Here is a 288,358-nt window from a genome sequence, read left to right as displayed (position 1 = left end):
GCGTAGGGCTCCCCCACAGGTGCAATCTCCAGGAAATAAATCCCGGAAGAGAATGGTGGCACTGGCATGGGGTGGGTATTTCCAGGGCATTTCCAGGGGCAGAGCAGAGATTCGAACCTGGGCCTCCCAGACTCTAGTCCAACACTCTAACCGCTACACCACAGTGGGTCACAATGTTATTATACATATCTGTGTGTAAAATATTCATATTAATATTCTCTAATCTGGAAGAAATTTTGTTACTGTGGTAACTGAATGAATGATATTTAAAACAAAAGGAAAACTTATCAATTTGTGTTTTAACTTGTAAAGCAATATTTATGCTTTTAGAAACAGCAGATACTCAGCATTAGGGTTGTACCCATATACATCAAGGCTTGTGTAGGTAACAAAAGGTGGATAACATGGAATAAGAAAAATAAAATATTGAAGCAAGGAGGCTGCAGCAGTACACCCTTAATATCCAAGTTTTTAAATAGGAACTACCTCAAAAGAAAAATAAAAAACTTCATTTTATAAAATGTTACACTTACACCACAATAATATTTCACATCAGCACATCAGCTGGAACTGCTGTTATCGGAGGATTATAAGTGTTTGGCAGCCCCTGGTGCCAGCCATCTTGGCTTTCTTTTTTTTTTTTTTTTTTTTTGCCAAACATGCTTTGTAATGTACAAAAGGATCTGGCCCTGTAAACAAGACACCAGTGGCCTTAAACAGTGGGCTAAAAATAAGCACTGGAGATATTTTGGTCTTCCCCAAATATCTAATTTAGTTGAAAGCAACACTCCGCAGGCTGCATTTCCCTCAGTAAATAATAACTGTTGGGGAATGAGGCAGGACATTCATTTTTGGCATCATTTTGTCTGCAATTGGAAAGTTCTTCAACATTTCATTTGTACTAACCTGGACTTTAAATGCTTAAAAAAGGAATTTTTGCCATTAAGGCAAAATATCTTTAAAAAAAAAAAGTCATTTTCCCCGTCCTCTCTCAGTCCAATGTAAACATCCATTGACTTCTTTCTTTCTTTCTTTCTTTCTTTCTTTCTTTCTTTCTTTCTTTCTTTCTTTCTTTCTTTCTTTCTTTCTTTCTCCCTTCCTTCCTTCCTTCCTTCCTTCCTTTCTTTCTTTCCTTTCTTTCTTTCTTTCTTTCTTTCTTTCTTTCTTTCTTTCTTTCTTTCTTTCTTTCTTTCTTTCTTTCTTTCTTTCTTTCTTTCTTCTTTTGCTGATGTCTTTTTAAAATCTAGTGCTTCATGAGAATATGCAAACAGCCCAACTGATATGCATCTTACAGTATATTATGATATCCTGTGCCCTGTTACACTGCAAAAGCCTGCAGCTGTTGAAAGCTTAATTATATATGAATGCAAAGCCCAGATGCTTGGTCAGGAGTGCCTCAGCTGAGTTCAGCTACTCACTTCTTTTTGTTTGAATTATAATGGAGCATATTTATAATTCCCAACCTGTGTTGTCTCTTACATGTTTCCATCCCTTTTTCTGTTGCCTTTGTTTGAGTGGGATTCAGAAGGAATGATTTAAACAAAAACAACTACATCGTGAACGGCTGTGAACTGATTTAGGAAGGGTCATTAATGTTTTTGACAAATCCCTTTGCCTTTAAGACAATATTTTTAAATGTACAAAGATGAGCGCCCTCCCCTATCAGTTGTTCTCCAGATGGTTTGTTTCTTTAAAAAATGAATAGTGCAATGGAAACTGGCATCTGGGTTGAAACAAAGAAAGCTTGCAGCCAGAATACTAAAGGAGAGAGTGGTTATTATCAGGCAATAAAGCATTACACCTGCTGAAATCAGGTAATGGAGGCAGTAAAAGAGTGCTTGTAACAAAAACTGCCCTTTATAGAAAGTCCTTTGTCAAGTATTCATGGGTGGTTACTCTAGAGAGTCTACAAAGAATGTTGCAACGAAGTTCTGAAGCATTTGCCATGATAATTTGACAAAATAATACAAATAATTTCCTTCCTAACATAGATGGGTTTCACCTCAGCAATTTTCTCATGTTTCTTTATTTTATTTATTTACAAACTTCATGTGTGTTTTATTGACTTACCGTATATACCCATGTATAAGCCGACCCGCGTATAAGCCGAGGTGCCTAATTTCTCCCCAAAAATGGCGGCGGGGGCCGGGGGGGCCGGGGCAGCCATCCTGCGGCTGCAGAAGGCTGCCCAAGGCCCCTCCCGCCCAAAAAAAATGGCGGCGGGGGCCGGGGAGGCCGGGGCAGCCATCCTGCGGCTGCAGGAGGCTGCCCAAGGCCGCTCCCGGCGGCAGGAAGCGGCACGGGCCCGGCGGCGATGGCGGTAAGTTTTCCCCCTCCCTCCTCCCTCCCCCCGTATTGTCCCGCGTATAAGCCGAGGCCGGCTTTTTCAGCCCATTTTTGGGGCTGAAAAACTCGGCTTATACGCGAGTATATACGGTACTTTGCGTACCCCCATCATCTGAGACAAGACTGGTGGTGACCCAAGAAAGGGTTTTCTTAATAGTTGCCAAAATTGCGCAATTCCCTCCCTAGGGAGATGTGTCTGCCCCCTCTATCATTGTCATTTACCAGCAGGTAAACACTTTTTCTGTTTTATTAGGCGTTCCCTTATTGAACCTCCTTCTTGCTTGTTTCAACTGCTTTACATATACATAAATTGTCTTTAAGTTTATTTCAATATATTTTAACAGTTGACTGCCTTTATGCCCCTGTTTGGGCCAAAAAACACAATATAAATGTTTTAAATAACTAAATAAATACTTATTTTAGATATTCATACCCCACTGTTCTTCCCTGTGACAACCCAAAGCAGCCTACAACATTGTTCTTCCTCCTCTATTTTATCCTCACAACAACCCAGTGAGAGGGAAAGAGGGGGAGGGGGAGAGGGGGAGAGAGGGAGAGATTGACCCAAGGTTCCCTAGAGATCTCCCATGGAAGAGCAGGGCTTTGAACTTGAGGATCCCAGATCCTAGTTCAACACTCTAACCACTATACCATGCTGGCTCTCATATAGCATTCGTAAAATGTTACCAGTGTTTGAATTACAGGGGGAGCAGAGGTTCCACCCTCCTACCCCTTATTATAGCCCTCTTAGCTACTGTTTTAGAAGACTCCATGGAGACCACAATTTGTCCCCTACTTATATTCAAGAGCTCCCATGGTCCCCAGCCTAGATATCTCCACCAAGTCTTTCTGGCACTATGTACCTGGCTGAAAAGGAAATCTAGTCTCCAGCTCTGTTTTGCTTTGTTTATTCAAATGATCAGCTTTGATTAAACAATTGACCACATCCACTCATGTTCTGACCCCAGGGTCCTTAGTTAGCTGTTTGCCTCTCCCTCACACAGATTTTGGGAGAGCCAGGTACTCCCTCAAGTCCACTAGTACTGGAAATCAAGAGTCTACTACAGGAGCAGTTCTGGCTGCCCCAAGATTACTACAGATACTAGCTGAAGTGTCCTCCTATTCTCCCTAACTGCTTTAAAACTTCCATTTGTGGCAGGATCAGGATGCAAAAGAAGCCTGGTCCCCAAGGTAAGCAGTACACACTCATGAATCTAGTAGGAGAATGAACAGCGGAGGCATGGGGGAGAGTTCACCTCAAATGCCACTAGTAGCAGCACAGAAGAAGACTGTGTGGGCTGGAGACCTGCCAGAGGAGAGAGGGGCAAAAGAAACACTTAGTCCTAGCTAGTCTCTGCTACGCAAAAATCCAAAAAAGCAAAATGAAACAGATGAATGAACACTTGAAGATTCCTTTCTGGAATTAAGGTGATACCAGAAGGATAGGTTCTAGCCCAGAACAAGATGTTATTCTTTCACACTCCAGAGAGAAACTAATTTGTGAAAAATTTCACTGGCCACAAGAAGTCTGATCAGTGAAAAGAATATTTACTGCTATCCTGTGCCATCCATCTATATCTCGGTTGATACACTATCTCAGGGAGTCTCCATTGTGAGCCCAGCACAAGGCTGGGTGAGCCAAGCCTACCTCTTACAAGTATACTGAGAACAAGGGAAGACGTTTTTGTTGCAGGTAAAAGCATCTCTTCTTTTTCCATAGTGGAAGGTATTCTATGTCAATAATTTGCACAGTACTCTGTAGGTATAGCTGATGAATTACAGCAGAAGGGATGGAAATTAAGGGGAGCTGGGGGTAGAGGGATCCTCTCCCAGCATGGTGTAGAACCAGAGTGGTGTAGTGGTTAAGAGTGGTTGTTTAGAGAGGTGGACTCTAATCTGGAGAACCTGGTTTGATTCCCCATTCCTCCACATGAGCAGCGGAGACTAATCTGGTGAACTGGATTTGTTTCCCCACTTCTGCACACGAAGCCAGCTGGGTGACCTTGGGCTAGTCACAGCTCTCTCAGCCCCACCTACATGATAGGGTATCTGTTGTGCGGAAGGGGAGGGAAGGTGATTGTAAGTTGGTTTGATTCTTCCTTACGTGGTAGAGAAAGTTGCATATAAAAAACAACTCTTCTTCTATCCCCCACCCCAATAATCTGAGCTCTACATATTACCGGTATTATCAATTCTGCTTGGAATCATACACAAGCAAGGGATGTTGAGTCTTTCTTCACACACAGCTATGATGATAACGGAATCATTTATTTCATTTAAAGCCCCACACGATTTGGGACAGGATATCTGAAGAACTGTCTTCTCCCATATGTTCTTGCCTGGGGTACTAAGATTGTCCCATTGAGCACTGAAGCTTGTCTGGTGGATACACAAGAGGAGGCCTTTTCAGTGGCAATCCCATGATTATGAAACAACCTCCCCAGTGAGGTGTCCCTGGATCCCTCACTATCGAACTTCAGAAGGCAGTTGAAGCTGATTTTATTCAGGATGGCATTTAAGTAATTTTAGTTCTCCTGCTTACTGGCAGTCTTAAGCTATTGATTTTTAAATTAGTGGTTTTATGTATTGTATGTATTCTATTGTGCTTTGTTGTTGTTTATTATAAGCTGTCTTGAGTTCCTGTAAGATAGAAAGGCTGCTAATAAATGTTGTAAATAAATAAATAAATATGGCTGAAGACAAAATCTAACTACCACACTGTCATGGGAATAGAGCTCATCATTTGAGGATTTCTCAATGTGTTCATTGTTTCTCAGCAGTATTGCGATTGGGAAGGAAAGATCCATATCAAGCATTTGACTGCAGTACTTTTATATAGGATTACTAACTTCAAAGTAGGGCCTGGAGTTCTCCCAAAATTGCAACTCATCTCCAGACTACAGTGATGAGCTCCCTTGAAATAAATGGCAACTTCAAAGGGTAGATTCTATGGTATAATAGAGAGTCTAAAAGGGAAGGGAAGTCCTAGAGTAACTACAGATGGTAGATGCTATAGCACTTTCACTGCTTCTATGGTATACCATAGAGACTAGGAGAGAAGGCCAAAGGTCAGTTGGGAACTGAGAGAGGAATGGGACTGCTGTTTGATGGCATCCTCCTATAGGTCTTCAGACTGGATTTCCCCCCTTCTAAATACAGCAAAACACCTAAAGAGGATTCAGAAAGGTTGAGTGGTAAATAACTAGATGGCTTCCAGTTATATCAGCACAAATATTTAGAACCAAAGGGTTAGTAGGATATCCAGAACACATGCATAAAGAATCAAACAAGTGTTGTAAGATGAGAGAGAAAAAGTGTGAGGAAGTGATACGAGATGGGAAATTTTCCTTCTAAATTAGAATTTTCTGGAAGTGACCTCAGTGGAAGGGGAAGAGTTAGAAGAGCTGACATTTGACCTGGTGTGATGTCATAGGATGTGTCATCACAGGACATGATATCACATCCCCTCTGAGCTGCCTCTTATCTCCAAACCCCACCATCCGCAAGTACTGTCCCCAAATTTCCAGGAATTTTCTAAGCTAGACATGTGAAGTCATGTGAGATAGCCATATGGAGATGTGGCTCCCCTCCCACATAGACACATACATAGAAGTGACAAGATATATACCTGAAGTTGTGTTGTTTCAAAAGCAGCACATATATGTGATATAGTGATCATTTTAAAATTGAGAATATGACAATTTGTGAGCATGGGCAATCAACAGAAGAAAAAAATTGGCATTGTCAGTTTGTTTTCATAGTTAATTAATTGCAAGTATTCAAGTATCTGTATTCCTCAAAGGGCACAATGGTCATCTCAAGTAAAAAAAAAAGTGTGAAGTAAAGCGTTAATAGTCCAGTCAGGCAGTTGCTGTGCAGTACATTCCTAGCATGTTTCTTCTAAGAAAATTTTTAAAAATGGGCTGTATTCTTGATGTATGATGGTAAACATTTTTGCAACACATTTTTGCCTATTTAGAAATGAACTCTATGTAGGAACATTTCATATATGATGCAAACCTGCATGTAGCCAGCCTGGCCTTCAGGCAAAAGGCACTTAACAATAATGCTATATATTAAATCATAAAAGTTGATAAGTGAACATAGCTGTGATTCAATCCTCTTTTTCTTAGGTTTTTTTTTTTTTTTTTGCGGGGGGAGGAAAATTATAGCACAACAGAATAACTTGACTTCTGGTAAGTGCTTCTTTATACCTGTAGGTATTTCTAAATATGTATTTTAATGGAGCATAAAGAAACCCATTTTGTATGTCTAATGTTTCCCTGCTGGCCTTGACACATACCATTCAGCATTTTATCATACAGGAGACTTAGGGGGCAACAAAAAAGACCAATATTTTAGGTACAATAGATGTGCTATTTTTTCCACCGGTTGGTGGACAAATATCTGAGCAAATAGAGAGTAACTTTTTGTCCTCTTAATATTTGTGGCCTGATCTAGTGAAATTAAGCTTTTGTATTTTCTGCTTAAAATGCTTGCAGTATGTTTACACACGCTGTCAGCTACCACTAAAGATAGCCAACATGGGTAATGTTATGCTTGTCAAACACAAACGAATTTGTTTTCAAGAGAGGACAAGTATAAAGCTCCTTGTCTGCTGAAATGAACACATTAAGTATGACCCCTTCTGGGTGAGCCTGTATGCTTGTACAAGAAAGCACTGAAGATATATAATTAATATTAGCTAACACACAGTAAGGTTAATTGTTGCTTCTCTGAACGCTTAATCTGCACACAGTCGATAAATCCCATAATGAATAAAAAGTGGCTCATATTTAGGTCACACAAAGTCATTGCCTTTTTTTAACATTTAAAAATGCCTAGGCTGAAAGCTGAAAACACAAGAGGAATTCTGGAGAGGAATTCAGAGGAACAGCGGAAAAAGTTTTCACAGCATGCCCCAAGGGGCATGTTAATGAAAGCTTTTTTAATGTATTCAGTCTGATCTCTGTCAATCTTTATTCCATAGATGGCATGTGTAGGATAAGGTGATAAGGCTGCAAGTTATCAATAAGACACAGTAGTTGCTGGAAGTGATTGTGCTTCATACCTTAAGAATCATACCATTGAGTTCTTTTGATTATAATGCAAGGCCGGAGATGTCTTGCAATAGACAGTCAAATGATAGGTTGCATTGTTAATCCCAAAACATACAATAAAGGACCATTCCTTTTACAAAATAGTACCACGTGCATTAATTAAATATATATATTTTATATATATATATATATATATATATATATATATATATATATATATATATATATATATATATAATGTGTGTGTGTGTGTTTGTGTGTGTATATATACACACACACTATATTAGATTTTATTGGAACTTCATAACTCTTCAACTGTCTCTCTCTGTGTGTAGATAGACAGAAGACTATAGACAGATACAGATATAGATATATAGATATGTTATAATATATGTATATATGTTATAATATAGCTGAGGTACTAGAAATGCCCAGTACATTGTCTGGTCCCTTGATGGATCATTTTGATCTGGGTACTGCAGTGAGTGCTGACAAGATGCTGGGATATGAAGCCCACCAATTGAACTATGGAACTTTGTCCATGCTGGTTACTGAAATCATGTAAGGATAATATCAATGAGTCCCTGATGTCCATTGTAAATCAGTCAGTGACTCAGGGCACCTTTCATTGGTCTCTAAAGCAGGCAGTCATACATCCACTACTTCAAAATCCATTGCTGGAGAAGAATGATGCAGCCAATTATTGCCTGGTCTGTAATTTGCTCTTCCTAGGCAGGTGATAGAGAGAGCAGTAGCACAACAGCTCCAGGCCTGGATAACACATCTGCTCCAGACCCCTTTCCAGCTAGTTTCAGGCTGGGCTATGGGACAGAGATCGCACTGGTGACCTTAGCTGCTTATTTCCATCTGAATGTAAACAAGAACTGTACTTTCCCTTCCTCTCTTACTGCCTTGTCACAGTACAAGGCAATAGCCCTCAACAGGTGCCTTAAACCAATATTGGTTCAAGACAGCAAAACTGTATCTTCAGCATAAAGTAAAACTGAAATGGTCTGGAGGCCAATTCGGGAGTGGGGGTGAATCCTGGGGTCAGATAAACAATTGACCATTGAATTGATCCAAAAATTAAATAAAGTGGGGCCGGAGCACAGCCCTGTTCAACTCCATTAAAATTAGGGGCAGGGGATGACAATAGGATTGCCAGGTCCCTCTTTACCACCAGCGGGAGGTTTTTGGGGTGGAGCCTGAGGAGGGCGGGGTTTGGGGAGGGGAGGGACTTCAATCCCATAGAGTCCACTGGCCAAAGCGGCCATTTTCTCCAGGTGAACTGATCTCTATTGGCTGGAGATCAGTTGAATTAGCAGGAGATCTCCAGGTAGTACCTGGAGGTTGGCAACCCTATCCATTGCACAGTGGGGATTCGAACACCTCAGTCTCCCAGATCTTAGTTCTATGATCTAACCACTACACCGCACCAACTCTCAAGGCTGCATGAAGAGGTGCAAGATCTCGTGAAGGAAATCTCTGTGTAAACTGAGCTGTGTTCAGATACAGCCCATAGTCGGCATCTTCATGATTACAACAGCATTTTCTCCAGCTATCAGAATCATAGGAAAGATGTTTTTAAACACTTGCTGTGTCCACCCCTTGCATATTCAGCTTATGCTGATACACCAGATTTGTAGCCCAAGAAGCTACTATACAGAATTTTTCAGTGTCTGATTTCTTGAGCTAGTAAAATACAGAAACACATTCTTATTCACAGAGGTGTTATAAATTGTTTTTTTCCCTTGATGGGGAGCATGACAGAAATACAAACATGGTATTGTAGTTAGTGTCACGAGGGTTGATGGCAGGCCTCAAAAGATGAATGAAATGGTTTGTAGTAAATACTACAGGTTGACATGAATTATACCTACATGTTTTTTTAAAGGTCATGTGGGAATTCTTTCACAAAGGCAGCTGGCATTTGGTCACAAACCATTTTTCTAACCTTGGCATTAGGGGAAAAATTAAGCAGGAGCAGCAGTTGCCGAAGGTGAAGGGCAGGTCGTGTATGGTGTTGCAGGATATCATCGCTGTCTACTGGGCACATAAATGTGAAAAACTAAATGGGAAAAAATGCATGATGCACGCAGAGTTGACTAATAAATTAGCATGTCCGTGCTAACACCATGTCTTATGACTTGTTTTCATAAGATATTTAAGTTTGTTCTGGGTGGTGGAAAAGGAGGGCAGGGAATCTGGGCGCTCAGAATATTTCTCATCAGTTCTGTGACTCTTCTTCAGCTCAGCAGAAGGGCTTATTTCTTAGGGGAACCCCTTAACATCACACTGGGGGTAAAGGGAACATCAGGAGGTCTCTTGCTTCCTCTACCCCACTACTGCCCTGTGCAGAAGTGGAAGAAATTGAGCCCAAAAAGTGACATTGAGGTGTTGCTGCAAATATTCCAGTCAGATAACCAGAAATGACATCACATTTCAGTGGGACACTCTAGGGGGGATTATTAAAGCATCCCTGGTGACATGTGATGTAACTTATAGTGACATGACCTGAATATCACACAACACTCTGCCCTGCCCTAAGAAGCTTTCAGAGGTTGCTCACCCTTGACTGACAACCTTCTACTGGGGTCCCTTTCTAAGAAAGATGCTGGCAGGCGCAGAGTGCCCATTAAGGTCACTGGGGAAAGTCCTAGGAGGCCACCTCCTCCCCCACCAGGGCCACCCTGGGCTGAAGCAAGGGGGGCCTTGCCCCCTGTGGGCAGAAGTGGTCACTGCATCTACTAATGCCCAGTCAGCCTGTTCCATGCTGGAGCAGCAACAGCCATAGTGGCAAACTCCTAGCTACCCCTAGTTGTGCTGGAGCAGCAGCAGCCACTGAAGTGAGATCCCAGCTCTCCCCAGCCATAATGGAGCTGAAGCAGGTCATGCTGTTCAAGTGACCAGGCTCTTAGAATGGACCACTTCCTAAGAAGTGATATGTTATCTATTCAGCCAGTCACCGAGTAAGCAGGACTCAACGATTTTACCTACTTTTAAAAAGCAAGTCTTTTTATTGATATACTTCCAGTAAAATATGTGTAAATGTAAGTTACAGTATCTTCACACTTAGTTACAATGTATGCATTTACAACGTATGCAGTAAAAGCAAGCAAGTCTTACATACTATTCAGTTTTAAAATCCAACTCTTAAAATATAACAGTCAAATAAGTCTGATTCAGTTCAAAGTATCTAATTCACAATATCTAGAATATTATATTTAAAACCATACATACCAGATTCTTTCTTCTGAGAGCCTCAAAGAGGTTCTGAAAAGCTAGTCTTACTGTGCCTGTATTTATACTGTTTCAAACCTTTCAAAAGTGCTAATCTTGAGAAAGTTAGGTAGTGGAGCCACATTCTATTAGTAGTGTAGCCACTCTCTTAAGGTAGTGGGTTCTCCTACTCACTACCAAATAAGGACATCCTGTTCCTCCTGCCTATTTTGCTTATTTATAAACAATCAATTCTTGAGCCTTGTCATCACTCAATATGCTCAATTTTGATACCATTCTCCTCTCCAGCACAATTCACATTGACTAAATCTACTTATGAAACAATAGCTTCACATATACATGTTTAAATAATAAAACACAAATATTGCTTAGATTGCATTATGTCAGGTTTCAGTCAGTTGCAACTCTTAGCTATGAGCTCATATAAGGTAGTTGAGCCCTCTTTATCATTAGTCATCATCGTGTAACCTTGAAATAGAGGATAGAAATTCCCTATTCTTGATAACAATGCATACTCTGAATGGGCAGGTAAGATTGTAAAACCTTTCTGCTCTTTGAAGGTCAGGAAGGACAGCTAAGCAACACCTTGCTAATAGCTGATAGAATGAGAAAGTAAGAGCTCCTCTTTCTTGACGTAGCTGGGGAAGTGAGTCAACTCTGCCCTAGGAGTTGCTACCAGCACTAATTCTTGAATGAAAGTACGGGCTTTTATTCCATTCATTTTAAAAAGGCATTTAACTTCTGCTGTTTGCTGTTTAGTGTGTGTAGTTGGTTGCTTACACTGAATGTCTCTGCACATGTACAACATAATATCACAGTTCTCACACTATGATATGTCAAAGACTGCGACAGAGCGACACTATCAGCAGACACTGCAGGCACCCAGAGAGTCCCAGCAACTTTGGAGCAGCAGCAGCTGTGGTGAGCCTTCCTCCCCCACCCTTTGATTGGGGAGACCGAGCTGGGCATAAGCTGGGGGATGCGACACTTTCCAGAGCCATTTTTGCCTTCCAATCCCCTCTTGGAGGGTGTCACTCACTCTTCACAGAATCCGTCTACTGCTTGGAAGCCTCAGGTGATTCCTGGAGCCCTGTGCTAGCTGCTGCTGATGGCTGCTGGGTTAGCTCTAGTCAGTCGTTATCTGGGGCATCTTAAGGTTGCCTCTTTCCTCCATCTAAACTTGCACCTTGGTGGCCTTTAACGCTTTTAGATCTTCTTGGTTGTGAGTTGGGACATCTGAGTGTTGGGACTTTTGTGCAATGCTTCTGGTAGCTCATGTCACGCTTCACCATTTAAACATCTGGTTGGGATGCAAATTCAGAGGGCAGGCCACCACATAATGGCTTTTAAAAGAAGTATATCAGCTCACACATCTAACGGTTAGTGATTTAAAGTTGCTGCAACATGAATGCATGAGGCACTGAATGACTAGAACATCTCACAGCTCTACATGCTTCAGGGATTCTTACATAAGGGGTGGGTTCAAGAAGCAGGATAAGTTGGGTAATGAAGGGGGTGATACAAAACATCAGTCAATAAAGAAGGCACATGCTATAACTGGTAGGAAGATGAACCAACCATCCCTTCATCCCTGATTGAACTCCCATATAAGAGCCTCTTCTTCTTGCTAGGTTTCATTCCAGGTCAGTGACAACAGTTTAGATCTTGGAAACCACAGGGATTGTAGTTGCCATGTCAGAGTTCAGGTGAACACTTGTTCCTCTGTGAAGAATCTCTAGGTGTGCTGGGATGATGGACTGCAGATGTATCTCTGAGGCTGTCTTACAAATACAAGCTTAACTGTGAGGGCACTTCACAATATGTGCCTGCCCTTGAGCTAACTTCACATTTATGTGTAATGGTGCCCTGCAGTTGTTCGTCTTCTTTTTCAAATTATGTTTGAGAAGAGGAAATTTTGAGTGGGAAAGCAGCAGGAGCAGAAAGTGTTACGGTCCGATCACTATTGCCTCAGTACTCAAAATCACTTCCTTGTAGGGTTGCCAACTCCAAGCAGGGAAATTCCTGGAGATTTCTGGGCAGAGCCTGGGGAGAGCAGGAGAGACCTCAGCAGAGTATAATGTCATAGAGTCTGTAATGTTTCTGGGTTCTAAAATAAGAGACCAAAAGAATAAGGAGTAGTTCAAACAGCTTGACTCTAAGGAGCAACTCCAGCAGGTTCATGCAAGCACTCTCATCTAACTGAACTGCCTATGTGAAAATGTGACCTTTGGGAAGGTCATCAAATTAACACACTAGACCAGTGGTCGGCAAACTCATTACTCAACAGAGCCAAATATCAACAGTACAACAGCCCGCCTCTCTCCCCCTCCTCACCCGCCCGCCGGCGGAGAGCTACTGCAGTGGGCGAAGCCCAGCACCTGCCCCATTGCCTCAGCCGGCCGCCGCCAGGTCCATGCGGGTGCGAGACGGCCCGGTTGCTGCACTTTGGCCACTTGCCTCCCCCCCCCCCCCGCCGCCTCTGGCTCATGGCCCTGGCCGCGTCATGCCCAGGCGGCGGCAGCGGCGGCTGGCGGGCAGACAAAGCCGGCAGCGGGGATGCTGCAGACAAAGGTGGGGTGGGGTGGGGGAGGGAGGGAGGGGGTGGTGCCAGAGCCAGGGCAGGGGCGCAGGAGAGGCCGGGGTACTGCTGGCCTGCACAGGGGGAGAAAGGCCCGCCCAAGCTGGAGAGGAGAGCGCAAATTGGGGCAGCCTGGCCGGCATACTCGCCACCGCCTGCGCCCACATGGGCCTTTCCCCACAAAGCCCCACCCTGCCCGCACGGCCCGCCACCTGCACTGAGCCGGGGCGGCGGGGGGCCCTGGCCCCCAGCCCCCCTGAGGGAACGTGGCTGAGAACCCCCCCACGGGGCTCGGAGGCCAGCCCCACTCCAGGGATTCTGCGTGGGGAGCCCGGGGCCAGCCACCCGTGCCAGTTGGGGTAGAGCTCCGCAAGCGACAACCAGCGAGCGGGAAGCAGAGGCGCGCAGATTTGTCGCAGAACCGCACTCAAGGGGGCCAAAGAGCCGCATGCGGCTCACGAGCCACGGTTTGCCGACCACTGCACTGGACTAAAGTAAGGGAATATCTTGAAAGTATAAGTTCTATCACAACAGAGTCCACTCTCCAAAACAGCCATTCCTCAAGGGAAACTGATCTCTGTAGTCTGGAGATCAATTGTAATTCTGGGAGATCTCCAGGCCTTACCTGGAGGTTGGCAACTCTACCTCATTTCAAAACTGACTTTTAAAAAGTAAAGGGGGAGGGAAGAATGATGCCAGGGATCTGAGAATAACATGTAGTTAAACATCAAGAAAATATTTGAAGTCCTATTGTGTTAGATATTTCAACACACACAGACAAATACTGAATCAGATGATCAGTCCATCAACATCAATATTGTCTACTCAGACTAGCAGTGGCTGTACAGCAGCTCAGGCAGAGGTATTTCACATCACCTACCACCTGATCCTTTTAGCTGGAGAGGCTGGGGATTGAACTCAGGACCCTCTGCATGCCGAGCAGATGTGCTACCACTGCGCCACAGCCCCTCCCCAGCCATCCCCATTTCAAGGGCAAACAAGTGTATCACTGCTATAAGAAATGTGGGACAAATGATCTGGTGATGATCACAATCTGCATTCTGGAAATGTCCTAAAATTCAAACAAGTTGAGAATTGCAATCATGGAGTTTATATTGTTACTCTGCACACAACTTTATGTGGACATTCACAGTGAGAACAAGATGTTAAGTGAATCTGACACTCATTTTACCAGAAAGTTTCACAGTACATGGGCAAAATGTTGCCCTGAATATGTAAAATATTATGATCACTGCCATACCTAACTAATTGCATTTGAAGCATGCTGGCCATAAAATTAATTAGCAGTACAATAAGCATTATGATAACCAGCTATAAATACTAAACACAACTAATTATTTCAGTCGTTAAAGGGTCCTGCCAAGAAATTTATAATGAAGCCATACATTGTAAAAAAAACAAAATAAAAAAGATGAAAGAAAGAAAGAAAAGATCCTTTGTTTCTTTCTGTGTTTACAGATGCAACCTGTGATATCCGAGCTATTCCATTTTGTCATACTGTCGGCACTAGTGGATTACAATTGGAACCTAAGCTAAAAATGAAACTAATTTTCAATGTTCTTTACAATGTTTTGCAATTGTTGTGGAAAATGCAGGTAACATTCTTTTGATTGCTGACATCCAAAATGGTAGGTCACTCTGGATCTTTGGAGTACATTCTGAACTTCAACAACAATTGATTTTCTTTACAAAAAAAATAATAAAGCAGCTGGCATTACAATGAATGGCTTCTTTTGATTTTTCTCAGCCGCTGAAGCATTCCGTGAATGCAGCAGACATAATGGGCTGAAGTAAACAGTGTCAGGTTCTGTTATATCAGGAGCTCTTTTAAACCAGGCAGACAAGCTATCATCAGCGCCTGAAACCCTGTAAATTGCAGTTGAAAGTGAAAATGAGTTTGTTTCCTAACAAGGGTTTTGATGACATTTGAAAGAATGGAAGGAGATACATTGCTGACTGTTGGGATTGCCACACATTCAGTCATCATACAGTTTTATTAATGAATAAATATAAACAGTCCATGGGAGAAACTAATAGAATTAGAACGTCACTGAACTAAATGCCATTGAGCAGAATGCTCATAAAGATGTCCAGAGAGTATGAATAAAAGATATTCAGGTGATGTATTTCTTGCCATGTCTCAAGGTTAATGTTAAGTTATTTCAGTTGGGAATGTCAGGAGGATGGTTTATACAACAGAGCTAATCTATTTCTGAACAGCAGCAGCAGCTACTTTATTACTGCAGCACCATCTTGGTAAGATTAACTAAGCCAACAAAGTCAGTCTCGAATTTTTCTATTTGTGTTCTGAAGTGGTGAGGTGGTGGTTAGAGAAAGGACTATTTAAGAAGTAGCCATCTGTCCAACTAGGAGGGAGACACTGGAAAGGCCTGTGGGGGTGGAAACTGGAAGCACAGGCTGAAGAATTTTCAGGCAGAGGCTCTACTCAACTCGAGAGCTAAAAGCCGCTCAGACTGGAATTCCTCTCAAGACCCATGGATCTCACCACTGAGCTGTGATCCCCAGAGTCAACCAGATTATGCTGGGGCACAAGGCTTTAGGCAAAAGGATTGCTCCATTAAGAATCTCTGCTCCTCAGAAAAGTGGTCAGAGAAGTGTAACCAGAGCAATGTGATACAGAAGAGTTCTGTTTGGCTTGGGAATTGTCAGAAGTTACCTTACCCTTTAACCAAGTGAAGAAGTTAGACCCAATGAAATGGATAGCATTACTCAGAAAAGCAGCTCAAGTTATAAAGCAAATACAAATGGTGCAATCCAGGTCCCCAACTTTAATGGGGTGTGGATTGTTACTCAAAAAGCAGCAGACCTTCTTAGTAATTTATTTATTACTTAGATCTTTAAATAAATCATCCACCCTTTCCCACGAAAATTACTGTTTTGGGTCGTTAATAGAATTCTGTGGAATGGTAACACAAAGCCAGATTTCTTAGGCATTACACCTCCCCCCAGTTTGTTTTTCTTATTCAGATGCTTACCATCAGCAGCAGTGGCATTTCTGCCTTCCAATTGGATCCTTGCAAGAGATCAGGAGGTATAGCTACCAGCAATCACCTTTGGAGACAAGCACCAGAGAAGGAATTTCCCTGGAGGAGTCTGTCGAGCTGTAAGTGCTTAGAATGCTCCACATGCAGCTCCAAATTTATGCAAATAACTATCCTGGGGAGGTTAAGATCAGGAAAAGGCTGGAGGGGGGAAGCATTCCTCTTTCTCCTCCAGGAACTTCTTAAATAGTAGTAGTACTAATTACTAACTGAGGTACCCCTACAGAGGATGCCTGGAGTGAAGACACATGTCTCATTAAAAATGGATGATTGATTTATCACATGCAATCACATTCACACCCACATGATCTACATTTGTGTGTGTGTGAAAAATTTGTACTATTTGAATGGAGCAGGAGGGTGAGGGTTCTGCAAAGGAAGCCTTCTTTACTTTGTGAAAGGAAACAGTGGACCACTAAACATGGAATTAAAATACTCAACCTTTCTAAAGAGATGCACATTAGTGCCTTAGTTTTTCTGGGAGTTGATTAGGATTTTACGTGTCATTAAGTAATTCATTTTATGCTTGATATGTTCGTTCTGTCCTCACTAGGGTAGTGCAAAAAAAAATTCAGTAAATTTTGGGTTCGGGTTTATTGGGCCTGCTTTTTTTCAGTAAACCCAGAATAAGCTGAATACCAATATTGGTAAATTTGTATTTCGACTTTATTTCCGGGTTTACCAAAAAATTCGGCCCCATTATGGGGATTTTTTTCGAGGATCCTGTGAGGGCATTTTTTGAGGTAAAGTCTCCATATTTACAGTGCAGCTGCAAGGGCATCTCCTTAGACGGACATCAAAATTTGGTGAATGTTGGGACTGGGGGGTCCAATTTTATGGGCCCGCAAAGGGGTCACCCCCATTCTCCAGGCATTTGCGAGCCAAGCTGTCCATCGGTTTTCAGGTTCAGAAGTTCAGCATTGCCGAGGACTTGCAGAAAGAGCTGATTGGCAGGCTGGCACCTCCGTTTGTTTGGGGGCTCTGTTCGTATTTAGGGCGCATAGCGTGATGTCCATGCAAATTAACTTCCAAAATGAGGGGAAAGGCTTAAATGCAAGAAAAATAAGACACGGAAAACATTTCTTTTGGTGGCAAGTGACATCTTGTGAACAGTCCTTTATGGTAGTCATCAAAAATCTGATTTGATGGTCACAGTGCATCTTGATGTCACATGAAGATCTATCTCTTCCTTAATCTAAATGGTAATGTTTCTTAAAATATGCCACTTTAGGCCAAGCCTGTAAAGACAAAACTGCTCATAAATTCCTATCTCATTTCAAAATATAGCTAAAGCTTTGATACTTGGCATGGAGCTCTCAATGACACATTTTTAAAATGACAGCAGAATGAAAGAGGAAATGCTAGACATCCTTGAGATTGCAAGGATTTAGAGGACTTCATTTGTCCCATTTCTTGGTCTTTTAAGCACTCACATTCCAAACAGAATGTAATTATTGAGGAAATTAACTTTATAGCTACAGATCATTGCGTCATGATAATTTAGAGGAATAGGAACGATGTTTTCTTAGCAATCTTTTAAATCTTTTTCTTTTCTTTTTTGGTTATCACTTAATGGCATTCATTAAAACTGATAACAGAAAATTGCTTTTCTTTTAAATTTCCTATGAAATCTGTAGTTTAGCTGAGTTAACTTTCCTTGGAACAATATATTAGTGTCATGCTCAATTGACTTCCCTTATAGAGGAAATAAAAGGCTATTCTCTGCACCAATGGTAACAATATAAATATACGCATTCCTATCCTTTTGTTAAAATAATTGTTAAGCCTAACAATATCTTTCACCAAAAACCTCTGTTCTGCGATGCACTGCAGCTTGCTGAACTTCAGCTTGCTGAACTTCTTCAGTTCTCTTTGTCTTGAGAAAATAATATTTACCGTTGGAATCCAGGGCAGGTTAGCTCATAGCTCTGGCTTGAGCGTTCATTGTCAGCTGATCAGCTGGTTCTCATTTCCTCATATTTTCTAGAACAGCTTGCAGCAAGAAAATATATCGACTTTCCAGAGACCTAGGGTTCAGACTGATGGCCAAATCTTTTAATCATTCTGAGAGAAAACAAAAGTAGGAACCGGCCCATCACCCTATTCACCTCCCTGCCCCCCACCCATGGTTTTCCTGTATTTCTTCTGAAAAAAATCAAAACAGTAAATGTTTAGTTATAAAAAACCTGAGAAAGCTGATTAGCATCAGTTTGATCCTTCTGCAGTGAAGGTTCTGATCAGATGGGTTTCTTTCAAACTTCAGATGTTAATAGGACTTTACTGCTGTCTGTACAGTCATTTTACCATTGCTCTCCTTCTTTATGACAGACCTGGTGAGCAATCCATGTTCCTGATTTTACAGGCAATTCACACTGCTACAGTTTTCTCCTCAGGCAACCATTACAGAATAAAATCCTTGGAAGGACTCTGTTGTTTTTTCAATGCTTTACAAGTGTAAAGCAGTGTCTGATGAGGCAAGATATATGGGGTTGATCTTCTGTAAGAGGGCTAGGAAAAATTGTTGAGCAGGGATCTTTCTGATTCATTATTTTCAAAAATATTGATTTAGCTAAATTCATTATTAAAGCTTTTTTTGTTTTCTTTCGATTCAGTGAGAAACACATTTCCAGCAGTAGTTGTTTTAACCATTAAATTGGGATTTCAATTCAGGGTTTCTATCCCTTACCTTAGAGATCCTTTCTGCCATATCTTAGACAGGAGAAAAAACAACCCTGTTCAATAGGTAATTAATAGGATTGCCAACCTCCAGGTGGTGGCTGGAGATCTCCCGCTATTACAACTGATCTCCAGGCGACAGAAATCAGTTCCCCCAGATAAAATGGCTGCTTTGGCCATTGTACTTTATGGCATTGAAGCCCCTCCCCTTTCCAAACCCCACCCTCCTCAGACTTCACCCCCAAAATCTCCCAGTGTTTCCCAACCCAGTGCTGGCAACCCTAGTAATTAAATATCTTGCATGAATAGAGGAACAACAAAATAGCACTTAGCAACCCAAGAAAGCAGATGGCATGATAGAGCGGGCACAGATATTATATTATATTATTAATAATAAAATGCCATCAGACAACATGTTTAGCAAGAACTTGTGTCGTTCTCTGTAGCAAGTATGTAGGGATTAAATGTATGTGCACCTTGCAGATCTATCTCCCAAGCCTTCTGCCTGCTCTGGGACATTAATGTATAAGTTTCCTTCCTTTCCCTGTTCCTAAGGGCAGAACTGCTCTTTGGTTGTAACTTCATGATCCTTCTAATCAATATTTCTACTGGATGCAGGAAATGAGGTTGCAACATTTAAGGGGGAAACTGAGGTATGGAGAGGGAAAGGATCCCCCCTTTCTTCTGTTGCTGTTTTCCTCTCAAAAGCCTAGAATCATAGACTCGCAGAGTTGGAAGGGGCCACCAGGGTCATCTAGTCCAATCCCCTGCACAATGCAGGAAATTCACAACTACCTCCCCCACACGTCTAGTTGCATTTTCTTCTGTTCAAAAAAGCATTGTGTGCATTACTGATTGCTGTGGCCTTGCCTGATATTGGGGGGCATAGTTCTGTTCCCCCGTTCAGTTGGCTGCACTACCTTCTTCAGGGTTGCCATCCTCCTGGTAATAGTTTGAGATCTCCTGCTATTACAACTGATCAGTTCCCCTGGAGAAAATGGCCATTTTGGCGATGGACTCTATGACTTTGAAGTCCCTGCCCTCCCCAAACCCCGCCCTCAGGCTCCGCACCAAAAACCTCCCGCTGGTGGTGAAGAGGGACCTGGCAACCTTAGCCTACTATATCTGCACTTATTATAGAACACGTGCAAAAATGCCTGAATAAAGCTAATTTACTTTTATATTAATGCGATTTAATGTGCTAAAAGTGCTGAGAACACTTTCCTGGGAGTAAGCCCCATTGAACAGAGCTGAGTAAGATTCTGAGTAGCCTGCTTAGGAGGCAGTGTACTATAGTGTTTAGACAAGGATCTGGGAGACCCAGGTTCAAAACCCAGTTCTGCCATGGAGGATTTCTGGGTGACCTTGGGCAAATCACACACCCACTCTGCCTAATCTACCTCAAAGGGTTGTTGTGAAGATAAAATTGAGGTGAGGAGAATGATGTAAGGGGCCTTGTGTTCCCATGCGGGAGATAGGTGGGACATAAATGAAGTAAATCAATCAATAAACAAACAAGGATTACTCTCTATGTTATTTGGACAACAGCTTGTAAATTCAAGCCACAAAGAAGGGTGTATATGTGTGTGTAACAAAAATAAAACAAAATATACAGGCATATCGAATTGAGATATGGTGAAATTATGTTCAAGCATTTAGCATTTATTTTCTTTCATGGAAAATTCTTCCCCCCAAAACTGTTTGAAGACAATACCCTTAGAACAGACTACCAAAATGTCAGTATTTCTTTAACATAAATGTGATATTATTTGTATAATTCATTTTATACACACACACACACACACACACACATAATAGACATTTCAATGGGCTGTTCAAAATTTAAGGAGTTTGGTTGTAGGAATTTTTGTTAGCAGTTTGTAAAATAAAATAATTCATTGAGCAGCCTCTGGCTATATCATGAGGTCACTGTGTCCTCCAGAAATCTAAATACAATTGTAGAATGGAACAAATCAGCAATCAACTTGTGGTTAACCTTGCCGAATGTTTTTTTTTTTTTACTTTTTGCAGCTGGAGCTGCTTCACAAATTCAAAGCAACTGGAGATGGCAACAAAGAATGCAAATGTTCTAGCTTTGCAAAAGGAAAAAAGAAAAAGCTGCTGTCTTGAAATGCATAAAAGGAAACCATCTTTGCAGTTTTAAGCTGTGTCACATTAACACACAAGAATAAGAGGGGAAGACTGTTTTTTATATGTATGTTCTCTTTTATGGAATCAAGACTCACATAATGTTCCATCTCGCCCTGAAGATATGACTAGATTTTTGTTTGATGGCCACTCCGAAAAATATACTGAATTTCCAACCAAATGAGAATGCTTATGCTGATCTATGCCTTGAGCAAATGTGGTACAAATTCAGACAAGATGGTAACTGTTTCAGTCTAACTACAAAATACAGAAATTCATTTCACCTTTCATTCACATGGGGCTAGATCACTGGCATGTGAGTAGTAAATATCTGCCTCTCCTATCTGCCACTGAACACAGGACTGCTTATAGAGACATCTGCCTTTGCCCTCCTCTACACATAACTGTGTTAAGAATCACATAAAGAAAGCACCTTTGACCTCATCTTCTAATTGTTATGTACACATGTTATGCACACATGGTTTCAATGCTACTTTGAATGTGCAATAATGGAGTCTTGATTGAAGGCTAAATAGATTTACTATCATATTTACAACTTGAATGTATTTCTTATCACCTATGAATAGATATATGTGAAACTATTTTTTTATTATACAGCTGTGTACAGCAGGTAGGAAATATCTTAAGAGTATCCTGTAAGTAGACCCTAAGAAGACAGCCTCCACTTTAGTTTGGAGTACTAAAGTGTCAAACTGAAATACATGGCTAGGGTCTCATTGTCTCAAAATGGTATTTTTAAAAGAATGGTTGTTAAAATGGGCAATTTGAATGGTTATAAGATTTATAAGGTAAAAGAACATTCTTAGCATTAGAAGGCTGAGAACAAACCACAGATTGGAATATGTGCCAAACATAATCTGTTATTTAGTTGTGGTCACAAACATTGCTGAATATGAGTCAACATGGCCAACGGTGGAATTCCTGACATAATATGGCATAAAAGTCATTTTGTATCAGCACTTTTCCATTGTTTTAGCCCATCTTTGAATTAGCATGTGTCTCCAATGAGATTGCCAAAAATCTGTTAATGTGACTATGTGTTTTGTATTTGGCTAAATACTTGCTACTTTGCTACATTGTTCCATAGTAAAATTTACAGTATATTCTTTTGAAAAAATACTTTTCAATCTATGATCTTTCAGAAAACTGAAGAAATTAAATGCATTGATTTTTTTGTTGTTGCCATAGACAACGGCAACTAAGTTTAGAGTTTTTACAACCAAGTCTGGAAAAGAAAACCTTAGATCTCAACCCCAGATTGAGAGCTCTTATAGAGCTTAGGTTTTATATATTGAAAGTGTCAAAACTTTAATGTCATCAAATTTAAAGTGCATCCCAGTGAAAGAAAAGATAGAGGACAAAAGATGCGATAGAATCAGATTTATTGCGACCCATGGCTGCAATCGAGGCTGGCTCTGAGTTTTGAAATGGCATATTCTTGTCACCACAACTTCATCCTCCTTCGCTCCATTTTACTTCAGACATTAGCCCCATTCAGAAGTCTCACAAATCATGGTTTAATTAAACAGCTAGCATGGTCATCTGAACATGGGCCATTCAACTAACTATGATGAATTGGTGGTAGTGGAAAGTGCCATTAGGGTCGCTCAAACCAAGATAAGTAACCCTGTATTGTAGTTGGTTTTTAACTGCAATTAGCCTTAACTGTTTTAACATGACATATGAATGTGGATATCCAGTGTCACCTTCATCCCATTGCATGGGATAGTACCTGGGGCCTTGTGAGAGAGGTGCAAGAGTCAATTCAATGAAACCAGTGTTGGTTGAGGCAAGCCAGGATTTGAAAGAGTGTCACAAAATTGCTCCTGGTTGGTTTCACAAACTAACTAATTAAAATGAACCAGAAGTTTCCTTAATCTCTGAATTAAGGCAAATGACAGAAGGCAAGCATAAGGGCCTATTGTTACTTGCTGTTGCCATTGCCCATAACATGCTGTCACAAGTTGCTCATTCTGATGAACCTGGAGGGAGTCCCGTTTCCTCAGGAGACCCAGGTGACAGTGGCTTCTGCTATTGCAGTGCAGCAGGACAGGGATTGGTGGAAGGCCCTACCAAGGTTTTCATGTTTTGGCAGCTTCCCAGCAATGCCCAACTCCTGGTGCTAGTCTTGGCCACAGTCATATACAGGTGATCCCCCATTTTATCAATATATCTAATTCTCAACCTTGCCAAATATGTGGATACTTAATTTCAGGGATTGGAGCCATGAATAGATAGAGTTGCCAGGTCCCTCTTCTCCACCGGCGGGAGGTTTTTGAGGTGGAGCCTGAGGAAAGTGGGGTTTGGGGAAGGGAGGGACTTCAATGCCACAGAGTCCAATTGCCAAAGCAGCCATTTTCTCCAGTTGAACTGGAGAACTATCGGCTGGAGATCAGTTGTAATAGCAAGAGATCTCCAGCTAGTACCTGGAGGTTGGCAACACTATGAACAGATAAGTCAGACAAGAAAAAATCTCAGATGTGCAGAAAAATTGAAAATAAAAAAACATACATGGGTGGGTTATAACCACTCAAAATAATAGAAGCAGCACTTCTAGCTTTAAGAAACAAAGTGGCCATTGTGGAAGCTGCTAGTAGAAGGGAAGGAGGAAATAATGTGGGGGGGGTATGGGGGAAAGTGAGGTGCCCCCATAAGTCCTTGCAGGATCCCACCATGCAACTGGGCCCAGCAGCTGGCCCTGTGCAAATGGGCCAGAGTTTCCCCAGGGAGAGGTTGCCAGGGGAAGGTAGGTTGGTTTGGTGAGTTGGAAGGAGAGAGGAAAGCAGGAAACGGGGAAATGCTATGGAGGCTTTCAGGGAAGGGAAAGAGGAAATAGTGGGGGCGGTAGAAATGATATTCTCCTACATAAGCCCTTGCAGATTCTCTGCTTGTCCATATGGTTTATAATCAGTGATAACTTACGCTGAAGATGTACTCAGTCTTAAGCTGACTTTCTTCATTCTGGTGAAGTTGTTCAGTCATTCAGAAGAGCTGGAGAAAAATAATATATGCCATTGAGTTGATAAAATGGATAACAGTGTAGCCCTACGCTGAGACGTATCCTTTAAATACGTTTAAAGGATAAGGTCAATTGGCTTAGAAGGGCATAACTCTGCTTAGAGTAGCATTGTATATACTCTTTGGTCCTTATGGGAAAACAACTCCAGATAAGTACTATAATGTGATTTGGAATTGTTAACCGCAGCAAAAAATGTAATTGTTAGATACTGGTGATGAACAGATGTACCCTCTCTCCGAATAGCTAATTAAGGCTTGGAATATAGCTGAGATGGCCAAACTGAGTGAATTGGTCCATCTGAGCTATAATAAGAAACAACAGCAAACTTTTTAGATGTATGGTCTTAAGCATATTTAAGATAACCTGGGAAAGAGCACTTGTTGAGATTACTTTTTATACCTCAGCCTAAGCTAAGAACAAGTTATTTGTTTGTTTATTTATTTGCTTCATTTATATCCCGCCTTTCTCCCCAATAGAATAACTATATATGACTGGTACTAGGGGGAATACTTGATCCCAACCCTTCCCTAAGTGATGCCCCTTTTGGGCACACTGTCTTTGACTTTATTGATATTCTTAAGGTCACTTCATACATTGTGTTCTTAAGGCGTACCTGTAAAACATAATGTCAGTACCCCTAAAAATAAAGTGTGCTTGCATGTGAAATTTGTGTTTTCATGTCTCCTGTGTGCATGTCTCATTAAATATACCATTGCTTTTATTTAATGTGTGAAGTGGATATGAACAAACAACAACAGTTAGCTGAAGATGGAGAGTGTAGAGTTGGATTCCTTATTTTTGTTCCCTTTAGGTCCAAAGTTGTTTGTTTGTTCCTAGTCAATAGGCCAGATTCAGGGACTCCCTTCCGTAAAGTGGAAGTGTTTTTCTGACGAAGGAAGCCTTTTACTTAAGTAGAAAGGAGTCTTTGGGTCCCATCCAGAGTTTTTTTCCCTAGACAGAACAATATATTTGTGTAATGTGGGAAACAACAACAACTGTACCCAAGTATCTTCAGCTTTCTGAGAAAGTATGGTTATTCCTCTGTGCATGCCAAAACCATAAATGTGAATAACAACTAGTGACTCCATCAGAGTCATTGATGTGGCTGATTGTAAATGAAAGCTGATAACTTATCAGACTAGTTTGTATCTTATGGTGCCACTTCACTGCTCCAGTTCCATCTAGATGTTCATGATTTAAATAACTATCTTCCTTGTAATCACTTTCCAGGGGGCTTCCTTAAAATTCAGTGCCTCCAGTTACTTTTATTTTTGGATATAATCTCTGTCTAAAGGGAGTCATAATGTATACCAGCACTTACAACATTTGCCAACCACACAGGCGTTGGAAAGAAAAACTCTTTAAGTAGTTTTTCTTTTCAGCTTTTAGCTCTGTTAATACTGCAGCCACTGCCAGAACAGGAAATCTGCACGTTTCCCAGGGGATATTGTGCACTCCATGTGCCTGTTCAGATAATGTCAATATTATTGCTCCGAATTAGTACAAGATGATGAAATGTGACTTGAGCAAATGCCATTTATATATATATATATATATATATATATATATATATATATATATATATATATATATAGTCTCTCTCAAAAGTTTATGTAGTGTGTTGATTAGCCAGTCACTTCAGGTAAGCATTTGTGAAAATTCCTCTGAGGTAGGAAGGTATGAAATGAGGCTTTTTATAAGAAACAAAAATCTTATAGGGTTTTAGTTACACTAGTAGAACAATGTGTGCCTGTGGACAGGGTAATCCAAACCTCAGAGTTTATTTAAAGTCATGGCCTTGAATGTGTATACCTGTTTTTCCAGCTATATTTACCAGCTATCTAGAATGACGGAAATGCACACCTTCATTCTGGTAGAAACATATACAGAGTAGATAATTTCAAGTATTGCAAGCAGCAATGAAAGAAGCATGAGAAATCATTTGGTTTCTGTGTTTGTTCTTTAACCTCTACTGCATTTTCTGCATGAGGAGAATGCACAAGCTCCCTTTCCCAGAAATGACACTAACAAGAACTATGAATCACATAGAGTCAGATATCAGTAACAAGTTTCTAAGACACAAGAGAAGTCCACAAGTTTCATGGACAAATCCAAGGCTAGTCAAAGGCATGGTCAGCAAAATCAGACGTTAAGTTCAAAACCAGCCAGGCAGTCTAGGGCAGAGGCATGGCATAAGTCTAAATACTACAAAGATCAAGAACAAGAATCCATAGCAAATATTTATGCCGTGGAAGAGTTGTTCAAATTGAAGGGCTTGCTCTGGAGGAAGGACCCTTTACTCATTTGTTCCAAGCAGTTGTTATTAAACTTTTTCAGACTGATGTGCTTTCTGTGCTGGCTTTCTTGTGAATATGTTGTAGTGTGGTGGAGAGTGGCCCAGCAGCTCTCTACAATGGCTGTTACCTCAGATGGCACACAGAACAGGGCCCTGAAGTGGCTGGCACCAGGTTCTGAGTTCTCATTATGCCTATCAGGATTATATTGCAATAGATAGTCCTGAAATATACAAAAGCAGTAGTGGGGCTGTTCCTATGTGTGGCTTCCATTGAAGATCTCTTCAAAGCTTGATCTGATTCTGTAGTTAAGGTGTTGATAAGCTTACCCCATGATACACGTGTTCTGTCTATATTGAAATTCTCCAGTTGGCTTCCAGTTTGTTCTCAGGCTCAGTTCAGATTGTGTGTTGTGTGTGTTAAGTGCCGTCAAGTCGCTTCCGACTCATGGCGACCCTATGAATGAAAGTCCTCCAAAATGTCCTCTTTGACAGCCTTGCTCAGATCTTGCAAATTGAAGGCTGTGGCTTCCTTTATTGAGTCAATCCATCTCTTGTTGGGTCTTCCTCTTTTCCTGCTGCCCTCAACTTTTCCTAGCATGACTGTCTTTTCCAGTGACTCTTGTCGTCTCATGACGTGACCAAAATACGATACAGATTACAGGTTGTAAATCCCTTAATGGTTTTATACAGGGTATCTGAAGGACCACTTATTGGTCCCTTGTTGTGTTGCCTTTCTTTAGGTGATGCAACCATCAATGGATGTGGATGATGGTACAATTTCAGTGGTTGTACCCTGACTATGGAACCACCAGGGGAAAATATTGTTTTTTCCCACATTTGGTTACGTTTTGATGACTGTTACTCATGTATTCCTTATTTGATTATTTCAGTTGGAACTAATTTTATTGCTCAATGGGCTTGGGAGGGTAATTTTAAAATTCTGATTCTATGTTATGTTACACTATTTGGGCTGATATTAATATTATTTTATGTTGATCATTGCTAGGTGCAACTTTGAGAATTAATTTTAATGTGATGATGAAACTAATTGCTGATATGTATTTCTTTAATAATGATGTGTTTTGTATCTTCTGCTGCTAGTAATCATTTTTATCTATTGCAGATTTATTTGTATTGTCTTTTATATGTATTAAGTTTATTATTCTTGTTTGCTGCCTTGAGCATCTTTTAGAAAGGCAGAATATATATATATATATATATATATATATATATATATATATATATATATATATATATATATATATATATATATATATATATAGTTTCATTTCCTGCCAGCTGGTTCTCAGGTAGTCTTATATAAAAATACTATTATCGTCAATGCAGAGCATTGCAGAGCATTTCACCATCACAAAAAGAAAATGCTCGTAGATTACCTTCCGTCTCCCAGTATTAGGCTGAAACCCCAGAGTGAGGCAGATTCTCTTACTTTTGACTAGTTTTAAAAATTTACATAAATCTAGCCAAAGTAATCTATCTTTGGTAGTCCTTTTCTATAAAATAAAGGAGATCCAAGGTGAGCTAAGAAACAATGTCTCAATTTTAGAAAACATGCAAAGATCTCAGCATAATGTGCTTTACCCTAAAAGACATTCATATTCAAAGTCCTCATTTCCCTCTTTCCCAGAACACAAACACTACTCAAGCCCTGATCACAGTCACACAGTCACTTTTCACTGAAACATGTGTTGCCATCTAAATCCAAAGATGCATCCTGCTAGTTCAATAGGACGAAAATGAAATTTGAAATGCAGAGGGATATTATATGTACATCTCAAATCCTATCAGTGAGTCACACAGAAGCCTTTTTGTGCTATAAATCTCCCTTAGACTGGCATGGAAAATCCTTAAAATGTATGAATATTTCTTTAAAAATAGCTAGCTGTATTTTCAAATTGCTTGAAGTACTGCAAATCAATTATCTAGAATGGTGAGAAATGTCTTGTTGAGAAGACATTTGTACTAAAATTCACCTCCTATGATGGAAGAATGACTTCAGATTGTTTTGTTGTTTAATTATAACAAATTGGCTTTTACTTAGAGACAATCTACATCTGTGTGTTCCCTGCACACATTTTATATCGTGAACAGTGTAATGTATTGTAAGTACATATAAAAGCTCCATTTGTCAAATTCAGATACACCTACATTCAACATTAGTTCCATTTTTGCTTGTCTCTAATACAGCTATTTTTTCCCCTCCTGCCACTGGTATAAGTTAATAGGGAAGGAAATTCAAATTTTACTTTGTTGGTATATGTGCCATTTCATACAACTTGCTGTTTTTCTTTGTTGTAACTTCTTTCTCTCTGTTTTAGCCTGAGGCTTCACTTTTTATTTGATCAGTGTAGTTTATATCATATTTCAGGCACCATTTTTCCCCAAGAGAAAAACAGGATTTGAAATTTGCTATTCATGATTCCTAAGGCGAACGGAAAGGGCATCAGCTGAATTAATGTTTCCTTTACTGTTTTCAGGGCTTAATGGTTTTATTTCTATTAGCTTAGAAGTATTCGTTCCAACTTTAATACATTTCTTGCCATGTGATTGGCATTTTTTTCACAATATAACTTGTGCTAATCAGAAAATTACTCAGTGTGATTATTAAATAACCTACAAATAATTAATTTAAAGGGCTCACAAAGGAAAATGGTAACACACATTTACTTCTGTTTGCTAAGAGTTTAACAGCTTAGCATTAGAGTATCAGGGCAAATGATCTCCAGTAATTCTACAACAGGAACTGGATGTTATTTCATTGCTACTTTAACATAATATATACAAAATGGATGTTTGGAGAGACTAGTGTTTGTGTTCTGGGAAAGAGGGAAATGAGGACTTTGAATATGAATGTCTTTTAGGGTAAAGCACATTATGCTTAGATCTTTGCATGTTTTCTAAAATTGGAGAGACTTGCATGGTTGAATCACCATCATATTTGCACCACATATATTCTAGTCCAATGGAGGGTGGTTTAAAGATCATCACTCATTATGTTCATCCCTGTTGTCATAATGCAGGATGGAGTTGCAGAAGGGGAAGGAGCTCAGCAAGCATGTGATGCCACAGATTCCTCTTTCCAAAGCTGCAATGTTCTCTGTAGTCTGGAGATCAGTTGTAATTCCAGAACTCTAAGCCCACCTGGAAACTGATAACTCATAGGGTTGCCAACTCTGGGCTGGAAAATACTTGGAGATTTTGGGGGTGGAGCCTGAAGAGGGTGTAGGGTTGCCAACTTCCAGGTACAGAGGTTCACGCCGGGAGAGCTGTCTGTGTGAATTTGTTCAAGTACACAGCTATATTGGAATTTCAAAGCCTGGAGAAAATGGCCACTTTGGAAAGTAGACTCTATGGCATTATACCCCATTGAAGTCCATCCCCTCCCCAAACCTCACCCTCTTAGGGTTGCCAGCTCTGGGTTGGGAAATACCTGGAGATTTTTGGGGTGGAGTCTGAGAAGGGCAGGGATTGGAGAGAGGAGGGACTTCAATGGGGTATAATGCCATAGAGTCTACTTTCCAAAGTGACCATTTTCTCCAGGTGAACTGTTCTCTGTCACCTGGAGAGCAGTTGTAATGGCAGTAGATGTCCGTCCACCACCTGGATGCTGGTAACCCTAGTAACTCAGGCAAATGGGTCACCCTCAAGTTAACTGCCTGAACTGGACTTAAGTTTCAGGATGAAAGCCTCAAGCCTCAAGGCAGCTAGTACAGCAGAGTGGTGATTACTACTTCACTGGATCAGAGGCCTTAAGCAGAAAAATTAGACTTGGGATATGTTGGGTTGCAAATAATTTTATATAGAAAACATGATAATTGGAGCCATTAGAACTACTCTGGAAAATTGTACAGCGGAATATGGGACATAATTACAACAACTGAGCTGCAATTACCCACCCCCCATACACACACACACACACACACACTCACAAACACACACATGCCAACATCACCATATGCATAAACTGAGATTACATCTAAAACATGTCAGGACTAAAACAGTGTTTTGATGCAAATAAGATTATCTAAGCAATGTAGTACTAAAACTTTATACCATATAGTACAGACAATCAATGTAGCACTCTTACAATATGAATTGAATACAGGGTTGGGCATACAATAAACAATTCCTGTTATTATAAGGTGCTTGCTTTGTTAAAGTACAAAAAAATCTCTTAGCACCACAAGAATCCAATTATGGAGCAATATTTTGGCTACACCAGCATTTTTTCCTTAAGTTTGCTGTGCATCCCAAAGTAAGGCTTTACACTTTGTAATGTCAGAGAAAAAACAGTCTGCATTTTTGTAGCTTTGTCAATTGATATTCAATAGGATTTCAAGGACTGACGCTACAGGAAGGGATGCTGACATTATCCCACTGAGGATCCTAAATGGGATGGGGGAGATGATGATAATCACTTTAATATGATATGTAGTTATGTGCTTCTGAGAAGACCAAATTCATAAAAGCACCCCCCCATCCAAAAAGGGGGGTATAGAGAAATGGATAGAAAGTACTGTTCAGGGGCTTGTGTCCACCCATAAATTTCTCAGAAGGGATTTCCATCTGTGGAACATAACTTCCTCATCTGCCCCTCTGCTGCAGCCTAAAATGTCCCCCAGTGCGGTTCCTGGGTAGGGTTGCCTAGAGAATTTGGAGTTGGAGCCAGGAGAAGGCAGGGTTTGGGTAGGCAAGGGACTTCAGTGGAGTATAACTGGGGTTTCCAGCTCCGGGTTGGGAAATACCTGGAGATTTTGGGGGTGGAACTGGAGGAGGGGGGGTTTGGAGAGGGGGGACTTCAATGCCATAGAGTCCAATGGCCAAAGTGACCATTTTCTCCAGGTTAACTGATCTCTATCAGCTGGAAATCAGTTGTAATAGCAGATCTTCAGCTAGTACCTGGAGGTTAAGTAACCCAAATAAACACCTCTGCACTACTACCAATGGTAAGAAAGTTAGTGCAGGAATGGCTGATAACAAGATTTAACAATTAAGCCACATAAGCAGCATTCATGATATCACAAGATGTATTCAGTGCAAGAAGAAACAAGGTGAAACATACAAACTATATACAATAGGAGCTGAACAAATCCCTGCCCTTATTCTAGATTTATGTTCTAGAATTCCGGTTTTTATAGGGAGAATACTAGAACTAAGGGCAGGGATTTGTTCAGCTCCTGTTGTTGAACATTTCCTGAAATTCTGCCATAATGGAAATGAACTCCGTTTTTTTGTTGTGTGGCGGCTAAAGGGGAAATTATTTAACAAACGAAACAATGAACGTCTTCTTAGGCAAAAAGAAGCCTTTTTTATTCATTTATTTCAGTCAATGGAACCCAATGGATTAAATGCAGAGAATGATTTGTCTAGCTTTATTTGAACCTGTCTCTTTAAGAAGTCGGAGAAAGGTTACGCCACCTGCAAACTATTTAATTCTATGCATGCTGCAGCCTTACACTCATTTGTTGTATCCCATTGGGAACGGTTAATTGCTTGAAACGTCTGTACAACTATGTTGGATTTAAAAAATATCCTGGTATTGGAATCCAAAAATTGAAGTCTACATAGTTGTTCTGTATCCCGAACGGGAAATTGATACTGTTTTTGGAAGTACGGGTGCATATTTGAAATACCTGATTGTAAGTAAAATTTACTATTTTTATACTTGGATCCTTTTTATAGATTGTTAAATTTGCTACAATAAGTATTTTTGTATATATAGGAACGGAACTGAAGAAGAAAATAGAAACGATCGTCTTCCTTTTCACTTTGATATTATAAAGCCTTGAACGTCTTGTTGATGTAGTGACTGTGGATCTTTGTACCCAAGAGGACCATTGAAATTGCATTTGTACATTATTGTATATAGTTTGTATGTTTCACCTTGTTTCTTCTTGCACTGAATACATCTTGTGATATCATGAATGCTGCTTATGTGGCTTAATTGTTAAATCTTGTTAGCAGTGCCTGGAGGTTGGCAGCCCTAATAAGGCACTGGGGTGGGACTTGAACTAGCTTATGCCCAGCACATTGCAACCTTTGCCATTGAGACAACCGTTGCTGCCTGCATAAAACAGCAACACCTGAAAAGAAGTGAGTTAGGCAGACTGTGTTCATAGGCAGACACGGCTGCACTGACCGGAGTGGATAAATGCAGTAGACCAGACTTCAAACACCACCCTGACAATAAAGATAAAACACACCAAGACCAATGAGACACAAGAGATCAGTAATGAGGAAGAATTATAGCTCTCTATGTGTGAGAGAACTACCAGCTCTGGACCTGAGATTTCTCAATGTAAGAAGTCATTCCTCATCAGCTGGGTAAAATGTATTTCCCATTGAAACCAATAGAAACCGTGGTGTATTTGTTGTATATGTTACAATGGAACATTAAGTTTCCCCAATCTGATATTTGTGTGAATTGGTTTAAGCTCATTGGGTAGAGTCGGTGCTCCTTAGTTTGCTTTATTAGTTAGAATGGTAGACTGCATGAGCTCCCTTGTCCTGAAACCCTGTATCCCTGTATCTTCTTGCTAATAAGTGGATGCTGTTTTGAACACACATGTCTCTGCCATGTGACCTCAAAGAGCAGGAATATGAGTGAGTACCCGATTCCTGATTTGCAAGCATAAGGGAATGTCACAGAAACAATTAATAAAATTAAGCGTGCAAAAATGTGTAATAAGCGTAAAAAAGAAAATGAATAAAAATATTAAACAAATTATACAGAAAATTTAAATTAGGTGGGCATCCCTAATTACAGAATGCCTGCCTCACGTGCTACTTTAGGTACATGTGGGGTGGCATGTACCTTCCTCCACCATGCAAATGAGCCATAGTGTTGACTGAGGTTTTTTAGTTAGGGTTACCAGGTCTCTCTTCGCCATCAGCGGGAGGTTTTTGGGACAGAGTCTAAGGAGGATGGGGTTTGAGGAGGAGAGGGACTTCAATGTTATATAGTCCAGTTGCCAAAGTGGCCATTTTCTCCAGGTGAACTGATCTTTATCGGCTGGAGATCAGTTGTAATAGCAGGAGGTCTCCAGCTAGTTCCTGGAGGTTGGCAACCTTACTCTTTGTGCATGCCTAGAGTATGGTGTAATGTGAATAGACTGCACAGTTCTCTAGAGTTTGAGTCAAATTGATGACTCAAACTCTAGTTTGAGTCCATCTACTATCCATCTACTTCTCACAGGTAAAGAAATTCTCCTTGATTTCCCCCCCTAAGGTCCCATTTCTAAAATATTGATATCTACTTCCATAGATTTCCAAGTTTAAGATAAGGTAATGTCAGTCTTTACTTCTAACAGTGCTGACTCCTGACTCCTGAGGATGAAAGTCCTCTGGAGGCCAAAAAGGGGCTGCGCTGGCGATGGGGGCCCCACGCCGGCGCCTGGACTACTTACACCACCGTAAATGGCCCTAACACTAGTGGGGAGGCCCGGACGCTGGTCTCCTGGCGCTGCCGCAGCAACATCACCCTGGGACACCGGCTTGGCCTTTTGCTAGTTTCCCACTGGTGTAAAGGTCTGCGCCAGCAATCCAGGTGGAGTTACTGGGGTGTGCCGGGGGCGGAGCTGCCTTTAGGCAACTCCCTGTCCCCTTTTGGCCCTGGATGCCAACACTGAGAATGGCAGTGCTGTGCCTGCTATTTTGCAGGCGTAGCCTCGCTATTCTCTATGGGGCAAAAAGCCCTATTTTTACAAGAAACAAAACAAAAGGCTTTTAAAAATATTTTGGCGGCAGTGAAATGGCTTTGGAGGCACCGCAGCAGTGCCTCAGTCACACCATCCCCGGCTGCCAAAAGGTGAGGAATGCACTGTAAGTCATGCCCAAGGCCACTTCAGAACTATACAATTTTTTTTATTATTTATTTATTATTTTGACTTTCTACCCCACCCTCCCCAGCCAAGGTCAGGCACAGAGCACCTTAGAAAGGGGTATAACATCCCAATAAAATAGCTAAAAACCTTAAAACAATATTTAAAATAGCCCTATAAAACAGTCATACAAAACAGAAATGTCCTAAATTATCTAAGGCGCCTCTGAGGTGTAACATAAAGCTACATCCAGGCGAGCAGATGGATAAGATCCCAAGTTGGATAGAGGGGGGAAAGTAATAGCAGTGGAAGTTAACATAAGAATAGTAATTTTTATCGAAGTCTGGTTTATTTCCCATAAAACAGCCATCTGGGGTTACACTGATGTGTCTGTCTCCTTTCTATGGCCAAGTGCAGATGCTTTGGATAGCTGTAGCAGTGTAGATTATGAGTACAGTACTCTGCTTCCTGCTATTCACTAACACTCCTTGATAGTTTTACACTGCAATCCTAGCACTGCTCTAGACTAAGCCCATTGATATGAATAGATTTAGACTGGAATAACTGCATAGATTTGTACTGCCAGTGTATTACAATTTTAAAAACATGTTGGCTATCTAAATGTTTTTTTTTTTATACCAGCAACAACCAATGGCTTTATATGTTGTGCAGCCTCACAAATTTCCACAGTTGCTCATTGTCCTGTCCCCAATAAGGGCTCTGGCTCACTGATAGAACATGGACACAGACCTTCTGGTGGAAAACAGGTAACAGGGGTTCCTTTCACCAGCTTAGGCTGGTGATCCAGCTGCAGCCTTCCTGGGCAGGAAAGCTCTTGCTACTGTGATGCATTCCCTGATAAAACATTGATTAGATTACTACAATCTAATCTATGAGGGGCTGCCCTTGAAGACTCTCCAGAAGCTACAGTATGCTGCGGCCAAAGCGTTTACTTCAGTTGGTTGCAAGGACCACATCATTCTGTCTTGTTCCATCTACACTGGCTCCCAATTTGCTTCTGAGTTCAATTCAGCATGCTAGTATTGACCTTGGTTCCTTAATGATGTTCATGCCATCTGAAGCTAAAAGGCTGGCAACCTTAGAAAGGGCCTTCTCTGTCAGGTGGCCAAAACTTTGGAACTCCCTCCCCAGGGAAATTCTTCTGTCTCCCTCTATTGTTTTCTTCTGCTAGCACGTGAAGACTTCTTTTGTTTGTTTCATTTGGCATACCCCTAATAACTGTTATCAGCCCTCTTCTTGATTTTGGTGGTCCGTGTTTATATTTTTGGTTTTGAATTATTTTACATATTATTTTAAACACTAATTTTAAACACTAAAGTTCAAATGTTTGAATAATTTTACGTTCACTGACTTGGGAATCCTGTTTAGGTAGAAAGGTGGCTAATTTTAAAAATAAATAAATAGCGTACATACACTTTGCTTAACATGCACAAAGCTCCAGTTTTAATCCCCGGCATCTCCAGGTAAAAGGATAGGTGATGTGAAAGACCTGAGGCCCCAGGGAGGTGATGCCGGCCAGAATAGATAATGCTTACCTTGATAGACCAATGGTCTGAATCAGTATAAGGCAGCTTTATGTGCTCAAGAGGAATCAGAACCCTAGATATATAAAAAAAAAGTAAAGGTCCCCTGTGCAAGCATCGGGTCATTCCTGACCCATGGCGTGACGTCACATCCCGACGTTTCCAAGGCAGACTTTGTTTGCGGGGTGGTTTGCCAGTGCCTTCCCCAGTCATCTACCCTTTACCCCCAGCAAGCTGGGTACTCATTTCACCAACCTTGGAAGGATGGAAGGCTGAGCCAACCTTGAGCTGGCTACCTGAAACCGACTTCCGTCGGGATCGAACTCAGGTCGTGAGCGGAGCTTTTGACTGCAGTACTGCAGCTTAACACTCTGCGCCATGGGGCTCCTATATATGCAAAAAGCAAAAGCATAAATATGCAGTTGGTCTGTTTTTAAGGTGGTATGCACATTTCCATGATCTCCCAAGCCATCTTAAAATAAAAACACAGTTCTACCACCCTATTGATTGCAGTGAAAAAAAATTAATAAAAATGTCATATGCCATGACAGTGTGTATTTATTGCCATAGCAACATACAGGTACTGAATAGGTTAAGCTGCAGATCACACATTCACTTATTTAAAGACCTCAGTGAAATAAGGCACTTAATCAAGCTTATCATGGTTTGTTCTATATAAGCAGGACAATCCAATGAAAAGCAAGGTCAGATGCTGGATACTTCCCCGTTGGTCTTCTGTTCACTGAGCCCTTGCAACATTTCAATAAACATTATTCTTGGCATCTAGTCTTAAATATTCTGCAAGAGAACATATTGTCCTTCAGCAAGGGATCTTCATTGTGATGTTTGAAATATCACATATAAATTTTTAATCCATCCACATAAAACCTTTTGCAGCTGCTTTCCACATATATATGTTATAAGCAAATCAATAAAACATATGCACTGAAAAGTATACTCCTTAGAGTTTTTAGTTCTAGACCAAAATTATATGCACAGAATATCATTCTGTGCTAGAGTTGTCACTCAGACATTGTGTGGTAGCACAATAAATTAGTGCAACCAAAGACTGGTATCTTAAATCAGAAGTTATTTCAGAATAGTATTAAATATTATTGGTGAATAACATACTGTTAACTCATAGAATTTTTGATTTCCTAGAAAGAAACGAGTTATTTATCATAGCAGGTACCAATAAATTCATTTTTATTAGCTAAAAGCTTGTCAGGTTTGATGGGTGGAGAGAGGAGAATTTCAATCTTTTCCCATTCCAATTACATCATGTAGAACAAGGGTTTAGGTGAGGCAAAGCTAAGCAAATAATTCTCCTGTAAAGTTTGTCTGGATCATGTCTAAAGAATCGGTTACCTCTTCTGTTAATAAAAATTGTCACCAATGATTTAAAACAAGGTTCATTGATCCAGTTTTCTGTTGAAAAGAGGGCCGTCCTGTCTTGCAGCAGGAGGTGGCTCTGAGTGACCTTCTCATCCCTTGTAACTCTGATTGTATGATTTCCACTCCTGGAAATATAGTAATTCATGTTTTTCATTAATGAAACATGCTATACATTTTCAAAAAATTCTTATCTTTAATTAATTTGCCAATTACACCCTATTAATTTATCTTGTGTCTTCCTCTCCCCCCCACCCCCTGTCAGCCACTTTAGTGAATTAAACCAGTGTAATCCTGGCTAATGAATGCAGAAATATGATTGACTGTAATAGCAGGCCACCTTAGTTTCATCCTATTACCTAAAATTATATATACAATTAAATACTTCCATGAGCAATGTAAGATTTACCTGCCTAGCCTTAAACCAAGAAGAAACCAGTCTTTAAACATTATAGCAAGAATGTCCTTGTATATGACCTTAACCTTTTCATTTTAACAGTTTAATCGAAATCTGAAGTCTCCTGATAAACACTGTATTCTTGTTCTACAACACTGGCCAGTGTATATTTACAAGTGAGCCATTGCACGAAGCAAGGTCTTATCTACAACAATTGCATTTTCACTGAATGATAAGCATAGCGTTCCCTTTCATACCAAGTTAGATCTTCTCCAATTACACAGTGATTCATGCCTTCCTTTTAAACGGTGATATAATCCAGCTATCTGAACAAAAGGCAATTAATCCACAACCACCACCCCAAAGTTTGCAGCTCACAAATTGTGTTCTGGGAACCCTGGGATTCTTTAGATACTTATGAGGCGTTCCTCAATGGGTAGATCAATAATGGCACAAAAGCTTCAGTGGAAGTCAGCTACTCTTTTCTCCTGTAACACACAGCTTCAAGGAAATATTGACACACATACACATTCAGAATTTCAGATAGAGGTACAAAGATTTTAAATGTTCAGTTATAAATCTTCTGCCAGCAAATGGTCAGGTGATATTAAGTAAGGAATGGCCAAATTTGGGGAAAAGATAATATAGAATCATTCTATGATGTGGTTGTTCTTTGGTGAAGATATCCTTGGGAGGCTGGGCTTTTTGTTGGTAAAAGCTTTGCCCATCCAATCTATTTCAAACTAGTTTGATATGTTCAAAGGCACCCAGCTTTAAAATAGGATGATATATTAAGTTTTGACTCAGAAAAATACTCTTTTTACTAACCGCCAAATAGTTTGGCTGCTATTGATAGAGGCTGTTCTGAAATCAGATTGAAGTGTTGTAGTGTTGCAAAGGTGACAGCTGAAAGAAACCAGCAGCATATGTCGGACTGCTAATGCTGTCCTGATTCACTCTATGGCGGGTTTGATCTCCCTCCTTCTCCTTTCTGCACATATGGTAAACGGAATGAATGTGATGAGTTTAACAGTCTGAAATAGGACAGGAAGTAATCTTTCTATTCCTTTCACTCTAGCAGCTGAACAGCTTGGTATTCCCTAAGGGGGCCATCATGGCTTCACTTGGGCTTTATCCTTGTAGCTAATCGATGATCTCATTACAGTAGCAGCAGAAACAGAACATATAAGGTTGGTAACTCGCAGGGACTTTCAGGGAGGCCTCTCATTTTCTCCTCTCCCACTATTTTCTCTTTCTCTTCCTTGAAAGACCCCATATCCTCTCCCCTTTTCCTGCTTCTCTCCTTCCCACTCACCAACCAGCCTATCTTTATCAGCCCTTCATCTTCATATTTATGTATTTATTTATTTATTTATACCTTGCCCACCTCCACAATCAGGACCCCAAAATTAGCTTACATCATTCTCCTCTCCTCCAGTTTATCTTCACAACAATCCTGTGAAGTAAGTTAGACTTAGAACGTGTGACTAGCCCAAGGTCACCTAGTGACCTTTCACAGCATAGTGGGGATTCTAACCCTGGTCTCCCAGATTCTAGTCTGAAACTCTGACCACTGTACCACACTGGCTCTTGTGGGGTAGCTGCTGTTGAGCAATAGCATGCAGCTAGTCCTGAGTGAGTCATGTTAGTTGTGTGGTTTCAAGTCATTTGATGGTAGCTGCCAGGCCTGTCCCTTTTGAGTTCTCACAGGTAAAAACATCCCTGGAAAAGACCCTGCCCCTCCAACTGCCCTTTATTGACAGACACCAAGGTTGGCAATGCTCTTGTGGCCACTGTGGGGGCATTATTTTTTAAAAAAAACTTGTATAAGGCAATGCTTCTATCATTGAGGGGGTTAATCCTCCATTTTTTTTCTTTTTTTAGATTTCAGATGTTTCTACAAATTTGGGACCTTTTCAGGTTTGTAGAAAGAACTGCCTCATCTGTTCATGGCTCCAGTCTCTGGATTTAAGTATCCACAGATTTGTCCCTGTTGATAATTCGAGATATTGACTGAACAGTTTAAAATGTTCTCAGCTAATGGAAATCCATAGACTCCTTAGTTAGTCTACAGCACTGATGATGATGAAAGGCAAAACTGGGAAGACGTTCTGTAAGGAATGGCTGATTCAGGGAGTGGGAAAGGCTTTAATAGTTACAGTCAGATTAGAATCTGAGAGAAGCAATCATGACAGAATTGGTGGGCAGCATCATGACAGGATAAGTGAGACATTTGGGACCATTCCTTTTATTTATGTTACCAAGCATGTTTATCTGTAGCTGTATTGTGCTTATTTACTACCTCTCTGATAATCTTCATCAGAAACTTCTTAGTGAAAGCCATTAGTCATAACACACACACACCCTTTTAACCCAACTCTTCTCCTTTTATATAATATTGTCTCTCAGGATTATACAGTTCACCATCCGCCTCCTCTGCATTTGTACCAGGATGTTCAGGTGTGAAGCGAAGTTACATTCTTTGACTAGAAAAACCTTCATAGGACAGATTTATTATTGAACAGGACAGCTTATTCTTTGTTTATGTATCACCCATGCAGTTTATATTACTGCTTATATTATTCACTGGAGACATGGAGAATGAAATGAAATGACAAGTTTATTTAACTGGTCAGCATAACAGAATACCCAAGTGCAAAATCTTATGGTCATGAATACCGCAGTAGATGCACTTTTTACTTTTTACTGTTTTTTGACTGGAGCAGCACGCAACCACTGCCTATTTACTAATCCCTGCCTAATCAGGATACCTCCTAACCCCTCTACCTCAAAAATCCACTCTTTCCTCCAACTCCCCACTTGCTCAGCGCTTCAATTGTTTTTCTTCTAACATTCCAATCTTTCTGAAACTGGAGTTTCAGTCTTTTCCTTGTCCATCACACCATTATTATGTAAGGTACATTCCTCTGCATATCTTGGATGGTAACAACAGTGGGTACCCTTTGAAAATCTAAAAGTCTTTACCTTTGGCTGGATTGTACTCTCTTATTGGTCCATGCTGCACATAGGGCCATGCTGCCAATGCAGACATGTGTGAGTGGTAATTTTCTATTATATAGGGTGATTGCTCACACTCATGAGGTTATTGGGATCTGCATCACCATCTTAAACCATGCATATGAATGGCATAAGACAGTGGCTGAGACCTATGCCAGTGTATTCACTCCTCTAGATCATCGACACCATATGATATACATGCAGGCAGCATCACAGTGAATGGGGGATTGCTGCTGTGTGGGGCAGTCCGTCTGCATAAAAAGCCTGTCTCAGGTGATTATGTTAAAGGAGGCAAAATCTCAGCAATGCCTGGGACTTGTTCCTGGGCTTTTAAACATTTATATCCCCCTGCATCCATGGGGACCAAAGCAGTTTACAATATCAGTTTTTCCTCCATGTTGTCCTCACAATAATAAATCTGAGATAATAGGCTGAAGGAGAATTACTGGCCCAAGGTCAGTCAGCAAGTTTCCATGGCAGGGATTTGATACACCAACAACCAGGGGGGGGGGAACGTAACCCTAAAAACAACAGAATTAAGTACCCAAAGGTCAAGAAAAAATCAACATCCAAGGCCAAAAGTTATACAATGTAAAGGTTATGTCAATACAAAATATGTATATATTTATTACAGGCTAAAATCATTAACATTTATAAGGCCCTGCAATTGCCTACCAAACCAGGATGCTCATGAACACATACAACACAAATAGACATAAAATCACAAAATTAGAATTTGACCAAATGTGTTTCAGCCAATTGGTCTTCTTCAGTGGTCAAAACAATCACAAATCCAGACTACCAATGTACATAACTTTGTAAAAATCTGTATGACTTTAGGTGCGTTATAAGTCTGTATGACTTTAGGTGCAGGATAACAATTAATATATATAACTGCAAGACTTTCTCATCTGATTTAGGCTTCCATACAAATGGGAAACTAATCTTCGTGTGTAATTCCCTCTTAAATGTGATGTTATATTTCAGCCATAAATAAAATTGGCAAAATCTCATAGTCATAAAGATGTCTCAAAGTTTGGAGCAGTTATAAAGTATTGGGAGGGATTTGAACCAGGGTCTCCCAGGTCCTAGACAGCAAAGAGTGTTTCCTTTCAGCTACACTTAATTAAGCAATTGTCCTACCTTCTAGAATGCCAGCTCATGCCACCATAATCTTGAGTTTATCTTACAGTATCACACTGGGTTCAACAGCAATGAAAGTGTGGCTATCATTTATGTAAGTTTAGAAACCTGGCTAAAATAACATAAAGAAATGACATAAAGAAGCAAAAAAAGTGTGGCCTGTGTTGAACGGGCCAAACGGTAGCACCAGCTAAGGGCCAAAATAGACATGATGAAGATTACAGATCTCAGTCCATCTCTAAAAGGTTAATTTTATAAACATATAAATCCAGTTCACATGGGTAAGGGAGAGGCAATTTACAGTCCAATCTGATGCAGAGTTGCTCCACCCTAAACACTGCCCCCAAGTGGTAGCATTTCAGGGGGCATTCTGAAACAGAGAGGTGACAGAGAGGAACAGAGAGTTGAGAAAGTTGCACACTGCTGATGGAAATCTCTTCCATCTATGGAAATTTCCTTCCACTAGAGTAACCCAGTTTAGAATTGTCCACCCAACTCCCCTTCTCAGTTTTGTAAACAAAAACTGGTCTCCCTTCAATGTTTATAAGGGGGGGATATGTTTTTTTTAATGTATTTTTTCTTATAAATGCTAATAAAGGCCCCTGGAGTCTAGTTTTGATCAGTAAAATGGAGTGGGGTTGAGAAACTAAAATCTACCATCCTTTTCCTTCATGGCAAGATATAAATTATGGCTGTGTGTGCAAGCCATTTACCATTTATGGACCGACAGAGATCCATGATCTTCATCACCCTAAGTTTGTTGGCGATGATGACACCAGCATACAAATATTTATCAGGCATGGTTCTCATGGGAAATCCATTATTGAGAACAATAATATTTATTAGGTGTTGTACAATAGCTATTCATTTATTCTGATCTATAACTTGCCCTCCAGGTGGGTAAAAACTGTCACATAACCAATATTTCATCCTGATTATAAGGAAGAACAAAGGGGAGAAGGACAAGGCAAAAGCAAACTAGAGCATAGACCTCCCTGTGGGGATGCAAATAGGGATGTTTCTTGTCTGTGTGTTTGTGTGTGTGTTTATGTGTTTATAAAATATCTCAGGCAATAAGAGCAATTTTCCAAGGGGAAGAATATTTATTTTTTAAATGTAAGGCATACACTCCTATTCCTAATGAATGTTTTCAGAACACTTTTTTTAGTTAGATTGTTATTATCAGGATAATAAAAGTCACAAAAATATCAATAGCATAAATCCCATTGAAAGCACATATTTCCTTAAAAACACACAAAATGTCAGGCAGTGAATTCATGCATAACTATAATAGTAACTTCAATATTTTGGGAAGAAGCTGTTTAATGGGATGTCTTTTAAAATGAACATACTGTTTCAAAATATTTTCTTGCATATACACAGCTTACCTTCAGTTGTGCAGAGAAGATGTAGCGATGTAGTGATGTAGCGGCAGAGGCTGCTGAAGATTTTTTGGGTGGAAATCTGCACAGTTGATCAGAAACCCTGCTTTACAAAAGCCCTGCCTGGCCTCACCTCCTTTCTAAAAACACTTAGTGGGCACCCGTAAAGGTGTCAGCAGGTGCCATGGTGCTAGGGCCATCTTGGGGAGGGGCTGTGGCTCAGTGGCAGAGCCTCTGCTTGGCATGCAGAAGGTCCAAGGTTCAATCCCCGGCATCTCTAGTTAAAGGGACTAGGCAAGTAAGTGATGTGAATAAACCTCTACGTGTGACCCTGGAGAGCTGCTGCTGGTCTGAGTAGACAATACTGACTTTGATGGACCAAGGGTCTAATACAGAATAAGGTAGCTTCATGTGTTCATGTATGTTAACAGTATTATAGGCCCCTGGGCAAAGCAGTGCAATGGGGCCCCTATCTACAGAACCACTCACAGGAATAAAAATGTAAATGATCGATAAAATTAAAGATATATTTATTGATGCTTCCATAATGAACAGGTCCTTTCTTACATTATACTTCAATATTTATTCTTAATCCAAACCCAAATTAACATTAATTGTTCATAATCTATTTGACAGCAAGTCACAACATACAGCGCCTATGCTGGTGCCCCCCCCCCCAGGCATCTGCCCAGCGTGGCCATGCATTAAGGCAGCCCTGCATGGTGCCCAAGGACATCACTTTGGGGACTCATGATCTATCCTACCTTCCTTAACCTGGTGAAAGGCTAAATTGGATCGTGGCTGTGTTGTGGATGGAGGGTTAAATGTTTTATCACAATTCTGGTTGCCAACTCCAGGTTAGGAAATCCATGGATTTGGGGGTGGAGCCTGGGGAGGGCAGCCCCTCGGTCTGGGCTGTTTGTGGCCTTCCAGGTAGCTTTTAATTTTACACTCAAAACCACAAACAGTCATAAAGATTCATGATTGTTTCAGATCTTTTAGTTTGGATACAACAGTGTGAGGAGGCATGGTACTGTGATAAAAAACAAGCAGACTTCATTCATATGTGGTGGAAGTGTGAGAAAGCTATAACGTTCTGGACTGAAATAGTGAAATATCTGTCTGTTGGAATGGAGATTTATATCCCATGTAAACCTGAGATACTTTTGTCAAATTTATCCCCTAACCTAACTAAAGATAAACGATGTATGGGGTTACACATGATCGCTGCTGCTAGAATGACTTTTGCCAGACATTGGAAACAAAAAATAACTCCAAAGATAGAGGAATGGTTGGTTAAAGTAAAAGAAATATATGTATTAATTAAGTTAACAACACATCAGAAAAATGGTGATACAATGAACCTAGACGAGCTATGGTTACGAACTGTAAATAAAATGGAAAATCTTATAATCAAGGGTGGGAAAGGACAACGTTCCGCGATGACAGTCTAGCTATTTTATAGAGGACTAAACAGTGAAGCTGTAATATAGTAATTCAGGGTGTGTGTTTTTTAAGTTTACACATATATATATTGTATTTTAAATTATGAAGACTGCTATATGTTTTTTGGGGTTTTGTTGTTGTTGTTTTGCTGTCGTTAATTTTATTGAATAAATATTTTTTTAAAAAACAGTGTGAGGAGGCAGACCAGCCCTGAGCACAAGAAACCCAAAGATAAGCACCAAACTTTTCAAAATATTCTTCATTTTGTTTTACAGACAATAAGAAGGGAACTAATAATGTGTGGATTCAGCTTCTTTCAAGACTCTTTTGCAAGTTTCATTAGAAGCCAGAAGTTTGCTTCAGTTTTGTCTTTCTCACATTAATAGAGAAGGAATATATAAATCTTATTTTGTCCTTCTAACCATGAGGATTACAAAGTGATTTACCTCTGATGTTTATGATTATCTCTTTAGTACATAGAGCACATGGCAAATCATGTAGGGCAATAAACCAAAAATGTATTTAAAGAGACATGCTGGTGCTTGCAAAATAGTAATGTCATAATTTTCCCCACATTTATTTACTTTATTAGAATATAAGTGATGAAGATTTACGTCAAAAGTCTCACCTTAAACTTTTTGAATATGACAGTGGTTTATACATTATTACCAAAGAGTGGGACATGAAGTATATATTGCTGAGTTATAATGGTATAGCGGTTCTTGCTCTGTTTAGTTTTATGGAAACTATTACATGGTTTGGCATAGTTTAAAAGGCATAATAGAAAAGGTTGCTTTTAATGTTGTATATTCCTCAACTAGTTGGCCTGATCCTTTCTTCTGGCTGGTTTTACTGACCTTCTGCTCAGTCCTTATGTGCCTTGATCAAATGGGATCAATCCCCAATGCTTGCATTCAGGAGATGTCAGCCCAAGATGTTCTCTGACCTGTTCAGATGGGAAGACCTTGTGGTCATGGGAACATTATACATACTGACATGGACATAGAGTTTGGATGCCACTAATCCAAAACCTTCCCATTTCCCATATTTATTTCACACCTAATCCCATGGCCAATATTGCTTTATATCAGACACTAAATATAAAAATGTCACAAATGGATGCTTGTAATTACTTTGTTCACTCCCCCTCAAGGACTCAATAGTAATAGAGAGCTTTTTAATCTAAAACAGCTTTACAAGCTAACAGGGCTAAAAGTTAATTAGAAATTAAGTCTGCATCCTGGGGAAATTATTTATGTTAAATCATGTGTCACTATATAAATAATATACATTCAAACAGACAATTGTAATTATTTTATGCTTAACGATAAACGAAACACATTATTCTATAATAGCACCTTTTTGCCAAGTCCAGCTTCATTTTCTTGCTCATAAAATTAAATGATGATGTTGCTTTATGTGCAAGTCAGAACTGTTTTATTTCATGGCTATGCTTGCACAACCTGTCCTAGGCTGAAGTCCTTTCCTATTGTCTGGGTCTTCCCAGGATTAAAAAAGTGTGTGTGTGTGTGTGTATCCTAAAGTGTCACACATAGAGAATTAAGAGACGTTTTGAAACCATCTGTACATGAGATCTCAAAATCCTCCCCATTGCTTAACAGATATCACACTGCATTAGCCACCCAGCCCCCTTTTTGCAGCACACTTACTGATACTAATACGATGCTTTAGGAGCAGCCAGAGCAGTTTTAAAAATCTGCCATTCCTAGATACATTTGCGGAAGAATTTCACTCGGGAAACAATAAGAGATTATTTTTTTTCTCACATTCGTGTCTTGCAGCAACAAATACCAAGGAAAAGCTTTTTTTTTTTTTTTAATGATGATGTTAACTGGGATCCTTTTCTCCCCTTTGTTAGCAGAGGTGTTGTTAAAGCACTTCCCACATCCATTTAAATGCAAATCCTCATGCAAATAATCCCTTGGAGTGGAGAAGAAAAGAATGTTCAGCTGAAGACAAAGCGGGGGGGGGGGGGGGAATCAGGGAAAGCATGAATAGGGTGTCAGCAGAGGGCTGTATAATTTTTTTAAAAGCCTTTTCAGAGCCTGAGTGAAAACATATTAACTATTGTGTAAATATCTTCTCAATAGATTCTTCCAACACTGGATTGATCCTGCTATGGACAAACAAAATGAATGGACGGAAGAGATATGTACATATTCTGGGCTTTTACAATATAATATATTCACACCTAAATGCATATCATATTTGTGTTTATCTTTCTATACTGTTTTTTCTCCACATGAGGACAATATCCTAAAATTTATTTAAGACACTGTTCAGATGTTTATGTCATGCAACAATATTTTTCTTCCAGAAGAACAGTAGGGGGAAATTTAGACAGCTAAATGAAGTCTGACCATACTTAAGAACGACAGTTCTGCTGAGGGATTATGTATATACTTGGACAAACTTCTAATTCATGCTATTTTACAAGCTAACAGAATCCCACAATGTTAAAATTATATTGCAAAGAGATTTCTGTTTTTGTTATAGTGTTAATGGTAATGTCTTGCCAGTAATTTAATTCATGTGAATCCAAGCTCCTACGAATGGAGACAGCTTGCAGAAACAGATCATCCCCATCTTCCCACAGCTGGCCCCACACCTCCCAGGAAGCCAACTGAGAGCTGATAATTGCAAAGAGTATGGCAGATGTTGGGAGCAACAGGCTGGGACAAGAAAAGAGACCTGACAAAATTGCCCTGACAATCTTGAGTCATTGGACCAAACCATGAACAACTTTCCTTGAGGAGCTGTTCGGAAACTACAATAGGTACAGCATTCTGTAGTCAGAATGCTGACTCGAGTGGGTTGTTGTTTTGTTTTGCCGTCTAGTTACATCTGACTTATGGCGTCCTCTGGTGGGGTTTTCAAGGCAAGAGACGTTCACAGGTGGTTTGCCGTTACCTGCCTCTGCGTCACAACCCTGGCATTCCCTGGAGGTCTCTTATCCAAATACTTCCCAGGGTCAACCCTGCTTAGTTTCTGAGATCTGATGAGATCAAGCTAGCGTGGGCTATCCAGGTCAGGGCGGAGTGGGTCATACAGAAACCATATCACTCCAGTCTTCTTCCACCTGCACTGGCTACCAACCTGCTTCCAGGTTTAATTCAAGGGGCTTATACTAACCTTTATAGCCCAGTATGGCTTGGGGCCAACATACCTTAAGGACCTCCTACTCCCATATGAACATGGGCAACCACTATGCTAATCTTCGGAGGCCCTGTTTCAGGTGCCTCTACCCTCTGAGGTTAGATAGGTAGTAGGCAACCTGAGAACAAGCCTTCTTAGTAGCAGCACAGAAATTATGGTATTTCTCCCCAGGTACAGTTAGATTCAAATCCAGTGGCACCTTAAAGACCAACAAGTTTTTGACAATCAAAGCTTCATCAGATTCCAAAGATACAATTGTATCTAATGAGGGGAAGTTTAATTATCGAAAGCTCATACCCTGAAAATATTGTTGGTCTCTAAGGCGCTACTGGACTCAAATCTGGTTGTTCTACTGCAGAGCAATATGGCTTCATTTGTCCCTCTGTATCATTGTCTTCTGCCAGTGTTTTGCTTGGCATTCTCTTTGTGACGCTGATTGACCCTCATGTGTTTGTGTTCTGTTGAACTGGATACATGGAGGTGTATGTATTTTAAAATGTTTTAAATATAGAAATAATGATTTAAGGGTGTAGATGGATTTGGCATGATGGAGGGAGTAGGCTGAAACAGACCTTTCCCACCTACCTTTTTGCTGCAACCCTTTGTGTTGTATTGTATATTCTTCTTGATAGACCCCCTTGTCTCCTAAGTGGGTTTACAGGAGTAAAGTGCTGCTGTTGGAAGAGGTAAACGGGAAAGGTCTGTTTCATCTATCTCCTTCCATTCTCAGAGCTTAGATTGAGCTCCAAGAGTTGTTTGAACTAGACACAAAGGTGCTGTACATATACTCTCTTTAAACTGTTGTTTTAACACTGGTGCCAGTCATGGGGTAAGACCACCATGTGTGTCCAGGTTCTGATTCTATCCCTGCTCATTACCTTGACCAGGAAAGAGTGGCCTATAAACGTTGTTGTTGTTGTTAGTAGCAGTAGTAGTAGTGTGCCCCTTCTTGGGCCTTATCGATTTATCATCTTCCTTGAATGCAACATGTACACACAGTACATTTTAAAAGGCAGTAGTGTGTACTAATGATGATGGCAGTGATCCAACAATGCTCAAGGGGCTTGAAGAAGCACTAAGGACTGTCTTCTGCCAATTTCTCAGAATCCCTTAGGAGTATCAGGTTGCTGTCAACAATGCATCATCTTATGAAAATCAGATTGCTCTGAATATAGCTACATGGCATAAATGACCATGACCTGAAAGATGCACAATCCAGAAACAGTTAAAAATGTGTCCCATTGTTTTCACTTATACATCCGTTTAGCTTTCACACTGAAACCAAGACTTTTTTACAATGGAATACTTCTAAACTGAGTGGGAAAGAATAAGCAAAAGGATTTGTGCTCTGGCTTGAACACCTAATCCCAGGCCTCCTTTAATTGTTTCTAATAAGAACCACTCAACCCTAGTCAGCCAGGAGTTCTGCCGAAACATGTGGCTGAGAGTAGCCCAATGTTCTCCTCTCCACATGAGCTTTCTGATGGCAGACGTTTATACTTAAAGAAGGCATTGCATGAATTATGGACTGATTACTACTAACCTTTGTGCTATCTGTATGAAGAAAATCCTGACAAATGGAAAAGAAACAGTCCACCCTTATATGCTGGAAGAATTCCAACACGTCACTTTACAGCTCTGTTATAGCTCACACACTACTAACTTTATCTCACAGTCTTGGGATTTAAAGTTTACAGCTGTATGGTAGCCTTACAGGGACATCCCTCACAGCTGTAACGTGTTAAAGGTCAAGGCATATGTGGCAAAGAAAGCACACCAGGAGGAAAAACAGGAAGGCTTCATTGGGAACTGAATTTTCCCACACTGTTGGAAGATATGTTTTGAGATGGGTAGGAAGTATGGTTTTCCCTTCAAACATGAGATTTTTAAATCACTAACATTAATGAAATTAAATCTTCAGGTATAGGTGTTTGGATCATACCCAGAGCAACCGAAGCAGAACATTTAATTAAATCTTTTTGATTATGTACTGCTTCTCATCCCTAAGCAATCTTTTGAAAAAGTAAAGGCTAACAATGTGAGGGAAATTAGAAGCCACTGTAAAAAGAATGCTGAGTTTAAATGCTGCCCAAATCCAAAGGGCTCAGTCTGGCTATGCATGTTTGAATGCATGCAATTTGTCTGTTACACTGATTGCTGGTAAAAGATCATCGAGTAAACACTGTGGAGGTGCCTGGTTAACCTCAGAGGTCACTTTCCCAAATTGTGCTAGGAATTTCATTTTGTCTCTGAGCTAAGGGTTGAAAATTGTTGATTTTGAGCATTTTCAATTATTTATGCTTGTTCATTGCCTGAACAACAGTTTCAAATTGAAGAAAAGATGGTAGAAATTCATAGTCTGTAGAATCCCCTTATTAAAGTCCAGATAAAGGATATATCCCAAAGATACATATAACTAGTCTGTGATTACCAATAGGGCTGTCGATTTGGTTTGTCCGAACCGAAAAACAGCTGAATTTTCCCTGATTCGGAAGTATTCAGTTCGAATGGAACCAAATTTTAAAAAGGCTGGAAATGACGAGCCGAATTCGGCGAGTTCGAGGCACTCACCGAATAAATTAGGCAAATTCGGGGGCTCCAAATCAGCAGCATAACCGTCAGATAGTAAGCAACTAGCAGCATTCTCCCGTGGCCAATCGGTGGCCAAGCCGGGTCTTCTTCTGGCCAATCAGTTGCAGTTGAGTGCGTCAGCCCAGCTGCTGCGCAGACCGAGGAGAGAAAGAGAGAGCATCTGTTTGTGTGTGAGAGAGATCCCCGTGGGGAAGGTGTGTGTGAACATTCACGGCTTTCCGTGGCTCTGGGGGGGGGCATTTTTGGAGGTAGACGTCCCAAACTTTCAGGGTAGCTTGAGGGGACCCTTCTTGCAAGAACCCCCACGTTTTGTGAAGATTGGATCAGAGGATCCCGAGATATGGGCCCGGAAGGGGTCGCTCCCCAAAATCGCCCACAGCAATAAAGCCACTTAAAGCATATTGGTGGCATTCCGCAGCTCCGGAGGGGGGGCATTTTTGGAGGTAGATGTCCCAAACTTTCAGGGTAGCTTGCGGGAACCCTTTTTGCAAGAACCCCCAGGTTTTGTGAAGATTGGATCAGAGGGTCCCGAGATATGGGGCCTGGAAGGGGTGGGGGCCCCCAAAAAAATCTCCAATTGGAATAAAGCCACTTAAAGCACATTGGCGGCATTTCGCGGCTCCGGGGGGGGCATTTTTGGAGGTAGATGTCCCACACTTTCAGGGTAGCTTGAGGGGACCCTTCTTGCAAGAACCCCCATGTTTTGTGAAGATTGGATCAGAGGGTCCTGAGATATGGGGTCCCCCCAACTGCCCATTGGGATGAATGGGATCAGGCGATCCTGAATGTGGATCTCTACAGAGCGGCAAATTCAAGGCCAGAGAGTTGTGAGAGATCCTGAGCAGCTGCTGCTGCCCTGCTTCTGCTGGAACAGAAGACATCCACAGTTTGACCCATTTTGGGGCTTTTATCTATAACTTTTTTCCTGTGTGTGTGTGGGGGGGGGGGAAGCAGATTCTGTGTGTGCGTGTGAGGGGGGAAGCCAAAGTGGGGTGGGTTTGATTGCCTCTGTGTGGGACTGTGCTTTCTCCTGTTTTCATTGGTTGCCAACTTCGTCTGGAGTTAACTGTGGGTCAGTGAGTCTCTTTCTGGCTCGCTGCTATTGTTTCCAATGGGCTGTGCAGCCGCTCCTATTGTTTCTAATGGGCTAGCTAGCCTGTCATTCGTTTTAGTGCATCCCATGCTAGTTATGCTGTTTACGTATGCTATGAGCGTTGTTGGATGCACTTTTGGCGTAGGTACATCGGCTCTTAGAAGCCACGGACTGGCTTCTACTGTGTGTGTGGGGGGGGGGAGCCAAAGTGGGGTGGGTTTGATTGCCTCTGGGTGGGACTGTGCTTTCTCCTGTTTTCATCGGTTGCCGACTTCGTCTGGAGTTAACTGTGGGTCAGTGAGTCTCTTTCTGGCTGGCTGCTATTGTTTCCAATGGGCTGTGCAGCCGCTCCTGTTGTTTCTAATGGGCTAGTCTGTCATTCGTTTTAGTGCATCCCCTGGAGTCAATGTAAGTCAACTGACATTCCCCTCTCCCATTATCTTCAATGGGCTGGGCAGCCTCTCCCATTGTTTCCAATGGTCTGACTTGTCATTCCTTTTAGTACATTCCTTTTAATGGCTTTATTCCCCTGGGCCGGGGTAATGGTACGGCCCAACTGCCAAGGCAGCCAGACCACCGGCCGGGCAGATGGGGGGGCGACCCCTTCCGGGCCCTATATCTCGGGACCCTCTGATCCAATCTTCACAAAACTTGGGGGTTCTTGCAAGAAGGGTTCCCTCAAGCTACCATGAAAGTTTGGGACCTCTACCCCCGAAAATGCCCCCCGGGAGCTGCGGAAAGGTGCAAGTGTGTTTTTAATGGTTTTATTCCTGTGGGTGATTTTGGGGGCGACCCGTTCCGGGCCCCATATCTCGGTACCCTCTGATCCAATCTTCACAAAACTTGGGGGTTCTTGCAAGAAGGGTCCCCTAAAGCTACCCTGAAAGTTTGGGATGTTTACCTCCAAAAATGCCCCCCCGGAGCCGTGGAATGTCGCCAATGTGCTTTAAGCGGCTTTATTCCTGTGGGCGATTTTGGGGGGGAGACCCCTTCCAGGCCCCATATCTCGGGACCCTCTGATCCTATCTTCACAAAACATGGGGGTTCTTGGAAGAAGGGTCCCCTCAAGCTACCCTGAATTTTGGGACCTCTACCCAAAAAAAATGCCCCCCCCGGGAGCCGTGGAAAGGTGTGAATGTGTTTTTAATGGCTTTATTCGGCCGAATTGTTTCCCGACCTTGGAACTTGGCACCGAATTCCACCGATCCGAATCAGGGGAGTTTGGACTTCGGCATTTCCCGAATTAAAACGGGCCAAATTTTGCCGAATCGGAATTTTACCGAATTTGTTTTTTCAACAGCCCTAATTACCAGCTACCTTGTGGGTTCTCCTTCTGAAAGCATGGCTTCTTTTGCAATATACAATGAAATCCATGATAATCCACAGTGTGAAAATATAATTTTAAATTGGTATTTGAAAAAGTAGCATTTGTTTTAAATATAGCCTATATCCAATGTATATATTGAAGGGTATAAAGGCCAACATGATACTTCTATCATCCTTTGTGGGGTAGGGAAACATTCAGGCATATCTATAACTATGTGGAACAAGTATCAAGGTATACCCACTGACCAGTAAAATTGATGGCAGTGACAGTCATCAGTGGCATTGTTTGGAGAGCCAGTGTGGTGTAGTGGTTAAGAGAGCTGGACTAGTATCTGAAAGACTTGGGTTCAAATCCTTGTTCATGCCATGAATGCTCACTGGGTGACCTTGGGCCAGTCCTACCCTCTCAGTCTAACCTACCTCACAGGGTTGTTATGAGGATAAAATGGACGAGAGGAGAATGCTGTAAGGTGCTTTGGGTCCCCACTGGGGAGAAAGGTGGGGTACAAGTTAATTAAATTTTTTTAAGTGTCCCTTTGAAGTCATATATACTATTTGTACTTCTGGTTTACTTATACTTTGCACAACTGTAAGTATAGAAGCATGCAGATGTGGCCCCTTTGCATGTAGTAAATTCAGCAGCAAACCTGAATCAGCCTTTAATCAATGGGATTTAACTGCTGGGGGACATTGTTCTTATTGACAAAGGTCTCACAACATGGTGATGAACAACTGCCGAATTTTTTTAAAAGGTTTTGCACACTAAAGAATATAGCGCAACAACAACAAATCCCATATCAAAACAAATTTTGTAAAAACCTAGCTTAAAGCGTCTTTAACTGTGGGAGGAAAGCGTTTTATCCTTAGGCTGTATGAAACCTTTAAAAATCTGTTTGCCTTCAGAAGCAAAAGCGAGTTAAAGAACCCATATGAAAGGAGAGTCACGTGCTGGGGGGGAGATTTATATGGTAAACAAAACTGGCTTGTAAAAAGAGAGTTAGATTAGAACGTCTGTTTGCTATGATCAGGCAAAATTTCATTGTCAGGAAGAGCATTTCATCATGTGAGCCCCCACATCTACAGTCTAAAGTAACACCGTTCATGTGACTGCCTCATTTTCCTTTTTTCAAAACTAGTTTCCCTGGAAATCATATTTCCCCTCTAATATTTCCATTAGTCTCACTAGATCACATCCTTCTTAATGTTAAAACTTCAAATTGTTCTATTTATAGATTATTCAACTGCAGAGCCCAATATGGAGTTTTAAAAATGGAAGTAGTTTTGAATTATTGGACTCCATGATCCTTTCTTCCAGCATGAGGAATGCCAATTCAGCCTCTTCAATTGGAGGAAGAGGCTGAGGGGAGAGGTTGCTGTTCTCCCCTCCTCACTGTTAACAGCCACATTGCAAGCCTCCCCACTCTTTGGTCCCCTAGTTCCAAATACTGTATTGTCAGCATTCGCAGGGGCTGCTGAAGGGAAGGGGAAGGGCAGAAAGAACCACTTCCACCATCACCTTCCACGGATGGTGTGTATGATCCTATGCAAAAAAAAGAAGAATGTAGTTAATTTGTTTTTCAACAGGAAATATACATTTCCTCAGGTTTTACCTAGTTCCCTTTCAAACGGTTCTTTAACTCGCTTTTGCTTCTGAAGGCAAACAGATTTTTAAAGGTTTCATACAGCCTAAGGATAAAACACTTTCCTCCCACAGTTAAAGACGCTTTAAGCTAGGTTTTACAAAATTTGTTTTGATATGGGATTTGTTGTTGTTGAGCTATATTCTTTAGTGTGCAAAACCTTTTTAAAAAAATCTGTTTGCCCTCAGAATCCAAAGAAGGTCCATAGCACCCATATGGAAAGAACACCAGTATGAACCCTTCATCATACTTCAACCATACATCTTTCAATGGTTTCCCTTGAATGTGTTTTATATCCATCTTATCTTCCATTTGTCCACTGATGTAGGGATCACATCATAAGGCATGTATTTAGCAGATGTTATGTGTCCCATTCTGTATTTAACAGATTGCAAGCTAAGTGATTAAAACCAGGATATTGTTGTGAGGTGTATGTGATGATTTATATTAGCTATTCGGAGACTTCTGTAGACCAGTTACTCATCTACTGGATGCTCTTTCATGAATTTCCTGTAGCTTCCTGGCTTTAAGTGTCTGAAACCAATTTGTCCTTTTCAAATGGTTGCTGAAATGCAAAAGCTAAGTAGATCTCTTACCTCAGTACAATTTTGCCACCATCGTTGTCGCACTTGTTCTCACCTGCTCAATTTACACAGTAAGATGTAAGGATAAAATAATCCAAAGAAAAATCTTCCTGAAGCATTGATTGGGCCTTTTTTCTTTTCCAGCCTCTAACTGCACTTCTTTGGGGCTCTCTCTGTACTCATATGGCTTGCAATTCTCACAGACGCTGAAGGATTATAAAATCTGCTTGGAGGCAATTCCTGAAATCCTGCAGAATTTTCTGGCTGGCACTCAAGCTTTATGAAATAAGTGTCTCTGTGGATGGTGAAAGTCATAAAGAACAAACACAAAAAAGCATATGAAAGATAAAAGAACTCTAGGGGAACAAGGTGGGGCTGTGCCCCCACGTTAATTTCTCCCCTCAAAAACTAAGCATTTTGGAATTTTCTCCCAATATATTAGTTCAGGGTTTTCACAGGTCCACGATTGTATTGGACTGTCCATATTTTGGGAACTTATCGAAAATAAATGGAAAGCTTATTATAGACGAATTTTGTCCACATTTTCTGTGAAGGTGGCATTGTTATTCTGAATAAATCCCCCAAATAAATGAGTTTATGGGGAAATTGCCTTTGCAGTCACCAGAGAGACATTTTCTAAAAAGGGATTTTAAAAAATAGTACTCCAACTGTTATCAGTTTTGGACAAACTACATTGCAGAGATAATACATGAACTTACCCAGTCTAATACCTAAGGACCAAAGGGAAAGAATCAACTAAAGGTTGTTGACCAATTGTGTATCTCATCTCCAGGCATAATACAGATTGACTGTACTAAAGTATACTAGATCAAACAGAAATAATTCATCTCTAAAGCACCCCTTTACCATCATTTGATAGTAGTGTGGCTTTAGATATGCACTTACTATGTTAAAAGTAGTGCTTTTTAACTTGTATACCATACATTTAAAGTTATGATGAAATGCATGCTTCTTGCCACACATCAACAGGTAATGTACGTTATAAGCAGTAGGAAGTTTAGAACATCTTTGTTGACTTAGGAAAGCCTTCATACACAAACATATAGAAGTACAACAGCTAAGGCATTGGAATCAAACACTCAAGTAGCACCAGATTCAGTCCAGTTATTCAAAATCCAAACTGTTGCTATTCTACTTCCTTGGTGCATACTCTTTCAGACACCCACCCCTCCAGAAAGTGGATGTGCTGCATGTTACTCACAAATGTCATTCAAGAGAATTGTCAGAGCAAGTAGTAAGAAGACTGGGAGAAGAGGGAAGAGACCATGGTTCCGTGCATCTGGTTGGCATGCAGAGGTCTCAGGTTCAATCCCTGGCATCTCCAATTAACAAGATTAGGGGATGGGGAAGAACTCCACCCAAGACCCTGGACAGCTGCTCTGCGGCCAGTCTGAGAAGACAACATTTACTTTGATGGACCAATAGTGTCATTCATTAAAAGGCAGCTTCATGTGTTCATGTGTTAAAGAGGAAGGCAGGGAAAGTTCTTTCCATGCATTTTTCTGCAGGACCTAACTTAATATGTGAGGGAAAGCATACAAGTTAAACTAGAACTATACATTTATTATTATTTTGTTATTTATTTACAAAATTTATATCCCACCTGTCTGCTCTTACAAGGTGGCTAACAATTTAAAACATACAATATACATTATAAAATAATTAAAATAAACCCTTCTCCCATTAAAACAACTTTAAAAAGAGTTTAAAAAACAGAGTTAAAATACATATAAAAGTTAAAATACATACAAAATTGAAAACATGGATTAGGAAGGAGGGATCATTGAGGAAATGCCAAACAAAACAAAAATGTTTTCCCCTGGTGGTGGAATACAGAAACAGAAGAGGACAGAGATATATTCTTGGGGAGGGAGTTGCAGAGCTTTGGTGCCATAACTGAAAAAACACTCTCCTGGGTTGCCATCCGCCTAATCTCAGAAGGTGGGGGCACCTGAAGCATGACCCCCGAAGATTACTGTAATGGTCAGGCAGGTTCATAAGGGACTAGGTGGTCTTTCAGGTGCGATGCCTATGAAGGTCAATACTAGCACCTTGAATTGTGCCTGGAAATAAATTGGAAGCCAGTGTAGGTGGGCTAAGACTGGAGTCATATGGCCCCTGTGACCCACTTTAGTCAACATCCTGGCTGCAGTGTTCTGAATCAGTCGAAGTTTCCAAACACTTTTCAAAGGCAGCCCCATGTAGAGCACATTGCAGTAATCTAATCTAGATGAAACCAGAGCATGCACTGCAGTGGCCAGAATTTTTCTGTCCAGGAAACGCCACATCTAGCTAAGCAGTCAAAACTGGTAAAAGACACTCATGGCCACAGCTGTCACCTGCTTATCCAGAAGCAGGCCTGGGTCCAAAATCACCCCCAGACTACAGACCTGTTCCTCCAACCCTATCCAGAATGGGTGATACCTTAAATCCTGGGTCAGACCTTCCCCTAACTAGTAGCACTTCAGTCTTGTCAGGATTAAGCTTTAGTAGCCTGCATCCTCTCCAAAATTGCCTCCAAGCACTGCTTCAGGGTTTCTACATCCTCCCTGGGGTCAACTGGAAGTGTGAAATATAGCGGAGTGTCATCCACATATTGGTAACAGCCTAGCCCAAATATCCAGGTGACCTTACCCAGCAGTTTCATGTAGATGTTAAAGAGCATAGGGGACAGCATGGAATTTTGTGGAAACTCCTGAGTCAAGGGTAGGCTTCTTTAGAAGTGGATGCACCAAAGCCTGTTGCAAGGCTGGGGCAACCACCACCACCACTCTTAAGGAAAAATTAACCACTTCTCAAACCCAGTCAGTTGGTGCCCCCCCTGGAAGACTTAAGTAACCATGAAGGACAAGGGTCATACAAGCAGGTGATAGGCCTCAAACTTCAAGGATCCTGCCCACACCCTCAGACTGAATAATCTGAAAAGTAGCTCACACAATTGGACAAGTTAGTACCCTGGGGCCATCAAATCCTGTCACTGTTAACATGGAGTCGAAGCAGGAATGGATGCAAGAAATTTTATCTGCAAAGTGCAGAGCAAAGCAGTCGCAGTGGGCCACCTTCTCCTGTGGATAGGGTTGCCAGGTCCCTCTTTGCCACCGGTGGGAGGTTTTTGGGGCGGAGCCTGAGGAGGGCAGAGTTTGGGGAGGGGTGGGGCTTCAATGCCATGGAGTCCAATTGGCAAAGTGGCCATTTTCTCCAGGTGAACTGATCTCTATCAGCTTGAGATCAGTTGTAATAGCAGGAGATCTCCACAGCTAGTACCTGGAGGTTGGCAACCCTTCCTGTGGACCAGATCCCAACAGGGCTCTAACCACTCGGAACAGCTCTGCTGGCCTACACTCTGCAAGCACAATGGCAGCGGAAAAGTATTGTTTCTTTGGAAATAATGGGCCATGTGTTTCTCTCAGATGTAATCAAAAGAACTCTAGATAGATAAGAAATGCCTGAAATTATTAGAAATTTGCTAGGTTCTACATACCTGCTAATTCAGACTGCATCTCAGAGTGTTCTTGTGCTGGGCTATTATTATTAGTTACGATGAAGGAGGTATTTCAAATTTGGGTATGGCTAAACATGGTAGTTGCAGACCTTATCTACAAGATCAGTTTTGCTCTGTATAAAGTATCAGGGGAGATAAAATTTAAAGCATGGCATGGGCAAGTGGGGGAGGGGAAAGCTGAGCCCTCCCAGCCAATGATTTTCTACCTGTAACTCCCCTTTTAAAAAATACTTTTTATTATACAAATCTATTTACGAAAAAATGCAAAGTAGGTATATCATGCTAATAAAAGTTAACTACAAAATATAAAAAACATAAATACTAAAACAGTCATAAATCTCATCAAATAGTATCTGACCCAGAAATGCATAAGGCACAACACTGTGTGTGTGTAAAGTGTCATCAAGTTGCAGCCAACTTACAATGACTCCCTCGGATTTTCAAGGCAAGTGATTAAGCAGAGATGGTTTTCCATTGTGTTCCTCTGCAAAGTCTCCCTTGGTAGTCTCCTATCCAAGTACCGACCCTGCTTAGCTTCTGAGATCTGACAAGATTGAGCTATACTCTACCATTCCACCTCCCATAGACACAACTTTGCCTGAACATTATTATTTCAATACATGATAACCACTTAATACACTTAATTCTCAGCATGACCTTATCTGTGGATACTTAAATCCATGGATCAGGGCCATGGAGAGAAAGAGAGAGAGAGGACATCTCTCCACCAACATGGGGGAAACCCAGGTTTGCAGAAAAATCCAAAAACTTAAAAAAAATATGGATATGTGTGTTTGTGCCAATGTTGCAGCTGCCTTATGGCAACCCCGTAGATTTTTCAAGACAAGAGACATTCAGAGGTGGTTTGCCATTGCCTGCCTCTGCATGGGTTGAGAGAGTTCTGAGAGAGCTGTGACTGGCCCAAGGTCACCAGCAGGCTTCATGTGAAGGAGTGGGGAATCGAACCTGTTTCTCCAGATTAGGGTTCACTGCTCTTAACCACTACACTACATTGGCTCTAAAAAAGTGGATAGGGGTTTTTAATCCCCCCCAAAACCTCTAGAATCCCAGCATCAACAACTGGTACATGCAACCACCTCTGGGCAGGTGGCTGAAGGAAGGCAGTGGAGGAGGAGTGGAAACTGCTGCTGCCATGTAAGATGCAGAGTGGTGCTGTGCAGGCAGATGCTGTGCAGGCAGATGGATGGGTGGGAGCAACAAACACTGCTTCTCTGCCACTGCCATGTGAGTTGTGGAGAAGTGGCAAGGTGGGTGGCTGAGGAAAAAGCCACCCACTACTGCCACTGCTGACATGGGAGCCACAGAGGTGGCATTGATGCCGACTGGATGGAACAGAATCTGGGGAGTAGAAGACCCAGTGAGACAGTGGGAAGGGTGGGCTGACCAGCATGCAGGCAATGATGTGAGGCAGGTGACAGAGCCCAGGAGGAGGCAGCAGCGGGGAAGGGGAAGCAATTGAAATTGGTTAGGGGGGGGGGGAATGGGAGGGGAAGTATCAATGGGGGCAGGATGAGGATAGAAGGCAGTGGGGGCAAAATGGATGGTATTCCCCCAGGAGTCTTATGGCCCCATGTTTATTAGCCATGTTTTTAGACCTCCCATAAAATGTCAGTTTTATCATTAAAACAACTTTCCTTAACATTTGACACCAGTCTTCAGTCAATGGTGGATTTGATTTTTTTTTCACATTGCCGCAATACAAAACTCTTGTCTTAAGTTCCCCCCAGGGGAACTTAAAAATTGTGTGAGTAGGGGATAGTCAAAAGGAAGGAATTTTGCAGAGGTGTTTGCCTTCCCATGCAATTTCATGTGTTGGGTCATGCTACTGACCCAACAGAGTTAAAATCATAAAATGTAAACTTCAGAAACAAAAGACTTGAAGATAATGCAGAATAGATGAATTATCAGTATTTAGTACTCAACATATCTGAAGGCATGTGGTAAGACAGGACACTTACATGGGATGCTTTATGCGCAAATTAGATCCTTTAACATCATTCAGTGGTACACCCACATAGCTACAACTGGCTAGTTTTTACTACATATAAAACAACAAATCATGTGGTTGACATTAATGAGGTTTTATCAGAATCATTTTTACAAGGCAGACCAATTAATAATTTTATGGTTGAAAAAGCCCATTTCTAATCTTTCCATTTGTTAAAAAAATCAATTGCTGAACTTGCTCTGTAACCACTTTGCTGAGGTCTATTTTTCTTCCTTGAATTAACGTAGCTATCCATGTTATTAAAAGTGTAAAAGCCTGCCTCAGTTTATGGAGCAGCAGTTCCAGATACTGTAAGAAAGTGTGTAACTGTCAACTCCCTCCTCTAACAGTCAATGTTGACCAAGTATTATTTTTAGAATACATTAACTTCTCATTGAGTTTTTAATCCAGTTTTTTGTATCTATATTTATACATTGGTTCATAAAGCTCACATTTGCAATTGTAATGAAATAGCCCAACAGCATCAGTTATGAGCCACCTCATAGAAATAAAGCGAGCAAAATTTTAATTCATCAGTTTAAGATAAAGAAGTACATATTTGTGATGGGGCAGCTCGTTCCTGAGCCCAGCGGAGCATGGAAACGGCATGGCCAGGGCGCTGCCACGACACTTCCAAAGAGGTTTGGAGACTGCCGCGAGCAGGAAAAAGGGCCATTTAACTCTCAAAAATAAAAATTGGGGGTAAGCCCCAAAGAATAAAGCGGCACTGCACCAGCACCAGTGGGGGCATTCTCAGGCTGGAAGAGGTTAGGAAGATGCCTATCGGCAGCTCCGCCCCTATGTAATGCCCTGGGGATGCCCTCGAGGATGACAGTGTGAGCACTTGTGCCATTGGGATGCCAGCGGGAGGCTGAGTCAGCATCCCCGGACCGTGCTGCCGCGGCAGTCCACAGAGGCCGGCGTGAGCACCCCAACGCCAGCGTCCGTGCCAGTCTTGGCAGCGCAAGTGACATGGATGCCAGCACAAATGGCACGGACACTAGTGCAGCCACTTGTGCACCTCTTATGGACTTTTGGCCCCAGGTCTCAAGACTGGGCTGTAAACTGTCTAGACTTTCAGATCAGAAAAACATGAAACTACTTGTATTCCTCTTCTCGTGTTTCTAATGAATTTCTGTACTTCCATTACTAGCAAAAAGAATTGGAAAGGTTTTGTAGCACTTTATCCCCCTCCCACTATGGATTTGCCATAGAGTTTTTGTAAAACCTAGAGCATCCCATGATGTCACATCAGGTTTTTGGTATAAGTGACATTAGTGTGCTGTCATGACATCAGAGTGCCAGTCTCTACCTCCAAAATGTTCCCAGAGATTGCCACATGCATCCTGGCAACCCTACACGGTTAAAATCATGAACTGACCCCGCCTCAGCTTATATGATACTATCTTGAACTCTTTCTTTTTCAACATTAATGTTGTAGGAGACTGATGGGAAGAGTATGCCACAAATCCAAAACTCATCTGAAATGTGATTTTCACATTACATCTGAGGGTTGGATGCTATGTTTCCCTATTCTTTTTAAAAAGTGGGTTTTAAGGAGAGGCTTGAAGGAGAATGGATGGTAATAATGAGATAATGTTCCAGGCCTCAGAGTCACTCAGACAAATGGCTGTTGGTTTTGGGGTGTTCTTTTTAAAAAGGAGTTTTTTCTTTTTAAAAAAATTATTTGCATTCATACGTTTCCAGTATTTTTAAAAGACCAGTAAGAAATATGGGCTGTGGCTCAGTGACAGAACATTTCTTTTGTATGCAGGGAAAGTCTTGATTTGATTCCTGACAGCTCCAGTTGAAAGCCTCTGGTAGTAAGTGATGTGAAAGGCCATTACCTGAGATTCTGAAGAGCTGCTGCCAGTCAGAGTAGCAAATATTGAGCTTGCCAGACTGATTGTCTGACTTGTGATAAGGAAGCCTCATATGTTTCTGTGTTTGTATCAGGACTGCAGTGGAGGAGAAAAGGGACTTACTAATCAAAAGAATGTGTACACACACACACACAGAGAGAGAGAGAGAGCATACTATTTTTTAGCCCTAGGAGAGAAGAAAGACAAAGAGAGGATTGTTTCAATGAATTAAACTATATGAAAAAAGGATTTAATCACTGTCTCCATTCAGCACAGTCTGAACAACAGATAAACACTACAAAAATTCACTTACATGGTGTAGCAGTTAAGAATGGTGGACTCTAATCTAGAGAACAGGGTTTGATTCCTCACTTCTCCATGAGTGGCAGACGCTAATCAGATGAACCAGGTTGGTTTCCCTACTCCTACACATGAAGCCAGCTAGGTTACCATGCGCTAGTCACAGCTCTCTTAGAGCTCTCTCAGCCCCACTTATCTCACAGGGTGTCTGTTGTGGGGAGAAGAAGGGAAGTTGATTGTAAGCTGGTTTGTTTCTTCCTTCGGTGGTAGAGAAAGTTAGCATATAAAAACCAACTCCTCCTCCTCCTCCTTCTTCCAGATCTCCCAGCATCATATCTGTTTTGGACCTGAAGGAGTTAGAGGAGCTAATGTCACAGGTTGGGCTGGCTGTATAAAAGGCTAGGCAGCCGGTGAAGAAAGCTATCACATACTTTAAGGCACTTGTATTTTATACAGTGGGCTTTGTAATTACTGTATATGTTTAGGGTTGCCAGGACCTTCTATGCCACCGGCTGGAGGTTTTTGGGGTGGAGCCTGAGGTGGGCAGGTTTGGGGAGGGGAGGGACTTCAATGCCATAGAGTCCAATTGCCAAAGCGGCCATTTTCTCCAGGTGATCTGATCTCTATCAGCTGGAGATCAGTTGTAATAGCAGGAGATCTGCTATTACCTGGAGGTTGGCAACCCTATATATGTTATATATTTTTGTTATATTTTTACAGTTTTAATTTTTGGCGTAAGTCTTGACCTTCATCAAGGATGTTTATTTTTTTCAAATGTATATTTCAATAACATTTCTGAGAAGCCTACCAGTTTGGGCAATCTGTTCTATGCCAACAAATGGTTTTGCTCCACACAAGTGACTTGCCCAGTGGGGTGCTTCCGCAAGGCTACATTTGAAACGGCAACTATTCTGTTGCTTGCATGTATGAAATGGGCCTACAAACAGCCTGTGAAGTGAGGTTCTTAGGGTTTTACTTTTATCAAGTTTTCCAGAATTTGTAGATGAGGTTTAGGCCACAAAACAGACAGTTCCACCACTGTTCATTCAATATGAATCAGGCAAAAATCTTTCTCTCCACTGGGTAACATTTTGTGTTTATTCTTTTGTATGTCATACAGGCCCATTAATCATTATAGCAGCCTCTCTACCTCACAGGAGATGTGAGGAAATGATAATGTTTTATGTAAGTAATTAATTCTGTGGCAGATGTGGAGTTTCCAAGACTACTGCCATTAAGAGTATTGACAATCTTCAGAACAAATATTCAGGCTTTGGCTCAGTAATGATTTTAATATGATAATATCCAGTTTCTCATAAAAAGGGAAACATTCAGGCCTAAAGTTTTATTTAAGTGTTCTAATTGCTGTGTCTCAGAACCCATGATGGGTTTTCATATTGTGCACAATAAGCACCACATAATTAGCATTCCTGTTGTAAGTCCATAATCTCTCATCCTGCTCACTTTGGTTGAGTAAAAGCTGTCCTTTGTGAAGCGAGGGAGGGATTCATAATAAAAGTGATCCAAGGGAATAAATTCTAGCGAGCATAACGGCATCATATATTATAGGTGGGGGAATAAGATGCATGGCACACTTCTTTCCTTTCATAACATGTGAACCAGCTCACCACCCATCACTCTAAAGCAGTGGTTCCCAACCTTTTTTTGACCAGGGACCACTAGGACTTTTTTGTTCGGTGCAGGGACCCCAAGGTTCAAAATAAAAATTCCGAGAATTTGAAAATAAACTTTAATCATAACTGTTAGTTAAACATTAAACTTAGAATAATATTTGAATATATATATATATATTATAATAGAGAACTTTTAATTGAAAATATTAATTTATTATGGGTTTATAACTTTGTTTCGCGGACCTTAATTTAGTTTTCGCGGACCCCTGGGGGTCCACTGACCCCCAGTTAGGAACCAGTTCTCTAAAGGCTCAGCCGCAAAAAATACCCTCCTCCAATCTCCATGTGTTCCTAGCGTTGACCCAAGCCTTCCATGGTTACAGCAGCAGCTTTAAGGAAGGGTTTCTTATGATTCCTGGGAATGAAAGATGTGCTGCCACACTTGAAGGGTCTAACTACTGAAGAAAACACCAGTGAGGAAAACTTTTTTTTTTAGCTAAGAGACTAGTATGTGCATGTAAAACTTGCAGCTCTCCCAAAGAATTAAGATATGAATGAAATTGATTTAGCGAGGCAGGAAGTTGTAACTTGTATGGAACAAACAATGTGAATGTGGTAGTTTAGGTTTGTGTTATTTTGTTGATAAATAACATGGAATTGCAGCTAGCAGTATATGACACATGACTTCTGAAAAAATGTAATGAAAGCCATATTTTTGAGATAGATTTTTATTTGGGGGCTTATTGTATACACAGTCTGATCTGATGTACTCTTTATTTTCACTTCAGTTACAGTGATTGTAATATATTTATTATAATAATATAATAAGTAAAAGATATTAATTAAAAAAATTGCACACCCCTAGTCTAGGCTCCACAGGATCTGTAAAATGAAATTATTCCTCCAGGGATTCCATTGAGGCAATCGTACTAGGCCTACTATTAGCTTCTCTGATTGTCATCCAGAGTACCAGTATGTTAGATTGTTTTATGAATTATTTGTATTTTTATTTATGTTTTGTATTTGTTAACTACCCCAAGCCCTGATTGGTGGTGAAGGGTGGGATAAAAATAGAATGAAATAATAATTTTTTTATATACACACACATATGGTGTTCTAAACTCAAAGACTGAAAAAAATACTTGTCTTCCAGCTATCTATTATGGACAGAAAATATAAAAGACTGGCATGCCTAGTTAAAAGCAACGGCATTCACTAGACGGCAAAAACAATGGCACATCATCTTCTTCAGCATAGAAAATTTCTCCCAGAATTCCATGTCAATATTGGAGTGATCCAGTGAATTTTTCTTTTTTGTGTCTGTCAATTTGACTATCCATTTATCTCATTACCTTTCACTTGTGCTACTGTGTATAAAGATTGGGTTACATTAATATTGAATATTCTATATCCAACACAAATTTACAAAGGAAGACACTAAGTAGCAGCTGCAATGAAGGTATCCATTTAGCCTTGATCCAAAGATACTTGTCAAAACCTGGCTTCCCTGTCATTGAGTCAGGACTCATACCTTTTAACAAGACCCTTAATTGTTTTACAGTAGAATTCTTGTATATTGATTTTGATGGTCAATGGGTAGATAAAAGGTTGGATAGTAAAGTGATGGACAGTCACAGGATTGGAATGTGAGTGAATACACTAAAGAACAAGTCCAACACACCACCAGAACATACAGAACACACAGCATTCACCACTGATATGTATGGGGATTAACGCATGGGCAGAATGTTCTTGATTCGCTCCTCCCTTATCTCACAATATTTTATTCCGAGACAGGATAGTCAAACGCATGACGCTAGGGGCTGAGAGTGTGTGACTAGCCCAAGGTCATCCAGCTGGCTTCATGTGTAGGAGTGGGGAAACAAATCCAGTTCACCAGATTAGCCTCCGCCTCTCTGTGGAGGAGTGGGGAATCAAACCCAATTCTCCAGATCACAGTCCACCACTCTAAACCACCGCTCTTAGCCATTACACCAGCCATTTCCTGCTTTACAAGCATTTTAAACTACAGTTCCTTCATTTAGTTTGAATCGCTGTGCAGAGGATTCTTGTGATTTTGTTTTCCTGGTCTGAAAATACACTTCTGAAAAATCAGCCAGTGGCATAAACAATGGAGACATCGCACCATGCTTGTTTGGGTTTCTGACAATATTATGAAAGTCCTAGACAGACACTTCTCTTTTCCTCATCAATTGATACTGTACCTCACAACAAGCTGTGCTGCTCTCTGAAACTGATCTCTGCCATAAAAATCCATGCATGATATATATAGTCATTTATATTCTAGGCACAGAAGATGAAATAATTCCTGCGCCATGTCCATTTTTGTGGTGTTAAGGCATTCTCTTGCTTTGCAAGCAAAACAGTAGATCTTTCATTTGGCAGTGACATTCCACAAAGTGCTTATAATTCAGTGCTCGCTTATCAGCTGTCCAATCTCCTTCTCTAGGGAATGTGTCAACCATCAAAAGCAGTGGAGGATTTGTGCAGAATTTTAATGGCCTCTATTTAATCAGATTCACTTTCTTAAGGGCATTTAATCAATGAGGACAAGATGTAGGCTGATTTTTAAATAAATGTGTCACTTTAGCATAATCCACAGCACAGCTGAATATATTTGTTTATGAGATTCTCCAAATGCACTCCTTGTTGCTCAGCTGAATTGATAATCTGTAAATCAAAACATGTTACATGTAGTTTTCAATCAGCCCCCCAAGCAATATCTTTATTCTGAATATCCAAAGCATCCAGAAGTTTTTTTAGATCAGAGTGTATTTAATATCCATATTCGCTTGCTGCTATAATTTTTTGGGGAAAGAAATGTTCAGTTCTGTTAATTGTAAAGACTGATCTGAAAATTCTAGCATGAAATTGCCTTTAAAAAATTCAAGTGCATATTTCAGTAATTCATTTTTTCCCCAGCGTTCCCAATTGGGTCAGTATTTTTGGATTTTGCTGCATGATTACTACTGCTGTAGTATTTAGGGATTGAGGAAAAGGCTTCATCATGGGAGCTGTAGCTCAGTTATTCAGCATCTTTATTTCCATGCAGAAGGTTCCAGATAGGGGGGTGCAGTTGGATATTGCTAACCCTAAAAGTTAACAATAGGACATTTTGGAGGACATTGATTCATAGGGTCACCATGAGATGGAAGTGACTTAACTCACACACAAAAGTCATCTGACTTACCTGTAATTAGATCAGGTAGGCTATATCCAAAGCAGTCAAAGGCTTCCTAGAACAACTCCTGCATCTATTAGTATCATGAATTATTGGTTAGAAGTTTAATGGAGCTTGCCTGTCCATTTTTTCTAATGTTTCTCCCCATTCTTCAGGAAACAGCATTTCTCCAAGCCAATCTTAGCCCTGGGACCAATCAGGCAAGTTGCCTTGGCCGATCACACAATCTGTCTTGGAGGGGAGGGAAATTCTAAACTGCAGACATCCATTATGTTGGCTGTTTTGCACCATATATGTGATGCATGTGTGCTGGGCTCACTGTTCCTTGTGTGTTAGAAGAGATTCCTTGCTTGGATTATACTAGACCCGGGCTCAATGGATCTTGCCTGGATAGTGCTTCTCGACAGACTGGCCTGATGATTTTTTTATTACTATTATCTCACCTTTCTTCCATCCTTTTCCCTCAGGGGGAATTAATAAAAGGGGGTTATATTTGGTCACTGGGCAGGGGGGATTCAGGAAAGGTATTACTTTTGTTGTTGTTGGTTCTGTGCAGTGGTTTCTTTTGATCTTCTGCCTTTCCTTTAATTTGTGCTTCTGAGACATTTGTTCCTTGTTTTTCATTGTAATATTTTTCCTTGGTTTGTTCCCTTTTCTGGTCACCTTCAGTTAGTGGGTTATGGTTTATAGCTTTTTGCAGAATAACTAATGATTGCTTAGGTTTGGATAGGTAGGCTGCCTTTCCTCTTTAACACAATTGGTGGGGTGGGTAGGAGACTCACCAGACAGACATTCTGGAAGGGTGGCTTTTAGACTGGAGTAACTCTCCTTAGGATTGCATGCTAAGGGCATTAACAACAACAACAACAACAAAACGGTGCTCCAGAAAACCAGAGGCCATTTTTATACCTCTTTCCACTAAGCAGAGAGGATGGCTGAGGGCCTTGTCTTGATCTTACTGCATTGTATTTCTACTTATGTAATACCATTTCTTGCATTGTTAACATGTTATGTTGAATACTTATGCCTTGTTTCATATTTCTGCAATCCTAGTGAATTTGACAATGGGTCCAATTCTATGAACAATTTCACAAGACTGAGGCCTTCCCCTGATGTTGCCTACTGGCACTGCCTCTGAATGTGAAGGTTCCCTTTAGTCACCATGGCTTGAAGCCAGCCACTGATAGACCTGTCCACCATGAATCTATCTAATCTCCTTTTAAATAGGTCTCTGCCTGTGGCCATCACTACATCCTCTGGCAGCAAATTCCACATTTTAATCACTCTCTGTGTAAAGAAGTATTTCATTTTGTCTATCCTTAATCTACTGCCCATCAGCTTCATTGGATGCCTTGGAGTTCTAGTATTTTGGGAGAAAGATAAAAAGTCCTCTTTGTCAACTCTCTCCACCTCATGCATAATTTTATAAACCTCTATCATGTCCCACCTTACTCGTCTCTTTTCTAAATTGAAAAGTCCCATACTCTTCAGCTTTTTCTTATACGGAAGGTGCTTCAACCGTCCAATCATCTTGGTTGCCTTCTACTGTACTTTTTCCAACTCTGGAATGTCCTTTTTAACATATGGTTGGGCAGTCCATAAGGAAGAAGGCAGTCCTTCAGGTATGATTGCCCCAAGCCGTGTAGGATTTTAAAGGTCAACACCAGCCCCTTGAATTGTTCCTGGAAACAGATAGGGCACCAGTGCAAACCATCTGACACTGCAGTGATGTGGTCCCTATGACCCACTCCAGTCAACATCCTTGCTGCAGCATTCTGCACCAATGGAAGTTTCTGAACACTTCTCAAGGGCAGCTCCATGAAGAGTAGATTGCAATAAACTAATCTAGATGCACCCAGGGCATGCACTGGTCAGATCTTTTCTGCCCAGGAAAGGCTGAAGCTGGCAAACTGATCAAAGCTGATAAAAGGCACTCTTGGCCATAGCCTCTTTATGCAACTCCTGAATTGCACAAAAAACTACTCATGTGGGACAAGAGACCAACTGCAAAACTGGGTTCACACTGTGAGAGAAGAGCCCACTATGAATGTTCAGAAAATCCAACTTGGCCTCAGAAACCAGAGACAGATTTACCTACAATCTGATTCTAAAATTGTTCCTTACAGTTGCAGTGACTGTGCAATGCTATCTATAAGAGTTTATCCCATAGCTTTTTTTGTTAGGGTTTTGAATGGACTTGGTAGCAGAAACTATATATGATATTACAAAGGATGCCCCAGCTTGTCTTATGTAATATAAAACCACTTTGGTGCCAGAAACTAATTAGAATATAGCCTGCTAGATATTAGGCAGAATGCATATAGAACAGCAATATGTACATTGTATGTAAGATGCTACATCCACTTTATATATGCATGTGCTATGTATGTATTTTAAAGAATGATACTTACCAAACAAGAGATCAGAGGAGTGGAACATGCTTATAAACACACCTGAGAATACATACAAGATTTTATATTTCTTGTTGCTATTTCCTTGGTGCCAAAAGGCTTTGTTTAACAGCTATTTAGAGAACAATACTGAAATGGGAATCACATTGCTACAGTAGATACAAAAGGACTCTCTCAAATGTATATTCATGTGACAATTTGTGCAGCAAGTCAGCTCTTTGAATTCAAGGACAAATTAAATTCATTCTTGTGCATCCCACTGGTAATGTAATGTCCCATTAGCTTCTGCACACCATACTGGGCCTCCCCCCACCCCAATCTTCCAGTGTCTAAGTAGCATCTGACAATACCAAAGAAAATCTCTACAATTGGGGGGGGGGATCCTCTTTAATATGGATCCCCAAAGTCACTTAAATCAAACCATTTTGTAAACTGTGTCACAACCTTTTAAAATATATCTTTGTGTTAGCCTTAACATCATTATGTCCCTTTGTGATGAAAATGGACGTTCTGTATCCTGTGATAATGAAAATAGCCACTTTATGTAGTTTCTGCCTGCAATTATCCAGGCTTTTCTCAGGCTCTAGAGAAATCTAAGCTAATTGCTTTGGGACTTTCACCACATTTCCATAAATTCTTTGTTAATTTTTCATGAGAAACTGTTATTGCAGTTGGCCTTAAAACTTCCCATTGTATTCAATAATGTAAAGAAGTCATTTGTGAAAACATAACCAATTCAACAGCCCTTGAATCAAAGCTTCCGTCTTTTTATCTTACTAATATTCTCAGGTGAAGCTAAGTGTGACTCATCCAAACGCTCCTTTTTTCCTTTATTTTGATATGAGCTTTTTTCATCCTCTCAAAGCAAATCTCAAAGTGGCGCTATGTGGAGCACGACCTTGTCATTATAGGACATGAATTGAGTTTGCTTTATCGGACAGTTTGGCTTGATGGGAAGGTATAAAAGCAATTCCACTGCAAAGACAAAGAACTCCCTGACATGCTAGGAACAAAAATGAAGCCCATATCCAAGGGGAATGCTCTGCAACTTGTGATCTCATATTTGATTTATTGATTGTTTCAAGCTGAAAGCCACAGTTTCAGTGGGCTCTAAACAACAAGAAGAGCAAACGTGAGTCTCTTTTATTGCATTCACTAGTCTAAACCAAAGACAAATTCTCCATGGGGGTCAGGGCTGAGCTCCAGCAAAACCTACAAAAATCCACCCAAAGATTTCACCTTTCCAACCAGCCTACAGTTTCCTCCATACACATTTATTTACTTTGACACGGCCATTGTTCATTTTGGGTCCTTTCCAGAGGTAGGTTTTCCCAGGGTGGTTATGCCACTGAGACCAAGTCAGGCAGATGGAATCTACTCTGCAGGAGCTTTTGATGCAGGTCAGTCATTATATACCACTGCTGCTAGTTCATGTTGCTTATAAACTAATCCTTTCCCTCAGCAAGTGAGAATGTTACATGTCTTCTCCATAACAATGACAGCCATGTCTAGGGTTGCCAACCTCCAGGTACTAGCTGGGGATCTCCTGGTATTACAACTGATCTCCAGCTGACAGAGATCAGTTCCCCTGGAGAAAATGGCCGCTTTGGCAATTGGACTCTATGGCATCGAAGTCCCTCCCTTCCCCAAAACCCGCCCTCCTCAGACTCCACCCCAAAAACCTCCCACCGGTGACCTGGATGGCCCAGGCTAGCCTGATCTTGTCAGATCTCAGAAGCTAAGCAGGGTCAGCCCTGGTTAGTATTTGGATGGGAGACCACAAAGGAAGTCCAGGGTTGCTGTGCAGAGGAAGGCACTGGCAAACCACCTCTGTTAGTCTCTTGCCATGAAAACCCCAAAAAGGGGTCGCCATAAGTCTGCTGCGACTTGACAGCACTTTAAACACACACACACACAGTGGCGAAGAGGGACCTGGCAACCCTAGCCATGTTGTTGCCCTTGATATTTACTAGCTAATGCCTGTGACCTCCCTTTGAGGGAAGGCCCAAGTCCTTGCCTCCTTGATCCATTTTAAATACTCTCACATAAATATTTCTTTAGTCCTTTTCTGCTTCCCTTCAGATGCTGTGCATTCATCCTCTCCAGCCCTCAAAATACATTCCCACTTTTAAAATCAGTGAAGAATTTCATCCTACTTCAGGATGGGTGGGGGTTATACCCAGATACATGTTTCTGTTGAAGCCGGTGGCAAGAGATATCAGATTGATTTTCTAACGTGACTTCCTGTATTAAACAACTGCACACAACGTTTTAAAATGTGTGACCTGAATCTAAATATTTGGTTGGTTGTTGGTTGGTTGTGTACCCCTAGCTAATGGAGCAGTCTGCTGTATAGGTAAGTATCCCAGTGAATGTCATCCTGAATCATTAAGTGACCCTGAATCCTGCTACCAAAAGAAATGCAAAAAAACCCAGCTTTTTATCCCCTCAGCAGCTATTTTTCTTATAGACTAAAGGGCATACAAATTCCCCTGCTACCCTGAGAGACCTGTCTTTGGTATGTATGAGTAAGTGAAGTCTAGTGTTAGCACATTTTGAACTCCATTCGCTGATGTGGGAAAACAATTGGCTTGTTGAAATCCTCTGGGAAGGCAGCGTTCATGTGCTTTTGTAAATGAGGGTTCTCTTAGAAAAAGCTAAATTGCAATAACTGTGAATAACACGTCGCTTTACAGGATGCTGAGCTGCACGTCTAGTGGATTTTTTTTGCAGGCTCTATTGAAATGGTGTCTCATGACTGCAGGGTATCAGCGGGCTCTTCGGTGGCCCTGACTGAGATAGGTGTGAGGAGCAGAAGACTGTTTTAGAGTGGCCAGGCAGGTAGGAAGGGGCTTTTACTTAATGGTACTGTGTTAAGTTATGCAGACAGCACTGTCATTACTTAACTGCCACGGAAGACTGTGAATGTATCCCTGTTGGTTTTATTGGGGAGGGGGGCTGTCAGGCTCTATAATTCACACATCATTAACTGCTTCATTAAGACTCCAGCAGGCCCACTGGGCCTTAAAACTGTTGCACTTTCAAGACAATGCAGCTAAATATTCACTGTCTGAGCTTTTCAGGAATCTCCAGTGATAGGTTCACCAGGTACTTGAAAGTAACAGCTTTTAAAAGCATTATTTTTTTAAAAAAAAATCAATTTTCAAGGTCATAGACTTTAAGCTACTATTTATTTTTCAGCAAGTTGCTTCTTTTCCTGCCAGCAGCTATAATGAAACTTCCTACCTTCACATGTGCAGTAATTTAAGGATATTTGTTTCTTGATTTTTATGGGGGGTTTTCCCCAGAAGCACATTTTGCTCTGTTAATATATGCCCAAAGTGTAATTACACAAAAATAAAGATGTGTACATTTACTTTTCAGGTGAAGTCCATATATGTATTTGTAGCGCATTTTACTGGCACCTATTTTGAACCTTGTCATAAATAGTGTACAATAAGAAATGTGACAGATTTCCCCCTCTGTGATTGTTTAAATGGGTGGAGTAGTGGCAAACTCTGTAGAATTGCCAGGGATAGGTATTGGTATAGTTTAGGGAATGTCTGAACAGTGTTAATTGTCTAACATCCTGACATTAGTATGATTTACACTGTTAATAGGCTTGTAATACAAGACTTCAGTTAAAAAGAAGTTGAATCATTCTTCACTTCACATCACACTTAAGGTTTGTTCCAGGACATCATCTGGAATGAGATGTTGCTAATATCATCTAGTTCCAGGTCTTCATGCCTCTCCCACCCAGTTACTAGTATAGTGTATACACTAGGTTTCAAGATGGAGGTTTCATGTATCTCATAACTAATAGTCACTGGAAGATCTATACTCCATTAATTTATTTAGCTTCTTTTTAAAGCCATCTAATGCTAGTCGCCATGAGTCGCCATGAGTCGGAGGCGACTTGATGGCACTTAACACACACAAACACACACACACACACACACTGCTAGTGGTCACCACCACATCCTGTGGCAATGCATTCCTAATTACATTATACATCATTGGAATAAAATACTTTGCTGATCCAGAACTGACTCCCCATCAACTTCACTGGGTGAACCCAAGATCTGATATTGTGGGAGAGGTGGAAAAAGCTTTTTCTATCCACTTGTGAGCACTTGTCCCGTGGTAGTCCCACAAACAGCATCCAGAGACAAAGAGTCCAAAAGAGAGCTGATTTAATGGAAAACACACAGGTATGCAGAGCTTACAGGTACATTGGCACGAATGGCAATTGGGAGTACGGGGTAGGTCTATAAGGGAATGTAGGGAATGTATTAGTCACAACTGAGGAGTCGTTCCCACGGGAGATAGTACTGGAACAGTAATTCAGCAGTTAGCAGTTTGGCCTTGAGAGGCACCTGGCAGAACCGAAACTAACAGTCTGAGTCTGACAGGCTGCTTAGAGCTGTGGAAAGCAGGCCTGACACCACTTCCTCTATATCATGCATAATTGTACAGACCTCTATCATATCTCTTATTAGCTGTTTTTTGGTTGTTGTTTTTAGCTGACCTGGAATGGTGTTCTGACATCTTGATAATTTTGGCTACACTTTTCTGCACCTTTTCCAGCTCTACAATAGCCTTTCTGATATCGAACTGAAACACAATATTACAAATATGACCACACCATAGATTTTTATGAGTACTAATTGGCTGCAGGAGGACTGCAGCCAAATTATCATGGATTGGTGTGACAATTATATATGTGTTGATCACTATATTATTGTATTTGACTTTTTGACTTTTCAGGTACAGAATTCAACCCCTAAAATATGGCACACAGAAGGGAATTGTGGGCTCATAATATCTCTTTTATTTATCTTTTTTTTTAAAAAAAAAACTGTTTGAAATACATTTGTTTGGGGCCTGGGGATGAAGGCTTCTTCACTGAAACTCTTTTTTCTTCAAATCTTGTGTCTTTGATTCTTTAGATCTTGCCTTGAAGTTACTCTCACTGAAGAGTTTTATGATATTCTCTTTGAAGTCTGTTAAATGAAATAAGTGATATAGTACTGTATTCTTTTATAATAACCTATGTGCATAATGAAAAGAATAACTGATTGATGGCATGCCAGATGTCCATTTGAGTTGTCCTCTGCGTTAATTCATTGTTGTTCTGATGACAATTTGAACAGAATATTTGTTCTCACAAGGCAATTTCTGGGTAAACATCCCATCATCAAAGAGATTTTTCATTGCTTTGAGGTGTGATGTGAAAATCTCTACTGACAGCTTTTTGGTGGGACACAGAAGGTCTTTTCTGAGTGTTTAAAAAAGGTTTTCTTTCATATTCTCCATTGAGTAATGCACTGATAGCTATCTGCTCAGTCATGGGTTTAAAATCAAGGATAAATCCCAAATCTCACAGGGAAGGTATTATTCTTGGCATTAGAAAATGTCACTATTTAAATGTGAGCCCTAATCTCACATGGGGGAGGGGTTGCTCTCAGCAAAATGCTGATAACTATTTTCCTTTTATCTTGTATATAAATTAGCAATTCCAATATATCATTCATATAATTCACAAGAATGCATGTGAGGAATCTTTATTGTTACAAACACATTAACCTCATGTTACCAATAGTGATTAGGAACAGAAAATCAACTGCAGTTTCCATTTCTTCTACACCAGCATGGTGTAGTGGTTAAGAGTGGTGGTTTGGAGCCATGGACTCTGATCTGGAGAACCAGGTTTGATTCCTCACTCCTCCACATGAGCAGCAGAGGTTAATTTGGTGAACCGGGTAGGTTTCCCCATTCCTACACATGAAGCCAGCTGGGTGACCTTGGGCTAGTCACAGTTCTTAGAGCTCTCTCAGCCCACCCTACATCACAGGTGTCTGTGTGAAGAAGGGAAGGGAAAGGTGATTGTAAGCCGGTTTGATTCTGCCTTAAGTGGTAGAGAAAGTTGGCATATAAAAACCAACTCTTCTTCTAAGTCTTCTTCTTCTTCTTCTTCTTCTAAGTGTTCTGGTTGGTTCTACAACCCAATTCCTATCTCACTGTTTATTGATTGTCCCATCTTGTTGATTGTATTGACTCATTCTGTGTAATCTGCCTTGAGTCCCAGTGAAAAAGGTGGACTATAAATAATGTAAATTTTAAAAAGTAAAAAAATAAACACTGGCCTTTGTAAAGAAGGCATGAGGGAGGATTTTTTCCCATCTGTAATTACTTTTAATAAACATTTGGGCATTAAAAAACACTGGATGCTGTCCCTGGAAAGACGGGGTGTTTTTTAATAAGTAACACATATCTATACTTAGTAACTCTTTCAAATTAACCTGAGGTTCATTGCTCGCTGGACCCATACCTTCCTGTTGGGAATCTATGCACCAGTAGTCTCCAAACTCAAATCAAGTCCCGTCCCTTTAAATGCTGCTTTTTAATTGGCTTACTTTGTAGTTCTTACAGTGAGAGAAAATCTCCCCAAAACCCAATTGCCAAATAAAAAAGCATTTTAAGAAGAAAAAACAAAAAACGGAGCAATCTGAAAGGGGAGGAATCCAAACCTCATTTTTAAAAAGCCTTTCTTCTGATCAGAAAGAATTCCCAGGAAGCAGGAAGCATCTGAATCCCAGCCTCTTTACATGCTGCTTTGTAACTGGCTGCATGCTTTCTTTGACAGAAACCAAGCTTGAGTGTCCTGCACTTTGCCTTATGCACGGGGATTTCACCCGGGCTAAGCTCAGGGGAGAGGGAAGAATCGAGTTAACAGAGGAACAGGAAGTCCAGGGATTTGCAAGGGCTGGCAGCAAGGTCATCGCTAATGGATGGAAAACTCATGCATGCATGCATAATTCCCTGGAACAACTGAGGCAGACCGGGGGCAAACGTGAGTGAAAATACCCATGCATAAAAGACCTTTGACTGTTATTTCAGACAGTAGTTTTGCTGCAACAGCAACAAAAAGATGTGGCAACCAAACATTCAATACTCGGTTTGTATGCAATAAGCTCAAACATGTCTGATCATGGAAGAAAGACAACTGTACATGCAAGACTATATATTGCTTTGCTGCAGCTGCCTCGAACATTTTTTTTCTTTTAACAAAGTTCAACATTTATGGGTTGAGTTGGTACCTGGCATTTTTGTATTACCTTGGTGTCCATCAATGCCTGCCAAACTGTCTGGATCTATTTGTATGTGCACATTCTGGCATGACAAGTTCAGAAGCGAATTGCCACTGGAAGGACATTTCTATATACCAGTGCCTACTTGACACCCTTTAGGTGTCACTGTCTGGAGTTAAAGGGTTAAATTTGTCTTTGGAATTGCATCTGCTTCTGTAAAATAGAGAGATATTACTACTCCCTGTTGAAGGCAGCAGGAAAAGAGGGAGACCCAACATAAGATGGATTGACTGTATAAGGAAGCCACGGCCCTCAGTATGCAACATCAGAGCTAGGCTGTTAACAATAGGGCGTTTTGGAGGACATTGATTCATAGGGTTGCCATAGGTTGTAAGTGACTTGATGGCACTTAGCACACACACACACACACACACACACACAGAGAGAGAGAGAGAGAGAGAGAGAGAGAGAGAGAGAGAGAGAGAGAGAGAGAGAGAGAGAGAGAGAGAGAGAGAGAGAACCTGTATTCTTTTTGGAGAATCACTGCAAGACTAACAGGTTGGTAACATACATTTAGGCACAAAAAAGATTATTTAAATTTGAGCCAAAACTAGTGTCATGCAAAAACAAATTTGGTACATTTCGGGTTCAGGTTTATTAGACCCATTTTTTTGGTAAACCCAGAATAAGCTGAATACCCATACCAATAAAGATGTATTTCGGCTTTATTTCTGGGTTTACTGAAAAAAATGGGTCCATTATAGTCTATGGGGATTTTTCAAAGCTTCTGTGGGTGCATTTTTGGAGGTAGAGTCACCAAATTTGCAGCATAGCTTGCAAGAGACTCTCCTTAGACAAACACTGACGTTTGGTGAACATTGGGACAAGGGGTCCAATTTTATGGGCCTGAAAAAGGGTCACCCCATCCTCCAGGCATTTGTGAGCTGAACTGTCCATCAGTTTTCAGGTTTAGAAGTTCAGCATTGCCAAGGACTGGCAGAAAGAGTCAATTAGCAGGCTGGTGCCTCAAAATTTGGGGGCTCCTTTCATATCTGGGGCACATAGCATGATGTCCATGCAAATTAGAATCCAAACTGAGGGAAACAGCTTAAATGCAAGAAAAATAAGGCATGGAAAACATTTCTTTTGGTGGCAAATGACATCCTGTGAACAGTCCTTTGTTATAGTAATCAAAAATCTGATTTCAAGAGATGGTCATGGTGCAGGGTAAAGAAACCTCTACTTGGAGCAACCTTCCATTTCAAAGAAGTTTTTTTTTGGGGGGGGGTTATATCAGAGCCCGCCAAAATCATGACCAAGGCAGCTCTTGTGAAGGAGATTGCTAATCTCTGAGGGTGAGCAGTCTTCTTTAAAAACCCAATAAGTAGCTGTAGAAGCGGCCATTTTTTAGTTGGAGGGTATATCCCTCCAGACGGGACTGGGTGAGCCCCGTATTTTAAATGATCCTTATGCAGTCTATCCTGATCCAGATTAACCCACTAACAAAACCAGTCAAAGATAGAGAAATGGGAGAAAGCACAGAGCTGTGCATCTGAGCAAAGGTGAATAACCAGAACCCAAAAAAGCCGAATATCTATTCCCCCCCTCCCTTGAGAATCATCTGTTTGGCTTTGGGCAGATTAACAGGTTTTGGTATTTGGTCAACCCGAAACCCGAATATTGCCGAAACTGCTAATTTCAGGTTTATTTTCAGTTCGAGTATATCGCTATGCAGAACCCTAGCCAAAACCTGTTGAATGCTGGACAGTTTTATCTTCTTTTTCTTACCTACAGGGACCCCCCCCCCTTCCATTTTCCATTATGAGCTCTCAAGGACAGAATAAGCTCTAGCAGTTTTGTATGTGATTGATAATGTATTGTAAAAATTGTAATTTGACTTTTAATATAGTATTTTATTTAATTATATAATTTTAACTAAATAACCATTATTTATGTAAACTCAGTAATGCAATTGCATGTTATATATTACAGATTCCCCTCTTGGCGTAATGTTTAGGGAATCGTGGGAATTTTAACTGAGTAATAAAACATGTGTTTATTTTGCACCATCAGCATTGGCCTTATTTTTTTAATCTCTTGGTGACTGGTGCAGCCCTTTTATTTCTCCTTGTAAATTAGCGGAGACAATACTGGCCACGAGAGACAAATGGTCTGATTCAGTATAGGCTGCTTCATATGTTCATGCAGATCATACTGCAGCTTTTCTTATATCAGCATCTCCAGAATAGGAGTGGCAACTGGTATGGTGATGAACCGGAGAAAGGCCTCCTCATACATAGTCCAAGATGTCTCTTGCTATATGGCTCCATACAAAGGAACCAAGTTTTAGCAAATCCCATGCTTCCAAAATAACAGCCCAGCCTTTCTCAGCCTCACTAACTCCCTTAATAAGCCTCTGATCAGTTCTGCTAAGACGTATAAATGAGAGAACAAACACTTTTTTGGCAAGGTCTTTAAACCCTTTTGAGAAATTCCTCTGGTGTTCCACTGGTTTAATTAGGACACTGTTAAACAGACTCTGAAAAGTTCAGACCTGTGAGCCTTTGCCCACAGAGACATGTAAGACCTGGCAGTAGATCTTAATCACATTCCTCAGCCGGATGTCAAGCAGAGCTGAGACACAAACACACTATCAGGTTTCCTTCAGAGTACCTTAAAAAAAAAAACCCAGCCAAGTGGCAGAGCTGGACATCTGTGCTGGGCAGCAGCTATCATAGTTTCTTTTCAAAGTTTAATATGTCAAGATAACCATTTACCCATTCTTTATTGAAACAAACACAGGCTTCCTTGTTTAAACACAATAACAGTTCTAACACAAGTAATGGTTTTTAATCGCTTTATTTTAGGTCTACAGGGTGGGATGGGGGCATCTCAAAACCTTTTTTTTTTTTTTTAGTTTTCTTGGATTCAACCTCTACAGCCATTGTGAAAGCACTTCACAGAAAGGGCTTGTCATAGAGCTGGGTTCCCAGTTTCCTGGGAATAAGGATGGCAATCCTACTACTCCAGATGGAGGTGAGGTGCCATTGGGAAGGAAAGGAATTTTCTTTAGAAATCTCTTTCTAGTATCTATGGAATTAATAAACAAATTGAAATAAATGACTATAATTCTTAAAGAACGATTAGCAGGTCATGGGAAAGGGAGATTATAACAAGCAATAAGCTCTGTTCCATTGTCCGGACTATCATTACACACAGTCCATCAAGAATAGGGCTATAGGGTGGAGGGAGCTAGAATCTACTTGTAACTAGGGTTGTACATTCGGCAAAGCCAAATCGAGAAAATGGCAGAAATTCAAAGGGAGCTGAAAAGCAGATCCTGAATCATGCTGAATTTTTTTGGCATGATTCGGGCCTCTTTGGCCTCACTGTCATTTAAAAAAAGAGTCCCCTCTCTCCTTCCCACTCCCTCTCACTTACTTTCTAGTCAGCAGAGCCCCATCGCTGCAGCCTCTGGGTTCGATGTGGGACTCAGAGGTGGTGGCAGGCACAGAGCTCCTCCGCCATGGCCTCTGGGTTCTACATGGGACTCAGAAGCTGCAGCAGGCGCAGAGATGCAAGCCTGGGTCAGGAATGCTGGATATTCTGGATATGGGGTTTGGAAATATTCGAAATTCCCCAAAAAAATTCAGGCTCATTAAATCTAAGTCCAAATTTTACCAGTTTTTTTTTTATACCCCTACTTGAAACTTGCACTGTAAGTCTGACAAATACAGGCCCAATTTCTTACATACAGTTAGGGTTGCCAGGGTTGCCTGGCAACTGTTGGGAGCATGGGGAGTGGGTACAGAAGTGATGGCATACATGATGCCAGCAGTGGACAATGAAGGTTTATGGTGGGTTTACAATACAATTTTGATGCATCATTGCTATTTGGACCTCACTCAGGGTTGCAACTCTATGGCAAACCATTTCTGTGAAGGGCTTTCACAATGGCTAGGGTTGCCAGGTCCCTCTTCACCAGCGGTGGGAGGTTTTTGGGGCAGAGCATGAGGAGGGTGGGGTTTGGGGAGGGGAGGGACTTCAGTGCCATAGAGGGACTTCACAAGCCTGTTTTCCAGAATTTTATGAATAGCTGTTATCAAATGGACTGATGTAGTATGTAGCTGGTGTCTATCAACATTAGTTATGACTTACCAAGATCACTAGGGTTATCTACTCAGCCTTTAGTATATTATGGTTTTCCCTTCTTAACGAGAGAGAGAGAGAGAGAGAGAAAGAGAGAGAGAGAGAGAGAGAGAGAAAGAGAGAGAGAGAGAGAGAGAGAGAGAGTATAAAGTGGTTTTTACAAAAAACATTTTCATTGGTGTGGAAGAAGGCTGAAATTAATCTTCTCAAGCAATTCAGGTTGTTCATCAGAAAATGATTTTACTGGCTGGGAGTGATTCAAAGGCATCTCCACACCCCCACACTATGGCAGGGTCTCTGCTTTCTATGGATCCACCTCCCCATATACAACCCTCTACCCTACAGCCAATGTTGTTCCTGAGAGTCCCCCAGTTGTCATGAACAGCTTTGAAGGAGGCACAAGTGGCTATAGTGGAAAAGAGACGGCAAAGTCCTTTTCCATGAGTAAAATTCTGCTTGAAGTTGTCAGGATTCAATGTGTCATACTGGCAAAGTAACTATGGCTTTATGAATGCTTCGTTTCTGAGGTCATAAAGAATTAATTCAAAACAGATCAGCTCTTCTAAAATGCTATTTTCTTAATCATCAGCTAAAATTGTAGCAAAATACCTTAACTGAGTGAGAGACATACTAAAATGAACATTGCTTATTAGCAGGGAAATTATATATGTGTGTGTTGGAGGTGTGTAGAGTCACACATACAAATGTTTCTTCTTTCACCATACCTTTGCCATTATTCATGTTTAGTGAATATTTTTTAAAAGATAAGGACATAAATATAAGGGTGCACGTGTGAGAATCCACATATACCTACCTACCCAACTGATACCACTGTCGTCATTCCAGCACCAAACAAATAGTTATGCAATCAAACTGTTGGACAGTATGAGCATGTGTTCTGATCCAATGTCAGGAACTACAATTCAGTCCTGATGTGGAGATTCAGTACTGAGAATCACACCCGCTCGACTTACTACTTCCTGACTTCCCACCCACTCGACTTACTCCTGATTTTCTTGTGAGTTGATTCACAAGGGTTGGAATAGGTTTGGGCATGGCTGTTCCACACATCTGTCCTCCCTGTGCATTTTCACAGCTGTGGAGTCAGTTTGTTTTCTTCTGCACATGCCTTAAATAATGAGGATTTTCAAAGGAGGGGACTGTCGTCACTGGTGACATCACAGCACCCCCTTTAAAAAAATGAAAGCTGTTTTTTTAAAGTAATTATCTAGCCCCTTCCTTCATGAAGATATGCCATTTTCCTTTATCTCCACAAATGAATGGATTAGAGACTTACTTGGGGGGGGGCACAAAAAATGTTGTGGGAATCAGGGGATAAACTGAAGCAGTATAAGGCCAGAACAAGACATGCAGAAAAGCCCATGTACAATTCTGACCAATTAGCCTATTTCTATAAGAAAATGGCATGTACTTGATTGGGGTTTTTGGGTTTTCTAACAAGAGAGTTGCTTAAAAAAGTATATACCAGGAATGCATCGCATTAATTTCTCATGCAAGTAAAGTGATGCTCAAAATCTTACAGCAAAGGCTGTTACCATATATGGAACGAAAAATGCCTGATGTTCAAGCTGGTTTCAGAAAAGGAAGAGGCACTAGAGATCATATTGCAAATATACGCTGGTTACTGGAGCATACGAGGGAATTTCAGAAGAAAATCAGCTTGTTTCATAGATTACAGCAAAGCTTTTGACTGTGTGGATCATGAAAAGCTGTGGCTGATTTGAAAGAAAATGGGAATGCCACTACGTCTGATCGTTTTGATGCTCAACCTGTACTCTGGACAAGAGGCCACAGTTAGAACAGAATATGGAGAAACGGAATGGTTTCCAATTGGCAAAGGTGTCAGACAAGGATGTATTTTATCTCCCTATCTCTTCAATCTATATGCAGAACATATAATTAGGAAAGCTGGATTAGATTTAGATGAAGGTGGAGTGAAAATTGGAGGGAGGAACATTAATAATTTGAGATATGCTGATGACACTACATTATTGGCAGAAAATAATGAAGATTTGAAATGACTACTGCTGAAAGTTAAAAGAGAAAGTGCCAAAGCAGGACTACAGCTGAACATCAAGAAAACAAAAGTAATGACTACAGAAGAGTTACACAACTTTAAGGTTGACAATGAGGAAATTGAAATTGTTCAAGACTTTCTATTCCTTGGCTCCACCATCAACCAAAAGGGAGACTGCAGCCAAGAAATCAGAAGGAGATTGCGACTGGGAAGGGCAGCCATGAAGGATGTAGAAAATATTTTGAAGTGTAAGGATGTGTCACTGGCCACCAAGACTAAATTAATTCATGCCATCGTATTCCCTATTACTATGTATGGGTGTGAAAGCTGGACAGTGAAGAAAGCTGATAGGAAGAAAATATATTCCTTTGAAATGTGGTGTTGGAGGAGAGTGTTACGGCCAAAAAAAAACAAATCATTGGGTTATAGATCAAATCAAGCCTGACCCTAGAAGCTAAAATGACTAAACTGAGGCTATCATATTTTGGTCACGTCATGAGACAACAAGAGTCACTGGAAAAGACAGTCATGCTAGGAAAAGTTGAGGGCAGCAGGAAAAGAGGAAGACCCAACAAGAGGTGGATTGACTCAATAAAGGAAGCCACAGCCTTCAATTTGCAAGATCTGAGCAAGGCTGTCAAAGACAGGACATTTTGGAGGACTTTCATTCATAGGGTCACCATGAGTCGGAAGCGACTTGACGGCACTTAACACACACTCAGGAATGCATAATGTCATCACAGTATAATACACAGATACCAGATTTCAGAGGCTTATGCATGACCATTTGGATTGTGGGCCTTATGTTGATGTGGTGAAAACAGCTGTATCAGTAAATTAGAAGCAAATCAAAAGCAACAGTATCACACTACTACCAGAGTTCATGTAAAACGACAGAGTAGTTTTTTAAAAAGATTTTAAATTCACCAGAGCTGTTAATCAATTTGGCTGTTAATGTGGGGGCAGTTGATGAGAAGGAGTGAAGGAAGTGTTACGTGGACACATAAGTCAGCTAAATAAAAAGATTTCAGGCTATTTCAAAAGTCTGGAACACACACCCCTCCCCAGACTGATCTCCTTTACAAAAGTTAGTAAATATTCAGATCTGTCCCTTGCATGGACTGAATAAATGCAGCCTTTTATATTCCACAGTATCCAAAAACATCCTTTTCTCCCCCACAATTTCGGTTTTCTGTTTTGTTTCAGCCCAATGAAGCATTCTGGAGAATACAAACATTTATTTACTACTTTGTACCATTTGAGCCAGCCATAACACAAGTATACAAGACTGTTACGTGACTGTTGCAGTTGTATATTTGTACGGTTACTAAATCAAATGAAATAGATTAATTTCAACTTCACAGGTAGAAATTAGATTTTATCGCCTTTTAAAAAAGGGTCTGTGCATGTTGCATGACAATTCTACTCAGCTTTATCTTCTTTGAATGAATCAAGAGGCTTTTGTTTAAAACTCTGCAACTCTTTTGTTGTAAGAAAAGATACAAAGAAAAGAATCCTAAGTCTTAGCATTGTCTTAAACTTTGATCCAAGGTTAAGAGTGGGAAAAAAAATTAGGCAGACAACCCTGTGTGGGTGAGAGCAGGACATGCTGCTTTGTGAAGTCCAACTCCCTTTACAGCCATGGAAGAAGACCCTCGAAATGAGATCATTTTGACTTCCTTTGCTCACATGCTAATGTGCCCATTCTTCCTTTTAGCTAAAGCAGGTCAGCCGTGCATCAGGGCTTCAGTGCTGCATTGTACAATATTTCCGAACCCCTGGAGACTCCGCTGTGACTCAGGTCTGAAGTATGTGACTCAAGCCTGCGATTCCTTGTTGTCCCGACGGCTGTCCCAGGGCTTGGCATTCACAGAGACTCCTTTTGTACCTCCACTGAAATCTTAACAGCAAAGCAACTTGGCAACCAAAGTGTTAGACAGCAAACACTGTACAAGTGGGCTTGATTTAAAAGCAGGCTACCACTTGAATGCTTAGCAAAACGAATTGTGTGTGTTCTGGCCTACTTGATAGCTCACTAAATTTTAATGGGGATTTTCTCATGCTTTGAGGAGTGCCAGGCACGCTATCGTACTTCAGTGAGAAGAGATTTGCCAGCAACATTTATTTCTCTTTTCCTTCTGAGTCTTTTTTTTAAAACTTAATCCACAGATTTCTCAGTTCTCAGTTTCTTGTTATTTCTTCTCCACTGAATAATTCAGCCAGAAGAATGTAGGCAACCTGTTTTCAGCGCGACTTTGAATTTGAACTAGAGTGAATACGCTGAATTTGAGCTAGACTGAACTAAGGGCCTTGTGCAAGCAAGAAGTCATAACACTGAAGGAACCCTATGAACACTATAGCTTCTGTTCACTGTATCTACACCTATGCATTTCCAATGCACTGGAATCAGTAGAAAGATGCCCAGAGGGGATCATTCATGGTCAATTCCACAATTGCGTAGCTCAGAAGTGCCCTGGCGAAACAGGCTCACAGCAGCTTTAGTTTGTTGATCCTTCCTTTTCCCAAAAAAACAGACGAGAAGGCTTCTCTAGGTTAGGGTTCCCAACCTCCAGGTGGTGGCTGGCTATCTCCTACTATTACAACTGATCTCCAGCCGATAGAGACCAATTCACCTGGAGAAAATGGCCGCTTTGGCAATGGGACTCTATGGCATTGACGTCCCTCCCCTCCCCAAACCCCGCCCTCCTCAGGCTCCGCCCCCAAAACCTCCCGCCCGTGGCAAAGAGGGACCTGGCAAACCTGTTCTCTAGGTGGGGGGTGAACAGGAAGCAGGTTGTCCACTCCCTTCCTATGTTAAATGCTGAGTGCCGCTGACTTCTGGCAAGTGAAGTGCCTATGCAAAGAGATGGTGTACTAATTAATTAAAGGTAAACTCAGGCTAAAGCAAAGCAAAGGTCAGATGAGTTAATTCTGTAATAAAATGAAACCTCTCAGCTCTGCTGAAGTAGCTAAAGCCTAAACTATACATTTTACATGTGATCACTACAGGGACTTGCAGTCCTATGGCAGTGCTGAGTTCCCCAAAGCAGCTCAGTTTAGAAGGACAACAGAGTCTTGATTCAGATCAGGACTTCAGTGCAGGAGGAGAAGGAGGAGCCTTGGCCTCTTCCCTGCAGTTTTCCCATTTCCACTTGTGCAACTCCTGGGGTTTCCCCAATTTCTCTTTAAAAGAACTAACAAAATTAGACTTGAATACCTTCTGTCAGATAAGAACTACCAAACAACATGATTGAATAACAGAATCATAGAATCATAGAGTTGGAAGGGACCACCAGGGCCATCAAGTCCAACCCCCTGCACAATGCAGGAAATTCACAACTACCTCCCCCCTCCACACCCCTAGTGACCAGAAGATGGCCAAGATGCCCTCCCTCTCATCATCTGCCTAAGGTCACAGAATCAGCATTGCTGAAAGATGGCCATCTAACCTCTTTTTAAAAACCTCCAGGGAAGGAGAGCTTACCACCTCCCGAGGAAGCCTGTTCCACTGAGGAACCGCTCTAAGTGTTAGAAAATTCTTCCTAATGTCTAGATGGAAAGTCTTTTGATTTAATTTCAACCTGTTGGTTCTGGTCCGACCTTCTTGAGCAACAGAAAACAATTCGGCACCCTCCTCTATATGACAGCCCTTCAAGTACTTGAACATGGTTATCATATCCCCTCTCAGTCTTCTCCTCTTCAGGCTAAACATACCCAGCTCCTTCAACCTTTCCTCATAGGACTTGATCTCCAGACCCCTCACCATCTTTGTTGCCCTTCTCTGGACACGTTCCAGCTTGTCTACATCTTTCTTAAATTGTGGTGCCCAAAACTGAACACAGTACTCTAGTTGAAGTCTAACCAGAGCAGAGTAAAGCGATACCATCACTTCACGTGATCTGGACACTATACTTCTGTTAATGCAGCCCAAGACTGCATTTGCCTTTTTAGTTACAGCATCACACTGTATCATTACGTGGTTGCCCGGTTTTGCACCCAGGTTTGTAATCACAGAAAAATTGAGAAGGGCCTTTAATCCTGAAGAGTAACAGAGATTTTAGTTCCTGAAATGACTTAGGGTCTATTCAAACTGCCTTTATAATCCATTTGAGCAGCAGGTTGCTAATGGATTTTTGGTGTCTGTTCAGACGCAACCGGTTTGGTTCCTGGCTGCTAACGGATTTCTTTTACCTGTTCAGACAAAGCCATTTGTGTCCCTTTTGCAAAGTGAGGCTAAGGCGTTTTTCATGAAAACTACTTTCAACCATTTTCAGTTCTTTCTTTCGCCTCTGAATTGCTCCAGTGTGCTGTCTAAACTGCCTGGAGCACTTTGGGAAGGGCCGCAATTGTTTTCCCGTCTTTTTTGTGGGTGCGTTCTTTTCCGGTTTTGGTTTTTTTTTTAACGTTCTGAGATTTGTGTTATTGTGCTATAGCGATATAACGCAAATCTTGGAACGTTAAATAAAGCCGGAAAAGAACGCACCCGCAAAAAAGGCAGAAAAACAATCACGGTACTGTTTAAACTGGTCAAAGTGCTTTAGAGATGGCTCATAGATAGGTTCAAATGACCTGTATAAACACCCATCTTTGTACCACTTTATTTCAAAATGGACCAACAATGGATGACATCTGGTTTAGAACGGTAATCTGAATGGGGCCTTAATTGCTAGTATTTGTCCAGGAGAATGTCAAAGTGTTAAATTGCTGACAGATATGTGTAGTTTTAGCTGGTATCTATTAGGACTATCCTGTGTTTATCAAGATCATTTGTATATAAATTTTATTCTTTCTGTAATTAATGTTTCCTTTATATACCTACTGGTCGTGGGCTATAATAATAAAGAACTGAACTCAACTGAATTTCTCTTCAATCTTTCCCAAACCAGTTTTGTTCCAAAGGTTAGGGACAGATCACTGCAAACCCTGAATGGCTGCTGTGTGGCTGCGAATGTTTGGAGTTCGCTGGTCCAGTCCACCATAGAACCTGCCATGTAGGAACCTAGTTCCCGCTGTGCTATATTGGCAGCTGCTGCAGCAATGGGAAAACTTCACAAACTTCTCCCAGTATGGAAAACATCAGAGGTGTAAAAGGGTTGGTGAAGGAGAATATGGAGAGTGTGTAGATAGGCTGAGCAAGGTATTTGCATTGATCTTCACTAGGGAAAAAGTTGAACAGATGCTTATGCCTGAATCATATTTGTTAGGGAAGTTTTATGAAGAATTAAGTCAAACCGAAGTGACAAGAAACGATGTTTTAAAGTTAGTTGACAAATTACACATGAAGACGACATAAGGTCTGGCTGGCATAAGCTCAAAAGTTGCTAAAGAACTCAAAAGTAACATTTTAATCTTCTAAAAAAATCCATGCAGAATGTCACAAAATTGCCCATGTTGTGAAGACATAGTTTTTAAAAAAGGGATCTGGAGGTAGGTAAAAAATTACAGCCCTGACCTGGATGGACCAGGCTAGCCTGATCTCATCAGATCTCAGAAGCTAAGCAGGGTCAGCCCTGGTTAGTATTTGGATGGGAGACCACCAATGGATGTCCAGGGTTGCTATACAGAGGAAGGCACTGGCAAACCACCTCTGTTAAGTCTCTTGCCATGAAAACCCCAAAAGGGGTTGCCATAAGTCGGCTGCGACTTGACAGCACTTTACACACCCAAAAAAATTACAAGCCTGTTAGCACAACATTCACCCCACATAAATTGGTGGAAAGAGTTACAAAAGCAAGAACGATCAAACATATAAAACAGAAATAAACCAGCATTGCTTCTAAAGAGGGAAATAGTCTTTCCCCAAACTTTGGGAGTTTCCCCTTTTGCTTTGATTCACCTGTAAATCTATGGTGCCAATTTCTGGATTCTAAAATGGCGGGACTCTTTGGCTTTCTGAGCTAGGCTTTGTACTCTGATTAAAAACAGCTTGAAGTTTTAAACTGGTGTCATCTTCTGTCACAGCCACGTGGTCAAAGGATTTGTTCTTGTGGTCTTGAGGTGCCTGCAAACCTGACACACCTTTTCTTCACATGCAAATTCTAGGCAGTTTAAGAGCTTCTCTGGTGACTCCCTACTTCTTGTAACTTTTCCCAGCCATTTGGAAGTCTATCACTCACTTAATCTTCTGTCCAGAAATGAAAATCACATCTTTCTGGCAGTTGCCAAATATATCCTGCTGTACTAAAAATTCAAGCTACTGCCATTAAATTCAGTGCTGAGTTAAATATCCAGTGATTCTGTGGCTATTTTAATAGTAATTTTAATTTGCTATTTTAAAATATGTATTCACTATTTACTTTTTCCTAAAGTGCTGAATGTTCCCTTTTCTCATGTATTTCAATTACTGTTATATTAATGTGTCTAATAGCCAATGTGCTATGTAGACTTGCTTGAATAAATGAAATGAAATGAAGGCTGGAAAAAAGGGAGAGAGACGTATAATCTAGTAAACATTGTGAGTTCAGACTTCCAAAAAACTTGTTACTAAGTCCCTCAACAGTGGACTCTACATTAGCAGCAACAGGATTGGATGGTCCCTGAGTACCGATTTGTCCAGTTGTGTAGGATACCTTTCAGCTTGTGCAGTCAGAGGACATGGACAGGATTCTAGGAACTTTAAGACCTACCACCTGTTTGTATGACCCTTGCCTCTCCTGGCTGCTTAAATCTGCCGGAGGGTGGTAGTCCGGGAGACAGTAAATACCTCCCCAAGAGATGGGGTGGGTGCTCCTGCCTTAAATCAGGCAGTGGTCATTCACTCCTAAAGAAATCTACTCTGGACCCAAGAGAGTTGAATAAGTACCGTCCAGTCTCAAATATACCATTCTTGAGCAAGATGATTGAACGAGTGGTGGCTATCCAGCATCAGATATTTATGAAGCAGATTGTTTAAATCCATTCCGATCCGATTTCCGGCTTGGTTATGAGTCTGGAACAGCCTTGGTCACCCTGGTAGATGACATGTGCCAGGAAATGGGTGGTGGTGGGGTATGGCACTGTTAATTCTCCTGGAACCTTTCAGTGGCTTTTGATACCATCCATCATGGTTTCCTTCTGGATCGCTTTTTGGGACTGGGACTCTGAGGCACTGTTCTGTGGTGGTTCCAGTCCTACATGGAGGGTAGGTTTCATAGTATGGTGCTGAGGGACTGCTGCTTTGCCCCTTGGCCTTTGGCCTACAGCATTCCCCAAGGTTCCATTTTTTCTCCATCATGTCCCCCCAAAATTTCATCTTGTCTTCCATCATGCTTTTCAACATCTATGTAAAGCTGCTGGGAGAGGTCATCCAGAGATTTGGTCTGAGCTGCCACCAACATGCAGATGACACTCATATGGAAACTGTAAACAGCGACCTGGAGGCCACTTTGAAATGTATAAGGGCCAGCAAGTTGAAACTTAATCCCAACAAAATAGAGGTGTTACTGGTGGGGGAGGGATCCAGGAAAATCAACAGAGACACATTGTACAGGCTCAGAGATTATAAGGGACTCATTGCCAGCTATAAAGGAAAACCACAGAAGGGTAAACCACTTCTCAAGCACAGAGTACTTTAGTGGCATTGAAATGCAGATGGTTTGGCCTGAGGAGAATAAAGAGCTACCACCTCACACCTCAGCCAGAGTTGCACTTAGGATACAGAGGCCTAATGGTAGATAGTATATCTTCCTTCAAGATAGGAAGAGATAAAGGGTCTACTGGGGTGGGCGGAGGGCCAGAGGTGATAAAAACTGCTGGACATGAGGACAAAGCATACATTTTTGGCAAGATCTCCTGACTGGCCCTTCGAAGCAGCCAACATCTATCTTGGCACAGGACAGCAGCCATGGTGACCACATGTTGCTGAAGTGACAGGGGAACCCCCAAACAAAAGAATGAAGGTAATGGATCAATTCTGAATGCTTATAATTCCAAGAATCAATAGCCTATCCTATTATATCATCATTTAGAGTATGTAAGTGGCAAGAGGATTTTCATCTTTATTCCCAATTTCTTTTACCCTTACTGTTGGATGCTCTTGCAAAGGATGTCTGCACCTTTTGTTTTCATATTAAACTTCTTTTCATTTTGAACTCCCTCTGACTGGTCTCTTTGACCAACAATGCCCTATTGACCATGTTTACCAAGAAAGAGAAGGGGAGGGGTAACTGCAATCCCTGTCCCAATTGAATGCACAAGGGAGAGCACTTAGTCCCCACAGGCAAAAGCAGAGCTGAGCCTTTAATGGCAGTGGAAGAGGGGGCCTAAGTTCAGGACACTCCGGTGGAAATCTCCCATCGTTCATGGTATGTGGTGGTGGTGAAAATTTACCCGGAGAAAGTGTAAAACCCTGGAGCAGAGAAGGGGGGGACTGGCTGGGCCAGAGACCCAGGAAGGCTGAATAGATTTGTCACTCCCACATGGGATGAAACAGGGTTTACAAGATTGTTTCCCCACAGTTGTCACAATAAAGGGAAGTAAGTACTGGTGGTACACCAAGAATTAGGACCAGTTCTTAGCATAGAAATACTGGATTATATGCAATGGCTTGGAAGAGGGTGTGAGATAACCCATAGGTTAGAGGTAACAACATGAGGATGAATGCAATGAGCACAGACCCTTAATGGGAATGAATACATAGCACACAACATTTCAGAGATGGAAATTGTGATAGACTCGCACTCACCCCTATCTCATATACTAAGTTTCCTAGTCCACACATACACACTGCATATTAGGGAAAAAGCTAAAGCCAGGAGGGGTTTTGTTCTCTAGGCCAGACCCAATGCAATTGTTGAACAATATATCATCAACAGTTCAAAATGAGCCTAATCCTCATGTGACATGTTAGGTTCACAATGGAAATTTACATGTGTGCACTAGAGACAAGGTGCTTCCACCAACCATCCCCTCATAAATTTGACTTCTAAAGATGAAAGGATTTGCACCCTGAAGAATGGTAACTCTAGCAAGTCACAGCTACAAAGCTTTTAGAAGGCATCTCCAAGAGCTATAAGGTACAAAATAATAAGATACAAAGTGGAGGCTGCAATTTATTAGGGACAGATTCTGGAAAACAGGGATTATTCTTGGTTAAAAAGGACTGTTGGAAAGTTTGCATCCATGCCCGTCCATAATGAGCCCCTCCCTAAATCCTTCTGTTTATATTAGAGATTATATCAGCACAAGCAACATGACTGTATGTCTTACAGGTTTCAGGCACCAGACACCAAAAGAAGTCTCCATTTGGAAGAAGTCTAATTTTGTTTCCAGACATCGATCTACCCTGTGGCTGTGGTGAAGTACTTGGTCTGATAAATTTGCCATTTCCTCCTTTGTAGCTGTTCAAGTCTTCCTCAACCTGTTAATAGTGTCATAGTTTATTGCCAAGACATTTTGCTTAGAGGACTGAGATAACAAACTTGTGGTCTAATGTTGTGCAGATATAAAATGTTGTGCAGACATAAAATCCACCAGTGGATATTGATGATCTTCCTACAGAATCCTGCTGGTTGTTGCTGGGAACAGAATGCCAAATTTTGGTCTTATCTAGCAAAGTAGTTCTTATATTCTGATCAGGAATGGAAAGAAATGAGACTGTGTCAGCTAAGGCTTTCTGGCTTTCTGCCTCTGCCCCCCCCCCCCAGCATCTACACCTCAATGGAGACCTGCCCGGCTAATAGTTAGTGTGTTACCAGGTCCCGCGGAACAATGCCTGGGAGCCCTGGAAATCACCTAGCTATTTCACGCTTTAGTTTCATGTATGGGTTTTTCAATGAGTAGTTACCAGCAGTTACCTTCCGTATTGTTTCCTTGTATCTGAGCCATCAAGACAACTCTGCCGCATCTTGTCCTTTTGTATTATGCCCTGAACCTAATCAATCCTATTGTATGTACCCTATAAATGTACCGGTGTTTCCCCATGTCTGTATTCTAGCCTTATGTTTCTATGGACTTACTGAACTCGCTGGCTTTCTTAATAAAACTTTTAAACTCGCGACTACGTCTGGAGTGAAGTTCCTTATGAAAGAAATGCAACAAAGTACTGCAGTCTGACAGTAGGCTAGAATCTCCTCTTCTTTTTTATTTTTGTAATAGTTAAGGAATAGGATGTCAGCACGATCCACAAACCCGTCCCTCGTGGATGAAGTCCTCCACCAGAGTTACTGGCAGGGGGCAACCCCCCTCGCTAGAGGGAGCCGGGGAGAAGCAACTCCAGGATGGCACCTGGCCGAGTTTGCCGGTTTCCCCGGGAAGCCGATGTGGACCTCCTTGCCTACGTACGCTGAGCTACGATACAGGACTGGGGCTGACGGCGCCCTCAAGGGGGTCGACTGACGGCCGGCAAAGGAACCAGACCTTGGCAGTTTTTACCGGGGACCGCTTACCGCCTTATACGGAGAGAGAGAGGAGCGGAGCAGGGAGGGAGTTACGACTGGATGGTTTAACAAACCCTCGACCATCCGCACCCTGGTCACCCCAGCCCCCGGTGCTGGGGAAGAGGTGGTTCTGCTGCGAGAACAGAATCGGGTGCTGTCTCTACAGAACCGGGACCTCCAGGCGCAGCTGAGAGCTCTCCCTGAGAGGGACATGACGGCAGTATTGGGGGCAGTGAGAGATATCTTGCGGACCGCCACGGAACCACCCGGCAGCGCAGGGACACCCCCACCCATCCCACCCAGGCGACCTGCAACCCGGGACCTGAAGGTCTCTTTCGACAGATCCAGTGCCCAGCTGCCCCACTTTGTGCTCCAGCTGTCCAGCTTCATGACAGATCAAGGAGAAACTTTCCCCTTCAGAGGAAGCCCAGGTCTGGTATGTGATCAGCTTGCTAGAGAAGGAGGCGGTGGAATGGGCAGTGATGGCGACGGAGACTGAGCCAGGGATCCTGAGGTCCTTGGATGCATTTATGTCTGCCTTGCAATGCCATTTTGAGGACCCTCATATGGGGGAGAGGGCCAAGATTGCCATGTGCAGATTGAAGCAATGGGCCCGCTCTGTCATGGAGTATGCCCAGGAATTTCCGTCCCTATCCTGCAAGATCCGGAAGTGGAGCGAAGCCACCAAGGTCCAACACTTCCATGAAGGACTGCGTTGGGAAGTGCTGGACAGCTGCTTAACCCTAGGAGACCCGGAGACGGTTGACTAATGGATGAGACTGGCGGCCCAGGTAGAGAACCGGAAGCAGATGCTCCAGTTCTCAAAAGATCGCCCAGCTAAAGAGCCCTCCCGAGGTCCCTTCAAGGGGGTCGCTGTGGCTGAACCTCAGTGGGATGGGAGGAACCACGGTGGATTCTCTGAGGAGTGGGCGCGTCGCTTTAAGGAGGGAGCCTGTTTAAACTGCAGCAAGATGGGCTATTTCACAGCAAACTGCCCCAGTGGATCGACGGCCTCGTCCGGTTCCCGAGCAACCCAGGGACGTGGGACTACCCATACTCAAACCCCGGGCCAGAGGAAAGTGGAGGGGACGACCAGCCGACATGGGGCGGCCGCTCTACACGCAGACCCAGCACCTACTTCGTACGACCACCACCATCGCTGTTTGTCCAGGGACTCGTTGCTGGCAAAAAACAGGGAGGGTCTTCTGTGAAAGTACCAGCACGGAAGACTATCTCAAATGACTCCAATCCGGTCCCAAACAGGGTGAGTGACCAGGGAGACACCCTTTTGCTGCCTGTTGTGTTACGGAACCCCCGGGGAGGGGGTTCTGGTTGCTGTTGTCGCAATCCTGGACTCTGGTTGCTCCTGGACTTTGATAGCTCAGGAGGTGATAAACTGCCTGAAGGTTGGGACGAGCTGGACCAACCCTTACATTTCCATCAAATGGATGGGAGTGACCTGCAGGGCCCCCCCATTCATTTGCGCTCTGGCAAGGTGTTGTTGGGGGTGGGGGACCACTGGGAGCAGATCCACTTCACGGTGGTACCTAAGGTCTCTTACCCAGTAGTTCTGGGTAGCAACTGGTTGGCGGGACACAACCCTAGCATCGACTGGGAACTGAGATGGGTGGTGTTTGGGGCTCCCAATGTGAACGACACTGTAGGGAGAGCATGCCCGGAGGTGAGGGGGGGACGCCGCGACGATTGAGGCGACAACACTGCCCCCCGAGTATAGAGACTTTGCGGATGTGTTCGAGGAAAAGGACTGTGATTTGCTGCCCCCTCACTGCACAACGGACTGTGCTATCGAGCTGACTAAAGACATTAAGCCTTCCAAAACATGGGCCCCCAAGAGAAAACTGTACTGCGGGAGATCCTCGATAAGAACTTGGGCCGGGGGTTCATACGGTCATCCAAGGCTGCGTTTTCATCGCCCTGCTTCTTTGTAAAGAAGAAGGGGACCTCGGACCTCAGATTGTGTGTGGACTATAGGGGGCTTAATGCTATTACCGAAACTAATGCTTACCCTATTCCTCTCATCCCAGAACTCCTAAGTCAACTCCAGGAGGGCAGGGTGTTCTCTAAACTTGACCTGGCGGAAGCTTACTACCGGGTTCGGGAGGGGGATGAGGCAAAGATGGCTTTTTCTTGTTGCTATGGGTTGTTCGAATTCATGGTCATGCAACTAATCAATGAGATCTTGCATGACCTACTTTTTAAGGGGGTGATCGTTTATCTTGACAACATCCTGATCTACTCCAGGGACCCGGAAGTACACCGGGAGTTGGTGAGGGAGGTCTTGCGCCGCTTGCGAGAGCACCCTTTATATGCCAAACTTTCAAAATGTGCTTTCAATCAGGACCAACTGTCTTTTCTCGGGTATGTCGTGTCCCCCAAAGGTTTGATCATGGACCCCGAGAAGGTTCAGGCGGTCCGTGAATGGGAACCCCCCAGGACTCGCAAGCAAGTCCAGCAGTTCTTGGGGTTCGCTAATTTTTACCGCAATTTCGTCCTGGACTTTGCCAAAGTAGCCTTGCCAATCACGGACCTGCTTAAAACTAAGGGGAAGGGGCAAGCGGCTACTGCTGCTCATTATCAAGTGCCTTGGGATGACCACTGTCAGGCGGCTTTCGAGACTCTGAAAAGGCGTTTTACCGCCGAACCCATTCTAGCCCACCCTGACTGTTCGCGTCCGTTCACCCTTCAGGTGGATGCCTTGGAGAAGGCCATGGGGGGCGCGCTCCTTCAGAGGGATGCTCAGGGAGTGTTCAGACCCTGCGCCTATTTTTCTAAGAAATTCTCCGGTCCAGAACTTAACTGGCCGATTGGGGAAAAGGAGGCCATGGCGATTAAGCATGTCCTCACGATCTGGCACCAGTTCATAGAGGGTGCAGCTGATCCTTTTGAGGTCTGGACGGATCACCGAAATCTGGAGGCTATCTTGGGGCAGAGGAAGCTGTCGGCCAAACAGCTCCGCTGGGCAGACTTCTTCTCCAAGTTCCATTTCACAATTAGGCACGTCCCGGGGAGGGAGAATAGCCTGGCTGACGAGCTGTCCCAGATGCCGCAATACGACTGCAAGGTCGAGTGGCTGGTGGGGTCCCTCTTTACACCTGGGCTTGGACTCGGAAGGGGCAAGCGCAGGGGTCCTGACCAGAGCCCAAGCTCATGCGGCGGCTCTGGAGCCAGTCCTGGACTCTTCACAGGAGGGGGCTGACTCTGCCCCCTGGTCCCTGGAAGTCCCAGGGGATCTTCCTGAGACCGTCCAAGATAAGTGAGGGGAAGCCCTCCAGGAGGAGCGAAGGGATAAGTCCCTCCCTCCCCAGGTGGAGGACGACGACGGCACCCTGAAGGATAAGACTTATGTCCCCGAGACTCTGGTGAGAAGTGTTAGAATGGAGCCACAGCTCAAAGACGGGGGGGGGGTATTTCGGGTTTGTAAAGACTCTACACCTGGTGAGACATCGTTTCTGTTGGCCGGGGATGCAGCAGGACATTGATGGTTTTATAAAATCTTCCCCAACGTGTGCTACGAGTAAACGCCTGATGGGGAAGTCTCCCGGTTTGTTAAAGCGCCTGGAGACTCCGGAGGCGCCCTGGCGGGTGATCGGGATGGATTTCATTACTGGCCTCCTTCCTAATCAGGGGAAGTCAGTTCTTTGGGTGGTCACAGACCTTTTTTTCTAAGCAAGTTCACTTCATACTGTGCAAGGGAATGCCCTCAGCCCACAAATTGGCTCGTCTGTTTGTACACCAGATCTTCTGACTACAGTTTTCCTCGGAAGATCATGAGCGACAGGGGTTCCGTGTTCGTATCTAAATTTTGGAAAGCGTTCTTAGGACTGGTAGGTGTGCAACAGGGTGTCAGCCCTTGGCCCACAGAACCAGAAATCACCACAAAGTCATATAGAGTCCAAACAGATGGCTTTTACTGATCAAATAGGCATACAGAGCAAACGAATAAAATGACAGCTATGAAAGGCTCACTAGCTGGGAGATATTATAAGGCAGGAAAGGCGGGAGATTACACGCAGGAATACAGTTTCCCAGGAGCTGAGTTCCCAGGCTGAGGCATGCGACCTTGGGGGGCAGACAATACAGTACAGAGACAGAGGCAATAACGAAACCGAGATAGCAGCCTGACATTCTGCTCCCCTCAAGGCCCCCTCCCAGTTCGCAAGGGGGCTGGCCTGTCCGGGTAAGCAATGTGAAAGGCGTCGACGAGGTCGGGGGCGGAGACATCCCGTGCGCGCACCCATTCGTCATAGGCAGGGGGGAAATGTTTCCAACGAATTAGATATTGGAGAGTGCCATGGTGAATACGGGAGTCAAGGATCTTGGAGACTTCGAAGTGTTCTTCTCCCCCCACCATGATGGGTTGCGCAGGCGGTGGGTCCGGATGCCACCGTGGAGAAGCAACATGGGGCTTGAGGAGGCTTATGTGGAAAACAGGATGCACACGCCTCAAGGATTTGGGGAGAGCCAGTTCCACTGTGACAGGGTTTATGACCCGAGTAATGGGGAAAGGGCCAATGAATTTGGCGCTGAGTTTATGGCACGGTTGGGTGGAACGGAGGTTTTTGGTGGAAAGGTAAACCAAAGCACCCACTTGCAGATCACCCCCGGGGGAGCGATGTTTGTCAGCTTGCGCTTTGTATTTACGTTTGGCCCGGTCGAGGTTGCTAACGAGCCAGGGCCAAGTGGTACGGAGGGCGTGTGCCCAGGAGGCAATGTCGGGGTTCCCCTCCCCCTCTACATCATCTGTAGGAACGATGGGACTGAAATCTTGTCCATACACAGCAAAAAACGGGCTAAAACCTGTGGATTGATGCATGGCATTATTGTAGGCATATTCTGCTAAAGGTAACAGTTCCACCCAGTTATCCTGGTGGTAGTTAACATAACAACGGGGAGTCCAATCGAGGACGGCTTGGACTTTGGCGGGGTCCATGCGAAGACCTTGGTGGGAAATGATGTATCCCAAAAACGTGAGTTTGCTTTGGTGAAATTCACACTTAGCTAGTTTAGCGAACAGTTGATGGTTACGCAGGCGTTGTAGAACTTCCCTGACCAGAGTCACATGCTCGTCCATAGTTTTCGAATAAATGAGAATGTCATCTAAGTAGACCACCACCCCACGATATAGAAGGTCATGTAGGATTTCATTGATGAGTTGCATGAAGACCCCCGGGGCCCCTTTTAATCCGAACGGCATTACAAGGAATTCATACATTCCGAAACAGCTAGAGAAGGCAGTGAGGTGCTCATCTCCTTCGCGGATACGGACTCGGTAGTAAGCTTCCACCAAGTCTAATTTAGAGAACACACGGCCTTCCTGTAATTGTCCCAAAATATCCGATATTAATGGGATAGGATAGGCGTTGGTCTGGGTAACCGCATTGAGCTTTCTGAAGTCAATGCATAGGCGAAGGTCGCCCTCTTTTTTCCGGACGAAAAACGCGGGGGCCGAGTTTGGGGCATTCGGTTTGATAGGAAGATCCTGAGAGGTCTGTGGAGATGCTCCATTCACCACAGACCGGAGCCGTTTTTTGACAAGTCGAGGGGAGATTCCAGGTTTAAGGCTGGAGAAATCCAAGGGTTTTCCTCATCCGAAGAGGGAAAGCTGTCCCCCAATGGGGCACTTGTAATCCGAGACCCGGCGGGGTCGTTGGAAGCAGGCAGGGAGGCTGGGTCCCCGGCATGGAGTGCAGAGGGTGTGGACCTTCCCGGAGCTGCGCTGCGGGTGGCCGCGGTGCCTCTGCGTGGTGGACGACCTCGGGCGCGGGTTGTCGTGCTGGGACGAAATAATTCCTGGCGGCGTGGGCAAACGGCTGCAAAGTGGCCCATTTCTCCGCATGTAAGACAGGCACCCCTCTGAAATCGGGCTTCACGTTCCTGGAGCGGACGTGGGGAATTTCGTGGGACGAGCAGTGGTGCCTTGGGTTGAGGCTTTGGGGTGCCCTTCTCCTTGTGCTTTTGACGGACGAGAGAAATAAAGCGGCGGCGGCTTTCCACTTCCTCGGCTAATAGGATCCAGCCTTCGAGGGTATCGGGATCGCCCCGCATGTAAGACCAGTTCAGAATGTCAGGATGCAAGGCTTCCCTGAAATGATGGATTAGGGTGGTCTCGGGCCAACCTACAATTTTACTTGCCAGTCGCTGAAATTCATCGGCAAATTCTCGAACTGTAGCAGAGCCTTGTTTTAATTGTAAGAGTTCCGTTTTGGCTCTTTCTCCCAGGAAGGGGTCCTCAAACCTCCTTCTCAGGGCAGTCATGAAGTTGTTGAGGGAACGAATCGCACGAGAGCGGGTGTCAAACTGGAGGACCATCCAGTCAGCCGCTTTGCCTGTCAGGAGGGAAGCTACGTACCGCACCCGGCTATCTTCCGTGGGGAAAAGTTGACCTTGTTCTCGCATATAACTGTCCACTTGATGCAAGAAACAAGGCAAAGTCTCAAGAGATCCGTCATACGTAGTCCTCAATTTGAGTTGCTTCCAAGGGCCGGGCGCGGGCTGACCCGGTTGCACGGGTGGTCCGGGCGGAGGAGCAACAGGAGCTCCAGGAGGCAAGGGTGGAGCAGGCACATTAGCAGGTGGTTGCACGGGTGGTCCGGGCGGAGGAGCAACAGGAGCTCCAGGAGGTAAGGGTGGAGCAGGCACATTAGCGGGTGGTTGTACGGGTACCCCCTGACCCGGTATCGGAACGGGCTGTCTCTGAGCTATCAGGGTTTGTTGTAATTGCCTGTTCTCGTGAAGCATAAGTTCCATTACTTCTTGGAGTTGATCAACACGGTCGGAGAGCTCCCGATTCTGGGCTCGTAAAAGATGAACCTCCTCACTTGGGCCACCAGTAAGATGAGGCTTACTGGTTCGGAAGCTCGTGGCCCATTGAGAGCTATCCCCATATAAATCCTCGTCTTCAGACTCATCTGAGTCTCGACGTCGGTCAGCCAAACGGCGTGCGCGTTGGGTCGCACGCGACGGGACAAACGCCGGGGAAAAAGTTAGACCTGATAGTCCCAGTACATAGTCCTTGGGGCGCGTGTCCACGTTCGCCTGATTCCTTGCTGCAGCCGCCCTGGCTGCTTCCGCCGCCTCTCTCTCTCTTGCGACCCTAGCCGCTTCGGCGGCTTGCTGATCCGCAAGAACTTTGGCGTTCTCAAGTCTTAAGGCAGCCTCTGCCGTAATGCGCGGCAAAAGTTCTGTCTCGAGGAGCAAGAGTATGGGGTCAGGTTCCCCGCCCAGCAGAGGTTGTACTCGAACCGCCAGTGCGGAAGCCTCGGCTCCAAACGTCGGGGTCAAAACTTGAGCCAAGGTGGCTACCGGGGTGTCCTTTGTACATTCCACAAGGAGAAGAGCGGTGCTAATAGCGACTCGCTTGGCCTCAGCCTGGCAGCTGGCCGCATCCGGGATCAGGGAAAAACCCTCCGGCGGGGCTCCCGCCATGGCAGAAAGAGTTTGTCGAGAAATAAGATTATCCAAAAGTCCAGTTAATATTTGTAAATCCTCAGTCGCCAATCGGGCATCGTCCAGTAATTGATCCAAGTCCTGAAGATCTAAACGAGCATCAGTATCCTCCGATGTTAACATCCAGAGACGTCCTGTAAGAGATTGCCACTGCGCGTGTACCAGTCCCCTCAAGCGGCAAACCTCTCGGTTCGTCCGGAAAAGTTCAGCGATTAAGTCCTGTAACAGAGTAGGGTCCTCTGAGAAGGGCTCCAGGGTAGTAGATCACCTGGAGAGCTGCACAGCTCCCATCCAAGTGGCAGGCGAACCCCCCTGGGCTCCAGCCTGGCTAGGAGAACGGTGAAGATGTGAGATAGCTGTCATAATGTCAGCCCTTGGCCCACAGAACCAGAAATCACCACAAAGTCATATAGAGTCCAAACAGATGGCTTTTACTGATCAAATAGGCATACAGAGCAAACGAATAAAATGACAGCTATGAAAGGCTCACTAGCTGGGAGATATTATAAGGCAGGAAAGGCGGGAGATTACACGCAGGAATACAGTTTCCCAGGAGCTGAGTTCCCAGGCTGAGGCATGCGACCTTGGGGGGCAGACAATACAGTACAGAGACAGAGGCAATAACGAAACCGAGATAGCAGCCTGACACAGGGTTTATCATCGGCCTATCACCCGCAGACTGATGGTCAGATGGAAAGAGTAAACACAGTGGTGGAATGTTACTTGCGTTGTTTCGTAAATTACCACCAGGACAATTGGGTCGACCTGCTACCACTGGCTGAGTATGCTTACAACAATTCAGTACACTCAGCAACAGGCTTGAGCCCCTTCAAGGCAGTTTACGGTATGGAATTCGATCCCTTGGGAGCTGTCCCTCCCCCGCTGGGAGGGGATCCCCCGGAAGTATCAGTGTGGGCTAACACAGTAAGGAATACTTGGCCCTGGTTAGTGAAGCATTTGGAGCAGGCGAAGGAAAGGTACAAGGCGCAAGCGGATAAACAGAGTGCCCCAATGGGACCTTAGGGTCGGGGAAAAGGTGTATCTCTCCACAAAAAATCTCAGGTCCTTACGCCCTTGTAAGAAACTGTGTCAAAAGTATGTGGGCCCGTTCCCAATCTCCCAGGTTATAAATGAGATATTGGGTGGAGGCTGGACTCTGTATTACAAACCTAGAACAAACGTATGCCAATAACCACCTTGCAAGAGACAGTGTGAGGGGCTATGGCTCAGTGGTAGGGCAACTGCTTGGCATGCAGAAGGTTCAATTCCCGGCATCTCCAGTTAAAGGGACTAGGCAAGTAGGTGATGTGAAAGACCTCTACCTGAGACCCTGGAGAGCCACTGCCAGTCTGAGCAGACAATACTGACTTTGATGGACCAAGGGTCTGTTTCAGTATAAGGCAGCTTCATGTGTGATACACCCTTATTTAGTCTAACCCAGCACCACTATAAGCAAGCTGCTCATTTAGATACTGCAAAATGGCAGCAGGGAGAATCACTGTAAATGGCTGGGGAATACCTTTAGAGGAGCAGAATGGCTTGAGGTGATTGGCATTGAAAAGTCCATGGAAATTGGCTGCCTAATTCCCATTTATGCCTCTGACAATCTCCTCTGTAATGCTGCCTTCAGTTTCTGGACTTAGCCACTGTTTGCTGTCATTCAGTTCTCAATGTGTTGTTACAGCAGGAGCTTTGAAAGCTTTAAAATGCAGGTTGGATGTAAAGTTCACAAGCAGATCCTGAACTAGAGCTTTGTAAAACACAGCTAAGAGAAGTATAATCATCCAGCTGATGGTTTTCCATTCAAAGAGCGGACTTGTGTTCTAGGATAAAAGAAAGATCCTGGCAGCCTCCCCTTAGCTCACTGGAACATTAGATTATTCACTTTCTCCAACTAATCAATAATTGTTATAATTAAAATTGATAGCTGCAAATAACATGACCAAGGGCCTCTGCCAGAATCCTGATTGTACATTTGGCTTGGGAAGATAGGTGGGAGCGTGGAACACTTATTTTCCAATTTGCTTTTCGCTTGGTGCAAATTGCTTTCGCTGTAGCCAGCTGATTTAGACCTTGCCTAGAGGTACACGAGATTAATTGGGAGCCACACTCTCATTGCTTATAGAATAGTCTCTGTAATTGGCGAGATTTGTTAGTGCCAGTTATAAAATAACTAGAGTGTCCCACTTTTCAGGGTGTGTGGCTATTATTCGTTCAGCATGGTGTAAGAGGGAAACAATTAGAACCTTTCAAACAATTGAAATTGCTTTTAATTCTTCATGTAAAACCGCCAGCCTGACTGCAGTCAATATTTCATACAAGCAAACATTAGTGTGAGTACGGTATTGATTTCTCCTTTCCTTCCCTCCCCCCCCCCACAGCCCCAAACTGAAAACCACTTCACAAGAGAGAGGGGGATGCCCTTGTTGCAGCTTAACTTCAGATAATGAAACCATTATGTTGTAACTACAGACTTCCGTTGTCTCTTGTTTCTTACACAGCTGATTACTAAACAAAGGGCAAATTCATGCTGCCTTCCTGACTACCCAAAAGCTGAACAAACAAACCAACAATCCTAGCAAACCAGGTTCTAATAGTATTCTGCCAGCACCTTGGATGAACAAAAGCATAGCTAGATGATTAATCAGTGTACGCTCACTGTGTTTTATCTCAGGCACAACACTGGCATCTTCCAGACTGCCTCAATGTTCCATTTTCATTTCCCTGTTACCGTTCCCCCCCCCCATTTCCACACAGCTTTGTTAACAATCCCATGCTGTCCCTATTTTCTCCCCCTCCCCACACTCGTTCTCAAACCAGTTTCTCGTGTACCTTTTTTCAGAAGCGTCATAATTACGTACGATGCCTGTTTTTTAGAAGTCCGTGAAAAGTCCGTGCTGCTTTTTATTTGCACACCAGCATTTCAGCGATCCAGCATTAGACCATGCGCTGAAGATTGCGATTCTCGAGTTTTTCAAAATCATTTCAGTCAACCCGAGGCATAAATGCAGAGCTACCTCGGGTAAAGAACAACTGCTGGGATCCCCCGTTCCCCACAACAATTTTTTTTGTGAAACGTTAAATAACCCGCCCACTCACTTTGGAGTTTAATGGTGCCTCAGTCTCCCTAAATCACATTTGGAAAGAAAGGCAAGCTGGACAGCAGGAGCAGGCCCTCAAGGAGAAGATCACATGAACGGGTGGCTGGTCTCCCTCCCCTTCACCCTCTGCAGGACAAACAGTGGAGAATGAGAGTGGAAGAATAGCACTGGATAAAAGATTGAAAAAGACCCTCCCTATGCTACACCCTAATCCAAATTACCCCTACCTCAGTACTTTTTAGCGTTTAAAAGAAAAATAGGAGTGAGTTTCAAATGCGGATCTCTTGTAATAATGTCTGTTTTGGCTCTTAGTCATGATCAGTTACATAGAGGTGTTTTCTATCCTTATAGTAGCCACAAGTCAAAAGAATCCATTTTACTCAACTATCCATCTTATTCTCTTTCACATAGCATTATCCTTTTCTGTATGTTGACTTTCTCAATAGCTCCCTCCCGTAAATCGTATGAGATAATTCCAGCCAGTATTTTAGCAGGGGTGTCATTATTTATTTATTTAAACATTTGTAACCTGCCTGGAGTACCCCAATGAGCACCCCAAAATTTCATTCTCCCCTCTGAATTGTATTTCTGTGACTATCTATTTACACATAGAGGGAGGGGGATTGATTCCTGGTGATTTTATCTATAAACGTGTTATTCCAGGAATACCACATGGTGCACACTACATATACTGAAATAACATATAATGAATTTCTGTGGTCACATTTAAAATCTGTCTTTATACCCCACCTTCAGGGGTGAGGTGGATGGCAACCTCAGAGTGCTGGACTAGGAACCTGGATAACCCAGGTTCAAATCTCTACTCTCTCATGGAAAATTGCTGGTTGATCTTGGGCCAGTCACACACACCTGGCCTAAACTAACTCTCACATAATTGTTGTGAGTTTATTATGGAGGAGAGGAGTACAGTGGGTGTTGGATACAAATGTTCCTTTTTTTTTGCAGTAGTAGTAGAAAGCAATATGTTAAAATATAGAGTTGCCAGCTTTGGGTTGGGAAATACCTGGATATTTTTGGGGCGGAGCCTGAGGAGGGAGGGGTTTTCAGAGGGGAGTGACTTCAGTGCCATAGAGTCCAATGGACAATGCAGCCATTTTCTCCAGGTGAACTGATCTCTATCGGCTGGAAAACAGTTGCAATAGCGGGAGAACTCCAGCTACTACCTGGAGGTTGGCAACCCCATTAAAATATGATTCTTTTGCAATACTGATGCATTAAAAATGTTGTCAGGCACAATCATAACATTTTTACTGACAATTTCTTAGTGCCTAATCCTTTTATTTCTTTCCCTCTCTTTCCCTTGTGTGGCTTGTCTTTTTGTTTGTAAGCCTGAGGGCAGGGCCTGTGTCTTATTATATAAATTTGCATATAACACCCATCAGTAGCAGTGTGCACTGAATTTTAATTGCCCTGGATGGCTTCAAGAAGCATTGTTGTCTAAAAAGCAGGATACAAATAAAATAAGTATATATTCGCCACAACACTTGTTATTGAAAAATAGTAGAAACCAAAGCTTCACTGCACATTTCAGACTGCAGAGGAAGGCTTTGTCAGTTAGCAAAAATGATCATCCAAGATGGAAATAGGAACTGTGATGAGTTCTTGCTCTGATGCTACCATTTGTTACTTACTTCAAAACTGTTGTGGGTATTATCACAACATGGCATGGCATGTTTCATTTGGGTTGTATGTGTTCTGTAATTTATGTGTTTATTTTCATAATTCTTTAAAAAATGGAAAATATTATTTAGGAAAGCTTTTGGAAACATTTTATTTGCCTTTAATTATTTAATTTGGTTAATCCACCTATCTGTTTGATGTGATGCTATTGTTGTAGACTTTTTTGGAAGGAGGGGTGTTTTCTGATCCCCCCCCCCGCATGCCAGTTTTGCCATCTGTGCCATGCTAAGTGAAGTCATCATCTTCTCCCATTCATAGAAACATTCCTTCAGCAAAAGCATTAGGATTGAACATCATAAATGAACCAGGGCATTCTGTCATAAACCTGCCTTGGGTCTATATGTGCTTACATGTCCATAGCTCGTTCATGTGAATGTGTGTTCCTCTTTTTCGTGCCACCACTCCAGGTTAAAATTCCACCTTCCACATTACCAGTGACCTGATGAATTGGATTTGTTTCTCCACTCTTACACAAGAAACCTGCTGGGTGACCTTGGGCTAGTCTCACTCTCTCAGCCCCACCTACCTCACAGGATGTCTATTGTGGGGAGGGGAGGGGAAGGTGATTGTAAGCCAGTTTGATTCTTCCTTAAGTGGCAGAGAAAGTCGGCATATAAAAACCAACTCTTCTTCTTTGTCTTCGTCTTCGTTTACTTCTTTGCCGCACCTCATTTGGGGTATTCCCATTGAGGCTCGCTTGGTGCCTGCGTTGCTTTCTTTTAGCACTAGGCCAAAATGTTTCTGTTCACCAAGGCTTTTCATTAAGGGATTGATCTTTCAACACTCTTAGTCTGGAAACTTATTTTTACTCTGTCTGTGATCTGTTTTTTCTAATGCTGGATTTTAATGAATATCTTTTTATTTTTTTTAATTATTTTTATTTTGTAAGCTGCCTTGAACAGGTGACATAAACATCTGCTGAACAAATAATAAATATTTAGCGGATACAGTTTGGGGGATCAGAGGCTTGGTATAGGAACTGCTGTGCTATATTTTACCTTCCCAGGAATTAATTACAATAACAAAGCAGAATGAAATTTTAAGGTTATGTATTCCTATTTTTGCTACAAGACCTAAGCAAGGCTGTTAATGATAGGACATTTTGGAAAACATTGATTCATAGGGTCACCATGAGTCAGAAGCGACTTGACGGCACTTAACACACACAAGTTGCGAAACTAGTAATAATTATTTTTCAAGCATGTATTTCTAAAGAACCCCACAGTACGTCCTTCACAAATCTATACATTTGAAATAAACGGGCTTAGCGTTCTCCTCTAGGCTCCTTTAGAGGGTGATGGTGTCACCCAAAGATGCCCTCAGTCCATGCTGTACCCTCCATTGTGAGAGTTGCAATCAGTACTGTGTACATTTCAGCCTCTCTCTCTCTCACCGAGAGCAAATCAGATATGCTGAGGGATGGGGGCGGGGGGGAGAACTCTGCATCTCCACGGGCACTTCTGGCTACCAGCATGAACAAATGATGTAATGGGCCTCATACAGCTGCTGTAAAATGTTCAGCACAAGGGTCATCATGGGACAACTTGCGCTTTGTTGACTGAACCCTCCTCAATAGCAGAAGAAGAAGAGTTGGTTTTTACATGCCGACTTTCTCTACCACTTAAGGAAGAATCAAACCGGCTTACAATCACCTTCCCTTCTCCTCCCCACAACAGACACCCTATGAGGTAGGTGGGGGTGAGAGAGCTCCAGGAGAGCTGTGACTAGCCCAAGGTCACCCAGCAGTCTTCATGAGTAGAAGTGGGGAAACAGATCCAGTTCACCAGATTAGCCTCCAAGCGCTCATGTGGAGAAGTTGGGAATCAAACCCAGTTCTCCAGATCAGAGTCCACTGCTCCAAACCACTGCTCTTAACCACTACACCACGCTGGCTAGTAGGCCAATGTCTGCTTAGAAGCAGCTGAGCAGTGGTGGAATTTATCATCTGCAGGTATGCAGAGACCTGTAAATCCAAGTGCAATCCAATTATGTCAATTGCATGTGCTAGTTGCTGAGGATCCCATTTTCTTTTCTGTCCTTGAGAAGCAGATTTTTGCCTTAATGGGTCGGTTTTTCATGTGCCTTGGAAAAGGAACAGGACCATGGAATTCCTCTGGAGCATATCCCTGCTACCCACTTGTAAAGTTTCAGGAAACAGTGTAAGGCAGAATTGATTAAGAAGGTGTTTGGTTAGTATATGTATTATGTATTTTCTGGAACTGGCTGGTGTTCTCTTTTTAAGTAGATTTGAAATTATATTGTTTTACCCATTATTGCTAGCTGACTTAAATGCTCCATGGGGGGAAAAGTGAATGGAAAATGTCACAAATACATACATTTCCATTAATTCCTAGGAGAAATATAGGGAAATCCTTCGCAGGAAAGAGTGACGTTGGTGTACAAAACCATATATTCCAGTCTGTTTTTGTATGACTGCTTGCTGCATTGCTGCATTTCTGGCTGTGCGCTAAAGCAAAAACAAAACAATACAAAACAAGGAGACCAGGCAGACATTTTTGGACATACAATTCTTGTCTTGCATCTCCAATTTCTGTTCTTTAGGGATATTGTTTTCTGAATAAGAACCACGGATTTACTTCACTTTCTTTAGGTTCCTTGGTACGATTCAAGACACACCATTTTATCAGGTGTGGTGTGAAATTGGTGCACAGTCAACCTCTTAATTACCACTACTGTGCAACGAGTGAAAGGGAAGTAGGGTTGCCAGCTCCGGGTTGAGAAATACCTGGCGATTTTTGGGGCGGAGCCTGAGGAGGGCGGGGTTTGGGGAAGGGAGGGACTTCAATGCCATAGAGTCCAATTGCCAAAGTGGCCATTTTCTCCAGGTGAACTGATCTCTGTCGGCTGGAGATCAGTTGTAATAGCAGGAGATCTCCAGCCACCACCTGGAGGTTGGCAACCCTAAAGAGAAGTGTGGGCCATGGTTGATGCCATGCATGATTGCTAAAATGCACATCAAATGAACACTAACACAGTCTGTCAAGTGTCTTGTCTTGCCTTCTTTCTTATGTGGGGGTTCCTGAGTTCCAACAACTCTGTTATAGAATAATTTCTTGTGAGAAGAGGCAGCTCAGTTTAGAAGTTAAGATCTTTTAAAGAATGCCTCGGCTAAGACATTCGTCTTGATTTGTCTCTATGATGATGTAACAGTAGGGAGGAAAAAAAGTCCCTTTTGTTCTACTGATGTTGGTGTCTGCAAATATTCTAGTCGCACAGAACACTTCAAGAAGTTATCAGCATGCCTGCACCACTTGAAAACCTACCGACTGTTTCACCAGCATAAATTGAGTCAATAAAAGACATTAGCTTATCCATTTGGTACCATTTTTCAGGATCAGTCTGGCAATGATTCGGTATACTAAATATTAAACTGAGCAGGCCTAGTATCTGGGAAGTAGTAAAATAGAGCCAATTTACACAGCAGGATGTTACACAAGCCAATATTTCAATACCAACACAATGCAAAAGTGCAACATGTGCAGTATCTTCTCTTGACAAAACAAAAATAGCCAGACTTGAGCCTTCAACAAGATCTGTAACAGATGTCACTGTTAAAGCTCGGCAATCAGGCAGCTGCATGTTGCTAATGAAAAAAATGCTAATGTATCCAAACAACGTAAAACGTCTGAACAGAAAATTTATCTATATGCCCACGAGCATAGCAAATCTAGTGCAATGAATTACGCTTTTGGCCCCATCTATCATCTCCTGCATGTTCAAGGATCACAAGTAGCCTGAATGCCGAAGGTCTGAAGAACAGCAAGCTGCTGAATAAAAATAATTCCAGATGGGGAGCCCTGTTAGTCTTGAGCAGCAAAATAAAACAAGAGTCCACTGGCACCTTGGGGACGAACAATTCAGGTTTCATGAATCAGGGTTCACTTCATCAGATGCAACTCACGAAAGCTTATGCTGGAATAGACTGTTAGTTTCTAATGTGACACTGGATCCCTGTTTTATTTTGCAGATAAAGAACTTCCCACCCACATCTGCATGTGAGTTATGGAAGGGCCTCCCTTTATCGGCAATGGCTGGGCTCACTGGCATGCAGCCATCGCTCTGGTAAATCCCCAACAGAGATGGGAAAGCTAGGGTTTCCAACTTCCAGGTGGTGGCTGGAGATCTCCTGCCATTACAGCTGATCTCTAGGCAACAGAGATCAGTTCACTTGGAGAAACTGGCTGCTTTGGGAGGTGGATTCTATGGCATTGTCCCCCACTGTAGTCCTTGCCTTCCCCAAACCCCACTCTCCTCAGGCTCCACCCCCAAAATCTCCAGGTATTTCCCAACCTGGAGCTGGCAACCCTAGAAAGCACTTCAAGTATGCACGTAAAGGATCTCCACCCACATGTGGGGTGGAGAGGAGGAATGGCTAGCCTGGCTGGTTTTCAGTCGGAGATAAAGTCATTCAAATTTGTTCCAACTGACACGACTGCTTCTAAAATGCTTTTCTAGAATCCCCTGAGTGGGCGAGGGAAGAAAGCAACTCTTTAAATCCAGAGAATATGGGAGGTTCATACTAAGCTTTTCACACATTCTCCTAATAAGAACCTTTTTTTGAAATGGGTATGGATGTGATATCCATTTAAATGTTAGTGCACTTAAGCCTAGTAGTGTGAGGTAATCAGTAAGGTAATCATTTATTTCTACTCTTGTTCTGTAATCAGGGCTTAAAGCATATAACTTTGACATAACCGTACTGTATATTTTTATTTATTAAAATGTATCTAAGGTAAAGGGGAAATCACTTATTTCCCAAAGGCCAGTAACCCTGATAACTGTAATGTCTTCATAGAAGTTTTGGCTGAAATTGCTCTTTCGTTTTCTTCTTATGAACAAAATTCTGTAGCATTACACTCAAAGTAACAAATAAATACTATTCTAGTAACAGTAAACTCAAATAACATAAATTGCATAATTGGGAAAATGTTATAGCAATTCAAAATGCAGTTGGAATGATGTTGAAAGAACTACAGTATATTAGAATCCGTTGAAACAGAACTGCCTGCATCAGTGTGGTGCTCAGTGGTTCATTTGCCAGTAATAAAAGCTGCTCCTTGAAATTGTATAATACATTTTTTATGACTCAGTGTAAAATAAGGAGCATTCCAAGTGATTAACAAATGTACAGTGACCATTATTGCCAAAATTTAAGGTTTGCTTATTTATCAAAATAGATGAAAAAAATCAGACTTGCTTTTTGGGTTGAAGGCAATACTTAGCACATTCACCATAGAAATTACTTGCAAGGACCTGGATCCAAAGGGCTACTTCAGGCATGCCTAGGGTTGCCAGCTCTGGTTTGGGAAATACCTGGAGATATTTGGGGTGGAGCCTGAGGAGGGCAGGGTTTGAGGAGGGGAGGGATTTTAATGCCATAGAGTCCAATTGCCAAAGCAGCCATTTTCTCCAGGTGAACTGATCTCTATTGGCTGGAGATCAGTTGTAACAGCAGGAGATCTCCAGCTAGTTGGGAGCTGAGTAGCTGTTGCTACTCCCACCCATTCTGAGCCGGTTGAAGCTCACAAAGGTTCAGCTTTGCCAGGGTGGGGGTGGGGCCTGTGATGGGACATGCCTGGGGGTGTGCCTCACACACATACATATCTATGAATGGTGTGAGATTAAGCCAGCTGGGTAATAGTGGCTGTTTTATGGTCGTAAACCTATAGTTGCTCTTCCTACAAACTTGTAACATGGGTTGTTCACACACACCCATGATCATATCCCATAATCACATGAGACATGAGATTACTGCATAGTTCTGAAGTCTTGGAGCCTGTGCTAGGGCCCCCTGGACCTCAATAAAGTGTTCCTACTTGTTTTCACGACAACCAAGTTTCAGACTTATAGCCTTGCCTTGACATTGGGGGAGGCCTGCTTCTTTCAACCGCCATTATGAACTATTTTGGTTCCTTGATTTCCACTTTGAAATGACCGCTTACATTGCGGTTCACTGGTGTTCTAATCAGCTCCTAATGCTGCTAGTTGGTGAATGAGAAAGGAAAATCCAATGGCCCTACCGGGTAGCATCAAGAGGAACACAAAGGCTGCTAACCTCAGTGCTGGGCAGACAGTATGGCTGCCGGATAGAAGGGCCTGGTGCAGGTGACGACACCAGTGACTTGCACTGGGTGCTGCTGCATCACCGCCATGGTGTTGAAAAAGTAGACTGAATTGTCACCCTTGAGCCTGCTCTGAGAGGTCTTGACTCCCGCTGCCACAAATCACTGGATCGACCTCCTTAATTCTTAGGGCCTCAGTAATGGAATCTGCATAAACCACCAGTGCATGAGCTCTATAGTACCATCTGTCTTAGTATTGAAAATATTCTGAGCAAATGAGGCAAATAAACTGCTAATCTTTTAGAGCAGCCTAACTAGTTAAATCATATAATTGATATTTGAAAGCAGAAAACTGTACAGGAGTGTTAAAAACCTCTCCTTGTCAGATATAGGAAAGCCACTAATAATCTTCAGGAAAACAATAAATTAGGGTTGTCAGCTCCATTTGGGAAACTCATGGAGATTTGGGGATGGAGCCTGGGGAGGACAGGGACCTCAGTGGGGTACAATGCCCTAGAGTCCACCCTCCAAAGCAGCCATTCTCTCCAGGGGAACTGATCACTGTAATCTGGAGATGAGCTGTAATTCTAGGGGATCCCCAGATCCCACCTGGAGGCTAGCATCCCTACAATAAACAGGAATTAAGCTTTTTCTTTCAGGCTCAAAGATGTAATAAAACTTTTAAAACATCAATTATCATTTAGGCTGCTGCTTACATCTTCATTTTGCTTGCTGTCAAGTGGTCTTAAAACCACACTAAATCAGAATCACCAATTGTGTGAATTTATAAGATCGGTCTTCCTGTAGAAGCGTTAATGGCTTGGGCTGAAAATCAATGACACGTTTCAATATAAAACCCTTCTGAGATTTTAACAGTTGTCAGAGAATTCTGCCCATGAAGGCCTCCACAATGAATACACCCCTTTTTCCCCGCCTTCTTGATTAAATCAAATTGTGGGGCATTAGCACATGAATATTTACACATATATTTAAGCTGAGATATGAGCAGGTCAGAGCTAAATGATGGATAGTAATCAATACTTCTGACTGCTAGTCAGTAAAGAAACTTAGAAGAAGAGCTGGTTTTTATATGCTGATTTTCTCTACCTTTCAAGGAGAATCAAGCTGGCTTACAGATACCAGAAGCACTTTGAGTTCAATATGCCTGACAGTTGATACAGGGTACAAACAAGAGACCTTAAAATCAGAGCCTGAATCATCTTCACCCTTCCCTCTTTTTTGTTTAAACAGTTCTGGAGAACTCAGAAGCTTGCTCATTCATTGTTTGTATTACTTTGGTTGGTTTTACAAAATGGTATTACATGGCTTTTTGTTAGATTTTGTTTTGGATCAACTGGCTACCTGTAACCTGTTTAAAATTTTACTTATTCCATGTTGATATTGATCTCAACGTTTGAAGTCTTTGTAAGCAGTTGTGTCTGAAAGCACTGATTTAATAGCAGTGCATTGGAAGCAAAAAAAAAAATTTTTTTTTTAAAAAGCCCACAAAGTGGAAGTCTTGCCCTAATTGGAAAATTAGACTGTGAACTCTGGCAAAACAAATTAACGTTGACAGTAAGGCTGACAAGGAATTTGGACAAATTTCTAATGCATAAAAGCAGCCAAAAACATTTCTTTGAATACATCAGGAATAAGAAAACAAACTGGTAGTAAGAATTGTTGCCCTTATATTCTGTTTGTTGACTTCCTGCAAACATCTGGCTGGGCTTTGTTGAAAACAGGATGTTGGACTAAATGGACCATAAAAGTGATTTTGAAGGATTCTTCTGTTCTTAGGTAGAGTAAAAACTGTGCAAATAATTAAAAGAACTACCATTCTGTACAACATGCAATTAGGCTGAAGCATGAGTCCATTAGCACCTTAAAGACTAACAAAATTTCGTATCTGTGAGCTGTGACTCACGAAAGCTCATACCTGGCCAGAAAGTTTGTTAGTCTTTAGGGTGCTACTGGACTCTTGCTCTTTTCTACTGCTGTAGACAGACGAACACGGCTACCCATTGTGAGCTATGCAATTAGTCTGTTAATTCCTCAGTAGAGAATGTTAATGACCAACTTAATTTAGTAGTATCATTGCAACCTGACGATATCACTGCCTGTTTCAACACTTGCTGTAGACAATGGACATGCCTAATGGTTTGGGTGTGAGGAGTGTTTTTTGGATGTCCAAATCAATGCTCAGCCATGAAGTACAAAGTGGATCTGGGCAGTTCTCTCTTAGCATGATTAATACCCCAGGTTTTTTTTTACAATACAGTGTTCTCTTTATTCTTAGAGAAACCATTTAGCCTCTTAATTTACTGAGGACAGTGAAATGATCTGTAGCACAAGTGGAGGGCAACTTGAGATTTGAAATCAATCCAACCAAATCAGGTTAGAGCTAATATTCAGGCATACTGGTGACAATCATGGTAACAAGTGTTCTTACTGCCACTGGTGCTGCACAAAACCACCCAGCCAACTTGTTCTGAGTATTGAAGTAGCTTTTGATGATATAGGCTTGGAACATTCAGTGGTTCACTGTGGTATTTTTGCTAAACATTTCGTAGACAAAATTGCTTGAGTCTGACGTGACGCAGAATCCATTGGTTCATCTGTTCTATCTGTGACTATCTGGTCACAGTTGTTTGGGTGGAAGAGCCTAGACCACTGTACTTGACCCTGATCTATCTTAGTTTAAATCTAGCCAGAGGTAGAGTGATCCTCATGGATCTCTCAGCAGCTACCACTACAGTTGAACAATGTATCCTTTGGGAGTGGATGATAGGGGTATGCATTCGGCTAAAGCTGAACTGGAAAAAACCCTGAAAAATGCTTGCCACTTTCTCTCTTGGATTCTATTAGTAGCTAGGCACAATGCAGAACAGGTACAAAATGATCTCCATTCTACTGGCCTGGCAGATGAAACTACTACATTTCCTCATTCAACCGATTCTATCAGTGCCTGGCCGCTTTGCCAGAGGGAGTGAAAACAATACTCTTTTCATGGATCTGACTGGCTCTGTTCTCATACTCAATTAGGGACCAGCCATGCTGCAAGATGGGAGAGAGAATAAAGTTTTGACCCATTTGTATTTCATATTTATTTTGTTAACTGCCTTTAATGTTTTCATTGAAAAGGAAAGGAGGGTTAAAATATAATAAATACAAATTATTTGAGTATTACCATCACTACATATTTGACACATTTTTAGAGCTCAACTGATTCGGACTGTATCTATTTGTTAATCATGGGAGTATGTTGTCTCCCACCAAATACCAATAGATGGTTAAACATTTTTAGGGAATTTCTGGATCAGACCCATGGACTCATTAATTAAACTAGTTATCATGCTTCCCCCAAGGAACTCTGGAACGACAGATATGACTGCTTTCTGAAAAGTCTGATGACCTAGTACTTGTTTCAAAGAATTACCATTCCCAGGCTTCCTGGGAAGGGTGAGAACACATGCCAATTGTCAGTTTAATACTGTATGGCAGGCAGGAAAGGGAATAGCACAGCCCGTATTTTTCCTTTATTGTGTAGTGAATTGTTCTTCAAGGAAGCCTTTTTTCAAATGGATGTCATGTGGTCACTACAACATGCCTAGTACTTATTGATTTCTAAATCAATCATGTGACACCAAAAAGTACAAAAACAGCATTTTTTTTAATTCTGATTGCCAAATTATTTAAGGCAGGTATAAAAATGAAAGCATTCAATATACACTTTACATAAAATAAACTAGATTACAGCATAAAACAAGTAACCAGGCAATGGCATTAAAGTCTCTCTTCTAAAACGGGATAATTGTAAACATTAAAAAAAAGACTGCAGGACTATTCAAGTAATAGAACAATCACAGACGTCTTCTGGTATGCAGGCTATTGGGTTATTTGCCATTCAAGATTATAAAAAGGACATTTCATTATTCACAGATGCTCATTATTTCCCCATTTAAAATCTATACATTATGTACAACACAGTTTTTGTGGTACTGGCAACCCCATGCCTTCCAAATGTATATTCTTCACAATACACAATTACAATGAAACAGTTAATACAGTAACATTTTACACTGATGCATCTTAATAAGAGCCACCAAATAGACATCTAAATTGTACCAAAGTGTCATCGTCGTCATCACAGTTAGCCTCTATTGAGGGTTGTGGGCAATATTAGAAGGGTATACAAGGTTCAGGCACACAGATACATAACATTAGTTATTTACAATTTTAAAAAAGCAACAGGAAAAGAAATGACCTTTTGTGGTTAACACTTTCTAAACAGGACAAGTACACTTTTTTTTTTATTTACTTTGTGGTTTACAACTTAGCAGCAGACCCTGTGTGCGAGCCTGATTACTGATACAAAAAAAGTAAAGAATATATATATATTTATATTTATATATATATAAGCATATATATATATATATATAAAACAAAAGTCTAAATACAGCAACATTTGTAACTCTGTGATAAAAATCTGCAATTTACAAAAATGAAATGACTTGTTTTTGCCTGCCATTAAGGCATTTCAAATTAACACCATGGAACTGATGTCTGTAATAAAGCGCTTTTTTTTCATGTGATCCGGTCACATGACAATATACATTTCCAAAATCATCATTCTCTGCAAAACAAAAGGGGGAAAAATCAGATTTTAGAACAATGTCCCTTTCAAGCTTTAAAATCAGCAATCAATCAGCAAAATAAATCAAGAGTTACGCTGCAGCAACACTACAAGGACTTCATTATTATAAACTGCAACAAGCTAATTTGCATATAATTATATGTACGTTTCCATTTCCTTTGAAAGGATGGAAAGTAATCTTATTTAAAAGCAGATAAATTATTTACTAAGAAATGCATATCACAGATTATGTGAATTGAAGTGCTCCCCCAATTTTCTACGAACAATTTGTTTCTTACAAGCGAATCAAGTCATAAGAAAGAGGTGAACATCTGGATTACAAAAGGGCGTATACTTATATATAAGACAAAATAAATCGACTTTAGAAACGGCAGACCTCCCCCACCCTTAAACCCCTAATCCATGGAGTTCTAAATGACTTGCTTTGACATGATGGGTAAGATATGTACAAATATTTCAGGAGACAATAGTCTGCTTCAGTGATTAATTATCTGTGCTATGGTAACAGCTCCACGGGGGGAAAAAAAGCACACTTTTATCCTGGAGAGAATAATGTCGCTATTAACTGAACAAAGCAGCTGCCCTATAAAGAATGAAGTCTATGCAGCCCTCTACTCTTGAAACCTGCAATTTGCTTCTTCTCCTCCCTATTAAGATGTCTGCATAAGTATAATTCAAGGTTTACAGGATATTTACCTTCTTTGTGCAGGAAACATACCAGATGCAGATGCCTGAGCAGCCACCTGCTGAGTGGCAACAAGGGCAGCAGAGGTCAGCCCTGGAGGAAAGGTGAAACAGTATATCTCAATGGAGGCATTTTCTCAGTTTGCTGGCCCTCCAGAAAGTCGACAATAGCTGCGGCCCTCAGTTTTAACAAGACATGAATCACAACAGCCCTGCTGCACTTTGTGTGAAAAGCATACATAATTATTGCAGGCAGCCAAAAGGAGAAAAACTGGCCTGCCTGCTCTAACCAGCACGCCTTCTTCAGATTTCCCCTAATAGGCATTTTATACGGGGAAGAAGGCATTCTGCCTTATTGTATTCTTTTCCAAGTACTGCACTGCATGGTGCTAAATGGCTTGTATGAATTCTTGAATAGGAAGCTCTAAAGAAAATAATAGGCACCAGGAAACAACAAGAATCAAAAGTCACAGTGAGTTACAGCAGCGACTTGGTAGCTACTTGCAATGTAATACTTTCATAATAGCTATCATTTTAACATTTTGCCTTTTGAATGCACATAATGTATCCCATAAGGCATATGGAGTCGCTGAATTGCATTTGAAACAATCAAGATTTCTACACAAGAAAGGAACTGTTAAGGTTCTGAATGAACATAATGAATTAATGCCATTTAAGCCAAACTGTATAGCATTTCTTTGCTACGGATGGGAAAAATCTGTTTTTTAGATTGCTGGAATACAGCATCAGAGAAAGCTTTGACCGCATCTTACTGAGTAGCCATTTGCACCAATAATATGTGCTGTGTGTGTGTGTGTGTGTGTGTGTGTGTGTGTGTATATATATATATATATATATATATATATATATATATATATATATATATGAGTATAATTTATATATATATATATGAGTATAATTTAGAACACACTGAAAGGTGTTTTTTAAAACATGTATCTTGATTCCAAGTTTTTAAAAAATCACTTCATCCCATGACATTAGGACTGTATCTACACGGTCAGTTATACATAGTGCTTTTCTTTCTTAAAAAAGCACATCAGTTTACTACGAATTCGCATAGCATATCATTCCCTTCCATATTACAATGTGAATGTGTCCAACAATCTAATACATCAAACTTAATTGACAATAACCTATTCTTTTTAAAAATATTACTACGCAAGCATTAGAGAAGATAATTGGCAAGAATTTATTTTATTTATTTGCACTTCTAGCCCGCCCTCCCTTGGCCAGGCCAGGCTCAGGGCGGGTAACAACATTAAAATTTACAACTATAACAGTAAAACAATAAAGCAGATAAAACCATAAAACCATTCCTCAATTATTAAAAAGATAGGAGACATATGTATATAGTGCCTACTGCAGCAAAGATGCCAGAACCAAGGTCCAGAATAGAAAAGCTTCAAACAGGGTCAGCTATCCACCCCCCAGCAAGTTGATTGTAAAATATAAGGGGGGGGGGGTAGAGAGGCCAGTATTGATCTCACCTGTGGCTGTCCTCAGTTATAGGCTTGGTGGAACAGCTCTGCCTTGCAGGCCCTGCGGAACTCTTTAAGATCCCGCAGGGCCCTGATGTTACTAGGCAGAGCATTCCACTAGGCCGGAGCCAGGGCCGAAAAGGCCCTAGCCCTAGTCTAGGACAGCCACACACTCCTAGGGCTGGGGACCACCAATCAGTTATTATCAGCAGATAATATTGTATTGTTGTATCCTTGAGCCTAGATGTGAATGATTCTTAATATCATGTTTATAAAATAAGTTCCATAGCAGACTCACCTTGAAACGGGTCATATTGACCTGGAATTAGTGGGTAGCCCATTCCAACATGAGTGTGGTGATGTGTATGAAGATGCCGCTGGCTAAAAGGGGAATGACGATCACGCTCCCTTTCTGCTTCCCTCTCACGCTCAGCTGTAGATTTTTCCACAGGCTGGTAATAAAAAAGTATTAAAATAGTCAACATATCTTCAGGTTATGCAGACGATCACAATCAAAAACACATTAGACTGGGGTTGTTTCCAATCATCACCCAGATTACTTTCTATCTTGAAAAAGACACAATTTCTCACTAAGTGCAGAGGTGCTGCCCTTCCTAGCAAGACATCAGAGGATTCCTCGGTGTGACGTAACTGCTTCCCACCCTTTCCCTTCCCCATCAATTCTGTGGACCTGCTTGGCAATCCAAGTTGGATCTCCAGCAGTGTGAGTCAACTTGCTCTCAGAGCTATTCTAATTTACGATGGGAACAAAACCAGCACTGAGTTGGCCCAAGAAACAGAAAATCCATTTTAATAGAAGGTTAGTGGCTTTTGTTCCAGCAATTAAAATGTGTTCTGACTTATTCAAAACCACATAACTACATTCTGACAGAGAAACAGCAAAAACTCTGTCTTACCCATTTCTCTCTCTGCTCAATACGTGTGTGTGTGCATGCCACACTTTGTTTAATACAATAAAACAGAGTATTCATTTCGCCCACAGAAATAATTCAGAAATTAATATTTAGAACCTAGAAGAAGAAAGGATTGTTTTTATATGCCGACTTTCTCTACCACTTAAGGCAGAATCAAACCGGCTTACAATCACCTTCCCATCCCCTCCCCACAACAGACACCCTGTGAGGTAGGTGCGACGGAGAGAGTTGTGACTAGCCCAAGGTCACCCAGCTGGCTTTGTGTGTAGGAGTGGGGAAACAAATCCAGTTCACCAGATTAGTATCCACCACTCATGTGCAGGAGTGGGGAATCAAACCCGGTTCTCCAGATCAGAGACCACCACTCTTAACCACTACACCACGCTGGTTCTCCTATGCCTCCTTGTCAGCTGAATGGCAGCTTATATCTGTGATGCACTCCAGCTTCTCCACTCATTATCAGTCTCAAAATAAGAACATTTTACTACAGTGCAGCAAGGTCTGGACTCTCTGTACCTATAGATTCCCATCCAAATCTACAGAAAGCCATGTTCAACATATTAATCAATTCAGATGTATTACCTATTCCCCTCTGTCGACATCTAATCAAGCTGGCCTAGGATCCTTCTACACAGTCTCAGGGTGGCTGCTGATATCCAAGCTTCTTTACTCCCCCCTCCCCTGTGATAGATTCCTTTATGATACTTTGCTTGCATTATCACAAACTGGTAACTACAGCAAACCACAAAAGTTAAGGTGGTCAAAAGGCAGCCACGGGGGGGTGGGTATCTGGGGAAGCTTGGCAGAGTGAGGAGGAACAGGACCTTTTCCATTACATTCAAGGAGGATGCTGAAAACCAGGTCTCTGAAGAGAGTGGATTCATTATCATATGATGTTGGAATGCCCCCAATACAATTCTTAGCACAATGGGTGGATTACTCCTATCTTAATCAAATTACCTGCCACCATAACAAAAGATAAAACAGTTCCCTTTTTGCTGGCAGATAGAGACCCAAGAACAACATTGGCGGTAGCCAAGTATCTATCTACCATATTTTCCTTAAAGAAATAAAGCCTCCCCTTTTACTGCTCAAGACCTTTTAGTCAAGAGAGCTTGAAAGAAGGAAAGAAATCCCAGGTCACTTCCTGCAGCTTGCCTCCAGTATTCCTGTCCCCAATACTTATCTTTCCAAATATATGCAATTTGGTAGCAATAAGAGAAGATGTCTTACAGCAGGAGACTTGCTGCGGTACTGGTTGGCATGTTGCTGCAACAAATCCAGTGCTTTCGATTCAGTGGTTGATTTTACATTGATGCTAGGGCTGGTGTTGACTTTCTCCACCTCTTCTCTCCCAGACATCTTCCCATAAACAGGATAATGAAACCCTGGCGAGAGATAGGCCCCTGCAGATGAACAATAAATGCCATAACACGTTACTGTTTACATGGGAGGCAGCGTGTCCAAACACATCAAATTTAAGTCATGTGATTAGAAAGTTTTTTACATGTGATTTGTCACCCCTCCCTAAAGTAATTCAATCCAATGGATGTGGTTATAAAGAGGGTTAAGCTTATAGCCATTTCAAACGTTTATAGGTCCTCTTAAGTGAAAGGAATAGTAACTATAATGGTTCTGACAGTAAGTGCTTAGAATATTTTTATAGGCAATAAACTATCTGTCAGTGTAATGGCCATAGCAGAATGTCACTGGTTGTGGAAACTATATCTGGGAATGCTGACAGTTCATAAAAAGAAACAGCTTGTGTTAAATCTACTTCTTTCCTAGAACTCTGCAAAACAAATGTGAAATGTGAAGCTTCTAATTTTCCTCTGCTGCTAACAGGCTGTGTCAAAATATATGGGCTAGTGCCCTATTTGTGTTATGTCTAGCCCTACTCAGTACCCACCTGGATAACTGTGCATGAGGACAGGAGACACAGCACGGTATGCAGGATGATTGGGGTCATACATTTGTGGGTAAGGATAAGCATGCAAGTATTGTATATATGATTGATGCTGAGTCATTGGAGAGGAGACAGCCACTCGAGCACCCCGTGACTCCTTCCAATTTACAGGAGTCTTTCGATCATCATTTTTTATCTTGTTCTCCTCTGCTGACTGGGAATCAGAACGCTTGACCTCCTTAGGCTCCTCTTTAATGCTGTTTAATGAGACAGGAAGATTAGAGAAGGAGGCTTCCTTAGTAGGTGTTTTTCTGGGGCTCTCTTCTTTTAACTTCTTTTCACGTTCAACTTCCTCTGTTTTCTGTTGATCAAGGTATTTTGGCTGATATACATAATGGTGCCATGTTCTTGTGTCTGGGTCCTGATATGTGAAGGAGGAAACAAACACACCATCAATTCACTTCACATGTACATTTTGAAAGAAGAATTTACAAAGCCACATTGATCCATGGACAAAATTTCCCCTGTGGTCAAAACGAAGACAGCTAGTTTATTCACTGACACAGCAGCCCTCGTGCAATGTCACACTTTTTGCTTTTGACACTTTCCTGATTTGCAAAAGCAGTTTGCAGCAAAAAATACAAATAAATAAGCAAGCAAGCAGTATAAAAGGGCACTGAGAAACAAAAGTCTGGGCTAAGGTAGAGATGTATAATTTCCCACAAATATTGTTGCTAAAAAGATAAGGGGGAGGTGGGTTTTTTTTTCCATCCCTTGATCCGGGGGGGGGGAATTGAAATTTGGGCAGAAATATATGTAATAACAGCAAAAAAACAGCATGTCTGCCAGCCCAGATCAGAAGGGGGTGGCTGACTCAGCTAGTCCCTTCTGCCTGTAGGCGTGGACCTCCACGTGACGGTCCAAGCTGGACCAAATACCACAATATGTCCTGCATTCAACAACCTTTTCAACACCATCCTAAATATGTTGCTTATTGAGTAATCCCGTCAAATACAACAGCAGTGCCATCATAATTACAATTGCCAAGATCACAATTGCTACATCATGGATCTCTGCTTTAAAATGTATATAACGACTTTTCATCCTGAGTGAATTTCTAGAGCATCATGACATCACTTCCAGATAAAACCAGAAGTGATATCATAACGTCACACAATGCGTTGATCCCTGCTTACCAGAGGCTCTGTTTGGTTGTCAGCATTTTGTTGCCAGCATTTAGCTGGCAACCCTAAGCCAATGGGCTGGATCCAGATTAAATTTTCGGCTCATGTAACACACTTTCATCAGTGGAACAGAATGTTCCTGCTGCCCCCCCTCCCTACTGAAGCCCAATGATCCCCCCTAAGTGCTGTTCCTGGGGGTCAGAAGACTCTCAGGAACAGCATGAGAAGCAAATTGGGAAGCTGCATGAAAAAGAGGGAACTGGTGAAAATTACTCCAGCTCTTCCATTCATGGAAAATGTAGTCTGGATCCAATCCAATCGCTAAATTTTTGGATTATACAGCAAAGCACCCACAATTTAGAACAAAACCATGTTGCTTGGAATGTATCATTCAGAGAGCAAAAAGACTGCTTTCTTATATAACCAAATGGGTGGCCACCTTATTTATAAGGGATAAAAATATTCTTTAAAATTTCCATATGTTTCCCTACCTTTTCTGCAATACAGGAGACTCAGGTAGAACCCTTTGTTTTAAAGGCACAGGTTTGAAGTTTTGCATCTGTAAATGGTTATGCTAAAAGCAGTCCTAAGTCCTATTTAATGGATGCTTACAAGGATGATGATCTATGTAACTTATGCCATCTCGGAATCTTATGTGCAAAGATGCAAATATGAATGATCATTCATACCCATAACTCTAAACAAAAAAGATAGGTAGTGAGAACCACCTAAACCTTTATACAGCCTCTGCCATGGAGGCTGAGCTTGAGATTCTCTTACAGCCTCAGGAGTCATCCTGAAATCAGCAGGTTTACATAAATTGCAACTATACAAGGACAACAAGGTAATAAAATTCTGGCTTTGAAAGAGCCAGAAATATACACTAAAATTGTACCAATATGCTTTTACTGGGTGTTATATTATGGCTTCAATCTTTCATTGGTTGTAAATAATAGAAGCCATTTGAGCCCCAAATAATCTCACCTGTTTAAACCTTGTAGTAGGATCAACACCAGTCTGTTTCATAGAATCCATAACGGATTTCATTTCCACAGCCTCCTTTATAAGCTGGTGGTTTTCCATTTGCTTTGCTTTGAAGCTATCAGTCTGAAGCTGTTGCTGATGATTGGAAAGAATTTGTGATTTGCTTGTCTCCTCAGTTTTATTAGGGACCGATGACCCTATTTTAGGGTTGTTTTTACTGGCCTCCGGAGTAGCAGGAGCTTTTGAGATAGTGGCAGAAGGGATATTTTTCAGCTTGTCCTCTTTTCCAAGGTCCTTCAGAGGGAGCTCATTTTTCCTTTCACAGTCTCTTCCAGTTTGTGCCATTTTCTGTTCAGCCAATCTCTGGTCCTCGTAATATTTTTCATACTGTTGCCTGTAAGTTGGGTTAGAGGCCATTAAGGACTTCTGGTCCATGTAAAGCCCATAAGCATACTGGCCATAGTAAAGTGACTGCGCAAGTGCAGGATGCCGTTGAGTTATTACTGACTGGTGCTGAGGCTGTAAGTTAGTGGCATTGGCTTCAGGTTTTTTGGACTCTACAGGCTCTGCCTTGTCTTTCTTCTCGGCCTCTTCCTCTGCCTCCTTTTTGATCTTCATCCCCTGTGTATTATTGCTGTTCCCAGCCGCAGGGGTGCTGACCTGTCCAGAGTGCATGTAACTTGGAGAATAATAAGGATCGTAGCCATGGTAATAGGGTGAATGAGACTCTTTCACTTGGGGTGGTTGTACTGGGGTTGAGGAATGCCCTTTTACAACACTGTCCTTATTAGAAATAATATCTGAAGGGGAGCTGGCCTTTGACCTCATGCCCTCTGACCTGCTGTCAGAACCACCATCGTCTGCAGCGTCAGAGATATCGGAGTAAGCGGGGCTGTTTGTTTTAGCAGCTGCACCCTCTGCTCCGTTCTGTGTCAACACATGCAGTGGCGCCATAGAAGACTGTCCATTCACCAAAGTGCTGCATTCCATTCGGGAGGCACTCCCTATTGAAGGGCTGGGTGCATTGTCTGTGAAAGTGTAAACCTTATCAGCTTCGGCTTTAATGCTTGCCATCCTGCTCTCTTGAGACTCTGACAGTCCATTAGCTAGCACTTCATTCTTGCTGAGGTGTTCCTTTAAAAAATGCCCCGCAATCTCCTTCCCAGACCCCTTTGTGTCCTCTAACTTTCCCAGCTTCAAATCCATTTTAGGACTTCCACTCTCTTTGCTTTCTTTGTCCTTCAGCTTTCTCTTCTCCTTTTTCTTCTTGTCTTTGAGTAACGTAAGAGCTGGGTTTACAGTGCTCGGCTCTCCCATAATTGTAGGCTTTGGTTGAATAGGTTTTAATGGAGGACTCTTTGGTGTCGCCTGCACAACAGTCGTAGTTAGTGAGGGCAATCCTGGTATTGTCCCAGCAGTGGTGGTTGTAAAGGCTGTCGTGGGTATAGCTATTAATTGAGGCGGTGTTGGAGCTGGAGCTGGGGCAATGGGCCTGGCAGTTTTAAGCTTGGAAAGGTTTTTATCCACTTTGCAGTTGCTATTTTTTTTGCCTTTGTCTTTTTCGACCAGATTTTTCTTGTCTATCAGTCCTTCAGCCTCTAATTTGGGCATTTCGGCAGCTAAACTGCCATCTGCTACTGAGCAGTTCTCCAAAGTCACAGTCATATTGGAAATTACCGGTAGGCTGTTCAATTCACTGTTCAAGCCCCTCTTTTTGCCAGAGTTCTTGCCATGGTTAGCCTGTTCTCTCCTCCCCTTGGGCGTTCCAGGGGTACTGAGAGAGCAAGGCGATGTAGGGGACTTCAGCTGATCAAAATGGGACAAGCTTGTGCTTGGCTCGCTGCATTCAAGTGCCACGTTGCTTAATGCTTCCTCACAATCTGAAATTTTGTCTTCACTGTCAGGCTCAAAGTCCAGCTTATTTTCCGGGTCTAAATGTGCATGAGCTTGATGATACCTCAACCCATTAATGTGCTTGTACTTTTTGTTGCAGTTAGGATGGGGACAATCAATCAAAACAGGAGAAGAACAGCCCTGGTCCAAGAAAATAGTCTCTGGCTTTCCCTGGGGGGTGGTTGGGGTGCTTCTAGAATTGGTACGAACACGCTTTCCAGATTTATTGTCTTCGGAACTGGAGTTCAAGTCTAGCTCCATTGGTGGCTTGTTTTTCCTCTTATTGGTGGACAAGGGACTGACTTTGACATCTTCCAGGGCACAGTTTGGTGGTGTCCTCCGGCCACTTGAATTAAGGCTGCCCCGCCTCCCTTTTCCATTGGCACCACCTCTGTTCTTGTTCTGAAGTCCCCTGGACTCTGCAAAGCTAACATCGTTCCCAGGTGCAGCTACAGCTGCTGCAGACCTTGCTCGTTTTCCTCTGCCCCGACCCCCTCGTATCTCCAGATCACTTGTTGGTGATTCACAAAACCTGTTGAAATAAAGCAAGCTGTGAGATGTGCGGGGGGAAACCATAATCGAAATACATACCAAAACAACAAGCAGGGCATAAAGAAATACCACCGGCCCCAACAAACATAGAAAAAGAAATGTTTTTACCATATCCTACGAAGAAGAAAAAAAGGAAAGGCATTATACATGTATGTATATATATGTGTGGGTGTGTGGGTGTATACACACACACACACACATACATACACACAAACACATATGGGAAAAAATCTTATTTTCATTTATACTGTGTTTTCTGGCCAAAAAATGGCCTTCAGTCGATTACAAACAAGATAAAACAACAGCACAAAACATAAAATAATAAGCCTCAATAAAACAAGTCACAAAATTCTTCTTTAAAAGAAAGGTCCTGATCAGCTTCCAAAATACTGGTAGGAAGGCAGGCAACTGAACCTCTCTCAGTAAGACATTTTTTTTAAAAAAGCCACCAAAGAGGACACCCTTTGGATGGATGGATGGATGGATGGATGGATGGATACCAGCTGTTCCATCTCTGAAGTTGAGGCACCCATTACAGGCCTCTCATCACATGAAAGGGAACATTTTAATACTGAATTCATTTGAACATCAGAGAAAAGGTTCCCCTTGTGTATGGTTTTTAGTTACATGGATTTTTTTTTAATAGCCTCTGTCCAGTTTTCGTGCCAGAATTTGAAGGGTAAAAGCAAAGAAAATTCAGACTCAAGTGACTGTTTACCTGGGAGGAGCCCAATCATGCTTCGTGCAATCGAGCAACGTTCCAACGTAAGTTTTATTCCGCCATGTAACATTTACAACTAGAACACCTAAAGGAGAGAAGAAACCAAAAATCACCACAGAACAATTAAAAAAAACCTTAAACCCCCCCCCAGCAAAACAAAGCTCCATTTGCTTTCAGAGGCTGTGGTTTACAAGCTTCCTCTTTTTTGGTTTCAGTGACCTCCAATTAAAAGCCGCAGAAAAATATGTTTCTGTGTGAGTGGCTATCTGCACGAGAGACACAGAAACAGAGTAATCAAGATACAGCTGTAAGGAGATAGTTTTTTTTTGCTCTGTCCTGCACTAAAAAGGCAACATTCACCTCTTAATTTTGCTATTATTGCGCATAATTGCTTTTCTTTGGCAGTCAGCTGGCATATATGGAGCACCAGTAACCAGTGCTTTAAGCAGTGGGCGATTTATGAAGAATCTGCTTTGTTTTCAATAACACCGTAATAGTGATAATAGTGATTTCGTTTATTTCAAATTATTACACAACATACCATCAACTACAGATGACTTTTACATGTTATTTACATTTTAATGATTTTTGTACATTGAAATTCTGAATAACCATCAAATGAGATGAATTTGGTAAAGAAAAATGCGTTGTATTCTTTTAAAATATCTGGAGTGTCGAGTGCTTTGTCTATTTTTATATACCCCAAAGATCCTGGGATTTGTTCACCCTGAAAATCAGTATGCCAGTCAATATTCTTTCATAGTCCTTTTTTAAACAAAGACCTATCTATCTTTTTCTTCAGCACAATTAGCCTTGTGGGCTAGAGCAATACAATGATATCTTTAATTTAACAGATACAGTATATATACACAACAACAATTTTTTCCCTTCAGAATGTTCAAATTGGCAGCCACAAAGACCCAAAGCAACAATCCTGCTTAGAAGCCAATAAGTTCTTCCTAAATATTTAACACAAGGTCTGAATGAGTCACACCACACCTTTGCATCTTACAGTGCCAATTCTGGCTTTTTAAACACGCAAAATAACATGTAAATAAATAAATAATGACATTGTGCTTCGTGTTACCAGCTTGTTGGTTTGCTCTACGTCACTGGTGCGATTTCTAATTTTGCATTAAACCTTTCCCTAGACTGCTGCAACCAATGTAAAGAAAACATGTAACCTGCAACTTATTTCCTCAGGGTCCTTTTAGCAGCAGGAAAGTATGTTGAAATGCTATTAGCTGAAGTACTAGGGAAGAAGGGATTTCCTTTAAGCATTTTCAACAGCATATCTGGGGGAAAATGGTTCCCTGCATGGTTTCAGCTTGTTATTATACAATGATACTCAGCTCCCATACCCAGCATAAATACCAGTCTTCTTGTTTAATAAACCTCACATTTTAAAAAGATAAAATTCTTACTCAGATCAATTCACATTATTTTAATGTGTTGTTTTAATGTGTTGTATTTTGCTTTTAGCAAATTGTAACAGCTGGGAAAATACACTTTATTCCCACTCTGCCTCTCTCTCTCTCTCTCTCTCTCTTTTGAAAGGCACCATGAAAAATAAAGTGGTCTGTTTTTCTCATCATTTGCTCTCGTGGTGTCAGAGACCTTTCCAACTGCTTAAAATTCTTCAGCGTCTCAGCTACATTTACAGCACTGGAATATATTTGTATTGCCAGAAGGTTACCGCATTTTAAGCTTGAGAAGCAATAGGCTGAATTACTTTGTTCCAGAGCCTCTGATGTAGCGCAAATGTATAATTAAAATTGCTTGAAAGGGAAACATGAAAGAAACAGCAAACCCTCCATTCTTGGAGTAATAAAATTAAAAACAGGAAAAGTCTGCACAGACACTTAACATTTGTCTGCAGTGAAAGGCTTTTGTTATTGCCTTTCCCTAAGGGCTTCATATTTCCAGCAAACACAAGCTCTGGATTGGCCAAAGCCTGCTGGGAATGGTGCTATCTGATTGGCTGGGCTGAACACTGCAGCACAGGCCACAAAAAGCAAACTTCAAAGCAAAACAGTGATGCGCCACCACAGTTCGGTGAAAGGAGCAGGGGGCAAGGGAGGAGAAGAGAGCCAGCCAGAAATAATCCCAGCAGTGGGAGAGGCTTGACCAATGCTTCCTGCCTCTGAATAGTCAAGCACTTTGCTCTAACCGGACTCGATAATGTGATGAAAGGTTACAGTCTGCTAAACTGTGTTGCATTTATATTCAGCCACCTCAATACAGCGTTTAGATGCAATTTAGAGCCGGGGGGGAAAAGAACTGGTCTGGTACAGAGATACAGAGATGCCTAGAATAGTAGCACAGAGAAAATTGGCTATCTGGGTAGTGAGTAGTGTCCAAAGAAAGGTGAAACCTTGCAACAGTGAACTATTCAAGCCTCTTGTGGCTATTTCTGGATGCTTCTTTTTAAGACCCTAGTAACCTGGATAACGTTATACATTTAAAATATTTGAGTAAGCATTTGAATACTTAGTGGAATTGTGAACAAAGTTCTTCTTTTTATGGATATGAGCGTGGATCTATACAGCATCAGACGACTGAACATCCAGCCCTCCACTGCAAAACAGGATTTGGCAGAAGCTCTACAGAGCCTCAGCCCAATTTGGTACAATTTAATTGGAGAAACTAGGATCTGCACTTTAGCAGTGCGTCAAAACTTCTGCCCCAGAATGCCAGATGAGGCCTGCTTTATACATTACTTTAGTAGCATGTTTGATGATAGAACCACATGAGCTCAGCTTCAGACTACCAAGGAAGTTCAGGGTCACTACACAGAGGCAAACAATGGCAATCCATCTCTGAACGTCTCTTGCCTTGAAAAGTCTAGGGGGTCGCCATAAGTCACCTGTGACTTGACAACACTTTCCACCACCACCATGACTAGTTTCCCCTTAATAAACCACAGACAGAAAGATAGAGAGCAATGTTTGAAATACTCTTCAGAAAATTAAAGAACGGCTTTCATATTTGAGCAAAAAATGCAATTAAATCAAGATTTTTGTATGATAGAGTTTAACTATGTCTAATTCTGAATTTGGCCCCGATGTGGATAGAAGAATCCAGAGAACAGAACCTTGATTACCTACCGTGAAGGTTCCTTTTTCTCTGAGGATGGATGGCATCTTGATTGACGGGTGATTCCTACCAGTTGCTTAGGGAGGCAGGAACTAAACTCACTTCCTGTCTACTGGGTAGGAATCGTCCCTCCCCCAGTTTCACACTTGCCAAGCTTGTAAGACAGGAAGGAAACTAAAACGAACATGTAAGAACCTCCAAACCACATGAACTTTACATCAAGTATACAGGTAAACAGTTAAATACAAAACATCAGAATGAAGAAGAGAACAAAGAGCCCTAATTTCTCCTCTTCTTTTCCTGTACATTAAAAGTTGAGCATCTGTGTTCACACAGCCCTTCTATCTTTGCTAGAAGATACTTTGGCCCATCTTCGGGTGGGCAAGATGCCATCCATCCTCAAAGAAGAAGGAACCTTCATGGTAGGTAATCAAGGTTCCGTTTTCCCTCTGAGGGCAAGGGCATCTTGATAGACGGGTCCTCCAAGAGCTGTATTTCCCATTGGGTGGGAGCTATTTGTCTTCAAGTACGTGCCGGAACACTTGTCTCCCGAACGCCCCAACTGTTGAAGCATAAGAGTTAATCAGATAGTGCCCCCAAAAAGGTGGAAATGGAGGCCTAGGTTGTAGCTTTACAGATTTCCTCTACTGATACATGGCAATCAAAGGCAGCACTTCTCACCAAATGGGCTGTGATCCCTCCAGGAACAGGTAAGTTACTCTTGAGGTATGCTAGACAAGTGCATTGTTTGATGGTTTGGCTAATGGCCATTTTAGACATCCTTTCCCTTTGTTGGACGCTGATACAGAAATAAACATGGAGTGTTTTCTAATGTCCTTGGTATGTCTAATAGATAGATTCACAGAGCCCTGCACAGATTCAGAGTGTGCCCCTCTTTTCCCCTGGGGTGCCTAGGAGAGGGGCAAAAGTTTATTTCCTGCTGCCTAAGGAAGCTGGAATTTACTTTAGGAACACCTGTGGGATCAATTCTCAGCACCACCTTGTCCTTATGGAACTCATATAATCCTTGTCTAACAGACAAAGCTCCCAGCTCGGACACCCTACGTACTGATGTAACTCATAAGAAAAAGCGTCTTCATTCTTAAAAACTTTACTGGAACCTCTCTCAAAGGCTCAGAAGGATCCTTGGTCAGTGCGTTCAACGCCATGTGGAGCCTCCAGGTGGGAAATCAATGAATAACCAGTGGCGTGGATTGTGAGACACCCCCCAAAGGCTTTAACAAGAGGATGTATTGAGAAAGGAAGACTATCAACCTCCAGAACGACTGTTGAAATTGCTGCGACCTGTCTTCTAAGGGTAGCCACCTTGAGAGATTGATCTACTCCCTCCTGTAGAAAAACTAAGAACTGATCAATAGGGAATCCCATGGGACTAATCTTACGACAACACTACCTTACAAAGGCCTTCCATGACATGTCATAAATTCTTTTAGTGGAAGATCTCTTGGCTTGCATCAAGGTAGATACCACCTTGTCACTATATCCCAGGGTTATGAACTGTCGCCTCTCAACTTCCATGTGGTCAAATGCAGCCAGTCTGGGTCTGGATGCCACAGGGGACCGTTGTAGTAGGTTCTGAAAAACTGGGAGACACCATGGTGTGTCTACGGATAGCTTCTGAAGAGTCATGTACCATGGATGTCTGGGCCAATCTGGTGCAATGAAAATTACCATGGCCCTCTTCCAAAGGCTTTTCCTGAGAACCTTTGGAATAATGGGAAGCTCTCGCTTAACCCCGTCTTCCTGGAGGGGATAATTAAAAAACTGCTCACAATAGGCTTAGGCCCTGAACAACTACTGGAGCTAAGATTTAGGAGAGCAAAAACCCTGGTTTATCAACACCTTACTAACATTGAGCTGCAGAACGAGACAGCTCTCCTTTCAAACTTATACAGGCCTCTAAAGTCATGGGTGGGAATCTCTGCTGCACCATATTTAACAGCTATCACCTTCTCTAAATACCAATGGGCTTTCTCTGGAGCTCCGTTTAATGCCTTTTCATCAGCCCTGCTTAGTGGAAGACTCCAATGCTGGCCTATGGAGGCATGATTATGCCTCTGCAGTACAAATACGATCAAATCAATTGTTCATAATTTACTGAACTGTGAATGTTATAGGAATCTCAGAAATAACCTAATCTCGCCTCTGCTGTCCAGGTTTCCTGGACACACTAGCCACTCCAGTCATGAGTGTTTTAATGGTGAATTTTCTGCTGGAAGACAAGACTCCCACCATCTCACATACAGTAGCAAAGTTTTGATATATTGCTACCAAAATACAGAGATCATTGTTGTAATGTTAAACAGCTTGCTAATTATACTATTGTATGATTGTGTACTATTGTGATTGCTTTTTTAATGTTCTGCCAGTCCAAAAGGCAGTGCCTTGTATGCAAACAGTAGAAATTTGCAATGACCTGTGAAGATGGGTATGTGCATGTACCCCTCTGTGAGGCCTATTGATGTCATGAATGCATTCTCAGTGCCTTGAGAATGGATCGCAAGGTCTCCATCGAAAAATGTTGTTGTTTCACAGATTTGTTTATGAGATTGCTTGCCATTCTCCATTCCTTTTTGGTACCATGAAGAATATGGAGTAGACCCCGCAATGTTGCTCTCCTGTGGCACTGGATCTATTGCACTGATGTCCAGTAAATGCTTTTGTAGTCAGTTGTGCTTTTCTGCCATGTTGGACGTGGGTGAGAGAAGAAACTGGTCTGGAAGCAGGCAAAGAAATTCTATGTGGTACCTGGATAGTATGATTTATTTTGTGAAGCACCATTAGCATTCCCAACAGAGGCTACAGGGGTAGCCTTCTTCATGCCTTTTTTCACTGCAGTGGGAATCTTTTTCTTTTTGGCTTTTATCTGATCCCCCTCGCCGGCTTCCTCTGTGTGCCCACGTCTGCGGCTGCCAGAGGAATCTTCGGGCTTCCCTTGCATGCCAAGGAGCCCAGGGACAAAATCCTCCTTTTCTCAATAAAAGTATCGGCCACAGTAATCTCTCGGGCCACCATTTTAATTCTCCTCAGGTCAGAACACACAAAAAAGTAAGATTAATAAGATCGGAGGAAAAAAGTCAAAGGAAGAAGATTCAAAGATACTGAGATAGAAGAGTAAAGTCTGAAGTAAAGAAAAATTGGTAACAATGTGTGACAGAAGCTATCCTATGCCTAAAAAAAACCCTAAGTAGCAACAGAGCTTACTCTAAAGCTTGCACTTCCCAGCAAGGCAGGAAGGAAACTGAGGGGAGAGACGATTCCTACCCCATAGACAGGAACTAAATTCAGTTCCTGCCTCCCTAAGCAACTGGTAGGAATCACCCGTCAATCAAGATGCTCTCCTCCTCAGAGGGGGAATGGGGCCAGGTTCAGATAGGGACTATTCTTCTGCAGACATGGAGCATCCTACAGGTGTGCTGAAAAATGTGAAAAGTAAAAAAAGCAAAAAGCAACGGGTTTCAATCCCCCCAAGAGAGGAATGTTATCTATTCTTTTGCAGACCACTAAAAGGAGTGTTCCCATGGGCTGAAGAGTGTTCCCAGTGGTGGAAGAGGAAGAAGCTACTGCCACCTGAGTTGGGTTGGCAGGTAGGCAGAGGGGAAGAAGGGCACATGAGCCAGGCAGATGGGCAGGGGAGCAGGAGGGAAGCTAGAGCCACCACTGCCATCCTCCCCCTATAGTGGGAGCCAGGCAGCCATCGGTGGAAGCACTGCAGGTGATGGGCTGGCAGGCCCAGTGAGGGAGATAGAGATTCCCGACCCTCATAAGTCTTGTGGGTCCCTACCTGTACATACTCTAATTCTGTCACTTTCTTCCTCTTCTTTTTGTATTGTAAAAGGGTGGAGAACAATTATTGTTTTAATACATCATTTTAAAGACTAAAATAATCTAATGATATTTTCCTATTCAGTTTATATTTTAAAAGAGTACATATACATTACACAGATTAATTCATTACATTAAACAAAAGCTAAAATCAGTGAAATTCTTGGAACAAGGAATAGAAACTAAGGAGGTGAATAGTTTCCTTCTGGATTATAGAATGGCTGGAGCAGGATTGATTTATTCCACTACATAAATCTGCTTTCCTGCCTTCAGTCCTAGGAATGTTCTCTGAGAACAAGCAATGAAGAGCATTTAATTCAGCAAAACTACTGTAGAAATGGGTCAAGCAAATAAACTGCTTCACTGGGAAGCATGCAACTGGAAAGACAAGAGCGGTAGAGGGAAATGGATATAATGAAAACACCACCCTTGTTCCCTTCTGCTCTATATGCCACAGAGCTCAAGACATTTCATTGTTAGCTTTACCTAAGCATCACATAGTAGCAAAACAGCTTTCCACTCTGATGGCAATTCAGATAACAGTGCTAGCCGGAAGAGAGGGTTCAAACTACAACCTTTAAAAGGGGAAGTCAACCTGACCTGCTACTCATTAATTTAGTGATCCCCCCCTCAAATGTAGTAGTAGAAGTGCAGAGCAGAAACTTTCTACTTTCAGTTATTAGCTAAAAGTTATAACTAAAAGCAAAATATTGAATGGCAATTTCAAATAAGTAAACTATTGTGATAATTATAAGCCCTGCGAGAAAAGCGTTGTCTATGTGAACCCAGTTTGGGAAATTTTTATCTCTGATCTAAGACCAAATATTTGCATTGCTTTATTTCCTGCAGAATTAGTGAATTTACTACTAGTTTACTACTAATAAATTAACACACTAGTTTAAAATTAATTTTATTGTATCTGATGGCAGTATTCAAATAGTGCCATACACTATGTCTAAGCCTATAGACTGGATAACTTTGCCATGGTGTGATAAATATAACTCAGAACTACAATGGGGCATCCAATATAGGTGAATAACAGTGCCGTCGTTTCCTGGAAGTAAGTGCCACTGAATATACCTGTGTAGAAGAATTTTGAGTAGATTTGCTTAGGACAGTACAGTTAGTTGTTGGTGTTTTTATTTTGTATCATACCAAGCAAATTGTTTGCTGACAACTGTCTTGTGAAATCCATGGGGGAAGATTCTAGCGCTGCATTCAGATGTAATTATGAACTGTGGTTTCAATTTCTGAGATGTGTTCTCTCTTCCTTGTCTCTGCTTGCAAAGCAGGGAGACTGAAGAGTTCCCGGTATCCAATAAATCAGTTTGTAGTTATCGGAATTGGATGAAATGACAAACTCGTTTGTTATTTTGTCTACAAATCAGGAATCCAAGCCAGAAGCCTGATACTTAGGCAAGAGAACAAGCCAGAATTTGTTGTTCCAGCTAACATGGATGTCATTCTCTGTTGGGAAAGAGAAAATATTAAATCCTCAAACCATGCATGAGGGAAAGGAGGAGGGAGATCATGGAAGCTGCAGGTCTTTCCAAGGCTCACTCCCTAGGATTGCAATCAATATTTTATCTCCCCAAACAGTGCATTTGTGAGGGACCTTAGGTTACTAACAACATAATAATAAGCAGGATGTTAAATTGATTAAATTCTGTGAAAAGCTTATGGGATAAAAATGAAAAATAATAGCATTGAACGTAACAACAGTAAACATATCAGTTAGTATACCTGCCAGCTATGCAAATGTCTAGGATGTTATCATGCTTTGTGAACTAGCACCAAGAAATATAGCAGTCAGTACACTCAATTCTTAGCATTTTATGACTGGTATGGAAACTCTTAGAATAAAAGTCCTGTTACCTTCAATCGGATTAAAGTAACTTAAATCCAATTACCCCATCATAGCTCGTTTCAAGACTGCAGTGCTAGTGCGGCCATATTAGGTGGATATCTAGCAAATGTTGTTTGAAAACGTTGTATTTAGATAACAGAATATGTAAAAGGAGAAAGACAAATGTGGTATTTCATTATAAAGAGACTCACTGCAGAGCTGTACGCTTGAAAAATCACCCTACACGTCCTGTAATCAAACCATCTGGAACAGTACTGTGATTAGTCACCCTGAATTTTATATCAACGAATATGGCGGTGGAGCCAAGGAGATAGGGCAGCATTAATGACAAGCAATGTAATGACACACTTGATGCCCTAGCATACTGCATCTACAAGCATAAACGTTTGAAACACAGCTTAAGAATTAAAGGTCTGAAGAATAAAAAAAGCTGATGTGGGAAGGGTTGTACTATTGACTGTGATTAGGATGGCATTAATTTACTCTTGCTAATTGGAAATTCTAAAACTCATTATTCTTATTTTCATATAATTTCTGCAAAGGATCTATGATATATTCAGTTACTGTTTGATGTACCATAAACTTGCTTTCTGTATATTAAAAAAAACACACGAAATGATTATGCTAGGGGATGTAGCTAAATATGCATGTAAGACAACCTGCGAGGAATGTTCCTATTATTTGGCCACAGGTAGAATAAGTAGCAATTATATTTTAAGAAAGATTATTTCTTGAAACTATTGTGTCTAGCCATCAAGGATACAATCCTTTCCTTTAAAAAACAAAAAGGAAGATTTTCCCAAAAGAACACAGAAAAAAACCTGAAAACCATAACTGAAAAGGGACAGTTTTCCCATGGGCTGTTGTGCTTTAATACTCAAAAGAACACATGGCCACTTCCATCACTGTCACATACCTTGCAGCCTTTGTTCTGAAGCCTGATGAGTTGTATTGATTTGGGAAAATCATTGACCTTCTTGGAAAACTAGATTCTAGCTCATTCACCACCATCTATTTCTTTCTCAGGAAGACAGCTGGTCAATATTCAGCGGCTAGCCTACTAAAATAAGCTCTTGCCGCTTTTCTTCCACTTGCATCTGGAATAGATTTTTTGCTTTCCAAGCTGGGATATAATATGCTAGGAACTTTGGTCTCAAGGAGTAACATTACGTACAAAAGTCTGTGGACAAAGTAAACATCTAATGCTGCAACTGACATTTAAAAAAAGCATAAGGGCGAAGAACAAGAGGACTTTGCACTGGTGTTACAAATGGTTGTACTGTTTGTAAAAGTGTTACGAATGGTTTACTCCTGAATCATTTAAAAAAAACAACTTACTTAGCATCTATTTGGAAAAATCTAATAGAAAATTACATAGTGTTCAAGGAACACCAGAGTCTGAAGATTTTAATCCAGTTAGCAACAGATTCACTAGGCTAAGCCTAAAAAGAACTAAACAAAATGCCAAAGATGATAAATAATATCGATTCCATGCAATCGAAGGCATAATATTAGTAAAAATTGAGCAAATCGGAAGAAACTTATGGAATGCTAATGTGTGCAACCAGGTATGCATATGCAGGACCACAGACTTCTGAATTTCCCGGGGAGGGGGCGGCGGCACAGGGCTGAGCCTGGTTCAGGCTCATACTTACTAATCTATATTATTTAATATGAAATTATTTATATTACCAAAAACCATACATCATCAAGAATTAGGCTGAATGTGTAACTGGCCCAAGGTCACATAATGTGCTTCATGGCTAAGTGGGGATTTGAACTCTGGTCTCCTCAATCTTAGACCAACACGCTAGTAACTACACCAACCGCATACCCCGGATACTCAGTTCAAATCTCCAAATGCATCCCAGAATTCACAATAAATACTGGCTTCGCGGATATCCTGACCTGAAGTATGGGAGCATTTGTTTTATTTAAGTAGGGTCCAGGACACCAGAATCACCCCAGTTTCCATGTTTGAGGAACCAGCTTTATTTCCCCTGCCCCCCATATATAACACAGAAACAAAAAAATGGCCAAAGATGGAAATATTCCCTTCTCCATTTCTTTTTTTCTAAAGCTGCAAGTCCCAGGATACTAAAATCACCTTAACTTTCAGTACATTGTCTGTTTTGATGATCCACAGGTTGAGAGTAAAGGCTTTAGGCAGAACTTCCAAAGATCCCTCTGAAAGAATAAGGTAATACAGTGGAGGGGTGGTCCTATGTGGCAAGTAAATGTCCCAGTTGGCAGCCTCTGTGCAAGCTGAGAGGATGAGATGGCAGTTTTGGCTGGCTGACAGAGCAGTGGTAAGTTATAGCAGCCAGCACAAAAGAATTTCAAAGAAATAAGGTCCAAGAATTCAGGGTGAGTCCAGGATGAGACTCTGACTGAGTTAAGGGGGGGGGAGCTTCCCAGAAAAGTGACAAAAGCAGGTTGCATCCAAGCAGGATAGAGGATTCCCCCATGCCTGGAGCAGGCTGTAGACTAGAAGACATTCAGGGAAGGTCAGCAAAAGGTAATCAGTTCACCTGGTTGCTTGATAGTAATTAGATTTTGCATTTGGGAAGACTTGCGTTTGCTGATGAAATTATCTTGATAGACCTAGGCGGGTACCTGGCTTTGCAAGTCCCTGTGGCAATGAATAGGCATGCAGATGTCCCATCAGTGAATCAGTCTTCCACCCAAGGTTTGGGCTACTCCTTAACCTAGCTTGAGGAGAGCCTTGATCTCACCTTCTTCAAAGAAAGGAATTGTTAGCTCCTAACATGGCTGCCAGGCAAATTTAGCCAGGATGGAATCAGGGTCCTTAATAACACTCTTCCATACCCCAGCTAAAGATAAAATGGAGATGGGACCATTTCTTTCTGTAAGCCAGGGCCACAAGAACACAGTGATAATGCAATTATTAGTATCCCATATGTGAAGGAAAATCATAATTCTCTTGATCCATTACTTACCTCAGATAGTTTCAGAGGGTAGCCCTGTTGGCCTGTAGTAGAGCAGCTAGATTTGAGCCTAGTAGCACTTTAGAGACCAATAAGATTTTTGGCATGTAAGATTTTGAGAGTCATTGTTCCTTTCATCAGATACCAGTCTAGAATCCAGATGTACTTACATCAGAGTTTGTGTTGCAAGCTACAGGAAATACAATCTTCAGTCCAACCACTGAGGCCTCCTGATTGCTAGATGGATTCATCTTTCCCTTCCCCTTCCATACTCTCTCTCTTTCTCTCTTGTCTCTTCAGAGACAGTATTATCAACTGAATATCCCCTCCCCTTCTTACTTTTACAAAAACAAACACAATCAGCCCTGTGTCTCCTAGGAATATGTTAAGTCGCTGCAAAGACAAGCAGTACTACTGAACTTGAGATCCAGACAGCCTGAGCAGCTTCATGATGCTACCTGGCAGTCAGAGAGGGGGCACTGACCCTGCTGGGAAATTGAGGGTGGTCTGAAAGCATATCATTGCCTCTGCCAGAAAACAGGGGGGGGGGGGAGCTTGAGACCAGCTCCCCCCCCCCCGTTGTTTTCACCCGTGTGTGTGTTTGCCTTTTCATTCAGGGCTTTCTTCTTGAACTATGAGCCATGTCATTGTCCAACCATTAAACACTTTTAAGCCCCAGTAATTTCAATGGAAGAATTGAGCATAAGCTTAATTTTCCCACTGAAAGCCAAAGAAATGTGTAGCTCCAAATAGTGATCCTTCAATTGTTATTTGTGGACTCACACAACGGAGCTCTGCACCTGCAAACAGTCACCTTCTAGCGCTCTTGTACTACCCTTAGGTAGAAAGAACTGTCCTCTCCATGCATATTCTCAGAAGCAGGGCATGGTGGATGTGGTAAATGCTTTTTCATTCAATTCCAAATATATAGTCTTGAGACACTAGAGGTGTAGCAAGGCAGACTGCATGTCTAAACATTTATCAAGAACAATGGGTAAGAAACCTTTTTTCTTCATGGTCTCTGTGCATATCCAGAGGTAGGTCTGGCCATCTCATGGGTCTCCCGAACACAGAAGCCACTTGACCTCTAATTCTAATAACTTTTTAGAAAAATATGTGCTGCATCTCAAGTAAATTCTTGATAAAGGTCAGGAAGCAAAACACCATGAAGGAAAAAAGATGAAGTGCTCATGCCCTATATCAAATGTCTCTTTGGGGCAAGAATTAACTGGGAATGAAGTGTAACAGCCAGAACAACCCAACCAGAAAGCCTCTGTGAGGAACAGAATAACCCTTGAGAGAACTGCCACAAACAAACAAAAGAAATGGTTCTTGTATTTGGAAAAGAATCATTATTGCAGCAAGCTTGTCTTCGGAGGTTGAGGGATATGATGAAGATTGTAGAGGTCCTGAATCCCAGAAATGTTGCAGCTGAAGTACATTCTGATTCAGGTAGTGAAGAAAGTAAAAAGTAAAAAAATGGATTTGGAAGATTAAGGAAGAAAGGTTTCTTTATGAACTAATATGTTCAACATTGAACCTGCAGCTCCTGGCCAACCCAACACCACCAATGATGATACTGCCAGGACTACCGTAGCTCCTGGCCACCCCACCACCATTGCTGACAACACACCCAGGCCAGCTGCATTTCCTTGCGTTACCACCAGGCCTGCTGCAGTGCCCCCTCATCTCCTCTACTGTCACCAGGGCTGCCATTGCTCCTGGCCACCCCTCCCATTGCCGCCAATGCAGCCAGACCAGATGCACTTCCTGGCCTTGCTGCCTGGCCCACTACAACTTCTCCTCCCCGCCCCCCGCCCCCAATCACTACTACTGTCCTCCAGGCCGCTGTGGTTCACTGGCCACCCCCACACACACCACTGACAACAATGCATGAAAGAGGTGGTAGTATGTGCAGACAACACTTTTTATTTTGGGAGGAATTTAACCCCCACCAATATATTTTTTTAAAAGATTTCCGATTTTATGCAAACCTAGGGGGTCCAAGTTTGCAGAAAAATCTGCTAAGTGTCAGCGCGGCCCCAATCCCCAGATTTCTATATGCATCGATGGATGCCACTATTAGATATATAGATGTACTTCTGCACATTCAGGTGGGATGAACTAGTGAGGAAATACACAGACTGAGAGCAGTCCTCTCACCATTTCTGAATTAGGTCCATCTATCCTCTTTTTATAAGACAATAGTCCATTTAGGGAAAAAATAATTATTTATTTGAGATGAAAATTTATTTGAGGAGATCTGAAGTCTCAGGTGCTATATTCAAAGGAGGCAAGAAAACCCTGTTTGAAGGATCTCTGCATTTACCATTCTTTATAATTTTCTGTATTATTAGCTTTGTTAATGTTGTAACTATGTTTGCTCCCCCCATTCTCAGTTTTCCATGAAAAGTATGCATATGATCTGAAAGCATTTTACAGTATGCAGAAGAGCACACTGTTTCTCACCTTGCTCTAAATGATAACCACACTGGATACACATTAACCTTTTGAGGTAACACATTCAGGCCTATTTTAAAGGCAATTAAGCGTCCAAAGCGTTTCATATAAAGACTGAAAAGGCCTTTATAAAAATGTCTATTTCCCCCCTAGTTCTAAATGAGCAGCCTGAGAAAGAATGGTGTACAATTCAAATGCTTGCAGATTACATTTTAAACAGTAGCTGGTCTAAATTAAATTTGCTTCTTGTTCGTGGACCAATGGCACTACCAAGGTTTATGTGTGAGGGAAGAAGCGGAGAGGACATTTGTAAATGAAATAAAATAAACCTCAAAATGCATGTGGTGATTACTCCCCCACTGCGTTCAACGGTTATAAAAGGCTACCAGGTGTGAACAATGGCAAATTGTTGAACGACAGAAAATGCAACATTCAGAGGAAGGAGGAAAGACATGCGGTATTAGGAAGAAAAGAGCAAGGGGAGAGGGGGAGGGAAACACTTTGTTTCAGGGCATGGTTATCAAAATGCAGTCAGATAAGACAGACAGATGAGCACGAGCCTCCAAAAGGTACTGCTGATCCATGTATCTTGTTGGGACTGAGAAGCCGAGCCTCATATAAATGACAGTGTTTTATTTAAAGTCAAAGCATTTTATTTTCTTTCGTGCCAGCTCAGGGGTCCTTTTCATCTCAAGCTACCAGACCCAAGAGAGAACACAGTCCTATAGTTCTGCTGGAAGCCAGCTGTGGCCTCCGTAAATCATAAAGCCGCTCTTTACAAAGCCCAACTGCAGTTCCGAGGTACCAGCACTCCCTCTATTATTCTACTCAGTGGAATTAAAAACAGCAATTTAAAACAGCCGCTGAAAAATAGTGGAAATCACCGAGCTGCATTTTCCTAATCTGCAAGTGTGCATTAAATTTCATGTACCATTTAAAGACTTCATTGTCTTCACTTTGAAGGAGAGAATTAAGAACCAGGAAAATACCTAAGCCATACCTATACCTTTTAAATAGGCAGCATTCAAACAGGATTTTTTCCACATGCATCCATAATATATGTAGGTACACACACACACTCACACACACACACACAGTTTTCAACTTAATAATTCTAATAGGATCCTAACGTCTCCAATTACTGTGTGTGTGTGTGTGTGTGTGTGTGTGTGTAAAGTGCTGTCAAGTCGCAGTCGACTTATGGCGACCCTTTTTGGGGGGGGGGGTTTCATGGCAAGAGACCAACAGAGGTGGTTTGACAGTGCCTTCCTCTGCACAGCAACCCTGGTCTTCCTTGTTGGTCTCCCATCCAAACACTAACCAGGGCGGACCCTGCTTAGCTTCTGAGATCTGACGAGATCAGGCTAGCCTGGGCCATCCAGGTCAGGGCCTCCAATTACTACCCCCACCTAATTTACTTTATTAATACATCTGAATTTTTCAACTCTTAACTTTTACCTTTTGGTCTGTCTCAGTTGGATCCAGACTAGATTTTCCACTAACAGAAATTTCTGCTAATTCCCCCTTTCTTCTACAGACCTTCTTCAAGTCGTTCCTCGGTGTCCGCTATTCAGCAGGAGCATCATTTCATGATCATTAGGCTGCAGTTGAAGGAAGGAGGCGGGAAAGTTCAATTCCTCTAATAGAAAACTTAGTCTGGATCCAACCTGGAAAATTATGTATTTTCTATTTCCCAACATGCCTCTTGGGGTCTCCCATTTCTCTGGGTAACAGATTAAGGCCACTCAACATATATATTTGTATTTTACTGCATTACATTTATGTTTTGGAACAGCAAATAGTTGCTATTTCACAGGCATTTGCAGCGGTTCATGAAACAGCAGTTCACAAAACAGCTGCCCTTTTGCACACATTTGCGGCATTTCACGAGATATTTCCATGTGATGCAATCTACCCTGGCTGCAGACTGCATAAATAATGCTAATATATGGACATGGTTGTTCTGGCGGGAAAGAACAAAACAGGGTGGAGATGACTAAAATGTAAAGGCTTCTACTTCAACACAGCTGTGTGTATTAGCAGACATCATACCAATTTGAAAAATATATATGAATGTAGCTTTGTTGGTTTCCTTTTGTTAGTAGAATACAAAACCATGACTATCAGGGGCACCTGTCACTAAGAACTAATTTGATCTCTGTGTGTGTGTGTGTGTGTTTTTTTTTTTTAAGGTACTGCCTTTGTGAGCATTATCTCTTTTGAACCCACACATTTGGGAAATGCTCTTTGTCTAAAATGCTGGTTTCTTTTGAAACAAACTCAAAATTGAGAAATAAATGTATTACGTAATAAAAAACATAAAGCCTAGCTCCTAAATGAAGATCTGATTGTCAAATGCTAAAATAATGCCTAATAAGGTATTCTGCAAACTAATAGTAGTGATGTTCCTACCTTTTCTATCTCTGGTTTGCAAAATAATCAACCTTTCACAGTATTTGTTCAACGACCCGGCAGAGGAATGTGCACCCAGTAAACAAGCCCGATGAAGGGTAACTAATGGTGTGTGTTACAGCAGAAGAAAGGTAAAAAGGGCTTTGGCTAGTAATTTGCTGGGATGAGAACACTTAACTAGTTGGTTATCTGGATCAGCACAAGTCAGGGCACATCCGGACAGACTGCATGCTTCTCAAGCAGGTGAAATCGGTAAGTTACTGGAAAAGGTGCTTTGTCCATGATCGTGTGAGACAGCTTGGAAGATGACCCAATCAACCCAGCTGACCGTGACTGGTTGATATACTTTCTCTTTAGCTTCGTGTAATTAAATGGCCGACATTCTGATACATTTCTCTTCAGCACATTGTGCTCTGATTGCTCTGTTTATTACAAATACGCTGGCTTGCGCTTTCCTTGACCTGCAGTGATCCATGCAGCTAACTGTTTTTTTCCTTCACCTGTATACACAGTAAAATGAGATACCTTTGACCCGAGTAGAATGGAACTAAAACTATTTGAGACAATAAGGGTAGGCTTCAGAACTGGCCAAATTTATCTTCTTTAAATCTATTCTTTTGTAACCCAAACAAAGCCAGTGACTGATTACAGTGACGAGGAACTCTTCTATCGCACACATTTCTGTTCAAATATTACTAGCAACGTTGACTATTTTCCCATGTTTGACTTGGGGAAAACATGCACAAATTAATCTGAATTATTGACTGCACTTTAGCCTCATCTGAAGCGATGGCCCCTCCATCTGATAAGGGATGACCCCAGTGGCATATAAAACCCTCTCCAAAGAGGCAGGAACATTATTGCTTTGCACTGGGGACTGCAGCATGAGAGCCAATCAATCACATTTCTTGACAGCTTTTACAGCCTCCTCACATTAGGCCCAAGTCAAGATCCATGGCTCCTATTGTTCACATTCTTCTTCTTCTTTTTGGCTGTGCTCTGAAGAATTTAGGGCAAGTCCAAGGATTCAGCAAAGAAAGACAATTATAAGCAGCTCAGAGCTCTCTGCCTCCCATCTATACTGCAAGGTTCCAAAGCTTTCCCCCTGAAAGCAACATACTGTTGCTTAAAAACAAAACACATACACACACAGCAGCTAACCCACCCACCAACATTGTGCATCTCACACACATTTCTTCACAAAAACGTGGTGCTCAAACCGATCAAAACCATATTACAGAAACTAAACAACAGCAACAACAACAAACCACATGGAAACAACCCTGTAGAACTACAAATTGTATAACTTGTTACAACAGCAGTCTCTCTATTTCACAATGGTAAAATCTTTCAAAAAGAGACTAATGGTACTGCTGCTTATCAAATACCTGGCATGAACTTTGCACATTTACAATTCCCATGTGATATCTTTCATGGTTAATATTAGTAGATGTTAGCATTTTATTGTGCTCTTAGTATCTTCTGATGTGTAATTTTTGCTGCATCTACAAGTGCCACCAACTGCATCAGGTAGTTTAGTGTGATTCCTCAAGTGCAGAAATCTGTGTTTGCTGGATATATCTATTGACTGACATTAAATTCGGGTAACAAGGAATCTTAGCAGATAGGAGGGCTTCTATTCCTTTAATGATGTGATCCTAAACAGAACAACATCCTTCTAAGTCCATTGAAGGATGCAACTCTCTTTAGGCTTAAAGCGTAAGTCTACTAATCCTTACTCATAGCTGTGCATTTCTGTCCTATTATTCCTCTTGACCCAAATATGGGTGACTCTAAACACGGATAAACTCTGTCTTGGAAATTTCTTTGTATTAATAGTGCTGTAGCTTCAACTGTGATTGGATTAATTTGTGATCTCTGACATATTAAAATAAAAGACGTGTCCAAACGTGCAAAGAAAGAGCAAGGGAAAGGCATTTCTGTTCTGTAATAAAGAGAGCCATTGATCATCTGGTCAGAAATCAGATGCAGCCATTCTAAAAAATCAATTATCCTGGAGTCTAAAGAAAAAGGAAGCAAGCATAGCTCTGACCTGACAGACTGGTAACTGGTTAAAGAACAGGAAGCAGAAGGTTTGCATAAATGGACAGTTCTCACAATGGAAGGAAGTAAACAGTGTGGTCCCACAAGAATATATACTATTTAATTTATTTATAAATTGTCTGGGAGCAGGGATATCAGCAATGTTCTCAAATTGCAGACAACTCCAAGTAATTCGGGATAGTAAAATGACAAGCAGACTTCTGAAAAGCAGATCTCTGAAAAGTGGGGAAACAAAATAAATAAATAAATGAGGTTAATTATAAAGAGCTCTGGCATTGTCCACACTGAAGGAAATATAATCTCAGAAACGCACTGATGGAGTCTGAACTGTCTTAGGAAAAAATACTGAGTTTAGTGGATAGCTCGGGGCCAAACAAGATGATATGTTTCCCAAACTCCATGCTCCTCGGATACATGGTAACTGTAGCTTTCCCAATCTGAAACGGCCCTAGGGATGTTATTTGACCCATTGCCCCATCCCAACTTGTGGCTAAATGTATTCTATAGTTTGGCCCTCAGTGAAAATTCTCTTTTAGAGGTGGGAGGGGGAAAAAAGACATTATTAGGATTATTAGAAAACGGTGAAAACAACCTGGCAGTATTGCACAATATGGCCATTTCTGGAATTCTGTGTATAGTTGTGACTGCTCCATCTCAAAAAGAATGCCACAGCACTAGGAAAGATAACCTAAACACTCAAGGGGATTACATACCTTTCCTGGGCTTAAAGTCTTTTGGCCTGTTCAGTTTAGGAAAAAACTATGACTAAAGGGAAGCATTATAGAGGTTTAGAACAGGGGTGGGGAACCTTTTTCCAGCCAAGGGCCATTTGCACATTTTTAACATCATTCAGGGGCCATACCAGGTGTAGATCTCCTGGTGGGGGGGGGGGAGAGGCTAGGGTTGCCACCACCTAGTCTCTAGCCACCACCTGGAGGTTGGCAACCCTAGGAAAGGCTATGCAGAGGCGGGAGGGAGGGAAGGAAGGAAGGAAGGGAGGCTTCTTCCCCACACACACAAGCACACACATCTTCCCGGCTTCCCCCCCCACACACACATACACACGCACTCACTGGGCCGAGCAAGCGCTTATGTGGCCCGGTGATCGGGGGAAGCCTTCCTGGCTTCCCCCCCTCCACACACACACACGCGCACTCACCAGGCCGCGCAAGCACTTCCACAGCCCGGGGATTGGGGGAAGGCCTTCTGGCTCCCCCCCTCCACACACACACACACACACACACACGCATGCACTCAACAGGCCACACAAGCGGCCTGGCGCAATCGGGGGAAGCCCTCCTGGCTTCACACACACACACACACACACACACACACACACACACACACACGGCCCTTAGGCAGCAATGGCAGTGGCTTCCACAGGAAACTCTGCGGGCCACACCAAATGATGTCGCGGGCCTTCAACGGCCCATGGGCCGGAGGTTCCCCACCCCTGGTTTAGAACATTGTGCATGGTAGTAAGAAACTGGCTAGACAAAAAAAAATCATTTTTTTTTTCATTTTAGAATTTTCTGTCACCTAATGAAATTTATTGGCAAAGACTCAGGGTAGACAAAAGAAAGCACTTCTTTATATAATACACATTTAGTTTGCAGCATGTGCTGCTAGAATATGATAGCAGACTATCAATGCATATTAGTCATGATAGTTAAATGGAATAGCTTCAGAAAGAACATGCCTCTGAATACCAGAGGGCTGTTGATGTTATGTCCTGCTTCTGTCTTTTTGGAAACATCTGGCTGGCCAGTTTTTTATTTTAGTTATATCTTTAAGTGAATTCATATGCAATCATTAATAAAAAGGAAGACATAATTCTACAATTATAATTCTACAATTACAACTTGGCTTACTTTCTTACCCTTTGATTGATTGTCTTCCACAGGTTCTAGGGATAATGCTAACACATAATACTAGAGCTTTAAGTGTAGCTCTCTAGAGTTCTACTGCATGTGTACAACATGGACACCTTCTAGATTTGGAAACCCACACTGAGCTGCACATATAGATCATCAAGGGAACTTTGAAAATGGGATAACAATTACTTAATAATTTACATAGTTTATATCCCACTTTTCTCCCCAATGGGAGCCCAAAATGGTTACAACACTCTCCCCTTCAACATTTTATCCTCACAACAACCCTGTAAAGTAGACTAACATTAGAATGTGTGTCTGTCCCAAGCTTACCTGGCAACCTTCCATGGCAAAATGCAGATTTAAACCTGGGTTTCCAGGATCCTTGTCCTACATTTTAACCTCTATACCACACCACTACAACCCCTAACATATTGTGACATACTAGCAAAATTTAATGTGTTACCACCAGCAATATTACAGGGGAGATTTCAAACAATACCACTCGCAGCAAGGTTATGCCCTTGTGGAACAAACTATGTAGAATCAGTTGCACATGTTCTTTTGCACTGTCCCCTTTATCAGATAATCCACCTTAAGTTTATCAACCCATTGTTCTTTAGGGAGTAGCAACCTGTAGTAGTAGGGAGTGGCAACCTGTTGAGCGTGAGGTAGCCTTTCTTATGTCTACCCAGGATGTGGCCACAACTGACTATGTAGCCATGTTTCTGCAGCAAGCAATAAGGATTCGGGGATGTTATTGTAAACAGGAACAGATAAACTTTGCTGAGTGAAACTATACAATTACGTTCTCAGCGGATGTTGCTTATGCCAATAAAGGTTTTGACATTGACACTGAGTAAATTTAGTGTCCACAGCAAATACCAAAGGGATGTTTGGGAGATAATCTGTGTCAAAATTCCCTTCAATTTTGGCACTGCAAGCCTCTTAATCATCTTGAAGCTGGCTGCCAATTTTGAAACTTCTACCTTCATTTTCTGATGAGTTATTCCACATACAAACAACCTTAGCTCACACCGCAAGTAGTAGGGGTGAGGTGTCTTTTGAAGAAAACCTTAGGCCAGGATGTTCTGATTCCCTTAGTATTTGGGATTTTAACTCCAATGATCACCCTGAAGCAGGTGGCCAGTTTTAAGGGTCCTAGTTTTATTTTTGGATGAGTTATGCCTGCCACAGCCAATCCTAGCTTCACTTGCAAACAGCATTAGGGGCTTCTGCAAATACCCCATGCCAGGATGAGTCTTTTCATTTTTGGCACTGCAATTCCCATCATCATCCTGAAATGGGTGTCCAAATTTCAAATGTCTAGTTTTGTTTTCTGATGTGTTGTGAGACAACTGCTCTTTCCAATACACAGTGTGTGTGTGAGTTCTGGAGATTACACAGCCCAGCATTTTCCAATTACCTTCATGTTTGGCCCTGCAACTCCCATGATTATCCCAAAGTCACAGTAGCCGATTTTGAGACTCCTAGCTGCATTTTCTGAGGAGTTATCCATGCGCCAGATAGACAGACAAACAGTTCCTTTTATTATAGATACACACTCAATGAACCAATTAGAATCAAAAGGAAGGCCTGAGAAAAGTCTTCCAGAAATAAAGCAACAAGCAACTGGCAGGATACATTTGCATCTTAGCTAGTGTCTATCTGCTATCCATGTCAGCGCCAGACAGTGGACTCATCTTGAGCTCTTTGCAATTTAATGAACAGACATATGCAACAAAACTCCTTGCAACAGCTTCATGGTAGTTATTGTCTTAGACTCCGAGCCCAAAAAGAGAATTGTCATTGGTTAAATAAATTTTACAGATGTAATAGATAAAGACCGTAAAGAAAACAAATGCAAGAGAACATAAAACTGTTCTTCCAAAATAGGTGTGCTAGTATACACCATGTCCATGCCAAAGGTAAATATTCAGTGAAGGTCAGGAAGCATGAAACAATAGCCTCCTTTGCCTTTCAGGGGATATAAATTTTATTTCCAGAATGTAAATCTGAAACCCATGTTCTTCAATTTGCATGTGCATTATCTAAAATTGATTTCAAGGAGATTTGCTCAACGGCTTAGATCTGCTGAGTATTATTTATTGGAAAACAGGTTCCTATACTGTATGGCATTTTGGGATCACTGTTTAGTTAATAGTTTCTTTGGCTCATCAAGGTTTTGCTTAAACTAAAGATATTGTCAAAAGTGTTTTTTATTATTATTATTAAGGCAAAATTGTACAGGCATCAACATTCCCTTTAGTTGATTTTTCATTCTATCTGCGGTTCGCTGCATTTATTATTTACACGTGTTGCTGTAACTGTTCATTAAGATTCACATTATGGAATTTTTGAAACATTATTACCTTTGCCTTTTATGTCAAATGGCTAGCTAATTCTTTTCCCAGCAATCTGGTTTCACTTGATAGGAACAGCACAAAATAATGTTGTATTTTAGATAACGTTTTCTAAATCAGGAAACAACTGTCCTGTTGATCTAGTGATTTATAAAGGCGCTGACTCACCTGATGGCAAAGGTGGCAGGTACCCCCCTTCTTGCTTCATGATTTTCCATTACAGCTGCTGCTGATAAAAGGCCGAAGGCTCATTGGATCATGGCTATGGATGGAAAGAAGGGAGGAGGAAAGAAGAAGCTGGAGCTCTCCTGCCCATTCCTAACAAGCACTTTAATGAGTTTTTCATGAACCCCGTTTATAACTACGCCACAGCGATTTAACCTCATTCCTCAAAGGACAGCCCAAGCAAGGAAGTTTTATAGAGTTTCCATTAAGGACTCATGCTTGGCTTTGATGTAGGGGAATTCCACATTCTAGGCACCATATGCCCTTATTGTTTGGACACTGTTTATACCACCAGAGCAACCAAGAGAATTTTCACAACTAATCTGGCAGAATGTGAGGGAACAAATCTCAAGGAATTTTGAAAAGCAGTTTGGAAAGGGAAGAAGGGTATTATAAGAATGAAGCTTTCAAAATATGTCTGATGCTTTGCACAATTCTGCATCTCATACCATACTCTTAAACTTGTAAACCCAAAATCTATAAAATAGAGATGGATTATGCCATGACTCAAAATTGAGCTACTGCACCAAATGGCATTAAATCAACATGTCTGTCTCAAATATTGGGCTTATACTAGGGTTGCCAGCTCTAGGTTGGGAAATACCTGGACATTTGGGGGGTAGAGCCTGGGGAGGGAAGGGTTTGGAGGGAAGGGACCTCAGCAGGGTATAATGCCATGGAGTCCACCCTCCAAAGCAGCCATTTTATCTAGGGGAACTGATTGTGGTTGTCTGGAGATCAACTGTAAGAGCGGTTGATCTCCAGGTGCTACCTGTAGGTTGGCAACCCTAGCTATATTATCTGTATATCATCTATGTGGGCAAATGTCAAACAGAGCCTTGTTTACTCACCGCGAGGGCTCCTTCTGTTCTGGGGTCGAAAGGCATCTTGCAGACTGTGGGTTTTGCCATCACATGCCCAGGGAGGCAGGACTAAAATTAAACTTCCTGTCTTCCTGGGCGGGAAAACCATGTGAAAAAACGAGGGAGATGATTGTCAACAGACGCAAACAGGTCCACTGTCGGAAGGCCGAATCTCTCCCCAATCTGGTTGAATATGGTTCTGTTGAGAGACCATTCCCCCTCGTCGAGGACCTGGTGACTCAGCCAGTCCGCCTGTAGACTGAGGACTCCCCTGAGGTGTTTCGCTGAGAGGGAAATTACATGAGTCTCTGCCCATGAGAATATCCATTCTGCTTCCCGGTGGAGCTTTGATGACCTTGAGCCCCCCGGTTTGTTTAGATGTGCCTTGGCAGACACATTGTCCGTTTGAACAAGTGCCTTGGCAGACACATTGTCCGTTTGAACAAGAACATGTCGATGTAAAAGTAAGTCCTGAAAGTGAAGTAGGGCCAATCAGATGGCTCTGAGCTCGAGGACATTTATGTGAAGCTTTTTCTCTGTCTTTGTCCACCAACCTTGAGCTATGTGGGTCTGGCACATCGCTCCCCAGCCCTCGAGACTGGTGTCCATGTAGATTTGGATTTTGTCCTCCACTAAGAAGACCCTTGCTGAGGTTCCTGCGATTGCACCACCACAGGAGACTGGAACGGAATACCTGATCCAGTGCTATGGCCTTGTCTCTCTTCTTGGCAATAAGATGTTGGTAGGGTTGTAGTAGGCTTTGTAGTGGCCTCACATGGAATCTGGCCCAGGGGACACAACTTAAGCAAGAAACCATCAGTCCCAGTAGTTTGGCAAGAAACATAACTCCCCCCATTTTGGACCTGATCAAGGTTAGAGCTATGGATCTGATCTTTGTAATTTTGTCTTGTGGGAGTATAACTAGATTCCTGGTGGTGTCTAGTATTACCCCTAGATGCTAGAGTTGCTGTGTTGGACTCAGATGGCTCTTTTCTAAATTTACTAAGATTTGGTATCTGTGAGTATCTGGACTACCTTGTTTGTGTGTGTTTCTGCTTCCTCCCTGGACCTGGAGCAAATCAAAATGTCATCCAGGTAGGGGAAAATCCTTATCCCTTCTTGTCTCAGGAGGGCCACCAGAGTCACCAAAACCTTGGTAAAGACAAGGGGTGCCGACGCCAGGCCGAAGTCTCCTGACTGGAGAGCCTCTGCAATGGATCTCAAGGTTCCCATTCGGAATTTCCTGTATTTGACAGATCTGTTCAGGTGTTTTAAATCCAGAATGGCCCTCCAGTCCCCGTTCCGTTTTGCGACCGTGAAGAAAATGGAATAGGTTCCCTGACCAATTTCAGGATGTGGGACTGGTTCTATTGCCTGGATGAGAGATGGGTGAGCTATGGGGTCCATGGTCCGTAGATGTTTTTCCTTTTTTGGAGACCTTGGGGACATTACAAACCTGTCCTTTGGGGTGCTTACAAATTCTATTTGGTATCCTGAGGAAACAACTTGAGTGACCCATGCGTCGGTGTGGGGGGTGAGTCCACCTTTGTTGAAAATCTAAGAGTCTCCCCACTATCATTGTTTTGTATTTTTTGAGAACTTGTCTCCCTTGTTGCCATTGTACTGTTGTTGTCCCTGTTGGGGACGAAAAAACCAACCCCCTCCTCTGAGAAAGGAGCCTCTATTATTGTTCCAGTTTCCTCTACTCTGTTCAGGCTTAAAGCGTGCGAGTGAGTGAAAGGACCTGAAGCTAGGAGAAGAGGAAGAGGGTCTCCCATCCTTCTTGTGGGATTTAGGTAGGACCTTCTTTTTGTCCTTGTCCTCAACAAGAATTTTCTCGAGCCTTTCTCAAAACAGTTTTCCACCTTGAAATGGTAGGATAATGAGAGAGATTTTGTTTTAAATTCATTTTGCCACGGTCGTAACCACAGAGCCCTTCTAACCACTATGTTGGAAGAAAGACCTCAGGCTGCAAAGGTCATAGCATCGAGGGATGTGTCTGCCATGAAGGCAGCAGCTTTTGAAAGTTTGTTAAGTCCGTCAGCTATTCTACGATTTTCTCCTGAGTATAGCTGGGCTATTTTTCTGATCCACACTATAGATGCTCTAGCCATTATGGATGTGGCTGCCGAGGCCTGAATGGCTAATGCTGAGGAATCGTGAACTTTTTTGGATAATATCTCTGCTTTCCTATCCATGGGGTCCCTTATATTCCCCATCCCATCTTCTGCAGGCAGAACTGGAGAATGAACTGCTGCTACTGGGGCATCAATCATGGGTACCTGGAGAAGCTCCATAGCTTGAGGTACCATAGTATATAGCTTCTTAACATTGGATGGGAATTGTCTATTAGCCAGAGGTTTCTCCAATTCGACTTTAACCTGCTTTTCAAAAAATTCTGGGAATGGAATTGCTTGGCTCTGTGAGTGGGATCTAGAAAAAAACTCCTTATTTCCCTTCTTTCTAGTGTCTGTCTTGGGTTCTGAGCCAGACTCAGGTTCCTCATCCAAATTCAGTGCTACTAGTGCCTTACTTAATAGGCTCTGGAAATCCTCAGCAGAGAAAAGGCAGGGCTGCTGTTCCTCCAAAATTACAGGAGTTTCTTCATTGGATTCAAACTCCCCTTCCTCTCTGCTTTCCCATTCAGAGTCTGCTATCACAGAGGAGCACTCCTCCTGTGATTGCCCGGTCTGTCCCTGGCAAGGGGCTTTCATGGCTGCCTTAGTGGGCCAGTGGCTTCTAGCCTTTTCAGAGGTACCCTGTTCATCACCCCGGTCCTGTGATTCAGATTGGTCTCGGTAAAGGGGATTAACGTGGAAGTTGAGCCCTATATTCTGGATTAAAGGGAAGATGGAGTCACTAAAAGCCTTAAGCATTTGTGATTGTCTGTCTAACACCCCGCTGAATAGATCAAAGGCTTCCCTGCGAGACAATGGTAAATCAGGATCACTCAAATTACCATAGCACTCTCCCCTGATAAGTTTTCCAATCTATGGGCCTTGCCAGTCGGCTCGGTGCGATGCGGGGCGTTTTTCGCGCCATTTCCAAGCAGCCAGGTGCTTTCTTGGGAGCGCTCGGCCCTTCCGTGCCCGACTCCGTGGTACCGCAAGAGCAGCAGTTGGAGTTCTCCTTACGACCTTACCCTGTTGAGGCGACGAGGGCTCGGTTTTGGTCCTCCTCAGAGAGGAGTTCTTCCTCCTCTGACTGTCTCTTTTCGCCCGCCATCCTGCTCTTCGGAGCAACGGGGGGAGGAAAAGGGGGGTTAGAAAAGGAGGGAGATCTAGAGAGGTCCGGGGAAGATCAAGCAAGAAGAGCAGGGGAGGTTTGGAAGAAGAAGGAAGACTAAAGGTAAGAAAGAAGAACAGAAAAAACTCTCTAATGTCGGAGCCAACAGGCGAAGCTGCTTCCCTATACAAGGCAGGATGGAAACTGGGATTAGGCGGTTTTCCCGCCCAGGAAGACAGGAAGTTTAATTTTAGTCCTGCCTCCCTGGGCACGTGATGGCAAAACCCACAGTGTGCAAGATGCCTGCAGCCCCAGAACGAGAACACAATTTCCTTTAATTAAATATAAGGGTTGCATTTTCTCACCATTAAAGATACACTGAACATTCTATTACATTCTCAACTGTACACAACATTTTTGCCTGTGGCAATTTTCCACTGAATACTGCTTACTTTTCCACTCTGCAGATCCTAAGATTGTACTATATAATGACTCAAGTATGTTGATATATGCTGCGCTGAGCTCTTTGGAGTACAAATAGAAGCATGATTGATCAATCAAAAAGTGATAGTGGTAGTATAACTGAAGAGGACAGCCATTTTGTACTGTATTTTCAAATATTAACCATATTCATTTAGCATATTTTGTCTCATTTACACTGTCCTCAAACCATGTGTGGAAAAACACTTTTGAGAAGAAAAAAAAGCAAGACTTTAGGAAATAATCTGCTCGTTACAGAACATCTGATGCATTCCTTTCTTGGCCTCCCCTGTCTCATAGCAGTGCCACTCACAATATGATTGTGATTAATCCAACCCACAATGGGCTGCGTTTTAAAGTTTTGGCAACTTAACACAAACTGTTTCCATACCCCACCCCCCAAGTATGTAGCCTTCCTGCTGGTGTGTGTGTGTGAGTGAACGCCACAAACAAAAGGAAGCCTTTCACACTGTTTTTCACTCCTCGTCAGGAAGACAATTGTGGAGACTCCTGTCTGAAACCAAGCAGAAGTTCTATCAAGTTCTAGTGCAAGAAATAATTCATTACACCCTTTTCTGGTTGCCCCACCCAAATGCTTCCTTATATAGCTTCTCCGATAAATTGTCAGGCATTTATTGACTCATTTCCCATGGCCAAGTGAACATCTTCTAAATGCCCAGTTGTAATGTTTTTACTACTAAAGGGCAGAGCCCAGTACACTCAAAGCAAACTTTCCATTCCCAGCTCAAGCTGGATACCTCCTCACCTTGGACTGAATTTCCTCCCTTCTTCTTTCATATTGCTTCTTGTTCTCAGACTTACTTGCACAAAAGTGTAATGGAAGCTGAGGGCAATCTTTCTATGGTGTGGAGATGGCTTAGAGAAACTAACTGCTAACTTCTAGGATTGTATAACTGCAAATATGAGCCTCCTCAATTTTTATCATCTAGAGACAGGAAAAATCTGCTTTACACCTAGTCCAAACTGCTCTTTTCTTGAACATCATGCTTACCTTTCAAATAAATCTATAACACAATGTCTGGATGTTGCCTCTTTCAGTCAACCAACATTCACCACATTGTGCTTTGATCATATCACTTGATACTTGCTGGTCAAATGACTGTAAATAAACTGAACTGAATTGAACATATCACTTGATAACACACACTCCTTACCAACCATTACCTGTATTTAATGTGTGAGTGCCTTGAAAGTTAGGCTGGTGGTAAAAAGAATAAACCATAACAGCCTGAATACCCAAGCTTGTCAGAGCTCAGACGCTAAGCAGGGTTGGCCACGGTCAGTACTCTGGAGAAGACCAGGTTTGTTATGTTTGAGAAAGGCAATGGCAAATCACCTCTGCTCATCTTTTGCCTTGAAAACCCTATGAGTTGCCATCCGTTGGTTGCGACCTGACAGTACTTAATTTAAAAGATAAAATAGCAAGTTTGTGTGTGTGTATTGAATATTAAAGTAGGGATCCTCTGTGGATTCATGTCAAGGAGAGTGGAAAAAAGGAAAACCCGGCTTGGGTCTTGAACACTGATAATTTTTTGTCAGAAAAAGTTGACACGAAGCTAATTACTGCAGATAATGGTTTATTAGGGATAAAGCAAAAGAAATGTAGTCATTATACCATACAGGATTACCCATGTAACTAAGTTGCAACATTTACTTTGCCAAATGTAAACACTTTCACTGTTGATTAAACAGCCACTGTTATATACATATATATTCCTTCCTATTGGCCTGTCACTATGAAGTAAAATGGCACTGCATGCAAGATTTGTTTAACCTTCTCTTACATCCTTTCCAGTGAAACTTTTTTATAATTAAGATACAACAACTAATACACATCTTGAAAGAAAGCTATGACATTTACAGCACAACTGAATCAATGGCTTTAGAATGCTGTAACTCTGTTCAGAATTGCACTGCTATGTATCTTATTTATTTACTAACCATATTAACCACTTCTTATAATTTCAAAGCAGCATTCAACAGCTTTTAAAAGTTCTAAAAACAATTAAATGATTCAATCACACAACACAATAATAATAAAAATTTAAATTCAGAGGCCTATATCCAACTATGCAGTTTCTATACAGCCATGTAAATCTTCAGAAGAGAATTTGGCGATTTCTGATTCCCCCCTCTCCCTTATGACTCCCACTTTGCTTGGAGGCCATAGACCTCCAGGAATAAAATTTTCCAGGGGTTCAATGGACTACAGCAGGAGGGGAAGTGGGAAAGTCTACAGCAGTACAATTAAATAATTAAAACAATAAATGCAAATAGTCAAATAATCGTATAAAGCAGTCCATTAACAATTCAGATTAAAATAGTTGATTCAGTAAAAACTCTGGAGAACATGAAAAGGTGTTCATTCTTGTAAAGATAGAGACAAAATAATCTCTCAAGTTAGAGAAAGTCCACAGCTCTGGGATAACTATGCAGAAAGCCCTGCTAATCATGGAGGACAATCTGACCCCCTAGTGAGATAGAATGTTAAATAGTATATCCCCAGATGTTTTCAATGCACAAAGGAAGGCAGAGTGTCTATATGGGAGCAGATAAGACTGTGCATGCGTCATCTAGGATTTTAAAGGCCAAACCTGGCCCAGAAACAAGTAAGAATCTACTGCAGTTGATTTAGTATTGTAGTAACACCTGTTCACATCAGGCAGAAGTCTGGCTATGACATTCTGCAGTAGTTGAAGTTTCCCAGTCATATTTAAGTGCTGACTGTGAAGAGCTCCAGGAGGAGCTCCATGAATTGCATGAGTAGGCAAGAATGTGGCAAATGAAGTTCAGCGCAGGGAAGGGTACAGCAATGCACATTGGAACAAAACTTACCAACTTCTAAGTATAAGTTAATGGGGTCTAAATTTCCTGCGACTGAAAGGGAAACAGACCATGGGGTCGAAGTGGATAACTCTGATGAAAATGTCAACCTAATCCTATGCTATTAGGAAAGGGATTGAAAACAATTTTTTTAAAAAGGGGTTGAAAATAAATAAATAGATATACGGTGTGGCTTCATTTGGAGTACTGTGCGCAGATTTAGTCACCATATCTCAAAAAGGACACTGAAGAGCTAGAAAAAGTACAGAAGAGGGCAACAAAGATGGTTAAAGGGTTGGAGTACCTTTCCTATGAGGAAAGGCTGAGTATGGGACTTTTCAGCTTAGAAAAGAGACAACTAAGGACAATTAGTTTATAAAATCATACACGAGACAGAATGGGCAGAGATAATTTTTTCTCCTTCTCCCAAAATACTACAATTCGAAAGCTTTCAATGAAGTTGATAGACAGTAGATTCAAAACAGAAAAAGGGAAATACTTATTTTCACAAGTGATTAAAATGTGCAATTTGCTGTCAGAGGTTGTAGCAATGGTCATAGGAATAGAGGATAGGTATAGTCCTAACCTAGGAGGATAGGTATAGGAGGATAGGTATGGCTACTAGCCATGGTAATGAAAGGGAACCTCAACATTTAGAGGCAGTAATCTCTCAATGCCAGTGCCAGGAAGCAAAATCAGGGAAAGGCCTTGACCTCTATGCTCTCCAGAGCAGGTGATTGGCTACTGTGTGAGATAGGATCCTAAACAGGATGGACCACTGGTCTGATCCACCAGGGCTCTTCTTATGTTCACATGTTCACTAAGAGTGGATTACAGTAGACTTATACAAAGGTCACCAAGGCATGAGAGATAGTGACTAGAACGTGGTTCTCCTGCATAAGGCCTTTAAATCAGTCACTCATCCCAATAATATACAACTGAGGTGAAACCCTTCATACTCATTGTAACAGGTAGGAAAAAGTCATGAAAACAAGTCAAATAGGATGTGTGAACTGTATCCACTTTTATTTTTGTGAGGACTACAACTAAGAAGGCAGCCAAAGTTCTCTTGTAATGTTCACGGTATATACTTATGGTCTTTTCACCATAGCAAAGGTAAAGATGTTTTCAAGAATCATGCCTAACAAAGGTTTAAAAGCATTAAGATTTTTCCATTATGTACTTTTGCAAGAAGATCATGAAAGGAAGCAATCCAGTTCAAATGGACCCTCACTGGAATGCAAATGGACCATGTGAAAAGGCTCATCTTGGCTCGAAAATATTTGATATTCTACAACAGCTATTACAGAAACAGTGAGAAGATGCTGCTGCTGTGAAATACTTGCCTAAATAGCTGTTAAAATAGCTGTGAAAGGAAAATTCGTATTGCCTTAAAAGAACTAATATCTACATATTCTCACAGGAAAAATAAAAATGCATGCTGCATAGAGTTTCTCTCTATTAGAGTACCATGTTTACTGGCGAGAAAATTTCAATCTACTTGTTTATCATCTAAATAAAGTTCATATTTAACAACCCTGAGACAAAATTAAACTACTTTTTATGGTCAAAAAATCAGAGAGTAAAGATATGGATATTGTGAAGGTATTTTATTTTAATACAGCACATTATACACATTGCCAGACAGAATAAAATGCCCATTAGTTCTTTTTGTGTATTACAACAGGGTATTATGGTCAGTAAAAGGTAACAAAAGGGGGGGGGGAAATCTGAACAGCCTGATTTAAGTGGAAAATGTAGCCCTGTTACTCACTGAGAGGGCTCTTTCCGCTCCGAGGTAAAAGGGGCATCTTGAAGCTTGGGTTTTCCCGCCCTTTGCTCGGGGAGGCAGGACTTAAAACTTCTCATTTCCTGTCTCCTGGGCGGGAAAGCCTCCAGCTTCCACTTTTCCAAGAAGCCGGTTGCTAGAGACAGGAATAAAAAACTAGAGAAGACAAACATAATAACCACAACCAAAAACTTGGTATGGGAACAATCCAACATTTAACAACCTATCTACACAAACAATACGAGAATTACTTGGTGTAGTAGGGAATTAAGAATGAGAGGGTAGGCTACCCTCAAGGCTAAAACAGACCTATGGATAACCAGTGGACTGAAGTGCCTTAGTATGTGCTTGTAGATAATCCTTCCTAAGAAGGGAATGGTTGTGAAGGAGAGTGTGGTGTATACTCTGAATAAGCCCAGGTCAACTAAAACCTGCCCCTCTAAATCAGGGTGGGGCAAGATGCCCCTTTTACCTCGGAGCGGAAAGAGCCCTCTCGGTGAGTAACAGGGCTACATTCCCGCTCCAGGCAAAAGGGGCATCTTGAAGCTTGGGATGTCCAAGAGCTTAAGTATTATCCGGGTGGGATTTAGAGTTCCCCTTCCTCTATTACATGCTGCAAAACTCGCCTTCCGAAGGCCGCGTCTGCCGAAGCATAGGTGTTAATACGGTAGTGCTTCACGAAGGTGGAATTGGAAGCCCATGTGGCCGCTCTGCAGATTTCTTCGACTGACGCCTGTCTGTTAGCCGCTGCTGTGGTGGCGGCACTACGGACCGAATGTGCTGTGATGCCAGCTGGAATCGGAAGTTTGCTTCAATGGTAAGCCTCAGAAATGCAGCGCTTAATTGCTTGGCTTAAGGAGGGTTTGGACAATTTACGACCCTTATTTGGAGCCGAAACTGAAATGAAAGTCTGTCGTCCTAAACGAAGCTGTCCTTTTGATGTATGTTCGAAGAGCTCTGCGGACGTCCAGGGTGTGCCATGATCTTTCTTTTGGGTTCGAAGGATTAGGACAGAAGGAAGGAAGGTATATTTCTTGCTTTCTGTGGAAGGTAGAATTGACTTTAGGGGTAAAGGCTGGGTCGGGTCTAAGCACCACTTTGTCCCTTTGGAACAGACACAGTTCCTTCCTGATAGAAAGAGCCCCCAACTCTGAGATTCTCCTTGCTGAAGTAACTGCTGTAAGGAAGATGGTCTTCATTCCTAAAAACTGAAGTTGGGCCTCTCCCAATGGTTCAAATGGTGGTCTCGTGAGTGCACGAAGAACCAGACCAAGGCTCCACGTGGGAAACCGATGGATTGGAGTAGGAAGTGTTTGGGCTACGCCCTTAAGGAAGGCTTTAACCTGTGGATGGCTTGCTAGGGTGTAGCCGTCGAGTGAAGGAACTATTGTGGCTATGGCCGAAACCTGCTTGCGCAAGGTATTAGTCCTTAGGCCCAGTAGGACTCCATCCTGTAAAAAGGACAGTAGAGATGGGAGATCAACGTTGAGAGGATCTGTATGTTTGCGCCTGCACCACCTGACGAAAGTTCTCCAAGTGTATTCATATATTCTCCGCGTAGAAGGACGTCTGGCTTCTATTATGGTGTTGATCACTTCTTCACTCAGTCGCAACTGACGCAGCCTGAGCCTCTCAATGTCCACACGTTGAGCTTGAACCAAGCTGGGTTGGGGTGTGATATGGGTCCCTGATGTAGTAAGTTTGGGAAATTTGGGAGCCGCCAGGGCCTCTGAACGGACATTGCCATCAGGTCCGCATACCACGGTCTGCGAGGCCAGTCCGGAGCAACCAGTACCACCAGGGCCTTCTCCAGCTGAATCTTTCTGAGTACTCTTGGGAGAATGGGCAGGAGAGGAAAGGCAAACAGGATGCCTGGTGGCCAGGGGACTAGTAGAGCATCTATTTGTTCCGCGCTTGGATGGAAAAAGCGGGAGAAAAATCTGGGAAGTTGTCGATTTTGAATCGAAGCAAAAAGATCCACCTGTAGTGGCCCTGACTTCCGGTTGATCAGTTGGAATGCTTGATGACAAAGAGCCCACTCCCCCTCGTCTAATGTCCGACGGCTGAGCCAATCTGCCTGTACATTGTTTATTCCTTGAATGTGTTCTGCCTGAATGTGGAGGAGGTTCTTCTCTGCCCATCGGAAGATCTTTTCTGCCTCCTGGTGTAGTGTGGACGACCGAGACCCACCCTGTTTGTTTAAGTGGGCCTTCGTTGCTATGTTGTCCGTTCGGATGAGGACATGCTGGAATTGGATGTGGATGTGAAAGTGAAGTAGCGCCAGGTACACCGCTCTTAGTTCCAGGAGGTTTATGTGATGTTTTCGTTCCTCCCGGGACCACATCCCCTGGATCAATTCCTTCCCTAGGGTGGCCCCCCACCCTTGCAGGGAAGCATCGGTGAATATCTGCAACGGCTCTGGCAGAATGAACAACTTGCCTTTCCGGAGATTTGATGCATGGCTCCACCATCTTAGACTTTTCCTTGTTACCTGATTCAAAGGAATGATCTTGTTGATTTTCCTGGTGATATGAGCCTGGTGGGGTCTCAGAAGCCACTGTAGTGGTCTTGCGTGGAAGTGGGCCCACGGCACGGCAGGGATGTATGAGATCATTAGACCCTGGAGACTTGCTAGGGTGAGGAGACGAGAATATTGTACCTTGGAAAGTTGCTTTGCAAGAAGAGAAATCTTGGAGACCTTGTCCTCGGGGAGGATGATGGTGTCTTTGGCTGTGTTTATGATGACCCCCAGGTGTAGCAGAGTCTGGGAGGGTTGGAGAAGGCTCTTGTTGTAATTCACAAGGTATCCGTGATCTTCTAGAGTGTGGACGACCCTTCTGGTGTGTGACAACAACTGTTGATGCAATGGAGCGCACACTAGTAGGTCGTCTAGGTACGGATGTACCTGTATTCCCTCGCGTCGCAACTCTGCTATGAGGGTCACTAGCACCTTGGTGAACACCCTGGGGGCTGACCCCAATCCGAATGGAAGGGCCTTGAATTGAAGATGGTCTCTGTGATAAGCAAATCTTAGATACTTTCGATGTAGAGGGTGAATTGGGATGTGGAGATAAGCCTCGGTGAGGTCGATGGACGTCATGAATGATCCATGTTTCAGAGCCTCTATGATGGAGTGGAGGGTCTCCATCCTGAAGTGCTTTGTGGGGACAAATTTGTTTAAAAATTTTAGGTCCAGTATGGCCCTCCAGTCTTCGGGACAGTAAAGAAGGTTGAGTAAACCCCGGTGAACTGTTCCAACAGAGGCACTCTTTCTATCGCACTGATGTGAAGGAGATGGTTGATTGCTTCCACAGTACGAAGATGTTTGGATTCCGATTGGGATTTTGGAGAGGGAATGAATCGGTCTGGAGGTGTTGTGTGGAATTCGATTTTGTAGCCCTCTCGTACCAACTGGAGCACCCAGGCATCCGTCTGGGAGCCCACCCACTGTGGAAGGAAGTGTTGGAGTCTTCCTCCCACGGGAATCGGTTGGGCGTCACTGTTTATTGGATTTTTGGAACTTGCCCGTCTTATCTCCTCCTCTGAACTGGGATTGCTGGAAAGGTCGGTTGTAGCGTCCCTGTCCCTGTCTACGAAATGGCTGGTTGTTGTGAGACCAGGATGGTCGTCTGTGGTCTTGTCTAAATCGTTGGAGAGTATGGAAGGGACGAAAGGAGTGAGTGAAACCCTTGGTTTCCTTTTTGGATGTTTTAGGCATGGTTCGCTTTTTGTCCTTGGTTTCTGCCAACATTTTGTCTAGGCGTTCACCAAACAGCTTTCCCTCTTGGAGAGGGTAAGAGAGAGGGACAGTTTTAAACTTAGAGTCCACCTGCCAGGTTCTGAGCCATAGTGCCCTGCGGATTGCTGCATTGGAGGACATAGACCTGGCCGAGAAGGTGAGAGCATCTAGAGACGCATCCGCCAGGAAGGAAGATGCTATGATGATCCTATCCATGCCATCTGTAATTCTTCTATCCGCTCCTGTGAGTAGCTGGGAAATCTTTTTAGCCCAAGCGATGGAGGCTTGGGCTATGATGGCAGCAGTAGCATTGGCTTGGATAGTGAGGGCCGTGGACTCGTGCACCTTCCTGGAAAGAAACTCCATTTTGCGGTCAAACTGGTCTTTTATGGTGCCCACCCCTTCTTCTGACAAACCATCTGGGGTCTGAAGAGAAGCTACTGGTGCATCCACCACAGGCAAGGCAAGTAATTCCATGGCTGGTGGAGTCACTTCATAAAGCTTTTTGACTGATAAAGGGAACTGTCTGTTTTGTGTGGGTTTGACCCACTCTGCTCTAATAAGCCTAACAAAGTAATCAGGTAGAGGGACTCTCCTGCTCTTAGGGGCACCCTGTGGGAAGTAATCCTTAGTACCCACCGGCCAGACCTTGGGCGTAGACTCATCTGACTTAGATGGTGGCTGCTCAGTAAGTTCCAAAGCAATTAAGGCCTTAGACAGCAGGTACTGATAATCCTCAGGGGGAAAAAGCCTAGGCTGCTCTTCCCCTGGAGTGAGATCAACGTCTGTGTCAGAATTGTATTCCCCCTCCTCTCTATCTTCCTCAGAGTAGTTGGATTGGGAATCATCAATTGGTCCCCCCTGCCCTTGAGAGACACCACTGGGGGCCTTTAGGGCAGCTTTGGTGGGCCAGGGACCAAAGGATCGGGACTGGCTGCAGCAGGGTTCGCTTGCCAGTGATCTGGAAGGAGAGGAGGCCTGTTCCCTGGGTTGAGGGACCTGAGGGGCCTGTAAAGGGGCATTTTGTCTGGCCTGCCTGCGGTCTAAAACTCTTTCTATGACCGCCTCCATATCACTTAGGGTAAAAATATTTGCCCCCGCCTGCAAGTTCCCGGCGCCCGGTACGTTACCGACCGGCGATCTGCGGTTCCTGCCTGGGCTGGAGAGACCCGACTGCTCAGCACACCGAGAGGAGGAAGAGAAGTCGGTAGATGCAGCCGCAAGGACACCCGAGCTGTGCTTTGGGTCCCGCGGCCGCTTGCGGCTCTTGTTGCCGGAGCCGCCTGCATTCTTTGTAGAGCCCGTGTGTTTGCGTTTGGCTGCCGCCTTTCCCGCCTTCTTTGAGGCGGCGGCAGGGCCGGTAGGCTCCGAGCCCTCCGAGAGTCCGCCTTGGCGGCTGACAGAGGGTTCCTCCTGGGACTGTGTCCCTAGAGTCCTGAGGGACTGGTCGTAGTCCTTTAAGGACAGTAAATCGTCCTCTCTGGGGACGTTCTTCGCTGCGTCCGCCATTTTGGATCGGGTCGGGCGAGAGCGAACTAACTTTTTTTTTTTTTAAACAGACAAAAAGACTGCACAAAGGACAACGGAGGACGAACAAATACAACTAAGAACGACAATTAAACAAACGAACAAGCCTAAAAGCCAAGGAGCTCTGCTGATGCGTGCTCTCCCCGCAAAGGCAGGAGGAAAAGTGGAAGCTGGAGGCTTTCCCGCCCAGGAGACAGGAAATGAGAAGTTTTAAGTCCTGCCTCCCCGAGCAAAGGGCGGGAAAACCCAAGCTTCAAGATGCCCCTTTTGCCTGGAGCGGGAAATATGTATACTAGTATTATGGTGTAACAGCTATCTTGTACTAACGATATGCAAAGCCTTTTTCGGAACACACAGAGGGCACTACATTAGATGGTTTAGGCAGGGATGGGCAGAGAGATAAGAAAGGTCTCCTCCTAGCAGCTTGTGTGCAGCTGCCATATACTGTAATGTGATCCTGCAGGGGAGAACGTGTTAATACATGACCATGTGCAAGGAGATTATTTCCTACTTAGTCAGCAGCCTCACAGCCAGCACAATGGCAAATGCACAGGAAAGATCCATGTGTTTATGTTGCTCAGACATGCTCCCTGAGCTATGGGATAACACAGCACAGAAGCAGATCTCATGCTGCTGGGAACACAGGTGAAAGGAGACTGAGTCAAACCCTAGTTCCCCAGTCCCAAAGCATCCTCAAACAAGTGGGAATCCTTTTTTGTAAAGTGACTTTTAGTGGGCAAGGGCTATTTTAACCAGGTCAGCAGAATCTCTAATTTTGAGATGATTCTACTAATATGGCTACGATTATTACAACTCATGTGAGAGCCATTTCATACAAATGGGATAACTTTGGCAAGCATCCCTTTCTCAAGTAATATGTGAATGGCATCTTAGGAAGGGGCTGTGAGGGAAAGCTATAGGAAAGGTACACCCTGGGCAAGGATTTGTGTGTGTGTGTGTGTGTGTGTGTGTGTGTGTGTGTGTGTGAGTGAAAGGGAGGGTCTTAACCATCAACACATCTACTTATTTTTAGTGTTTCTGAATTGACTTTCCATCAATTAGGTGTTCAAGATGATAGAATGAACACAACTTCTACTGTTCCTCATAGGTCTTCTTATGAGGAAACCTCTCAATACGCTATCTTTAGTATGGGACAATGAAAGACTTACAAATAATTCCTATGCTGCTTTTATTATAATCTCACAAAATGCAATATGGGGTGAGGCAAAACGCAAAAAGAAAAACAAACAAATGATCTCAACTGCAGTCACAACTTTCTTATGACTCTAGACTGACAAATTTCACACTGCACTATATCACACTTTCCATACTACCTGCCAAACAATTTTTAAAAAAATATGAGAGAAGGATATAAGACACATACGTGGCCTAAAAATCAGTTGAACTGTGTAAGGAATACTATAGTATCTTAGTAGGGATGTCACAGTAGTTATTAGAAATGCCTGTCCAATAAGGCCAGAGATTCTGGTTCCAATAAGATAGATAGAGGCTGGCTGAACTTTTACTTCATATACTATTCAGTACCTGTTGCCTATTGACACTGACTATTATACTAGCACTATTGTTATTGCCACTAGTATAAAATCCAATTCTAAACATCCATAATACTCTTAAATCCTACTCTTCTTAGAAATCTGAAATGGAATTTCAAATGGTAACAAGAGACAGTTCTAGGGCTGACAATTTAAAAACAACAAATCAATACAGTCCAGATTTCTTATGAAACTGCCAACCCTGTAACAAAAATATGCAAGGTGAGTCTTGTTATGGAGGATTTGAAAATGGATAATGTAAAGCTAATTAAACACACACACACACACACACACACACACACACACAGGGGGAAGCTGGAAAATCACAGATCATCTAGCCACTGTAATTTCCAGTTCAGCCTCACATCAATAGTTCTGATGAACTTAGCAGTCATGGGATAAGTGGAGAAACTCTCAAGGATTAGCAAGTACCTGTTTATATAAGAACAGGAGGCAGATGGGAGCTGTAAACAGATAGTTCATGCAAAGGAAAAGGGTAAGTGATAGGGTACCTCCCTATTGGGCTGGTATTGAGACCAGGGCACTGAAATTGAGTCACAAAACATTCCTGTGTGGGGGGTTAAGGAAGCCAAATTTACAGATGACACCAAATTAGTCAGAACAGAAAAATCCTAACCTCACATACATACTCCCCATCTCACCTTATAATTGCTGGAAAGCAGATTCAGGCTGAAGAAAGCATTTCTTCACATAATGTACACTTAAACTGCAACTTGTTGCCACAGGATGTGGTGACAGCTGTTAGCTTAGCTACCCTGGCTGAATGGAGCCATTCACTTGCTGGGAGGCAGCAGTGGGGTAAGCACTTTTGTCTATGCTCCGGCTAGGGGTCTTCTGAGAAAAATGCTGGCCTTCTGGTCCAGCAGAGAGTTCGTCTTATGTTCTTACATACAATGATGGGAATTAGAACCAATAGTGATTATGATCTGTGGGTTATAATGTATAATGTGAACATAGAGTGCAGCAGCACTGAGAATGGACAGTTCCATGCCAGGGATGATTAAAAAAGTTATTTAACATAAAATAGCCAGAATATAAATCTACATGTGGCTCCACCAGGAATACTGCAGACAGTTCTAGTTACCCAATTAAAAAAAAAAAAGCTAAAGCATTTTAGCTTGTAAAAAGATGTTTATAAATTATGCTTTGTGTGCAAAATCAGACAGTGGGACATTTTTCTCCCACGCTCATAACATCAGAACTGAGAACCATCTCTATGCTCTGCCACAATAGCGTCACTCATCTGAGCAAAACCTTTTGAGGGTGCCACCATGCAAAGGGGTAGTCTATTGTAAGGTTTAATGGATGTATCATCTTGATTTATGGCACCGTCTTGTAACTTAACAAACCACTCTCTGCACTGTTTATGGTATGTTATGCCTTAGGCCAGGAGTGTCAAACATACAGCCCATGGGCCGGATCTGGCCCCTTCAGAGCTCTTATCCAGCCTACGAGCCAGTTAAGGCAGCCCCCCACCCCCAATCTGGGCTGGTGATCCTGCTGTGGCCTCACCAGTGGAGGCAGCCACTACCCCCTTTTGATCTGGGCTGGTGAGGTATGGCCTGGTCTGACCAAGTGACATTTATGTCATATCCGGTCCTTGTAAATTGTGTTCGACCCCCTGCCTTAGACATTTTTCTGTTTCCATTGTTTCCAAATTTCTGTAATTCTAGTCCTATTGCACTGTTACTGGATGTTTTGTGCTCTGTTTTTCTCTCTATATATTTTGCAATCAGCCTCAGAGAGAAAAGTGAGCTGTGAATAAAATAAGAAAGCAACCCACTAGCTTAGGACAACAGAACATACTTCGTCATATATAATTAACTAATAGATAACTAATTAATTATGGCAACTGGTTCCTAGTCCATTCACTGTCTATACATTTATAAGGACATATCCTAGTAACTACATAGTAGACCCAAGCTAAACACGCTATATGTGTATATATTTAAACAATAATAGTGTAATTTGGTGCAAGTTAAGAAAAACAGCACAAAGTGATCAGATGATTCACCAAACCTGTATACTGTCATATAATTTGAGCAATGTAAAATGTTAGTTAAATACAGTAAAATACTGTTTATAGTATGACTAGTTCAAAGAACTGTTCTGATTTTTTTCTTTTAAAAGCTTTGGTGTGGCAATAAAGTAGAACAGCCTATTCTGAGAGGTTTCAGGTAGGTATCAGTCTGTTGTAGTAGAACATTTGAGTCCAGTAGTTATGAGAAGACAAGAGTCACTGGAAAAGACAATAATGGTAGGAAAAGTTGAAGGCAGCAGGGAAAAAGGAAGACCCAACATGAGATGGATTGACTCGCTAAAGGAAGCTACGGCCCTCAGTTTGCAAGACCTGAGCAAGGCTGTTAACGACAGGATATTTTAGAGGACATTGATTCATAGGGTTGCTATGAGTCGGAAGTGACCTGATGGCACTTAACACACACACACACACACACACACACACACACACACACACAAACCCCTTAAAGATCAATGTAACTTTCTTGGATATAACCATTTGTGAGTCAAAGCTCACTGTGTCAGATACAACCTATTCTAATCTATTCAGAGTTTACCACATGGCTGTCACCATAGAGATACAAACCAAAAGAAATCTTTAATAAAATTAACTGCTAGCTGTAGTTCTATCAGTATTTATTAAGGAAAAATATTTTCAATTCCACGTTTGAACCTACATTTCAAACATTGTTATACAGCTGAAATACAAAGTACTGATTAGGAATATCCTTATGCCAATGTTACAACTAATTGAAAAAAATACTTTACTAAAGATACCAGAAAGAAAAAAATACCATTTACTAGTCTATTCTCCATCAAAGTCTTTTTTACCTTCAGGGTGTGTTTTCATTTGTGAGAGATCCAGTTGAAAACTTCTGTTTCCTTGATAAACACCATGTACTACAATGATGACTAACCATTGCCCTTTTACACTGAGTTTATTAAAGAAAGAGGGTTTTTTCCCCCCAGACATCTAGAAGGGAAAGGCTGTATGCTTTACTGCACTGCTTATCACAAAAACCTCCTGTGAGGTCTGCAAAAATAACAATTCAGCAAAAGCAAGAGTGATGCAGTCATTGATTCAGTCCCCATAAAACCTTTTCAAAAAAAGGCAGCTTTCAATGAATCTGTTTTCAATGGGTTTTCTCTCCACCCAGAGTCTGTTACAGAAGCTTCTCTTCCCTTCCCCCCCCCCCCGGAAATTTGGTAACCATAGTTTCTATATCCTGCTGAGACTTGATATGTAGAGCTGTATTCTACCTGCTATTAAGCTGCTGATAGCAGTGTTTCTGTTGCAATTTATGAGAAATGTCAGTTGAAGGCACAGAGTATTGTACACATTATATTTTCCCAGCTGGATGCCTCTGCCAATGGAAAGCAAAACCATGAATACATGTGCAGTGTAAGCTGGAGTGGGGGCAAAGAACGGGGGTGGGGGAGAATGTACAGGTTAGATCTGCTGGGTGGTCTAGACTTGGAAGACTATGATATATACAAGAAGGGAAGAAACACTTTAGGTACCAACAAATGGATTAAACACAACTGACTGGGAGCATCATCAAAAATTGATTAAATAATTAGTGTGTGGATTAATATGTTATGCCTATGGGTAGATATTTGTTTTACCCTGACCTGGATGGCCCAGGCTAGCCTGATCTCGTCAGATCTCAGAAGCTAAGCAGGGTCAGCCCTGGTTAGTATTTGGATGGGAGACCACCAAGGAATACCACGGTTGCTGTGCAGAGGAAGGCACTGGCAAACCACCTCTGTTAGTCTCTTGCCATGAAAACCCCAAAAAGGGGTCGCCATAAGTCGGCTGCGACTTGACGGCACTTTACACACACAGAGAGAGATTTGTTTTACAATACATATTAACATCAGAATAATTTCCTCCTTGTTTTGCACAGGCCTAGCACACCAATAGTAGTAAATAAATGCAAACTGTGTCACTGTCAAGCACACTAAGCTTTGAGGGCCATCAAAGGCCAGTTTAGCAGATGAATGAAAAGTAAAAGCTAATTAATTATAGATCACATCAGGCCGCCCCTGGCACGTGTTGCCAGATTGCGGCATGCCAGACCATGCTGCTTGGCACAGCATCTGCTTTTCTGGGACCTGGAATGGTGGTTGCATCACACAGAGCTCCTTCCTCCAGTAAGTGCCACAGCTTTGCTTCAACAGGTGGTGTTGTACTGTACCAATGTGGAGCATTGACGCTCGGTGCGCTCAGACTGTGCAGTAGGCTCAGGAACTTGCCAGCTGTGGTACCACCAGCTTGCAGAAAAACAAAAGCCATTGCTGCCCCTGCCCTCCTTCAGGTGGAGCATTCTCTGTGGCCTGCACAGCTCTTACCTCTCCATCCCTGCCTTTTGTTTGCTGGCACATCAACATCTTCACAGGTCTGTTCTGCATTTCATTTTGCACTCAGGCCAAAAAGGTTACCTATTCCCGCTGCAGATCATTTGCTTAGCTCGGTGTGTGTGTTCACATGGCAAAACATTATGCTGTACATAAGCTGATATATACATATAACATACATGTTTCACTACATGGCTGCCTGCATATATACGTAATAGGCTTCTAATAAAATTAAATACTATTTATAATTCAATCAGTTTTGAAATGGTCAGCACTTTTACTATGCATTTAGATGTACTCTATCCTTTAAGCATAGAACTTCTGTACATCGCTCTGTTCAAGAATATTCCCTGTAACACAAGTTAAGTTTGTCTAGACAGAAAGAATTGTAATACAACGCTAAATATTTACACAAGTGAGGTATTTCTATTTGTGGTTCTGTTGTTATGGTCAAAAATATTTTCTCCCAGGGGTCTGAAAATTCTGATGTGCAAAGACTCGACCATATGTTTGTCTTCCTTGTAAGGTCATGATCCTTAATAAAATTGTCTATCTGTGCAATCCTGAAAAGGGGGGCTGAAGAGCCATAGGAACCGGCATAACCCTGCGCTGGTGTCCATGCCACTTTGCGCTGTGGTAAAGTGGCGCCGCCGGCAGTACAGGGGCACTTATGCCAGCACCATGGAGTGACGCAGCAGTGCAGGCCTTGGCCGCCGGCTTCCAAACCCCTTTTGGCCTGGGAACGCCATCTATCTTGCAGTGTTGCTATACCAGCAACTTAGCTGTCGTACCCCATGTAACTCCATGGAGGAGTTTCATGGTGTGTTTTTAAAAAAATGAATTTTTAACCTTTATTTTTTGGCTAGGAAACCTCAGTGAAGGTGGCGCGACTGTGCCGCTCCTGGCCACCGCCTATCTAACCCCCCCTTCAGGAATGGGCTGCCCATGTTGCCCCATGGTTTCAGACTGATATTTTGCACCTGAGCCTTTTGGGCTTAAGGGAAGCTGACCATTTACAAAACTAAGTTTTTCATGTGGCATCTCTCTCTCAAATGAGCTGAACTATGAACGGAGTTTGCATCTGCAGAAGCAAACTCATCTAATGATAGCTATGTCAGGAACGGATCCTCAAATGGATTTTTGCTTTGTTTTTTACATTGGTATCAGCAGCTGCAATGTTACTTTTGTTTGGTAAGCTAGAAGCTATGCAGGATACCTTCCTCAAATCCACCAGAAAGTCCAATTCTGAGCATCACAACAGCAAGAGATTTATAAGGTGGTAAGGCTCAAATCTTCCTAGAAGCCATGTGTCTTGATCCTAGAGGTGGTTATTGAACAATGAGAGAAAAGCACTTCTGCAGCTACTCAGCGACACTTTCCTGCCAGAAATATCCTAGATAATGCAAGTGCAGCTAGTGATGAAAGATGGGTCCCAGGAATGAGACCTGCCTGAAAGTAAGCCCTGACAGTGGAAACTTGGACAAATGATTTCCATACATTTTCTATGTGGAAACAAATCAAATGCGGTAAGATTTTTTTTTTTTTGTCTTCTGCATTTTATTATGCAAGACAAAACATTTTCAGGAAAGTGATTTGATCAAGTTTCACAGCTTGAGCTTAATAAATACTCCACATTGTAAGAAAGCTTTCAGCTGTCTGTAAGAAAGCTACTCCAGATGTGAAATTCAATAGCAAGGGAAAGACACACAATTACAAAAGCAGAACCAGATAGAATGAGGCATTTAAAACATGTGTTTCTCAAATTATTCTTGTGCCTTCCCAGTTATCAACCCCTTGTACAAGAATAGGCTTTTTTTGCAATGGCCCTTGAATTTTCCTCTCTATTAGAAGCACCAACTCAATAACATTAAAATCCAAATCCTGCTAAATACATCAGAGCCTGAAACCAAGGATGGAGGCTATTACCACTTAAATAACAACATGAAACTCTGTGAAATAAAGGGTCCTTTTGATCTTAAAGGGTTCAAATACCGAACAATGAGAGTTTGAGTTCTTTACATTTCTAGAGAGAAACTGCAGAAACGAACTATGACCTATGCTGTCTGCTACATGTTAAATCTCTAGCACATTACATTGTTAGCCTAACTTTGCCTTATGGATGGAACTAGTCAATGTACAACGCCTGAAACATAGGAGTTTAATAAACTGCTGTTTTTATCAAAAAGTATATTAATATTGGAGCTTTACTTCCCCCATGGTACTATCCTTGGCATAAATTACAAATATGACTGTTCTTATCCTTTTAAAATGTGATCTTTTCAGGCATCCATGTAAAGGCGGATTGAATAACTCAAGGTTTAGACAACATTCATCCAACAAATATAATATCCAGAAACAAAAACTGTACAGAAAGTCATGGTTTATACTGTCCCAGCTCTCTCTATCTCTTATCAGGTTCAAGGATGACATTTGTAATGCTTCCAAAACAAACAAAAAAATGAGAGAGAAGAAATATTTTCCTGAAATACTTTCCTCTGCCTGACTTCCTATATTCTACAGCACTGGTAGTCAGCCATTTTACAAGAGTTAGACATCTGAACTTCTAAGCCATTCTAATGCATCATTATGCATATATTCATTTTTTTATTTTATTTTTGGATATATATCCTGCTCTATCCTGGCCAATGTGGGGCTCAGAGCGGGTTACATCATAAAAACACATTATACAGTATAAGATAATTAACACTTAGAACTCCTGATTTTAAATGCAACCCTAAAATCCAATGATGCCAATTTCATGGGCGCAGTGGTCAGTCCAGAGGAAAGGCAATCAGGACCCCCAATTAATTCGGTATATTTAATTTAACAGCCTCAGGTGGCACAGCCTGCTCGAAATGCAACCCCTCGCCCCCACCTCCCTTCTGCCATTTCTTCCTCCTCACCTCCATTTCAGAGCCAAGGTGGACATGAGGAAGCGACTACCCATCTTAAAGACACAGGCAGGAGCAGGCGGTGTGGATTCGGTCATTGGGGAAGGCTGGTCTGTGACTAACTTGCAGAGGCTTTGCAACCCATAGGTTGGGAAACACCACTCTTGCTCCTATCCAGCAGTGATTCACAAAAGATGGACCATTTACTAGCCAGTCAGTGTTTGTGTTTAACACCCTTCTGGCCACTAAATCCTTTGGAAGGGCATACTGGAGGTTTGGAAAGAGTGGGGAGATAGATATCTTCTCTTATTTGAACTGATTATGGAAAAGGGAAGGAATAGAAGGAATCTCTGCCCATGCATGGGAGAGACATCTATCACTTTTTACTTGCTCCAATCACAGCACAAAAGAGAGCTCTATGGAGGGGAATCTGAGAGCTGCAGGGCATCTTGACCACAAGCGGATTTGTGGATGCCTGTATCCAGGTGTGGCACATGGACCAATTATCAAGACAGTTATGCTATATCAGGATTTTACTTGGAAAACATTGTATAGGTCAAAGGTCGCTAAGCAGAGGCAGGCAATGGCAAGCCACTTTTGGACATCTATTGCCTTGAAAACCCTACAGGATCACCATAAATCGGCTGTGACTTTTCAGCAAAAAAACCCAACATTTAGAGAGCAAAACATTATCAGAATCACCAGAAGAGTAGCTTTGTTTGTCTGTAGCAACAACACACAAAATGGAACATAACAAGGTCTTTTGTTTCCTTGTATTACTCATTAAGTACTTCTCGTGGAACTGATAGTGGTCATTCTTGTATTTTAGTACTTTTGGTATGAATACCAGTACTGTTCAGAACATGAAGAAATGTTTCTTTCTACTATACGAAAACTGGGCTTAGAAAATCTAGCAAAGCTGTCTGATACTTCTTGCAGAATTGCAAGGCAGATTCTGTTTCTAAAATGGTTGAGGAGCCTTATAAGGGCAGAGATTCAAACAATGAAGCTGGTGTGGAATGCCAATCTAACTGCTCTTTTTTTTAGAGGGGAGGGAGTGTGTTTCTTTTCCCTCTCCTGGAAAAGTCATGAATAAGAGGCACTTTTGAAAACTGCTCTAGCCTTTGACAGCTTGTGCTGTCTCCTGATGTCACGCCTCCTAATTGACACAATGCAGGGTCTGCACGGCACATTGCTGCAACATTTGTTTTACAAGCACACATTTCACAGGAAATGAAGGATTAATCTTCCTCAGACTTACACGCATACTCTCCCCCAAAAAGGGAAAAATAAAACTGTTACACATCCACACAAATAAAAATTCATAGGATGATGGCAGACAGCCAACAAACTATTCAGGTCTGGCCTTCCATCTGTTCAGCCTGTTCATGATTAGAAAACACAATCAAATTGCTTTTTCTCCAACTAAATCTCAGAAGGACTCCTTAAAAACAGATTCAGTGATATGACTGTAATAAGACAGAAGAGTTTGCAATGATCAATAAAGCAAACCCTTCCAGCAACCAGAATGTGAAGCAGTCTCAACAAAGGGCAGGATCCCCCCACCCCAGTCTTCCTCAGAGCATCTCAACGGCACTGTGCCAAGGAGCTATCAAAAAAACAGGAAAAGTGACATCTCCTCAACAAGCACACCCAAGGTTCCCCCACTACCATACATAGAAATTTGATGTGCCATATATATTAACTGATTTACTACTATTTCTTTATCAATGCAGTAAAAATAATTGGAGGAGACCATTTCAAAAGTTCTCCCATTTGGTAACCCAACTCTGGTTGTAAATTCATTTCAGCTTCCTTGTGCATCACAGTCACCTTTTGCATGCTGCAAATTTTAAATAAACATTTTTTTTTTTTACAATTATTCATACAAGGACATATCCTACCAATGAAACACTTTTATACATGGTTTTAAACACTGACCCAGTCTTTACTGTTGTACTGGTTGAACAATACAGTTTGTGTTCAACAACACCATTTCAGTTCATACAGTATTGATTCACGGGGCTTATCCTTCCTTTGTATTTGACCATATATTCTTCCACCAGGTGCCGAATTATAAGCATAGCGTACTGTTTACACACCAGTGAAGTATGCTATGCCAAAAAGACTGTACCCAGACTCTGCATGTACATTTTCTTTCCTTGCAATCTAATGATGCAAATTTGTACAACTGTACAACAGCAAACAAGCCTAAAAAAGGATGAAAGACTGCTAAAACAAACAGTTTGCCTGGTAGCAAATTGATTTTTGAGCAAGAAGTGGATTCAGCAAAAATGGTGTTCAGCACCGTTCAACATGCAATGATATGCATATTGTTCTGGAGTGAAGTTTCATGATTAGACAATGTCAAAATGGGTATTGTGTTTCCATAATATGTCCTCCAAGGACTTCAGGAAGGAAGAGCTGTGCGGAAAATCCAGTCAACATTTCATGCTTTCCTAGCCATTCTAATCCCATGCAACTAGATTGAAGATTAAAGAGCAGGAAAAAATTACATCGTGTGCTACTGCCAAGAGGTAAATATTGTTAATCTCCTTGAAGGTGAAAACAAATCTGCAGGTTTGCCCGTTTCAAACTGTCCAAATGGAGGCTGCTTTGGTGCCCAAGAATCGCTTTAAGGACACAAAAATATTTCCCCTAGTTTATTAGCAGTCACTTTTTTGTCCAGACTAAACAGCTTTGACATTAGAAAACAAAGTTTACATTTAAATCTAGAATATTATCTGGAAAAGATTCCAAAGCCTCCAGTGGAAAGTATTTCAGTGTAAGGCAACTCAAATGTTAAATTCCTCTTTAAAAAACATGATATGGCAATAAGTTCCTCTGATTCTAACTGAATTACACAGGATCTATTTTATTTTTGTGAGGTACATTCAAGGTACATTCAAGAGACCCAACGTGGTGCAGTAGTTAAGGTGTTGGACTAGGATCTGGGAAATCCAGGTTCAAATCCCTACTCACGCCATGGAAGCTTGCTGGGTGACTAGTAAAATAACTTGGTCAAAGAATATGGTAGCCAACTGCCTGGAGAGAAGTGTCCTGTCACTTTAATAGAGGCTTATTGTGTGGTAATGGGCAGCTGAGTCTTTGAGCCTGAATTAAAGGAGAGGACATTTGTTCTCCAGGTTGTTGGCTGCCCTACCAAAGAACAACATGTTTTGTGTACCCTTGGCTTATTGTGTGGTAATGGGCAGCTGAGTCTTTGAGCCTGAATTAAAGGAGAGGACATTTGTTCTCCAGGTTGTTGGCTGCCCTACCAAAGAACAACATGTTTTGTGTACCCTTGGCTTTTGCTGTACAACATGGGCAACAGCTTCACAGTTGAGCAGGGATTTGAACCCAGGTTTCTCCAGATCACTTTGACAGTTCCTTTAAGCATTTCAAAAATGACACATAAGCTAGAAATGGTTTTGATTTAAATAGAGTAATAGTTGAAATCTCCATTGAATGATGCTTCCTTACATTTATTACTGGTATTTCACAATTTAATTCTAACCATAACATTCTCAAGCCAAAGAATTTCTTCTGTTTCTTCTGTGCCTCAAGGCACATTACTTAAAAATAGTAATGATTTCCAAAAAAGTGTAAGGAAATGATGAAAAAGTCAATATGATAACAACATTCCATGGGGGTGTCACGATTCACAGAAAGGGAGTGGTATCTTACTCCATCACCAAATGTCAAACACACCAAAATGTGGAGAATGGGGTGGTGTTAGTGATGCCTTCTATCACAATTTGTGAGGGGTTATATATTTTAAAGCCCATATGAGAGCTAGCATGGTGTAGTTGTTAGTGTCGGACTAGGATCCAGAAGACCAGGGTTCAAATCCCCGCTGTGCTATTTATCTATATCATTTATACAGAGCCTTGGCTACTTACCAAAACTACCAGGAACTATCCAGAAGAAGTCCTGGGTCCAAGAGTACCTGTTCCTTAATGACATCTCGTCTGAAGCTAGCAACCTCTCCCTGATCAGAACTGCATGATAGTATTTCTGAAAGACTCTACTATTTCCTCTTCAGGCTCCTCTCCCTCAAGCCTCCATTTTCCTCTCAATTCTGCTGCTAGACCATAGACTTTGTTCTTCAGAATGCCCTTCTGCTGTTCTCTTCTGTCTTTTTCAGCTCTTTTTGTTGCCAGTAAAAGCAACTGTAGACAGTAGCGCTGTTGATTCAGTAAAAACCAAACCAAAAAAATACTGAAAAAATGAGAATCTAGTAAAATTCGGGCTTGGGTTTACAAAGTCCGCAAAAACCGGGAAGTTGGCAAAGCCAAATTTGCTTTTCGGGAATGTTTTTCTGTGGCTCCTGGGGGGCATTTTTGTAGGTATAGGTTCCATATTTTCCGGGTAGCTAGAAGGGACTCTCCTTGCAAGAACCCCCAAGTTTGGTAAAGATTGGGTCAGGGGGTCCGCAGTTATGGGGTCTAGAAGGAGTCGCCCCATCCTCCTACATTGAAAAGCATTGGCAAAGTGGCTGTGCTCAGATGCTTTAGTGTGATCTTCACAATGTATCTCAATGGAGCAGCCAGGCTTTAAACAGTGGAAAAGTTCGCCCAGACCCCATCACTCAGGACCCCCTGACCCAATCTTTACCAAACTTGGGGTTCTTGCAAGGAGAGTCTCTTCTAGCTACCCTGAAAATTTGGGACCTCTACCTGCAAAAATCCCCCCCCCCCCAGCAGCTGTGGAAAGACGCAAAAAGCCCCAATAGAGTTTAAATTTGGCATTCAGGTTTTCCTGGGGGGGAAGGAGCCAATAAACCCAAACCCGAATTTTACCGATTTTTTTCCCCCAAACAGCCTTAGTAGACAGTGATTCACCAACTCAATCATCTGTAACCAGACTTTTTCTTTTTAATCTAGCCATTCCTTTCAGTCAACCACTCATTGGTATTCTTCACGTTCCCAGATGATTGGTTCTTAGCAAAAGATTAATGAGAATGGATAGACTGTCAACCAACTGAGCAATCATAAACTTGACCATAAGTGCATAATTGATACATTTGGACTCCTCTGTCCCATGAGACGGAATGGACTCACTGAGAACCTTAGAAAGGTAACTATTCCCCTTGCTGACAGTAATTGAAACGACCCCACCTCTTGGCAGGCTGTAGCCTTGCAAATTCAGTCTAGAAGAAAAATCCCCATATTTTTACCTCATGACTTTACTAATTCTCATTCTTAGCATTACCCTTTTCATACAGACCCACAATTTATGTAAGTTTCAACTTTGCGGTAGCTCTTAAATATGATACTTGTGTGAAAACAGAAATAATTATTTTTACCTTAGGCGCTGCATATTATAAAAGAAGCAAATATGCCCTTTCAGCAATGGATTGGTATCCTAGTTATACAAAAATATGTTGGGATTAAGCAACCCTATAAAGAACGCTTCATGGTCCTGCTATACCGTATTTGTTTTGGTCATCCAACCTTGATTTGCAAACCAACCTTCAACAATTACATAATATATAGAGAATGCTTTAGCTCAAATATTGTTTCAATCTGCCGCTCTTACGTTTTGTTTTATTTTTAATTACTTGACACCTGGGTCTTCAAAGTAATCCTTTTCACATTCTTGCTCAATTGTTTAACTACAATCCTTCCGATTTCATTTTACCAGACCTTTTTTTCCTTACATGGTTTTCACTCATGCATGTTTCAAAAATGAGTATTATTTTACACACAAGCAATTCAAAGGATTTTTTAAACTATAAATTCGTGGACTTTACAATTCACATCATTTTCCCAGTCACTGCCTTAGGTTATAAAAAAATAGCTTCAGTGATCTATGAAAAGTGACATTTGTTGATTGCCTTTAAATAAGTTGGTCTTTTCTGCCCCAGTAAAATCAGACACCAGCAGTCAGATCCTATGCTTGTTTACTTGGAGGTAAATCTCCCTGAGTTTAATGGGACTTAAGTCTTATAAAGATCTGCTGCCCTAAGCATACTCAATCAGCTACTTAAACTACAGTCAAAATAAAATGAATATGACCTGCTGTCATTACATCTGTACCTTTCAATATGCACCAACAGGACAGATAATGGATAAGAAACTACGAATGTATAGAAGCAGTATAGACAGAAGCATTTGCATTTGTGGACTTCAAAGGGGAAATTTAATTCAATAGTTTGAAATCAACAGTTTACTCATAGAGTTTAATATTTTTTTCTATTAGTGTTATATTTTATTCACACTGACTGAGGGCGGGGCAGGGGAATCTACTGAGGAGCCAGAGGGGGCAGGGGTCAATTTCAGATACACCATACTATGTAAGGAGGTTTCCTGGAAGTAACCCCCATTGAATAAACCTGAGTAGTATTTTGAGTAGACCTTCTTAGGATTGCTGTCTGCTTGCCATTAATTTCAACCCAAGCAATAATATCTCTAAATCTTACAATTAGATTCTAATTCTTGGTATGTACAGACCACAAGGAAGCAAAGGCTGATGACAGTCACCATTAGAAGTTCTCAGAATTACTCTTAGTGATAACTTTCCTTGATCAGTAGAGCCAGAGGGCTCTTGGTCTGCGGCTGTGCATGAGCCAGCCCACTGAACTCATGACTGGCTCAACATATAGCTTGCTCTTTTACTTACATTTATTTTTGTATTGCTATAAGTTGCTTATGCCTAAATAAATAAATAAATATTGGTACTTGCAAGCTGAGTGTAGAAAATTGGATAATTCATAAAACATGCCAAATAATAAAAAGGATCTACAATAAAATACAGAGAAACCAATTATTATGACATTGGGAGTATGAGCAACTATAGTTGGGAGCAAGACAAAGCATTACATCAAACTGAGGGCTAGAAGACTGCATATATTAGAAACCACTCTTTTGACCTAAAGTACTAAGTTACAACGCACATGCTGTGGCAGGAGATTACAATAACTAAGCTGCTAGGTCATGGACCATGAAGACAGATCAAGCCATCTCCTTCCTATCAGCAGCCCAATAGAAACAAATGAAGTTGTCAGTAGTCCAATAGAAGCATATGGACATAAGAACACATATGGACACAGGAACAGCCCTGCTGAATTAGACCAGTGGTCTATCCAGTCTAGCATTCTATTTCATACAGTGGCCATCCAATTGCCCTGGAGGCACAGAGGCCAAGGCCTTCTCCTGATGTCCCTTAGCATGGGTGTTCAGAGGTTTACTGGCTCTGGATATGGAGGGTCCCTTTGGTCATCATGAATATAGCCACTGATGAACCTATCATTTATGAATCTGTCTAGTCCTCTTTTAAAGCCATCCATGGTAGTAGCCATCACTACATCGATTGGCAATGAATTCCACAATTTAATTATTCACTGAATAAAAATGCCCTTTGTTTTTTTTCCTCAAGTTTCTCAGCAATTTGTCAAGATTATCTCACTTCCTTGCTGACCTTACACCAAAATACACATACAGTCATCTACCTAACGTATCTCTGTAACCACTCAACCACAATTAAGGCAAAATATCTAAGAATAAAACTCTAGTTTGTTTTAACTGTGTCTGGTTACAGAGATCATATCAGATACTAAACAGCTTCGCGAGATCTTCAACCCACTAACACATTTTCAGTTGCTATAGAGAAAATTCCTCAGCTTTTAACTAACACAGTTTGTAGTAAGAAATGATTATCCATGGGGGAGGGGGGTTTCTGCCTCCTCACCGCTCTTTTTCCCTCTCAACAGGGAAATGTCACTAATGGTGACATTAATGACAATCTGTCACCTTGCCTACCTATTCCTCACCTGAGTCACTAAAAAAAAATATGGCATTTTCTGGTCAAAACTGCAGATGCCTTCCAGGACACTAAATTAGACAAATAATCCACTACTTACTAATTTATTAGTAAGCTGCCTACTGTCGGAGTAATGTTTATATGTCTGTTGTTATACTTTTACTCTCATTCTCAGACAACAATTGTCTCCTAAAACCGCCCACAGTAATGGACATTCAGCACAAATATAAAAATAAACTAATGCTCTCAGGAGAAGGTGGGAGAGATACAGGTAAATAATGTTTTAAAAGTCATGGCCCTGACCTAAAACTTAAGTCTAAAAGATGACAAAAAAGGGTGGGTGAGGAAAAGCCGAGGGAGAACAGTTTGACAATGCAGAATGAAGAACTGATTTTAAAAAGGTGTGTTTGTATCTAGTTAGCGTCAGGTTGCTCTCCCCTTTAAAGGTTCTGATGCAGAGATGGTGCAACCTTGTTTCAGAGGTTTCTAACCTTGTTGAGCCTGTAGGCTTTAGGAATTTTGAGAAAAGGCAGTGGTCACTGTCACAAAATGGCTGGCATAGGGGGCAGAACCAATCACAAAATGGGAGAGGGGAATTGTCTCTGCTTCGGGGAAGAGATGCTGTCTAGTTTCAGCTTCCAGAGAAAGGAGAAGGTGACGACATGGAGTGGTTTCCAAGCCCAACGACATAAGAAAGTCTGTGGCTATTCTGACAGTCCATGGCCTTTACCTTTTTGGAATTCAGCACAGACACAGAGCTAGGATAGTCTTTTAACACTACACTACACAGACAGAAACAATTTTGTGACCCACCTTGTATTAAAACTGACCCGTACGCACACAAACACCATCAGTCGTGGTAAAGAAAGCTTCTCAAACTGAATAAACTGCATGGATAACATGCAAACAGTTTTATTGTCATATTTCATCTAGTTTCGTCACTAGAGTTTAGGTACAACAATTTGGAGTCCTGACAACATATGTATTCCATTCATGCAAGTGGCCAACTCTCATAATCTTAACCATGTCTACATGGTAATAATTCTCAAATAAGTATGTTTAGGACGGCAGCCTTACATATACTGTACACTACGCTTTGGGCTGATTTGATGTTAAAACCAGTGTTAGAACATCGAGCATAATCATTCTTGTCACCTTCAAGAAAAGAACACATGCAGTGGAGCGTGACAGGCAGTTACAGTCTTAAAAGAGAATATTAGTGACCTTCACAAAAACAGTCTCAGAACACATTTCTCCTCAATGCTAGATCAGCATATTACTTTTTTAAAGTTATGTAAAAATAATCACTGCACGCAATACTATTCTTATTTTAACAGTGTTTTTTTCTGCTTCTATATGGTTAGTGGACCATAATGAAGATTGACTATTACTATTATAATTCTGTCTTTTCCCCTTTCCTTGATCTATCCCATCAACATGTATTCTGGGTGTTGTGCCCATATATAGAATACAAACCTCCTGAAGAGCTACCAAGGTCACTTTGGAGAACACCCATGGAAGCACAGCTGGCTCGAAGGGTAGGGCTTTGAACTGGTAGTATATCTTGTTGTAGGCAAACCTCAGAAACCTTTGGTGAGCCAGAAGAATGGGAATGTGGAGCTATTCCTTGGTGAGGTCTACGGAATCCATGAAGTCATGTGGGTGAAGCGCTTCCGTGATTGATCTAAGTGTCTCTATCCTGAAGTGTTTGTGGACCATGAATTCAAGTAGTTTAAATTCAGAATTGCACTCTAGTCCTATTTCTCTTGGGGACTGTGAAAAAAATCGAGTAAACCCTTGATGACAGCCCGGATAACCTACAAGAACCCTTGATGACACTTTGTAGTATTCTGTGGGCTCAGTGTTTACTCGGTGACTTCCATAGTCAGCAGGTGCCCCACCCTCTGTTTGGATTTTAGAGATAGGAGAAATCTGGCTGGTGGAAAACATTTGAATTCTATTGCATATTATGTCCATTAATCATTTGTCCATGTTGGACTGACTCCACTGTGAGAGTAAGTGGGCTAATCTTCCTCCCACTGGTGTCATACGCTTTTTTGTTGGGGCTTATTACCTTTATTGGAATTAAAGGGCTTAGGCTAGTTGTTTTTGGACCGCAAATATCCTTGTCTACTCTCCTGTCTGTTTTTGTCCAGATGGTGCATTTTTGTTTGCCCCTGAAGTGCAGCAGAGAATGCTGACTTTGAAAGGAATTTGAAAGGTTCTGCATTCTATCATCTTTCTAGGCATGGCTTTCTTCTTATCCTTGGTTTCTACCAGGATGTCATCCAGGTTGTCTCCAAAAAGTTTATTTCCCTGAAATGGAAAGGATGCTAATATTAACTTGGAATGGTAATCAGCTTGCCATGCTCTGAGCCACAGGAATCTATGTGCCACTACGGCCACTGCCACAGAATGGGAGGAAAAACGCAATGTGGCCAGAGTGGCGTTAGCCATAAATGTGACCGCTTTAAGGAGCCTACCAACACCTTCCCTGGTCTTTTTGTTCTCCTTTGGAATCAGCTGAACTAGCTTCCTAGACCAAACAATGGAGGTACTTTTTTTACTGGCATTTTTACTGTGTATTTTGTTGGAAATATCATTACCAGTTATATGCTCCACACTAGAATCCAACCTATTATTTAATGTTAACGTGTCATTTGAGGAATAATATTTGTTGGGTAAAGGAAGGAAAATCTTGTAACTCTTCACATGCGTCAGCCTGGTGCAGATATAATACTTGTTCTATGAAAACCACGGTTTGAAAGTGGGATGTTAGCCACAAATGCATCCCAAATGCTAACATATAAAACCAGATCCTTACATCCCAATTCTAAAAGCACAATAATGTGGAAGACAGTTCTCACAAAAACAGGATTTCCTTTTAAATAATGAGTTTTGGAGAGAGGTAATTTTCCTTATAAAGAGATAAACAGTTAAACAGCTACATCTGGTAAATTTCCTCTATTAAACAGGAACTAAGTCATGCATCTACCATTTCCTTTCTTTGGTGCCAGTAATTCCTTTACAATGATTTATCAGTATTAGGGCATGTTAATATTGTTCAACAAGCTTTATGTTACTCCAGACACAAATAACTAGAAACCTTTACTATTCCTTTTATCTACTTCTATGAAGGTTGTGTATTATTTAAACCTTGCTTATGCGACACAAGCGCTCCAGATTGGTTCACATACTAACAGAACAAGTGATGAGCAGTGTACATGAACAAATGTGTGTCTGTTCTTACATTTAGAAAGTGCTTTTTCTCAACAGAGGGAAAAGGGCATGGAGCACAGAAGAAGGCAATGCCGTTTTTCAATAAATAAAAATCCTCTTAACAGGACATGGAAGAAGACAGATGGAATGACATTCTTTCCAGCACAGAGGCACATTATAAAATACCACACGGGTGCCCTCCAGACCTTTAACAAGGAACACTTCTTAATTCAGTGAGGGTCAAAAGTTTAGTTTACTCAGCAAGAATAACACTATTAAAAGCTACTGCTTTTTCATGTCACTACAATTCACACTCACACATTCCAAATCTGGTAATGCAGGCTAGTGAAATGAACATTGAAGTGAACATAGGTAGTCTTCTCACCCAGGGTATTTTAAAATAGAAATTATACATGCTTGAAAAACAATCTAAAAGGATCAATCCAGCTTATGAATCTGATGAAGGCACATAGGGAAGGAAAGATGAATGGATGGTTGAGAGAATATAAAAGCAAGTAAATCAAAGTCTTTCCATTGATTATCAAGCAGGCACTGTAAAGTACTTCAGTGATGTATATTACTGAACAGAATTTAATATCTAATCATGATATCTAATCTAACATCTATCATCTAATCACCAGAGTATGTATTCAAAAATCCAAGCTATGGGGTCATATACAGCTAGGGGACATTTTCCCAACAAATCCAGAGAATCTCTCAGCTTTGCAGAAAAACCTGGAAAAGTTTGTGCAAATGGATGGAATACATTAGAATGTCCATCAGTTATTGTATTTTGGTACACTTTTGAAATGAACTTTCTTGATACAGAAGTTATCAAGTTTACAGGAGAAAATAACTACAATAATCCAGCAGTTCTTATTAGAATTCAGATCCTTCATCATGAGTGTCAGTGAAGCTGACACATACAACAATTATGTCATTTATATCAGGAAGTCCAGACATAAAATCTGTCTGTATTTTAACAACAGCCTGTATCCTTCCAACTCCCTTCCTCCACCAAATTTATTCTTTAAAGCTTTTCAGGAAATTATCAATCAACGTTCTGCTAGCTGCTCCTTATTTTAATGGGATTTGTCACATACAGAACATCTCCATAGATTTAGAAACAATTATCACACAATTCCCAAGACGATTAGAACAAAACGTTCATCCCTGAAATCACCTGAAAACTTACTTCTTCAACAAGGAGCTTTATCTCTATAATGAGAAGATAAACAAAAGGGCACAGTATTCACACCACAAAACAGGATCTGCCTATGTATATCACGGGAATAGAACACACCAAAACCCAACAGTGTAAGGGGGTTACCGCATTATGTATTCCTAGTGATGTATTAAGAGTTTGAAAATGTTATAAAAAACATCGCTTTAAAAGGGTTTTTGGATGCCACGGCTAAAAAATGGTTGGAAGACGTCTTCACAGCTAAAGGGGCCAAACAAAGTGCGAACAGTATTTTTTATAACAGTTTCAAACTCTTAATACATTGCTGAGAATAGAAAGTGCGGTAACCCCAGTAACCCCCCTAAGACTTGAATAACCTTATCCCAAGTCAGACTACTAGTTTATCTAGCTCAGTAGTGTATATCTATTGGGCATTTATTTTCCAGGGTCTCAAGCAAGGAAAATTTTTTTCAAGCACCTGTTACCTGAAAACCTGTTTTGGTGATGCCAGGGATTGAACTTGGACTTTCTGCATGCAAATCACATGCTCTACTCCTGAGCCAAAGTGCATCCTAAAGGTATAGCTTCCTTCTCCCCCACCAACCCCCAGGAAGAGACTAGACAATGATTCAAATCAGCACAGAGTTCCCAAGTACCACCACACCCACTCCTTCTCGAATTCTGCTACTGTCTGGACAATTTCACTTTTAAATACAGATGTTAAGTATCTGAACACGATTCATCCTCATACAAATGCATAATTAAGTCCATATTTGTAATCTGAAACACATAAACTGTTGTATTACTAGAAGACGTCTGACTTGAACACTGTCCAAGAGCTGGTTATAACAGCAAGTGTGTGTTTCCTAATATGCAAGACAACCAAAAGGCAGCTTTCAGACAAAATGGAAACGAAACGGACTTACCTTCTTCAGTTTCATGCCATACAATCCCCTCCAAATTCACACTGGTCCCAGGTTCACAAGGTCCAAGGCATTCAGGTTCTGTTACTATTCCAACATCACAAGTATTTACACCCACTGAACGAGTCCGTACCAAAAGTTGTTCAACTGGGGCTGCAATGTTGGATGAAGATGGGGAAAAGTAGGCAGGCAGAATCTGAGGCGTGAGACTGCTGGAAATAGGAGGTGGTGGTGCAGGCACTGTAAAGAGGGGGTCGACCTAAAAAAAGAAAGAAAAAAACCTGTTACATTAAATATTAGAATAGTCAGGATACGTTTAGATACATACCCATCTGTACCCATCTATAATATTTTGTTCTGAAAACAACCCACACTTGAAAACAATGAAGTTTGTCATGATCCACTAATAAAAGAGTGAAATTAATCAGTCAGACTGTTAATCTTTTCTGTTAGCCTCCTCAAACATATGTGGCTGTTCAGTAAATCTTAGCCTACTTTTCATTATCTATAAACAAGACCACCTTACTTCTGTATCACTGGTTTAATTTAAGAAGCACACAATGGATCTTTAGTTGTAAGGCCAACAACAGTAGAAACTACTAGTACATTTTAGTACCTCATCTTTAATTTTACATTCTGTTTGCTCATTCTCATATTTACTCCCAGGTTTTCCAGAAGCCTGGTATCAATAAAAGAAAGCCAATTCCTAGTCCAAGCACTAAACCAATAGTCTAGATTATTTTATTTGTATCAATCAAAGAGACATGCTATATATGCCTTACTCCATGTCTAACCGTGCATTCCTTAGGGGAATGCCTGTGCCGGGCTTAGGAGGCAAGGTAGCAGCGCTGCCTCCTAAGGTTTCAGCCCTGCCAAAACCTCTGCCCAGTGCCAAAAATCCATGCAACCCATGCAAAAAAAGGGGGTGTTCCCAAGCCATAATGGCTTAGGAGGTCCCCTAACGGCGGCCCTACCCTCAGGCTGGCGCCATGATACCCCAGGACCGCCTCCTGGGACACCACCACAGCTGTTGCCGATGTCCGGACGCCAGCGTCCGGCTCCATTGGCATCCCGGCCCAGCCAGCAACCGGCCCTTCATGCTGGCATTTGGGCCACAAACGTCAGCTTACGCTGCCCAGACATGGCGCTGTGGGCCCTTGTACCGGTGCAAGACTTTGCCAGCCTCCAGAGGCCTTTTGGCATGGCCGCCGGCACTGCTCAGGAATGCGCGATAAAGAACAAAGTCAAAACCATGCAATTCTTTGCCTGGATGCCAAAAAGCTTTCTTTCAGGACCATAGTAAACATTAATGGTTATATCTTCTGCCACTATTTGTTCCTAACAGCAATGCCCAGCTACAAAATAGTAAAGGTCCAAGATGTAAGAAGCTGCCATTTATTAAAACAGCACTCAAGATCAGCCTTTTATGAAACTAATTTCATCAATATGTACACAAAAACATGTAAAAAAAATCTTGCTTTCCTCTCCACTATTGAGAAATCCTGTTGACTTCTATGTTGTGAATTCTGGAAAACTGTACAATCGATGATTATGAACAATGAGTTGAGATCTTGAAATTACAATGGTTTACTTGAAGCCTGAAACTTGGTGCCTGAAGTAGGATGAGAAGATGGTGAGTAAAGCGTCACTTGGTCTCTATGAAAAATCTGATTTCATAGGTGACACTGACTGGGCTACAGTAGCCAAAGCTCTCCTTCTTTCCTTTCTTCTAAGCTCCATGAAACTCTTTAGCAGGAGAGGCGGGCATACAAATGAGGAGAGTGCTCTTCCTTGTGTATCCCAGTTTCTCTCCCTCTCCATAACTTTCGCTACTGGAAAGGGTCTTGAAAAAACAGGAGCGGAAGAGAAAATGGCCCAGCCATACAAGACAGAGAATGCTTTACTTGTACACCCCTGTTTCTCAAAAACCAGTTTGCAACAGAAGACAGAGCATAGGAACATAATCAGGGTTCTTCCTCTTGTTTACTCACACATGCTATATCCAAAGAAGTGAAGACATGAGGAAGGGAAATAAGGAATGGTGGCTAAACACTGGATGAACTGAGAAACCTTCCCTCTCACTTTATTCTAACCAGTCATTGACCAAAGACAGAAGTAGGTATGTTGAAATACAATCTAAAGATAATGGTATAAAACAACTTTATGTAAATAAACACAGTATAGAGACAAATGTAGTGAGAGTCCTACCTGTAATCCTTATTTAAACCTTGAATGACATACACATCCTAAGCAACAGAATTACACTAAGGTGGAGGCAAGTTAAAATGTGGTTTTTGAACTTCCAGGTTTGGCAATACTGAGCTCTTCTGATTCCAGAGGTGATTACCTGATAAAAACTTGAAAATGCAGAACTGAGTATAGAAGCTCAGTACTTCTGTTCTGTGAATATCCTCCTGCCATCAGACTTTAAGATGCTGGCAGGATTAAAAGAAAGCTTTTCAGCAAGAAGCCAAACGTGCAAGCCAATGAAAAACCAACTGACCTCAAAAACAGATGTTTCTTGCAGACTAGTTGTCAGCTAAATAAGGATGAAATAAAACAATATTTATCTTTGTACTACTTTCAAGACACTAGGCCAGAGTTTTAGCCACTGCAGAGATTTCTTACAACAGAGGCACTGACACATTTTCTCCTTACTTCTAGATTAATGAAAACAAAGCTTGTTCCTGTTCTTTCCCCAACATTCTACCCAGTGTGGCCTAAAAGAGCACAGCCCCAAACTACTGCCTTTTGTGCAATGCCATGAAAACCTCTGAAATGCTCTTATGAAGCTCTAAGTGAGACTAAAGCTGACTAACATCCAAGCAGGGATGTTGTGAAGATAAAATTGGAGAGGAAAGAACCATGTACCCCATCACAAACACTTTGGAAGAACAGCGGGATAAAAGTGTAATAAATAACCTTCCGGGTTGACAGAGCTCTGTCCTGTTCCAAAATAAAAGGTAACTTGATTTCTGCAGAGAAAGAGAGGTGTCACTGCTGGAACTGAGTTGCTATAATCACTTCAGCAAGATCTGCCTTTCTTCTGCAATCCTGCCATGTTTCTTCAAGAAAAAAAACCTCCCAGTTAGATACCCTGATGCAAAAGGTCAGAGCCATAGAAGAATCCTGTCTGTCACCGAATGACTTCATCTCGCTGTCCTACTGCTCTTCTCAGCATCTAAGCAAAGAGAGGTAGGAGGAATGACACCCTTGTCTATGCAGTAGGTCCTACCAAAAGGTATAAAAAAAGGAAGGAAGGTCTATAGAATTTGCGACCTAGCAGTAGGGGTCCAACAACACATCTAAAGGTTTGAAGACCACTAGCATAAACTGATGTAGCATAGCAGTTAAAGAGAGGGTTATGTATTGGGAAATCCATGATTCAATGTTCACCTCAGCCACAAACACAAAAAACAAAACAAAAACAAAAACAGTACTGTTTTAATGTATGTGCATGCGTTAAGTGCTGTCAAGTTGCAGTTGATTTACAGCGAACCCAGCAAGGGGCTTTCAAGGCAAGTGATTAAGCAGAGGTGGTTTGTCACTGCTTTCCTCTGCAGAGTCTTCCTTTTTTATATATATAATTTTATAATTTTTTATAATTTTATAATTTTTTAAATAATTTTGCAGAGTCTTCCTTAGAGGTCTCCCTTCCAGGTACTGACCCTGCAGTACTCTTATGTTATACTGAGAATTCTAACTTAAGTTCTCTCACTCCTTGGGATGGCAACCCACTGTGAAACTGACCAGATAAGCAGCCTCATAGTATTCCAGCATTCTCTTGCTAGTCCTGCACTTGCAAGCAAAAAAGAAAAAGAAAGATGGGTGGGGGGGGGGAGTTGAATGAGGAAGAATGACAAGTGGAAGGGAGAAGTAAAAATGGACGTGGGGAGAAAAACCAGAACTGACAAGTATACACAGGACCAGCTTTCGATGTGGGATCAAGGCAGACTTTAAACTCAGGCTAAAACAGCATCCAGAAAATGCAGGGAAAACCTGAGGGGAGAGCAAGGTGACCTCTAAAGGTCCGAGGAAACGTGCATAATAAAAACAAAGCTCCCAAGAAATTGGAGGGGTGATGGTGACAGAAACAGCCTGTTCATAAAAGGCCAATATCTCAAGAGTTGATCCTAATGTTCAAATGCAGCACACAGTACTGATACCACTTGAGACTTCAAATGATTATTTGAATGCATTCTGGAATTAAAATAAAAACTGAAACATCTTCCTGACCATGAAAACCTAGCATGCCAGGAACTACCTAAACTAATGGACTTACCACTATACACTAGACTTCCATGGCAAGGACTTTTGTTAACATGGGGAAGCATTTGAATATGTCACCTTCCACTTGTACTCTTGAAGGAACAGAATTTCCAAAGGGATTGCTTACTATGCTATTTCTGAATAGGCTTCCAAATTCTGTGCCAGAATCCTGGGTCAGAACAAGTTGCTAACAAGTGAATAGTTCTTTTCAATGGCTATAAAAGTGTAGCCAGCTTAAAACTGCATCCCAATTTCAAACAATTTTTAAAATGTTACTATTATCCCTCCTTACTCCGTAATCACCAGATTAGTAGAATCAGGCCGCTGCATTCAGATAGATTTGCAGGGAAAGCCCTTGAAAGGACAAAGAGGCAGCCTATTATAAGCAAAAAAAGGCAGAAGCAGGAAGGCAGGCATCTTCAGTGGGGGATACTAGAGGGAGAAGGAAGGCACACAAGTCTAACATCTGCTGGTGGCAGTCTGTCAAGCTGAGGAAAGCTAATGTCAAGAACAGACGCTCTGCAGTTCCTCACTGTTATTTTTGCATGATTATTCCCAGGTGTTAGGGCATGCTGAGCAGTAGCCTCGCTATTTATCACAGAAGAGGTTCCAAGGAGGAAAAAACAAGCAGCACCAAAGGCAGCCTAGTTATACAGATTGCAGCATTTGTGTACACAGTCAGGCAGCTTAGAAAAGCTGTGGAAATATTTTCTTCCCTCACCTTATTTCATGGGCTTTCAGGGACCTGATTAGCAATGAAGGCTACAAAGTTTTAGAGCGTGGTGCTTGGCAGTTTTCCATTGCCCAAGTGTATGATTGCATCAGGCAGCGATGGCTCTCCGTACTAGAAAGCTGACAGTGAGTATCTGCCAATAAATAAACTAAGCACCCTAGTGAGCCCTTTTCATTCAGAACATGATACACACAATAAAAAAGGGGAGAAAGAACGGGTCGGAGAAGGAATGTCACCATTATGAAAACATAGCACTGATCTTTCCTTTATGTACTCAGATACTTCACAGTTCTTTTTCCGACTTTGTTCGAGACACTAAGACTAAGCTGTATATATGAAACCCATTCTCTCTGATGTACTCACAAATCTCCAGAATTACAGTCCTGGAGCCATAAAATTCCACCTCTTCTATAGGGGATTTCCTGCACTGCAGGGTGGAATCCACTGAATAACACTGAGTTCCTGCAGAAAAGGCACTCCTTCCCTGGTTGACAGGAGGAAGAGATCCAAGTGCTGGTTTATTTCTTAAGTGTGTGAAAGCTACATAAAGAAAATGATCATCAAACCTAAGGCTAAAAAAATACATCTATGTTGGACATCAAGCAAAAATCCAATTCAGAATTTTGTTCCAATTAAAACACTATTATAGCACAAACATTTATGCTTTCAACATTTGACATTTCTCTGATTATTTATTTCATTTTAGTCCTTTATATGAGATTTTTGATTTTAACAGGCTCTGCTCCAGGAAAGGCCTCTATCATGATACAACATTATATAAATGAGCAGTCCTATTGATACACAGGATGAGCTAACCAGGAACCAAACGTCTAAATTCCATCAAAACTGTAGATACATCTCTTTTTAAAAAGAAAGTGGAAATTCCTGATGTGACAATCCAGGAGCACAGGAAGACTTTGGGTTGATGCTGAACAGGACAGATGTGTTCTTTACTGAGCTCCTGAAAAACAGGAAAAGCAAAACTGAGGCTGGGCTGTTGGCTGTCTGGATCAGGTCCAGAATTGCCTGTTCAACCTGTGATCCCAGACTTAATGTCAGAGGCTTTTCACCAGGTGTGTGTTGGGTGGTCCACGTGCATGTGTGAAGGGGGAGATATCCATATGCACAGAAATCAGGGTCAAGACACTGTAGGCCTGAAAGGGTGCTGTTCCAAGCTGAAGGATCTCAACCCTCAAAGAACCTTCCTTCTCTAGCACAGAGGGAGAAAGACTTGCTCATACGATACCACTATTGATCTATTTTCTTATCTACAGAAAAGTCATATTAAGCAGACCACAATAATTGATAACTTTATTTGATTGTTTATTATACAATAAATGCAAGTGTTCCTACATCGGCCTCAAAAAAAAAAAAAAAAAAAAAAAAACTTGTGAGGATGCCAGTGTGACAAGTAGAACAGGGTGAGTATCCCTTATCCAAGAATCCGATACCCAAAATTTTCTAAAAGCCAAAACTTTTGGAGCATGCATTATTCACTGTGGGGGGTTTTGCACCTGGCCTTCAGCAGCGCGCCAAGCCTCCTGTATCTGCAATGCCCTGCCCACCTCCATCTACCTACGCTCCCCCCAATCCTGCTCCTGCCAAGCCAGGAGCAACTCCAGTGCGCAGGAGCATCAAATCCTGTCCCTTCCAGGTGCTCCGGCTGGAGCCAGAAAGAACGCCCGGCAAAGGCCTCTGACAGCAGAACCCTGGCCTGCTCCTCGGCTTGTCCCGCTTCTGATGCATATGGTCTACAGCAGTGGTTCCCAACCTTTTTTTGACCAGGGACCACTAGGACTTTTTTGTTCAGTGCAGGGACCCCAAGATTTAAAATAAAAATTCCAAGAATTTGAAAATAAACTTTAATCATAACTGTTAGTTAAACATTAAGCTTAGAATAATATTTGAATATATATATTTTATAATAGAGAACTTTTAATTGAAAATATTAATTTATTATGGGTTTATAACTTTGTTTCACGGACCTTAATTTAGTTCTCGCGGACCCCTGGGGGTCCATGGACCCCTGGTTGGGAACCAGTGGTCTACAGAGCTCCAGCAAGGCGTCCCCCCCTTGCTTGCCTCAGCTTTGCTTTTTTTGCCAGCTGGCAACAGCCTACACCTTCCCAGCCGTGTGTATTGCTGCCGCTGTTGCATTCCGAGAAGGTGATCCTGGCTGGCTCCAGCCCGGCTGTAGCGTTTTGCCCGCCACAGAAGAGGAGAGGTGGCCAGGGCCACTGGTAAAAGTGGAGACAGAGAGGTGGAGCCATGGGCGGACTGGTGGCCGCGCAGCCAACTGTGCCAGCTGAGCCTTTCCCGGTTCGCAGGCTGAGAGAGTGGCGGCTGCAATGGAGCCACCGGGTGGGCAAGCCAGGAACCAGCGGTTGGAGGAGCTCCTGGAGGGGCTGTTAGATTGGGTGGGGCTGCCGGGCGCTAAAATAAAAAAAATCCAAAACACTTCTGGTCCCAAGCATTTCGGATAAGGGATACTCAACCTGTACTAGGCAGACATGTAAAATTGAGTTTATTTATACACTGCCTTTCCATTAAGAAAATACTCAAGGGGATTGGAAACAATAAAATACAATAAAAAGTCAACAAGACACAATAATGAAATACTAAAAGAATGCAATGAACAAACAGCTTCTCAATAGTGTCACAACATTTCATATCTATCCAGCTCAAAGACCCTCTAGAAAAGGCAGGTCTTCAAACTGCCAACTACTGCATGCTTGTGTGAGTAAATATTGGCAAGTGATAAAATTCTGCTCCCCACACAATTTTGTGAACTCTTACAGAATTATTTGGAGGTTGTACATTCCCATGCAGATGCAACTGTTAAGTGAAACATCTTAATTTTTCTAAGTGACAAATATAAGCAGGTTCCTCCCACTCACCTTTTGGTAACTTTTAACTGGAGTACACAGCCTCAAATTCAAAAGTTACAAGGAAAGAATCCTACAGGACACAACTTTAAACCTATGGTTCTCAGTGGAAAGGGTATCGCCCGAAGGATACACTGGCAAATGCCAGTGGAAAAAGCTAAACAGTTGGCAAAATATGTTTAAGGGGGGGGGGGAGAGAGAGCTTTTGTTTAGCACTTGGCAACTGCTTTAGGGACAAAGACTATTCTGTTCTACGTAAAAATAAAGTACAGCATCGTTGCCTTCATTAATCAACTGATTTGCATCTATCAGCTGTGGTGTTTTGGCACTGGCCTAACTATACAGATAACTGAAAATCTAGTGTTTATGGATCTGGACTGCCTTGCTATATGTACGCATAAATCACACAACATGTAAGAGATTACAGGACTGCTGCTCAGATCTATACAATTAGGTCACATGGACGGGCATTAGCCTGGCCCCTAAACTTGCTTAATGGATCAGGAGGATTAAATCTTCATTATGTTATTTTCAGCGGTCACCCCACAATAAAGGAATTCCCTTCTATCTAAATTTGCAGGCATATTGCTACATATATTCTTTATCTGGACCAGTGGATGTAGATAAGCCTTGGCAAATTTTCTGATTCAGTTCTCCCCCCGCCCAAATGTTCTATCTTCATTGAGCACTTATAAAAGTTATTAGACTGCCTTAGAGCCTGTGAGTGGATGTGACAGAAATCCTGCGCGCTGCAAAGAATTCCGGTAAGTTCTGGATATACATTTGAGCCGACTTCTCACTGAAGTGGTAAGCCTGTATGTGGGCCACAGATCACAGTTGGCAGCCTAAATGAATCTCTATACCCCTCCACAAAGAAAATGAATAGTTAAGGGTTCAAGTCTGGCCCTTCCACTGACACCCTAGCTTTCTACATGCAAGAATTTTTTTTTAAAAAATAGAAGAGGCATCTAATATTTTAAGCCTTGTCCACAGTGACATCATAGAAGATTCTGTTCTTATGAGGCATGGATCTATCTGTCTTATTGGATCTCACAGCAGAGACCCATGTGTTCTGACAGCATAGGCTAAAACTGAATTTATTTGCATCTGCACATAGAAAAAATCATAGTCATGGGTGAACTAAGTGGAATCTCATTCACAAAAGATCTCATTCACAAAAGTATATTACAGTTACTCAATTACAAAACAGCCTTGACAGAATTATGTTAAGTGTTATTATTAAACATAAACAGAAAGACGATAAATTTAACAAAATATTCTTAGAGAGCAACACAGTAGTTCAATGCCAAGATGCTTAGTACTAGAAAATTAAGAGTCTCCAGAGACAGTTCCATAAGCCACTCACAAATGTTTAAAAATAGAATAGTTTGACTATCATTTCACAAAAATATCGACTGAATGCACTTTTAGGTCGAGTAAGGTAAACTGATACATTCATTTTTAAAGCAAAATCTCAAAACCATTTAATTCAGTTTTTTTTTTTAAAAAAAGAGCATTTGTCTTTGTAATGTTACGTATGGATGGCATAAGGGTGCATCTAAATCAAGTATTTCTAGCTGATGCATACTGTTAAATGAGATGCATTATTGTGCACTGGAACATGCTGTCAGTTGACAAAAGTCTTTTCTTCTCTCTACATATTCCACAATGGCAGGAAATAAAGAAGCACGCTGCAGCGTCATTAATATTCCCACTTTAAAAGGTAGAATGGGGAAAAGAGCAGAAAGATTTAATGTGCTGTAATGCCTCAAGGGAGTTCTGTGAACTAAGTGGAATCTTAGTCCAGTTACGTACCTAACTGCAAACGTACCTAACTGCAAATTATTCATTCTTGCCTTCCTTTTATTTGCAGAGATCAGAGAAGTAGAGAAAATACTGCTTGCTTTAAAAAACAACGAATGTTCAAAAATTCTAAGTCTCAGCTGCAACACTGCTATATTTTTTTATTATCCACTGTTGTTGCAAGCATTACTTTTGTTCTGATCATTCAAAACTATGCCTCAACACTTCATAGAAATTCAAATGTTTTGCCCATGCAAAATGTAAATAAACCCAACCTAAACGCTTGTAAAATCATGAAATGCCTCTGGCAGTTCTATCAAAGTCTGTAGATGTGTTCCGAGCCTTTGAAGAAATGAAACCACAGTTTATCAAGTGTGATTTATAAGCAACACTGATTTAGCTGGGAGATAACATGGAGTCTAATCATTAGTAGTCAGACAACAGCCATGTGAACACATCAATTATGGGCCAATGCCAAAAGCCCTTGAGATCCTGGAGATTAACAGCCAATCCTCTGTTTTACAAGTTCACATCAAAAAGAATATTAATAAAAGGAGGGGCAATGTGAAAGCCTGTCAGACTGATTCAGCCACTAAAACAAGGCATTCTTCAGCTCTTGCTGAGCCTCGAACTGGCCCATGAAAATAGCTGGCATCAGCTACTGTGTGTGGATCTGCCAATTTTCAGAAAATGTTTTCGTTAGCATATGGGAAGTTGTAAAAGGCTACAGAAGCTCTACTTTGTGAATTACAACAGCAAAACCTTTGGGGCCTCTCTTTTTGAGGGCAACAATTATACGAAAGCAATTCATATTAAAATATTTGGAAAATTAAATCCCAGCACAAATATCTTCCCTCTTCTTTTCAGAAAGGTAATATGTTAGGTGGTCTCCCATAAAATATATTTCAAAAAGCTAACGTGAACTTCCAAGGGATGGAATTATTTAAATTCTTTAGAGTCTGCCTCAATTTTTAGGCGCCAATCTCAAATGATTAACAGTGCAATCCTAAATGGAGTTATACTCTTCTAAGGACTGAAAGGACTGGACAAGGCTGTATAAATATTTCAAATTTTCAGCTGTTGCTTTAAATTTCGAGGCACTCTCCAGAAGTGGTTCCCCAGGAATTTTTTCAGCTCTGTGCATTTTATCTATTTTATACTACAAACAAAACCTGTTTTCTACATTTACGTCTGTGATAACAGTCCTATGATTATTCTTATCTTTCTAGATTTCATAACCCTTATAGTGAATAAGTAATAGACAACTATTCTGAAAGTTGTCATATTGTTTAAGGAGGTAACCTTGGTAATGTTAAATCTACACAGAAAAGAAACCTCCACAATTCTTTCTTCCCAAGTAAACCAAACCCTCCATTAGTATATGGAGAGGATTTCCACAGACTTCTTCAAAGTTTCCCTTCTTCTACTGGACCATAGAAATGGGTCTGGTTTTTCCTGATAACATGAAAGCTCCAGCATGCTGCCTACAATCTTCTGTCAACTGGTTCCTCTCCAGGTTCCCCCAGTTAATGTCAGTAAGAATAACCTATGAATTGAGGGTAGGGCTATAGCTGAAGATCTCCTATTACAACTGATCTCCAGCCGATAGAGTTCACCTGGAGAAAATGGCCACTTTAGCACTTGGACTCTATGGCATTGAAGTCCCTCCCCTCCTCAAACCCTGCCCTTTTCAGGCTCTCCCCCCTAATCTCCCGCTGGTGGCAAAGAGGGACCTGGCAACCCTAATTGAGGGCCTGCAGAGAAGTGGGCCATTAAATATTTCTAGCCTCATGCCATTGGGTAGGGAAGGGCAAGTGGTTGCATATTCAGCACAGTGGGTGCAGGCTCAGTTGGGGACCATTTTCAGTAGAAGTATATGAAGCTCCTTCCATGCCTGCAGAATCTCATGTGCAAAGGGCCAGTATACGGGAAACAGGTTGTGCCAAAACTATTCAATTAGTAGTGAAAACTGGTTTTTCTGCAGGAACAGGTGATTTCTGAATACATTTAACTTTGCACTGAACCTAATTTTGTTTGTGAAATAAAAACCCCAACAAACTGTGAGGGGAAACGTTAAGGGGGGGGGATCTATGTTAAATCAATGTTTTCTATGTATTTGATGTACCTATGTGACTTTCATCACATTAAGTTCCATGACAGGTCAGCAGTTAAATGACATTAACTAAATTAAGCCGAGAATTAAGTTGTCCCAGCTATAAAGCAACTATTAGGCCCTTGTCACCACTTGCTAGGTGTTTTGTGTTACAATAAAAAGTATTTGAAGCCTTTTTGGCTGCCCTGTTTACTTATATAGATTCCACAAATCACATTCCAAACGACTGGGGCAGTGTGGTCATAATTCCTTTCTTTAAGAAAGGGAATAGAAAAGATCCTAGCAATTAAAGACCGATTAGTCTTCTAAATATAATTGGAAAAGTTTACACCAGGCATTTACTGGAAAAGCTAACGGAATGGCTAAAGCAGGAAAAGGTAATTGTGTAAGCCCAAGCAGGGTTTAGAGAAGGCAGAGACACAGGCGTAGCATTGCTTAATTCTACAACATTTCATAGAGAAATATGGTTCAAAGATCCATCCTTCCTCCATGCCACTTTTGTCGATTTTAAAGCGGCCTTTGACTCAGTTTCCAGGACCCCGTCTATGGAGTACACTAGAAAAATCCTCCATAGATAGGAGGCTTCTATAACTTATTCAGGTACTGCATAGGCACACATCTATTAGAGTAAGATGTAACAGAAATGAAAGTCTTACTGAGCCTATTTCTTCAGCTAAAGGTGTCAGACAGGGCTGCCTTCTTGCTCCTGCTTTGTTTTCTTTTTATATCAATAATATTGTGGAGTATTTAAGTTCAGAGGACTTGCACCCCCCGAAAATAGCACAGCATAATATCCCACTATTACTTTATGTGGATGATCTGGTGATCTTATCTAAAACCCAGGTCAGCATGAAAAAGCGCTGGGTAGATTGGCTAATTTTTGTACAGGTGAAGTGTTCTCTATAAATTATAATAAAACCAAAGTACTAGCATTTGGAAAGCAGCGGAAAAGGAGTAAATGGCTAATTGACAGGAATAGTATTGAGCAAGTCAGATCGTTTAAATATTTGGGGGTGACTTTCCAGATAAATGGCCTGACCACCGAACACCATAGACAAGTGGCTTTGGCTGCAGAGATATCCTCATATAATTGTATAAAATGCTTCAGGACAAAAGGAGCCTTTTATATTCCTGCGGCCGTCAAACTATTCCGGCCAAAATCAGTCAGCCAGATGGCCTATGGCACAATCCTAGTCTTCTCAAAATCAAGTTATAGCCCATTGGAGAAGGTCCAATCAAAATTTCTTAGGCTGGTGTTACAGGTTCCTCTCCTCATTTCAAATTCCTGGGCTCGCCTGGAAATGGAGCCTTGTTTACTCACTGTGACGGCTCCTTCTGTTCTGGGGTTAGAAGGGCATCTTGCAGACATCTGGGTTTTACCATCACATGCCCAGGGAGGCAGGACCAAATTTCTACTTCTTCTCTTCTGTAAAATTCTATCAAGTAACCTGTAGAAACAATCTGAAACACCCAGTGATCTGGGTGGGATAGTTCCTAATGGTGAGCAAAGGCTTGAAGCCTTCCCCCCACCTCTAGAGGCCTAAAGGTAAAGGTCCCCTGTGCAAGCACCGGGTCATTCCTGACCCATGGGGTGACGTCACATCCCAACGTTTTCTAGGCAGACTTTGTTTGCGGGGTGGTTTGCCAGTACCTTCCCCAGTCATCTTCCCTTTACCCCCAGCGAGCTGGGTACTCATTTTACCGACCTCGGAAGGACGGAAGGCTGAGTCAACCTTGAGCCGGCTACCTGAAACCAACTTCCATTGGGATCGAACTCAGGTCGTGAGCAGAGCTTTGACTGCAGTACTGCAGCTTTACCACTCTGCGCCACGGGGCCTGGCGTCACTGTTTTGAGGGTCCGGAGAATTTATCCCCTTTTGAGGAGCCAAATTGAGGTTGTTGCTGGCCCTGGAATGGTCGTGAAAATCATCCTCTCTTTCTACGAAAGGACCCCTTACTGTTAGGCCAGGAGCCTCTCCCCTGGTCAGCCTTGAACCGGGACAGGGTATGAAAGGATCTGAACCCCGGGTATGAAGAGGAAAATCTTTCCTCTCTCCTGTTGGATTTTGGTAAGACCTTCTTGTCTTTATTCTCCACTAAAATATGTTCAAGTCTTTCCCCAAATAATTTGCCCCCTAAAAAGGGTAGGATAGGGTGAGAGCCTTGGTCTTGAATTCATTCTGCCAAGGTCTGATCCAAGTAGCCCTTCTAACGGCAATATTGGATGACATGGCCCTAGCCGCAAATGTCATGGAATCTGCAGATGCGTCAGCCATGAAGGTAACCGCTTTTAGAAGCCTATTGAGGCCTTCTGTAACCCTGCGGTTTTCCCCGGAGGCCAGTTGTGAAATTTTTCTAACCCATAGAACAGATGCCCTAGATATGATAGAGGTAGCTGCAGATGCCTGGATTGCTAGGGAGGAGGCCTCGTAAACCTTTTTAGAGAGGATTTCTGACTTTCTATCTAGTGGGTCTCTGATGGATCCCATTCAGCAGGAATGTCTAGGGCTTGAACAGCTGCTACTGGTGTATCTATTAAGGGTAACTTAAACAATTCCATCGCTTGAGGAACCATTTTACAGAGTCTTCTGACGTTCACTGGGAACTGCCTATTTGCTAGGGGCTTACCCAGTTCTGCCTTAACCATCTTTTCATAGAATTCTGGGAAGAACCTCACTGCTGTGTGTTTGTGACCTGGGAAAAACATCTTTGTTGCCCTTCTTTTTTGCTTTGGGCTTGAGCTCAGGCTCAGACTCTGGTTCCTCATTTAGATCCAAGGCCTTACTTAGAAGCCCTTGGAAGTCCTCAGCTGCAAATAAACGCGGCTGTTGTTCCTCAAAAATAGCGGGTGTTTCTTTGTCAGAATCAAATTCCCCGTCCTCCCTTTCTTTCTCGTCTGAATCAGCTGTTGCTGAGGAATATTCGTCCTGCATGCTAGACCTTGTAGTCATGCAAGAGGCTTTTAGAGCTGCCTTGGTAAGCCAAGCGTTACCGGTTCTTTCTGAATTTAACTGTTCTTCCCTGCCCTCCAGAGGCCTAGATTGGGAATGCACTGTTGAAGTGGAAGCCCGGGCCCCGGCATTTGCTTGAAAGGAGCTGGGGGGGGAGGGAGTCCCTCAAAGCTTGGAGCATTTGGTACTGTCTGTCTATGGCTGTATTAAAGAGGTTTAATGCTTCTTGCCGCGTAATAAGGCCGGAGAGGGACTTGCCTGCTTGTTGCGTGGGCGCTCTATTCAACAGACTCCCTTCGACTCCCGAAGTCTTCTGCATTTCCTCCTCTGTATGCTCGTCTTGAGGTATTTTGAGAGCGATTTTTGGCGCCATTAGCATATGGCTGTTCAGCACGCGCTTTTTTGTGCCCGGTAGGTTCTCCCTCTCCCTGCTCTGCGGAACCGCAAGAGCGGCCATTAGAGCCGCTTTTCCTTGTACACTGCCCTGTCGAGGCGACGAGGGCGCGGTCACAATCCTCTTCTGAGAGGATATCGTCCGAGTCTCTCCCTCCGTCCGCCATCTTGCAATCGGGACGAAAGGGTTGGAAAGAAGACAATGAAGGCTAAATAGTCTAAACTAGTAAAGGTTTTCTAACTTTGTCGGAGCTATCCTACAAGCCTGCTTCCCTATGCTAGGCAGGACGGAAACTGGGCTATCTGGGTTTCCCACCCAGGAAGACAAGAAGTAAAAATTTGGTCCTGCCTCCCTGGGCATGTGATGGGAAGACCCAGATGTCTGCAAGATGCCCTTTCCCCAGAACGAGAACAGGAATGCTGAAAATCAAGGCAAGAATTACTTTAGCCTCTATTTTACCTATGGTTGAAGGCACATAAGACCTCAGAAGGCTTTTTACCCCTGCTTGGGCTAGATCGGTTTAAATCTAAATGGTGGACGCACTCTATTGAAAAAATAGAAAGGTTAGGTTTTTCTCCCCAATCCCTCTTAGAGCTCGGTCGAGAACATGCAAACTCTTTGGTGAAGCAAAGGATATATGACATAGAGAGACAACGGAACTTAGGAGCTCCCCGGCTTATCTAGCTCCTCCTAGTATTGTCTAGTCCTGGCTCAGTATTTATTTATGCTAGAACTAAACAAGTATAGCAGAGCTTTGACCCTCACAAGAGGACCAGCTCTACCCTCAGCAGTGTTGGAGGGAAAATTTAGGAAGTCGCCGAGATCACAATGGGAATGCCCGTGCGGTGCAGGAGAGATCGAAAATATAAACCATGTCCTTCTCAGGTGTAGCTATTATGAGGGTATTCAGCACAAGTTGATTCACCCTCTTATTAATTTAGTTAAGTCCGCCTTGGAGGAAGATGAAAGGAAATTTCTACTTTGGGACGGGGACACTTGTTGTCTTCTCTCAAATTGCCAGATTCTGCTCTGTGGCAATTAAGATTTGATGAGAAAGACTAATAAGGTTAACATTGGGATTGGTTAATTTAATTTATTTGTTTTAACTGTTTTTTAAATTCCAATACTCTTAAACAAGAGAGACCTTACTTTTTTATACGTTGTAATTGGATGAGTTGTGCTGGCTATTGCTGTAAATAATTTATTCATTCAAGAGGAAGAAGATGGTCACCTTGAATTTTTGTGTGTGCGGAACCATTTCACAAACTTAATGCAAGGGACAGTTTATTGCATTCACCCTTTAAAAAGTACATTGCAGTGTTTCTTAAGAAGTGACAAGAAGAAAATTACACTATAAAATCAATATAAAGGGTTTTGATGTTTATTTAGAAGTCTATATTTGTTAATTTAGGGTTTTGATCATGGAATAGCAACCTCACCTTGTAAGGCACAAGATACCAATGTTGTTTTTTCTTTTAAATTATACCTCAGTCATTATCTGGGTCACTCACAGGTCACTGAACTCTGGCTAGGTTGAACTCCATTAGCCTATCTAAGGTATTAAGTAGTAATTATATAAGCAAGTCCTGAGATTTTTCTCTAGGGTATTTGCAGAAGCTACCAGAATTAAACAAACAAAAAACCAATGGATTTCAAACAATCCTATAACACTCCCTAATACTTTGAGATTTTAATGCAATACTTTTGTTCAAATTATCATATAAAATTGTAGAATTTTCATATATTTCAATGTTGCTTCATTTCAGGATTTAAAAACTTTTGAGCACTGAGTGATGAGTGCTAGACATTAATAAAAGTAAACATCAGTAATAAAATCTCTTGTATACATGAATAAAACAGTTCAAAACAATACAAAATAAATTATTTCGATAGGTGTAAGAATGTACAACATGGTGTACTATAAATGCTAAAGTCATATTTAGGATAGTGCTGCTGCCCTGTATAGGAAATGTCTTTTAATCCTACTGCCACATTTCATGTTACAGCAAACCTTTTCCAGTACCATCTTCCATGTCTCCAGTCTATCATTCATCTTGGATATACAAAATTCTGGGGAAAGTATAAGGAGTGAAACAGAACTGATAAACATATATTAATCTGGAATTAGAGCCAGGAGAGTTCTTAAAAAAAGTAGATCTGTGTATACAGTCATCCTGAACATTAACTTTAGAAGTATGTCCTGGCACTAGTTTGGAATAGTGGTTAGAGTGCTTGACTGGGATCTGGGAGTCTCAGGTTCAAATGTCCGACTTTCTGTGAAGCTCAATAGGGGATCTTGGCCCAGTCACTCCATCCAACAAGGAAATCCTAAACAACCTACTGACATTAATTGACTTAAAAGGGTGTGTCGCTGTTCATGATTGAATCATAAGCCTACCTAACTCATAAGACTGTCTTGAGGGTAAAACAGAGGACAGAACGACATAGGCCACCACCTTGAGCTCCTCGGAGAAAGGAAGGGATAAAAATGTACTAAATAAAGGGATAAAAGTGTACTAAATAAGTAAGTATAATCATTGGTATGAATAAAGTTCCTTTATTTATTTACTTCTGTCCTTTATGTTTGTAAGACCAACAGGTCATGTGCAAATTCAATAATTCAATTTGTTCATATTGAACAAATTCAATAAGATGCATAAAGTTTTGACCATCAAACCCTTTTCAAGATTCAAGATATTTCTAGCTAATGTAACTAGAAGGAACCCTCACACTAATGATTCCAACTTCCACAAACAACCTACATATCTGGGTAGCTGGGTCTGAATGAATAGTTATGCTGCTTCAGCAGCCTTGTCTCATTCGCAAATGGGATAGTCACCCAGCTATACAAGATGTTTCTTAGGCCAGCACATTCAGCTGCACTGACTGATTCTGGAACATCCTTGGGATGACATAAAACAAGTGTTCCCAACCTGTGGGCACCTTTGCAATTCTGACACATGGTAGTGGGCACAGCCACAGAACTGCTGCCCCAGAAGGTGGAGCTAATCACAAAATGACTCCTGCAGGAGACTTATCCAATGACTAAATACCAGGGAGTGAGGTTATGCATAAATCTGATAAGTAGCTCTCCAACATTTCATGCAGAAGTTGTTTAATAGAGGAAAGGTAATCGCCCACACACTCACTCATACACACACACACACACACACACACACACACACACACACACATGAAGCCCAAGTGCAGGGGGGAGGAGGAGTTATTATAAAAAGTACACTGGATAAGGGGAGTGAGAGAATAAAATCTATAGTGTGGCAGCAGCTACTGCTGAAACAATTTTATTTTTAATCTCCACAGCCAATCAGATCTCCAATGGCTAGTCAGAAGCACTGCTGGGCAAGAGACTCACTTGGCCAGGCCTACTTTATAAAAGTACTTGGTTGGAGCCAAGAAATGCTACCCTTCTCCCTACCCAGCAATGAGCCTGGTGCCAAACAACAATTTTGTGCAGCAGCTGTCAAACATATACATTTAAAAGCATATTAGCCAATGACAACATACCATCTCAATTTGCGTTGCTGCCTCAAGACATCAGTCTTTTCCCATCTACCGTATTTTTCGCTCCATAGGACGCACCTTTCCATAAGGCGCACCTAGTTTTTAGAGAAAAAATCTTGTTTTTCTCCTCTAAAAACTTGTCCTATGGAGTGAATGCCCTGGGAGGCGGGCAGGGCCGCACAGAGCGAGCCAGTGCATGCCCCCCCCTCCCAGCTGGGAGGCGGGCGGGCGCACAGAGCCGGCTTGCGTCGTTCCGGCACGCCAAGCCGGCTCTGGGCTCCCCTCCCCGCTTCCCAGCTGGGAGGCGGGCGGGCACACAGAGCCAGCTCGCCAGACCCTTGCACCTTATTACTTAAACCTGAATAATTTTTCCATGGGCAAAATGTTTTGACTGCTATGAGAAGCCTGTCCAAATAAGGCCAATTTTTGTTAGATATCTGTACGCTCTTACCACTTCTAGGCTGATGGCAAAAGCTTGTGTAGCAGACAAATACAAAATACTTTATTCCAATAAAAATTGGATATTCTTAAAGGATACTCTTTTTATCCTTCCCATATTCCAGAATACTCTAGCACCTCTGTTCTAGAGTATACTTATATTAGGCTTGAGGCAAATGCCTGCTCTTTATTCAAATTTCCATAATTTACAGAAAATTATTCCATCATTGCATATTATTTGGCAGTTACTGCAACTTAAGCAGAATCAAATGACCGGTGACAATGCACAAATAAATTTTACTTTTGAATTTTGTTAAATATTTCTATACTCCCTTCCCTAAGCATTTTTTTAGGCCATCAAGCCGCAGCTGACTTATGGCGACTCCGTAGGGTTTTCAAGGCAAGAGACATGCAGAGGTGGTTTGCCATTGCCTGCCTCTACATAGAAATGCTTGTGTTCCTTGGTGGACTCCCATCTAAATACTGACCAGGGCCAACCTTGCTTAGCTTCCAAGTTCTGATGAGATTCAACAAGCCTTTGGGCAATCCAGGACAGGGCATTATATAATCTTTTTAAAAGTCACTCACAATGCACCTTTCATACACACATGCACACACAATTTATTTATGTATTTATTTGTCATCAAGTAACAGCTTATGACGACCCCATAGGGTTTTCAAGGCAAGAGACATTGGGAGGTGACTTGCCATTGCCTGCCTCCATGTCATGACCCTGGTATTCCTTGGAGGTCTCCCATCCAGATACTAGCCAGGGTAAGGTGTGTGTGTGTGTATAGATATACCGTATATACTCGCGTATAGGCCGAGTTTTTCAGCCCAAAAAAAGGGCTGAAAAATCCCAACTCGGCCTATATGTGGGTCAATACGGTAGGTGGAGGGAGGGGGGGAACTTGCCGCCGCCTCCAGCGCGCCTTCCTCCGGGCCAGGAGAAGCCTGCTGGGCCTCCTGTGTGCTGGGGGGGCCATGGCCGCCGCCTCCAACACGCCTTCCCCTGGGCCAGGAGCAGTCTGCTGGGCCTCCTGCATGTCGGGGGGCGCCGCCGCCTCCAGCGTTCCTTCCCCTAGGCCAGGAGTGGCCTGCTGGGCCTCCTGCGCGCTGGGGAGGGGCGCGGCCGCCGCCTCCAGCGCGCCTTCCCCTGGGCCAGGAGCGGCCTGCGCAGCCTCCTGCGTGCCGGGGGGGGCGCCTCCGCCACTGCCAGCTGATCGCCGCCTCTCCCGGTAAGAAGGGGGTTCAGGGGCTCTGCCCCCTCCCCCCCTAGGGTGGCGCTGGGGTGGGTCTGGAGGGCCCGGGAGGCCGGGCGGGAGGGCAACCCGGGGGTTGTATAAGCTGACCCTCGGCTTATACTCGAATGCCTAATTTTCCCCCATTTGGGGGGTGAAATTAGGCACCTCGGCTTATACGCGGGTCGGCTTATATGCGAGTATATACGGTAGTCCTTCCAAGAGATAATCTATATAGAAAAATAGTTACATATGAAATACAGAAAAAATTCAAAACAGATATAAACGGCTGTTGGTTGTTGCCTTTATATTTTATATAAAAAACAACACCACCAAAACACTTGTTTAGAATATGGGGTGAGTGGAACTTTATTGCATTTCAATCTTTGTATGGAATTTCAGGACCTATTGTTCAAGATGTTTCCTTCTCAAGCAGTTCTCATTTTTCAGAAATCCAACTTTTCCTCCTTAGGTGGAAGTTCACATTTGTGTCAATGCCTTTCCCCCATCAGCATATCAGGCAGAAGGGTGAGACTGGAAGAATCCAATATTCAAGGATTTTCTTCCCAACCTTTCAATTAAACAGGTTAGACATATGATGGGGGGGGGAGAGCAAGTACAAAATTTAACATTCCCTTTATCATTCTGTCTAAAGGGGTGGGGGATAGTTCAATTAGTAATACTGGTGAGAGAAGAACAAATAATAAAAAGACTAACTTTACAGACCATGAACAAAAAAAAGGGGAGGAGGGGAGAAAGTGACTAAAATGGAAGAAAAATCCACTTATGCTTTTGGGAAATTCTAAGATGAACCAGTAACAGTAAGACAGCCATTTCAGCTTTGCCTTATTCACAGATTATGCTTCAACAAAATCCTCACAGTTACTCAGTGCTTGGCAAATTACATTGCCATCAACTACTTTTAGAAGAATTGTGAAGAACAGAGAGACTTGTAGGTATGCAGCGCTAATGGCCATCTAAAAGACCACTCTGGTATGGCTACATCCTCTTTCACATTCAGTGCTGCAGTTTCACATAATCTGCAGCCATTTTAAACCAAATCCTGACGCTTTAAGAAGCAACCTGTGAGAGAGTGAAGAGCTGCTAATCTGAGAAGTAAACAATAGCAATCTTATTCTAATTTCAAGTGTTATTACAAAATTACAGTCTCCTCCGCTGAGTTGCAGAAATATGTGAAAGAAAAAGGAAGACTTCTCAAGAAACAAAATACCTTTAAAGGGCTCGTTTACAATATTCCATGCATGGGCGATGTTTTATTAACTAAATGTTTATGGCACAAGAGGCAGTCATGACGTTAGCAAGACGTTTGAAGAGATCATTAACCTTCGAACAACTCTCTGTGACTTACGTGTCCCTTGAGCTCCCACACTGAAAACCAATATGGACAAAAACATTTGCATTCTGAGTTTGGAGATTAAAGACCACAACCCGCACAACACACCCGTGTCTTTTCAGTTGCGCCCACAGGTTTGGAACAAATAGTGCGAAAGCAATATGACAAGGCATTTCTTCCCTGCTGAATGACAGGAAAACTTATTTCCCTCCCTCTTTACCATCAAGTAAAATCAGTTGTCAGTCAAGGCCGCTTAAACTAGGAGTAAAGCACTGCCTTTCCCCAGCTGTGAAAATGGTATCAATCATCACTCTGGTAACTCCCATAATTTCTCTCTGTAAACATTTGGAAGGGGAAGTTCTAGAATGAAGTGATGGGCCTGTGCCAGTTGAAACTGTCAAGTTCAACAGGAGGTTAACTGTAAGAAAGGGAGAAACTAGATTTTGTTTTCAGCTGAGAATTTCAAAGAAAGCCCAGGGGTGCTGATACATTTTGTATGCTTTCTATAAGCACCAGTGAGATCAAAGCAGGGCTCTTGGGTTGCTGGTGGCGGAACAATCTATAATAAAGGCATGGGACAGTGAAGAGATATGAACTTCATTAATATCCTATGTCCCTTTCCTGTGTGAATAGTCATAAAGGAGAACAAATTAAAAGAAAGTAATGACAACACATACGTGAGTCTGAAAGCAGCTACAATTCTACCCCAACACTTCTGAACTGAAAACACTGTATCATAATAGAAAATCTGGCTAAAGCACTATATAAACAGTTTAATCGCAAAGCATCACCAGACATGAACCCCGGCTTCAGTCAGTTTCTTGCGGGTTTTCACAATAACATGTTACAGACCCACACCTTGCAAGTCAAACCATCCAAGCTCCCGTCATAACATATACTAAATCTCTAAGACTGCCGCCTTGTCTCTCAGCTCTGCTCCTGTGCTTTTAACAGCAGCCCATTCAAGTTTTATCCACCACTTATCTTTACTGGCTAGAGATAGAGAACTACATTTTTGAACCAGACAGCTGTAACCACATAGGTGCATGGCCAGTGGAAATAGTGGCAATCTGACAAGCCTCTTTCACCAAATGTAGTTAATACAGTACAGTTTATATTACGCATCCTTCCCCAGTATCACTTATTTCATTTCCTCATGCTGATTTTAGTATCAAGCCTCTTTCTTGAAGTGACTTACATGGGACTCCTGCTTAATACAGAAGGCAGAAGTCCTTTGTTAACTATTTTGTACAGTGTCTAGCAAACTGTCGTCTTAAACATTCATCTCTATAGCACCGTTCCTCACTATATCCGTACTCCCTCTAATAGCTAGAAATCTTACCTCCAAGAGCCTCATCCTTTCTGGGACTAGTAAACTACATGACAGTCAGACCAAGCAACTGAACTACCTGTCAAGAATGCCTGAAAAGACACTGGTAGTGAAATAATGCAGACACAGTGGAAACAGTTGGTCAAGTACTTCCTCTCTCCCTAAGATTCTTTACTTCACTAGCTGAAGAATACAGAACGCACAGCGCATTAACAGACAATCCAGATTGGGTAGTCAATGCATGAAACATACTGATGAACATGATGAAACAAGATCTCTGACTAGCCAGGAATGATCTCCCCAACCAAACCTGACAGTCAGAGGCAGAATGATCAGAGACAGAATGATCACCTTGAACTCAGACAGAAAAACACCAGAGAACCTCCAGTTACTCCTGGTACTGGGACAACTGGGACAACTTCCAGTAGACTTTCTTATGATTGTTCCATTTGTGTATCAAGGCACTGAATACTCTAAATTACTTTGATTAATGCCAGGACCACACCCTTCACAGCATCAGAACGGTGTTGTCTGATCTTACCTGCAAGTCAGTGATGTAGGGCAGAAGATTTTCCCAAATGGAAAAATTTCCAGACATTTTTCCATTGCTGTATTTTTCAACTGAAAATTTTCCATTCCACATATGTAAATACAGTTTGCGTATCTACTGTTGCCGGGACTGTGTGGCAAACCAAACATGTTAGATGGGTTAAATGTGGTACATGAACCATGGATATGAAGCAGTGCTTATACGTGATCCAGGTTTGTACATAGTGTGGCAAATCGAAGTATCCGCCACATAACCTTCCTCCAGCCTAAGGAGCCTTCCTCCAAAATGAAGTGGCTCCTGCTCAAATGGATGAGCAATTTAAGTTGTAGGAAGGCTCTTTAGATTGGAGGAAGACTTCTCTTGAGCTGAAGGCTTCTTCCGAGCCAAGAGGAATAGTGGGATATTTTAATAAGTTAATAAACTTTGGTCAGTGGAGTGGTAGGATAGAGTGGGATCCACCCCAGAGTATTTGCCTTCTTTTGCTAGCATTAATTAAATTTTGCTAACATCAAAAAACCACTTCACCACTGGAAAGCCCCAGACTGAAACTCCACTTTAAAGGAAGAGATAGCCTTTTCCATCCACCTCAATCGAACAGAAGAACTTATCAATCTTCTCTTTGGTTGAGGTAAATGGGAAAGGCCCCCCAATTTGCAGAAACAACCCTGTCACTAATGTTAATTAGAAAGCCCTTGTGGGCAGGGCAGCTGTGCTTATGTACTGACATTTGCAAGTAATTGATAGGTCAGGGTGGATAACTATATTTTTAAAAGCAGAATCCACAAACTATTGCTTAAAACCAATAAATATTTTTCTTTGAATTACATTAGCCAAGTTGCTAATGCATTCTTTCAACATACTATACATAAATAAATATGAGATATGAACCATGCAGGAGCCCCATGGCGCAGAGTGGTAAGGTGCAGTACTGCAGTCCAAGCTCTGCTCACGATCTGAGTTTGATCCTGACAGAAGTCGGTTTCAGGTAGCTGGCTCAATGTTGACTCAGCCTTCCATCATTCCAAGGTAATTAAATGAGTACCCAGCTTGCTAGGAGTAAAGTGTAGACGACTGGGAAAGAGAATGGCAAACCATCCCGTAAACCATCTGCCTAATAAATGTTGTGATGTGACATCACCCCATGGGTCAGCAATCACCCGGTGCTTGCATAGAAAACTACCTTTACCTTTATGAACCATGTATGTGAGTGTGTACCCATATATGAGTATACAGCTCCATTTGAAGAATCCAACAATGGCACTGCTAGATGGTACCCTATGCTTGCCAGATGATAGGATATATATGAAAGAAAAAACCCTCTGCAAGGGGCAAAGAGCACAACAATTACAGCCAAGTCCATAGTAATCCCAATGCAGCCCATCAGTCAAAGTGTGGCATTCCGACTTCCTGTAGAGCGTTTGGTCCGAGCGCCATTGTTTCCTGGGGGCTCCCAGGAGACACCAAGAGTCGTTTAGATTTGGAGTGCAAAAAGCACTCCAACTCGGTCCTAAATAGTGGATCGGGAAGCAGGAAATTCCCCTGCAGCCTTCAAGAGCGGTTTGGACTCCCATATTCTCTGAGAGAGCTTTTATTAAGCCTCTCGTAGAGTTGGAAGTTGTCCCCGCCGGCATAGGGGTTACCATTGCCACGGACGACTCTTTGGATTATAGGCTTTGACCTCCTCTATACATTAACATCAAATAATCTATGAAAAGAACAAGAAGCCTCACCTTTGGAAGTCAGAGTGAGTAAAAAGACACTTTTTGCCTTTATCTTGATTGAGAAGACCTGAATGACAATAAAAACACCTACGAAAACCGGCGACTCCCTGCCCAGCGTAACGAGACTTTTAAAATAAACAAATGCCATTAAATGAACTGACTAAGACCTTATCAACTTGATCAGTGAGTAGACGCAATAAAAGGGACTTTTGAATGACTTTACAACTACCAATTAAATGCTTTGAGGGGAGGGAGGGAGACGAAAACCTCCCCCCCCCCCACTTCCGGCTCTCTTTGATTCAATGTCCAGCCACGTCGCCTCTTAAGACCGGAAGATAATAAGAAGGGCTTTGTTACCATTGAAAAGACAGGGCAGATTGGAAGACTTGAAGTGAATCTCCCCGGTGTAACCATCAAATCGTTCCTACCACTTAACCACCGAGAGGAGACGACGCAGGGTCTATGATACTGCAGTTTCCTGTCTACTTTCTTTTCTTTATCTGTGCTGCTTTGAAGCATAATTGAGGATATCTTGAAAATTACAAAGCCTGCTTCTATATAAGAATACAAGCAGATATGTCAAACAAGAGGATGGAAGAGATGTTACTCAAACAAATGGACATGTTTGCAATGCAACAAGATTTAGTCTTTGAAAAACAACAAGCGCTCTCACATCAAGTATTTCAACTAGCTGAGGTGATGAATATCCTATTTAAATCAATTAATGGAAAACTGGACACAATTATTGAGGAGATCCACGATATGAAGACCCAAGATTTTAAAGAGGTAGTTGCAAGTGACCAGCTGGAAATGAGAGAGAGCAACATGAGAGAACTCAATACCTCTACAATCTACTTGTCTGAGTTACTGCTGACAGGAGGAACATTATTATCCCAAGAAAACACTTCCTGGCAGCCAGCGATGGAGGGAGACATGACGAAGGATTTTACCAAGAAGCTGCTGGAAATTTTAACAAGAAGCCAATGGATACAATCACTGGGATCTTCTTTTACATTTTCAGAGGCCAGAATTGCAGCTACTATATTGAAAAACGGGGGGGTGGGGATTGGGAAATAAAGAAGGACTGGCAGATCCCCTCCCAAAACAAGATAATGGCTAAAATGATGCTTATTTTTGGGGTATAAGGGAGCCACGGTGGATTTACTTTGATGAATTTCTAATGGGAAAATTTGTTTATGTATTGATCTAATCCCTTTATTATAGAATAATAGAATGTTATATAGAGACAATGATGATAATATTATAACTAGGTAGGACTTGAAATTGCTTATAGAAGTAGTATAGATAGTTTAAAGCAAGTCTGTATGAGAGAAAATAAGGATTAGAAATTAATTTGAAATGCAAAAGTGTTAACCAGTAGAATTAGTCACTGAAGAAGATGCGGGGAAGTCACATATAGCAGATAGCATTGAATATTATAGATAACATATTCTCAGTAATAGCAATGAACTTTTTTTGTTACAAGCAGTTACAACTGAATATATTGTTGAGATATGTTTATTTTTGTTGAATTGTAGAAAATAATAAAAATAATTTAAAAAAAAAGTCAAAGTGCGGCATTCCTATGATGCCCATGTTAGGCAAACAAGGAAGCAGCCAATACAAACATGCTGATGGGGCCACACCTATCGATGTCAGCCCACTGCTCATATGCAGGATGGACTCAATGATAACTGTAATACTAGAGGAGCCCTGGGATGAACACATGAGAGGCAGCCCCACAGATGGAGGTCCTCTCATCTCATCCAACAGGGGGGAAAGTGCAAAGTCACTTTTGAAGGAAATTAGAAATTTGCATACCATTCCAGGGAAAGACCACAGAAAAAAAATACCTGTCAGGCTGTTATCTTGGTTTAGATGTTTCCTTTCGTTTCTCTGCTGAACCATCCAGACTCAACGACGGCTACACATACCAAAGCCTGGGAACGCCACTCCTGGGAAATAATGTTCTGTTTATGCTTTGTAATCTCCCGCCGTTTCTCTGCCTTATATTTCCAAATAACGGGCAAGACAAGCCATAGCTGTCATCTTGCCTTCCATGCACTGTATTGCCTATTTGACCAGTAAAGCCATCTGCTTGGAATCTGATTGTCTCTGTGGTGATTTCTGGTTCGATGGGTCAAGAGCTCACATTATGACAGCTATCTCTTCTTCATGGATTCTTTAGTCAGGCTGGAGCCCTGGAGGGTTCGCCTGCCACTCGGATGGGAGCTAGGAGGGCGCTCTCTGAGTGAACTGTGACAACTGCTTCCTGGAACCCTGGAGTCCTCCTCAGAGGATCCTACTCTCCTACGGGACATAGTAGCTGAACTCTTTAGAACTAATTCTGAGGTTTGCCGCTTGAGTGGACTGATCCAGACGCAGTGGCAATCTCTAGTGAGAGTTCCCTGGATGTTAACGTCGGAGGATACTAATGCTGGTTTAGACCTCCAGGATTTTGATCAGTTGCTTGATGATGCCCGGCTAGCAACTGAGGACTTACAAATACTAACCGGTTTATTGGATAAGCTTATTGCCCGTGAGACTCTCTCATCCACGGCTCTAAGGCGTCCTGTCACCTCGGGGGAAGGTACCATGGCGGGAGCCGCACCGGCAGGTTTTTCTTTGGTACCCAATGCAGCTGACTGTCAAGCTGAAGCCAAGAGGATCGCTATCCAGACAGCCCTCCTCTTTGCGGATTGTACAAAGGATACCATGATAGCCACCTTGGCTCAACGTTTGACCCCGACGTTCGGGGCCGATGCACCAGTGGTCGCGGTCCGAGTGCAACCATTGTTAGGTGGGGAGCCCGACCCCCTACTCATGCTCCTGGAAACGGAACTTTTACCGCACATTACCGCAGCTGCCGCTCTGAGACTTGAAAGCGCACAGGCTCTCGTGGATAGGGAAGCTGCTGAAGCGGCTAAGGCGGAAGCCGAGGCTCAAGCCGCAAGGGACAAAGAGCAGCAGTTGGCTGCGGATCGGGCGCGGACAGGCGGCCGCCCCAAAGACTCCGGACGGAGCGGTCCTCCGTTGGGTCTGTAGTTTTCCCCGGTATTTGCCCCGTCGCGCACAACCCAACGCGCACGCCGCCTCGCAGAACGACGCCAAGACTCCGAGGAGTCTGAGGAAGAGGACTTGTATGGGGACAGTTCTCAATGGGCCACAAGTTTTCTGACAAGCAAACCTCATCGTACAGGTGGCCCGGGTGAGGACGTTCACCTGTTACGAGCTCAGAATCGGGAGCTATCTGGCCGTGTAGATCAACTCCAGGAGCTAATGGAACGCTTGCTTCAGGACAACAAGCAGTTACAGCGGGCCCTGACAACCCCGGCACAACCCGTTCCACAGGGGGCCGCAGTACTGGTTCAGCAGGGAGTGCCAGCCCAGCCACCCGCCAATGTACCTGTTCAACCCCTGGTCCCCGGAGGTCCCGTTTTACCTGCACCCGGAGCACCCGTGCAACCGGGCCAACCCATGCCCGGTCCTTGGAAGCAACTCAAATTGAAAACTACCTACGATGGATCTCTTGAAACCCTGCCCTGTTTCTTGCATCAGGTAGACAGCTATATGCGAGAACAAGGACAGTTCTTCCCTACAGAGGACAGCCGGGTTCGCTATGTGGCTTCCCTTTTGACAGGTAAAGCAGCCGACTGGATGGTCCTCCAGTTCGACACCCGATCCCGCTCTATCCGTTCCCTCAACAATTTCATGACTGCCTTACGGAGGAGATTTGAGGATCCCTTTCTGGGGGAACGAGCCAAAGCGGAGATTCTACAATTAAGTCAAGGCTCTACTCCAGTTCAAGAGTTTGCCGATGAATTCCAAAGACTAGCAAGCAGAATTGTGGACTGTCCCGAAGCCACCCTAATTCACCATTTCAGGGAAGCCTTACACCCTGATATTCTGAACTGGTCGTATATGTGGGGTGATCCCGACACCCTCGAGGATTGGATTCTATTAGCCGAGGAGGTGGAAAGCCGCCGGCGCTTTATTTCCCTCGTCTGCCAAAGAAACAAGGAGAAAAGCGTCCAAAAACCCCAGCCCAAGGCACCGCTCCCCAATCCACGGAAGCCCGCGCGTCCACCCCAGGATCGCGAAACACGGTTTCAAAGAGGAGCTTGCCTCACTTGTGGGGAACTGGGCCACTTTGCGGCAGTCTGCCCACATCGCCCTGAACCCTTTCGCCCCAGCATGGCAACCCGAGCTCGAGGACGACCTCAACGCAGAGGCACCGCGGCCACCCGCAGCGCAGCGCCGGGAAGACCCACACCCTCTGCACTTCACGTTGAGGACTCATCTAACCTTCCTACATCGAGTGACCCCGCCGGGTCCCGGATTACAAATGCCCCATTGGGGGACAACTCTCCTTCTTCTGACGAAGAGAACCCATGGGATCCTCCAGCTTTGAACCTGGAAACCCTCCTTGATTTGTCAAAAAACGGCTCCGGTCTGTGGTGAGTGGAGCGTCTCCACAGATTCCTGCAGAATCTCCTGCTAAACCGAAAGCTCCCACCAAGGTGAAGGAAGTGGAAACCACCGTTTATGTGGATGCAGTTTTACAACACTATAAAGGTGGTCCCCAACTACCCGTTAAGGCACTCATTGACTCCGGTTGCGGTCGCACTCTAATCAATGAGGCCACTTTTGCAGCACTCAAAGTCAAATCCGAGGCTTTACCAGCCCCCGTCCAATTTGCCCAAATGGACGGAAGCCATTTCAAGGGGGGCCCAGTTGATCATCGCACTACAGGGGTGGCGATGGGTATTGGCTCCCACTGGGAGCAAATAGACTTTACCATAGCCCCTATCCGATTTGAAGTGGTCCTGGGAATTAACTGGATTAAAGGTCATAGTCCCAGTATAGACTGGGAGACGAACACTATCTCCTTTGCCAACCCCAAATGCGATCAGCACCGACAGCAAGTTGCGGTGCTGTCTCCACCCGCTCCAGCATTAACCTCCGATGTCCCATCACCGCCGTCCCTACCTGACGTATACCAGGACTTTGCGGATGTCTTTAACATTAAAGAATGTGATGTCTTACCCCCCCCCCACAGTGCCACTGACTGTGCAATTGAGGTGGTGAAGGACTGCACATTAACCAAGAGTAAGATTTACCCTATGAGCGCTTCCGAGCGCACTGTACTACGGGACTTTTTGGACAAAAACCTTGCCCGAGGGTTCATTCGCCCATCGAATGCTCCCAACTCAGCCCCCGCATTTTTCGTCCTAAAAAAAGAGGGCGACCTGCGCCTATGCATCGACTTCCGAAAGCTCAATGCAGTTACCCAAGCCAACGCCTACCCTATACCGCTGATTTCAGATATTTTGGGACAGTTGCAGGAGGGACGAATATTCTCCAAGTTGGACTTAGTAGAAGCCTACTACCGCGTCCGTATCCGCGAGGGAGACGAACCCCTCACTGCCTTCTCTAGCTGTTTTGAAATGTTTGAATTCCTTGTGATGCCTTTCGGGTTAAAAGGGGCCCCAGGGGGTCTTCATGCAACTCATCAACGAAATCCTCCATGATTTACTGTACCGCGGGGTGGTGGTTTATTTAGATGACATTCTTATTTATTCAAAAACCATGGATGAGCATGTCGCTCTGGTCCGAGAAGTTCTGCAGCGCCTGCGCAGTCACCAACTCTATGCAAAGTTGGCTAAATGCGAATTTCATCAGAGCAAAATAACTTTCTTGGGATATATAATCTCCCACCATGGCCTTAGCATGGACCCGGCCAAGGTCCAATCCATCCTCGATTGGACCCCTCCCTCCAACCGCAAGCAAGTACAACAGTTTCTAGGTTTTGCTAATTTCTATCGCGGGTTCATCCCTAACTTCGCCCAAGTGGCGCTGCCCATCACCGACCTTCTGAAAACAAAGGGTAAGGGAAGCTCTGCTACGTTACCCTCCGCTAAGATACTGTGGACTGATCAATGCCAGGCCGCTTTTGTAGCCCTCAAACGCCTTTTCACTTCGGAGCCCGTGCTACGGCACCCAGACCCGAATCGAATGTTCATTGTGCAAGTCGATGCCTCCGACGTGGCTATGGGAGGGGCCCTTCTCCAAAGAGGACCAGATGGTCTCCTTCACCCCTGCGCTTACTTCTCAAAGAAGTTTGCGCACTCCCAATTGAACTGGCCCATTTGGGAGAAAGAAGCATCGGCCGTTCACCATGCACTTACTCTGTGGCGACAATTCCTGGAGGGGTCTAAAGTACCCTTTGAAGTCTGGACCGATCACAAAAATCTAGCTGCCCTCACGGGGACCCATAAATTGTCCGCGAAACAACAGCGTTGGGCGGATTTCTTTGCTCAGTTTCGTTTCGTCCTGAAGCATGTCCCTGGGAAACAAAACGTTCTCGCAGATGCTCTCTCCCGACTGCCTCAGTACCCGGTGAAACTCGATCGGCCAACAGACTCTTTATTTACACCCGCGCAAAGAGAAGCCCTACCCGTGCTGGCTGTACAAACCCGATCCCAAACACTGCCCCCACAACGGAAGCACGCAGTGGCCGACGCATCAACTCCTCCAACCCAACCGGCCGCCAAGCCGCCTGCAGTCAGCACACCACCGCACGTAAGCGCTTCCCCCTCGTCGACCCCCATATCTGCTCCTGCTTCCACCGTACAAAAGGGGGGGTTCCCGTCTCCGAGTCTTTCTTAAATTCCCTTCGGGCACAATGCCTTATGGAACGCTCCGCTCAAACCCTGCCTCCCGATGTAATCCAACGAGGGGGTTGTTGGTACAAAGACTCGAAATTATACGTGCCCAAAACGCTCCAAAAAGAAGTCTTACATTTGGCTCATGGAGTAAAAACAGCTGGACACTTTGGGTTCCTAAAGACCCTTCACCTGTTGCGCAGGCAGTTCTGGTGGGGGGGAATGCGTTCTGACATTGACTCTTTCATTCGCAGCTGCCCTGTTTGCGCTACGGTCAAACGATCTCAAGGCAAACCCCCAGGACTACTGCAACCACTTGAAATACCCAGCAAACCCTGGGAAGTGATTGCTATGGATTTTATGACGGATCTCCCTCTCAGCGGGGGAAAAACTGTGTTATGGGTTATCACTGACTTATTTTCTATGCAAATACATTTGGTTCCATGTGCGGGGATCCCCTCCGCTCAGAAGTTGGCCCGCCTCTTCGTGTCACATGTCTTTAGACTACATTCGTTTCCGCGCAAGATAATCTGCGACCGCGGAAGTAGTTTCGTTGCTAAGTTTTGGAAAGCTTTTCTCAAATTGGTGGGGGTGGAACAAGGGTTGTCTAGTGCATACCATCCCCAAACGGATGGTCAAATTGAACGTGTCAATGCTGTACTCGAATGTTATTTGCGCTGTTATGTCAATTACCACCAAGATGACTGGGTAGAACTGTTGCCTTTTGCAGAATATGCCTACAATAATGCTGTACATCAATCCACAGGTTTCAGCCCGTTTTACGCGGTATATGGACAGGACTTCGGTCCTATCACCCCTGTAGAAGGATCAGAGGGGGAGGGGGATGCCGACATTGCCTCGTGGGCTCACACCCTCCGTACAACATGGCCCTGGCTGATTAGCAACCTGGACCGAGCCAAGCGCAAATACAAGGCGCAGGCTGACAAGCATCGTTCCCCAAGTACGGACCTGCAAGTGGGTGACCTGGTGTACCTTTCCACCAAGAACCTGCGCTCCACCCGTCCTTGCCATAAGCTCAGTGCTAGATACATTGGCCCATTTCCCATCACCCGCCTCATAAATCCTGTCACTGTGGAACTGTCTCTCCCCAAAACTCTGAGGCGTGTGCACCCCGTTTTCCATGTCAGCCTTGTTGCTTCCCCACAATGGCACCCGGAGCCGCCTCCTGAACAACCCATAATGGTGGGGGGGGAGGAACATTTTGAAGTCTCCAAAATCCTGGATTCCCGCATACACCATGGGGCCTTGCAATACCTGATCTGCTGGAAACACTTCCCCCCTGCCTATGACGAGTGGGTTCGCGCGCAGGATGTCTCCGCCCCCAAACTCGTCAACGCCTTTCACAATGCCTACCCAGACCAGCCCCCTTGCCGGATGGGAGGGGGACTTAAGGGGAGCAGGATGTCAGGCTGTTATCTCGGTTTAGATGTTTCCTTTCGTTTCTCTGCTGAACCGTCCAGACTCAAGGACGGCTACACATACCAAAGCCTGAGAACGCCACTCCTGGGAAATAATGTTCTGTTTATGCTTTGTAATCTCCCGCCGTTTCTCTGCCTTATATTTCCAAATAACGGGCAAGACAAGCCATAGCTGTCATCTTGCCTTCCATGCACTGTATTGCCTATTTGACCAGTAAAGCCATCTGCTTGGAATCTGATTGTCTCTGTGGTGATTTCTGGTTCGATGGGTCAAGAGCTCACAATACCACAGTGGAAGGTAAACTATAGCACGGTGTTTCTCAATCTGTGGGTATCAAAGCATCTGCAAGTCAGTCGCAGACCAGCATTCCCCAATGACTGCTCCTGTACCAACTATTCCTGCCTATATCTTTGTGCCCACCTTGGATCTGAAATGGAAGTGAGGAAGAAGAAATGGCAGAAGGTGGGGAGTGGGACTGCATTTCGAGCAGAAGAGGAAGAGGAGAGTGCGCCACCTGCAGCACTGCATCTTCTCACACCTCCCACAAGGCAGTCGTGAACACTGACCGGCTGCTGGCTGAGCGGGAGCATAAGCACTGCTTTCACTGCTTCTCCCTGCTGAGTCCCATGAGTCCCAAGATCCCCTTTCCGCTGGCCAGAAATCTAGCTGGGGCAATGCTTTTTCTTTTCCACTGAGCCCTCACCTTGTGTGTATTTCTCTTAACTAGATGAGAAAGGGAGGCAGGGACTACTACTAAAAAGGATACTAGTCATGACATATACTTATTCTCAGGATCAGAGGAGCATGCCTATGCCTATTATATTAGGTGCTGTGGAACACAGGAAGAACAATGCTGCTGCAGTTGTCTTCTTTGTGGGCTTTCTAGAGGCAGCTGGTTGGGCACTGTGTGAACAGACTGCTGGACCTTGGTCTGATCCAGCATGGCCTTTCTTATGTTCTTATAACTGTGACACAGCATCACGAATGCAGGATAAAAGTCAAATGAATAGATTGCCAACAGTGTTGTTCCAGCAAGGCTCCTGTTAATGTAAACAAAACAAAAAAATTGCACGTAGAACTGTCCTTATCATTGCAAACCCATAAAAAGGGCAATTGTGCTGGCTGAACAACAGTTGTGTCCTACCCTAGGTTTTATACCGTGCTTTGGAGGGTGTTAACTAACTGCACACTCTTCATAAACTGTGCTAGCCCATAAATGCGGAATAGATGGGGAGGGGAGACTTGTATTTTGACTCTCTATGAGATCTGTAAAAGGTATTCCAGAGGTATTCGTGCTGTGATGTTGCACTGCACCAAGAGAATGCCTGTAGCTGGGGTGGCTTAGCATGCCAACTAAATCCCACTATGCCCCTGACACTGTCCATAAGCTTGCTGGCGATACTTTGACACAGTGCCGGGTTGCCAAAAAGATTGCTAAAATAGTACACACAGTATTTTGAATACTACACACTACACAAATGTTAAATATTACCATCACTATCATCTATGTGTAATCTTAATGACACTGAATATAGGTTGCTATTCACAAACCATTTGCACACAAATTTGCACACAAACTGCATTTTATTGGCTGTGACCCACCTGCCCATCTGTCTGCCTGGCATATCTGTCATACAATAGTCCTAGATGGATAGATTGCACACAACTGGGATGACCTGCAAAAGCGGGGCATGGTAATGCCACACTGCTGTTTCGAGCCAAGAACAGAAGTCAGATGCAGACATATGTAAATAAACCAAATCCCTGGGAGGGGGGGGGGTAAAAAGACAATTTGTGTTCCAAACATCAGAATATAACATAATAAAGTATACTGTAATTCATGTTTTGTTTTCTAATTGTTAACATACTGATAGTGATGCACCTTTAATACTGAAAATAAAAGGAAGCTAATCTTCCAGAAGAAAATAGTTCTTTCACTATTAAGGAGGGAAGGGGGAGAATCACAAGCATAATTAAATTCTAAACCAAATGCTATTTCTGTAATTATTACTTGGGCACTATTACAAGCCTAACAAATGACCATGTTTCATATTCCCAACAACCACTCCATACTGTCTAAAGAATACCAGGAGGTCTTTTTGACCTCAAAAGGTAATGAAATATTAATTATTTGTACCATATCTTACAAATAAATGTATTAAAAGGTTATACAAGAAAACAGCAAGAAACACAGTGCAGGTTTCTAACACACTAAACCCAATATGTAACTAAAACTATGTGATACCTTTTATTAAGATCAACTCAAGTAAGAACTCAGTATGTACACTAAGTTTGTTGGGCTAATAAATAACATTATGTGGTTTTTGTTTTTTGGATTTTGCTAAGGACCAATACAGCTACCTACTTTTTGGACTCCTGTGCTTATAGTACTCCTTTATATTGCTGCGTAGAATTTCAGGTGAAGGTAAGTTATATATTAACCTTTTCTGTTAAAGAAAAGAAAATGGGGGACGGATACCAATGGCATGGCACGTGGGGCCCAGAGGTTTACAATAAGGAAATCTTATCTCTCAGGTGTTCCAGTTGCCTACAGACTCGGCACAAAATGCAATGGCAAATAATGAACCAACTGTGATATCATCTGGTACACAAGTTGCACTCCACAACATATCTACAAGGAAATAAGTGCCACTCGGAACAGTGGAAATTACCTAAAAGAAAATGGATAGAAACTGCAGCTTCATGCTACGAGCTATTAGTACCTCTTAGGATGCCATGACGTATGCAGCACGTACAATGGCAGCTTCATTGGCAACCAAGCATGCACTATTGCTTAGAGCCTCGCTGACCAGAAAATTGGTGGTCATGGGGTACCCTTTTCAAGGTGGTCGTTTGGTAGGCGACAACTTGGAAAAAATATTGGTTAAGACATAGGACAAAAAAAACGCTATGCCTAAGTATCTAAAAAAGAATGGGAGGGCCTCTTCCTTCCCATTTTTTCATTTGTATCACACACTGTCCTCCTCTAGGCAGGATCAGAGGAGAGGTTCCTGGTCCAGGGGCAGGGGATTTTTTCGCAGAGGCAGCTGCTTCAATAGAGCCCCCAATTTCTCCTTCCAATCTGACAAGGGCGACAAGCCCCCAATGCCCAACAAACAGTGACACCAAGTTGCAGGAAATAGGGGGGAGGCTGCAGTGGTTCCAGTCTCAATGGAACCAGCTGCGACCAGCTGCGTAGGTAAAACAACTGATAAGATCCAGCCATTGCATAGAGTTTTGAAGTCTCACCCCCCAGACTGATTCCTGCAGTTTCCGGCATCCTTCAACCCAGAAAAACATTTAAGAACCATCAAAGCCATAGAACACCTCATCCACATAGGAGCCATAGAACCGGTACCTCAAAAGGAGTGCCGATCCTTTTTCACAGTCCCAAAGAAGAACGGGGACTGGAGGGCTATCCTGGACCTAAAATTTGTCAACTGCTTCATCATAGTCAAACACTTCAGAATGGAGATGCTCTGCTCCATCCTAGAGGTCTTGCGCCCAAACTCATTTCTTAGTTCTATAGACCTCAAGAAGGCATATATACATATACCAATTCACCCATCCCATCATCGGTACTTAAGGTTTGTGTACCAGGACCAACATTACCAGTTCTGTGCTCTCCCTTTCAGTCTTTTGTCGCCCCGAAAGTCTTCACCAAAGTCCTGGTGACCCTAATTACATCCCTTTGGCAAGAGGGACTAAAAGTCTTCCCTTACTTTGACAACATCCTAATCTCGGCTCCATCCAAGTCCCTGGCCAAGGAGCATACTCAAAGAGTCATCCAAGCCTTGACATCATACGAATACGTAGTAAGTTGGGAGAAAAGCAGTTGATACCAAAGCAGAGATTCCTGCATCTGGGAGTGATCACAGATACAACGAGCAACAAGGTCATTCTGCCAGAAAACAAAGCAGCCAAAATTGGCTAGAGAGGTATCTGTCAGGAGTCATGCTGTCCAGGCAGGCTCTTGACATGAGTTAGGCCCATTTCTGTTCAAGTGCATCTTTTGGTTTTGTTTCTCTGAGCTGTTCAAGCTGTCCCCGCTCCTTTCCTCCCCCCCCCTGCTCTGACCTTGAGTCTCAAGCAGGCAACTTCAGTATTATGGCTTGCTCACTCCCTACTTCCTACCAGGCACCGTTATCTCCTAATTCCCAGACCTGCTTGGTTTTGCACCAGGGATTGCTTTGTGCTTAAAGTTATGCTTTGTAGTTTGGTTTGTCATTAGCAGCTTTGAACTTGTGGATTGCTTATGCTGTACCTGCGGCTCCTGAATAAACGTTTACCTGCTTTAGACCTGCCTGTCTGAGCGAGTTACTTTTTGGGATTGCCGAGGTTGGCTGGAGAACCTCACAGTAACCAGGGCTCAGTCATCTCAACTGATGACCTTAACATGCCTTTTGGGGTTCATGATCTCCTGTCTTGGTTGCGTTCCTTGGGCACTATTCCATGCCTGACCTGACCTTTACAGCCCTTCCAACCACAGATAGTATTGAAGGAAGAACGCTCACTTTTGCTTACCCTGAAGGTAAGAAAAAGTCTTTGTTGGTGGACCACTATCTCCAAACTGAACAAGGGGCAGGAATTCTTCCTCAAAGACCCAGTTCAAATCTTTACAGATGTGAGCCTGGAGGGCACCCTGTCAGGTCAGATAGCTCAAGGGGCTTGGTCACAACAGGAGAAGACCTTGCACATAAATGTCTTGGCGATCTGAGCCATTCAGAAAGCCATAATCCACTTTCAAGATAGACTGAATGGTCACCATGTGCTCGTGCGCACAGACAACATCTACACGAAGGTGCACCTCAACAAACAGGGAGGGTCCAGATCTTCCAGACTCCATTGGGAGGTGGAACCATCCTGTTCTGGGTGAAGAGGAACCTCAAGTCCCAAAAAGTGGTTATTAGCCAAGAGAGCATTCAATCGGATCAGCAACAGCTTTGGGAGTCTGACAGTTGATCTCTTTGTGTCCGGCACCAATTACCAGCTTCCAAGATTCTACACGAGGAACCGATACCCAAGAGCAGACAGGACTCTTCTGGCACCCTAGCCACAAGTTTTTTTATATGCCTTTCCTCCGCTGACTCTTCTCCCAAGGGTAATCAGAAAGATACACAAGGAAGGGGCCTTAGTTATTCTGGTGGCACCAGATTGGCCTCGAAGACCATGCTATCAAGCGCTGAAAGAGCTTTCGATCCTTGAGCTGTGGCCTCTGCCACTCTATCAGGACTTACTTCATCAGGGCCTTTGACACACCCGGACCCAGGCTGGTTCAGGCTGACTGCCTGGCTACTAAGAGGCAGCAGGATCAGGGCCTTTGACACACCAGGACCCAGGCTGGTTCAGGCTGACTGCCTGGCTACTAAGAGGCAGCAGGTCTTAGACCAAGGTTACAGCCTTGAGGTAGTAGAAACGAGGCTGGAAGCCTGCAGACCTTCCCCTAGAAGAATATAGAAAGTTAGTGGAAGGCATTTGTTAGGTGGTACCACAGAAAATCAGTGGATCCCCTATCTCCCTGGATTGCTCACATTTTAGCCTTCTCACAAGATGGGGTACACCAGTGGCTAAAACCTTCCACACTATGCAGACAGGTGGCAGTCTTAGCTACAGCAAACAACCAAATACACAGCCAGGATCTGACAAGCCATCCACATATTAAAACTTTTCTGAAAGGCTTGACACAGACAGGACTTCTGGTTATTCACAGGTCTCCGAGGTGGAGACTTTACTTAGTCCTATTGGCGTTGACAAGACCTCCAACAGAATCTCTTATGGAAGTCTCCCTGAAATTTCTTCAGCTGAAGACCCTGTTCCCAGTGGTGGTTACATCAGCATGCAGGGTGTCAGAGTTAGGAGCCCTCTTCATCAACAAGGGGCTCTGCAAATTTCGCAAAGATAAAGTGGTCTTACGCCCCGATCCGACCTTCAACCCCAAAGTTAACACAGTCTTCCAAAGCAATCAGGAACTATGTCTACCTTCTTTCTGTCACAAACCGACATGTAACAAAGAGAAAGAATGACACACTCTGGGTGTAAGAAGAGCTCTCAAGATTTATATTGGACAAACAGAGCCAATCAGAAAAACAGAATCGCTGCTCATTTCTTTCACCACTCCGGACAAGGGTAAGAAGCTTTCTAAATCAGCCAAAAGTTATGTTATCAGACAAAGCTTATCAGTCCAGCCATATCCCAGTACCACCAGGGATAACAGCCCATTCAGTATGCAGTGCAGCAACATCAGCAGCCTTTGAGCGACAGGCATCCATAGAAAACATTTGCAAAGATGCCACGTGGTCTTCTATCTCAACCTTTGTTTGCCACTACAGGATCAACATCATGTCATTAGCTGATGCAGCATTCAGGAGAAGGATACTGCAACAAGTGGTGAAAGAGGTAATTTCCTCCCAGAAGATAGTAACACCTCTTGGAGGTCCCAAGTCTTCTCAAGATGACCTTATCTCAGAGTGAGAACGGAACCTTGATTACTTACCATGAAGGTTCCTTCTACTCTGAGGTAAGAAGGGCATCTTGCCCACCCACGAAGAATGAAGACAGAGTTCGGTAAACAAGGATCTGCTCGTCGACAAATAACAGATGTGGCAAAGAGGAAAAAGCAGGATCAAATCGCTCTACCTTCTTATATGCTTACCCTACTAACTTTTATAGTTGTTCATAGTTATCTGTTCATAGTTCACTGTTGTATTGTTCACACTTTATAGTGGTACTATTTTCTGTTTTCCAGCTATTTACTCTATGTCTTCCTGTTCAAAATAAAATTAAACGTATAGCTCGGTAAGAGCAGAAACTGAGGGGATGATTCCCGCTTAAGTAACAGGAAGTGGAAATTCTTCTTGCCTCCCTAGGCATGCAGCGAGAATCACCCAAGTTTTCTCAAGATGCCCTTCTTACCTCAGAGTAGAAGGAACCTTCTATTTTGCTCACACTCTGAAAATAGTTGTTAGCATATAATTTAATGATTATTGTAATTTCTCAGGTGTGTGATGCAAAAAACAGGTGTTTTAGAATTCATTTTTTCCATTATTTTTATTCTTGCATACACAATGCTTTAGAAATCTAAACACAAAGAAAGACCCATGTGCCGGCCAAGGTAAAGTTGCTGGACAGCATAACTCCTCTGAGGTAAATGAGTGTCATCATGATGCACGTGCCATTTCCAGACACAGTGAATGTTCACAATTCAAGGGGACAGAAAGACTTGTTCAAATACAATATACACTTCTGCTTGTCTACTTGCACAAAACTTCCCAATGATAAATGGTATGGCCAATGAACTAGTCATCTGCTGGAACATTTCAGAATATATTGCTTTTAAAATGTTACAGCAATGACAGTATGTCTCCCTTCAAAAAAGTATGTGTATATTTTTATGAGCTCTTCTTGGTCACTAATTACTTAGGATTTTTGAAACAAAGGTACATTTATGCAATTTCCCCAATTCTTTGTTGGGAGGTAGAGCTACGGGAAAGAATAAGTGTCTGTGGGCAAGCCGAATGGAATTTCAGAGAGAGTGAATGTATTATGATTGTTCAGGTTAACAGCAGTATCCCGCTCTCTGTATTCGTTTCTCTCTCCATCTCAAATTCAAGCAAACAAAAGAGGCAAGCTACATTTGCCAACAACTGGTGCCCCAGAGTTGTCAGGCCCCTGTCAGACAGCAAAGGCTTACCCACACTCCCCTTCTCCCTCTCCTTTGTTGCTTTTTCAAATATGCACTTTGCTCAGCAGTACTCACCATTAAACAATTCACTTTTTTTTTCTTCCCTGGCTTCTTTGCTTCAGGAGGGGGTAAAAATAGCAAAACGTGGTCACAAAATATAAAGCCAGACATTCATTTCCTGTACCTCAGTGCCTCATTCTTTCACCTCCTTGTCCATAGGATTTGGCTACCAAATAGGTCTTAATCTGTAAACAAATGATTTGCTCTACAATTAAACCATTCATCTCCCCCCCTCCTTTCCTCAGGCCCTTTGGCTGCAGTCCAGTGTAGAGGCTCATAGGTTTTTCGGGTATTTTGTGCTCATGATGTTTAAAAGCAATAAGCTCACTGAGACTTTATAACACTATGTGGCATCACCAAAACCATTGTGTGTGTCTCAGAAACAGCATGACTTCTACCTGAAAATTAATTCTTAAAATGTTTACACCAGGTTGCTTTGAAATAATTTGAACATTTTTTTCTTACAAAATAATGAACCACCAAAATAGAAGTAAAGATTATAGCCTTGACTCAGCTACCCACACATAAAACTGCACAAGTGGAGTTGTGGTAAAAAAACTAGCAATAGCGCTGATCACATGTTTGGCCAGGAAGCGAACCAGGGTGGGGATAAATCCCATCATGAATTTTCTAAGAGCTCTGTATATATTGAGCCAAATACACATAGGCCAGTACTCAAAGAGCTATTTTAGCATCCCCTCAGCTGCGATCCAATGTGGCTAGTCGGTGAAGTGTTGAATTTGGTTGTGGGAGATCTGGGTTCAAATAGTAACTGTGCTATGAAGTTTTAGGAGTGACCTTGGGCTAATCACTCTCCTTAAGCCTAACATACCTCAAAAGACTGTTCCAATGATGGAATCGCGATAACTATATAAGCCATTCTGAGCGCCTAAGAGGAGAGAAGGGGTAAAAATTATTAGATAGTCTGTACATGCCTGGCAGAATCGGACTTTTTCTTTCAAATAGCAAAACCTACTACCACATCATAAACAGCTTTTGAAACTCTTGCTCATCCCAAAAGGTTTGTCATCCTATCCAGGTATCCTGTATTGGGGGGCGGGAGCGTGTGTATAAAACAGCTGCTCTGTTCCTCCACCCCACTCCTTGCCTCATAATCCTCCGAACATCTATACTTCCATACCCTGAGATGACCAGTACCAACTGGGCTTTGGTGATGGGAGAAGCCATTCCTGCTAGAATGTTCTACTCTATGTAACTCTGAATCCTGATTTAAATCTAGCTGTTTTGATGGGTAACACATTTTAAACAACACATTTTAAACAAAAGTCCCACAGGTGAATGCTAAGCTGTTCCTCCAGGTTCCCTGACCTTCAGCTCCAATTCATTTGCTGCCAACAGTCCCTAGCCAGTATTCAAGGAATTATTTTCATTTCTGCTATCTTCAGAATCAGCCCACTTCTTACTGTGTCCTCCTGATGTTCATGCAGTGTCCTTGTCTCTTTTACCATCCTTTCTAATAATAATATACAGAAAGAGGGGACCCACAAAGATTCATGGGGTAGGGGAAATCAGATTTCCTCCAATTGATTTAGTCATTGGCTTTCCTCCTTCTTTAGTCTTGGTTCCTTCTCCCTCCCCCAACCCTCTCACGAAAGCCCAGACATGTGCCACTATTCTGGATTGTCTGTGAAAGAAAAGATTAACCGATCCTCAGTGATTTGGGAGGGGGAATTCTAGGCAATCCAAAATGGGCTGTAAGATTTATCATGAAATCTCAGGCATCAAAGATGTTTTGTAATGTTTATCATCTTGGCTCATTCTGGCCACATTTCTCTTCATTGGGGAAAAGTACTTTGGAGATGGCAATCCCCTGGAGAAAACTAAGGAAGAAGAAAAATAGCAATGCATCGGGCCAACAGTTGAGAGAACCAGTGTCTCAATAATCAGTATTTTATTCCTTGTACAACCAGTATGCAGCACTTAGATCAAACCAATCAGCACATACAATGCCACTGGCACAAAGGCTAGGCTGTTCCAGTGCTGTTGGGGATTAGTGGCAACATTGCGGATCCTCCAATGAGATTCCTCATCAATGTCATCCTATTCCTCCTCCTCGGTGCCATGCTGATGGGTCAGCCATTGTGCTGTGCACTTGATTTCTCCCTGCCCAAATTCCCTTCCAAGGCTTTGAAGGGTAACTGCATCTCCTCCTTCATGAACGGGGTTTCTTCCAGCTCCCTGCCTGCTGCAGGAAGCAGTTTCAGGTCCGGTTACCTTGTAGAAGATAGACGTTGGAGGCTTGGGATGGTCTAGCTGTAGCCTGGATCAGCATAGTGCAAAAAACAGGGCTTATTTTTTGTCTCCTCCCCCTTTTTTTTAGAGAGGGACAAGTTGAAATGAAGTAGATAGAAATTATAGGACAGAAAGCAGGAAAGGGTGTGAGGGAGGCCTTTGCGGCCCCAGCCCTATGGGGGTACAGAACGTGAGGGAAAGGGGGGTCACGGCCACCCCAGGGGCTACACACACCCTGGTGACCGAAAGGCGTGATCTTACCAAAAAAGACTAGTACGCGATAGCTGGAGTAAACAGGCCACAACTTTATTGATTACAGCGTTAGGCATTGGCAAGCATGAGGGGCGGGATCCAGGGATCAGCTGACCCGACTGTCAGCTGATCACACCCTGCGCCCAACCCGCCTGCTGGGCGCAGCCTGAGATGACAGCATGCTAGGACCCACGTGGGCGACAGCCAACTGTGTGGTCCGCTGCCACTTGGGAGGTGGCCAAACCGCAGCCCCCGAGACAGGCTTAACCATTCAGTGGCCTCCCCCCAAAACCCCTTATTAGGGTCCCCAGAATGGGAAGCGGGGCACGCAGGCCATCTTTCCCCCAAACTGGATCCGGCCCCATGCCCAAACCGCCAACCTTTCCATTGTCCCTCCCGGCCGCCGCACGTCGGACCCGGGCCCGCCCCCTCCCTCCGTGGGGGCTGGCCGGGACCCCCGGGCCGCCACCCCACCGCCTGGAACGGCGCAGCCGCCCTGATCCGCAGCGGCCGCCGGTGAGGGGAACCGGCCCCCTGTTTCCCCGCTCCTCCCCCCCGCGGGTCCGCAAACCTGGATCCCCCGAGTGGGATCCGCTGCATCTTAGAGAGCTCCTCAGAAAGCCTGCACTGCTTTCCTGGGAAGGAAGTAGGGTGATACCCACTGGTGGAGACAGGATATCGATAACTAAGTCTTGCCTCCGTGAACAAATGCTGGGAATCATCCACACTAAAATGCCTTCCCCCTCAAAGTGAGGAAGGCCTGTTGGCAGGGCTCTAGTTCACTACTGAGTTCAGTCAGCAATTCTAAGGCCAGAGACCATTTCCCCTCCTAACCTGTCACCTGCCTGGTGTGAGGATAACACGGAGGGAGGAAATGTCATGTAAACAGTTCTGACATCCTTGGAGGGAAAATGAGATAACACTGTAATAAATAATGTATTCGTACACACAGTTGCTCCTGTTACTAGGACCTGTGGGACATTTAAATTCCAGCCAAATTCACATTTTTATTTCGTGAAAGAAGCAACATTGTTCACAATGTTTTGTTTTACCATTTCATTCCTTCAGCAGTTAAGGTATGTGAGATCACTCCATGGTATCACTTCAGCATGTCCAGTTACTGCCAGCAACTTCACTATATTAAACTCTCGTAGTACTTCAAAAAACAAATTCTAACTGTGAACTTTCTTAACTACTGAAAAAGAAAACTCTTCATTGGATTTTATAGAAAAGTTAATGACAACCTCAGGGGCTTTGGACATTAGGCTGAAATTGCCATAATTGTATTCAATTTGGCAACAGATACAATGTTTCCTAAAATGTGATATGCTTTTAAGGAAACAACCACAGAATTTAGCAAACACTTGTAACACTTTCTAGTTAAAACCGACAACTTTTTCCCATCTCTTTTTAGTGGAAAGAATGGTTTGCTGTAAGACATTATATTCCCTCATCAGCTGCACGCATGCAAGTCTGCTCTGACAGGAGAATATTGTGCTACAACTACCATGTCAATCTAGTGAATTTTACTATTATTTTCCCCTGTCTATAAATTATGGAATTATTGATGACACTGCAATAACTAAATGTACAGGTGGAAATCTCATTTAGAAATGACATATACTTAACAATATCAACTTCCACAATTTATTTTCAATGAATTCTGCAATCCTTTTTAAAGTCTATTACAGGTGCTGACATCAATCTGCCAAGTTGCACAGTGCTAACCTGTATGAAAAATTTGCACCTATAAATTTACGCACTGTATACTTAAACACACAGCTTCTCTCTAGATAAGCTACTTGTGATAATAATTCAATGCAGTGAAAATTTACATTTTATCCAAACCCCAAGTTTCATCCTGTAGTTCTCACAAGCCAGAAACTTAAAGGAAAGACCAGGGTGATAATTCTTTTTTGGCAAGTAGCAAATCATCTAACCAATATAAAACACTCCCACAAACAGCACATGCACACACACTCCTGTAATAAAATACGGTTTTCTGATTCACAGCATACCCATTTAAACCTGGATTAGTACAACATATAGTGCATAACAATGTAACAACCCCAGTTGTTTGTGGATTTAATAATACAAGCAGATTGAACAATAATCAAGCAGTAGTTAACTGCCTTCTACTACTTTAGTGGACTTCATTGAACCATGTATCCTCTCACTCTAGTGCTAGAAGATGATCTTATTGGGTCTGTATTGCTGGGTCTCAGATTATGCCTAGCAACACATCCGAACATGGCAAAGCCACAGATGCAATTATATTTAATTTTTGCTGCTAAAAATTATACCTTCCCTCACATTCATTAGGCTTACCACAGGCAGCTGCCAATAGCTCATAACAACACTGTAACAATATATCAGTAAAGGCCCAGCCTCTTATATGTCAAGGACACTTCTGCTTGCGCACCAGGGAAGTTGCAAACTTCCCCTTTGGCTACTGACCCTCAAGCACTGCACTGAATGCTGCTCCAGAGTATCCTCTAAGCTTCCATAAAGGGGGGGGGGCTCTGAAAAACTTTGGTTTGTGTTTGGAATTCTGATCATGGATTGCTGGCTTTTGTATTTTATATAAATTGAGTTAACACTAACATATGTGGTATAAGACATTTGGCAATAAGAAAGGTGCCCTTTATTTTTGTCTCCTGTACTATGATCTGTGAATACAGGATAAATTGCATTTCCAACAGCTCAGGGATTTTTTTTTTAAATATAAGCTTCTTCATCTATAGTATCTTTTTAGTAACACCAAGATGCCAATAATATTTTACTTGCAGGATTAAAAAATTCACAGGCACCATTTAAATTTAAAATCTGTAGTAAATATCAGAATTTGAGTAAAAATATATAGCCCTTGGACGCCTCTTGAAAACATTTGGCAATTTCCCCCCTGAAAGTAAATCCAAGGGCTCAGAAAATAAATATTCAAGAGCATTAATTTGTTTCTAGATGTGTTCGTGCAAGTAAAACAGCAGTCGTAATGTGGAAATTTCAGTCACATTTTGCAACTAATTGGAAGCAGATTAGAATTCTGCCTCAGGGGAACATTGTCAAACTAGAAGCTGGAGCAAATGAAGAAAGAGGTGAAAGCATCGTGAAGAGCTGACAGATTTACAGTGCTCAAGGCAATAAACGGGTACTAGATGAAAATGAATGTGCTTTACTGTACTGCATGCAGTTCTCTCAGTCATATCTCAGGAATAACAGCACAGAGCTATGAAACTATTATTTTCAGTGGAGGCGGAGAAGGAAAGTATAAAAATGCAAAGCAGCCATTTATACTGCATATATAAAAGGCTCACATAACTCGGATCAGTTAGAGCAATAATCAGTCAAGTTATTAATCTAAGGCCCTTTTTGCATACCTCATTCAGAGTGGGTAGATTTTACTCATGTAGGTAATTTCTCTATTTTCACAGCTATGATCCAGCATTAGTATCAGAGGAACATGCCTATTATATTAGGTGCTGCGGAACATAGGCAGGATAATGCTGCTGCAGTTGACTTGTTTGATGGGCCTTGGTCTGATCCAGCATGGTTTTTCTTATGTTCTTATTAGTGAAAGATACAAAAATCAAAGAAACGCCCAATATGTATGCCTACACGAAAATCACTCTCAAGATTAAGTAACCATTAGGTCAAATAAGCACAATGCTAATAAAGACAGTGTTCTCAAACAGACTTTCTGTGACTACATCATGAACAAAGCCATTTCTGACTTTCAGCTTCTGCAATCAAATGCTTATTCCCAGCTACTCTCATAAAGTAGACCTACAACCTACGCTGGACAAGGATACTCCTCTATCACACTGGTTGGGAGGCAAAACTTTTCTTGCTAACCGACATCCTTCTAACCTCTTACAACTTCTCATCCACAACAATGCCGTTTCTAACATGGAAACAATTTCTGGGACTAGGGCCTACAACAAACCAAGATGCCAACTCTGTCCCCGTATTCACTCTGACAACACAATCACCGGATTCAACAACAACAGCCATACCATCTCAGGTTAATTCACTTGTTCATCTTCCAACGTTATGTGTGCTATCAAATGTCAACAATGCTCTTCCACTCTACACTGGACAAATAGGTGAGTCCCTACACAAAAGAACAAATGGACATAAATCCGACATTAAAAACCACAACACTCAAAAACCAGTGGGAGAACATTTTAATCTTCCAGGTCATTCCATTCCTTACCCAAGAGTGGTAGTCCTCAAACAGAAAAGCTTCAAGGGGTGATTACAACACTGCTGAACTAGAGTTAATCCACAAATTCAGAACAACAGACACACACCTCTCGGCTGAATAGGGACATAGGATTCTTAATTCACTGTGGATGCTAATTTTCTGCCCCCAAGTATTTCCCATCAGCTCTAATCAAGTTAATTACAATGCACATTATATCTCTGCATCCTGAGTTACTACTTTGAAGTTTCCGTCCCACCTTCTCACTGGGACATAAGGACTCTGACATCTCCATTCCAAGTCATATCAGATTAATAGAGCTTTGACTTTCGCAAGCTTATACCCCCAAAATCCTCTTAATCTCTTTCGTGCTTTGGACTCAAATCTAGCTGTCCTATAAAGTAAGCAGTTGATGGGAAAAGATAATTTTTGTTTCATGGAAAGAGGGACTTTTAAATTCATGACACTTCCTAGCCTGAGCAAAATTTTTAACTCGTTGTATAATTATAATTTGGAGAAAATAGTTGCCTTGGGAGGGGGGGAAATACACATGTCTTACATATGTAGGACAGAATTGTGCAGAACATCATGTTCCAACTGCATACCGAGCTTGGTGTGACAGGGCATTAAACTGAAGTGCTGGAAATCACAATTCCTGACCAGATTCAATTTCATGATCAGAAGACGACTGAGGTGAACCTATTTCAAAGGCCACAGATGGCATAAGACAGAATCAATTATCAACCAAATACAAGTACAGCCTAAATAGGTTTTTTGAAAGGTAAAGGTAGTCCCCCTGTGCAAGCACCAGGTCATTACTAACCCATGGGGTAACATCACATCACAACGTTCTAAATACGACAGTCTAAATGCTACCAAAAACCCCTCTTGGCTGGCAGAATCCCAACAATCAGAACAGAAAAGAGGGGAAAGAGTAGAATTATGTTAGTTCAAGACCTCGAGCTGTGAAGCCATTGAAGAAGGTGAAGTTTTTCACAAAGAGGTGACTACCGTATCCTTACTAACAGACACATAATTGAGAAGTAAACGAAACTACAAACATGAAGCACACTTAATCAACTCACTGCACATGTTAGAAGCCCTGTAGAGAGACAACCCATCCATGCATTCACTGAATGACCTGTACAATGGAAACATGCAGAAGTGTCTGTATGTACAGTCCCTCACTGTAATTCAGAGACTCTGCTTTTCAAATGTTGCTGATAGGGCTGTTGAATTTAAAAAAATTCAGTATAGTTCGGATTCGGCTGAATTCTGCCCATTTAGATTCGGGATATAACAAAGTCCCTCCCTCACTTCAGGTCCGTGCAATTCGGCGGGAATTCAAAGATCGGGAAAAAAATTCGGCTGAATAAAGCCATTAAAAACACAACCATGCCTTTCCGCGGCTCTGGGGGGGCATTTTTGGGGGTAGAGGTCCCAAACTTTCAGCGGAGCTTCAAAGGACCCTTCTTGCCAGACCCCCCAAGTTTTGTAAAGGTTGGGTCAGGGGGGGCTGAGATATGGGACCTGAAAGGGGTCCCCCCACCCTTAATGTGCATCTCTGAGCAGAGTTTGCCGCCCACGCACAAAGCTCCCAGCCCGGACAAACAGCTGAGAAGTTTGCAAAGCAACACAACTGCAAAGCAACACAACTGCAAAGCAATACAACCCTGCAAAGCAACACAACCCTGCAAAGCAACACCTTTGCAACCGTGCAAAGCATGGAAAGGGACAGAGGCAGCTAGCTATGCATAAGGAGCAGGAGGGGGTGGAATTTCCCCTTTTGCATCGGACTCGGGACCAGGCAAATGCATTCTTTAAGTCACCATTTGAAAACCAGTTTTGAGCAAGCATCAAAATAGACCTAACCGATCTTATGAATGAGGGAAAACCTGAGGACACACTGAAGCCCCCTCTCAAACCAGGGAGAGAGAGACTCGAGGGGGCACACACACCCCAGGCAGAACGGGCGAAAGCCCCCTTTGGCTTCCCCCCCCCCACCCACAGAAACTGCACCCTCCCCACACACACACAGACTCTGCTTTCCCCCCCCCCACACACACACAGGAGAAAAAGTATAGATTAAAGCCTCCAAAGGGGTCTTACTGTGGCTGTCTTCTGTTCCATCAGGAGGGGCTGGGAGGAGGACTGGGTAATCCAAGACGATTCCATTTAAGCACGGGAAGTTTTGCTCTGGAGATGCATACAGGATAGGGTGATCCATTCATCCCAATAGGGAAAAGGGGAAAGCCCATATCTCGGGGGGCCCTGACCCAATGTTTACAAAACTTGGGGGGGTCTCTTAAGAAGGCTTGTCTGAAGCTCCACTGAAAGTTTGGGGTCTTTAACCCAAAAAATGCACCCCCTGCAACCACTGAAAGAGAAAAGGGGGAGCCTATATTTCTGCCCCCACTGAACCTATCTTTACAAAACTTGGGGGGTCTCTTAAGAAGGCTCGTCAGAAGATATCCTGAAGGTTTGGGGGCTGCACCCCCCAAAAAGCGCCCCCTGCAGCCATGGAAATGGAAAAGGGGGGAGGGAAAAGGGGTGGACCCCATATCTCGAGACGCCCTGACCCAAAGTCTACAAAACTTGGGGGGTCTCTTAAGAAGGCTCGTCTAAAGCTCCGCTGAAAGTTTGGGGTCTGTACCGCCAAAAATGCGCCCCCTGCAGCCACGGAAAGGAGCGAATGTGCACAAGCACCCCTCCACACATACACACGAGGATTTCTCTCACTCTCTCTCTCTCCCTGGCCCGGCCACGCATCAGCTGATTCCTCCATTACTCAATCCTGACTGATTGGCCAGAAGATCCAGCTTGGCCACCGATTGGCCGGGGGAGGAGAATGCTGCTTACTGACGGCCCCGAATTTGCCGGATTTATTCGTGAACTCCCGAACTTGCTGAATTCGGCTCCCCCGGTTTCCCATTTTTTAGTTCGGTTTGTCCCGAACTAAAAAACGCCGAATCAGGGGAAATTCAACTGTTTTTCGGTTCGGGCCGAACTGAATCGACAGCCCTAGTTGCTGATCATGGGGAGGAAGTGAACTGAACCTTAAACCTGACAAGACAGAAGTGCTACTGATAAACAGAAGGTCTGACCTAGAGCTTAAGATGTCACTCATTCAGGATGGGGCTGCGCTCCCCTTGAACGAACAGTCCATAGTTTGAGGGTGATCTTGGACCCAAATAAGGATAAAAAGAAGGCTCATCTACAACCTCCTTTCGTTCCTTTCATACCTTTCATACCTTGGCCCAACCCAGATCAGATAACAGACAAAATGCATGGTCAGATGGAAGGGGCTCCTTCCACAGGGGACACATTCAGCAGAAACTCCCAGTTTCAATACCAGGGGCAAACAAATTGGGAAAATTCTCTACCAAGCAAACAAAACAATGACTACCTTCCGGCTCAAGTGGGGGGAAGACTTCTGTATTTTGCCAACTTTTGGAACCTCACCCAGCCGGATGCCTGGGCTCGACATATCATAAACAACGGCTGTCTGATAGAATTCAGACGCCCCCCACCAGATCATTTCGTCCCTTCTCCAGTCTCCCCAAACCGGGAGTACCAGGAGTAGAACTTAACATGAGGACCTTAACTGGTAAACTGGACTATAAAGGAGGATGTGGTCCATCAGGTACTCTAGTCTCGAGCCATTCAGGCAGCCATCTGAAGAGGCAGGCAAGATATATTTTTTTAAAAATAGATAAAACAGATAAAGTGACCAAACGAATTCAACTTCAAGTCTCAGTGCATGTTTTGTATAAGGTTCCAAGAACACAGACACACAGCTGAAGATTCACAACATGCACTAAGCCCAGAAACAAGAACCTGTAAGCAAAATCATCTTTATGAATTTAGGAAATGCTCCATCATCACCAAGAATAAAATCAAAACAGGTGTCTTTGTTCTAAAAAAAATGAGAGGAATGCAAGGAGTGAATCAATTTTTCTACTGACCAACTAAGGGCATATTTTTAAAAAGAAGGACCAAAGAACACATTGTATTCCCAACAGTAAAAGACTGTGCTTTCATTGAGAGGATCGCCTCCTATTCTGGGAATTCTGAGAGCAGACTGATAAACAAAGTTTCTGAAAATCTCAGTTATTCTTTTAAGGCTTGCAAGAGCTTCATTCTTGAAAATCCTGACACAAACTTCTAATATGGCCAGCTTTCCACTGGATTGGTTGAAAAATCTGATTTTTTTTTAATTTTGTTAGGATTTGGGAGTCTTACCTACATTATTCAAGATGTTAGACATTTATTTTTACTAAAGTTGTATATGGCGTTAGTTGGCCAATAGAAAAATTCATCCGATCCTTAATATGCTGAAAATATAAATCACAGCATTCTTCCCCATTTATATCAAATAATTCAATTAAGGTCAACAAGCATCCAATAATCAACATTTTCTCTATTTGTATTTTCAAAGAGCTTGATTTGACAAATGTACAAAAGCACTACCCCTGGAACATCTCCAGTTATGAATAAAGTGAACCATGGAACACCAGAGTCATATGTTTGTGTTATTCTCCTATCCCAAAAGAAAAGCTACATAAAACATACTACATAGACCAACACACATTTTTATTGTACTACAGTTTTAAGATTATAATAGAACTCCAGATTCAGTAATATTATGAATTGGTAAGCCATGTATGAATAAACATTTCTCACTGAAGAACATAAACCTAAAACTTTCCTGTTCAAAAATGATCATTGCTTTCAACCTGAGTTACCCATGCAAAGCAACCAAGAAAACAATAGGAAATCCAAAAATAATATGGTTTGGTCATGTATACTTTATGAAAGGATATTACGAGTTGGTTAAGAAAACAAACTCTTATTTATGGCAAAGGAGAAAGAAACAGAAAAATAGCAAAATGTTACTGGGGGAGACAGAATGAGAAAAAATTATTTGTTTTTCCTCTAATGGCTATATAATGTAGCTGGAACACATTAATGAAAGTGGTTTCTAAGCAGGTAAAGGGTGTGACTAAGATTTTTTTTTTAAAAAAAAAACTGGAATAAAATAGCCATATAGGTGCAAAATTAAACAATACACTATGAAATCCTTTGGATAACAGATGTTATCCAACCCTTCTAGGGAAAGTCAGTCTCTAAATTCAGGTGTTTTTTTCAATCAAAGGAATGAAAGAAGATGATTTCTAGCAGTCTACAACATTACAGCTGGTTTGAGCTTAATCTTCCGTTAACTGAAGCATAAAAAGTGAGTCAGATTCTTGAGGAAAACTACAAGGATATACTTTTAATAGTCTATTGCCACATGATAAAAACCAGAATCAAGCTGACTGGTATAAAATTGACTGGCAACCAAAGACCATGTTATTATTTGAAACTATCATGGGAAGGCAGTAAAATTGCTACCAGGTCTCCTCAAGTTACCCTTCAATAAAATGAAGCCATCAGGGAAATAAGAGGAGAAGAAAAACATCAAAACTTTAAAGTTCGTGTAAGTAAAATTATACTTTTAAGGCACAACGCCATTAGCTTCCTGGTTAACACAAGTCAATTCCATTATTTATCAGCTTTCTAAGTCTATTGAAGAAAATGGAATATATAGAAGTGAGAATATATTTAACTATAAAAACTACATTCACATGTCATTCCTGAAATGTGCTTAAACATCCCTGTGGAAAGATTTCCCTTATGTTACTAGCTGACAATGAAGAGTCCCAGGAAATACGAATGAACAATAGTAAACACTGAAAGTAATATTAATCTGCCGCTGGATTAAATGGGAATTACTAAGGAAAGTCAGCAATCACATTTTCAATAGGATAGAGAAATATTGTACCATAAAAGATTGTGGATTTAGTTCAAGTAGGGGAATGAATCCACTTGTCCTAGATGGAGTGACGTTGGCTATTTCAGAGCAGGCTAAGAGCTTGAGGGTGGCTCATGGACTCTGCCTTGCTATTTCAAAAGAAGGTTGGCATGGTGGCCAGGATTGCCTTCTATCAGCTGCCTTTGGTTTGTCAATTCTCTTGTTCTCAAGACTCAGCTGATTTGGCCATGATGATCCATGCTGGGTCACTGCAGGGTGCTCTACACGGGGCTGCCCTTGAAGACAAAACTACAACTGATCCAGAATGCGGCAGTCTGACTATTGTCAGAGGCTAGCTGCCAGGAAGATACGTTGCCCATTTTGAAACAGCTACATTGGCAACCAGTCTGTTTTTTGGGTTCAAATTAAGGTGCTGATTATGACTTATCTGACTTTTAAAGCCCTTCACAACCTGGGACACACAAATATGTAGGACCATCCATATGTCCCAATGCACCAACTACGGTCATAAAGCAGTAATCCGTTGGTTATCCCACCAATTAGGGTGCCCGTCTAGCATCAATCAAAGCCTGGGGCTTTCCCATCATGACTTCAGTTCTGTAGAATGGGCTCCCTGAATAGGTAAGGGGACCACCTTCCTTGAAGATCTTCAGGAGATGCTGCAATGCCGTATCTGTAGAAAATTCCTCATTATACCTCGGTACCACCACCCCCGTAGACCCCTGTAAAGGTCCCCTGTGCAAGCACTGGGTCATTCCTGACCCATTAGATTTCAATACATCTTATTCTCAACATCACCAAATCTGTGGATATTTAAATCTAGAGATTGGAGCAATAAAAAGACAAGACAGATCTTTCTACAAACATGAGAAAAGCACCAGATTTGTAGAAAAACCTGAAATCAGAAGAAAAAAAACACATTGGGGAGTTAACCTCCCTCAATAGAAGTAGTGCCTGTACACTTTAGGATGCCCTTAGTGGCTGTTGCTAGCCAACCACAACAGAATTGCCAGCCTTCAGGCCTTGGTTTCTGTCAGTAAGAGGCAGGTTCAAATCCCTACTCTGTCATGGAAGCTCACTGGGTGACTTGGGCCAGCCAGTCATATACACACAGCCTAACCTACCTCACAAGGTGGTTGTCAGGATAAAACAGGAGAGCAGAATGATGTAAGCTGCTTTGTGTCCCAATTGTGGAGAAAGGTGGGGTATAAAATAAGTAAATAAATATAGTTCAAGTTGAGGGGCAGATAAAAGGTAGTTGGTTGGAGGCCATTTCATCAGCACTGGGTCTGTGCCAATTCCAGCCCACCCTGCTGTGGTACTACTATATGACCCACTTGTTCCATAACATCCTATCTGCTGCTATTTCAGTGGGGTTTTTAGTTGGGCTGTTGCAACACATGCAAAAAGGACACTATGGAACTGATGTTGCACTCTGGTAATACAGGTTATCACAATGTTTGATAACTGTATTTCCATAGTGGGAAACACTTTTCCATTAGAAAAGGGAGTAGTCCAGGGTCACAAAATCATTTTTCTGGTCTTATTTAAAGGTAAAGGTCCCCTGTGCAAGCAACGGGTCATTCCTGACCCATGGGGTGACGTCATATCCCAACGTTTTCTAGGCAGACTTTTGTTTGCGGGGTGGTTTGCCAGTGCCTTCCCCAGTCATCTTCCTTTTACCCCCAGCAAGCTGGGTACTCATTTTACCGACCTCAGAAAGATGGAAGGCTGAGTCAACCTCAAGCCGGCTGCCTGAAACCAACTTCCGTTGGGATCGAACTCAGGTCGTGATCAGAGTTTGGACTGCAGTACTGCAGCTTACCACCCTGCGCCTCTACAAAAACATAAAAATGACAAACCTTTTGCATTTAATACTTAATAATTAGATCCCTACCCCTGGGTCCAATAGGAAGCCTACAATAATAAATACAACCCACGACTTGCTGCTTTTTCTAAAACACTTAACCTCAGAAACAAAATACAGATTGAGTATCCCTTATCCTAAATGCTTGGGACCAGAAGTGTTTTGAATTTGGGATCATTATTTTTTTTATAAAGGATGCTCAACGGTGGGAGAACTGGAAGGGGTTTGAGTCGGGGGGGGGGGCTGCCTCCAGGTGAAAGTTGAGGCAAGAGAGCAAAGTAAAGCCTGTGTCAGCCCTCCAAGGTTGGTGCTGCCGAGCCGGAAGGCAGAGGGCCTGTCTTTGTCCTGTCTCACCCTTCTCTGGTCCTGCGGCTCAGCTGCATCCTCTCCTGCTGCTGCCTGCTATTCCCGGCTCGGAGCCAGTGGCCTGTACCAGACTTGGCTTCCTGGGGCTGCTGTTGTCAGATTCACCGCAACCAGGGGAGGTTGGGCGGTGTTTCCTCCTTCTCTCTGTCAGCCTCCGCTCTCCTCCTGGTTGCCAATGCTGGTAGGTCTTAAACCATGCTGTTTTTAAAGAGACAATGTTTTTTTCTGCCCTGAATTTATAGCACCAAAACATGCCCTCAGGATTAGGGATTCCCTTGCTTTGATAATGAAATACTAATGGTGACAGTGAGCTTTCTGTTAAATAACCTTTCTCTCCAGTACCAAATCACCACTCAGTACAGTAAAATGGACTGGAATATAACAAACCAACAAAGTACAAATAGCAACCTATTTTCCTATTAGAGATTTCAGTGGCTGCCTTATATTGTTTTTCCTGAAGATCCATCTTGGCTTCAGCTATATTTCTACAAATATGAGCCATGTTTACTGATATAATCGGCAAGCAATTTAAATTATTCATAAATTTTCATTAATCAGACACGAGCAGTGAAGTAGCCACTTTTGTGTTTGACACCAAAGTATTCAGGATGTTGGGATCCAAAATAGCCTCTGAAGGGGTCTAAAAGGGTCTCTTCAACCAGTTGAAAAGGCACCAAAATGGCTAATGTGATTCATTCTTAACTATATGCAAAGAGAAAACAAATCCTAACTATATATACACTGTTGAAGTTATGAACTGGCTGCAACCATACACGAAAGAGATTTTGGAGTGCAGCAGGTAGCTAACTGAAACCATCAACTTAGTACACAGCTGCAATCAAATACGCAAATCCTGATGAAGCAGGTTCATGTATAATAAATCTGTTGATTTTTTAAACTGCAAAATAATGTAACTACTTGTCTAGAAACAAGGTCACTGTGTATATGGTACAGCCACAGTTGGAATACTGTCTATAGTTCTTGATGCCCTATCTCCAAAGAGTATTGCAGATAGCCAGTGTGGTGCCTGTCGCATCAGACTAGGAGTGAGGAGAACCAGTTTCAGGGTTGGATCCAGACTAAATTGGCAATTTCCACAGATTCCCCTTACTGCTGCAGACCCCCTTGTTCCTTTCTTCTGGGACCCCTATCTCCTAGAAGCAGTATTTCGTGGGAGCTGCAGTGGGAGGGGGAGGCAGAAAACTGGTATCTAACCCTCATATCCTTGTTCAGTCCCAAAACTCGCTGGATGACACCGGCCCAGTCACTCTTTTTTTCGCCTAACCTAACTCCCAAAGTTGTTGCGAGGATAAAATGGGGAGTGGAGAACTATGTACACTGCTCTGAGCTCTCTGGAGGAAAAGCAAAATAAAAATGTGATTCACGGATAGAGCTGGAAAAGCTACAGAAAAGAACAACTAAAACGGTCAACAAGCTGGACATGTTCCAAATGTCTAGAAAGCTGAAGTGTGTTCATTTAGGAAGGAAGCAGTGCAATCCAAAACAGAGTCCGCTGAAGTAAGCAGGGCTCAGAATGTTGTAACTGTACTTAGGATAGCACTGTAAAAAGATAAATCTCATAATAAAGGTTAACTAAGTTAAATCTAATGTGGAAAGTAGACATATTTTTACTTCTCTCAATACAAGAACTACGAGTCAAACAATGAATTTGAACGGAAGGAAATTTAAGAAAGACAAAAGGAAACATTCCTTCACAAACATACAATTTACTTAAGGACTTCATTGTACATGATGTGGTGAGGGCAATTAGAAAAAATGGCTAGGGGAAAAAAGTATTGGGCAGGTATTACACACATTAGCTATCACAACTAAATGGAATTCCAGTCCAGATCCTATGTTTCTCTGAATAAAACACACAAAGAAGGCTGCTTCATTCATTTCTTGCTTCTCAAAGAAACAGAATGTGGCACTAAATGGTCCTCTGGTTTGAGCCACATACAGTCCTTTTGTATTTGCACCTGTCATAAAAACACCCTGATTTTTAGCTAAAGGTAACATCCAATGGGCTGGGTGGCATTATGTGGGCAAAGTCCCACACACACAGTCCTAGTGGCAGAATTAGACAGTTACATTAGCAGCCAATTAATCATGTAATAGGACTTGATTTATAATGCATCACGCTGTGTGGAGCTACAGCTGCTATGCTACTAGCTCAACTGTATGTTTATCAGACTCTGCATCACATCTCCCTCCGCCTGCTCATCAGTTCTTTACCCAACAGCCCTCAATCATCAGAGCTGCATTTAAAATTTCCCAATAACTACTCACAAGAAGTAGGACTACTGCAGTACAACCCAAAACATTCACAACAAAAAATACAAACATACCATATACGGCTCCTATGCTATATACCCATATCTTGTTACACAGGAAACCTTATTAAAAAATTTAGGGGGCATCTTTAGCAATCTTTTAGGGTATCAGCAATCTTACTGTAATATGTAGGTAGAAGCAGATTTCTTGGGGTTCATTTGATTGGGTTTAAATTGTAATGTTTTAATTGTGACTTGTAAGCCATCTTGAGGTATGAAGAGAGGTGGGATACGCTATTTTAATAAATTTTTTATTTCTTTGCTTCGTTTGTACCCCAATGTGAACCCAAAGTGGCTTTCATTGTTCCCTTCTCCTCCATTTTACCCTCACAAATAATGCAAAGATCTACAGTTTACTGACCACCACCCCCGCACCTGAGGCAAGACAGTTTTATTACAGTAACAGTTTACAATATGTCCAAATATTGTTTCAGCTCAACCGTCATGTTTGTCATCACTTGTCAGCAACCCACTGTCTCTCAGCATCAACCTGGCACCTGTAATGCACTCATACTTATAACAAAATGGGTGGCCCCATGCAAATCTTTACAACTGGACTGTTTGTAAACAAGAATAATTTTCTGCAGGAAAAAATATATGACTTTCTTCCCCTTAACCCTATAAAGATGAAGGGAATTCCAAAACCACCAGAATGAGGACTGTGCACGCGATCTGCCCTCACACACCCACAGAATCCTGGTAACATTAGGACAAAGAGCAGACACAAATCTTTACTGTTCCCTGTGGCCATTTCCGTATGTTTTTCTTCAAGCTACAGCCCAATAAGGCATGAAAATTGGGGGGGGGGGGGCAACATAGTTCACACTATCAGGCAAGCATCCACTAATCCAAAGTTCCACTTTTACTAGAAATCCTCTTACCTTAAAGGGGGGGGGGCTTGTCCCTTTGCAGCTTAACCTTTGAGGGGGATTAGTTCAGTTCTTCTAATTTTCAATAACCCCCATCTCCCCCTTTTTGCGTACTGGGCTATCATTCAGTTGAAGGAAAGGGAGGGGAAAACTGCTTATCTCGCTTCAGCCAAACAGAACAGTGTGAAAACGAAATTTTACTTCCTTCTACCCCTCAATTCCTAATGGGAGACCTTAGTTATAGGATCACAACATTGGCACATCTTGCACAACTATTACAAACCTTATGGAAACATGTATAAAGTGCACTGAGCATTTAGGACAACTCTTAACTTTTATTATTATTTTGTATCGGCTGTCAAGTTGCTTAAAGAATGATAAAAGGATAGGTTTTTTCCTAAGCTGCAAAATTCCAAGCGGTGGTTGTGATTCTAAAAACAAAACCAAAGAGGGCAATCATTCCAGATTAAGTAGAGTATAAATATATATGACCCTGTTTAGCATTTATAAGAGTTATCCGCCACACACTATTGTCCTGACCAATTTCCACACTGTCATATCATGAAAGGTGTTCACAAAACACGTGCATCTTTGTCCTCACCAAAACTGATGGTCTACACCAGGGGTCCTCAAACTACGGCCCGAGGGCCGGATCCGGCCCCCGGAGGGCTTTTGTCCGGCCCGGAGACCGAGAAAGCCAGTCCCCCCTTGCCCCCCTCCCCAGAGCTTTTCTGGGCTTCCTGGCGGCGTGCGCACAGCCAGAAGCCTCCCTCCCGCCCCAATCGCCCCCTTCCCTATTCCCTCTCCAGCCCAAAACCCCTTTCCTGGGCGCACGAGGCATCTTGCTGCCTCGCGCGCCGCCCAGTCGCCCCCTTCCCCCTCTCCCACCCTCCCCAACCCAAAACCCCCTTTCCTGGGCGCACGAGGCATCTTGCTGCCTCGCGCGCCGCCCAGTCGCCCCCTTCCCCCTCTCCCTCACACCCTCCCCAACCCAAAACCCCCTTTCCTGGGCGCACGAGGCGTCTTGCTGCCTCGCGCGCCATCCAGTCGCCCCCTTCCCCCTCTCCCACCCTCCCCAACCCAAAACCCCCTTTCCTGGGCGCACGAGGCATCTTGCTGCCTCGCGCGCCGCCCAGTCGCCCCCTTCCCCCTCTCCCTCACACCCTCCCCAACCCAAAACCCCCTTTCCTGGGCGCACGAGGCGTCTTGCTGCCTCGCGCGCCATCCAGTCGCCCCCTTCCCCCTCTCCCTCTCACCCTCCCCAATCCAAAACCCCCTTTCCTGGGCGCACAAGGTGTCTTCCTGCCTCGCACGCCGCCCAGTTGCCCCCTTCCCCCTCTCTCTCCCACCCTCCCCGGCCCTTGGGGGGGGGGCTGGGAATATCTCCAGGGAGAAGAAAAAGACTTGTGGCCATTTATGCACAGGAGGTCTTGCCTTGGATTTGCCGCTCTCCAGATGCACATTTTCCCCATCCAAATTCTCAGAACTCAAAAGTAAGCTCTCCCCTTCCCCGGGCAGGGTTTGGAGAATTCGGATGGGGAAAATGTGCATCTAGAGAGCGGCAAATCCAAGGCAAACCCTTCCATAAATAAATGGCCTTGGTTTTTACATGCCGACTTTCTCTACCACTAAAGGGACACTCAAATTGCCTTACAATCCTCTTCCCATACCCTCCCACAACAGACGCCCTGTGAGGCAGGTGGGACTGAGAGAGCGCTAACAGAGCTGTAACTTGCCCAAGGTCAGCCAGCTGGCTTCGTGAGTAGGGGTGGGGAAACCAACCAGGTTCACCAGATTAGCCTCCGCTTCTCATGTGGAGGAGTGGGGAATCAAACCCAGTTCTCTAGATCAGAGTCCCCGCTCCAAACCGTCACTCTTAACCACTACAGGGGGAAGGTCTGGGCTTGTAAGGAGGATGCTTTTCCGGAGAGCCGCCTAGCGCCGCCGCCGCCTCCCCCGCAACAGTCTGGCCCCCAACAGTGTTTGAGGGCAGTGAACTGGCCCCCTGTTTAAAAAGTTTGAGGACCCCTGGTCTACACTATCCTATTGCAACTCAGCTGGGCCTCATTTTATAATGCAATACTATTCAAACATCATGTTGTTTCCCACCACTAAAAAAGCTCAATGGCAAACAAAACAGATTCATTTAAATAAAAGAGAACCACAGAAAACCACAGAATTCCCTATATGTATGTTATCTGTGTTTGTTTGTCTGTGTGTGCGTGTCAGGATCACACAGAGAATGGTTGTCATTTACATACTATTGCTCTTTCTCTAACAAAAGGCCACAAGTTTGTGTATGCAAAGATACTGGAGGAATCAGTTTTATGGTTTACGTAATTGTTGGTAAAGTAGCTTTCCAATTATCACAAACCTGCTAGGAAAAGGAGGAATGCATTATGTGTTAATGATCGCAACCAGGGGTCCAGGCTGAACTCTTTTGTCAGAACTACAGCAGATCCTCCCTGCAGCTTCACCATTAACATGTCTGTTTCCTGTCAGCCTACTCAGAGATAATGCCATTTATCTCAGGGCGGCACAAGACCAGTCATTAGCTTCAATAACAGACATCAAACAAAGGCCGGATGATGTTTTATCCGAGTTGCATAGTCTGCAGCCAAGAATCCCATTGCCTAACCATTCAGAAATTCAGTTTTTATCTTACACAATGATTGTTTTCAGTTACTGTATCAACAATTTCAGTTAGCTCCTTTAAAGAGTATTTCCTGGAAATGTTAGTGAACAGCTTTTACCGTGTACAATTTGATAATTGGTAATAACTTACTAAAATTATCCTTTGGGAGTTTTTTTTCCCCTTCCCCATTTTCTTTTTACTTTCATGCCTCTAGGGGAAACACTGACAGAATAATTCAAGCACTTGCTAAATAATGAGATATTTGAAAAACTGACCTTCATTGTGCTTGCCTGCAGGACTTGATTCCCTGTTCTCAATTCTTTAGTGCCAAGCTTAGCTTTTAATAAAAGCAGAGTGTTGAAATACATACATGAACATATATTTTCCCTTCATTTTCTTGTATTCTAGCAATACACAGCACTACGAAGTTATAGGAAGGTGTTTTAAATTTAAAAAAGTAAAAATGTGATCAAATCTCAGTTTATTCTGTTTCTGTTTTTATGTTGAAACTAAGAACAGATGGTACATTCCACATTAACTTGAATCTAGTTATTGAACACCTCCATGGTTACAGGGGATTTTTGATTCACACTTTTAACATACATTTCATTTACTGGACTATAAAATGCTATTTTGCAAAAACAAAACAAAAAAACCCACATCTGTACATGGACATAATTAGGTCTGCAGAAAAACCTTTTAAAGAACAAGCTTAACCTTATCCTGTCTTCATAAGCTTTTCCCCCCACTGGGTATTTATGAAGTTATTCAAATACACCCCCCCACACACACAAATTATGGGTGTCCTGTGGGAAATGTGCAATCCTTCAAGCATTAGCAACAACCTTTAAATTCTGTTCTTTATAAATGTTCCAGACCAATCTCTGTTGTTTCAGTGTTACTTCAACCTTGCGAAGGAATTCAATACAGAATGGATCTGATCTGAAAGGTCAGCGGGTTCACAAGGAAAGCTTTCCTCAGCCAAAGGGCAGCACCTCTTCACCTAGATCCAAAAACGTTGTCACACTACTAGACTATGCTCATTGTTAAGCACCCAATAGTTATCTATGTTTTCAACAGCTAAATCCCTTATGTAGCTTTCAAAACAGTTTGCTGTCAAACAATGGACTTTGTCCTTTAATTAAAGCCAGTGACCTTTCTGCCCTTTTTCTCCCAACAGTGAATAAAGGACCTCCAAGTAGTAGCATTTGTAGACATATTTTAAAAAACACGTCTCCATAAACTAATTAAGTCAAAACATGTCTTTAATTCATAGTCGTGTAAAAAGAAAAATCTGTCCAGGATACCATGATGAGTTATGTGGGTGTGCTATGATAAATTTGAGAAGTATGGCATACATGCATGATAATCAACCGTTGGAAAATGTACATAAATATAAGATGCAAATGAATCTTTAAAAATTACTTTATTTACTTCCTTTATACTCTACCTGTCTCCCAAATGGGGACCCAAAGTTACTTTCATTGCTCTCCTCTCATTCATTTTATCCTCACAACAACCCTGTGAGGTAGTAGAAAAGAGCAAGAGTCCACTGGCACCTTAAAGACTAACAAAATTTCTGTCAGGGTATGAGCTTTCGTGAGTCACAGCTCACTTCTTCAGATACAGCTCACTTCTTCAGAGACTGCTGAATTACAACTAATAATGAAGCTCAAGACAATGCATTCTCATGGAGTAAATAGAGATCTGAGATTCCTGACTCATTGCCAATGCTAATTTCTCCAAGACTACTACCCCTCTGTATAGCACACCTAATCCAATCTTGTCATTTACTTGCTTTTGACATTTACATTGCCCTAATCTGTCTAATTCACTCTTTTCTACTTAAGGATAGATGGAATCACATTCTAGCTGTATCTGAAGAAGTGAGCTGTGGCTCACAAAAGTTCATACCCTGCCAGAAATTTTGTTAGTCTTTAAGGTGCTACTGGACTCTTGCTTTTTTCTCCTGTGAGGTAGGTTAGGCTGCAAGTGTATGACTGGCACAAGGTCACTCAGAAGTTCCCATGGGTATCTGAATCTTATCTTGCAGATCCTAGTTTTTGCTCTAACACTAGCAAGTGTGTACATGAACTATCTGGAGTCGATGCATATCAACAGCCAGTGTTTCTTCAAGATATCTAGGTACATAATCTGCTGGATGTTGTAAATTTGCACAACAGTGTGCTGGTTATGACCTTTAAAGACCTTCATGGCACAGGATCCACATTCTGGCAACCCTAGTCTCTTCCCATATGCTCCTGTGTGCCAGCTGTGGTCTTCAAGCTGTCACCTGCTAGCTGTTCCCTCACTTAGGGCGGCACTCCTGGCATCAAACAGAGCCTATGGTTTTTCTATGGTAGCTCCCAGCTATGTACCAGATTCCTTGAGTGGTGAGGGAAGTAGTGTCTCTAGAGGAGTTTAGAAGTTACTACAAGTCTATGTTATTTGCCAGGGCTTTTAATGTTGGCTGCAGGCATTTTGGGGGGGGGGGAGGGTTACTGTATATATTAAATGTGAGCTTGTAAGCCACCTTGAGCCATAGGGAAAGATAACATATAAATATTTGAATAAATAAATAACCTGGTATAATGCACATTGCACAATTAGGCACATTTGCTGCAATGTGCCTACACATCTTATTACATATGAGGCTATATCAAATATTCCTGCAGACAATCCAAATCCCACAAAGGCCAAAGCATCGCAGAAATTGCAAAATAACAGGGACAGGAGAAATTTCTTTTGGCTACCATTACAATGTGTTGTGGGAATGTTCAAAGGGAGCAGGCAGTAGAATTCCAAATCTGACATGAGTAGTTAGCCCACTTGTCAAAATCTGATAACTGAACGTTGTTCTTTGTTTCATTTAGTTAAGCATATCAATGAAGGCTGAACCACCAAATGGGCTGAAAGCATGCAGTCATTCTAGAACTCCAGAAACACACAACTCTCTAAGATTCAATAGATCGTATTTTGCAAGACAGTCTGCAGCAGAAACAGGGGAAAAAACCAATCCAAAACAGACACTTTAAACTAGATCTGAAGATTATACTGTTACTGCAACATTTTAAGAATCTGTTCAAAGCCCACCATACAATGCATGTATAATACTAACATTTTAAACACTTCATTATCTTCAGAAACCATTTACAGGAACTTTATAGTTTAAAAGTATAATTGATATGACAACCTAGAGTTGGCAAAGGCACGCTGAAGCCAAGAAAGATGCTGTTTCTCTGTTAATCACATATCTGAGTTTCACCAGCTACATGAACAGAGAAAAGATTGAATCGTCATGGGACACTTGAGGATCTTGAAGACGGAATCAAAAACTGCCACCTTGTTTGCAGCAAGGTTTTGCATTCAAATGCACAAGATGTGATTGAAAGGAATTTCTCCTATAAATTAAAGATAAAAATTGGAGAGACCTTTTAGACAGTAAGGCAACACACCAGGGTGACAGACAATGGGCAGCACTGCAGGGTTCTAACAAGTAAAGCCATTAAAGTCAGTAAGAGCCAACAGCAGTGGGTGTTACTGGTAATTCAAGCTCCACCAATTCTATAAAAGGCAAGAACTGAAATGTGAAGTGGTGCTTTAGCAGAAAGCTACTCCAGACAGGTTTGTTCCTAGTTTACACATTACCTCATTTACATTACACTGGCTGAAATGTACTTGCTTGTGTATGAATTCATTCCTCATATAATTTCCTGTGTGACTGGAATGAAAAGGAACACAAAAACTGGAGAAAACCACACCACTCTCTAATCTCTTGTTGCCATGACAGCAGCCTTTGAGATACTGAAATGTTCAGATTGCCAGCTAAACAAAATTGTTGAATGTGAACATTTGGCTGAAAGATTAAAAGGCTAAGGGGGTTACAAAAGGCCAGTACCTCCCACATTCCAGGCATCCACTGAATCCAATCAAATGGCTCTGACTCCTTAACCACAACCATTGTGAAGACTGGATTAGGGCAATTTATCTAGATAGTTAAAGCAGATTAGAGAGCTGCAATTTGAAGACTATTGGCAACAAAAGCAAATGCCTACTGTACTGAGTTAATAAAACGACCACGGGATTTTAGAACAGCTTTCCGAGCAAGCAGAAGCATTTCACTAAACCAGAACACAGAAACGCTTGTATCTAGCAAGTAAACAAAACCAGGTTGTTTTTTTGTCCCCCTCTGCATTTAGGAAACAATCAAACAGACCATTCACACCCATGCTTGCTTTGTGTTAGCAAAATTTAACGCAAAGCTCTAAACAAAAGAGAAATGTACACCCAGTAAATTCCATCAAAATGTGGCCTCATAGAATTCATATCTAACCAACTACTGATAATCCATATCTTAACAACTAATTCATATCTAAACTATTTTTTAGCAAAAAAAAAAGGTGGGGGGCAGGGTTGCAAATTGACTGTTCACTAAAGCATTATGAACTAATCATATGACGAGTCACCCAACATGTTGTAAATAGTGCAAACCTGCTCCTGAACACCTGTAAACAACTGTGTGTGTTTAACCCATCAGTTAAAAAGTTCTGCACTTGTGAATATTGAGCCTGGGAACTGTGGAGAGAAATAATGGAAGAACAATTATATGTAATCGTGACAAAAACAATCAGCCTTAAGGCTTTTTTGGGGGTGGGAAAGTCTTGTCTTTGTTTAAACAACCTGTAGAATTAATTTCGACTCTTTAATTGTAAGTCAACAATCAGTTCCTAGATGACAAAGGAAGCTTCTGTCTTCTGCATACAGAACAATCCCTGCTTATGCCAAACCTTGCCCCAGTGAGCAATAACAATAGCCCAGAGAAACCAGGGCTCTCCACCCCCCCTCAGGATGCAAGACCATTTATCGTTAACAGAGTACATCCTTCAGACTTCAGTGGAGAGGAAGAACAAACACATACATTTTTCAACTACTCAACAAACAGGCAGTTCACATCCAGGAACTCATCAAGAATTTAGATAAGAGGAGACTGCTGGACAGAGGACAACATGTTCCCCCATATCTGGACAGAAATATTTTGCACACATCTCCGCACAGCGTGCCTGTCCCCTCCCCCACTACCCTCCCTCCAAACAGGTTACAAACTCATTGTGCGTCTGCTGACAAATGACTCCCTCATAGCAGTATCAGAACTATGTTAGGCTTCTTGCCTTTTGTACAAGCAACAATGACCCTCCACTTCGCCCCCACCTCCCCCCCAAAAAAGAAAGCACCAAGAAGAACCAGAGGTCCGCTTTGTATCTTTCCTTGTTGTTCTAAGCCAAACCAAACAGAAGCCCAGTAAAGGATGGTGACAGTTTTCTTTGATGCCTGGGGAGAAGAGTCACCCCACCATTTTAAGGATACAAGCAGTAAACAACAAGCAAAAAGACTTGCATCCAAGCAGCACACATACCAGCTAAAGCAAGCCTGCAATTTGTAAGATAAACACTCCGAAGTCAAGACTAATACAAACTACAGCTTGGGTACCATTTCCTGCAAAAACAATCATACACACAGAGAAAAAATACTCCAGGGTACAAGCAAGTGGGTGGGGAAATTAGTCAAGTAGAAGAGTTTGAAATATTTGACAGTATGCAAATGCAACAAGGACACACAATTTGGAAGTTTTATCACAAAATGAAGAAAGGATGGATGGTGTCCTACCTTTTCTGTTTTCAGTTTCTTGATTCGCCTGTGGCTGTCCTCTTCTTCCTCTTCTTTCTTTACCAAAATAGAGTTCCCCATTAACCCTGAATCTGGGGCACTTTTGTTCACATCCCCCACTGTGGAGGTGGTGCAGTGGAAAGGACTGTTGCTCCCAGCACCACCTCCCTTGGCCCCAAAGCCATACAAGTGCCCAGAAGTTTGGCTGCTGTTGCTGGGGTGTCCCTGCTGGAGGTCAAGTTGCTTTTCTTTCCTGGTTTTCCCTCCATCTTTATCCCTCTTGGAGCCTCTGCTGCCCTGGGCTTTGCCTGGTTTCTCCTCTTTATTTTTCCCACAAGAGGCAATAATGTTGTTATTGTTGCTGGTGTTGCCATTTGGGCTGTTGTTCACACTTTGACCCAGTGCTGAATTCATGCCAGGTGCCTCGCCTGAGCGCCCTTGGACTTCCTGCCTCTTGCCAGCACTGCTGATTTCAGGAATTCCATACAAGGCAGCAGAAGGCAGAGATTTACTAGCATCCTTCGAAGTTTTACTCCTTTTCACTTTTGATTTGCTAGTTTCTTTGTGTGAAGAATTCCCCTGAGAAGCAGGGGGCTGAACAGACGCAAATTTTAGGCCATCAGCTAAGGCTGAGGTAGCATTAACCCCACTAGAAGCAAGACCCCCACAATCCTTGGAACTGGTGGAATTATTCATCTCAAATTTTTGTCTGTCCTTTTCCAAATCAGCATCCAAATCAATTATTAAATTACCAACCCCAATTTCCCAGTCATCACCACTGTCATAAGTATCAACTGTGTTTGGATCCACACCTTTGCCAGCAGTGGAAGTGTTCAAGGACATCCTGAAGATGAGACCTCTTGAGTAAAAATCAGACGAACTTTCCTTTGGAGATGAGGGGACATTCGTCTATCTCCGTGGGGCCTTTTAAAGTGTAACTCTTCTTGCCTTCGTTCCCCAGGTATATCTGGGTATATACCCTGAAGTCCAGGTCCACCTTTTCCTGTGAGGAAGGGGAAAAGTCGAATATATCTTGGCCGGGGGTTACCAGAATGTAATAAAATTACTACTATAGAGGCAAGGGAGAGAGAGAACACTCCATATTTTAATTGTTAAGAGGTTTGTTAAATTGCAGCCTTTGATAATGAACATCTTCCCTAGAGTTGCATCCCATGCTCCAAGATCACTCTTAAAATGCCATGTCCAAAAAAACACAAACCCTTTAAGTTGCAGGATTTAAATCCACAAAGCTCCCCCAAAAATACAAAAACTGGAAGTGTGATTCTGGATCACCACCTAGGCACAAAGGCAGTTCCCTCCCAAATGCATTTTCACAGATTTTGTAATTTTAAACAAGATCCATTCAAGTTATGTGACTTTTCTCCAGATCTGATTAGCTTGTTCTCTGGAGGGGCAGGGGAGACACAGAAGACAGCACTGAAATCCAACAAAAAGTGTATTAATTTCAACATTATTAACTGGGGGGAAAGAGAATACATAATTTCTATTTAAAATGCACACAAGATAACATTCCTAGATGTGCCTCCAACATCCTCTTAGGTCAGCTCAGTCTGTTAAATACAGTATTACTGACTGTACAGGAAACTGATTAAGACATATACTTTAAATGATCTACACCAAGGTGGCCTCTAACCACAAATGAGTGTGTCACAGATTAGTTAAAATTATTTTTAAAGGAATCTGTCCTTTTAAAAAATGAGTTGGTGTCCAAATATTTACATACATATTACATACGTTGCTTACCTTTAATCCTTTATCATTTTTAATTAAGCCAGCAAATCAAAAATCTGTCCTCACTGCAACCAGCAAGAACTCAGTGCCCCATTTAATTTTACTTAAAGAGCAAGTGAACGAGAAGTAGAAACCAACTAACATTTCTGCCAGAGCAATCGGTGAATAACATATCTCCCTCCACTTTGGCACGCGAACCAGAAGTCTTTTCCCCCCCCTTTTTTGGGGGGGATTTGGTTTTCCTCTTTTAAAGATTTTGTTCCTCACAACTTCGCAGGCTGGAAGATAGTATTTCACATTCCCAACACCAGAAGCCTCAAGCACCAAAATAGCTTTTTCCCCTTCCCTGCTTGAGCAAGCACCAAGATATGATTGTAGCAAAAAATAAAAACTGCAAAATGTTTTTCTCCCCCAACTTCACATTCCGTCTTCAGTTCCAGATTCTACAGCCATCCTGATCAGTAAGTAAGGATTCCATGAAACAAACCTACAGGCGTCCGGTTGTTACAAGGCAGAATGTGCTAACATCGGGGAAAATTAGTGAAAGAGAAGGAGGGGGAGGGGGGCAAAGAAAGGACTGAAAATCTGGGCTGGATTCCGCCTCTTAGTCGGGAAGTGGCATTTTTTCCCCCTCCAGTCCTGACTTCTTGAACTAACTTGAGGGCAAAGGAAAAGGAGGGAGGGGGGTCGAAGAAAAAGCAGAGGGAGAGAAAAAGAAAAGGTTTGATCAACCGATAATCAAAATACCGGACGGGGGTAAAGGAGCAAGAGTGTTTTCAGCATTTCCAAGCATATGATTTCCCACCATTTAAAGTTTGGGCTGTAAAAAAAAAAAAAAAAAAGACATCTTATTCCAGATGCTGTCCAGGAAAAGAGGCAGCTCAAAAGTGAATAAGTCATGTGGTGAGCAATTCAGTAATGAGAGTCCAAGAGATAAAACGGGAGACCTTGTTTTCAGGACAGGTTTTGGGGTTTTTTTTTGGGTTTGGTTTTTTTCGCCCCAAAATCCGTTTCCGCACAGGCTAGTTCATCTCCTCTCTGGCTCGTTTATTTCCCACCACCTCCTTCCTCTTCTTGTGCCTCTCGGAGCTTGGCTTAGTATTTTTAATTGGCTGGCGTTTGGAAGCTAAAAGCTGTAATGAATTGTTGATAGATTGGAAAGCACAGGGTTGCTGCGCTGGAAATGTATGGTAGAGGGGAAGGAGGGAGGGAAGGAGGGGGATGGGCGCGTTAGTAACAACCAACCATCTATAAGGAGCGATTTTGTTACAGTTCAAGCTTTTCACATCACGTGAGGATCAAGGGCTCAATTGGTTGCCGTGAGAACAAAAAAAAAAAAGGGTGACAACCGTATCAAGGAAATACTGATCTGGTCTTTAAAAGAAGAGGGTGGGGGAAAATATTAAGGTCTATTTTCTCTCTCCCTCCCTGGTGTTGGCACAGCTACAAGTGATGAAGCTGAAACATTACTCCCCCAGCACTGGCTTCTCGGGAGTTAGGAAGGAGTGAAATGCACGATTGCAAAGCGCCCACTGCAGAGAGGAGCACCTGATCAACCTTTCCTCGAGCTCTGTGCAATTTGTAATTCTTAACACGGCACGGATCCTTTCCTGGAGATTTGTGTGTGTGTGAGTGTGTGTGTGAAAGCCTCCTCCTACCCAGCACAACCAAACCCTGCATGGCGATCAAATCAATCTGTTCTTTATTTGGCCGTGGCAGTTGGAGGTTGCATTTTTCTTTTCTTTTTAGCATTGCGTTACTATTGGGGGTGGGGGTGGGGGGAGACTGTGCGTGGTAATGACAAGAGCTCATTGCACCAAAGCCGCCAGACGGTCTTATGCTGTCGGGGTCGGGGTTCTGGAGAAAGGGGGCCAGGCGCTAGGCAGAAGGGGTTGGCGTCCGTTTTATTTGCCCCGCTTGGTCAGTTAAACGCCCCCCCACACCGTAATCAGGTTTGACGCCCCCCCTCGCCCCCCCTCAAGTGCACGTTAAGGATGATTTGTGTGAGACGCTGCAAACGCGTTTGCCCTCTCCTAAAAGATCCCTCACCTCGATCGTGGATTTATTTTCTTTTAAAACCCGAACAAGCCGTTTCTTTTTCCGATGCACAAATTTGTTAACGCATTTATATATCTATATATATAAAAATCACCTCTAAAGTGCTAGAGATAAGCAACCGTACTTACGATCTGTATTGAATCGAGTTGGCCTTTTCCTTCTACAACTGCATTGAGTGTGTTTTTTGTGGCAGCCGGTTTTTATTTTTGGAAAAAAAAATCTAATTTCTTCCAACAGATTTATGGGTTGTTGTTTTTTTTAAGAAAAGAGCACCAGATTGCATGAACTTTCCTTTTTAAAAAAATAAAAAATAAAAGGCTTGTTTTTAAAAAAAGGGGAAAAAATCCTTTCAAACACACACAGACTCTCACACACCACACGCTACACAACCCGCTGCCTTTACTGCAACAGTGAGCAGCACAAAATCAGGACTGGAGAGTGCGAAGCAGCACAGACTCTGTACCTGAAAGGGACTTTCCTTTGTTCCCAATGCCCTTTCCCATCTACCCAATCAGAAGCCAGCTTTTATGAAACTGGGATCTCTGATTGGATAGTTGCTCTTCTTAGCTGCCGGTGGGGGGGGGAGAGGGAGAAATGCACACACACAGAGAAAGCCTTGCATTTTGCAATCACAGGACGGCGTTGTGTGCTCCAATAGGCAGTCTCCTGCAACAGCAAGATACAAATCATGTTTCCCGTTTCAATTACGGCATTAGCCTATACATTTTATTTAAATTAAAGGGACGGGGCGGGGGGAGGGCAGCACGGTCGCACCGTTTCTGCTCCACAGCCGCCCCTCTTTCGATTTCGGTGTTTTTTCTTTGCGAAACCACAACTAATGGCTTCCCTATGTGTTTTTCCAAGGAGCAATTGAAAATCTCATTTATCGTTTCTCCAAATGGCCCCTCGCTGAAAACCTGTAACAACTTGACGCTGTCTGCTGATCCTCTTAATACAGATGTGCGAGCATTTTTATGTTCTGCTTTTGCAGGGGAGAAAAAAACAAACGGTGGCTCCCTTCCCCCACATCCTCGGCATTGCAGGGGCGCTTTATGTAGGGCGGCGTGATCTCGTTTCTTTCTCTGCCTCCTCCGTTCGTCCTTTCCTCCCATCTTTTCTATTCTGCTCCTTTTTACAATATGTCTTAAGTAGGCTGGTTCTATTTTTTTTTATTTTGGCAAGGAGTAACCCTTTTGCTTCCAGTTTGCTGATTTACAGCTGCAGGCACTGGACTGGAAATAGCAAGAAGCCACTTAACGACCATGTGAACACATCAGTGAGAATACAATGATGTTTCACCTCCCTCGTCCTTCCAGTTAACCTCCTTCCAGTGAAGCAGCTCGTCTAGAATTGCATTTAGCGTTGGATTTAGATTCAAGAATGCATTAAAACAGCCAGTGCATCCCAGCGTCAGAAAACTCCAAAGTCTGGCTTCCTAGAACCTGGTTTTGCAAATACAGCCCTTCCCCCACCCTTCCAACACGGAATATCCTCTTTTACTTCAGACAGCCCAACCTACCAGACTTGAAAGAGCACATAATAATCAAAATATCCGATTACTGGGGGATGGTTCTGTGGGCATTCATCATCACGTGGTTGCTAATGAAACCTAATCACTGTAAAATCGGACATAGCATGCGTCCATTATATCTCAGTTCAAAGATTTTGGGTTTATGGTTACAATATATAACTGTTGGGGGGGGGAGATTTTTTTAAAGCAGATAATAGGCAATTTTTATTGAAAACTCAAACCATGACATTTCCAATGTGCTGCGCAAAATGATAATGGATTGCATCCAACTGAGAAAACTCATGCATGAGTGTTGTTATCGGGACACTATAAGGGCGTTATATACCCTAACATTTTTGGATGAGTAACCATTAGATGAGCCTCCTCATTTCAGAAACAAGCACTTAAAAGAAAACATTTGCCTGAAAAAAGATTAATGTCGACTAAGACTACACTGCTGACCATTACATGCTCACAAATCCTATTGACTTCGAAAGGGCTTACAAGTGTGCATGGTAGTGAAATGCACTTTACCCAGACTTTATACACCCTCCTTTCCTTCTACAGCGCTTGTGCTCCTGAGACAGTGTCCACATAAAATGCAGTAAAATGGACATTGTGGAACTCTTCGTACATTTTCCCTGATATAAAATGCTGAGATATTTCTGCACTGTTGCTATATCTCCTGTCAGAATTGATGGAGCTAATGAAAACTAACTTAATTTTTGTAGTTATTTACTATAAGGTATATTCCATATCCATGGATATTTCCCATTCAGGTCTTTGTTTGAAATTTGGCTGATTACACCCATGCCATGTGTCAGTTGAATGCTGCACTCTGAAACATTTCCTTTATCTCAAGACGTATTTGCTCCATCAAAAACATATTTAAGTGGAAGATAATGCTAATTTACAAAGCCAGTCTACACATATTTATTTTGAGCCTGGGTTGCATTGTGTCTGTGGATTGTCTGAACCATTTGCTGTGAATAATGGTTATAACTGGATATTCTTGAGGTGATAAACAAGAGAAAAGATCAATTACATTTTATAATCTGTTAATAAAGGTACTAGGAAGGTTTCCAGCACTGTGAAATTGCACTTTGTCTCATGATGAATAATTCAGACAACATAATCCCCTATGGGACTAGTGTATTTCAAGCTGGGGAAAAGTACAAAATGGTCATGTGAACTGATCCTCGGTTATGTTTAGTTTCAGTGGAATTCATCCTCAAATAAGAGCAGTGTGGAAAGAAAATGGGACTGCTATGTAATTCCCATGTAGGAGTATGCTTTATTTATTTTATTTATTTATAGTCCACCTTTCTCATAGGGAATCAAGGTGGATTACACATAGTGAATCAGTACAATCAGCACAATGGGACATTCAATAACCAATGCATTAGGATTCTAGAAGTCTGGAACCACCAGGAAGAACTGGAGCATAGCATAATAATTCACATGACACATTAAGAAGTACAGAAATTATATAATAGGATCCTACTTACAGTAAGCTATACACAGCATTATAGACCACAATCCCTAATCATTTATCCAAGCAAGTTTGTAAAACCATTTTGTATAGTGCAGCCCTATTACCTGCGTTGAAAAATCCTCTTGAATAGTTCAGTTTTGTATAGTTCTCAGAAAGCCAAGAGAGTGGGAGCTTTCCTGACCTCCTCACTCAGGCAGGCCATTCCACAAAGCGGGAGCCATAACGGAGAAAGCACATGAATGACGGTTGTTGATTTTGCCCATTTGCAGGTTGGCACCTGCAGAATCCCCTGCTGACTTGAGCAAAGTTGTTTTGCAGCAAAGTCGTCTTGCACAGGGAGAGTGGCAGTCCCGCAAATAAGAGGGGCCAAGGCTATGAAGGGCTTTGTATGGGATAGTCAATAACTTAAACTGAGCCCTGTAACAAATAGGCAGCCAATGGAGCATCTGCAGAATGGGAGTAATATGCATGCTCCGTCTAGCTCCCATTAATGGCTGAGCAGCAGCATTCTGGACCAGTTGGCGTTTCTGAGTTGATTTTGAGGGGAGACCAGTGTAATCAAAACTGACCTGGATAGCCCAGGCTAGTCCAATCTTGTCAGATCGTGGAAGCTAAGCAGCGTCAGCCGTAGTTAGTATTTGGATGGGAGACCATCAAGGAAGTCCAGGGTAGCTATGCAGAAGCAGACAATGGCAAAGCACCTCTGAACGCCTCTTTTCATGAAAACCCTACAGGGTCACCATAAATTGGGTGTGGCTTGACAGCAAATGAAGAAGAAGAAACCATAAAAAAAAAACGGAGAGGGTCATCTTATATTTGCATACAAGTACAGTTATGTCCAATAATAATTTTGTTGGTCTATATAACATTTTAAATTCAGGATCATCTTCCTTTTGAGTAAATATGGCATCTATGGAAATTTGCAACTCTGTAAACAGTCTTGTCCTGAACTTTCACCATCCATTTTATGTGGGGAGGGGAGAAGTCATTAATGAAAAAAATTACTTTCTATATTATTGAAATCTTAGAATTATCTGCTATAATTTGGGGCTCGCACCAAAGTGGCATGATAGGCAAGTAAGAACATAGATTAAAATACAACAATAAAACGAAATACGTAGGAACCAGCAAAGTAAAAGCAGATTGTAATGAGCTTTTATGTTTTATCCAGGTGTCCACAGCTATTCTTCAGAGTCCTTTGCAAATGGATTGGTAGTCAGGGATCCTGGCTGCAGTGCCCTGGTAACGAAAATAACTAGGTGCCTCCTAGAGGAACCTCCATTTCTGCTAATGCAGTTCAAACAGGCCAACAAGCCAAAGGCTCCCACGGTACCTGGAAAGGGGAGAGGCACATTATCAGCAGATCTTTCCCAGCTGGCCCAGGTTTCCAAATTGCTTCTCCCTTCTGATAGCAAATTCCTGAACTTTAGAGAAAGAGTTGTGTGGTATGCTCTTCTTTTCCTACTTGTTGAGCAAGAACACGTGTAAACCATGGTGAAAGAGAATAAGATTCAAAACTGAAACAGTGCCTTTCTTTAAACTAAAGTTGGGGGATTGCTACACAGTGGATTTATGGGAAATTTATGAGTGTATCCCCGGTGCTGTATTGTTGACTGCTTAGCTTCGATAAAAAGCGTAACTGTTAATAGTGTTTTCATGTGCCTGCTTTTAGAAGGAGCTGAGCTGTTCCTCTTCTAATTCCATTGTTAGATTAGCATGTCAGATCATAGACCCTCAAACATACCAGTGGGATGTGTGTGAACAATTTCATGAGATAATATTTGTGCATTCATCCACAGAACTGATGGCTGGTGGTACACTGCACGGAGTAAATTCTGAAGGGGGACTACTACAAATGTTTGAAAGTTTGAAAAAAATACTAATTGTAGTGGTTTAAAATGGCATAATGATGCCATTCTGCAAAAGGAAATGCTTCCTGGTTGTGAAAAGAGATATTCTTGAGAACAGGGCTGTTTATAGTAGTGCAGTTGCAATGTAAATAAGGTCTCTTGAGTCATTTCTTAGTAGGTCTTCTCACACAAGCTGTCTCTGAATACAAGAATTATGCTAACAAAGATAAGTGCTTGCAAAGTCAAAATTCAGGATTCAGTAAACATTTCCAGCACTAATTGGATATCAGAGTTGCATTCAAACTACTTTGGAATGGGTTTGCAGTGCTAGTTTTCAGGCATGCGGAGTAATCTTGTGTATGTCTGTTGAGAAATAATATCTGAAGTCTTAACTGGGGCTGCACAGGATTATATCCTTAGCTGTGAAAATATTATGTGTCAAATGAAATTTGCAGCCAGATCCTCCATGATAAGTCAGAAGCAAGCCCCACTGACTTTTATAGGCCTCATTCCTAGAGAAGTGCTCATATTCACAGACTTACAGGCCATTCCTGAAAATACGGCATGCGGAGATGGCCGTTTCGCATACGCTGGAAAACAAAAAAAAGCAGTCTCGGCTTTTTTGTTTTGTTTTAACGGGGCCTTTCGCCCCATTGAAAACAGCGAGGCTGAGCCTGCTCAAAAGCTGCCAGGGCCGAAACGGGATAGGGAGCCGCCTAACCAGCAGCTCCTCCCCCCAGAACGCCCCCCTGCACCGGCGCAGCCTCTCCACACTGTGGCCTGTGCCACGGAAAGGCCGCGCTGGTGGAGGGGCGAGGTGCAGTCCCGCAGAGCTCGGCTGCCGGCGGGACTGGCCTTGCCGCCAGCATAAGTGCATGTAAATGCGTGATTACACGCACTTACGCTGGCAGCGAGGTCACGCCGCCTCCAGAAGACTTTCGACCCAATTCTCAGGAATGGGGAGTTAATGGTATAATCACACAGGGATGTATATCTCAAACCTTAACATGAGCCAGAAACTATCTTGCTTGGAACTGAGTGGGACACATTGTTAAAATGACATCATCAGGCCCTACTGTATGTCATCCTGAGGCCACGCCCCTTACGTTTCAGGGGTTGGGATGCTGTGGATATGGCAATGTTTAGGAGCCTCATGGCACAGAGTGGTAAGCTGCAGTCAAAGCTCTGCTCATGACTTAAGTTCGATCCCAACAGAAGTAGGGTTCAGGTAGCTAGCTCAAAGTTGACTCAGCCTTCTATCCTTCCAAGGTTGGTATAATGAGTACCCAGCTTACTGGGGGTAAAGTGTGGACGACTGGGGAAGGAAATGGCAAACCACCCCGTAAACAGTCTGCCTAGTAAATGTTGTGATATGATGTCACCCCATGAGTCAGTAGTGACCCAGTGGTTACCTTTTAGGGTTCATAAAGATCAACTTGTTGTTCCACAGATGTGTTGAAAAATGAAGCCTCATGAAGACTCAGTTTGCTTTAGGGTTATGCAGGGCAGTTTAATCTTTCAACATCCAATAATTTTTATTGTTCAAAATCTGATTCCCGGCTTTGTTGTTAAGTGCCCTGGGTGTCTGTGACTCTTGGCAGCTTGCCTAAGAGTTGTCACCCATCCCTTGTGACACTGCTTCAGTGGCACCCGGCTGCTCTGACACTGCTGAACTTCCTCCTGCACAGGGCTGCAGGCATTCTGAGGCAGGGAGTCCAGCAATGGCTGCTGTGTTTTTAAACTGGTGATGGGCATTTTTGATGGGCATTAAAATGCAAACCATGAGTCCTGCCCAATCCGCGTTATGTTGCAGTAAGAAATGCTGTGAATTGCAAAGTATTGTCATAATTATACTTTAATTCATGTTGTAGTAGTTGGGTAGAGTTCCTTGCTGTCTTCACAAGAAAATGAACATGCGGCATCTCCAGAGCCTCTATAAAGCAGCCACATTTCACTAAAGCAGCCATATTTTTCAGACTGCATTTTTTTCAATGACTAAGAAATCCCCCAGTCCTGGGCTGACATTTCAGCAAGAACTTCCCATGCATGAATCTCTGCTAACACCTTTCTTTCCATGTTCTACTGTTGCTGTCGTGCTTTGCATACAGCTCCAGAGTCTATTCAACACCTCTTGTTCACCAGGCAGTGAAACAGTGATTTTAAAAAAATTAACTTAGAAGTATGTAACATAGGTCAGTGCTGTATTTCTCCCCACCCCCACCCCCTTTACAATATATATTTTACGTATTTGGCTAATAGCTCTGATTTTTCGACCTCTGTTTAGACATGTTTCACTTTAGACTGCTTCATGTCTGCAAAATTACAGTCATTTGCACATTATTATTACAGTGAGTGGGAGACATTGTATTTAGTACTGGGTGGGGGAAGGGTTATTATGGAAAGCGATCTGCTACGGTCAGCACATAAATTCAGCCTGAAGAAAATTGCTTCTGAATAGTTAGGCTGTTAGCTCGCCAAGGAATGGTCACTGGGTGAGATTGCAAACATGCTGTTGCTTTATCTGTATTATACAATCCTAATGTTACAGAAGGATAGTCTACAGAACAAATGTTTTTGTAACTGAAACTGACAGGGATGAAATAGCATCACTCCACCCCACCACATTCTGATAATTCAGAAAATATTTAGTGGAAATGGGTCAGTGTTTTAGAAAAATACGTCAGCTGTAATGGCTGTGGATTTTGAACCATGCTGTTTTCTAAAAGGTGCAATTATCCATAGCATATCAACAGGCACATGCAGTTGCTGCATATTTACCAGAAATATGTTGTTAATAAAGAAGAGACAGTTGTTTTTCCTTTCAGACAGCTTCTTTGTTTTGTAGAGGAAGAAAAATAGGGAAGACCAGCCACACATCACCAGTACCTAGTCCTTGCTGGCAATTGTGCTGGGAGTTGCAATGCTTAGGAATAGCTGTTGCATTGAGGGATAACAATGATGAATCAAATGGAGTTAATTACCACTCTGGAAATAAAAATAATGGTAATTAAGCTCAGTCAGTCATGAAAACATTTCCCCTACTAACTAGTTATTATTAACTGTTATTTCAGATGATTGCTGAGTATACTTTCATTCTATTTTTCTCTTCCATGCTAAGTGGACAAAGGTCTTTAAAATCTTTTATCTTATCTTATATTCTAATAGCGAAGTTGGCCAAATCTTTGGATACTTAAATCCAGTGGCTGGAGCTATTAACGGGCAAGCAAAATCTTTCTACAAACCTGAAAAGCCACAGGTTTGCAGAAAAATCTGAAATTAAAAAATACATTGGGCTGTTTAAAAAACCCAAAAATGATAAAAAGGAGTACCTGTAGCTTTAAACAATGGATTCCCTCAGTGGCTGTTGCTAGGCAACCACAGCGTTCCAGGCTTGGTTCTGTCAGTAAAACCAAAGGAGAGGGGGTGGAGCCCTTCCCAGGCCTATTTTGGCCTTTGAGGGAGGATTCATTGGGACCAGGCCTGTAGGACTGCCAGTTCCAAGTTTGGAGGAGGGGAGAGGCCTCAATAAAATATAATTCCATACAGTCCACCCTCCAAAGCGGTCATTTTGTCCAGGGGGCAGATCTCTGTTGTCGGGAGTTCAGTGGTAATTCTGGGAGATCTCCAGGTCCCACCTAGAGGTAGGCAACAGTAGGCCTGGCAGCAACCTCTTGGTGGCTTGATACCATTCGATTTGCATGACTCAACTAAGCCTGGCTGCTTGCTACTGTTCAACAACAGCATCCCTATGAAAGCCAATGTGGTGTACCAGTTAGAGCTTCTGAGTAGGGTCTGGGAGACCCAGGTTCAAATTCCCACCTTGCTGTGGAAGCTCACTGGGTTATTTGGGGGCAATCACGTACTTTCACCCTAAACCAACTCACAGGGTTGTTGTGCAGATAAATGGAGAAGAGAATGATGTAAGCTGCTTTGGTCCCCACTGTGGAGAAAGGTGAGCTATAAATGAAGTAAATAAATATAGCTGAAGATGCGAGGCAAATAAAAGATAGGTTGGTGAATGGTTGAAAAGGTGAGAATGAGGCAGGGAAAGGAGAAATAGTGTGGGGAGGGGAATACAGGGGAACATGAGGTGCCCCTCACAAGTTCTTGAGGGTTCCCACTTGTATTTATAGTATTTCTGAGGAATATATTTGGACCAAATTTAATCCGTTTTAAATTTGATTGTCTTTAATGTTATGTGGTTGAATTCAAATCCTTCTGATTTTAATGGGAGAGATACTTGCATATGTAGATCTCTGTCGGTGAAATGAGTGGAACTTTAATTGAAATCAATGGGATTAGAAAGGTGTAATTCTGCTTAGGACTCCACAGTAAAATGCTTAACTTGTAGTGTAATGATTAGAATGTTGAACTAGCATTTGGATGACCCAGGTTTAAATTCCAACTCTGTCTTGGAAGCCTTGCTAGGTAACCTTGGGCCAGTCATACACTCACTGCCTAAACTATCTTTCAGGGTTGTTGGGGGATAAAATGGAGAAGGGGAGAATGCTGTAGGGCTCTTTGTGTTCCCACTGGGGAGAGAAGTGTAGATGAAGACAATAAATAATATTATTTAAGAGTAACAACGAATCATTAGCATTGTCAATGCCTTTCGACTAGGTAAGGTAGATTTAAATACATTTTTAAATTAACAAAACCTTCAAATAGGGGCCTCTCAGAACTAGTGATGGAGGTTTAAGATGCCTTTTAAGTGAATAAAAAAGTTACTCAATGTTAATAACATATCGAAAGTAACAAATCAGAATTCATCCCAAACACAGGAATTCATCTCACACTAATGAGAGCCAGTGTGGTATAGCAGTTAATGTGTCACACTAAGATCCGAGGAACCTCTGCCTGAGACCCTGGAGAGCTGCTGCCGGTCTGAGTAGACATGGCAACATGTAGCATGCAGCTGCAGACAGCAGTGCAGCATAGTTGAATGTAGGTCAAGCTGTTGTACCTGTTATCTGGACATATAAAGGGCCCCATTACCTTCAATAGCTTAGGGCCTCATCAAACCTAAATCCGGCCCTGGTCCAATCATCAAAAAGTGGGCTGGAGGGAGTGTGCAGGACTAAGAAATACTACAGGAACATTATGCATGAGACAAAAGGCAAGTCAAAATTGGCTTCCAGAAAAAGATCAAGGTAAAAGTAGTATGGGGCCAGAACCGATGAAAAAAACCATGTGGAAAAGCCTGAGGAGAAGTAAGGGAAGGCAATGACTCAGCAAACCTGTGCCTGGCAGCAAGCTATATAACCAGAACACTGTGCATAGGGTAGACCTCACATTGATGGTTCCCTACCTTCGGGATGTGGGGGAGGAGCTCTTGTTCTATGTAAGCTGAGGTATTCTTTGCCTGAGCCATCCCAGCTACATTTGAGTTCAGAAACTGGAAAAGGCTTTCTTTGTAACTACAGGGAGAAGACAGTATTGGGGGCGGGGGGTAACCTTGTCCAACTCTGTTCTGAAGCCCATAGATTGGCGTCTTCAGAAAAAGAGGAAAGGAGTTTGCTTGTACACCTTATAAGGCAGGAAGGGTTATTATGTGAACTGGAGAGATAAGCCAAAGAGCCATCTGAGCCAAAGAGTCTGCCCCTGGGAGTAGACATCATAACTAGTTTGCAGAGCAGGGGCTCAGGCTTCCACCATAATAAATACAATGAAACATATAAGCACATTCAGGGTGAGGTGTGAGAAGGAATAGATAATTCTGTATTAAAAGGTGTGTCTATTAAAAAGGGACCCAAGTAGGAACAAATATACCAATTTACATGTAAAGGAGAGGATTTTTTTTCTTACCTTAACTCATGATGCTAAATGTTTGACTGAAAGTGAGAATTTTAATTGCCTGTAAGATTTCCCTAGGTTTCTGTAATTTGGTAGGAAGGCATAGAATAGAGGAGGCATAGAATCCTTGAAAATTCCATCCCAGTTGGCTGGGAGACAAAAGAGTTACAGGTAGGAATGCATTTCCCACAAACCAGTGTAAATATCCCTGGAGTACAATGGGTTGGATCCAAAAGTGCTCTACTAGTAGTGTAATAGCACTGATGCAAGTAGAGCGGCAATTATATTGCCTGGGAAAGGGAAAGTTTTTGATTATTTCCCCTCCTAGAGTACACTTCACCCCTACACTATTTATGAGGGATCTCTGACCCTTCCCCGCATGAGCAGAATTCGTAGGGGGCTCAGTAGGCTGCAGCAAGAGGAGGCAGATGGAAAAGTGCTGTTCTGTGACTCAGGTGGTGCTCATGGTACTTTGGATCCAGTCCAATTATTCTGAACCTATGCCGTAACAATATTAACAACACCAAATATATATTTTTAACAAGCAAAATGAATCACAACCATGATGAGCTAAGGGAGAAAAAAGACATGTTCAAGAAACAGAGGCAAGGACTTGCCTCTCAAGAAGAGTATCTGCGGGTTGCTAGGCACTGTAGTCAGCCATCAGAGAGGCCAATGCTCACAGTGAGCTGATGCTGGCCAGGGAAGCCCGCTACAACAAGAAAAGCTTTTTCAGGTCTCAGGAGCAAACACAAGGGAAAGGAGACCATAGGCCCATGGCTGGGTGAAAACAGAGTAACTCTGACAGAGGACGGGGAAAGCAGCAAGGCTCAATGCCTGTTTTGCCTCCGTTTTTTCCATGAAGAAGGGCTCACCTAGAAATGATAGTAGGCAAGGCACGGTATCTGGGCTGCTTGTTGACATGAGCAGAGAGATTGTTGAGAAGCTCCTGGCTGCATCAGATGAGTACAAATCCCCTGGGCCAGATGGTATGCACCCAAGAGTGCTCAAAGAACTTTATAGAGAGCTTGCAGAGCCTTTGTCCATCATCTTCCAGACCTCTTGGAGGATGGGAGATGTGCCTCAAGACTAGAGGAGGGCGACCATTTTCCCAATTTTCAAAAAAAGGGAGGAGGGATGACCCAGGTAACTACAAGCCAGTCAGTTTGACCTCTGTCCCAGGGAAGATACTGGAGCAGATATTAAAGAGATAAATCTGCGAGCATCTGAAAGACAACTCTGGGAAAGTCAACACAGATTTGTCCCCAACAGGTCCTGCCAGACCAACATCATTTCCTTCTTTGATAGAGTGACGAGCTTACTGGATCAAGGGAATGCAGTTGATGTTGTCTATCTGGATTTCAGTAAGGCTTTTGACTGTGGACTGGACCTTAGGATAGTTAGGTGGATAGGGAACTGATTGGAGAATCGCATTCAAAGAGTAGTTGTCAATGGCATTTCATCTGAATGGAGGGGGTGTCCAGTGGGGTACCAAAGGGTTCGGTCCTGGGCCTGGTACTTTCCAATATTTTTATAAATTATCTGGATGAGGATGTGGAGGGACTACTCATTAAATTTGCAGATGTCACCAAATTGGGAGAAGCAGAGAATACACCAGAAGATAGAGATAGAATTTAACAAGATCTGAACACACTGGAAAAGTGGGCAGATGTGAACAAGATGCAATTCAACAAGGATAAGTGCTGAGTTCTACATCTGGGTAACAAAAATGAGGGATATGCATACTGGATGGGGGATACACTTCTGGGCAGCAGTGTGTGTGAACAAGATCTTGGGGTACGGTAAGAGTGGACCGTAAGTTAAATATGAGCAGCCAGTGTGACGCAATGACAAAAAAGGGCTAATGTGAACTTGGGGTGCATCAACAGAGGCATAACATCCAAACTGCACGATGTCATAGTTCCACTGTACACAACATTGGTTAGGCCACACCTGGAGTATTGTGTGCAGTTCTGGAGGCCCCACTTCAAAACGGATGTGGACAGAATGGACCAGGTGCCAAGGAGAGCGATGAGGATGATCAGGGTATTATTCCCCACTCCTCCACATGAGCGGTGGAGGCTAATCTGGTGAACTGGATTTGTTTCCCCGCTCCTACACCTGAAGCCAGCTGGGTGATATTGGGCTAGTCACAGTCTCTCAGCCACACCTACCTCACAGGGTGTCTGTTGTGGAGAGGGGAAGGGAAGGTGATTTGGTTTGATTCTCCCTTAAGTGGTAGAGAAAGTCGGCATATAAAAACCTATTCTTCAGGGGCCTGGAGATCAAGTCCTATGAGGAAAGGCTGAGAAAGTTGGGAATGTTTAGTCTGGAGAAGAGGAGGTTGAGGAGGGACATGATTGCTCTCTTTAAGTATTTGAAGGGCTGTCCCTTAGAAGAGGGCAGGGAGCTGTTCCTGTTGGCAGCAGAAGATAGGACTCGCAATAATGGGTTTAAATTGCAAGCGGAATGGTACCAGCTAGATATTAGGGAAAAGGTTTTTTTTACAGTAAGAGTTGTTCAACAGTGGAATCAGCTACCTAGACAGGTGGTGATCTCCCCCTCACTGGCAGACTTTAAGCACAGGCTGGACAATCACTTGTCAAGGATGCTCTAGGATGATCCTGTATAGAGCAGGGGGTTGGACTGGATAGCCTGTATGGCCCCTTCCAACTCTATGAGTCTATGAAATCTGTTTGCATCTGTAGTTAATACTTTCTTCATAATTCTCTGTTACATTAATGGTGCAATCCTAAACACTTGTGCCCTTCTAAGCTCATTGATTTCTAAGCTCATTGTTTTCAATGGCGGAAGGCTATAAGTCTTCTTAGGATGGCACTGCAGCACACTAGAACCAAAAGAGTCTGAATAAACTGGCATACCCGTAGCTCACAGCACAAACAATTGATTTCCCCCCACAATATTTAAAAAGTCTATTAAAACTTCTGTTGACAAGCATACTGATTGAATTTTGCAGCCCTGTTATCATAGTTGTTATGCCTTACTGCATTTTTGCAGTTGCTTTGCAGCAGTTTGCAACCCTGTAAGATGATACAGACTGCTTGCCATTTCAGCCAGTTTGCCACAGTCCTTTGTAGTATACAGGAATGCTCCATGTCCCAAATCAGTCTGGAAACAAGCAAGTTGTGTTTTATTTTTGCCTGGATAGATCCTGTAGTGGCTTTGCCTAATACATATTTGACCATAAAGCACATAAATGTCTGTTTGCTGTTTTCACAGCACAATAACTGCTACTATGATAATTAATTTACAAAACATCTAACTATCAGTTAGACACTTAGAAAAATTAAACATTGCACAGTAGACCCACCCACAGATTTATAGCCTGTAAAGATGCTATGCAACCAGACAGTGAGGGAAAGGAACGGAAGAGAAATACCAGTCAGGATTAGACATAATAAAAAGGTACAATTTCAGTACTCCTATAAATAAACCATGGAAGAGACTAGGCAGATATTGGATCAAAGTGTCCATGTCTCTTCTTGAGTACTCACAGTAACAAGCAACGTTGGCATGGGAAGGAGTCATAGGACAAAGTCTTCTCAGCTTCACCAAGTAGGTTGGAGTCACATTACAGCTGATCTCACACCATGTGGGAGGAAGTGCTAAGTCTAGCTGCAGGATCTTCATTATTCTGTTTTGGGGAAACTTCTGATTTGCAGGAATGGCTTTTGAGGACAGAAGAGTGGCTGTGATGGGACCTATCGAGAAAGGCCGAAAAGCTTTGGATATTATCTATGTATCTGTCTCAAACACAGATCTTCCATTAGGGTTGCCTGGCCCCCGTCGGGGGTGGGGTATCCCCCACTTTGGGCCCCCTCCCCCTGGCACTTTTCAGCTGGCCAGTGGGGGTCTTACAAGCCCTAATTGAGGCCTCACCCTGGTCACCAGTAGTGTGATGATGTCACCTCCAGAAATGACGTCATCACATCGCCATCGACGTGGGAGACACTTTGGTATTTGGGCAAAACTCTATGGTAAAAACTGCAAAAACTACCAGAGTGTCTCCCATGTTGTTGTCGTGACATCATCACGCTGACAGCGACCAGGCCTCAGCCTCAGTTTACTTGCCATGTTGCATACCTATTGTATCCAGGATCAGAGGAGCATGCCTATTATATTAGGTGCTGTGGAACACAGGCAGGATGGTGCTGCTGCAGTTGTCTTGTTTGTGGCTTCCTAGAGGCACCTGGTTGGCCACTGTGTGAACAGACTGCTGGACTTGATGAACCTTGGTCTGATCCAACAAGGCTTCTTATGTTCGAATCTTCTTACAGCTGGTAAGCCCCCCAACCCCCTCCCCCTGGTTGCCAGGGGGTACCTGGCCAGGTGGTACCTGGCAACCCTATTCTTGAATGAATTACAAGCACACTGCTGGAATGACTGATTGTTTATTCTTCTTGTGACTGCTAAAGGTAACATTATTGTTTGTTAGTGGAAGTAATTGTTTAAAAGACAGTAGCCACATCAAAACAGATTTTTAAATGGTGAAAATAAAGCTCCATATCCTTCAGTTTATAGCAATGTATATGTGTGCCTTACTTAAAGCACACATACCTAAAACTCCTTAAAGTACAGCGATATTTTTGAACTTATTTTAAGCAATATAGTCCTGCAAGAATATATTTAATTTTTAATCTTCTCTTAATGTGAGGCAGCTAATTTGAGCTGGTTTAATCCATTCTCTCCAACAGCTATTTTTGGCTTCTCTGCGGTTTTCTTTTTTTAGGGGGGTGGGGGGAATAAAATATTTAAGGTAAAATTAAAGGTTGTGATCTAATGCAGGTTAAAGTTTTGTTGTATTCCAATCTATAAATTAGTTAATGTATTATCAATTGACCAGCAAAGGTTACACAAAGTGTGTATGGATAGAAATATATTTCTGTAATAAATACCTTTTAAATGAACAGATTTCATAGATCTGTTTTGAACCCATTTTCTCTACAGGGATTTTCATGAGTGCTGGGTTCCATCATTAAAAAAAGAACTCTCCAGTTCCAATAATCTTATGCCAATGACCTACAAATAAGCACCCAACTAGTTACAGGAGATCACACAGAAGCTACCTCCCATGTGGCTTGTTTTGTCTGCAGCAGAATGGCAAAGATTTCAGCATGCCATCAAAAAACTTGAAGGTTTGCAATGGTGTAGAATTTGGAGGATACGGTATATGTGACATGGATGGAAATATACAGTGTTCATGGGAAGGACACAATTTCATTAAGACTTTAATTACATGAACAGAGAAAAAAAAGATAATTTTATATCTTATGTACAGCAGTCAGTATTTCCTCTTGTACATTATTAAAAGGTTTAATTTAGTAAATAATAATAATCCAGTAAATAATATATGGTCACCATTAGGGTTACCAGGTGCCTTTATGCCACCAGTGGGAGGTTTTTGGGGCAGAGCCCGAGGAGGGTGGTTTGGGGAGGGGAGGGACTTCAATGCCATAGAGTCCAATTGCCAAAGCAGCCATTTTCTCCAGGTGAACTGATCTCTATCGGCTAGAGATCAGTTGTAATAGCAGGAGATCTCCAGCTAGTACCTGGAGGTTGGCAACCCTAGTCACCATTGTTCCCGGACTGATGACTATCCACTTCTTGCATTTTCCCATAGTCTTTTTATAATTACACTGTGTACGAATAGACATTAATATTGCTTGCCACAATATTCTCATTCACTCCTCCTTAAATGGCAGCTTCTTTTACTGTTTTACAACTAAATGCTGGAGCTAAAAGGTTTCCAACAAGCTCTTAACAGTCTTTCACTACATTGTTGAGATGCTCCCAAAGAAGCACCTGTGGCTCAAACAGTAGTTTATAACCAGCAATTCCTTCAGCGATAGTAATAACATTCCAAGCATTTTCAGTATGCTTACGCAGCCACCATATATGCTTAAAGTATGCATATGCACATGCTTGATTATATTGGCGGCCCCATATGTCCTTTCAATTTTAAATTATGATGTATAGTATCAGAGCACAATACCACACATAACTTTGAATTAAAATCCATTATTCATTTTAAAGATGCCTACGCTGCTCCCTCCAGAGGATGCCTGAGGCAGCTAAAGGAGCAACTCTCAGCAGGTCTACTCAGAAGTAAGTTCATTCAATGGGGCTTACTCCCAGGAAAGAGTGCTTTGAAATGCAGTCTCTCTCTCCATGTATCAGTGATTATATATATTACAAAATTCCCATTGGTTGGAAAATTTCTTTTTCTTGCAAGCAGGTTTTAACCTGAAGTTACTGGTGGGGGTGAGGAAAATGACAGGACCCTTAATCTTCTGAACTGATTCATGATTTCTAATAATTACCCTATCTTTAATTAGGCCAGTCACCCTAGAAACATCATTTTCCAGCCACATATCAAAATTGCCATAGGCTTTTGCAGTCTGAAACTGTGTAATATGAATTATAGATGTTAAAAGGGAAATTTCTGGGGCAAGATCGTACACTTTCACAATCATTCACTGCAATTTTTGTACTAGCCACAAGACTCTTAAAGAAATTTTTTTTTTCTGAGAGAAGGGAAATCAGTTAATCATATGTCCCAAAGGCAAAAGTGGAGTTTTGAGGATATCTACCATTAGATGACTTACCAAACAAAATTATTTCTCTTTCTTTTATTGTCATTAAGGGGGGTACTGTATACTGAAAAGAAAACACAAAGAGAAAAAGACAGTGCTATTAGTTTTGGAGTGTTGAGTGATGGTGAATGAAAAAAACTATTGGTCTCAGTTTTATTACTACAATAGCCTTTTATGAGGGGGATTAGATACGCCTAAAACTGGTGCAGCATTCACTGCAGCATTGCTAAACAATCAGGGAGTAGGGGGGTGGGGAGCCAGTTTGTTGTAAGGTTAAATAACCATAGACTTGCCCAATTGGTTTTTCTGAATCCTTTTTTTTTCCACTTGGGAAGGAAAAATCTGGACTAAAAGCGTATTCTCATATATTTTCTCTCTCCCTTCCGCAGGCTATAGTGTTCAGAAAACATGTTGAGCGAGTTGAGGCATTAAAAAGATCAGTCTTTGGCTGTTGAATGAAAGCCTGTTGTGTGTGTGACTCACATACTAAATGGGAATCTGCCTTCAAAGACTATTTTACTGCCTAATTATATATACACAAAATGTAGCTGTTTCAATCAAATCATAGGAAAAGAAATAAAACTCCTCTTAAGATGCAATTTTCATGGTTTGTCATAACCTTCCAACATACACTGCTAATGCAAAAGGAGGAAGTACAGCTGCGAGGTCCAGATAAGACTGTCATAATTGTTTTTTTTCTTTTAATTATTACATTATAAAGACATTATACCTCCTATTCAGAAACAGGGAAAATTGTGTCCTTGGGGTTTTTTCTTTAAAAAACATTTCCCCCTTCTTTACAGAGAAAGGCTGTTGATATTTATCTGCAGAGTAGCTCTCCAATAGGAAATCGACTTTCAAATAACTTTGAACATTTTTGCAGTTAATTTGATGTAAAACTCTATTTTTACTGGAGCAGACCTTCCAACCTCAGACGTGGAATCAAACAGTTCTGTCCAGTCATTAGTACTGATTAGAAAATACATGTTGAAAATTATAGTTTTGACATGTTAAATGTTTGGTCATGTGCATGCATTCAGGGGTTGGTGAACTGTCAATGCCCCAAATACGTTACCTGATTTTTCTGTGTAAACTTATATATCTTGCAGTTGTTAAGAATGTATTCGTAGGATTCCAGAACTGAAAAGGATGAGATAAAATATGTATTTTAAAGGGTTAACAACATGTCTCATACAAGTATTTTGTTAACATTACACATTTTAAATGACTGTTATTAGTATGCACTCATTTATGGATACCCATCAATGAAATGATGTTTTAAATAGCTTAATCAATATATCTATCTAATTGCAGCAAAAAAGTTTTCTAATTTCAAATATCCAGTATAAATCAGGTTTTTTTTTGGGGGGGGGATTCATCAGTGTACCTTGTACCATTTTTCTGATCTGAGATGGTCCTTAGGAGCTACTATTTGCACCATTGGTGAAATGTATGACTTTTTTTTTTTAAAAAAAAAGCTCTTTCCTTCCAGTGTGTCTCTGTGATCAGAAGAAACTGATGCCAGGAAAACAGCTGCAAAGCAAAAACAGCACTGAAAAAAAGCATTGGAAGGGGAAGGTTTCAGCTTTCCAGCCCAAGCTGTGACCTGAATTTTTCAGTGGAGTTGACTTGGTAGTTTCTATGGGTTAGTGGAGTTTACCAGCACTAAGAGTGTGCCAAAAAAAAAGTTGGAGACATAGGATGTGTAAGCAAAGCTTTGCCTGCTTAGGAGCTCTCAGTGAAAAATTGCAGTGATTTGCAGAAAGTGGAAAGAATGGGTCCAGAAATAATCGGGACTGTTCTCTTTTGTGGAAAGATGCACTAACTGGTCTAGCTGGACAATGCTCCTGTCAGGCATATATCTGCTGAATCCCTGACAGTCCTGCTCACCTTCTACTGCTCAAGTAAATGAAATCAGACAGTGAGGTGCCAGAATAAATATTTTAATAAAAGTAGTCTAAAGTAAAAAGGTAAAGGTCCCCTGTGCAAGCACTGGGTCATTCCTGACCCATTAGATTTCAATACATTACAGCAAAGCAGTGACAAAAGATCAGGATGCATTATTTAGTCACATCAGTGCTATCCTATTTAAGTAAAGGTCCCCTGTGCAAGCACTGGGTCATTCCTGACCCATGGGGTGACGTCACATCCCGACGTTTACTAGGCAGACTTGGTTTACGGGGTGGTTTGCCAGTGCCTTCCCCAGTCATCTTCCCTTTACCCCCAGCAAGCTGGGTACTCATTTTACCGACCTCGGAAGGATGGAAGGCTGAGTCAACCTTGAGCCGGCTACCTGAACCCGACTTCCGTCAGGATCGAACTCAGGTCGTGAGCAGAGCTTGGACTGCAGTACTGCAGCTTACCACTCTGCGCCACGGGCCCCCTCAAAAGTAGTTTAACCACTCCCAAATTTTGGAAATGACTTTAATTCAGAGCCTTAATGACATACACCAATGGGCATTGTTTGGGTCACATCTTGATTATCTGTAGCCTGCACATAAAATCAGAGCATTGTTCTGCAAGCGTGTGCAACCTATTCACCTCCCCCTATGATGCTGCCAGGTGGAAAAGCTGCTGAGGAAGGTGCTCTGTGAAAGAGTTTTAATGATGTGCTCAGCAGAGGTTTATCTGTTATTTACTGAGATGAAAAATGTTTAAATGCTGACAAATGACCGCATTAAGGAATATTCCATTTATTTACATCCCATTTTTCAGTCGAGGTTTACCAAGGAGGCTACACTGGTAAATTTACGCCACATATCATTGTTTTATAAACAAGCTTTTAAACACATATTTTATACTTAAAAGTACTAGTAATGAGTTTTTCAGAGGACTCTCAGGCATCTCAAGGCCATCCTATACATACAAGAGAGACAGATAGCTGGATCCCTCCTGTGTTTTATTTAACAAGAAAAAGCAGCTGTGGTGGGGGAAAGGATGGAACAGGATCTAGACTAGGGTTGCCAGGTCCCTCTTCGCCACAGGTGGGAGGTTTTTGGGGCAGAGCCTGAGGAGGATGGGGTTTGGGAAGGGGAGGGACTTAAGTGACATGGAGTCCAGTTGCCAAAGCAGCCATTTTCTCCAGGTGAACAAATCTCTATTGGCTGGAGATCAGTTGTAATAGCAACTAGCAATAGATTTCCAGCTACTACCTGGAGATTGGCAACCCTAAGTTAGACCAAATCCCTCTGTACCACTTCCATGATGATCATCCCTCTGACTGCTATTTGCACAGTAATAAGTGCCTCTGTTATCCCTTTGGCTCCTTTGCCTACCATGGCTCCTAGAAGCTCAGGAGAGATAGGAGGCCCCATTGTTACGGTGGCCAGGTCCTTCTTTGCCACCGGCAGGAGCTTTTGGGGGCAGAGCCTGAGGAGGGCAGGGTTTGGGGAGCATAGGGACTTCAATTCCATAGAGTCCAATTGTCAAAGCGGCCATTTTCTCCAGGTGAAATAATCTCTATCTGCTGGAGGTCAGTTGTAATAGCATGAGATCTCCAGCTACTACCTGGAGGTTGGCAACCCTACCCATTGCTGTGACTCCATTGCTTTTATAAATGTTTAATAAAACAGATCCAATCAAGCTTCTTTCATATAATGCTTAGATTTGGTGCTCAGAGCCTTAATATCAACCGTTTAATTTAGAATGTATCATGATCAAACTCTTTCAAAGGACCCCCCTGACATTAAATCAGCTGTTTCCCAACTTCCTTTCTACATGGAGAGAATGTCTTTCTCAATGGCTTTTAAGAAGGGCCAGTTAAACATCTGATCCCAGGTTCAATCTCTTCCAACTTCATTTAAAAGTATGAGACACTAGGCGATGTGAACAATCTTTACCTGAGAGGCATCTCCATGTGTTCACCTGTTCACAGGGCATGGAAAACATCTGTGAAAAAGATAGAGTAGAATTACAATCCTGCTTACATAGTTTCTTAACATTTGTAATATATAAATCAGTTGGTAAATGTTAGGAAACTACATACTCTGCTAAACACATTTGATAAAAGGAATGATCTTATCTTACTTGTCTGCTTTTCCAGCTCTTCAGTCTTTGCCAATGTCTTCTTGGAACTCAGACATTGGGAAATGGAGACAGGTAGTATAAAAACAGTAAACTCAGGGTCTAAGGAAATGCACAATTTGAAACCACTGGAAGTAGGATATATAGGCTCACTACCATCTGCAAAAGTTAAGTCTATCCCTGGCGCCAAAAGTTAATGAATAGATTAGCCCTGCTCAATAGTTACAGTGAATGTACATACACTTGATTTTACTTTATACATTCATTGAGTAATTCTCAAGTTACATTATGTTATTTAAGTGTTATTTAAACCCCATGTTTATCCAGGTACGGTCCCCAGTTTCATTTGTAAAGTAAGGAAGTATGTGTGTTCACTGTAACTTGTGAACAGGGCTGTTTTGAATGTGCATTGTAGTAGTCTGGCAGAGTTTGTACTGGTAATTTATATGAGGACTAGGAATTGGTTCATATAGCTAAACTGTATGTGTTGTGTGTTAAGTGCTGTCAAGTCGCTTCTGACTCATGGCGACCCTATGAAAGTCCTCCAAAATATCCTATCTTTGACTGTATAGACTACTCAATTACTTCACAGGTGAAATCCATGCACATTCTGCTCCAACATGATAACCGATATGCATTGCAAGTGACTAAAAATAGTTCCACTATAGTGGGGGAAGTAGGCTGCACGCACCTACTCTATTGTAGTCTGTTGGGTTGTAAAATCTGGTCCTCCCAACCACAGAAGGCCATGGTATTTTATTAATCTTCTTAGTTTAATGGCCAGTTAATTCGATCCCAATGGAAGTTGGTTTCAGGTAGCCGGCTCAAGGTTGACTCAGCCTTCCATCCTTCCGAGGTCAGTAAAATGAGTACCCAGCTTGCTGGGGGTAAAGGGAAGATGACTGGGGAAGGCACTGGCAAACCACCCCATAAAACAAAGTCTGCCTAGGAAACGTCAGGATATGACATCACCCCATGGAATCACCCGGTGCTTGCACAGGGGACCTTTACCTTTAAGGTTCAAGACTGTCATATTTAAATGATACTGAGCCTCAAACCCCTAGTCAGGAGCATGTATTCTTGGTGGAATCTAAGCAAGTCTTTAGCTTCTGAACCTCCTAATCTGTCCCACACGGTATGTAGCTTCTAATGCTGGAACTGACAGTGCAAAACGGGGTGCTGCCTGTATTATTCTACAGCAGTATAGTGTTTGTAGATGGAGAATTTCAAAAGTGAGATATCACGGCAAACGAGCATAACTTTTTTGTATTGGATCGTACCTCTGTTATGATGTTACCTTATACAGTGGGAGTGTTCAAGCTTCTCAGAACATTACTTTGGGAACAGAATTAAACTAAATTAGCATTGCTTCCAATGTGGTCAATTTTCTCATGAAAAACTGACCTTAGTAAATTATGCGAACATAAAAGAAAAACACCCTATGGCAATAAACGCTTGGTGTAGCAACACAAACATATTTTATTACAGTGTTCTCCCTCTGTCTTTTACCAAATGTCTAATTTCCATTCCCTTTCGGGTCCCTTCTCTTGCAGGGTTTAATGTATGTGATTAATCTTGACTCGGCTTAATACTGCTAGGAATGTGGCAATGACCTCAGCTGAACACTGGGAAAGTGATTAATGTTACATGAATGGGGATATTTCTTACTCTGGGTCCTGAATAAACACAGACGTGCAGGATTCTGTTACAGACCTTTGCTCAATTGAAAATGTACCATAGTTTCAAAGAATAATGTTTCAGATGCAATAAACAGTGTTAGAGGAAACATGGCTCTTGTTAAAGAAAATGCTGTTTCAAGCTAAAGTCCCAGTGAACATAAAAGATATATGATGCAATAAACAAAATGAACCACAGGCAAGACAGACTCATTCGATGACTAACCACTGATTGAATTTTCCAACACTCCTGGACATTCTATGAGATAAACTTTCACAAAAGGTCCATGTTAAATACAAGCTTGTTATTTCTCCCCCCCCCTTTTTTTTTAAATACTGTGGTCCAAAGAATGGTATATTTTCTACCATGGGTTGCTTGTGTTTTTGAATTTTTTATGATGTGGGAAGACAGGCAAACAGTTGCTATGATTGTCAAATGGCTTAAATCAAGTAGAGAAAATGCAATAAAACACTGTTTCCATAGCAACACATTGTAACCTAGTACCTCTGGATTATGAGCCAGCTCACATCTATGATCATTATTTGTTGACAGACATAAATTCAGCCTAAAAGCATTAATTTCACAGGAGGGGGGGCGGACCCCAGAATGTTCAGTTACGATATAATAACATTTAAATATTCTTAAGGCAGGAGCAGCATATCGACAGTCATTTACATAGCCATTCTACTAGACTAATGTTAATACAATAAAATAAAACCGTTTATTTTTAAGCCTTTAAAACAGAGCAACAAACATACACTTCCAGGGGTCCCTGACATATATACTTTATTGCTTTAAAGAAATGTGAGAGACCGAATTTTAAGTGGTGAGCAAGATTTTTATAAAATCAAATAATGTTTCTTGTCTATGACAGAGGGGGGGGGAACAATGAGGAAATATTTCAAATGAACAACATGCACGAGGAAAGCAACCTCGGCAAGGCTTCCTATCTTTTCAAAAACCTGCGTTCCCATCTGTCACCCTGTTTTATATGAATATAGAGGTCAAATTAAAAAAAAAAAAACACAAGAAACCCATTCATTTCTTCTAATGGTTTTGGCTTTCCTAAAAATAAACATGCAAGAGTATAGTTCATGGTAATAAACTTTGTTTTTTATGCTCACTGCCAACTTGTTAATTATTAATCAAAGCAATCAACTGTGATAAGCGTTTTCTAAAAAGATTTTTTCCTTCTTTGTTCTCCCCTTGCTCAACTACCAGTGATTTGAAAGGACTGGCTGAAAGTGGAAATGACTTGTATAACGGACGTTTAGGAACATCCAAAGAATAACGCCATATTTAATTGACATACTATAAAGAACAACTCTTAGATATGAGAAAACTGAAAACAGAGGCTGCCACCTGAACCATGTTGTGGGTCATAGTAATTTTTTAAAGAGGCAGTTGGCTATTATGATTATTTTAGATATACTTCATTAACATAATGTTAATCTTACAAGGGTATTGTAGAAGACAGGCCATGGCTAGTGCAAACACCCAGCATCAATAGCGTATGGAAATATCCTTGCATGACCAAGTTACAGCATTCACTGCCAATCATGGCCAGCACCACTCACCTTTTCCAGTTCAGTAAAAGGCCAGACCCTCCCAGCAGGATTTCCTAGACACCAATACTAGGGTTGCCAACCTCCAGGTACCAGCTGGAGATCTTCTGCTTTTACAACTGATCTCCAGCTGATAGAGATCAGTTCACCTGGAGAAAAATGGCCGCTTTGGCAATTGGACTCTATGGCATTGACATCCCTCCCCTCCCCAAACCCCACTCTCCTCAGGCTCAGCCCCCAAAACTTCCCACCAGTGGCGAAGAGGGACCTGGCAACCCTAACTAATACTCACACCTGAAATACCACAGGGCAATTTCCAGGAAGAACCCCCCCCCCAAAAAAAGGAATCCTTTGTAAAGATCTTGTGGTACAATTATTTTATAAAAAGTGAAAAGGAATGTGCTAAAAAGAAAAAAAAAAAGGAACAGGAAGCAAAGGCATGTATCCAACTATGAGCATTGCAGATGAGGATGTTTTCAGTTCCTCCTCTTTCGAAAGCCCATAGAGCCCCCAGAAATTATTGTGGTTAGGGGATCCTCAGGAACAGCAGAAGGGGCAAAGCAGGTATCTGCGGTAGAATGGGAGAAATCACCAGAAATTGCTGCCCTGCCTCAGAATGGAAATGCCATTCTGTCAAAGGATCTGTGTGGCTGGATGCTTCAGTATTTTGTGTGCTGAGATAGTTCCCTTTTAGTGGCACAGAGGCTGATTCGAGGGACCATGGTAATGTTTGACTGTCACTTATATAATGGGATGCCTAGATGGAACAAGAGCTCCAGGGATGGGAAGGTGGGTCATCTTGCTCACAGAAACTGAAGAAGATCTGGCCCGAGTTTGTTCCTGTTTGTCTGGGCATGACAAGAGATGCAAGCTCTTTTGCAAAAGCCAAAGAATTCTTGGCCCTTTGTTCTAAGCCCATGAATTAGAGCCTGTGGTTTTGTGTGAACTAACCCAGTGGATTCAGGACCAACGCAGGACATGTTTTAGAGATTTTTCTGTTTATTTGAACAGCATTTTGACGTTTATTCTAAATCACTTTCAGTTCCCTGGGGGGGGGACAACGACTAGATAAATGCTTAAATAAATCACTCCGTTCTTGCAAACTAATGCATGAAAAGAACTACCATTGAGAATCAGATAATTAATGCTGTCAGATTTAACAATGTGGGGCACATGTTGGAAGATAGAGAGGGAGGGAACCAATTCAGCACTCCACCAAGAAGTTGTCAGTACTATCAAAGATAAGTACTTTCATACTAACGTAATACTTTCTGCCAGTGCAGTCCATTAGGGATGCACATGGAGACTCAATTCAGCATGAATGTCCATGCAACTATCAGGTGTTAGATGTGCCCCACAGCATTCTTTCGCATATGCACCAATCATCTGTGTGCAGAAACCTACTTGTTAATACAAATCATCTTCGCAAGAATAGAGTTTCGAGGGATTAATTCATGATTAGTTATGTGGCTACCATGTTTTTGGAACTCCTCAACAAGTCTGGCTTGCCAAATGTTTGGGGGACCAGTTATATGATAAAGATCAACCTTATAATCAATTCTTACCATTCAAGGTTTCCATTGTAACAACATATATCCTGACATTGGCTATTACGCTGCAAAAGGAAGAGATAAGACAGTACAGAAACAGAGGCTACAAATTTGAATCATTAACATTCACAACTTAATCTGTTAAATTGAATTTGCCCCAAGCCTTTTCTTATTGAGTTGCTGTTGACTTTGCTGTCGACTACGCTTACTCACTATTTTTGAGAGTCCCAGGATTTGGGGCATGGCATATTCAGTTTCTGTGTGTGCGTGTGCACATGCATACACACTATCAAGTCACAGCTGACTTATGGTGACCCCATAGGGTTTTCAAGGCAAGAGACGTTTGGAGGTAGTCTGCCATTGCCTGCCTCTGCATGGGTTGAGAGAGTTGTGAGAGAATTGTTACTGGGTGTGGAGCCTGGTGACAGCTGGGTTTGGGGAGGGACCTCATTGGGATATAATGCCATAGGGTCCATCCTCCAAAGCAGCCATTTTCTCCAGGTGAACTGATCTCTGTCATCTAGGGTTGCCAACCTCCAGGTATTGGCTGGAGATCTCCTGCTATTACAACTGTTCTCCAGCCAACAGAGATCAGTTTACCTGGAGAAAATGGCCGCTTTGGCTATTGGACTCTATGGTATCAAAGTCCCTCCCCTCCCCAAACCCCGCCTTCCTCAGGCTCCACACCCAAAATCTCCCGCCAGTGGCAAAGTGGGACCCTACTGTCATCAGGAGATCAGTTGTAATAGCAGGAGATCTCCAGCTACCACCTGGAGGTTGGCAATTCTAGCCCAAGGTCACACAGCAGGCTTCATGTGGAGGGGTAGGATTAGAGCCATGCTAATCTCCAGTGGTTTCCCCTTAATTTAGAAGAAGCAGAATTTTCTGATGAAACTCCCTGAAGCTACTTCTCATTTTGGGCATTCTGCAGAAAGTGAAAATGACTGGACTTTTAGGGTTGCCAACTGCCTGGTGGTGGCGGGCAAAATCCTGCCAAACCACCAGGCTACCTGCTGACCAGTTGAGGGTTGGCGGCCAACCCCCCCCCCCAACAGGGGGAGGAGCATGCCACCAGGAAGCAACGCGGACGCTCCAGCAATCTTCGCCAAAACTCTATGAAAACCATAGAGTTTCGGCGGAGATTGCTAGAGCATCTGTGTTGCTTCTGGGCAAATCCAGAAGTGACATAGGTGTGGCATGCGGGACTCATGTATGTCACACTAGGCGCGTGTGCGCATCATGCGCCTAAAGCCACGCCCCCGAAAAGCTCCTGCTGGTGGAGCGAGGGGACCTGGCAACCCTATTCACTATAAGGGTGGGAAGCCCTTTGCATTGCTAGTCTCGGGAGTTCCAGCAAATGTCTGAACTCACCATCACTCTAGACCTGCTTGAGTTTACCCACATTATCCTTCGTTATCCCAGTTTAAGGGTCAGAACAAACAAACACGGCTCCTGATGAGCCCCTAATAAGAACACACATCTCAGTGAGTAGGAGAAGACTGGACCCTACCAGGAAGGAAAATCAAACCCATTCCACCCTAGGATTCCTTTAGTTCTGAAAGGATTAGCAGAGAAGGTGACACATTTGATGGAGATACCTGAATTGCAGGAAGTCTTATTCATTTTTAAATTGCACAAACTAGCCCTTGGAACTTGCAGCAGCCTTTTCTTGAATTCACAGCAGATAAATGACAAAAGGCTTGAGGCTAACAGGGGCTTTAACTTTCCTTCTGTCTCTCTTTGACAATAGGAACAACCAGAAACTCCTTTATTGAACCAATGACAAACAGCTACCGACAGGGCTGGGCAGAAGATTGAACTACCCATAGAAGTATAAGGCCTTTCCATTTAAGCAGCTCTTTACTGCAAAGACAGAAGAGCCAATGGAGTTTTCTTTTATGGGAATGAAAAATCTGTTTTATAGTTTACCTGTAGAAAACAACAAGAGAACAACATAGAAATATCCCCCAGATGGTGAGGCTGCAATCCTACCCCCTTTCAGGAAAGGCTTCTATGTACCCAGCAAAATCCATGTCACTTTTAATCCCTCTCCCTTCACAGAATTCTCTTGCTGAATTCCAAAGACCACCTTGGGATTTGGCAATAGGGAAACCAGAAACATTTAACAAAAACTCAGCGTGCAGAATTATCCGTGTTATCCTCTGGCTTGATGACACTTAAGCAGGACACTTATTTATAGGCTCATCTGACCCAATGCAGTTCATGTGTGTTGGGGTTTCAGCCCACTCTGGGTCTCCATAGAGTATGTATTCTGCATAACCCTGCTTGCAAGCTCTCCCACTTTTCCTTGCTTTTTAATTATTTTATTTGTTAAAAAAAGAGAAAAAATCTGAAAACCTAGCAACTAAATAGAATTAAAAAGAAAAAGAAAAAAAGTATTAAAAGACTTTTTATGAGTCCTGAACTTACTCCTTAGTGTTAAAACATCAAACCGATAGCCATGCTGGCCACCTTTCTAGTTAGCCAGAATTGTTTCTTCTTTTCAGTTTTCTAAGGTTCAAATCCATGAAAGGTATATTTTTGCTTTTTATTTTATCTGAGATTTTAGAAAGAAAAGCAACTTTTGTTCCACCACTTACCAACAGAGAATGCTTTTTTCTTTAAAGGCTCTGTAGGAAACATCATGCTCAATATAGAGTACTTATTGATTCTTCTACTGCCACTTTGAAAAGGAACGTGACTTGATTGAAATTAAGCTTGGGTGGATGAGGTAAGGGGGAAACCAGGCTGTTTGTGTTCCTCCTCTTCTTATCATTAGTAATTCCATTCCATTCTTATCTGATTGTGCAGGAGCATATTAAGTCACTAGCAAATATATAAACTGTGGAGGGAGAGAAAAAAATCTCCCTCAGATGCAAACCAAGGTACATTGCTAATGCTAAAGGGAAGGAAGATGCTTGGAATTGTTGCCATAGCCTGGCTGGCAGCCTCCATGTGCACTAAGGAGAAAATAACCCAGCTCTTTTCTCTATCTCTCTTTCCATCCCAGCAAGAATTCTATTTTTAAACAATATGTCCATTTAAAAAAGAAATCTTGCTAAGCAGAGCTACTGAGATGTTGAAGAGTTACTACTAAAGTTATGCATAGCCTCCCTTCCTGACATTTTGTGGTTGGCTCCACCTCATGGGGCATTTGGTGATTGGTTGGCTCTTCCTGCTGTGACAGCCATTTTCTGGTTGCACCCACAACTTGGTGAGCCAGTGAGGTGTAGTGGTTAGGAGCAGTGGGCTCTAATCTGGAGAACCGGGTTTGATTCCCCACTCGTCCACATGAATAATCTGTCTTTAGCCTCAGTAAGGGGGACGATAAAAAATGTAAATAAAAAACTATGACTTGTCCCGTTGGGGCAAACATACTTATGATGAGCCGCATGTTTACCCCAGCTGGCCAAATAGCAGCTTTGGTGCCACATCAGGATGAGCTATGAATCTAATTAATACTGGAACCCAATACTTCTAGTTAGTGTTGCAGTGGGCCTCTCCTTATACAAGGCCTGGGACATTTATCCCCTTGCCTCCTTCCTTTAGAAAGTGCCTGGGTGGTACCTTCTTTTCCAGGACAATCCCTGTAATCCAGATTTTTAGCTACATTGCCCTTGGGAGCACAAGATCCTTCACGGCAATGCCCACAGGAGTTGATGTTTCAGATGTCTCTGGTATTGATAAGAAAACAATGAAGGAAAATAGCACTCTAGAAATCTAATGCAGAGATTGTGTGGAGGTATTGTGGAGTCAACAAATCAGAGCTCGAGGAAATACGAGAGGATTAGCAATCAAGTCTAAAGCACAGAAAAACAAAAATCACACCTGCCTTAAGGCACGTAAGTATAAAATATCCCTGGTGTTCATGTCTGAGCACTAGATAGCCACTGCAATGCTGCATCCAGGAATTAGCTGGATCACTGACTGAATCCTGGATCTTTATTGCTAGCCAGTTAGCAAATAATTGTGTTATTCATTGCAAGGTAGGTAAGGCTCTACTATACAGAAAGGCAAAAAAAAAAAAAAAAGCTTCAAACTGGTACATCTGCATAGGTTTCCTTTCCGAAAGAAGACCAGATGTGTATGTATGTGTGTGTCACAGCTAATCCTTCAGGAGTGCCCGACAAGTTCATTTTTTTCTACATGAGCATTTAGGGGAGAACTGAAGTTAAGAGTGGAGACAGGATTAGGTTAAAGGAAACGAAACTGTATGTTAGAAAGTATGTAATAACCATATGTTTAGAAATGGAAGACAGGATGTTTTGTCCTTCATTTCATTCAAGACCACTGGTGTGTTACATTTCTATTCAGCTGAAACAGATGTGGTTTAATAAGGAAACAGGCATGATGATCTGTTGGCTATTTTAAAAGGACCCATCAAAGGAAAAAGAATATAAACCAACCACAATATCATACTTGGGGCTCCAGTTTAACTGCAATTTACCCCTTCGTTAGAATGGTTAATCTTTTGATTTTAAGGAATAAAAAAGCAATGTTTCCCACTTGTTTGGCCAGAATTTGTCTCACA

The 288,358-nt window shown here is 42.3% G+C and overlaps 1 protein-coding gene across 6 annotated transcripts; it reads right to left on the bottom strand.

Moving 5' to 3' along the window:
• Nucleotides 1–115,621: 115,621 nt before the first annotated feature.
• ZNF608 (zinc finger protein 608) lies at nt 115,622–257,899 on the bottom strand. 6 transcript variants are annotated; one of them, XM_056849192.1, is made up of 10 exons: nt 257,879–257,899; nt 253,941–254,943; nt 186,539–186,794; nt 126,980–127,067; nt 123,817–126,241; nt 121,652–122,069; nt 120,976–121,148; nt 119,106–119,259; nt 117,321–117,402; nt 115,622–116,603 (listed from the first exon to the last, which is right to left on the bottom strand). In XM_056849192.1, the coding sequence occupies exons 2-10, from the start codon at nt 254,781–254,783 to the stop codon at nt 116,597–116,599; spliced, it is 4,446 nt and encodes a 1,481-aa protein (XP_056705170.1). In that variant the 5' UTR covers nt 254,784–254,943; nt 257,879–257,899; the 3' UTR covers nt 115,622–116,596. The 6 variants fall into 6 exon arrangements, with proteins under 6 accessions (XP_056705170.1, XP_056705167.1, XP_056705169.1 ...); XM_056849189.1 differs by lacking the exon at nt 257,879–257,899 and adding an exon at nt 255,705–256,281; XM_056849191.1 differs by lacking the exon at nt 257,879–257,899 and adding an exon at nt 255,835–256,281.
• Between the last annotated feature and the right edge of the window lie 30,459 nt (nt 257,900–288,358).

Source organism: Euleptes europaea, chromosome 4 (assembly GCF_029931775.1).
Source record: "Euleptes europaea isolate rEulEur1 chromosome 4, rEulEur1.hap1, whole genome shotgun sequence".
In the NCBI taxonomy this organism is placed as follows: domain Eukaryota; kingdom Metazoa; phylum Chordata; class Lepidosauria; order Squamata; family Sphaerodactylidae; genus Euleptes; species Euleptes europaea.
Note: the sequence above shows the minus strand (reverse complement) of the source record. Positions and strands in the feature narration are given on the sequence as shown.

Coding starts and splice junctions, on each gene's coding strand:
- ZNF608 (XM_056849192.1), bottom strand. CDS start 254,783: ATGTCCTTGAACACTTCCACTGCTGGCAAAGGTGTGGATCCAAACACA. Junction 126,242..126,979: donor CATGATTGGGCTCCTCCCAG/GTAAACAGTCAC, acceptor TTATTTCAACAG/GTTTTGTGAATCACCAACAA. Junction 117,403..119,105: donor TCAATATGACCCGTTTCAAG/GTGAGTCTGCTA, acceptor CCTTTCCTCCAG/GGCTGACCTCTGCTGCCCTT.